The sequence below is a fragment of the Vigna unguiculata genome, chromosome 6, assembly GCF_004118075.2.
Source record: "Vigna unguiculata cultivar IT97K-499-35 chromosome 6, ASM411807v1, whole genome shotgun sequence".
NCBI classification, from domain to species: domain Eukaryota; kingdom Viridiplantae; phylum Streptophyta; class Magnoliopsida; order Fabales; family Fabaceae; genus Vigna; species Vigna unguiculata.
The window spans coordinates 31,634,002-31,853,907 of NC_040284.1; the positions used below are offsets into that span (position 1 = coordinate 31,634,002).

The 219,906-nt window shown below is 32.2% G+C and overlaps 28 protein-coding genes, 1 long non-coding RNA gene and 2 other non-coding genes across 46 annotated transcripts; 13 read left to right on the plus strand and 18 right to left on the minus strand.

Annotated features, from left to right (window-relative positions):
* The first annotated feature begins 12,720 nt into the window (after nt 1–12,720).
* Nucleotides 12,721–19,443, plus strand: LOC114187912 (probable ubiquitin-conjugating enzyme E2 24). Of its 2 annotated transcripts, none has more exons than XM_028076320.1 (10): nt 12,721–13,080; nt 13,805–14,237; nt 14,319–14,684; nt 14,829–16,276; nt 16,733–16,870; nt 17,164–17,583; nt 17,675–17,738; nt 18,109–18,248; nt 18,345–18,656; nt 18,963–19,443. In XM_028076320.1, the coding sequence occupies exons 4-10, from the start codon at nt 14,840–14,842 to the stop codon at nt 19,206–19,208; spliced, it is 2,757 nt and encodes a 918-aa protein (XP_027932121.1). In that variant the 5' UTR covers nt 12,721–13,080; nt 13,805–14,237; nt 14,319–14,684; nt 14,829–14,839; the 3' UTR covers nt 19,209–19,443. The 2 variants fall into 2 exon arrangements, with proteins under 2 accessions (XP_027932121.1, XP_027932122.1); XM_028076321.1 differs by having other exon boundaries at nt 14,362–14,684.
* A 782-nt stretch (nt 19,444–20,225) lies between these two features.
* On the plus strand, nt 20,226–23,009 carry LOC114188619. Its single transcript, XM_028077188.1, has one exon. The coding sequence runs from the start codon at nt 20,226–20,228 to the stop codon at nt 23,007–23,009; it is 2,784 nt and encodes a 927-aa protein (XP_027932989.1).
* A 1,441-nt stretch (nt 23,010–24,450) lies between these two features.
* Nucleotides 24,451–31,099, minus strand: LOC114188199 (callose synthase 11-like). Of its 2 annotated transcripts, XR_003605386.1 has the most exons (3): nt 25,553–31,099; nt 25,140–25,334; nt 24,451–24,718 (listed from the first exon to the last, which is right to left on the minus strand). XR_003605386.1 is itself a non-coding variant. In XM_028076758.1 (2 exons), exon 1 carries the CDS (start codon nt 30,871–30,873, stop codon nt 25,567–25,569), a length of 5,307 nt encoding a protein of 1,768 aa, XP_027932559.1. In that variant the 5' UTR covers nt 30,874–31,099; the 3' UTR covers nt 24,976–25,334; nt 25,553–25,566. The 2 variants fall into 2 exon arrangements, 1 of the variants encoding a protein (XP_027932559.1); XM_028076758.1 differs by lacking the exon at nt 24,451–24,718 and having other exon boundaries at nt 24,976–25,334.
* LOC114189318 lies at nt 27,851–27,929 on the minus strand. The gene has a single exon (XR_003605622.1). It is a non-coding gene; the product is annotated as a small nucleolar RNA J33 (small nucleolar RNA).
* Nucleotides 31,100–32,444: 1,345 nt separating the features above from the next.
* LOC114187431 (probable 2-carboxy-D-arabinitol-1-phosphatase) lies at nt 32,445–36,590 on the minus strand. Its single transcript, XM_028075691.1, has 7 exons — nt 36,316–36,590; nt 35,511–35,665; nt 35,142–35,261; nt 34,962–35,061; nt 34,334–34,473; nt 34,174–34,253; nt 32,445–32,962 (listed from the first exon to the last, which is right to left on the minus strand). The coding sequence occupies exons 1-7, from the start codon at nt 36,509–36,511 to the stop codon at nt 32,836–32,838; spliced, it is 918 nt and encodes a 305-aa protein (XP_027931492.1). The 5' UTR covers nt 36,512–36,590; the 3' UTR covers nt 32,445–32,835.
* A 1,142-nt stretch (nt 36,591–37,732) lies between these two features.
* On the plus strand, nt 37,733–45,243 carry LOC114187501 (DNA-directed RNA polymerase II subunit RPB2). Its single transcript, XM_028075764.1, has 25 exons — nt 37,733–38,118; nt 38,210–38,431; nt 38,542–38,832; nt 38,932–39,129; nt 39,542–39,606; nt 39,696–39,782; nt 39,862–39,982; nt 40,249–40,293; nt 40,373–40,510; nt 40,609–40,681; nt 40,894–40,970; nt 41,068–41,175; nt 41,258–41,374; nt 41,837–41,992; nt 42,074–42,178; nt 42,283–42,408; nt 42,493–42,570; nt 42,683–42,778; nt 42,863–42,978; nt 43,064–43,133; nt 43,242–43,295; nt 43,373–43,516; nt 43,720–44,019; nt 44,322–44,744; nt 44,833–45,243. The coding sequence occupies exons 1-25, from the start codon at nt 37,864–37,866 to the stop codon at nt 44,950–44,952; spliced, it is 3,585 nt and encodes a 1,194-aa protein (XP_027931565.1). The 5' UTR covers nt 37,733–37,863; the 3' UTR covers nt 44,953–45,243.
* Nucleotides 45,244–49,059: 3,816 nt separating this feature from the next.
* LOC114188981 (E3 ubiquitin-protein ligase RMA1H1-like) lies at nt 49,060–51,145 on the plus strand. 3 transcript variants are annotated; one of them, XM_028077671.1, is made up of 2 exons: nt 49,060–49,200; nt 50,175–51,145. In XM_028077671.1, exon 2 carries the CDS (start codon nt 50,227–50,229, stop codon nt 50,917–50,919), a length of 693 nt encoding a protein of 230 aa, XP_027933472.1. In that variant the 5' UTR covers nt 49,060–49,200; nt 50,175–50,226; the 3' UTR covers nt 50,920–51,145. The 3 variants fall into 3 exon arrangements, with proteins under 3 accessions (XP_027933472.1, XP_027933474.1, XP_027933473.1); XM_028077673.1 differs by lacking the exon at nt 49,060–49,200 and adding an exon at nt 49,211–49,470; XM_028077672.1 differs by lacking the exon at nt 49,060–49,200 and adding an exon at nt 49,217–49,733.
* A 5,244-nt stretch (nt 51,146–56,389) lies between these two features.
* LOC114186886 (putative tRNA (cytidine(32)/guanosine(34)-2'-O)-methyltransferase) lies at nt 56,390–62,221 on the plus strand. The gene is made up of 12 exons (XM_028074949.1): nt 56,390–56,623; nt 56,964–57,036; nt 57,111–57,204; nt 57,313–57,362; nt 57,504–57,553; nt 58,278–58,386; nt 59,278–59,338; nt 59,597–59,649; nt 60,006–60,098; nt 60,771–60,834; nt 61,493–61,600; nt 61,797–62,221. Exons 2-12 carry the CDS (start codon nt 57,010–57,012, stop codon nt 62,036–62,038), a joined length of 951 nt encoding a protein of 316 aa, XP_027930750.1. The 5' UTR covers nt 56,390–56,623; nt 56,964–57,009; the 3' UTR covers nt 62,039–62,221.
* Nucleotides 62,222–67,846: 5,625 nt separating this feature from the next.
* On the plus strand, nt 67,847–70,790 carry LOC114186809 (pentatricopeptide repeat-containing protein At4g21705, mitochondrial). Its single transcript, XM_028074836.1, has 3 exons — nt 67,847–68,183; nt 68,700–70,070; nt 70,238–70,790. The coding sequence occupies exons 1-2, from the start codon at nt 67,962–67,964 to the stop codon at nt 69,936–69,938; spliced, it is 1,461 nt and encodes a 486-aa protein (XP_027930637.1). The 5' UTR covers nt 67,847–67,961; the 3' UTR covers nt 69,939–70,070; nt 70,238–70,790.
* An 860-nt stretch (nt 70,791–71,650) lies between these two features.
* Nucleotides 71,651–73,149, minus strand: LOC114188819 (stress-related protein). Its single transcript, XM_028077464.1, has 2 exons — nt 72,866–73,149; nt 71,651–72,411 (listed from the first exon to the last, which is right to left on the minus strand). Exons 1-2 carry the CDS (start codon nt 72,893–72,895, stop codon nt 71,839–71,841), a joined length of 603 nt encoding a protein of 200 aa, XP_027933265.1. The 5' UTR covers nt 72,896–73,149; the 3' UTR covers nt 71,651–71,838.
* Nucleotides 73,150–74,713: 1,564 nt separating this feature from the next.
* LOC114188813 (putative nuclear RNA export factor SDE5) lies at nt 74,714–80,670 on the minus strand. 2 transcript variants are annotated; one of them, XR_003605460.1, is made up of 12 exons: nt 80,590–80,670; nt 80,179–80,239; nt 79,448–80,030; nt 77,999–78,024; nt 77,630–77,707; nt 77,054–77,127; nt 76,610–76,863; nt 76,071–76,153; nt 75,878–75,934; nt 75,447–75,524; nt 75,219–75,322; nt 74,714–75,113 (listed from the first exon to the last, which is right to left on the minus strand). XR_003605460.1 is itself a non-coding variant. In XM_028077457.1 (12 exons), the coding sequence occupies exons 3-12, from the start codon at nt 80,013–80,015 to the stop codon at nt 74,923–74,925; spliced, it is 1,503 nt and encodes a 500-aa protein (XP_027933258.1). In that variant the 5' UTR covers nt 80,016–80,030; nt 80,179–80,239; nt 80,590–80,670; the 3' UTR covers nt 74,714–74,922. The 2 variants fall into 2 exon arrangements, 1 of the variants encoding a protein (XP_027933258.1); XM_028077457.1 differs by having other exon boundaries at nt 75,447–75,514.
* Nucleotides 80,671–83,889: 3,219 nt separating this feature from the next.
* LOC114187882 (stem-specific protein TSJT1-like) lies at nt 83,890–86,430 on the minus strand. Its single transcript, XM_028076278.1, has 5 exons — nt 86,219–86,430; nt 85,899–86,148; nt 85,112–85,352; nt 84,878–84,998; nt 83,890–84,358 (listed from the first exon to the last, which is right to left on the minus strand). Exons 2-5 carry the CDS (start codon nt 86,096–86,098, stop codon nt 84,150–84,152), a joined length of 771 nt encoding a protein of 256 aa, XP_027932079.1. The 5' UTR covers nt 86,099–86,148; nt 86,219–86,430; the 3' UTR covers nt 83,890–84,149.
* A 557-nt stretch (nt 86,431–86,987) lies between these two features.
* On the minus strand, nt 86,988–92,450 carry LOC114187881 (allantoinase-like). Of its 2 annotated transcripts, none has more exons than XM_028076277.1 (16): nt 92,210–92,450; nt 91,855–91,948; nt 91,336–91,456; nt 90,697–90,770; nt 90,288–90,364; nt 89,953–89,989; nt 89,797–89,882; nt 89,604–89,663; nt 89,271–89,416; nt 88,979–89,105; nt 88,725–88,880; nt 88,523–88,633; nt 88,285–88,395; nt 87,841–87,939; nt 87,301–87,444; nt 86,988–87,205 (listed from the first exon to the last, which is right to left on the minus strand). In XM_028076277.1, the coding sequence occupies exons 1-15, from the start codon at nt 92,318–92,320 to the stop codon at nt 87,307–87,309; spliced, it is 1,548 nt and encodes a 515-aa protein (XP_027932078.1). In that variant the 5' UTR covers nt 92,321–92,450; the 3' UTR covers nt 86,988–87,205; nt 87,301–87,306. The 2 variants fall into 2 exon arrangements, with proteins under 2 accessions (XP_027932078.1, XP_027932077.1); XM_028076276.1 differs by having other exon boundaries at nt 86,988–87,209.
* Nucleotides 92,451–96,033: 3,583 nt separating this feature from the next.
* On the minus strand, nt 96,034–101,948 carry LOC114187964 (allantoinase-like). 3 transcript variants are annotated; one of them, XM_028076415.1, is made up of 16 exons: nt 101,682–101,948; nt 101,363–101,456; nt 100,821–100,941; nt 100,537–100,610; nt 100,127–100,203; nt 99,935–99,971; nt 99,777–99,862; nt 99,335–99,394; nt 98,952–99,097; nt 98,325–98,451; nt 98,079–98,234; nt 97,869–97,979; nt 97,016–97,126; nt 96,721–96,819; nt 96,318–96,461; nt 96,034–96,223 (listed from the first exon to the last, which is right to left on the minus strand). In XM_028076415.1, exons 1-15 carry the CDS (start codon nt 101,790–101,792, stop codon nt 96,333–96,335), a joined length of 1,539 nt encoding a protein of 512 aa, XP_027932216.1. In that variant the 5' UTR covers nt 101,793–101,948; the 3' UTR covers nt 96,034–96,223; nt 96,318–96,332. The 3 variants fall into 3 exon arrangements, with proteins under 3 accessions (XP_027932216.1, XP_027932215.1, XP_027932217.1); XM_028076414.1 differs by having other exon boundaries at nt 96,034–96,227; XM_028076416.1 differs by lacking the exons at nt 96,034–96,223; nt 96,318–96,461; nt 96,721–96,819; nt 97,016–97,126 and adding an exon at nt 97,607–97,642.
* A 2,183-nt stretch (nt 101,949–104,131) lies between these two features.
* Nucleotides 104,132–104,815, minus strand: LOC114186588 (non-specific lipid-transfer protein-like). The gene is made up of 2 exons (XM_028074540.1): nt 104,427–104,815; nt 104,132–104,303 (listed from the first exon to the last, which is right to left on the minus strand). Exons 1-2 carry the CDS (start codon nt 104,771–104,773, stop codon nt 104,294–104,296), a joined length of 357 nt encoding a protein of 118 aa, XP_027930341.1. The 5' UTR covers nt 104,774–104,815; the 3' UTR covers nt 104,132–104,293.
* A 3,148-nt stretch (nt 104,816–107,963) lies between these two features.
* LOC114188932 lies at nt 107,964–111,588 on the plus strand. The gene is made up of 5 exons (XM_028077604.1): nt 107,964–108,201; nt 108,290–108,343; nt 109,158–109,261; nt 110,658–110,696; nt 111,198–111,588. The coding sequence occupies exons 1-5, from the start codon at nt 108,126–108,128 to the stop codon at nt 111,330–111,332; spliced, it is 408 nt and encodes a 135-aa protein (XP_027933405.1). The 5' UTR covers nt 107,964–108,125; the 3' UTR covers nt 111,333–111,588.
* An 873-nt stretch (nt 111,589–112,461) lies between these two features.
* On the minus strand, nt 112,462–112,534 carry TRNAV-UAC. The gene has a single exon. It is a non-coding gene; the product is annotated as a tRNA-Val (tRNA).
* Nucleotides 112,535–113,751: 1,217 nt separating this feature from the next.
* LOC114187027 (sphingolipid delta(4)-desaturase DES1-like) lies at nt 113,752–116,082 on the minus strand. Its single transcript, XM_028075130.1, has 2 exons — nt 115,598–116,082; nt 113,752–114,869 (listed from the first exon to the last, which is right to left on the minus strand). Exons 1-2 carry the CDS (start codon nt 115,748–115,750, stop codon nt 114,051–114,053), a joined length of 972 nt encoding a protein of 323 aa, XP_027930931.1. The 5' UTR covers nt 115,751–116,082; the 3' UTR covers nt 113,752–114,050.
* A 1,201-nt stretch (nt 116,083–117,283) lies between these two features.
* On the minus strand, nt 117,284–121,687 carry LOC114188665 (E3 ubiquitin-protein ligase AIRP2-like). 2 transcript variants are annotated; one of them, XM_028077245.1, is made up of 6 exons: nt 121,418–121,638; nt 120,528–120,598; nt 120,302–120,452; nt 120,143–120,209; nt 119,814–120,048; nt 117,284–117,845 (listed from the first exon to the last, which is right to left on the minus strand). In XM_028077245.1, exons 2-6 carry the CDS (start codon nt 120,542–120,544, stop codon nt 117,635–117,637), a joined length of 681 nt encoding a protein of 226 aa, XP_027933046.1. In that variant the 5' UTR covers nt 120,545–120,598; nt 121,418–121,638; the 3' UTR covers nt 117,284–117,634. The 2 variants fall into 2 exon arrangements, with proteins under 2 accessions (XP_027933046.1, XP_027933045.1); XM_028077244.1 differs by lacking the exon at nt 120,528–120,598 and having other exon boundaries at nt 121,418–121,687.
* A 5,175-nt stretch (nt 121,688–126,862) lies between these two features.
* LOC114186689 (CBS domain-containing protein CBSX5-like) lies at nt 126,863–128,713 on the minus strand. Its single transcript, XM_028074665.1, has 2 exons — nt 128,232–128,713; nt 126,863–127,986 (listed from the first exon to the last, which is right to left on the minus strand). Exons 1-2 carry the CDS (start codon nt 128,597–128,599, stop codon nt 127,182–127,184), a joined length of 1,173 nt encoding a protein of 390 aa, XP_027930466.1. The 5' UTR covers nt 128,600–128,713; the 3' UTR covers nt 126,863–127,181.
* Nucleotides 128,714–136,619: 7,906 nt separating this feature from the next.
* On the plus strand, nt 136,620–138,978 carry LOC114187884 (acetolactate synthase 3, chloroplastic-like). The gene has a single exon (XM_028076281.1). The coding sequence runs from the start codon at nt 136,731–136,733 to the stop codon at nt 138,678–138,680; it is 1,950 nt and encodes a 649-aa protein (XP_027932082.1). The 5' UTR covers nt 136,620–136,730; the 3' UTR covers nt 138,681–138,978.
* Nucleotides 138,979–142,318: 3,340 nt separating this feature from the next.
* Nucleotides 142,319–143,744, plus strand: LOC114188115 (stem-specific protein TSJT1-like). Its single transcript, XM_028076644.1, has 3 exons — nt 142,319–142,922; nt 143,018–143,138; nt 143,217–143,744. The coding sequence occupies exons 1-3, from the start codon at nt 142,473–142,475 to the stop codon at nt 143,399–143,401; spliced, it is 756 nt and encodes a 251-aa protein (XP_027932445.1). The 5' UTR covers nt 142,319–142,472; the 3' UTR covers nt 143,402–143,744.
* A 1,267-nt stretch (nt 143,745–145,011) lies between these two features.
* LOC114188113 (mediator of RNA polymerase II transcription subunit 16-like) lies at nt 145,012–159,525 on the minus strand. Of its 5 annotated transcripts, none has more exons than XR_003605378.1 (17): nt 159,178–159,524; nt 155,541–155,609; nt 154,453–154,541; nt 154,164–154,276; nt 153,750–153,851; nt 153,178–153,268; nt 151,391–151,984; nt 150,513–151,131; nt 150,305–150,384; nt 150,048–150,130; nt 149,066–149,302; nt 148,568–148,739; nt 147,683–148,200; nt 147,349–147,525; nt 146,602–146,967; nt 145,886–146,249; nt 145,012–145,339 (listed from the first exon to the last, which is right to left on the minus strand). XR_003605378.1 is itself a non-coding variant. In XM_028076643.1 (16 exons), exons 1-16 carry the CDS (start codon nt 159,369–159,371, stop codon nt 146,133–146,135), a joined length of 3,621 nt encoding a protein of 1,206 aa, XP_027932444.1. In that variant the 5' UTR covers nt 159,372–159,525; the 3' UTR covers nt 145,723–146,132. The 5 variants fall into 5 exon arrangements, 2 of the variants coding, with proteins under 2 accessions (XP_027932444.1, XP_027932443.1); XR_003605377.1 differs by having other exon boundaries at nt 145,886–146,203; nt 159,178–159,520; XM_028076643.1 differs by lacking the exon at nt 145,012–145,339 and having other exon boundaries at nt 145,723–146,249; nt 159,178–159,525.
* Nucleotides 159,526–165,560: 6,035 nt separating this feature from the next.
* LOC114186999 (putative serine/threonine-protein kinase) lies at nt 165,561–168,849 on the plus strand. 3 transcript variants are annotated; one of them, XM_028075096.1, is made up of 7 exons: nt 165,561–165,777; nt 166,072–166,177; nt 166,369–166,481; nt 166,732–166,942; nt 167,055–167,292; nt 167,560–167,713; nt 168,278–168,849. In XM_028075096.1, exons 2-7 carry the CDS (start codon nt 166,075–166,077, stop codon nt 168,581–168,583), a joined length of 1,125 nt encoding a protein of 374 aa, XP_027930897.1. In that variant the 5' UTR covers nt 165,561–165,777; nt 166,072–166,074; the 3' UTR covers nt 168,584–168,849. The 3 variants fall into 3 exon arrangements, with proteins under 3 accessions (XP_027930897.1, XP_027930899.1, XP_027930900.1); XM_028075098.1 differs by having other exon boundaries at nt 165,577–165,777; nt 166,064–166,177; XM_028075099.1 differs by having other exon boundaries at nt 165,578–165,777; nt 166,081–166,177.
* A 648-nt stretch (nt 168,850–169,497) lies between these two features.
* Nucleotides 169,498–173,241, minus strand: LOC114187886 (clathrin light chain 1-like). Its single transcript, XM_028076284.1, has 3 exons — nt 172,762–173,241; nt 170,362–170,515; nt 169,498–170,274 (listed from the first exon to the last, which is right to left on the minus strand). Exons 1-3 carry the CDS (start codon nt 173,124–173,126, stop codon nt 169,849–169,851), a joined length of 945 nt encoding a protein of 314 aa, XP_027932085.1. The 5' UTR covers nt 173,127–173,241; the 3' UTR covers nt 169,498–169,848.
* Nucleotides 173,242–176,331: 3,090 nt separating this feature from the next.
* Nucleotides 176,332–178,495, minus strand: LOC114189025. The gene is made up of 2 exons (XR_003605545.1): nt 178,296–178,495; nt 176,332–176,528 (listed from the first exon to the last, which is right to left on the minus strand). It is a non-coding gene; the product is annotated as an uncharacterized LOC114189025 (long non-coding RNA).
* A 4,419-nt stretch (nt 178,496–182,914) lies between these two features.
* LOC114186726 (NADH dehydrogenase [ubiquinone] iron-sulfur protein 8-B, mitochondrial) lies at nt 182,915–186,545 on the minus strand. The gene is made up of 9 exons (XM_028074716.1): nt 186,460–186,545; nt 186,102–186,164; nt 185,668–185,746; nt 185,054–185,107; nt 184,866–184,957; nt 184,669–184,782; nt 183,699–183,766; nt 183,511–183,622; nt 182,915–183,334 (listed from the first exon to the last, which is right to left on the minus strand). Exons 2-9 carry the CDS (start codon nt 186,153–186,155, stop codon nt 183,239–183,241), a joined length of 669 nt encoding a protein of 222 aa, XP_027930517.1. The 5' UTR covers nt 186,156–186,164; nt 186,460–186,545; the 3' UTR covers nt 182,915–183,238.
* Nucleotides 186,546–189,779: 3,234 nt separating this feature from the next.
* Nucleotides 189,780–191,355, plus strand: LOC114189223 (lactosylceramide 4-alpha-galactosyltransferase). Its single transcript, XM_028077937.1, has one exon. The coding sequence runs from the start codon at nt 189,833–189,835 to the stop codon at nt 191,078–191,080; it is 1,248 nt and encodes a 415-aa protein (XP_027933738.1). The 5' UTR covers nt 189,780–189,832; the 3' UTR covers nt 191,081–191,355.
* A 2,725-nt stretch (nt 191,356–194,080) lies between these two features.
* On the minus strand, nt 194,081–196,933 carry LOC114188173 (probable polyol transporter 4). The gene is made up of 2 exons (XM_028076723.1): nt 196,383–196,933; nt 194,081–195,704 (listed from the first exon to the last, which is right to left on the minus strand). The coding sequence occupies exons 1-2, from the start codon at nt 196,582–196,584 to the stop codon at nt 194,341–194,343; spliced, it is 1,566 nt and encodes a 521-aa protein (XP_027932524.1). The 5' UTR covers nt 196,585–196,933; the 3' UTR covers nt 194,081–194,340.
* Nucleotides 196,934–204,890: 7,957 nt separating this feature from the next.
* On the plus strand, nt 204,891–211,607 carry LOC114188214 (splicing factor 3B subunit 2). The gene is made up of 18 exons (XM_028076776.1): nt 204,891–205,220; nt 205,805–205,924; nt 206,009–206,134; nt 206,237–206,299; nt 206,419–206,526; nt 207,035–207,112; nt 207,679–207,771; nt 207,876–207,962; nt 208,572–208,673; nt 208,761–208,880; nt 208,984–209,046; nt 209,140–209,279; nt 210,481–210,562; nt 210,646–210,704; nt 210,808–210,853; nt 210,946–211,037; nt 211,123–211,192; nt 211,277–211,607. The coding sequence occupies exons 1-18, from the start codon at nt 205,017–205,019 to the stop codon at nt 211,346–211,348; spliced, it is 1,725 nt and encodes a 574-aa protein (XP_027932577.1). The 5' UTR covers nt 204,891–205,016; the 3' UTR covers nt 211,349–211,607.
* A 4,546-nt stretch (nt 211,608–216,153) lies between these two features.
* On the plus strand, nt 216,154–218,116 carry LOC114189238 (dof zinc finger protein DOF5.8-like). The gene has a single exon (XM_028077958.1). It carries the CDS (start codon nt 216,610–216,612, stop codon nt 217,438–217,440), a length of 831 nt encoding a protein of 276 aa, XP_027933759.1. The 5' UTR covers nt 216,154–216,609; the 3' UTR covers nt 217,441–218,116.
* The last annotated feature ends 1,790 nt before the right edge of the window (nt 218,117–219,906 follow it).

A 219,906-nucleotide genomic window follows, 5' to 3' on the forward strand; every position in this document is an offset into this window, starting at 1 on the left:
AAGGATAGTAGAATTGTGTGTGATTGAGTTTAGATGATAATAAGCCACTGAGAATGATCACATATATTTATAGCAAGAGAAATCCACAAAATGTAATGCCGAAAACGAGTGGGAGAATTTCCATGTTACAAAAATGTGTTAAAACATTTCAAAAATGTTGGTTGAGCAATTATGAGATAAGATTACATAAAAGAAGGTAAATGAATTCACACAATAATACACAAGAATTTTTTTTAAATATGGAAATTATTCACATTTAAAGTATATTAAACTATTTATCTTCTTATATGTTATTTTGGAAGCATTTTATTTTAACTTAAAAAGTTAAAAAAAGAAAAAAGAAGAAACTTCTCAGATCTAATCCTTTGAGATGTTTCTTTAGTACTTAAGTCAACATCATGATTATATGATTGGTCTGATTTTTATCATCATCAATATATCACTCTTATCTTTATCATTGTTATCGTCCTCACGATCTTTATTATCATCTATTATCGTTATTGTTTTCTTCTTTATGTTTGTTTAAAAGTACATGATAGTTTGTGAATTATTTTACTCTTCATTCTTTTTAAAATGTGATAATTCTTGATACTTTCTAAACCATTTAGTTTTATCTTTTTATTTTCTTCCTCAAGGTGAATAATTTTAACATTGAGTTGTTAATTTTTTTTCTCCATATTTGTAAAACAATTCGACTCCTTTTTATGATCAATCTGTTGCTTCACAACAAGAAATTGAAGAGAACTAATTGTCACGACTCAATTTTTTATTGCTTCCATGAAGTTCTTGTATTAAAAATCATTAAAAACTTTGTTATCTTTTAATTTCTTGTTGAGTTGCTCCTATTTTATAAGGTTGCATGTGACGATATACATTAAGAGTTCATGAACTTCATATTATAATGTTGTTGAGCTCAAATATTTTAGTGTGAAATAATTTTAGTCGTCTACCTTTCTTGCAAAGGCCTACTTCTCTTTTCTTCCCCATTCGTTAGAAAACAAAATTTATCTTTCATTTGAAGGATCATCACTATGAAATGAAGCAAATAGTTTATACTTCACTTTTTTTTTCAACAAAAAGTAATGAATAGTTCTTCTCTATCATTTTTTTGTCGGGCTTGCGTTTTCTATAAATTTTATTTTGTTAAATTTTCAAATCAGTTTGCATTGTACTCTATAATTTTTTGAAGTATTTTGTTAAATTTTTATTTTTACAATTTTTATTTTATTTGACACATTAGTATTGGATCTAGGTATTGCATTTGAAAAGTTTATTACCGTGAATTCATAAAAGCTTACAAGATATTGAAAATTATATAATATAAAATAAGGTACGCTTAATTTTATTGATGGTATGTTTCTTAATGTCAGAGATCTGTAAATGAAACAAATTTATATTATATAAATTATACAAACCCTCCTCATCTTATAAATCAGTTTTTTATGATTAAATTAGGTTTAAGTCTATTTCTTAAGATGTTGAGAGAGTCATGAATTTAAATCTATATCCTAATAAGATTTTTGTTATTTTTAAGATGTTATGGTTGTTAGCATAGACTCGTGTTCTAGGTATATTTACTTGTGATTTTTATGATTAATTTTGTCTGCGTATATATAACACACCTCTTATAACATTTTATACACAATCACTTATTCATATATTTCCTTGTTATTTACAATTATATCATCCAGTATCGAATCCAATGAAATTGTGTCAAACTTTTTTTTTTCTTTGATAACAAAAAAAGAGACAAACATGAGAGATGAGTACCATATATCAAAAAGTCAAAAGATGATAAAAAAAATAAAAAAAATATCGTAATAAATTATTTTTTTATTATATTTAATTTTATGTTTTATTATTTATTAACGTTAAATATTGTATTTTATGAAAAAAGTTTAAAAAATATTTAACTTAATTTTTCTTAATTTTCAATATACTAATTTAAAAAAATACATATAATTTAATGATTTTAAAAATATATATAATTTAAAACAATTTTAAATACATATAAATTAAAAAAATAAAAAAGTTTTGGAGATCGTGACCGTCTTGTGTTCCTTATATCCTTCGCCACAGATTCCAACTGTAAAATAAGTCATATTATCTTTAATTGTAAATAAAATATGAAAAACTAAAATAATGTCAGAATTTTCTCAAACATATATGATTCAGTACATGAATTTATATTTTTGAGAAAATATAAACCACTGGCTCATGAAGATACATAAAATAGTTTGTTAAAGTTATTGGTCAACAGGTACGTCTGTTTGGTTTATTTCTAACAATGTGACAAACCACTGTGAATGGTTACAATCACAACCTCACATCTGTGTGCAGTTAGTTAGTCAATTTCAAATTGCATATTTATTTTCTGTGTACTCAATTTCTACATAAAATTCGCGCAACCACGATGAATCTTGTACTAATATGAACTATATATTTTGGTGTATGGACTTGATAATACCAATTAAATGTCACATGTAAATTCTCTTACAAACAATATCAAAACCATATTATTATTATATATATAAAAATAGGTTTAATCAATGATTTTGTACTTCTGTAGTTTGGTTCATCTTGATTTATTATTATTATTTTTCAGTTTAAAGATGTTTAATTTAGTTATTTTTGTTAAATCGATATTAATGTCGCACAACTGTGTTATTTTTGTGAAATTTTTAATATGTTTTAATTTTTTTAAATAAATTATCATGTGTCAGGTGTGTCACAAGTTAATGAATGATTTTTTAATTTTTTAAACTTTTTAATTTTTATATTTTAAAATATAAATTGTGAGGTAGTGCGATGTGTCAACGTAATAGTAGTTGATTTCAATTTAATTTCTTTATTTAATCCAAATTTTAATATGGGTTAATTTTTGACTGATCCACCTAGAATCTGTGGTGAGCCGGATTGGCTCACCAATCCATAAATAAAGGGTTACATAAGTATTTTGGCGCCTTCTCCCTGCACCTCCAAATCTTCTTCAGTACCTCCCAAATTTACCATTTTGCCCTTAATTAATTTGTAATTGTCAGTGGGTGAAAACGGGTGGAAGAGCAGTAAATTTACTGCGGCAACGTATTTTGTCCAAGTTGCACCCTCAATTACAGCTTCTTTCTCCTCTTAGTTTCTTCTCAAGTTCTTTGTGCTTTCTGAGTGTGGTCCCTTTCATTTCTCAGTGGTTCCTTCATTTTAATTCTCTTCTTAAGGTGGTCCCTAGTCCAAGGTTCGTGTTCAGTCACAATCGTCCCTTCATTCTCTCATTGTATTTTTTTTTTCTTTTTTATTTTGTGTAACGAATTTCGTGATCCGTTTCAAGAAAAAGCGAAATGGATTTCAAAATTCATTTGGTATTTTCTAATTTTTTTTTCCAAAAACGGAATTCATAATCTATTTCAAAAGTTTCCATGTTTTTTTTTTATGAAACGACTTTTAGGATCCGTTTCATACTTTTCTAAAACGGATCACGAATTCTGTTTTACAAATTTTAAACTTTGTTCCAGAAACGGAATTCGTAATCCGTTTCAGAGAAGTATGAAACGGATTCCAAAATCCGTTTCATAAATTTTCATACTTTTTTATCATTTAGTTTAATTTATTTTTATAATTACATTTATTTTTCAAAAAGTTATTTAAATTAAATTATATATATATAATTTTATTTTTAGATATATATTAAAAAATATGAAAACAATAAAATAAAACAAAATTAATAAATAATAAAAAACATTTAAAATTTAAAAAACATATACTTTAAGTAAATTAAAAATAGTTATAATACAATGAATAATTTTTTAATTTACAGTTTAAGTATTTTTTTAATTTAATTTTTTTTATAATTTTTCTTTTATATAATTAATTAAGAAATAAATTAAATACAAAAGTAAAATTTAAAATGAGTTCAACTTTAAATTAATATATATATATATATATATATATATATATATATATATATATATATATATATATATATATATATCACTCTCTTAACCATGAAGTCAAAAACTGAACAAAATAAATATTAAAACTGAAATAAAATAAAATAAAATAAAATATTAAAAAAAACAGGAAACGAATATCAAAATCCGTTTCCCAAATACATGAAACGGAACACAAAACCCGTTTCAGAATTAACAAAACTAAATTACAAAACGGATCTCAAAATCTGTTTTTGGAAGTTGTGAAACGGATTGTGTAATCCGTTTCATATAAAAAACGCAATTTTCACGAAACGGCTTTCAGAATCCATTTCATATAAAAAACGCAGTGCAATTAAATATTTTTTACTATTTTTTCTCTTTCTTCATTTAACTTTAACTGTGGACAAAATTGGAAATAAGAAAAGTTTTGGGGGGACAGGAGAAATGATTTGGGGTACAGGGAGAAGCCCCCAAGTATTTTTTTTATTATGTTGGGCTTCACATTTGGGTCGGGTTATGTTGTTTTTTTAGCCAACCCATTGATTTTTTTGTGATTTTAGTTTATTGTTGGAGTTTAACATCTTTTTGGATTGCATTTGGATTCTATTGAAGTTTATTTAGATTTTAATCGTAATTATAATTTAATTTTTTTAGATCGAAAAAGAAAAAAAATATGTTTTTTTTTTAATTAAGTGAGTCCGTGAATCAATCCGTTTAACCACCAACCTGTAATGAGTCGATCCGAATTCGAATCTTTTTGGTTCGTTTATAACTGAGTCAGATTAGATTAACTCACTAAGTAACTAACCCATGATGGATTGAACAGAACCAAACCGGATTATCCGTGCTAACATTTATGTATTAATACTAGGGTTAGAATTTAATAACACGTTTTTTATTTTTTATTTCTGAGTGTCATGTGTGTGAAATACATTAAATCACGTTCTAATCGATTTAATGTATTTAGACAAGACAAGCATGTGCTGTTGCTATTAAGTGGAGGGGTGAAAATAGAAACCGGGTGAGAGGTGTAGTTAAAAGATGTTGGGCTTAAAAATGAGTTGAAAATTCTTTTAGTTTTAAGAACAAGGAAATAAAATTGAGCTTAAAAAAACATGAGGTGCCAATAGAAGTCTTCACTAAAACATACCTATTCTCATTCTCTTTCTTTTTTCCTTCAGCTATAAATGATGGGGGATTGTTTGGAAATTTCGCATGCAAAGATTTTGGTGTAGGTTGATATGTAAGTCTTCATTAAAATTGCTATATTGTTTGAATTTTTTAGAATTTGATACGAAATTTTTACTTATAGATTATAGGATCATTTTCCCAATGAATGAGACTAGTTTTTTTTTTTTTCTTCATTCAAAGAAAAAACTGTCAACTAGATACACATAAAAAAATCAATCATTTACAGAAATTAATTTCTTATGCATACTCAGAAATCAAGAATTGTTTACAAGAAAATAAGTTAAATTATGAAACTTTGTTTGTGTATTGGTTGGTTGCTGTGAAAGGGTGAAGTTGAGAGAGAAGAATATCTGCTTTAAAAGAAGAAAATCTTCTCTAACTATATACAACGACTTTGGCATACCCAAAAGCACTTCCGCACTTCTTAATTGACTTAAATTATGATTATGATTTTCATAATAATTTCTTCTGCCCCCACTCTTCATCTTATTACCATATAATATATCAAATAAGTACCACTTTAATGCCTTAATATATTATAAATGTTCGGAGTTATCTCATTAAGCATGCCTCTCTTTACACCTCACTCATATTTTGTGAGTTTGTCTCCTACTCACACTTTCTTTTCATGTGTAATGTAATAATTTTGAGTTTGAAAATGAATTAAACAGAATTTTGTATTTCATGTGATAACTTTACTAAATCAATTTTTTAAGTAAACATGAAAAGCGAGTATCATGACCTTGTAGATTTTAGTGAATTTTTTGTTTTGATAAAAAAGGAAGAGAGTGCACGTGTAAGAAAAATGTCAAAATTAAGAAAATGAGGTAATCATAATCAGTTAAAAAATAATAAATTTAAGGAATAGATGATATTGTTTAAGATGAAAGGTAAACGAAAAACCAACCAAAAATGTATAAAATTTACTTTGCAAGTAGGATGTCAAAGCGGGCCAGGCTCGCCAGTCCGCCAAAAAAAGGGCGGGTTAGGTTGGAATTTTCAACCCGTCAACCTACTGTAACCCAGCTTGCTTAATCTGCCAGTTTAGCAAGCTAAAACGGGCCAACTCACCCTGACTCGCCAACCCATTTGTTTTTATTTTTTATTTTTTTATGTTTAAAAATAATTAAGAAATAATATTTTTTTATATTATATAAATAAATTTATACATATATAATAGATTTATAAACAAAAAGTTAATAAAATTAAAAAAATTAAAAAAAAGGTGGGCCAATCCGTCAGCTCGCAAGCCCGCCCTAAGACGGGACAAGTTACAATATCTAACCCGTTTATTAGTGGCGGATCAGCCCAACCCGACCCATTTTGACGAGCCACAGGCGGACCGGGTCAAAACAGGTTAGGCTGGCCCGTTTTGCCACCCCTATCTCCTATTTTCAAGTAATAAAAACACTCAATCCAATTATAAATGCTGTGTCTAAAATCTACAAAAATCATACGAAGATAGTTTTTGGTAGAATTATTGATGTTGAAAAGGTATTTCCTCAACCAATGGTTGTGTAAAAGTCCACGCTGTCTACTACGACCTTCTTTATGCGTTTAAGCATTACCAAGCTAGTGGTTCTATAATTCATTGGAATCATTATTTTATTAATAGTGGAGGGCCAATTCTAAACCTACGTTTCAATGTCCTTTCCTCACCCAATTGCAAGTCACACTGTGGATGCACTAACCCTAGGCTTAAGGGAAAAATATATTCACAAAACCCTTCCTCCTGAACAATGCTTTTCATTTCCCCTTCTTTAATCAGATGCAAAGCATTTCACCAAATCAAATTGCTTCAAACAACTAAATGAAAGTTTCAAAATGTTTTATGCTCTCTGACAGCTTCATCAACATGATGAAAAATGGATTCTGAGAAGGTTCAGAATCATAGTACTTTAATAGAGTGGGGGTGGGGGAATAGAATTTTGACATGTACTAGGATAATAAAATAACAAAATTTGCTTACAAGTGTATATCTTCTTTAGTGCTACCTACCTAATTAGAAATTAATAATACATACCCTTTTAGTTATGGACAATAACAGCCAAACTGGGCACTTTTGCAGCAGTAGATCTTGACAGTGTCTTTTGTTCTCAACCATTTATTTACCATGATAGATATGAAACATATTTTTGTGGGCCATGAATGACCTTTTTGGTGTTGGACAAGTTCTCAAAATCTTGCAACTATGATCCCTAATTGTGTTATTTAGCAGAATGAGCAGAAAGTTAGCATGGGAGGATGACATCAAATATTGGATTTACTTTTGACAAGCTTCATGATATTTTAAAGATAGACTTTCAACTTGGGGTGACTGGTGTTGAACAGATTGAGGATGAGCATGAAAGCATTATTTTGATGCACTTTTAAGGTGATGTTTTCCCCAAAAACATTTAAAAACTCATACGAAAAGCACTAATGTGAAAAATCCCACCAGTGATATGCAATATAGTGGTTGAATATTGGGAAGTAGCTACAATAGTTCCCTATCCACCTTCATCGGTTAACATCTCTCCATTGTCGTATGACAAAATCGCACAAACACAAGAAACAAAAACTGACACATACACACCCATTTCACAAATATTTTATCATAATTATTAATGCTGCACAGGTGGCTGAATATCGTGTTGTTAGTATGCACCACTTTGTGGAGCTTTCACCGGATTCCATATGGAATTTGGCCTCGTATTCTATAATATACTGCATGCCACCAAAAAACAATGCTGCACGAGGAGGAATAGTCTCTGAATATTCGAACATGTAGTGAAAAATCTCTATTAATAATAACCACTACCATTTGGTGTAGATTTTCCTACCCAGTTGTTTAATTTAATGCAAGGAATCCACTATGCAAACAATTTAACGTCAAAGGTAGATAAATAAATTCAGTACTGAAAACCAATTACTGTTGATCCGTACAAGCATTTGCACAAGTTGTGTATCAGAATAAAGTTGCTGTGAAACATGTTTGATGCCCCCAACAGCTTTAATAAAAGTACTACCTTGTGACAAACTAAAAGTCAGAAAGTTCTTACAGATTTTTGAAACCTCTGGAGTCTGAACCTTTGTTGACCCAAGGTGTTTCTCCTAATGAAATTCAGCCATATCAATGAAACTTGTGACATATGATTTGATTATGCAGCATTATACACATAAATTACATATCGAGTCACACCTTAGAGTGAATCATTGGATTTGATCTGAAATATTGATTGTTTTGAAGTCGAAAATTGGTCACGATTTTATTTTTAGAAATGATTCACGTTCTTTCCAAAGTAACGTGTAACTATTTGGTGTATCAGAACGAATTGTTTATCTTTAATGTGTACCTTAAATTCACATTTGGTAGATATTGAGTTGAGCATCTTATCAGGAAGTCGAAAAACATTTGCTCCAAAAGGAACTTTACTTTATGCCTCCATGCTTGGGCGTTGTCCAAGGAATTTGGAATCAGACATAGGACAGAAGCATGCAAAGGAAAAGTGGAAAAAGAAGCGCGAATCTGAAATTAGTGAAATCCACCGAAAGGATAAAAGGAAAAAAATTAGGTTAAAAATTCGACATGGTGATATGAAGTGAGGAAAATGGGAATTGATAGATAGTGGGTTTATTAGTGCGGTTAGGCCAAGTCACATTCCTTCAACACTTGTACAATTTGAGAAGGAAAATGGTTGTTGTGTTTTGGTTCAGTTCAGGCATCTATAGAACCAACTTGATTGGACACTCTATTCTAGGAAAATAAAAAGGTAAAGACACTTCTGTTTCTGCCAACATTCCCAAAGAATCGTTTTTCCTTACTCAATTTTGAAGACCCAAATATCTTTGAGTTGACCGTACAAAAGTAACATACTTTTGTGGGATATCCGAGAGAAGAAACTTGAGATAACCTTGCTTCATGGCTACAAATTAATCCTATGATTGAGTGCATCACTATAATACATAAAAACACATCAAAAGGTTACAAGTATCTCTATTTATTTTTAACTTTCTTCTCAGCACAATCATTATGTTAAATTTAAGTTCCACATAAAAATAAGAAAGTTAAAATTTTAAATTTTAAATTTTAAGTTAGAAACGGTGCTAATGCTATATATAAATTATTCTCATAATTAACCTTCATTATTTATATTTTAATCCTAAATATAATTTGTCATTATTATCACTACGTATACACATTTTTTAAATATATAAAATAAATTTATATTTATTAAAAATGAAGTGAAATGTTAAAAATAAAGTAAAATGAATAGAAAAATTAATTATTGATGAATTAAAAAAAAGAAAAAAAGAAATTTTTTTTATAGAAAATAGGTAAAAATAACCATTAATTTTAAAAAATTTAATAAATGATTATATTGTAAAAGATAAAATTGGTATTATTAAATGTGGACACAAAAGAGAGAATCTTCTTTATATATTGTTATAGATAACTGATACTTTATATAAAGATGATTTTTTTTAAAAATAAATTTTGTTCTTGAAATATTTCATTTAAACTAAGCATAAAAATAAAATTTATTGGGAGTAGATATATTGTTTCTACAAAAACCAAGTGAAAGTATCATATATTTTGTAAAGTTTCTCAATATTTTTCAAGACTAAGATCTCATTTTCAAAATAGTTATTTAGTTGAAGATGATTTTTTAAAAGTGTTATTATATAATATATAAATCATCGCTCTCAGAAAATAGCAAATATACCTAAAAGTTAAACATTTTCTTTTCTGGAATAAGTTTCAAAATTTTATTGTTCTTCAATCTATGTAAGTCTAAAACTTGATCATGATTTTAGGAGGCGCAAGTCGATTATTTTAAAATGAAATGTTTATACTTATTGGATAGAGAATATGACTCATATATTTAGTGATTCACTTATTCCTTTTTTTCTTTAATGCCAAAAGGATTTTCTTTTTTAATATTAGGTCTTAAAAAGGAATAAAACCTGCATGCTCTTTAGCATGGGATTCTAGGTTGTCGTGTCTACCGTTTGACCACTATTTTTCTTTAAATGAATCACATTCTATGATTAGATGAGTATGATTATGATATATTTGTCTAATGCATAAACTATATACTTATATTCTATTTTATCTGAGAGAGACAACGAAATTAAAATTTCTATTATGGGATCGTTTGTTTAGATTTCTTCATGTAAAATTAAAATCCTTTTTTATTTTTGAAAAAAATATAATACTTTTGAAGTCTTCAATCCGTTTATTCAAATTAAAAAAAATAGTGAAACAAAAAATATGGTATTTTAAATTTATTATTTTAATAATTTATGAAAATATGTTTTTCAAGGAAAATAATAATTATTGTAACTATTTTTTAAATAAAAATTCTTTCAGTACTAGCTTCTGTTTTCCTTAAATTAAATACCTAAAAAACGAGTTACTTTTTTTTTCACATTTTCATAATCAATTTTTAAAACCTAAATAAACGGACCTATAAAATGTTAATTATATAAATAAATACCAAAGATAGAAAATATGATAAAAAATATATAACTATTGAGCGACCCTTCCTTCCGACTAATTAATAATTATAATAAAGTGAAACATTGATAATAAAAAAGGAAAAATATGTTGTGTCCCAAAAAGGTAAAGGTTTTTTTTTTTTTTTAAATAGTTTCATATATGCTTATAGTACTGTCTATATATTTAAAATCGTATGTGCCATGTAAAAATTCTGTAATGTGAATTTCTAAATATAAGTCTTAAGTTGCGAATAAAATAAGTTTAATTACAAAAAAATCAAACTTTTATATTAATATTTATTGAAAAATTTATTTTAAAAAAATAAAAAATATGTTTACATTAAAATTTTTTACGCATCTCAATGCGAGCTAGGCTTGATGGACTGGCTCATTAAGAAAAAAGTGAATCGAGTTGTATATTTAAATCCACTAGTTCGTTGAACCTATTCTGTCTGGCCTGTCAGTCCGTCGAACCAAAAGACGAGTCAATCTGCCATAACCTGTTAAATTTAACCTTGTTTTTATACAAGACAACCCCTTACTCTTTCTCTTTCTAAATATTTTTTTTGTCAAAAATGCTAGAAAGACGAAAAAGAGGGGGAAGGTGGTAGGCTAGCCCACCAACCCACTCATTAGCAAGACAGGTCTAACTCTTTAGCCTGTCAACTCGTCAGCCTATTAGTTCACCAATTGACAGATAAAGTATGGACCAGATCAAAATAGGTTGGGTCAAAACGGACTGGACTAATCCGTTTTGACATGTCTGAGTTTTTTTTTCATTAAAAAATTTAAATTATTTCTCTTATATTTTCTATTTTTAAAATTTTTACACGGATAGTGTAAAGATAAAACAAAAGTAGACTGTTTTGATATGTTATCATTAATAATAAAAATGTAATGAAAATAAAAGTTCTATCGAGGCATGTCCAAAAATTTTTCGTATTTCGTGCATCTTAATATTTTGTTCTAATAGATTTGAAGAAGATAGAAATTAGCCGGTAAGACTTGTGTTTGTGTATGCCATGGAAATATAAACTTAACTAATAGGATTCTATTATTTTCTTTTAAAAATAAAGTATCTTTCATTATCATATTTATAATAATAATTAATATTAGTGATATAATAATAATTTTGATAAAGTCTTATATCCTTATCGGAGGTATTAATAACTATTTAAGATATATCCATGGTGATGATTAATTTTGAACTTTACAGTAAAATTAAAACTTGAATGAAAGTAAATTGATTGAAGGAAGGAAAATAATTTTCTGAAATAACTTAATTTTTTTAAAAGTCATAGTAATTTTACATTATTAATAAATTTGTATGCTTCAGAGGTATTTGATAATAAAAATTAATATCACACACATTTGCAATTTTCATAATTTTTATATTAAAGTTCATGAGTAATCATCCATTTTTTATTTTATATAATTTAAATATAAAATACATATTTTATTTTTCACTCTATTACCAAAACCGTTATGTTGTATCTCCACGAAGATTTGATTAATTCAAACCTATGATGTTATTATTTAAGAGATTTTAATTTTCTTCTAACAGTTAGTAATACAAACCAATATTTTACAGTGCTTGATCAATATAATTATATTTTCTACATTGAGTTAATTGGAGGGCAAATATGTCATTACAAGTATTCTTTTTTCCTAGAAAGCAAAGCAACCATGGTTACGGTAGTCCCTTCCCTTTTGTTCCTTCTGTCCCTTTTCGTCTTTTTCCCAATAACGGAGTCCTTTTGCTAAACTGGGAAAGGTTTTGGTACCTCTCTGTCGAAATGAAATATGCTTTAATTAAAATGTCAGATTATACCCTTTAACGTAATTTAATATTAAGAAAATATTTTTATTTACATTTCACAATTTAATATTAACTCCATTCAGTCGAATATAGACTTTTTAGAAAGATTATTGTGTTAATTTACGTTCAATTGAGTATATTTAGTTATCAAAATGTTAATATTTTATTATGGAAAGGTTTTTATTTAATTATTCCAGTAAAACATGGCAAAATGTAGCTTATTTTGTACGATAACAGTATCTATGTCTGACACTGTTTGTTCTGGTGTATTATTTTGCCATGGTTCGGTTAAATGATAAGCACTGCTATTGGTTAAAAGAAAAAGGCATCAAGTACCACCCAAATCTAAACTAGTTCCCACATCCTCTGGAACCAAAGCATTTCCCAAGAGAAAAAGCATGTGCATGTGTCCCTGAAAAATGGTTCCAAAACTTGGTGGTGGAGTGGATGATGGAGGGACTGGCCGAGGAACAAGGCCTATCTGAACATCACCCACCTTTTCAAACTCAAACCAAGATTTGGGAGTGACCCTTTTCAGCTTGCTATGTTCACGATTCTGTTTCTTCATTTTGGAGTTTAGAGGCATGGTGTTTATTGGTCTTGGATCTTCTCTATGTGTGATATCTCATAATATGGGTTCAACCTTTCTGTGTAGTGCAAATGGTATGGTACTGCTCCTTGCATCTTCAAACTCACCGTTTTTTATCTTATTACGCTTGGGTTGGATTACTTATTTATTGGGGTTAATAGATCAGGTGTTTCTCTGTCAATTTCTAAACTCATTCTAATGCTTGAACTTCGGTTTCTGATCGTGTTGGATTCGTATTGCTGTTTTTCATGTAACATGATTAAGTTAGTGAATCCTTTCATATTTTGAAGTGATGTTTTGTATCTTTTTTCCAACTAATAGAAGCAATAAAGTTGTGGTTTATCTGTTCTCCAAAAAATATCAATTGTTTTGATGAACATACCCTTTATTTATCAATTTTTCATTTCTTTGCTTGCGTGTGATAGTCACCTTACATTTGACTTTTATGTTTGATGCTGGAATAGGTTTTATGCTTACGCAGAAAAACTGACTTGCACGCACCTTATGTCTGTGAACCAATCTTCAGAAAATTATCAGTCATCATTTTTTGTAATAACTTATAGTCTTATTTAGTCAAAACACAACGATCCCTTTAGATTTCACTTCTTTCAGATGCAGTTAAGGATATTGATTCTTCAAAAGCAGTTCATTAATTTAATGTAAATCTCACATTTTTTTCTTGCCTCGTGAATTAGCATGATTTAATTCAAAATGTTGTCATCTTATTATATAGTTTTTTCCATTCTCTTTTTATATTGAAAGTGATTGGAGAAAGTACTCATTAGTCTACTTGTGCAGGTTTGAAATAAATTATCTGGCAATGTCTAGTGTCTTTCAAATCCGATGTTGTTCTTTCGGACGAGTCATCTGATAGCATCACCTTGTGGTAATCAAGTAGCAGAAAGTATGTGGTGATGCAACAAAATAAACATGTGTTGATTGATTCTTCTTTGGAAAAGCATCCTTGTTAGACCAGACCCGTTGTTTTTAGCTTCACTGTTTGGGCAAATCTCCTTTGGCAGTATAGCTTCCAAGTTCCAAACTTGACGAGGCCAATTTATTAATAATCTGGAATTTATTTATGTTTGAAGACTCAAATATATTGGGCAACTCTCCTTTGGCAAGTTACTTAATTTCCTTTGGTTGGATTCCTGGCAGTAAACTTATTTTTCACTAGGAACTCCTCACTTTCACCAGGGAAAATCTACTTTGACATCTTTTAAATATCTTGGTAAGCATCCTCCTACTACCTTGATTTTTCATCCATACAATCACAAAGAAAGATCTGATAGCGGTTGTTTCTTGATACTAGTTTTGAAAAGCCTTTTCGAAAGTTCTTTCTGTGGAAATTGCAGTTCAACTGGGCAAATCTCCTTTGGCATTTTAGAGTCTTGGATAGACTCTTGTTACCCTAACTATCAGGTAAATCTCCATTGGCATTTTGGAGTTTTTGATCGACTCCTGTTATCATATCAGGCAAATCTCCTTTGCCATCAACTTTCCGGTTTCAGTGGTGAAGAAAACATTTTAAAGAAACTGGCTTACTATCTGTGACAAACATCAGGATCAATCACACACATTTTGCATTGTACACAATTATCCTTCGAAGTCAGTATTGACAAATCTGTCGTGGATCACAATAGCCCCTGGATTTCAATGTTTCTGTTTGTTTGAGAAGGTAAGGACCCTCTTAGCTCCTTATTTATTGTAAATGTTCCTTCATAGGTTCTGGTCGATTGACCAACAATTATTTCTCTGTTGTGCTTTGAAGTTATTTTTCTGCAATTATGTTATTGATGTTACCATGCACACACAATGACAGGCATCTAGTTGATGGATGCTCACGTTACTGATTTGGAGTGGGAAACTTCCAGTGACAGCAGCAGCAGCAGTGAGGATCAAGAGGATACTGATTTTCAATATGGTGGACAAGCCCGGAGCATATTATCGAGTTTAGAGGAAAGCATCGGAAAGATTGATGACTTTCTCTCATTTGAGAGAACATTTGTCCATGGGGATGTGGTCTGTGCCTCCTCAGACCCATCCGGACAGATGGGGAGGGTCACAAGTGTTGATATGTCAGTGGACTTGGAAAGTGTTCAAGGAAAGAAATTGAAAAATGTGAACTCCAAGAAACTTATGAAGATTCGCTCCATTTCAGAAGGTGATTATGTAATTAAGGGGCCATGGATTGGTCAGGTTCAAAGGGTAGTAGACAGAGTGACTATATTGTTTGACAATGGAACTACATGTGAGGTCATTACCTTGGAAAAAGATCAGATTTTACCACTGACTCATAATCTTCTTGAAGATTCACAGTATCCGTACTATCCAGGGCTGAGAGTAAAGGTTAAGACCTCCACAGCTTCTAAACCAGCTAGATGGCTATGTGGCACCTGGAAAGGCAATCATGGTGAAGGAACTGTTTGTGCTGTGGAAGCAGGTTTGGTGTACGTTAATTGGCTTGCCTCTGTTCTCTTCGGTTCCAATTTGAATGTAAATGTTCCTCTATGCTGGCAAGATTCAAAAAACATGACCTTGTTGTCCTGTTTTTCACACACAAACTGGCAACTTGGTGATTGGTGCATGCTTCCACATGTGGACCAGAAGGAACAGATGATTCAAGATGCATCTCCATGTGATCCTCAAAACGAGCATAGTAAGGATAGAGGATGTAAGACGAGTAACATTGGGGAATTATTTATAATTGAGAAGATAAAGACAGAAGTTGATGTTATTTGGCAAAATGGTGAACATACTTTGGGATTGGATCCGCTTAACTTAATCCCAGCGAATGTCATAAACAGTCATGAATTTTGGCCCCAGCAGTTTGTGCTGGAAAAAGGTGCTTCTGATGATCCTCTCAAACCTAGCAATCAAAGATGGGGTGTTGTTCTTTCCATGGATGCAAAAGAGCATACTGTAAAGGTTCAATGGAGAACTTCTCCCACATCCGGGACTGATAATTTCACTGGAGATGCAATGATGGAAACTGTGAGTGCCTACGAACTACTCGAGCATCCAGATTATTCTTGTTGTTTTGGCGATATTGTGTTCAAGGCGGCTCAAAAACAGCTTGGTGACCAAGCTGACAAAAATAATGTGAACTCGGCGACTGATGTAATTGTAGAGGCTCCTCTGATAAACCGGGACCAAATCAGTTATCAGAATGAATCTGTAGATAGCAGTTACCTCTCCTGCATTGGCAATGTTACTGGTTTCATAGATGGTGATGTGGAGGTCAAATGGGCTACTGGTTTAACAACAAAGGTGTGACATAATTCTTCTTGTATTCAATATATTGTAGTTAACGATGATAATGAGTATGCATGGAAATGTAAAACTCTTGAGGTCAACTTTTCCCTTATCTGCATTATCTATATAAACTGTTTAATGATACTGTCCTCTCCCCCAATCATGCTTCTACATGTAAATGCTTGGGGATAAAATCTTTCTTAGCTGAAAACAGGGTTTGTTTGTGGCAGCAGTTTTGTTTTGGGTAGTTAAGGTTGATAGAGAATGACCCTTTGTGGGATACAATAGGAAATTATTTCCTTTCTGTCAAAATCTTAATGTAGAGATAATTGGTAAATAGCTGTTAGTTATGACCACTAAACTTGAACTAAATAGTAGATAGTTGATTATCCTACTTTCTGTTGTAATTATACGCTACTTGGTTACCTTCATCTAAAGGAAGTTATGACAAACTTATTTGTGCCCCAACAGGTTGCACCTTATGAAATTTTCCGAATTGATAAGCACGAAGGTTCAACTGCAACCCCTGTTCCTTATGAAGCAAATGTTGAGCCGTTCTCCCAAGAGATGATTGATCATAGAAGTCTTCAATCAGACCAGAAGGGAAAGGTGAGGGCAATAAATTCTATGTATGTCTTGTATTTATGTACATCCACATGTTTCCAATGTGTATATTCGTATAGGAATCTAATATTTATTATGAGAATTATTTCTTGGGACGTTGAAATACAAAGGTCTCATCTTGGAAATTGTAGTGAAAAGTCAGGTAGCTAGTAGCAAGAGAAAATAGAATAGAACTTTTAAACTGTTCAAAATTATGGATCTATTATTGTCATCATAAAACTGCATTTTTGAATGACAATATAGTTCTAGTCATCAGCTGAATATCATTTTGATGACAGACCTTGTTAGATTGTAATGGCGATAGAGACAATTGTGAAAAGCATCCAGGAGAGAGCAGTTCCTCATCCCTTCCTCAAGCTGCCTTTGAACTTTTCTCCAGCATTAAGGCCAGCATACTCAAAACACTTTCTGTGGCATCACTTTCTGGAAAATTCTCCCCAATCCCTAGGTTTGAAGAGGGAAATGAATCTATCTGTCTTGATAAAAAAGATTTAGACACTTGTGACCCTGACACTGAATCATATTTGGCGAGGAAGCTGCAGTCTTCTTCTGATGAAGTTGTTGGGATTCATGAGAGGAAACAATTTCCAGTTTCTTTAGACAACGAAAGTTCAGATCAGTTGAAGCAGTTTGATGTAATTGATAATTGCTCAGACCACCACTTTTTTTATGAAGGGAAAGGGTTTTCGTTATCTCAGGTTAGAAATTGACACATCGTACTAACGGTAAATTCTACTTGCATTGAAAGGATTGGGGCTAATTTATTTTCCTATGTTTGTCCTTTGTTAGGTAAAAAAGGATTGGGTGAAGAAGGTACAACAAGAATGGAGCATCCTGGAAAAAAGTCTCCCTGGTGCACACTTCATCTTATTTATTTTGAGCCATATTATTCTGTATGCTTTGCAGCATACACTGTTATCTAATGGTTAAACTCAGGCTAGAAAATTATATTTGGACTGGGATTGATAGTGCTTTTATTTTGATGTGGAAGAAAAACACCAAAGTTTTAGGAAGACCAGTACCTTTAGATTGAGTATATTCTTTAAAATGGGAATTAAATTGGTGGTTGCTATATAGATGAACAAAAAGTTGTAAGAATTCCATTTTTCATAAGCTGGAATCCGAAAATGACTAGTATTTACTTGACAAGAAATCCTTATAACTGTTAATTTTCATGACACCCTTCTGCAGAATTCACTTACAATCTTTATTTGCACAAACAGAAACTATTTATGTCCGTGTCTTTGAAGAAAGAATGGATCTCATGCGAGCAGCCATTGTGGGTGTGTCTGGGACACCTTATCATGATGGATTGTTTTTCTTTGATATACATTTCCCTTCACAGTTTCCCAGCCAACCCCCGGTAAGCTTTTTGAATGTAGTTTTGGTGTGCTTCAACATAGCATTTACATTCTTACAGAGAAAGCTTCATATTTATGACTTGTGCAATCCCATGCAGATGGTGCATTACATTTCTGGTGGACTACGATTGAATCCTAATTTGTATGAATCGGGTAAAGTCTGTTTGAGTCTCCTAAATACGTGGACCGGTACAGCTGCCGAAGTTTGGAACCCTGGAACTTCAACAATTCTTCAAGTCCTTCTTTCCCTGCAGGCCCTTGTCCTTAATGAGAAGCCTTATTTCAATGAGGCTGGATATGATGAACAAATTGGTAGAGCTGAAGGGGAGAGAAACTCAGTTAGTTACAATGAGAATGCTTTCCTTGTCACCTGCAAATCCATTTTGTATCTATTAAGAAAGCCTCCCAAGGTAACATGACTGCTTCTCTACTTTGGTTTCTCTCTGATTTATTAGACTGGACTCAGTTATCACCAATACTGTTAGAAATTTCACATCGACTAGAAATAAAGTGAGTTTCTAACATATAGATTGGTGCAAACCTCATTTACAAGTCGGTTTTGTAAAAATGAGTTAGATTTAAAGTTCACTTTTTAACATAGTCTCAGAGTTATGGTTGGATGATATAGCTGTTAAGAAAATGGTGGCATCTGAATCTTTAGAATATATAGCTATGTAGATGGAACATTGACTAACTAAAAACGACTCTTGGTGCAGCATTTTGAGGCTTTGGTGGAGGAGCACTTTAGACAACGTTCCAAACATATACTTCTGGCTTGTAAGGCATATCTTGAAGGAGCTCCTATTGGATGTGCTTTTGGTGGTGGAAATACTGAGAATGAAAACCAAAAGGGAACTTCTACTGGATTTAAGATCATGCTTGCTAAGCTTTTCCCCAAGCTTGTGGAGGCATTTTCTGACAAGGGAATTGATTGCAGCCAGTTCGCTGAGATGCAAAAGTAACTGCTCTACCTTGTGTCAAAGATATCATCTAAATCTTATGTGTGATATTAAATTGTTTTCACTTATCTGTATAATATAAAATGTATGCTTGGTAAAAACAGCAATATCCTCTTGTAAACCAGCCCCTTCCCAAAATAAAACAAGTGTGAAGATGTATTGATAATAAATACCCTGTGGGGTACGATGATGTGAAACTGTGAAATAAGAACTTCTGTGATTGGAGTAATTTTCTTGATGTGCCCTTTGGTCCATTTGATAATGATTTCTAACGTATTTTGGAGAATATGGAGTTTGGTGAAGGTATCATTGATCACTTTACTAAATTAGTTTGTGTGGCTTTCAGAGGGTTGAAAATGTTTCTTTCAAATTTACAATGAATACTTTGTTTAGACTGACACGATGATGACTAGGAAGTCAATAGCAATGCAATATACATCACCTCAATTGGATGTTGCGTATGGTATATGAAATGTTAACCTAAAATGGCTCAGTTTTAAAACCACGGTTTAGAGGATGTGATCATTTAAATCTAAAAGGGTTGGCAAATAAGTATTCATAGTTTTAACTTCGGCATATTATAATTATAATTTGTAGACAATTTATAGAATCACGTTAACTTTAGCATGTTATTACATTTTTAAAAAGTTTCGATAATTGGTCGGTTTTTTAGAAAATAGAATGAATAAATAAATAGTAGTAGTAAATAGATAATTAAGTCTAAATTTGAACCCGTGCAATTCACACGGAAACTTTTCCTAAGTATATTCTCTTACATAGAAAGAGTGTATACCATGAACAAGAGATTATTTTTGTTGAAGAAAAAAAAAATAGTTACGTACAAAAAAGGCTAACAGACGTGAAAAACAGGAACGTGGTAATCATGTATGTCCTCGTTCTGAAGTGCTCCGTTCCTTCTACTCATCCAATTCAGATTCTTTCTTTACACGTAAATCCCAATTTGAATTTCTAAAACCCTAGAATTCGAATTCTCCATCCAAATGTGACGCAGATTCAGAAATGGAAACTGTATCACTCAATCCTCTCTTCATCTTCTTTCTTTTCTTCGGCCTTTTCTATTCCTCTGTTTCTATTAATCCTTCAGATTTAGCATTCAAGTCCACCTACAGCCGTCTCTGCAGTCACCTTGTCCCTGAACCGGCGGTGCATTCGGACGCCGGAAGCGTCCCCGGCGTTGCCGACGATCTCCGGTTCCAATCCGGATATTTCTCCGGCGGCGATCGTATCTTTAACCGATCCACCGCTTCGATGCACGCGTCGTTCCGCGTGAGCTCCGTTCGCCGAAGCGGGAGCGACGGCGTTTTCGAATTGCACGGGCAAATGCTTCTCCAGCAGCGTAGAGGAGCGACGCCGGCGTCGGGAAGGATGCTCCGGCGAGTTTTTTCGTCCGGGAAAGTGACGCATTGGATGCGCGTTTCCCTGAGTGGATTTTGGTCTCAATTTTCCGGTAACCTTTGTATGTTCGGAACAGGATCTCATGCTAACCTGCGGAATGCTAATGTTGTTCTTAAGCTACGTTACCCTAGAGATTTGAGCCTTTTGAATTGTTTGATTCGTGGAACACTAGAAAGTTTTGATGACAAGAATATTTCGCAGTACTTTGAGCCTATTTCGATATTGGCTTTGTCTCAGAGTTCGAAATTCAAGTTTACAGTGGCTGGGAATGAAAGAGAGAAAGTTTGTGGAGGTGGAGGTGGATCAGATAGGGAGGGTTTGTCCCTTAGAAACCTAAACCGGGGTGCTTGCACTGCTTTTCTTGGACACACGAATAGGTTTGAATTGGAATATGGGAGTCAATGTAGTAATGTTACTTGCAATCCTGTCAGTGGTGATGGTGAAGAGCTGCCTGGTTATATGTTTTTTCACGGCACTCTTTGTGCGGAGAGGGAGAAGGTTCAGATGCTGTTGGGGTTTTCTGATTCCGGCTACCGGGATGCTATATTTCCGTTTCATCCGAATACCACTTTGGTTTCTGAGGGGAAGTGGGATGAGAAGGAGAATCAGCTATGTGCGGTTGCTTGCCGGATCTTGAACTTCACAGAATCTTGGCTTAGTCCTTATGTTGGAGATTGCAACATTAGGCTCACTTTAAGGTTTCCTGCAATTTTATCTTTGAGGAACAGAAGTACAGTTTTGGGGCAAATTTGGAGTGACAAAGCGGTTGATGAACCTGGCTACTTCAATAAAGTTGGATTTCAGGGTTTATCGAGGGTATCAAAAAACCTCCATGGTTTCCAATACAAGTATACTGAAACTGAGAAGGTGAGAAAATCTTGTGTGCAGATGATGAATGCTGGAGGGAAGGTAAATACATATCCGAGTGGATATTCATCTGATATGGCATTTAGCATGTTACTGACGAACAGCAAAGGGCAAGTGGCTCATGGTTACACATCACCACTATCTGTAAATGATCAAATTTATAATGGACAGTCGTATGGGGCTCCAATTGTGTTGACAGCTGAAAATTCAAAAGCACATGGGGTTCAATCAGAAAATTACAATAATTTGTTGAATATCAGCTATACGATGAGTTTTAAACCCCCTCCTGATTTCAAGTTTGGTGGAGGTGTCTTGTCAACCGAAGTCAAAATTGGTGCTGAAGGGATTTACAATAAGAATACTGGAGTTCTTTGTATGATAGGATGTAGGCGTTTGAGATCAACGGAAAAAGTACTGATAAAGAATGAGTCTCTGGACTGTGAAATCATGGTTAATGTTCAGTTTCCTCCTTTGAACTCAAAAGGAGGTGAAGCTCTCAAAGGAACTATAGAAAGCACACGACAAAAGTCAGAGCCTTATTATTTTGATCCACTTCAGTTATCTTCGTATTTCATTTACACAACCCAAGCAGATGCTTCCATTTGGAGAATGGATTTTGAGTTAATTATGGTGTTGATATCGGACACACTTGCTTGTGTTTGTGTAGGATTGCAACTCCTCCACGTGAAAAAACACCCAGATGTGCTTCCTTACATTTCTGTTGTGATGCTTGCTGTTATTACTCTAGGTCACCTGATTCCCCTGATATTGAATTTTGAAGCTTTATTGACGGGGAAACGTAGCGTGCAGAATACTTTTCTGGGGACTGGAGGCTGGCTTGAAGTGAATGAGGTATTTGTGAGGATAGTGACAATGGTAGCCTTTCTTCTAGAGTTGCGCCTCATACAATTGACCTGGTCCTCAAGACAGGGTGAGGGAAGCCATCGAGGTCTATGGGGTTCTGATAAAATGGTCCTTTATATGATTCTACCGTTGTACATTGGTGGTGGATTGACTGCTTGGTCGGTGCACATATGGAAGACTTCTTACCAGAAAAAATTTAAACCATTTCGGCTTTCTCGGCACAAGTTTAAGCTTCCTCGTGGGTTCGTATACCGACCTCCTTCCCTCTGGGAAGCCTTCAAATCTTACGCTGGTCTGCTCCTTGATGTTTTTCTGCTCCCACAGATTCTGTTTAACATAATTTTTAACTCAGAAGAGAAAGCTCTGGCCTCTTCCTTTTACGTTGGGACAACAATTGTTCGTACACTGCCCCATGTATATGATCTTTTTAGAGCTCACATTTCTGCATGGTACCTTGATTTGTCATACATATATGCAAACCATAGAATGGATTTTTATTCCACAGCCTGGGACATTATAATCCCTAGTGGTGCTATTTTATTTGCTCTTCTTGTATACTTCCAGCAGAAATTTGGCAGTCGGTGCATTCTTCCAAAGAGGTTCAGAGAAAGTTCTGCCTATGAGAAAGTACCTGTTATTGGCAATGAGGATTTATGAAGGCCTCATTGGTTGCGTTTTGTAAAATGATTTTTTATTTAGTTTTGGAATGCATAACTTGCAATAGAATGTATACACTTCAGGATCTAGCAGTAAAGGAGGATTTTGCTGATATCAAGAAACCGTCTGAACCTCCTTTCATAGCTGATATATATATATATCATCTTTTTGTTTTCTTTGGGAACTTTTGTTGAGACACAAACACATGTTGAACAGCTGAGGACTTGTTATCATTTTGCTTAAAGTACATAAGTTTTGGCCGAGGTTTTTTCCTCCAAACATCACATTTTATGACTAGACAAGACAAATTCCTGCATAGCCGGTGTTATTTTTCACTAAGTTATATTTTACTTTAGTTAATTTGAATTAATGCTAAAAATCTTTTTTAATTTTTTAGTCATTAACTATAGCTGCTCTTTATTCTACAAATTAAATCTACCAAGCTAAATCATCCTTCAGGTATATTATTATTTGGTTATTACTATATCTTCAGCCTTCGTTTATTGAGAAATTGGTCTACAAAATTTCCAGACTCTTCATCCTGAAAAAGTATTTTCTAAGAGTGGCAGATTTATACAGAAAAAAAAAAAGTCGAGAGAATAAATTTACGTAAAGCTGGTCGAAAATAACAAGAAAAATTGATGAATTTCTCGGGAACAGTAGTTTTGAAAAAGAATATAATTTTCATACTCTATAAAAAAAAATCAATCAATAGAAAATTTTCCTCTAACATAATTTTAAAAATAATGTATACCATTATATATATATATATATATATATATATATATATATATATATATATAAAATACAAGTAACATTCTTTAATATCATCTCTCAGTTAGACAATTTTACATTTTGATGAACAAAAAATAATTTACTTAATTATATGATCAAATAAATAATTAAGTAATTTCTCCTTATTTTAAATTAACTAAATACCACTGCATAATTCTTTTAGTACTATTTATATAATATATATATATATATATATATATATATATATATATATAATTGTACTATTTTTCTATTATTCAATTAGTTATTCATAAAAGTAATAAAATTATATATTTTTTAAGGTAATAAAAATATAAATGCACTTATGATTATCCGCTAGTTATTATAAAATTAAACAATCATATTCAGGACAGTTTATAAGTAAATAACACCATTCAAACTTAAACTATTAATATATCTAAATTAAGTTCTTTAGAAATGATTTTCCTTTTCTAATCTATTGGTAATTACGAACTATAATATGCGACATGGAATGAACTCTGTCAAAGTAAGTAGTTTTTTTTCTTAAAGGGAAAATCTGCCCGATCGCCAGAAGTAATTGAAGAAAAAGTGTAATAAGTTTTCCACTTAAGAGTCTCTCCTAGGTTATTTCCCATTTATATGGTCTAATTGTAAAATTTAAATTTAAAATCAGAACAGTGCTAGATAACTGACAATGTTAAGTCTTAAATATGGTTGATTCAGTGGCAATGTCATGTTCTGTTAGAATAGGTTGCACTACATATGAACAGGATGTACAGCAAACGATAGACAGGCATAACATCTGATAATCCTCTAATATTAAACTACAGAGACTCAACCTGTGTTGCAGCAAAATTACAAGGCAACAATCCGACCCCTTCCTTAATAGATTGTGTCATGGAGTGTCACCGAAAGAAAACTAAACCTACTTTTACGTTTTCACATAACAATACCTGAAAATAAAAACACCAATTTGAATTAGAAAGAATTAAAAAGAATTCTATGAAGTATAAATATGAGTATTAAGACTATGGTAAAAGATAGTGATACTGATATATCCAACTAAAATAATTAAGATTAACATTAATCTGTATACGTGTCTTTAGGTAATGTGAAAGGCATGTGCATATTTTGTCTAACTTTCACAAATATTTGCGGCATGCAAAAGAAAAAAAACACTTTATAGTAATTAGCAAAGAGAGAACTTGGATGACCCAAAATGAACAACTTTTGACACACTCGATACAATATTGACCTTGTTAAAACAATAAAAACGTGACTCATCAAATATTTAAAGAGTTACATGGATGCAGCTTTAAAATTGTATTGTAATTGAGTCAAGAAACAAGTGTTCTGTTTTTTATGTGTACATACACGACATTATCTGTAGGCATCCATTTGCCACTGCATACAACGAGCTTTGACTTGCCATTAGTGGTTGGTCCTCAATCTTGTGTTAGATAATGGTAAGTTATACGGGTTCACTATCAATGTTGATACTACCACCTGGGAATATACAGAAACACATCTCAGCAACTCGGCATAGTAGCCCTTTTATTTTAGGTCAACCTGCACATGCGTGGAATGCATGGGTTAACTCAATAGCAAACTGTTTCAAGCATCAATTTCCCAATCTCTCTATACATACACCAGAGTAAATTGTAGTTTACTGGGTAAAATTCAGCTTCAGTGTTACTAATTACACAGCAACTACAAACACCCTGGTTTCTTCATATTCAGTACGGACTAAAATATTATAAAGAAAAAGAACATGATGTAAAAGTTACCTCCAATCACCACCTTAAACAGACTTCTTGCCACTAACTATTCGAGATATCTGGAGACCTCTGCTGAAAGCTTCATTAAAGAGAATTCTAGTTTGCATTGATTGGAATCCAGGTAACCATGAGAATATAGCCATTGGAGCCATAACAATTATGCCAAACAACAAATCATATAGACGAGCCAAAGAAACAACAGTCTCCCACACTTTGGTTGTCTGTAGAAATGGCCTAAGCACCTGGGCTATTAAAATCATTCCCCATCCTGTTGGAACGAATGCTAACAAGCTTGATAGGAGATCAACAAATTTTAAATGAGCGAATTCCAGTAGGAGGAAAACTACAAGAACTGTGACTAGGATCACAAGAAGCTGAACTGATCGGTAATATATGTGCTCCTTTGTAGCATATTTATCCCTGGCATATGCTATGGTAATATAAATGGCAACAATCACAACCATGACTATCCAAGACAACAAGTAAACAGCTATACTAGTATTTCCACCTGCAATACCTAGCTGATAAACAATGCCATACTGAAAGAAGAAGAATCGAAGGTCTAAAATGATTTCTAACAGCTTTCCCCATATACCGGTTGTTTTTAAATGATCTTGCTCCTCGTACCACCACGTTTCCCAGCTATATTCTGCCTTTTTGAAGGGCCCACCTGGATACCATATCCAATTCATAAAATCTTCAAAGTCGTATACAGTCTTCAACCAATCAAATCCAGAGGGGTTAAAGACAAAAGGAGACATTATCCATGAGAGGACAAGAAACCAGCATGAGATTGTCATAGCTATGTACACAAAAGTATCCTTAGCCAAGGGACTATGAGCAGCATACACAATTAAAATAACCCCAAGTTCAATACCCTTCACAAAATGGCTTCGAGCATATAGTCTATAGTTCTCAGCAAAACTCTTGTGTGCCACAACAAAACCACGACCAGTGGCTCGGTACTTAGCGCCACCATGAAGTATAGTCCGACCAAAGAAATGTGTGCGAGTTCCCAAAGAGAATGTGTAAAATAGTGATGCAAGCTGCAATTGCATCGTCAAGTAGTCCCAAAGAGCTGAAAGGAAACCGTGCTCCAGAGAGTTTTCAACGATCATTGGGAGTGCAGTGAAAATACCAACCTGGATTGCAAACTGTTGATTTAGAACTGCACCAAGGGCTTCATTGTTTGTTGCATTATCCGAGGCCGCACCCTCAATTCCACTGAGAGCCATATAAAGGCGGCCCCAGAGGAAGGCATAAACCATCAGTACAATAACCATTGAGTTAAAATAAAATCCAATGGTCGTGTAGAACACTGAAAGCATGCGAAAGAAGTCTAATCTATGGCCTAGACGGTACACATCTCGGCTCAGAACCTGCTCACCGTTGCCACTAGAAATCTTAGCCTCAAACATGGATATTTGATTCAAACCAACATCTCTTCCTTTGCCTACCTGTATATATTCGTGGTGTGTAACATTGCCACCTCGCAGGGTACAATTGAAACCAGCAAAAATATCTTCACTGATATTGATCACTCTGGAGGCCTTGCTAACTCCACCACGACCCAAGAACCAGAATCTGTCAAACACATCTGGATGGCCATAGTGCATTCGTACTTTCAAAGGGTTTGCCAGAACACGCTGACCTAGTGTCACAAAGCTTGTCTCTTGAGCTGACATGAACCATGCAAGCGACGAAACTGATCCTGTGAAGACATTTTCTCGGACCCCTAAAATGGTTGGTTTGCTAACACCATAGTTCGTATTGAACTCCTCTAGCAGATTCCGCATTTTGAGAGCTTCCTCAAAATAATTGTCTTGATTCATATCAATGGTCTGAACTGCATCACCCCGTGTAAAGATTATGGCATGATTCTGATTTTCTGGTTTCCCTTCTCCAAGTTTTAAAGGACCGGGCAACCGGATCCGGTAAATCTCAACCTCCCTCTGCAACTGCTGATCATACTTCACAAGAACAGAGTAATATTCAGTTCCCTCCCTCCCTAAAGAAACCTCATCAACATAAGCCACTCTAAGGGCCTCATTATTTTGCATCAAATACAATATTTCATCAGCACGGGGATTCTTGTCTGCCTTGTGGTGCCCATACATTTGGCATGCCACCACATACGAGAATTTCATCAGTGCACTCCCATATTCATGTCCCTTGAATAACGTGGACACACTGCTATCTGCTGGCCTGAGATTTGTCCGTAAAGATGAAGGCCCATTTGCGGATAGGCCATTTAAGCTGTTGTTTTGGTTTGTTGAACTATGTGAAACAGTATGTTCTGATTCATGTCTCACGTCCATTTCAGAGGCGGAGTCAAGGAACGCCAGCATCTTCAGAGCCCGATAATAATACATCATTCCTCTAACTGTGCGAGACAAAGTTTGACCTCTATGAGATACCCAAAGGCGGAGATCCCTGGCCTTTTCTGTAGTCCAGATATCATCCTCATCTTTCAACCCTTCTCTTTGCATCCTTTCCATAAAATTTTTCCATTCATCTTCATAAATCTTTTGCAGATAAAATAAGGTAGTAATACCATCCTCATTCTCCTTTCGGAGAGACTCTTTGCTATACAAAACTTCCTCATCATAATATGGGGTCAAAACACTGAAAGCCATCATTTTCTCAACCAGCGGAGCACGGGGCATGTTCATGAACAAAGAATTGGTAAAGAAGGCAATTCGTCGTCTTGCCTCAAGATTCAATGGGACATTGTGCATAGAGTCTCTAGAAGTAAGAATTGTATCCAATCGTCTGAGCTGCTCAGAAAAGACTGCATCTCCAGCATCAGGAAAAGTTATAGCATTCTCAAAGAGCAATCCTTCATTAGTTGTTGAACTTTGTCGTGCCAAACCATCCTGACGTAGCTTTGCCTTTGGGAATTCTCGAACAAATAATTCATACAAAGCTTGCAATATATTTACAGCCTTATTCATGTCTCTATCTGGTTGTATCAAAAGGTGAACAAATTCACTCACCTTAGCATGAATCTGAGGTAGCCGAGACATCTTGAATGATTCTGTTAATTTCCCCATCTGAATGTAGTGGTCTATGACCCTGAATATATTAGTCACAATGTAATACTCTTCTTTTTTAGCTTTAAGAACCATGGGGAACAAATATTTAATGCTGTCATAAGCTTCAATAACCGCACACCTACGATACTCATTCTTGCATATTTTCAACCAAAGAGAAGAATCAGATTCATTTTCTAGCTCTTTAGCTTGACTGACAGCAAGCAGTAGCTCATTGCAAAGAAGGGAACATGGCCATCGAATAACTCTAATATTCCAGCAATTTGGCGGCAGTTTCAAGAGCTCAAGTTCTCGATAGCTGATGATATCTTCCTCCCTAAAAGTTATCATAATCTCATTCCATATTAAGGCAAATCTGGTAGCATCCACTTGGCTTGATTCAATCTTTTTGAAGGGCTGACCAAGTCCGTACCGCAGTTTCAACCTATGGATGGCTTCATAAAGCTTCTTTAACAGTGTAGCTTGTGGAGTTAGCAGTTTCTCCTCTGGCATCAAATTGAATTGCATAGCACTGGCAAAGAACTGAAATCTAAGTCTGAGTTGTGTTATATTCCGAATTTCACCCAAATGCGAGAACAGACCAATTATTGCACCATAAAAGGCAGAGAAAATCGAATACCATATTTGCAAATCCATGAAGTATACGAGCACAACTGGCAACCATAGGAAGACAACTGCTACCCTGTTGGTGTTGTTGAAAAACTCATGCCATTTATAAGGAATGTTCCTAAGATTCAAAAGAGCCTTTGTTGGAGCAACTAGAGGCTTGATCTGAACAAAATAACTGAATGAAAACTTCGAAGCTAATACTGCTACCCAGAATACAGTATACTTAACATTATCTACAAGTGATTGTCTCACACCCCGGCCCACGAAAATCCGAGAATGAAACCACCACGTCAACAAATATACTATGCTCCAGTCTGATTCCTCAATGGCGTTCCGCAACCATGGTACCACGAACAGCACCAATGCCAACAACTCGGGAATAAGAAAGAAAAGGACAACTTTAAGAAATGTAATAATCCTCTGATTGGCTGCATCAGACCAGATTGAACTCGAACCCTTCTCGATCCAAATCATTCCATAAAACACCGAAAACAAAACAGTCCACGTTATGGCAACCATGCTCTTCAGCGCCATCCTCACTCCAAGCCAAGTGGTCTCTCTAGTAACCAAGCTATACTGTGTCCCGGCATCAAGCACAGATTGAAGTAACCTCAGAGCACTCCAAGTGATAAACACAGTCAACATCTTCACCTGCACATCCCTTCTCTCCAAGGCCTGCCACGGATAAGTGGTACCCTCCCAAGAGACAATAACCGCTGCCTGAAAGAACAAAATCAGCATCACCCAAAGCCTATCAAAACTCTTGTAAACATTCCAAAACGACCTCTGCTCCACAAAACCAGTCTTGCCTACTCGCTTCTCCTTCGGAGTAGTCCCGAAGAAATTACTCTCAAAATTCAAAGGCCACCCCAGCCTCTTCAAACACCTCCTACTCCAAAAATACTCATTGATGTCATCATAATTTCTCCATGCAGAGTGCGGAGCCTTTCCATTTCTGCTACTATCAACCTCAACCTTAATAGTATTATAAATTGGCATAATTACAGACTTCAAGAACCCTAATTCACCAGAAACCGTAGGCATAAAAGGACGACCAGTATCAGGATCAATGTGTTCATCGATAACATGATTAACTTCCTTCGCCATGAAATGGTAAATATAACATATGCACTCGGGAGTGAAACGAAGGTTACCGGCCTCTCCCCAGACCAGAAGGTACAGCGCAACGTACACCAACTCGCGGCGGAGATCGGTCGGGTCGCGACGGCGCGAGAGCAGCACGTTTGACTTCAGTCCGAGGAACGAGCACCACGCGGAGTAGTTGTGTAGCAGCTTCCGCCGAAAGCGCCGCAGCACGCCGGCGTCGAGCGCGTCGGCGATCGCTGGCGGCGGCTCGAGGCGCATCTGCGAGTTCGCGAGGTGGAGAACCAGGTGCTCCCTCTGGTTTCGAGCGTTGTCTATTTGGAACCCGAACAGCAACCGGAGCCAGTCCAGAAGGTCCATCTCCGGCTCCCACCGCATGAATTGATGCTTCGGGAGGTCTCCGACGGCGCGTAGTGCCGCCGCCGCCGCGCGTACCTCTGGATATCGGAGCGATGGGTGGTCGTTCCAGAGGTCGTGTACGGGAATAATGTTGTAGACAGAGTTTAACGGCGGAAGGTTACTAGTGCCGCCGCGCCCAGCGACCGGACGCTGTCTTAAACTCATGGTGACAGAAGCGGAAATGAAAACGACGGAGTTGAGATTAAACGGTTAGTCACTTACTAAACCGTTTTCAGAGCCATTCAGTTTCTTGAGGTAATCGCGTTTTATTGCTTTGACATCCATTCGCTCTTCAATTTCTCGTGGGGTTTTGCTATGTAAACAAGTAGGTTCGTTTTCAGTTTGAGTACACTCCGAGGAGTTGGAGCGTGGAGGGGATGCAAACGTAGACGAGAAAGAACTGATACTTTTAATCTCACTGTTTCTCTTTTTGGCTCTACGCGACTTGGAGCTGCGTGTGGCGCACGCCCCAATGATAGTGCTTTTAGCGGTGGATTCAAATGTCTGACCCACAGTACTAATGTTATGCATACTATAATATGCAGTTAATTACCATGAAACGACGCGCCTGGGTCTGGTGGGTCCCACACTGCGTTCGGGTCCCTTTTTGTGATGATGAAAAGACGACGGCTGTGATGTGTCCCACGTGGATTTTGAATTTATCTGGATTCTAGTAAAACGACACGGCTCTGAGAATCTCTGCTTGCAACTTTTTTTATTGAGATGCTGGCTAAGAATGTATTACTATTTGTGTTCTGCACACTGGCACGTGCAGCACGTGGACTGATTTTAGCTCAAATGGATTGTGTTGTGTCCCTTATCTGTGAAAATGCTATTCCCACTTTCTTTCGTTTCCTTTATGTCAATCATTTATTACAACTTAGGTCTTAATCAGACTCAAAAGTAATAGAATAACATTTGCCATATTAAGAATCTTGTTTTCATTCTTATTAAGTTTTCTTCTTTTTCAGTAATTCAGGACCTACCACATCTCACATAATCTAATCATAATGCAAAAAAAGTTAAACTATGTACATCTCCCCAGCTGTTATAAGTATCTGAGTCTGAATTTGAAAAAACTTTGCATGCCATATCACACACTATTAATAAGACTTTAAAAAAAAATGCAATCGCCAATTATAAATTAGCAACTATCTTAGAAGTTACTAAACTTGTAACTATATTTACTCTTATAGAATAAATCCAAGCTCTTACGATTAGGGCATAAAAACCAAACAATGATGGTGTTCCATTCCTAGGGCCAAAGTTGCTCTTGTCTCATTCTGGTAATGCGCATAATGCAAATAAGATACTAAGAAACGTTATCTTGAGTTGGCCCACATGCTCCAATTTAAAGTTGCACACATTGAATACCGTTTGATTGAATAACAAACATTACAGCTGCGTATGCAACCATATGATGTATGTAGTCCCCCACATACACATTAATTCAATCTAAAACGGCTGTGTCTGCTCATTTTACCTTATCCGCACGCCAAAATTAATTAACATCACCACCCATGTTTATTCTTATTCCGCCACCAGATGTTATAAAAAAATAGCTTCAAATCAATTGCAGAAATTCAATCATTGCAAATATCACCCCCATCAATAAATCTTCATTATTAACCCTACTGCAACACAAACATTGCTTGCAGTTCAACATTCATTCTGATCCCCATACAAGATATCTTTATACAACCCAAAACATAAATCTTCATGCAAAATATATTATAGAGCATTAAACAGTACTCCTCGTAAAAAATGATGAGTTCCCTAGATTTGCACATCGTGACATCAGATAATATTTATTGAAAAATGAGGAGATTGAATAGACTCCATACATACAACGAAGGTTGGAAATCGCGTAATTAGTTTTCTCAAATTATACTTCAAGTTCCATTCCTATATGTCTATATATCAAAGGGAGAGAGGGCTGTGTGAAAATTCAAACCCCCTACTATAAAATCAACCTGCTTTCTGGTTGGATCCACCCACTTGCCAAAGATTCGGAATTTCAGATAATTAAAACTAAAAATTCCACATCAGATCTTCACTGTTGTTGTTCCATGGTACATTCCAGTTACCGATAAAAATGGCAAGTGTTGTTTTCGCATGTAGGTTGAACTAACCAGGATAGACATGATCACTGTACATGTGAGCTGTCATATTTAAACCCTTAAGCATAGCTTCTCCTCTGACATTGAAGTTGAAGACACATAATCCGCCATTGTTGATATCAATTGAACGAAACCTGAACATTATGAGCAATGTTAATATTTTCTAAGGTATGGTTAATATCTTTTATCGCCTATTACATTTATGATTTTCTGTTTTATGTTGCTTCTGTTTTCCTTTTTTTATGGGTTGAATATTTCTAAATTTCAATACCTCTCTTTTGTAAAGATGCAAAAAACTCTCATTCTCATACTTTCAATAAAGTATTTCTTTTCTAACTTTCTCTCAGTTGTGTTTTATCAAACACCAACAGTCATGCCCGTGAACTAAAGCAGGAAGCAATGAACCAAGACAAGAACACCTGGACAAAATGCAAATAAAGAGTAGCACACCTTAATGTGACTCAAGTTTTTGAAGGAAACTGCAATACCCCAGCATGAAAGAAGGGACACATGAGACACCAGGATAGAGCATGGAGCAATGACAAACGTTGATGACCATGGTAAAATCACACGACGAAAGCAAGACTAATAAAATGACTGGTAAGAAAGCTTGTGGTTGATGGAATGTATATGACAGGGAGATTGGAAAACTTGTCTGAAAAGAAAGTTATACAAGACTGGTATTGCCCCGGTGGAAAAATAGTGTTTGCAAAAAAAGAATGTATAATACAACTTGATGAAGGGTTTGAACCTCAAAATGTCTTATGTGTGCCAAAGTTCAAATGCAACCTGATGTATGTGTCACAGTTAACAGATGAAGCACAATGTTTGACAATGTTTACTGATAAACTGCATTTTGCACAGGTCCTCTTTTGGAGGATGATGATTAGAGTGTGTGAATGAAAATATGAGTTCTATGTATATTGTGGCCAACAACAATACCATAATAAAATTACCAATGAACTCATCAAGCCTAACGAAAGTCATCAAAACAGAAAGCTTAACTAGAAGAATAGCCGGTAAAATCAAAATCATGAGTACTTTTTTATATTTCATAATCAACCCTTGACATATCAAGCAAGCTATACATGGCTGAGAATTAATGTCAACACAGTATTGACAGTGAATAGATTTTTATATTGCCATCAAATCACTGACCATTGTTATGTATAGTAAGTTTGTTGACTTTTATAATAGTTATGTAAAAGTCATACTGAAGATTTTTTTTTATTGGTTAATAACTAGTAACAATGCATGTTAATGGAACTAAATTAGAATCAAAGTACATTTTTTACTAAATGGGTCCAAAATCAGTTTAAATATTTAATTGCATAGCCAACATTACCTCTCTGGGGTAAGGCCTAAAGCAGTGCAGATTAATGCCCTCAATATAGATTTGTGAGTCACAACCAGAAAACTTTCACCCTGAGGAATAAGATAAATATTGTACTTCACTTCCAAATCATTACTAGCCAAACTATATATCAGCTGCAAAGAAATCTTACAGGCGACAACAACATTTCCTTCCAACAATCTCTCGCAGTTATCCAGAGATCTCGTGCAGGATATCTACCATTCATGACGAAATTGGCTGGATCTTCTCTCCAAATTGTATACTCTTTGGGATATATTCGCTTAGCATCCACTGCCTCCAAATGAGGAACATACTGATTTAGTTTAATTATAAAGAATGGTGGGAAAGATACAAATAGAAACATGATGTAAAATAAAAACAATTTCAAAACTCGGTAGCATTAACTTTGACAAGTGCAAAGTTATTTTTCCTATAGAAAGAAACAAAAATTAACAGCAAATAATAATTATAGTGATCAACTGAAGCATCTCAAGTTCTAAACAGTCAACGTTGATATGAGAAATGCAATGTGAAATATAGATTTTACTCCTTTAAATTGAAATGTGTAAAATGAATAGTAAAGGTGCATCCACTTTTGATTTAAAGTGGCTTAAGTTTATGTAGGACTTCAATTTAGATCAAGGATAGATATACCAATATTTTTACTTTCTCATTGCTTTAGACATGCCAAATCCATGTCCCTATAATATATAATTAGATCCACAAAATATTAAAAGATACTTTATTAGAATTTTCAAGTTGAGCCGAGGCAGTCTCACCATTTGTCATGCCTTCAAGGTGATATAGAGGTATCTCTCGGAGAGAATCAAGATAAACCAATGGCTTTTCCCTGCCTCGCCATACAATTTCAGCAGTTTGCTACATCAAACAACCCAAACCATTTTAATAAAATGATGAGCGGTATTAGCCAGCAACATTAAAATTTTACTGGCGCCAACCTTGGCACGAGAGATTGGACTTGCAAAACACTGGTCAAAGTATATATTTTCCAAGGCTTTCTTGCACCTTTCTGCTTGCTCTTTTCCAACTTCAGTTAATACAGACAAATCTGAGCTTCCCTGAGCACATATAATCAATTTAATGACAGTGGATAGCAGATGCAATAAATGATGTTGAATGCAAACATCTAAACAACAAACAAAAACTTCAGTCCTATGAAACAAGGAGCTCTCAGCACCAGTTTAATGACCAACAAGGCATTTCAGAATGAGAACATAAAAGAGAGAATAATCACCCATGCATTTACAAACCAAGCCCACCATTCACCCAAACCTCAAAAGCAAATGAATTAAAAGTAGAATGCGAACCTGAATCCTACTTTCTGCATTCCAAGTGCTAAGACCGTGCCTTAAAAGAATCACTTTCTTTGGTGAAGAGATTAACTCATTCGTTAGTGATGTTGTTGCTTTTTCGAAATCATATGCACCACCAGTTACAGAAGAATCAATTGTCGGAAGTTTATCTGCACGAAGGCAGCAGAAAATCAACTCTAATCAAGTTGGAGTAAATGTCTAGAAAGCTTTCTGGGGATATTTTAGCCACACACTTGATATCCAAGAGAGTTATTGAAAGTTAAATCTAGAATTTTTTTTACTCTTGATACCAAGTTCCAAGGAAGGATAATTTAGAAGAAAGGTTTATTTTTTTAAATAATTAATAGATTAAATGTCATTAACTTACTTTCTTAATGAACATAAAGTTAGTTAAATATTCTAACATTTGGGTGGTAAGACTACAAACTAATAACATAATCATTCTGCACATTCCCCTCGTAATAGTTCCCCGTGCCTCTCCTTCACCCTCTTATGCCTCACACTGCTAAGATTCTCAAGATGGCATGAGCCATTGAGTTATAGGCACATCAAACCGAACTTGTAGAAATACAGAGAGAATAACTAAGCGAACGCCCCTCTTCCTCTTCCTAACCGCGTCCTATCATATAATAGAAATGTGAGAAACACCCAATTACACAAAAAGAGGCAAAACTGAACTGAACCCGTTATACATTAGCAAGTATAAAACTTGGCAAAGACCCGCCATTCTGTTTGGTGGGTTTTGATGTATTAGTACGTGGACACATTATAAGAAGTTGAAAACTCATAATTCCTTCACCTGGGGTAAGCTCTGAAGTAGTGGTAGTAGTAGCAGAAGAAGATGAAACTGAGGAGCGAATTCGGGTAAGAGGAAGAGCACGTGACGAAGTCCGAAGTTGAGGGAGAAGTGGCCGTGGACATGGGCTAAGGAAGGAAATAGAATTGGAAGGTGAGCACAAATGTGTGGTCAAGAAGATAATCCCTGAAGCGCCCATTTTCCCTTAACTGACACAACACAAAGCAGGGAACGCTATATAGTGTGAGTAGGAGTTTGAGGTTGTGGTTGTGATTTTCTTTAGTGGAGATACTATTGTAAATAAATCATGCAGTTCCACTCTATTCTCCTCCTATACTCCTTCAATTCAATGTGTTAAAGGATTCGGCTTGGTTATTGCTTAATCCACCCCCAACAATTACTAATTGTACTCCCACAGTAAGAGAAAAATATTAAACCATCTTTCATCGTCGTGACAGGAAATCTCATTTTAAAATTTCCGAAAAACTTATTTCATAAAATTTCCTAAACATAGAATTGAATTCAGCCAACCATTTTGAAAATTTAGAGGTGCATGAAGAAACTGTAGGAGTGCAGGAAGTAAAAACTAAGACTCGGCTTAAATGCACTATCTTTGGACTCAGCCCATCAATTTCCGGCCCATATGCGTTTCAGATAGAACTGTCAAAATGGATTGGAACACACGAGCCAATCCAGTTCATTACGAATTTGAGCCGGATTGAATTGAATTTTTTTTACAAATTTTAATACGCAAACAAAAGGGTAACACAAGTGTTTTTTATTAAGTTGAGCTTTACACATAAATAATTTGTATCTTTACACAAGTGTTTTTTTAATTAAATGAACCCGTGAGCCAACTCGTTTAACCCGTCAATCCGTGGTGGGTCAGGTCGGATTCAAATTTTGTTTGACTCGCTAAAAAATAGTCAGGTTGGATTGACTCACTAAATCATCAACCCGTTGTAAGTTAAGCCGGGTCAGATCGGGTTACTCGTTTTTACATCTATACTTTTAGAGACATGTCTTTTAAATATGTTAAATTTTTTTTTGTTCTGAATTCTCTTTTTTGTGTTTGATGATATAAATTTTATTTTAAAAAAAATAGGTCCACAATAATCTAATAATATGCTACATGTGCAACCAGTGTCATTCATGGGTTGGATTGAAGTGGTGTTGGACATGGTATTACTAGACTTTTACTATAATATAAAACTTATTTGAATTTATTTTTTTTAGAAGAACTGAATTTGTTTAGATAATTTTGTTATGATTTATTTGAATTACATTTTAAAATTAATTTTGTATTTGAGTACATTTTAAAAGTTATTTTTAAGTAATTTTATTTAAAAAAAAAAAAAAAATCTTTTAGCCGCTCCTCTCCCTTATATAAGACCACACCCTACCCTTTTTCTCATTTGTTCAACCCAAATCCCCTCAGCTAGGGCTTTCACTCTCCGCTTCTTTCATTCTCTTTGATTCCAACGAAAAAAACGAAACTTCAAAAGCTTAATTAAACGTTAATCTTTGGAGAGTGAGTGACAGAGAAGAAACATGGATTTGGAAGAGGAACAAGAGTACGATCAGCAAATGATGGAGGAAGACGACGACGAAGACGATATCACGCAAGAGGATGCGTGGGCTGTCATCTCCGCCTATTTCGAAGAGAAAGGCCTCGTTCGTCAGCAACTCGATTCCTTCGACGAGTTCATCCAAAACACTATGCAGGAAATCGTCGACGAATCCGCCGACATAGAAATTCGACCCGAGTCGCAGCATAATCCCGGTCACCAATCTGATTTCGCCGAGGTACCTTTAGTTCTGTTTTACCTTCCTACTGTTGTTCTCTCTTATACTCTGTACTGTTTTTAGGTTAACGAGTTGGTTGCGTTTTTCGCAGACTATTTACAGAATCAGCTTCGGCCAGATTTACTTGAGTAAGCCCATGATGACGGAGTCTGATGGAGAAACCGCTACGTTGTTTCCCAAGGCTGCTAGGTTAAGGAACCTCACCTATTCAGCTCCTTTGTATGTTGATGTCTCCAAAAGGGTCATCAAGAAGGGGCACGATGGTGAAGAAGTCACCGAGACTCAAGATTTCACTAAAGTTTTCATTGGCAAGGTGTGTCTCTTGATTGTTCTTGATAAGGCTAAGTTTAATTTTGTTATCGATTCTTAAACCCAATGACTAATTAGTGATCGCTCTTGTTTTTTTATTGCTGTTATTTGTAGGTTCCTATAATGCTTCGGTCTAGTTATTGCACGTTGTACCAGAATTCGGAGAAGGATTTGACTGAACTTGGAGAGTGTCCATATGATCAAGGCGGGTATTTCATTATTAATGGGAGTGAGAAGGTTCTGATTGCTCAGGAGAAGATGAGCACCAACCATGTCTATGTTTTCAAGAAGAGGCAGCCCAACAAGTATGCCTATGTGGCTGAAGTTAGATCAATGGCCGAGTCTCAGAACAGACCGCCCAGTACTATGTTTGTGCGCATGCTCTCTCGGACTAGTTCCAAAGGGGTAAAATGCTAATTCTGAAACGTGGCTTTCCTTGGGGCAAGTTGTTTTTCATGGTTATATGTTGCATGCAATGTCTAAGTTTATGATTTCCTCCTTCAGGGTTCTTCAGGACAATATATACGTGCCACACTTCCTTATATTCGAACTGAAATTCCCATCATTATTGTGTTTCGAGCGTTGGGGTTTGTTGCTGACAAAGATATACTTGAACATATATGCTACGATTTCTCAGATACTCAAATGATGGAGTTGCTTCGTCCTTCCCTAGAAGAAGCGTTTGTTATTCAAAATCAACAAGTAGGTTATGCTAATTTTGTATATTACATGCTTGCAGCCACCGTGATCCTGGAATTTATAATATTTTTTATGAGATTTTTACTATCTCCCAGCCCATTTCAGAGTCTGACTTGTTTACTTGCTCAGGCTCAAATTATACGGCTTTTCTTCTTTTTCACTTTTTGTCATCCAATTTGGTGGAGCCTTCTGTTTCCATATTCTACCATAAATTTCTCCCTTATATATATATATTACATTATTTTTTGTCTTACTGTACTCAATTTCATATTCTTTCATCTATTTTGCAGTAGAATGTTTATTTCTTTTTAATTTCAGATATTTCAAACTTTTGTTATTAGTGACATATGGTGTCAATCGATAAGTTTGTTAATTATACTCTATGCACTTAGATTTAACTCAATCTCAACTGCAGGTTGCACTTGACTACATTGGGAAAAGAGGTGCAACTGTTGGTGTAACCAAGGAAAAGAGAATTAAGTGAGTTGAATTAGATTTCTATAGAACATGAGGATGATCTGTGTTCAACCTTTATTGAGTTAGGGTTACACTTATATCATAATCTGCAGGTATGCTAAGGAGATCCTCCAAAAGGAGATGCTCCCTCATGTGGGTGTTGGAGAGTATTGTGAGACCAAGAAAGCATACTATTTTGGGTTAGTTTACTTTTTTTAGATCCTACGTTTTCTTGCTGATGACTTAGTAAGTAATTATTATATTATCATTGTCCCACAGTTATATCATTCACCGGCTACTTCTTTGTGCACTTGGGCGGAGGGCTGAGGATGATAGGGATCATTACGGCAACAAAAGGCTGGATCTGGCTGGCCCTCTACTTGGGGGTCTTTTTAGAATGGTTTGTATCTCTAAACATTTATATAATTGATTCTAAAGAGGCATTTGTTGCCTTGCCTTTGTAGTTGTGTGTGTTTTTTTTTTAATTACAAGTGAAAATTGGTGAAGAGATGTAAATAACTACCATAATAAACTTGTCCAAAAGATGTGTACATGGATACATATCCCCTTTATTATTAGTTTAGATTACCTAATTTAGTATGTCCTTTTACGTAGTTAGTAACTTTCTAATTAGTCAATTACAGGCTACTGTAACTTGTGATGCAGTTATTCAGAAAGCTAACGAGAGATGTCAGGGGATATGTACAGAAGGTTTGTGCCGACTTCAAGTTACATCTATTGCCGCATTCATTTTGCGTTGGCTAAATCCTTGTACCCTGTGAATGTGTAGTGTGTTGATAATGGGAAAGATGTTAATCTACAATTTGCTATCAAAGCAAAAACCATCACAAGTGGACTTAAATACTCACTAGCTACTGGTAATTGGGGACAAGCAAATGCGGCAGGGACCAGAGCGGGAGTTTCACAGGTATGAATATAAATTATTGTATTATGATTGAAGTAAAAACTTTTTGCTATATCTTCCATAGAAGAAATGTGGCAGATCATTTTGATATTGTGCTTCAGGTGCTGAATCGTTTAACTTTTGCGTCAACTTTATCTCACTTGCGAAGACTAAATTCCCCAATAGGACGTGAAGGTAAAATTCCATGGCTATTCAAGCATTATCCATTCTTCAATCTTACCCTACCCACTTGTACATTGCTTGCATAAGTTAATATCTTTAAGGCAATATGGTGATGTATTCTCAGTTATTTATTTATATTCACTCAGGTTATGCAATGTTGCAATATTGTTTATTTGTCTAAGTTGTAATTTTTAACGTTTTCTTCCTTCCCCATTTTATTCCAGGGAAGTTAGCTAAACCAAGACAGCTGCATAATTCTCAATGGGGAATGATGTGTCCAGCAGAAACACCTGAAGGACAAGTGTGTATTTTGCTTTCCAAGCACTCTGCTATTAGTACTTGTTGTTAAGAACTCGTCTTTCTCTATGGTACTTATGAGTGTGATTGGGCTTATATAGGCTTGTGGACTTGTGAAGAATCTGGCATTGATGGTCTACATAACAGTTGGTTCAGCAGCATATCCTATTCTGGAGTTTTTGGAAGAATGGGGCACTGAGAATTTTGAGGTTAATGACTTTCCTCTTAAGTTATCTTGTTTCCCTATATGATATCCATCTTTAAGTTTGTGTTCATTTTCTTTCCACATAGGAAATTTCTCCTGCTGTGATTCCCCAAGCTACTAAGATTTTTGTAAATGGTTGCTGGATGGGTATCCATCGTGACCCTGATATGTTGGTGAGAACTTTGAGGAAGTTGAGACGTCGGGTAACTATCATTTTGCTTTTTGATTTTGTTTGAGAACCAATTCTTTTTATTGTTTGAATGAATCTGTCAGTAAATGGCAAATGGTAGATATCTCTCATATAGGGATGAATCACTTGACAGATGAGATAAATGATGATGGTTGTTGATATGAAAATCCAGAAGCATTATTTTCCATTTTACTATAATTGAGGCACTGCAATTTATTACTAACAACACCAGATCTGGCTGCTTGTTATGAAATCCCACACATGTTTAAGGTTATTCATATTATTTGATTTTGGAGACCATAGGATGGGTCAATTTTCAAATATATGCTTTCTTGATAACCTCATTATAGAGCCATCTTAATAGTCATTGTTTATTATCTTTTGGGATTTGATTGGTTCAAGTTGGTTAGATGTTGTAATGTTGTTTTGATTATGGTGCAGTTTCAATGCCTGATGGGCTCTTCATGTGATGCAGGTTGATGTTAATACTGAAGTTGGGGTTGTCAGAGATATTCGTCTTAAAGAATTGCGAATATATACTGATTATGGTCGCTGCAGTCGTCCTTTATTCATTGTGGATAAGCAAAGGCTTCTCATAAAGAAGAGGGATATTCATGCTTTACAACAGAGGGTGAGCCAGTAGTAACTATAGTTTCTCTTAGGAGCTGGTATTCTTTAAGTAATTGCTTAATTTGCTCTTCAATTGGTTCAGGAATCCCCTGAAGATGGTGGATGGCATGACCTAGTGTCCAAGGGCTTTATAGAATATATTGACACAGAAGAAGAAGAGACTACAATGATTTCCATGACAATTAATGTTAGTACTATAATTCTTGTTTTGAAAAGTATACCCTTTATATACCTTAATGAAAATAAAAGGTTATAAAGCAACGGAAATTGATTCTTGAATAAATGTTACAGGATCTTGTTCAAGCTAGGCTCAACCCAGAAGAGGCATATTCTGATACATACACTCATTGTGAAATCCACCCATCTCTGATTTTGGGTGTGTGTGCCTCTATCATACCATTTCCCGATCACAATCAGGTAAATATGGTGGTCTTGCTTTTTTGTACTCATTCTGATTAATAGACCCTATTCATCTCACTTACCTTTGGTTGGTGTAATCAGTCCCCACGTAATACTTATCAGTCTGCAATGGGAAAACAAGCAATGGGGATATATGTTACCAACTACCAGTTTCGAATGGTACTTCTGTTATTAATGTTTGCTTTTTTGTTATTAAAGTGTGCTTGCTTTTCTGTTTGTGTATTTGTCTTGACACTGGATTTGACTTTATGGTTTTTTCTCCATTATGTAGGATACCTTGGCCTATGTTTTATATTATCCACAAAAGCCACTGGTCACTACAAGAGCGATGGAACATCTTCATTTCCGCCAACTCCCTGCTGGAATTGTAAATTCTTGCTTCTTTATTTATATCTTCTATCATTTTGTGGATAATTAAAACATTCTAACATATTTATCCCTTGTGTATTAGAATGCCATTGTGGCAATTTCCTGTTATTCTGGTTACAATCAAGAAGATTCTGTCATCATGAACCAATCATCAATAGACCGTGGATTCTTTCGATCTCTTTTTTTCCGATCATATAGGTATGTTTGCTGCCCATAATTTAGACATTTTTTCCATTTATGTGTTTCTGGTTTTTATGATACGCTGCATTCCTCACTTTTATAGAGATGAAGAGAAGAAGATGGGAACCCTAGTCAAAGAAGACTTTGGCCGACCAGATAGAACTAGCACCATGGTTAGAAATTTTGCTTTGGTGGAGAATGATTCCTTCTCGTTTTGCAGTTTTTATTTGACAAAAAATATTGGTTGTTTTTGTGGTTTCTTACCAAGTTTCATTTCGCAGGGCATGAGACATGGTTCTTATGATAAGCTGGATGATGATGGTCTTGCACCACCAGTAAGCATATCTAAGTTTATGCTTTGTTGCCTGTCCCCAAGATATTGAACAAGAACTAATTTATTGTTACGAAACAGGGCACACGAGTATCTGGTGAGGATGTTATTATTGGAAAAACCACCCCAATATCTCAGGAAGAGGCACAGGGGCAGGCTTTACGTTACACGAGGCGTGATCACAGCATAAGCTTACGTCACAGTGAAACTGGAATGGTTGATCAAGTATGTTTATCGTATCCATATAATTTAGTGTGCTACATGTTGAGTTGTGTGAATGCTTATCGATTGGAGGTTTTAAATTTTAATTACTGAAAAATAAGGAGTTGTTATGCCAAAATCCGGAGATTTGAGCATTTTTTTTTATTGGTGGATTTTTGTTTTCTTTTCTTTCATTGGTGGATGATAATATTTTTCCTATTTTGTAGGTTCTGCTGACTACAAATGCTGATGGATTGAGATTTGTGAAAGTAAGAGTGAGATCTGTTCGCATACCACAGATTGGTGACAAATTCAGTAGTAGACATGGTCAGAAGGGGACAGTTGGTATGACTTATACACAAGAGGACATGCCCTGGACTGTGGAAGGCATCACCCCTGATATTATTGTCAATCCACATGCTATTCCATCCCGAATGACAATTGGTCAGCTTATTGAGTGTATCATGGGTAAGGTGGCCGCTCACATGGGAAAGGAAGGAGATGCAACTCCTTTTACAGATGTTACTGTAAGTAGCATTCTTCCATCCAATTTTCTCTCGTCTAATAATTAATACTTGCTAGAAATTGGAAGTGCTCTCATAAGTAAGCTCCTTCCAGTTGCTCCTATCTGATCTTGTAACCGATCCATTACACTATAATAACTATGACTGTGTTTTTTATTTGTGGTATGTATTGTGAGTAAGCTGTCATACATGAAGAGCATTCTGCTCAGAATCAAGCAATTTGTCATTCACTATTTAACTATGTACTAAATGTGATTGATATATATTGTCTATGTTTAAATTTGATCTTTACTACTGTAACTCAGGTGGACAATATCAGCAAAGCTCTGCACAAATGTGGGTACCAAATGCGTGGTTTTGAGACTATGTACAATGGTCATACAGGGAGACGTCTGAGTGCAATGATTTTCCTTGGTCCTACATATTACCAAAGACTGAAGCATATGGTTGATGACAAGATCCATTCTCGTGGACGTGGTCCTGTGCAGATCCTCACAAGGCAACCTGCTGAGGGACGCTCACGCGATGGAGGTCTCCGATTTGGAGAGATGGAACGAGACTGCATGATTGCTCATGGAGCTGCTCATTTCCTAAAGGAGAGATTGTTTGATCAAAGTGATGCATACAGGGTCCATGTGTGTGAGCGCTGTGGGTTGATAGCCATTGCAAATCTCAAGAAGAATTCTTTCGAGTGCAGGGGGTGCAAGAACAAAACGGACATTGTTCAGGTGAATGATCATTATCTTATCTGTTACTACAGTCAAAGTCCAAGGTTTTCCTTGTGCTGAATTCTTTGCCTTTCTATTGTTCATACAGGTTTACATCCCTTACGCATGTAAGTTGCTTTTCCAAGAGTTAATGGCCATGGCCATAGCGCCAAGAATGCTTACGAAGGAGATCAAATCTACAAAAGACCAAAAGAAGAAAGGAGCCTGATTAACATGTTTAGCATGAGCCACTACTATTATATCCTCACTTGAACATCTCTAGAATATGGAACACGTTCATGATTTCTGAATATACCAATTTTATTTTATTCCATTTTCCAAATCTGAAATTAGAGAGATCTTTCAATGTTGGATTCTTCAATTTATTGATTAGTGTGTTTTTTATTTACCATTTTTGCTTTATATAAAGCTCAATTCTTGTACCATTTTGACCAACATCGTTTAGATACATAAGTTACGTTTTGTGTCAAATTATTTGTTATTTTATTTTCTGTTAAAAGTCAAGTATCAGTTGCTTATGAGCTCACATGAGTTTTCAATGTACCAATACTTTCATTGCAAGTTAGGGTTTTATAACGATATTTGTTCTATAAAAAGATCATTTGAGTTCTTTTAAATCTTAAATTCAGTCATTCTAAAAGTAATAAACAAACATTTCTAATGCATATTTCTATGGGTACCTTTATATCTGCTGGTTAATTCTCTCGGTACTAGTTCATGTCTATCAACTCATAGACTTGTCCGCCATATATAAACAATTTTATTTTTTCTTAAATATTCAAATTTCTGATGAAATTTAAGCAGATCATGGTATTTTTTTATGCGACCATGGGCATGGTTTGCAAACATGTTTCTGGTGCTGCTGTTCCTTACCATGATGGGTTTCTCTTGATTTTTCCACATTGGTAAGTGGTGCAAGTAAAGAACACATTTTTATCATGGCTTCCAAACTTTTGTTGAAACTTTTAAGATAAAAATAAGTTTTTTAATCTTTATTGGGGATAAGATCACTTCACTTTATTCCGTGAAATCACACATCGGAATCATTTTCATATCTTTATTGATCTGCCTTTCTTTTCATGCTAAACAGATACGTTAGATCACATTATTTTATTTTGTTTTGTTGGCAGGTTCAAACTCCTTAAATTAATTTATTACTTGAACCATATCTTAATAATTTACCTACTCAATATTTAACTTAATTACTCTTTAAAAATTTAAATCATGCATAATTTAAAAAATAAAATTGAGACTTTCAGATCTTAGGTTGAATAACTCTTTACATTCCTTCTCCATCTCTCATTAAGCCCTAAATAAAAAATCCTATTAATTTATAGGTTAAAATACTCCGTAGTGTGTCACGTGTCAATCTAATATGGTGACGTGTCAAATTAATGTATGAATCTCAATTTGGTTCTCATTTGTTAAATTGATTTAATTTAAGTCCCAATTTTTTTAAAAAAATTTCAATTTTAGGCACTCTAAATTTAGATCAAATTTTACTTTTATATAATGTTATGATTATTTTTATTAAAATTGATATTTTTATTAAATATTTTAATAATATTAATTATATTTAATATTAAAATTTTAAATATATTTATTTTAATTTTTTATAAAATTATTTTAAAATTTTACATTTGAATTTATAAAATTGTTATTTTAAAGCCAACTCTAAAATATTGTTGATATTAAATATTATACAAATATTTCGAATATAAATTTATTAATCTATATATTTATAATTTTAAAATAAAATTTAAATAAAGTTTAATGTAAAATATAAATTTAAATAAATTAAATGTTGTTAAAAATATGTAATAGAAATATCACTTGTAATAAAAGTATCATCATTACATTTATAAAAAAATTAAATTTGTTCTAAATTTGGAGCACATGAAATTAAAATTATTTTTAAAAAAATTGAGACTGAAATCAAATCAAATTAACAAATATGAGGACCAAATTGAGATTCATATAATAATTTGACACGTGTCACCATATTAGATTGACACGTGACACACTACAAACTTGACATGTGGCATAATTTTTTTAAAAAAAAATTAAAATAAAATTTTTTTAAAAAAAATTCAAAAAATTCAAAAAATTCAAAAAAATGAGATGCTGACACGTGGCACCTACTTAACGATGTTAGTTCTCTATTAACGGAAATGACCTAATTGATACTAATTTACAAAAATGAGGACCTAATTGAGACTAATAAAAATACGATGACCAAATTGAGATTTTGCTACAAAAATGAAGACCAACGGAGTATTTTAACCTAATTTATAACATAACATTCTATATTCTCACTGTAAACATTCTTTTGATTTATTAATCATGGGAAGTTTGCCTAGAAAAAAAAAAGGGCAAAGTTGGCACTTAATTCGAACTAAATTCAGATAAACAAAAATTTAATTTAGCATACTTAAAAAATTAAATCAAAAGTACCTTTTAACGAAAATAATCCAAAATTAAAGTTTATTTTGTTAAAACTAACTAGAGAAATTTCTATGAGAAACTTGAAAAGGGTAGGGTTTCGTCTAAATTATTTAAATTTTCTGTTCTTTAAAGAAAAAAAAAATGGATAAAATGGAACATTAAAAATAAATTTTATAAAAACAGTTTTCAAAATATAAAACTTTAAAAAAAAATTAAGTTCATTTTAAGACTTATTTATTGTTCTTCTTTCTCCTTTATTTCAAACGTTATGATACTAAACATTTTATAAACTTAAACTATATAAATCCAATACTTTTAATGTTAAAAGCAAAGCTTCTATTTTTGAACTTTAACATTAATATCCTTGCTAAAGTCTAAAAAATTAAACCTTCATGTTTGGGATGTTCCACTAAGCCAATGGACAATCACTTGAATTGGTGGATTGTAATTGAAGACATAATCATGTAACTTTAATATCTTTATTTGCGTGACCAACTTTTTATTCATATTGTCGTGTGAATATAGTCATAAAAAGTTCATATAATTAACTTTAAATTAATGTTTGTTCTTGAAATTATTCTAATGCAGTTACAGTGATGCCTATGCAGGGCAAGTAATAAGTTATGATTTATTATCTTCTATAATAAGATAAAAAAAGTTATCAGATAAAGTATAGGATAAGAATGTCACTAGTTAATAGCAATGCTTAAAGTGTCTAGCACAAAAATACAAAACAACTTCGAATTTTGATAAGGTGTTAGTAGAGATGTGAATTAAGTGGATAGGATACTCCTAGTAGCTCTCCCGTATCTTATTTGTTGGATAAATATTCGTCTTGTATCCGTATTTATATTGGTTGGGTATCTGTTATGTAGGTACATGCATAATTTTTTAATATCTATAGATATACACGGGTACCCGTAGATATTTACAAAAAAAAATAAAATTTAACAACATATTTTAATCTTAAATTCAAATAAAATACAATTCATAACATTCATAAATTTTAGATAAAGTTCAAATAACTTATGTAAATAATGTTGAATGACAATTTACAAAGAAATGAAATTTGTTAAAACTAATTGATAAAAAATAACACATTTAAAGTTAATATGTTAATATTTTAATCATGATTTTTTATGTTTTAAAGTCTATAATATTCGTACCCATTCTGTTAATATACAAATATTAAAAATACATGTACTCATTATCTGTGAGTATTTATTTACATTATTTATTTTTTACCCATTGTAAGTTTTATCCGTAGATACCTGCATATATGAATTTTCTTTAATGTTACGCATTTTAAGTTAATTATTGAGTGTTTAAAACCAGGTATATTCAATTTCATGGTAATTGTAATAATTACTTTATTTAAATGTTAACGCATATGTGTATTTTCACTTGAAATTATTATGTAATAATAATAATAATAATAATAATAATAATAATAATAATAATAATAATAATAATAATATACTGTCTCTTTAGAGTAGATGTGGTGCACCCTTATTTTTTATAGTATTTCCTTATCATAACTATTTTTCTAAAATAATTTACAATTATTATTTTAATTATCTAATAAATTAAATATATGTTTATATATTTATAGTCTATTTTATTCCTATAATTACCACCTTCAATATTATTTTTCTTTACAATCTTTTTTCCAGTATTTAAATCATTCATATTCCTAGTTACATACCATATCAATGTCAATGGACGATTAATTATTTATTATTCAACTTTCATAGTCAATTTTTTGTTTTATTTTAAAAGAATTATAAAGACACCGAGTTTTTTTTTTTTGTAGTTATAATACTAAAGATAATAAAAGAAGCTTCCCACTAGAATAGTTTTTGAAGAAAAATATCTCAAGTTTTTGACTTTTTGATCGAAGAAAAGCATATACATATAGTACTTCTTCCAAACCGGCGTACGCACTTACACGCGGTCTACATCTCCATCCAAACGTCCCACACAACCAAAGCTGCTTTCTTTGAACTTCTGGGTATGTACTTTCCTCTTTCTTTTTCTCTTTGCTCTTTGGGTTTGTAAAATACATGTTCTTTCTTTGCCATCACCATTCACTTCTTGTGTTTGTGCTTTGAAATTTCTTCCTTTTCAATTAATGGGGTTCTGTGGATGTTCTCCTTTCATATAACTTGTACTGGGTAGATCTTGTGCTTTTACTGACTTTTGAGCATTAATCTTAAAGTCAATCATTGTTGAGATTCTTTGACTTGATGAAATGTCTCAAATATTTTTCCAGTGATACAAGGTGTGCCAATTTTTCCTTTTCCCCCTCTTCAAGCCCTTTTGCTTATCATTATTAGCATCACTGTTAGAAAATATGCAGAAAAACATGTTGGGGCTTCCTCTTTCTGGGTTATGGACATCCCGCCGCACTTGGCCTGAATATTTAGTGAATCCTTGTTTCTAGTGTAGATATTAAGATTGAACCAGGATTCGCATCTTCATATGATGCAATTTAGCCTCTGGATTTTCACTGCGTCTGCATACCTTGATTGATTTCCAAACAGGGTAATTTTTCTTGCACCTTTGTGGGTTTGGTGATTTTGTCTCATAGCTTGTATTCCTATGTGCATAATTTTTTACCTTTGAGCTTTGGGCATCTTTGTTTACACTTTTGGTAAAAGGAAAAGTGGTATATTTGTCTGATTGCAGAATGATGCATTTGAGTTGGTTGATTTGTTGCTTTTGAATTTTTATGTTTTAGTTATTAGTTATTAACTCAATCAATCTGATCACCCCTCCTTGCTTGAGTGAGTGGATTTCCTAGTTACCAATAGTCACCTTCAACTGCATTTATCTCATAAATTGCTGTTCCAATGCTCTATTGACATTTTCTTTGCTGCACATCAACTTGGTTTCACTTTTCTGTCCCACTGTTAGTTTCAATTCCCCACTTTTTGGGTGTTTTTTGTTGGTTTGTATTAAGCTGTTTCTTCTTGGTGTTTCCAGGGCTAAAGAAGCTCTACTGACCAAACTTGTGTGAAGAAGTTCCTTAATTTTCATGGCACTTCACGAATACATTGCCGGGGATTTGAAAAGCATCGAAGATGCTGTGACCGAGACAGAAAACTGCAATGGTTGTTTTGACTGTAACATCTGCTTAGACTTTGCACATGAACCAGTGGTGACCCTGTGTGGCCACCTCTACTGCTGGCCGTGTATCTACAAGTGGCTTCTCGTCCAACATGATTCTCTTACAACCGCTGAGCGGCCTCAGTGCCCCGTTTGCAAGGCTGTTATATCCAATAGCACAATGGTTCCACTCTATGGGCGTGGCAATGCCACAGCCGAAGAGAAAACATCATGTGATGTTTTGATACCTCCAAGACCACCTGCTTCATGTGCTCAAGTTCTTGTGGCAGCACCATCTGGAAGGGGTCAGCGTCTTCCATATCGTAATCCTTACCAGGGTCACTATTTCAGCTCTCGTTCATACCAACAAGAGGACGCCACTTCTCAAACGCTCAATCTTGGATCGCACCACCACCACCCTGTGACTGGTATGTTTGGGGAGATGGTTTATTCCAGAGTGTTTGGCAACCCAGAAAACTTGTATGCATACCCCAATTCTTATCAGCTCATGGGAAGTTCTACTCCTAGATTGAGAAGGCAAGAGATGCAGGCACACAAATCTTTGAACAGAATCTCTATTTTTCTCTTTTGCTGCTTCCTTATCTGTCTTCTTGTCTTCTAAGTCAGTTCCCTCTATATATCTACTCTATACGTTGTAAAATGCAAGTTTCAAAAACTTGCTATATTCATTGAGTGAATTATCACAGGCTAAAGTGCTTGAGTTTATATTGCACAAAACTCTGCACCTGAACCTCTCTTATACCATCATTTTTTCAAACATATTGCAGTAATATCTATCATCTTTCGTTACTAGACTCAACTTAATGAAGTTACCCTTTTGATCTGTCGGCAAGTACCACCAAATTCTCTGCATATTTTCTGCAAGTTTGTGACAATGATTTATTATTCCTTCGTTCTTATAAGCCTCACAACAAATATACATCCATTGCATTGTATGCTCCCACTTTTGCTTTCGCTGTTTTTTTCACGGTAGCATTGTATGACAACACTGTGACAGTTGTATCAGTGTCATTGTCATGTCATAAATAATTTAAGTAAATCATTTAAGTACTAAATTGAAAAAGTGTATTCAAAGAAAATAATTTGGGTTTCAACTAATATAGTTTGAGCTATAACATAGGAGTCTATCGGGCAAGTATTTTTTTTAACTTTCACAACTTTTTAAAAGGTATTATTTTTGCTTTTGATCTATTTGAAATATAAAAGAAGTATTTTATTGTTTTGACGTAAACTTTAATTTATCATTCAAATGAAGTACTTTAATTTTGAAAAGCAAATAGAACGTTTCTCGTTTTTTATCATCATTTTTCTTCGATGTTTCTATGTTATTTAGACAATAACATGAATTAATAATAATAGAAAGAAAAAGAATCCGCAGCGGAGAGTACCTAATAAATATTCTGTGTATGCCGAACTATCCGAACTATAACATGTAAGACAAACTATGATTCAATGAATTTACATAAGACCACGTATTAATTCTTATTTAAAAATACAGCGAATAATAAAGAAAGAAAGAAAAATCCTTGTTCTTGTCTAGACAAATTCTTGTTCCTATAATACTCATTAAAATTAAAGGAAAAAAAAAAAGATATGAGAAAATTAACATGACGTGTTACTTTCCCTAACGACAAGAGAACTCAAAATAGAATTGTATTGAACTCTCCCAATAACACTCGATAAAATTAAAAAATAGAAAAAAAGGGAATGGATAAGATAAGGAAAACTCGAAAGAGAATATGATCTGAAATCCCATGTGACGTGGACCCAAAAGTTATATTAGAGACAAATACAATCGAATGTCGGTTTGGAAGAATAGTGAACAGTTTCTACCTGTTTTTGAAGAGGAGTAACGAATAAGAGAAGAAAGAAAAATAAATAACTAATGTAGTAAAAAGAAGAAAATGAATATATAAAAAGTATGGCAAAAGTGTGGTGTGTTGTGTTGTTGGTTAATTTTGAGAAATCGACATGAAAATAATAATGTCTTTTTCAAGAGCAGAGCAGCGTAGTGGCTTTCTCTTTCATAGTATACTTGCCAACTACTCTAAAGGCGACATGGAGGAGGGTGGAAGCAAAACGATAAGGATGATAATGAAAAATAAGGATGTTTTGTTTTTGTTGGAGAAATAGAATGAAGAATGAAATAAAATAAGGTATATGAAAGAGATGATTGTTTATGAAAAATGTTAGAAGAGGAAATAAAAATAGTATTTAGTGGAACATAAAATACTTTTCGCACCATCCTTATCCATATGGTGCGAAATGTATATACGTATGCAAAGCCAATCTTATCCTGAAACACAGAAAAAAGTATTTCAAACCAAGATAGTAAGGGACACCAAGTTTAATGATGTAGGCGCCACCGTCCTGTCTGCTACCTATGTACAAAATATCCTATGATATCTTTCGTTTGTTAAAAAAAAGGGAAAAAATCGTAACTTTATCCATAACTTATTTTAATTAATTATATATATATATTTCAAGTTTATTTAGATAATACTTAGAGTTAATCACTTTTTAATATTATCTATTTTAGAGTTCGAACTTTGTAATGATGTTGTCTAAATAAAATATTTAAATAAATTAGAGAATAGAAAAATATATTTAAATTATTATTATTAATATATATATATATATATATATATATATGAATAAAAGTAGAGTTAATAATTATATAAGATAATGATATTTTAATTTAATATTTTAATTATTTTTAGATCATTATATCACACTATAAAAAATTAAAATAATTAATGGGTCAAAATAAATATACGTGTTCGTTTACTTCGACTCCGTACTGTGATGTTGCACGCAATGTTGAAACGCGCAATTGTGTATTATTGCTCTTGGTGAAATGTCACTGTGCAGAGCGTTAACATCAGAACGTGAATTGAAACGTTTATTAAAATTAGAAATAAATTGCTATTCAAATGGAAAACGTCAATGTTAAGTTGAATTTCATTCTAAATTTGAATTCAGTTTTAAAACTGAATTTGAATGGAAAGCATCAATGTCAAGTTGAATGCAGTTGTCAAGTTGAATGCAGTTTTAAGACTGAATTTAATGTTGTATCACAATGTATTACATTATTTTAATTAGATATTGATTTATTTTATATTTCTAATGTTGTAATTATTAAATAATAAATATATTAAAGTGAATAGAGTTATTTTAAAATATTTAATTTTTTTTTTTTTACTTTAGTAAAGATACTATGATCTTTTAATAAATTAAAAAATTGTCATCTTTCCTTCTTTCGTAAGAGGAAGTTTCAACATTTACTAAGATAAAAACCAACATGTTTGCTCTTTATATATTTATTTTTCTCATAAAAAAAAAAAGAATTTTCTATATACGATCAAGCAAGTTATTAAAGAAGGTAACGAAAGAGAAAATATCAATTACTATTAAAAATATATCGTACAATGGAGATAAGTTCTTGAAAGCTTCTAACTCTAGACAATAAACTAAATATATTAAAAAATTTCCTAAATATTTTTCTTTTAGGAATGTTTTAAATGAAAGTTTACTTCTCATTTATCAATGTTTATCTAGTATATATATTACAATTCCAGTTCAGACAAAAACAAAAATAGTAAAATTACATTAAAAAATGGAGACATTTGTTTTAACTTAAGACAATACTACTTTGATTTATTGTTTTATTAAGGACTTTTATTACATTAAAAAATGGAGACATTTGTTTTAACTTAAGACAATACTACTTTGATTTATTGTTTTATTAAGGACTTTTATTTCACACATTCATCCTCAAGTTCAAATTTCTATGACAAAGACATAATATAGAAATAAAGAGTTCACACAAAAATGAAAGTACATTTGAATCCATTTTAAAATAGATGAATATGTATATAAATCTATCGTGATGATAATTAATGGTTGGTTTTAAACATTGTACTGTGGTCATAGAAGATAAAATAAAGATTTTGGATAAGAATCTAAAACTAAAAAGGCTAAAATATCTTTTTTGTCCCAATTTTCGTCAAGTTTTTTCAAATAAGTCATAGTTTTGGTTTTGTGTTCAAATAGGTCTCACTTTTCGTCAATTTTGCTCAATTGAGTCCTTTTTTGCTAACACCGTTTAAATCATTAACGGTCATGAACAGTGACTGCCACGTGTCACTTCGTGGTTTTTTTGAATTTTTTGAATTTTTTGAATTTTTTTTTTAATTTTAAATTTTTAAAAAATTTTAAATTTTTTTTTAAAATATACACGTGTCAACCCAGGAGTGTGACAGGCGTCACTTCGTGGTTTTTTTGAATTTTTTTTAAATTTTTTTTAAATTTTTTAATTTTTTTTTAAATGTCCACGTGTCAACTGAGTAGCGTGTTACATGTCAAAGTCAATGTTTTAAATTCAATTTGTCCCTATGTTTGTTATTTTTGTTCAATTAGGTCCAAATTTTTGTTAACATTAATCAATTTGGTCCCTCTCCAAATTAAAACCAAATTTAATTTTTATATTAAAATTCATATTTTTTATTAAATATTTTTATATGATATCTTAAAATTCACATCATTATAACTTTAATATAAAAATTAAATTTGGTCACTTCGATAGGGACCAAATTGGTTAATTTTAACAAAAATTGGAACCTAATTGAACAAAAATAACAAATATAGAGACCAAATTGAATTTAAAACATTGACTTTGACACGTAGCACGCTACTGGGTTGACACGTGGACATTTTTAAAAATATAAAAAAAAATCAAAAAGAAATAAAAAAAATCACGAAATGACACATGGCACACTCCTGGATTGACACGTGTACATTTAAAAAAAAATAAAAATAAAAAAAATAAAAAATAAAAAAAAATTCAAAAAAACCACGAAGTAACACGTGGCAGTCACCGTTCATGGCCGTTGATGATTTAAACGGTGTTAGGAAAAAATGACTCAATTGAACAAAATTGACGAAAATTGAGACCTATTTGAATACAAAACCAAAATTAGGACTTATTTGAAAAAACTTGACGAAAATTGGGACAAAAAAGATATTTTAACCAACTAAAAATAAGGATAATTTAAACTTTATTATATGTCTTGAAATATTAAAATCGAAAATTGAGTGTTCAAAATTAATTATCGTGACAGTAATAGTTGTAAATAAAGAGATGAAATATAGACAGGATTTTTTATTTTTTATTTTAAGAAATAGGAGACACGTCGTCCTTTTTCCCAAAGGAAACATATATTTTAAATTAAGCATATATAGGAAATTTTTTTTTCTGAAAAAGTATATATTTTAATATTCAAGAGAAGTTATTTCGTATAATTTGACAGCAAAATATTGATAAAAAGTAATAATCTCTAATCACAGAATATCATTCATACGTAAATATTGACCTCTGCTCTTCATATCTTCTTGATGGCTCATATTTCGAAATAAAGTAAACTGATTTTTTCAGTTTCTTTATAAAATATAAGATTTATTATATGATTTATTGTTAAAAATATTTACTTAATATATTTTATATTTAAATTAATTTTAAAAAATATTTCTGTTTTTAAAAATAATTTTCAATTTTATAAATTAATTATTATTTTAAAATTAAGAAATATTATATATTTTATAGTCTGTTACATTTTGTTATATATATAATATAAATAAAATAAAATAATAAATTTTTCATATAATATATCTATTTTATTTATCATATATCTTATAGTTTCATAATTCTTACAAATTTTTAACATTTATAATATTTAATACTATAATTACATATTTTATATTTTAATTATATAATTTTTAAAATTTTATAAGTTTCGACTAAGTTTCTATCAAACTCTTATAATCAAAATGAAAAACTTAAATAGTAATTATTCCGGTACGCAGAAGTTATATAGCTGTATTTTCCGCATAAAAAAATTGTTTAATTACCTATTTCATTAAATGAAAAATATTTTTCATTTATTAGAGAATAAAATTCTTTAATTAGAAGATGAAAAAAAAAAAATTAGACAAGTGTTATTGCAGGGTGTTTTTTAGGTGTAACAGCCCAATGTTTTTTCACATTTTCACACACATATTTTTTCTTTTATTATTTGAACCCCTCTATTTACTCTCCATACAATAAACACTACACCTCGGTACTCCCGGTCCATTCACAAAGCACAGGGGAAGCAGATTCATTACCTCCATTTTCCAAGCTTCCTTTACCGCGCTCACACTACCACACAGCCCTTTCCACTGCAACCAACGCGTTTCTTCCACTCACCATTTTTCTCTCCAAGAGCACAAGCACATTATCGCATACGTTGGATTGTTCAAGTTAAAAGGTGCATGGTTTTCTTTTCAATATTAGGATTGTAAAATTCTGGGGCTTGGTAGAGTTTTGTAAAATTCTGAGTCCATGTAAGTTGTAATTTTCTGGGAATTAAAATTTAGAGGCTTTTAAGCTACGTAATGTAAATGCGAAAGGAGGATTTTCTGTATGTGCACCAGGTGTTTGATGAAATGGCTAAAAGGATGGAAATATACTTATTTTATTCTTTATAAATATGTTTTTACTTCAGGTGCATTGTTCTAATTTGTTTTGACAATTGTTGGTGTCAGTAAACTTCTTGTATTAATTTCAGGTGCATTGTTCTAATTTGTTTTGGCAATTGTTGGTGTCAGGGACTTGTTTTGCGTAATTTGAGGCAGGGCAAGTGAACGATAGAAAATGGGGAGAGCTTCAAGGGATAAGAGGGTGTGTGTTTGATTTTTATCCTACAGAGTGTTCTTTTTTAGGGTGCATTCATGCTTAGCTAAATTGGTTTTCAGGATATCTATTATCGGAAAGCAAAAGAGGAAGGTTGGCGTGCTCGAAGTGCCTTTAAACTCCTTCAGATAGATGAGGAATTCAACATTTTTGAAGGTGGGGTGTCTGTCTTTCTCCACAAAAGCCTATATTTGACCTTTTGGGTTTGTGGAATATTTTTTCCGCTGAGACACTGTTTCGAGATTAATTTTTTATTTTCTGCAGGAGTGAAGCGTGTTGTAGATTTATGTGCTGCCCCGGGTAGCTGGAGTCAGGTACTTGTGATGAAATTGTAATTGCCATGTCATACAAACTCTTAACAAACAAGCATGTATTCACAGGGGGAAAGCAGTCTAGTTCATGCATTCGCATGTCTTTTTTTATAGCCATCACAATACTTAAGTTCTTATATGCAGGTTTTGAGTCGTAAATTGTATCTCCCAGCCAAGCTTGCGCCTGATTCAAAGTAAGTTGGCTTTCTTTGAAAATTCTACAGTGTTTGCTCTCACATAACATATATCAGGGCAGTAGCTTTTCTTCATTGTTTCTCACCTGCAGATTCATGCCAAGACTTGGAATTGAAATTAAGCTCTATCAAACTCAATGTTTACATTTTTGTTAGTCATTACGTACAACTGATAACTGTATTTTTATTGTTATTATAAAATAAGACTTTCATCGAGACAAAGGAAAGAAATTAGTAAATCATCTGTTCTTGCATTGTTTTAATTCTATTTCTTTATGAACTCATATTTTGACATTTTTGGTGAATATAGTGTGCACCCCTTGGTTTTCTTATCATATATTTTTGGAAGCTTAAATTGTTTTAGTTGATGTAAAGAAGCTAAAGCTGTGGTAACAATGTATGCTACAGTTTGGGGCACTTGGTTGGAGTATAACTCATCTTCTATGTAGCTTTTATTGGATCAAATGCTGACATGGGATAAATTAGGCATTTGGCTTCTTGATGGTTTAAACCTTTGGATTTTCAAGGGACTTACAGACATGCTGATGGATTGAGTAGCTCTCCTTCAGTGATTTCTTCTTTTTTCTTCTCTATCCTCCAAACTCAATTCTTCTGTGCTTAAATAAATTATTTCTTTTACAGAAGAGTGTCTCCTATTTAATCACTTATATTATGGCTCTGTCTCTATCAACATCATCAATTTCTTGTTGCATCATGTATGCAGGGGTGAAAATCTTCCTCTTATTGTTGCTATTGATTTGCAACCAATGGCTCCAATTGAAGGTGTCATTCAGGTGCAGGGTGATATAACTAATGCTCGAACAGCTGAAGTGGTAAATATAGCAGTATTACCATAATTTTTTCATGGATAATTTTATAATATTTTGGATACATGTTGAGTAAGCTACATATCTTGGCTGAGATAGAAAATATACCTGTCTCTTTCAGTTTATTGCCTCCTCAAATTTCATCGAGACATTTCATAGTTTCCTTTTAAATATTTTACGTAAATGAAACATATGTATTACGAGTTCCATTTGTTATATTTGTTTCTCCATCATTTGAATTACAACTATATATGTTGTTTTCTGTTAAAGGAACACCAGTCCAAACCATAAACCAGAATCATACAATGAGAAAAGCAAGGAAATGGAAGAGAAGAAAAGAAAAGCACTACATTTTTTGTTTAAAGTGCTTAACCACGCTATAAATCATATTTTCCACTCGTGTAAAATAACAGCTAGACATTATTGTTGTCTGTAAAGCCTATGTATCCATTGTCATTGCTTGGGCATATATTTCCCTAAAATCAGAATAAACCCAATATACTCAATAAAACATTATCAACAGAAATAAGAAAACATACTACATTACCAACAAAAATAACATTTGCTTTCTTTTTATTCTTTTAGCTAGTTACATTGTGGTCTGCATATGTTGCATGTTTTAGAGAGAATGGTAGGAGTGCATAGTGGATATTAAGGAGATTTAGTTTCCAGCTTTACAAAATCAACTTAGTTTGTATGTATGGATTCAAAATGCACAAGTATGTCTCATGATGCTCATAACAAATCGTTTCTGCTGGAGTCTACAATTTGTTGAAACTTGAAAGAATTATAAAGAACTGGTTCATTGGAGGCTATTTTTTTCCCATCAATTAAATTACTTGAATGACCACTGGAATTAAGTTTGTGAGCCCCTCTTCCTTCTCTTGATTTATTCAGGTCATTAGACATTTCGATGGCTGCAAGGCTGACCTGGTTGTGTGTGATGGTGCTCCTGATGGTAAAAAAAATGCTCAATTTAACTGATTAATTTCTTCCTACACAATATTTATGTTTGAAGTAGTGCGATTTGACATGAGAACTAATTTTATGAAATGCTACATACAGTGTTACATTTTTGTTTTTAGCCTCAATCGAGGACCCAACCAAACCAGCATTGTTTTGTCTCTCGTTTGTTATTCTATGTCAATTGTAATACATGCGTACAAAATCTCTTAATTTATTTGTAGTTTAAGAAATCAAGCTTTGGCTTTTGCAGTTACTGGGCTTCATGACATGGATGAGTTCGTACAGTCCCAACTCATACTTGCAGTAAGTATTTAATCTTTGTCCCCTTCTAATTGTTTGCGCCTTTTATTGTTTTTCCATCTGGATAGTACATGTTCACATTATCTCTACTGCAAACTGGCGATGAGAAAATAAATTTGAAGGATATATAAAATCAGTGATTACTCCATCTATTTCTTTTTGCCCTGTTGTGAAACAAGGATTAATTGATTCTTGATATCTATTTTCAGTCCATCTACTCTCATGTCTAGTAAGCAACATACACAGGATATGATCTATATTAAATTGTATAATCCTTGATTCGCAAAGAGTTGCATGGTTTTATTTGCCTCTCTTATTAGGTTTTTGTTACAGATTGATGCTTATTGGTATCCTTGCAGGGGTTGACAATTGTTACTCATGTACTTAAGGAAGGAGGAAAGTTTATTGCAAAGATATTTAGAGGAAAGGACACGAGCCTTCTGTATTGTCAGGTATTTGAAGTTTCACCGTATCATGAGATTTTAGAAATTGAAGACTTGTGTGCTTGTGCATAGTTGACATTACTGCAAGTATGTTTTACGTTCATGTGTTGCAGTCATCCAACTTTCAGTTAGCTTTTGGCAACTATAGAGAAGTGATATGATTAAAGAATGAATGGGGGTTGCAAACCTTTGAAAGCAATATAAGTAATTCAAATAGCACATATTTCTGACTTTGGCAGTTAGATCACATCATATAATATGTATTCTTTTGTGTGAGAAGGAATAACAATTCTTTTCGAAGAGTTACACCAAAATTCTACAAAATGATTGTACTTTAAAAGAAAAGAAACACCATTAAGTTACTTCCCTGATAAACAAAATAATTGCATTTACATAAGATAAATTTTGTGAACCGATTCTACCACGGAGTATGCCTTTTGTCTGGCTGGAATTTGATCCTACTCATTACCCAATCTAAAATTTTAGTTGAGTTATGAAATTGTTTCACAGTTCCACTTTCTGCCAAATATTCATAACGAAATAATTGGAAAGTCGCAAAGTTTTATCATTGTCTCTCAAAATTACCTGGTCTTGTTTTGTTACATAGTTCTTCTGAATTTTATTTTTCTATAACCCTAGAATCATCATAACAACCTGTGTCGTCTCGTCTCTGCTTTGCAGCTAAAGTTATTCTTTCCTGTAGTGACATTTGCAAAACCAAAAAGCAGCCGCAATTCAAGCATTGGTAAGGATTTTTAGTTTCTCAATGCTTGTTACTTTTTGGTATGCATACTTTTTCCCCTCTTTATAGCTTCTTTTTTATTATGAGAATTACCGTGTTTAGGAATTTGCAGTCATGACATTACAAAGGAATTGACAGTCGTCACATTAATTAGATTTAACAGAAGCTTTTCTATCTTGTAACAAATGTCTATGAAGTTATGAACTTCGAAATACTACTTGTTTAATATAGCTGTTGCCTCTTTCGGATTTAACTTCAAAAATACTACTTGTTTAATTTAGCTGTAACACCTTGCAGTTGCAAGTGTCTAAGCTAGTTTTTATCACACTAGCATTGACAAAGGTATGGTTAAAAATGTTTGGAAGTGGGTAATTCTATTTGTAGGGAGTAGTCCAAGTGAGAGTCAAAGTTCCACATTGGATAGAAAAGACAAAGTTAAACACTATATAAGAATAAAGACCCATAACACCATTGTCTTTTGAGGTTAAAGTGGTGTCAAAGGTCTTATATGTGTAAGACTCATGTCATATAACCTTATGGAACCACAATCTCTTGATGATTATAATCATAACCCATATATAACTAAAACATATGAAAGAATATATAACTCAACATTATTTGACTAGTATTTGAGCTAACTCTAGGTTTTTCACTCTCTCAGAGGCATTTGCAGTCTGTGAAAACTATTCTCCTCCTGAAGGATTCAATCCAAAAGATCTGCATCGTCTTCTTGAGAAGGTTGGAAGTCCCTCGGGGGTAGATGATACAGGTACATGTTCGTCCTTATAGTAAATCTTGTATGTAATTATAGATTATAAAATTCAGCCTCATAAAGTCAATCCTGAATACTCTATAATAAAATAATAATGACTCTAAGAAATATCTTTTGTTGTTTTCATTTTATCACCAGGAGACTTATTTTTCATGGCTTTGGTCTCGAGTAACTAATGCATGTGGTTTTTCAGATTGTTGTAGTGGATGGTTGGAAGGCCCTAATAAGGTGTATATCCCATTTCTAGCTTGTGGTGACCTCAGTGGGTATGATTCTGATCGTTCATATCCACTACCTAAAGTTGATGGGGGGACATATCAGAGCTTGGATCCTGTACAACCCCCAATTGCTCCACCTTACAAGAGAGCTCTGGAGCTAAAAAAGGCCTCCAATCAAGGAGTTCGAGATCCTGAAAACCTCTCATTGGATTCTTGATCGTGCTATACACTGTTTATTCATAATGTCATTTGGAACTGTGTTTTTCGATTCTAAATTATTAACGTACGTGTGAACTTTAACACTTTCTTTTCTCTTGTACATCATTGCATGCCTGACTAGTCTCTTGTTGTAACAATTTTTGAAACGAATACAGATTATTCTAAAGTAATCATCTAAACATGTAAACTGTTCACTGGCTGATGTTGACCATGTTGTTACTTTAAATCAGCAAGTTTCAACAAAAAACAAGGCAACGAGACAAGATAAACAAGATGTCGGTAGCAAGCACTTGTTTGGTCAATTCTTTTGTGATCTTTTCCAAAGGGGATTGCACATCGCACTTGACCCTGCTAGTGCAGGGGAGTAATCGAACTTTGCGTGCTCGTGGTGTACTCATTACATTTTTAATCTATCCAATGGCTGATATTAAATGTTGCCGCTACTCGTCATTTGTAAACTGTTGATCTAAGCTCATTTTCATGCTTAAGAACAATGATTAGCATGACTTGCAATGAATAGAATGTGGATGGATTCCTTGGACAGTGTGGGGTGATTTTGTAGTGCTCTGGTCAAAGCATTGTTGAAAGTTGATAGATTGGGATATTCACAGATTTTTTCAGCGTATGGTTACAATTGCTTTCCTTTCCAAGTGTGTTATACAACAGAAGCCTAGAAAGTGGAAGAAGCTCCGGTCTTTGGGATGTGGGGTCTGGCGTAATTAATTAATAAAGTGTTATTTATACAAAATTTCTCATGCAAATAAGAGAGGGGTGCAAGATAAGATAATGCCATAAAGTAAGTATATCTCCAAAATAATTATTGATATGATTATTTCAATTAAATACAAAACGTCTATTAAATACATGGAAAGATAAACGTTTCGGCAGATGTATTAAAAATATTTTATTATCGATAATTTTAAGTTTAACTTTAACAGTTAGTTGTGTCAGGAAAAACTTTAACAGTCAATTTAAGTCGGTCTTTAAGTCGTCTTTTTTTCTTTACTGGGTCCTTTTTCTATTTCCATCAAAACCATCCTTTTATTAGATATTGAAAAACACAATGCAAAAAATTGAATGATGCATAAATCAAATTTGAATGTTCGGAGCAAGACCAAGTTAAAATCGAGAAGCTTGTTCAATTTTGGGAACAACCAATAATTTATTTGAGTATGGACAAAAAAGAACTGACCGCTGCCATATTCAGATTCGGTTAAACCATGTTGGGAATGAACTATTCTGAGAGAGGGAAATATCCAATATCATGGTTAAGAAAAGGTTTTCATTATAATGGTCAAGAAATAAATGAAAACTGAACAACACGTTAATGTATTCCAGTGAACAGAAAAGACTTCTACAGTCTGCAATTCAAACTTTGATTTGAACCGATGTTTTATTCAAATGTCTTCACTCAAACTCCGCTGCTAAAGAGACAACAAAAGGATTGACCTCTAATTTTGAACAAATGAACATGACACGTGAAATCAAGAAAGCATATCCTTTTTAATATACATACATGATACATCTCTTGCATGCAGCAACCTCGAGAAGACTTTCCAAACCGTGATTTGCATGGAGAGACTCAACTTGGTCTCTCCCTAGACGAGGAAGAATGTAAAAACTCAATGCAATCTTCTACAGCCTTAGCACGATATGATGAGTCGTTAGGGTCGGATAGTGAACGTGACCTTACCAAAGTGGATGAAGAAACCTTTCTGGAGGATCTCCTTCTCATAGAAACAACTCTAATGGAATTTGCTACCTTTTCTCCAAGCCGTAGTAGAAATCTCACTGGTGACAGTAAAGGGTCTTTGGACATCCTTGAGAAACTCCAACTTCCAATGACCCTCTTCCTGTTTCCTAATACGCTATGTTTGAGAAACATGGTTGGTTTCTCATTGACATCAGGACTGAAGCTTACCCTCTTACTTTTTCTCAACATTTTTGATGAACAATACGAGACTTCCAATTGCAGAAAAAGCCAATATTTCAATTTTTTGTTGTCAGGCAGAGAGGAGAGGCAAAGAACAAGTAGCTGCTAGAGGAGACAGTTGGAAAGGTTGGCAAAGGAGTATATATAGACAAATTATTTTAAGGAAACATGGTAGCTAGAGAAATAGAAAGAGGGCGAAGTAATTAGTAAGGTTGAAGTTAAATCCTTAAGAAGGTGAATATGTTTGAAGAAGTTTTAAAGGCATATATACGTGCATGAGACGAGCACACATGGGCATGTTCTGTGTGTGAGGTCTACCATTACGAAGCAAAGGTGAGGCAAAGTCTGAAGTGTGAACAGCAGCAATATTGGGATGGAATTGGGCAGAGAAAAGGGAGTTTGGTCAAAAGACAAAGTGGTGGAGCCATGGAGACTGAAGAAGGAGACAGGAATGAAAATGTTAAGGTTAATGTAAAGAGGTAGCAAAGAGAGAGAAAGAGTTGGGAGATGATGGATACTCTTCTAATCAGCATTGCTTTTGAGCTGTGTTGCAGGACCTACACCTGCTTTTTGCTCCCTCTTTGTCTTCGGTTATGTTTCTAAAATCTGAAATTTAGATACCACAGCCCCCATATGTTGTGCAATGGGAGAAAGAGAGAGAAGCAGGGAGTTTTCATGTGGGGTTTGCGTGAACATTGGGGAATTGCTTCATCTTCTTTTTCTTCTTCCTTTTTCTGTTTATCAGGAAATTCCTAGAGAGAAAAATGTTACTCCATTATGGCCTCACTGCACTTTTATTTCCTAGGTCATAACTCTCACTTTATGACTTTGTTGGATGCATTCATTCTGTCAGCGATCAATTTTTGCCTCTACAGTCCTCAAAATTTTTAAAACAATCAACAAACTAGAAACTCCGAGGAATTATTATTATAAATTTAACTGCAAGAGATTATTTGTAAGGACAACTAGGAGATCACATGTCTGAACTACACATATGTTTTGAACTTTTAGAACATTTTTTATTTCATGTTTTGTTCATTTGCAATTACAGAGATGCAGTGCCCTCAATAATTTTGTATTTTCCTTGCTGGTTTGCTGTATCGTACAAATCCCAAGAAGGCTTCTATTTTTTTTTGACAAAGATCCGTGTAAGCCATCACTGAGTGTCATTATTCGTCATGACATTGATAGGTATGGTTACTGATAATTCTCATTTCTTTCTTAATATATAGCATTCTTTTATTTCTGTATACAGTGAAGCAGATTACTACTGTGTGGCCATTGGTGCCCAGTTTTCAAATGTCATTTATTTCTGACATTATTAATCCTCATCAAAAAGCTTGCTCCAGAGGTTTGTAATTGTCCTTGCTCTAGAGTTTACGGCAAAACCGACAGAAATAAATTAGTATTCATTGGCAGATTATTGAATTCAACATCCTTTTACTGCTAAATAACTCAGCCAGATTTTCTTCAACATACAACAGCTAGGTCTGCTTCATAGGTATTGTAAGGTTTGTGTATTTTAATGTTGTGATGCAAACAGTATTAGTTTTTTAACCTCTTGAGACATAATCTCTACATGTTTAATTTTTTCACATGAAACAAATATTGAAATGCCATTGTTTGATAATAAATCAATAACATTCACACATATTTCAACCATTTGGGTGAGTGAGTATCAGTAAGTTGTTGATTCGAGTGGTGTGAAGCTTGATTTTTTAAAACCAAATTTCAAATTTTAAGCTTCACAAATGAAAGAAACATAATTGGGAGAACGAGAGACTCTAAATTAATTATTGACAGACATAAGCAATGAAAACTCTGCACTGACAACAACAACCAAAACCTCAAGGTTACTTACTGATACAAGTGAAATTTGTGCAGAACACTAAATGACCTTGAAATTTAAGTGAATATAGTACTTGATAAAACCAAATATGGATGGCTAGCTTAATGTGTTTCATGATTTTATAAAATATTGTGTTTTATGTTTAAATTTAGCATTGGATGTGTTGGAATGGTGATTGATTTGGCTGATATTGAAGGTTAACATAAAGAGGTATTCCATGGATACTGTTCTAATCAGCGTTGCTTTTGAGGTGGTAGTGCAGGGCCTACACATACACAAATGTCTGTTCTGAAATCTGAAATTATATTCAATGTTCCTGTTTGTTGTGTGATGAGAGAAAGTGGGGACTTCAAAATTAAGGAATGTGTTTGAATATGGATTTGGCGTAAAATGGAAGGCATTGGTTCATCTTTTTTCTGTAACTTTTCTACCCTATTTGGTATGCTACAAGATCTTAGAAAGAGGAAAAAATGTGGCTCCATTATGATCTTCTGGAATACGGGTTCATTCTATTTGAGCTTCATGTGGAGTTGTCATACAAAAAAGGAATGAAGGGAAAATTTTGTATTTTACTATTATAAATTCATCAGTATCAAGAGATTATGTTTGTCTTAGAAGATAATTCAGTTTCTAATTCTGCAAATATGTTATTATTGTTTATGTTTTCTTTGCCCTCTAACAGCTACCTTTTATAATTGTTGTTTTATAATAATTTACATGCAGCTATATACATATACAAAAAAGTAGTTGATAAAGGATAATTAAGGTCTTACCTGAAAAAGGTACTTTCCAAAAGCTAATTTTGAAAAAGTGGGTGGTATAAAATATTTCAAACAAATTTTTGTAATACTCATTGACAAATAATTCATGTTATAAGTTCTTATTTTTGTTCTTTTCTCCTAGGTATTTAGGGTTATACATAGCATACTCTTTTTTTTTTTTTTCTTTCTTCTTTCTCAGGTGTTTTTCTATGCATTTTTAAATTTGAGAATGATACAATCAAACACTGCTAACTTTGAATTTTAACTAAAGTTATCCACCATGATCATAATGTCTGTGTAGTTTATCAGATAATATTTTTAAAGTCCTTAGATTAGCAACAATTATAACTTTAGTCTTTAAAAATATGAACTTTAAGTTTTAAAATAGAAACCCTTGTGGGCACAAGAAATAATTATTCGAATGCCACTTCCATGCATGTAGGCCATGAATTTCATCAATCCATACCGTGCAAAAATATTTGATTACTCATAAATCTATCTTAGAACTAGAAAAGAGACATGAAACGGAAAAAGAAAAAAAAAGAAACACAAATATAATCATAAAACTATTTGATAAGAAGAAGAAAATATTAATGAGATTTAATACAAAAGAAAATTACACCTTCAACCATGATGCTACATCCACATAAGAAATCAAAGGGAGAGCTAAGTGCAAAATTACTTGCGTTAATGACTTTTGATTTTGACAATAATAAAATTTATGTTTTTACATGTTATGGAAAATCTGACATATCTTATAAAAAGGATTAATGAAAAATAATGAATAGTTTAAATATGAATTATTTCTTTCTTTACCTCATCCATGTCATTTTATATTAAATTAACTTTAAATATAAATTTTTGTTTGAGTTACTTTATTCAAAATTTATGAATGAGTTTTCTTTTTGAAAATGTTAATCTAAAATTAAAATTTTACATTTTAATCTTTATATATTGTTTGGCTCTGGAAAAATAAATAAAAAAGACTAAAATAAAAGAAATTGAAAAAGGATAAATAAACGAGAAATGAAATAAACTGTTTAATTGATTGATAATATATGATTTACGAAAATAAAATCTGTAATAATATTAATAAGTGTTTTTCGGAAAGATAATTTTGAAATTGGTCTAAGTGTTTCGGAAAGAATCCGGAAATTCACATACTTAATGGGTGAGGAAGACATTTATTGGGGGTGCAGAAGAAACTTCTGTTAAAGATGGTTGGCCCAAGGTAGAAGCCCATTAATAAACCTTGGGTCCTTGGCCTTCGTCTGCGGCAGAGGCGATCGCTGTGTTTGTGTCGTTTCCATTGATTCACCGTCGTTACAGTGGACAGAAGAGAAAGAAAGAAATAAACCCTAGAGAAGGCATTGAAGAGATGATTCTTCGCAGAATCGCAGCCGCGAGCAGGTCATACTACACTAGCAGGACGAATAAACCGAGCCTGTACTCGAAAATCAGTCCCCTCGGAAATCCCAACACCAGTGTGGTTCCGGTGCTCGACGATTGGGTGTACAAGGGGAACAAGGTCCGAGTCGCAGAACTTCAACGCATCATTCGTGACCTTCGCAAACGCAGTAGGTTCTCCCAAGCTCTCCAGGTTTGTTTTAATTTCATTCATGCTTCTCTTAAAGTACACGAACTAAGATTAGATTGAAAAATCTCATCATCAGGATAATTGTGCTCTTGAATATGTTGTCTAATTTCAAAATTGTGAAGAAAATTTCCATAAACAAAATACTTGTCAATTTAATCATTAGTCTCCTAAACACATATTCTCAATTTCGTTATTATGCGTAAATGTCTATTAAATTACTTTCTATTAGTACAACGTTTACCGGTTAAATCACTGCTATCGTATGTTGATTGCTAACCACATTGCACATTTTAATTTTATTGGGTGCTACACTTACGGACCGAACATACATGTATGGGAGAAGTTGTCATGTATGTGGACCAAATTAAAAATATGCAACTCGTGTAGGAAAGTTGTTAAAGTGTGGTTTGCAAATTGCAGAGTTTGGTTCGCTTTTATTTATTGTGAATGTACTGTGATTGGGAAAGGCTGGTTGTTTTTTCACCTTAAGTTAATTATGTTGTTAATGACTGGCTGCAGGTATCTGAGTGGATGTACATGAATGGTGCGTGCATATTCTCTCCAACGGAACATGCGGTGCATTTGGATTTGATTGGCAATGTTCAAGGATTCTCTGCTGCAGAAAGCTATTTTGATGCCTTGAGGGATATAGACAAAACCCATCAGACCTACGGTGCTCTCTTGAATTGCTACGCTCGCCAGCGTGAAATTGACAAGGCCCTCTCTCATTTTCAGAAAATGAAGGAGTTGGGGTTTGCTTCGTCTCCTCTAACTTACAATGTCATTATGTGTATGTATGCAAAGATTGGACAGCATGAGAAGGTTCCTGATGTTCTAAGTGAGATGAAAAAGAACCAAGTCATGCCTGACAACTTCAGCTACAGGATCAGTATAAATTCTTATGGTGTGAGGTCTGATTTTGGTGGAGTGGAAAGAGTGTTGAAAGAGATGGAGACTCAACCACACATTGTGATGGACTGGAACACTTACTCTATCGTGGCCAATTTTTATATAAAAGCTGCGTTTAGACGTGAGGCAGTTTCTGCCCTAAAGAAATCTGAGGAGAGGCTAGGTAACAAAGATGGCGAGGGTTACAATCATCTTATCTCTATGTATGCTCGACTTGAACTCAAGAATGAGGTTATGAGAATATGGGATCTGGAGAAAAGTGCTTGCAAGAGGTGCATAAACAGAGATTTCACAACCATGTTAGAATCTCTGGTAAAGCTTGGGGAGCTTGATGAAGCTGAGAAAATACTTACGGAATGGGAATCCTCCGGCAATTGTTATGATTTTGGAATCCCTAGTATTGTAATCATTGGGTATGCACAAAAAGGTTTGCATGAGAAAGCCGAGGCCATCCTCCTAGAGTTACAAAATAAGGAAAAGTTCACAAGCCCAAACTGTTGGTCGATGGTGGCAGGTGGATATCTTCATAAAGGTGACACGGAGAAGGCATTGAGATGTTTTAAAACTGCCCTCTCTATGTACGTGGAAAATAAAGGATGGAAGCCGAATGCAAAGGTGGTTGCAGAATTGTTGCGTTGGATTGCTGATAACGGCAGTATTGAAGATGCAGAAGATTTCATCAGATTGTTAAGAGAGGCCGTCCCAGTGAATAGACAAGTATATCATACCCTAATCAAGACTTATGTGCGAGATGGTAAAGAAGTGGATGAGCTTCTGGACAACATGGAGAAAGACGGCATCGTTGAAAACGAAGAAACTAAGAAAATAATTAACATCAGGAGTGCATGAATTTTGAAACTTAGTTATTCATTTCTTCTGCAGTTCAATCTTCATGGTTGGTTTATTCTGGGATCATTTTACTAGGATTGAGTCAAGGATCGATTGATTTATTCTTGGAGTTCAACCAAGTCCTTGAGAGTGGTAAACTCTTTCACCTTAGTTCCCCCATTTAACTAAACTACAAAATAGTTCTTGAATGTGTGAATATTATTTCAATTAGACATTTCATTAGGTGATTTCTAAACTTAACGGCTGCGCACACGAGGTATTATCGAACATGGTATTGACTTGACCAGTTTTGATGACAGATGGATAGTATCTAAAGCGATGCGGTTAGGGGCGAAATTGAAGTGTAAAACATTGATCGAAAGGTCTCATTTTTCCACCTTTTCTGTATGGTCATCCAAGTCTTCAAGATTCTCAGTCTTTAGGTGTGTCCCCAAAACGAAAATCTGCGCGTGCATTGAGAAGTTGAAAAATTTTTTTTAGTAGTGAGGAGGATAATGGTTCTTCACGAGATTTCAAAGAAGCTCATGGAAATACGAGGTGGAGTCAAATGCTTGCAGGTTCACTTAAACAAGTAGGAGTTGCACTCCCAGTAGGGTGCTGTAAAAACTGCGGGACATGCCAATTGCGAAATCAATGTTACTTTCAAATCTTTGTCTGTTCTTTACGACATAATTTAAAAAGTTTGTTTATTTATTTATTTATTATTTAAACGTTCTCTTTAAAATCGAATAATTTACAAAGTAAATTATTTGGTTTGAGGAATGGTTTTATTTTTTTAATAATTAATTAGTCAAGATAGAGTTGAGTTTGTTGTCCTCATTGAATGTATCTGTTAAATGAGTTACGTCTTCATTTTGGATTTAGCGCAACTATCCAACCATAATGTTTGACTTACAACTATGTCATTGACTTACAACTATGTCAGTATAATGCTTGGATTGACTTCTATGCATTATTTGATGTTTCACAACATGACGTTGCAGACGAGATATTTTTTGGCCATATATGTACGTGCATTCCTTGTTCTGTAATAGATTGGATTCATGTTACTAAAGGCTTTGAGTAGATATTTGAAGAATGTAACGTTAATAATGGGGATATAAATTAAATTTATTGTTGCAAAGGATTTTCATTCACTGGTAGTGAATGTGTTTTATGCTTAGTTGTGACTAGCTTTGGAGAGTTTTAAAAAAATTGAATTGCTTCTGCAAGTATTTGTTTAAGAATAAAAAAATATTTTATCCAAATCTGTAATTAAGTTCAAAAAAAAATTGTGAATTGTTTGAAGTTCTTTAAAGTGTTTTCAATGAAGTAAAATTAAATCTAAATTATTTAGTCATTACAAATCTACTCATTTAAGTTATTTTAACCAGATCAGAACAGAACAAAAATGCAAAAGAGGTGCACGACCATACCACTTGTACAATGGTTTAATATGTCTTGGAAATAGTGTGACAGTTCAAAATTCTGGAGTGGGATACGTGCAGACTCTGCAGACCTTTACCATATGGAGTGGGATACGTGCCACACACGTTGATTACTCTTTCTTTTGTTGTTTACATACATTACAAGATTCTCAAATTTGATTTTTTTTTTTCATTTTATAAACTCTTATTTTATATTTATAATAGAGTTGTCCATTCTCAAATTTTTCATCACCAAATTAAAAGAACTCGAGTCTTGAATCTGTATAAACATGTTCAGACCAAACAAAAATGGAAATGCACCTTTGAGAATAAAACTGTCACGATTATTCTACATCACCTTATTATTTAAAAAACATAGCAGATCATTCACATTATCCAATAATATCCAACAGACATACTAACAAGAGCAACAACTATGTAAAAAAACGAAAAAAATTCGGAAAAAAGAAAAACAACAACAAAACAAAGCGAGATTAATTTCCACTGAAGACTTTGGCGATCTTTTCGGTGGGCACCAAAGGAAGATAAGCAGAAACCCTATAACCTTTCTCAGCAGAGGAAACAATAACCTCGTTGTACTTCTCCGTGCAGTAAGCAGCCTTAGGCAACACGGCGTTGGCCACCTGAGGGAAGATCGGAAGCTGGTTAAGTTTCCGCCACGCGGACACGGCGCACTGCTCCGCCGTGGGCTCGTACTTGGAATAAACGGTCTTGGCAAAGGTGGAGACACCGTCGCGGCGGACATCGGAGACGACGGAACGGGCCTGTGAGGAGACCTTCTTTACGTTGGAGGGAACGTGGCGGTCCAACTCGCCGACCTTGCGATCGGCGTATTTGAGGAGCTCGCCTGGGACAAGGTGGAACCTGTCGTACACCGGAGCCACCACGGTCTTAACGGCCTCCTCCACGGTGTTAACGCCGGGCTTCAGAGGGCCGGCGCGTTCCTTGGCGTATGAGTAGAGGATGGCGCAACGCATGAGAGCCTGAAGAGTTGCGAATTGCACGAATTCAAGGTACTTGAGTTCTTGCTCTTCTTTTATCTCATTCTGCAAGATTCAATCAAAATCAAAACCCTAAATAAACCACATGGAACATGGAATCCTCTCATTTAAATTTCATCAAATTCAAACCCTATACAAACAAAATTTAAAATAATACTCTCGTCCTAAAACTTCAATCAAGTTAAACTATAGATAAACTATGCATGGAAAATAGAATACTCTGTCGTTCTTAAAATTCAATCGAGTCCAAACCCTAAACAAAATAAACACCACACACTACGAATATAGTTCTCTCATAAAATTCAAACAGTAAATAAACAATCCATGGAAAATGAAATCATCTCGTTCAGGAAATTCAATCAAAATTCAAACCCTGAATAATCAACAGATGTAAAGTAGAATAATATGATCCCTGATGTTCAATGGAATTGAAAGCATTAGATCAGTCACACAGGGAAAATAGAACAAAAATAAGGATGAAAAGATGGACGGAACATACCATTTGTTGGGGTTGGGGTTCGGCAGCCATGATGAAAATCTAGAAGATTCTTTTGGGGGTTTTGGTTTTGGTTTTGGTGAATATTGGGAAGGAAATAGGGAAGTTATGAATTTATAGAAGACAAAAGGACGGTGTGTGGGAATGGACACGAATTTAGGTTCAGAAAGCGAGACAAAACGCGTTGCTTCTTAACTGCGCTGAATAAAATCTTGGATTTTCTGTCACTGCTTCCTTACCGTTTAAGTTTCAAAACAGAATCTAGAATATTTCTTTCAACTACAATAGACGTTAACAAAAAAAATAAATAAATCACAATACATATGTGTTTTTTTAAGGGCATAAAGACCAAGATTCCACCAAAAATTCTAACCCGCTTAAGTTAAGCCCATTTGTACAACCTAAAGCCCGTATAAAATGAAGTTACCAAATACATGATAATATTATATTTATTTAACTCGATGAATTTTATCATCGAAATTAGAAGTGATAATATTTTAAAGGAAACCTAATCGTCATAATATATCTAACATCATTTTTAAAAAGTTATACCTAAAGTCATTTTTATATATTTTTTTAAGTGGTTCTGATTATATTTTTTATACTTCTTTCGGCACAATTTCTAAATCGACACATTATATTACTCAAACTATGTCAATATTTCTTGAATATAGCCTATAGGTAGTGGTTTTTGAATTCTATAAAATAATAAAATCTTGATTATGAAGATGATTATGATCAGAAAGATCAATTAGATTTTCTAATAAAAATAATTATAAAGAATTGATAAATATTTCGTAACATAGAGCATCATTAACATGATACCACATACCGATGGCTACCTTCTCCTATTTACTATATTCATTAGAGAGTTCAGACAATTGAAAATTTTCAATTATTATAAGTTTTGATAAATTTTTACATTACATTTTTTAAATTTTGGAATAATTATGGTTTATATACTTTAATGATACTAACACTCTTATAATTTCCAACTCAAATTAAATATTAATTTTCCTGATACATTCTTATTCGTTTGTCAATAAATTTTTAGATAAAAATAATTTAATAATTTATAACAAAAAGGTTAACTATAGTTTCAATTGGTTAATTGTTGCAGGAATATTAATTATTTGATGGAGACAGACAGATCAAGTCACAATGATGTTTGAAGTCTTATATTTCTTAGTAGAAAGTTGTATCTACAACAATTGTTATTAATAGCTAAAGGTTGTGTCTGATCCTTAAGAAAATCAATTTGTCGGGAAGATTCTTGCATGATAAATCATTTATCTCTTATACAACCAAATCGAGTGCTATATTGAGATTAAATGTTGTAAATTAAATAGAAGAAATTGATGAAATAGGAGAACTTGGAAACAAATAGGATTGCTTACTATTGGTCATCTTTTCGGCTTTTGTTAAAAATTTGATCGACAATTTTACTTCAAATTTTCTGGTCTTCAAAACTCAAGAATATGAAAATGATAACGGAAACTAAGAGATGATTATATTAAGAGATTTTCATTAAAAGTACTTTATCTAAGAATTTATTTGACACACTGTGAACTGATTTCTTTTTGGCAATTGTTAACAAGTTGGTGATCACCAATTTTCTACTGGTCCCAAAATTATTTTCAATTACCAACGTAAAATGATTATACAACCACTGAATTATAAATTTTTATAGAAAGCATAAGATATATTGTGGAGAAACATTGTTTTAATATAAACAATAAATAAATTATTATAAAATATATTATTAAATTTGTTAACTTATTATATTTATAAATCATTTCAATACGACACATTTCAATGCTTTATTAAAAAAATATTAGAAGTGAATATTTATTTTAAGATTAGAATATATGTGATTTTCATATATCAAAAAGGGAATAAAATATGGAGGTACCACGGAATCTTACTACTGTCATGTAGTGCAAACAATGTTACAAAAATCTGATGAAAACTATGGCAACACACCTCCACAAAAGACGACCCTAATGCCAAGTTTCATCACCAATGAATTAACTGCACACTGTAGCGAGTCACAAGTGATCCTATGTTTTTACAAAACTCAAACTCTTACGCTCTATGTTAGCCAACCGGATCAGTATTGTTTCAGTAGTGTCTCCTTCCACCCATGGTATAGATTCCTGCTCTAATAGTTTTAATACCCGTAGTCTTCTGCGAGACCCTTTAGGGTTATCTTTATCATTTGCATCAACCATAACCTTGAGGTACTCGAATGCTGATGTAAATAAGGAAAAATATTGAAATTACCATAGAGAAAAGGAAGCAAAATTTAAAAGGATCCATAAATTATACTCATCAGCAGTACGGTGTCGTAGCTTACATGGAATGCCAGAAAAGGAAGAAAGGTGACACTTCAGTAGTCTTACAGCCTCATTTGAACCATGGTCACGTAAGTCAAGCACCATTTCTTCTGCTTCATTATTGCTGCCAACAAATATAAAATAAATATTGTACTACTACATAACATACAGATTTTCAATACTGACTACCTTAACGAAGTATTAAAAAGGAACGAAACAATGAAAATTTAAGAGCAGAGGAGATTAACTTGGTTTCAAGAATGATTTTGTTAGATTCTTCATCAGCTTCGTGAGCCTTGCTCAGAAAAAACTGCCCCTGCCATCACCTAGCATGCATCAATGAATGACCAAATTTTGGAGAAACTAGGATAATAACTTATAACTGGTTTCCATTATTTTAGACAAATAAGACAGTTGGAAGCACGATATTTAAACATAAACAAAATATAGTAGCTTTTCTCATTTAAAAGATGTAGTTCTGAAATAATGCCAACTAATCACACAAGCTCTAATAAAGAGAGCCCCCTTTATTATCAGTGTTAGTTTTAAAAAAAAACAGCTGAATGCAAGACGCAGCACTACATGTAAATGAAACGATTATCTAGAAATCATCAAAGAACTCTACATATGTCCTTATGTAGCAACTTATTGCTGGGCACAACTCTATCAAAAACCTTACCTGTTCTAACAATTTTTCTGCTTTGATTTGATCCCCTTTTGCAAATGCATCAACTGCCTGATGTAACAAATGACCCATCAGTCTTTTACAGTGTCCATCACCAAAACCCCGCACCAGGTTAATCTACCAAGTAACTATCTAACCGAATCATAAAATGTGGAATAATATAACCCAAACAGAAAATGCAACATACTGCTTTATAATATTCATTCATTGCCACCCGGTATTCCTTCACAGCTCTGCGCACATTCTTGTATTCTTCCTCGTCCTCTGGATCTGTCATATACACAGCATTCAAACTTCATATAAAGTAGAACAAAGCTTCAAAACAAGATAAAATATAATATATATATATATATATATATATATATGTATATATATATTATTTAACAAGAAATAAGAAACAAATAGTCAACAGATTTTGATTCTAGGATTGATTCACCAATTCTTCCAACATTCGAATACTTGGCCCAACGGCAAGAGAAGCATATGAATAAACTAATTGCAAGGCAATAATCCCCTGGCTTAGAAATCACGCGCAAGTTATAGCAACAACATCATAAATACATTTTCTGAAAATGAAAAATATCTTTACTCTTGTACAGGATTTATCTTGTGATAAATAAAATATAGACACAAATCTGCTTTTACAAAAGTCATGTAGCTAAATAAGAGAACTTATAACAAAAACAACAAAATAGGAATCCATTTTTCCAGAATAACATGAAGTACCGTCTATGTTTCCTGGTCGTGGGAAGACCATGTCAATGTTGAGTTCTTCCGGGAAGTCTTTGGGAGGTTCAAAAACCACACGCCCGAATAGTGATTTCATATTCAAATCCTTCACAATTCTTTTAGGAGCCTTCTCTACTTCAGAATGCCCTTGATAATTGAACAAAGAAGACAACACTTCTTTCTGAAGGTCATGTTTTTGTTTTTGTTGTTGATGTAATTCTGTTCCTTTAATTGAACCTATGCTCTTACCACTGCATCCCAAAGAAAATAGAAATTAAGACCCAAAATATCACGAAAGTGATTTCATTATGCTGTTAGAGCATGACTTAAATTGAAACAAAAGATGAAGTAGAACTCCCTTATCTAGTGATTTTTAAAGGCAAATAAGTTAATGAAAAGTAGTAGATATTAACAGACAAAAAAAGAAAAAAAAAAAGATACCCTCTGGGATAATTTAAATCCTGAGACTTTCTTTCAGAAGAAGGCACTTCAGATTTTGGTTTCATATCTGTGAACTGTAAAAGTGCAGTTAGCTTCAATAGCAATCTAAGAATCATATGCCCATCAAAATTTTAATGTATACATCAAGATAGAACAGAAGGGGAAAGTCAAAAGTAAAGAGAATTGTCAAGTGCAAGAATGAAACAACCTAAAATAGAGACAGCCAACACACAGTGAAAAGAATTGTCAGAAAAAAAATGAGCACAAATCTTTTTTTTTTCCTTTTACAAAACATTCTACACTCTTTTCATACGAATTTTGGTTACAGAAACAATTCATGTAAAACTACAGACATTATTCAACAGTAAGGCTGGCAGGTGGAAAACAACTTTCACAACAGAATGTAACCCTCTCCTTTCCCCTAAAATCTGTCCTGATGTTTAATCCAAAATCTTGAGCCCATTGCAAAGTAATTTCAAAACTTAAAATTACAAATGACAATATCTACAATCAAACATAATGAAAATAATACGTAATCCAGACACATAAATGAATAATCTTGGCGTGTATACTTACTCCACCAGCTGAATCATCAATAACAGCATTCCTTTTGCCCGAAGCCGTATTCGATTGATCTAGTAGCTTCACCAAGCTCTGGATGATTGCAATAAATATTTATTAGGCATAGGTAACAAGTGATGCAAGAAAACACAAGATTTGGGTAGTCTGAACAGAAAAATCATGATTATTAATAATCCCCGTTTTACTTAACTTTTCAAACCAGAAAAAAGTGAATGATATCCTTGCCAAGTTTACACTGTTTGAACGCTAGATGAGATTATGGATGGAAAAAGAAAACGTAGATTCTGATATAAACCCCAAAAAAGTGGGGAAAACAAAGTAAAGAAATATTAATAATGGCAGCATAAGAAGATTTTTAGGTACCTTCTGAATATCGTATCCGCAAGTATCTGCATATTTGCAAGCAATAAAATCAGTCAGCTTTTAATACAAACTAACGAAACAATGGTAACTACAATGTAGTTCAGCCCATGTTTTGCTTGACTTGGTCATAAAATTAATAATTTAAATCAGGTATACACATCAGTAGCCGGTACTCCGTAGATTGAAGCATTTAGTAAAAATATTTAAGTCGATATGCTTGATAACTAATGGTAATAATTGATAAAAACAAACTAGCACCAGATTTATTTACATAAGAACATAAGCACCCAAGATAGAAATTTGAGCATTAAATTGTTAAGCCAAGTCCAGGTAGAAAGCATCAAAACCTTGCATCAGATCAACCTACACTCTATTTTATTTTCTAAGCATGCCACATAGTCAATACTGGACAACATTAAACTATTAAAACAAGATGCATATGTAAGCTCATAATAATCATGTTCAAATAACTACATAATAATATAATGAAGAGAAATTATAGCAGCACAGTTCACTACCAGAGAATTTATTAGAAATCACAAATATTGGTAGACTCCACTTCTCATATGCTGACTGTCCTGGTTTTTTAGTTTTTTACAAAATTTCAATCAATTATGGTGTGTTGCTAGCACACGTATGTAAAAAAATGTGCAATTAAAATAACTTTTGTCTTTCAAAGCAAGTACATCAGTTGGGTAATATATGAGGAAATTTTCTGAGAAAAGGTTAGCTAACCATTATAAAAATTTAAACAAAAAAAATAAATTATTTATCAGTACAAAAACACGACAATGATTCAAACCAACATTTTAAATCGTGTGCTCTAAATACCACCATCATTGTGCCATAGCGACCATAGGCTGCTTTAGGGGAAGGGATAGCAGCACTGTGCTGATTCCAAAAACCCGTCTGAATATAGAGGTTAGGACATTTTGGAATTGCAATTACCAAATATGAAATCTACAGCTTTAACAGGAAACTTGGATTTAAAAGGTGACTAATGATTTCTGTCAAGGTAAATTATAATTGACATTTGTTGATACTTGTGTGTGTGTTTTGCTTATGCTAGCCATGACGTTTTATTGTTAATTATGAATCTCATAGAATCTGTGTAATTTTATTTCAACATATTTTGAGAAATAATGTGTATATCGAATACGTTATTAAGCTGCTACAAGTCACTATCTGGGATTTAGTACAGAGATTCAAACAAATATGCTATGGGACAATGGATAAGTTGAGTAAAAGGGTGGTTAAGAAGGAGTAAAATTTTGAGTTTTCTACAATGAGACGAGATGATCAGTAGCGCAGAAGACAGAAAATGCCATAGAAATTTCAGAAAAACGGAGGTTGTAAATACAAAATGCATTAAGGAGATCTCATAGGATAGGAGAAAAAACAGGCTTCAATTTCCTTTCAAAACAGCAAAAATATGCCAAGATTTCATACCAAGAACTTGCCGTATCATATTTCTGTCGAGCTGAAAGCCATCTCCAAGCATTTTAAATAAGAAATCTTCCATGTCCTGGTGAAGCTGATCATGCTTCGAACTCGAAACATCTGGCTTATTTTTTTCACGCCAGATTCCGGTCATTGGCAGCGACTTTGCATCCAACTTAGTTGGTTTCGTCGTCTGAGAAGGCCCATTTGCTGATGGAGCAGGTCTAACATAATTCTTGCCAATAATGCTTGCAACAGTACCAGCCGAAACTGGACGAACTTTGGGCCTTGAAGTTTTCCTTTCTTGGAATGAATTCTCAAGGGAATACCCATCTGATGATTCAGAAGACCCTTCAGTCCTGACATCTGCATTGGATGAATCAAGGGTTGAAGACGATCCTGAGGAGCTTCCCTGCATTTCAAACAAAATTTCCCCAGCCAAGTCAGCATTCCGGCTCGCCTTGCAATACGCAGAAGCTATCTCTTCAAGAGAAAACACAGAGCCAAATGCATCAAGCAAGCACTTCAATGCTTTCTCTTCATCACACTTAACAATATTCTGCCCCGAGACTTCCATCCCAACACAATAAACCTGTCAAAGAAAATCAAAGAAGTGCAATAAACATAAATTTGATCAATTATTTCAAAATTGAATGCAACAGGGGAATCGAATAAATGATCACCCATTCACATCCCTATATAAGCACAAAATCAAAAATTGTTTGGTAGAGAGGATGAACCTGCGTATAGATAGCACTGAGAAAAAAATGAAAGCTGTGTCCGTAAATGAAGAAACAAGAACTGTAAAGAAGAAAAAAATGTTAAAAGATGCTTTGCTTTGCAATGAGGAATAGGTGTCTGGAGCACTCAAACCAGTAAAGAAGAACTCTTTGATTTCTTCTTGGCAAATAAAAATGGTTTCACAATCACAATTATGGGAGTCATATATACATTTATCCATTCATCGAAAGATTTGTAAAATAAGAAAAACAAAAATTAGAAATGAAAATAGATAAGATATGAGGGAAAAGAGAAAAACGAAGTTGGTATGAGGTTTTGTCATGTAAATTGTGAGAATTTAGTAAAGACGAATCAAAGAGTGAGTGAGAATTGAAAAATCTCAAAACGAGACGAAACGACAGAAGGCAAACCTGGAGCCGTATTGGGCGGGATGTGAGAGAAGAGAGAAAAATAAGTGAATTTAAGAGAACCCCAACACTTTCCAATGTCTACTTCAGTATTTATAATAATACTCTTGCGTGATAATTTAAAAATAAACTATGCATGTATATTAACTTAACTTTATTAAATAAAAAGTAAATTAAATTAAATTTATCTATTGAGTCTATTTCAAAATTTATTTTATATTTCTCATTTATGTAACTTTGTCATTTGACATTTCTTATACATTACACAATTTTTTCTTCATTGCAGAACATGTATATCTATGAGAATTATGATTAACTCTTGCGTGATAATTTAAAAATATTAACATTATCTGCATTTAAAAAATATTTTTGCTTGAACTACTAATATCTTAAATCTACAAAACCACTAGATGCTGCGTTTTTATTTTTTAAAAGTTATTTCTTAAACTTGTCACGACTATCCTAAATTTCTATTTATATAAATTAAATAAATATGTAATCTTAATTTAATTACTTACACCTAATTTTTTCATAAAAAAATAAAATACTATACATAAAAATGAATAAAAAAATATAAGTTTATATATATATATATATGGTTCCAATTAATCATCCATATTATCTATTTAGAACATATTTATTCGATCGGTATTGGAGAATTGATTTCGACCGAACGAATTCTTCAAAATAAAAATTAATTGTTTCTTCTTTAACGTGAATTTTTTATTTTTTAATTAATTTTAAATATTGATTTTACGTTAGAAAATCAATTATAATCGATCGATCCAAAACCAAATATACACTTACTTCAATAATCTAACGAGATATCCATATATATTTTTAGTTTGTCCTGATCGGTATAAATATTACAGAAAAAAATATTGTTCACATTTATTATATAGACATACATTATTCACATTTAATATATAGACATACATGCATTATCATTTTTGTTAAAATACTTTTTAAATTGTTTCCATTATATGCTCCTAATACTCAAAATGAACTACAAAACAATTGTTTTTTAGAATATTGAAAACTTCTATGACAAGTTTGATGTAAGAACTAACTACTTCCTTAAGAAGTTTTTCGGAGAAAGTGATGTTGACGCAACATATCCTGATTTCAATAATATAATATATATTACAATCAAGTTTATCATTACTTTTAGCTCATGATTATTTTTAAAGAATTGTAGTAAACATAAAAGTAATTACTTTTTAAGTTAATTTGTTCTTTAATGGAAGACTTTAAAATAGGTAATTAAGTGATAAAAAAAAAATAACAATAATTTTAGAAGACCCTCTGTTCTCAATCCTACTGTTTATATTTTATGTACATCATTTATTTGTACTTTGAATGTTTAACACTTATCCATTGTGTTAATTCTAAAGAAGTTTCAGACAACAATTTTTATATTTATCAAACAAATGCATTATCAGACAAGTTTATCTAATCATACAATATTTTCGTTTGTTTAAATCGAAAGTGTCATGTAATGATAGTTAGAATATGTCTAATGCATAATATAATACATGATCTAAAACTTTGTCCCATGACAATGAATGTGGTAAATCTTTTTATATTGTATTTTTACCATTAAGTAAATTTTCATAAAATGTTGGGATCTTAGATAACAATTTTCATAAATATACTCTAAATAATAAAGTCAAAATGTTCGACAATTATTATATCTTAACCAAACATATATTGTAATATAACCATTAAAATTTCAAACTTAATCTACTTTTATTCATGGTGATTTATTGTGTATGCGGATGGAAGAGAAAATCTCTTTTTCGAAATATATCTATTTTAAATATTAATATTATTATTTTACCTAAAAATAAATATAAAAATGTGTTTTTACTTCTATCATTAAATTCATATAAAAATATCTTATATTATATAAATAAAGTCTAAAGAATGAAAAAACAAATCAAGTAATTTAAATATTATAACTAAATAAAATGAAAATAATAATAAAAATAAAGAAATAATCATTAACTAATTATATATATATATATATATATATATATATTAAAAAAGAATATTATGTAAGTTTCTAAGAGATAAGAAGAAATAATAAAGAAAATAGGAAAGAAATAAAATGAAGAAGAGATGAGATTTATCTTTTCATTAGATAAAAGTCATAATGACTTGGCCAAATTAATGAGTTATATAAACCCCTAAATTGGAAGAAATGGTGAGAGAAAGAATTTAGGACAAATGATGGAAAAAAAAAGATAAACTTTTTAAAGTTGCTCCAACCAAAAGTTAAAGGGAAAATTAGGTTAAGTTTTTTTTTAATATTAATCTTAATAAATTTATTTATATTTTATAAGTTTTTATTTATTTTAAATTACATATTATTTTATGTACTTTTATTTAATTTATTTTTAATTATTATCTCTTTGTTTACAATTATTATATTTATTTTATATCAAGTTAATCTTATTTAATTAGTTAATTTTTTATTAACCTTCGACACCACTTTATATTTATTTTCAGTTATATACTAATTCTATTTATTTATTTAAATTAAATTATCTTCAGGTATGTATTAGTCTTATATATTTATGTAGTCCCATATATATTTTTTTAATTAAAATAATAATTTTATCATTTTATTTTTTAAATAACTTATTTAATTACAGGTGTAATAAATAAATAATATATTAGCACAAATTCTTTGTCAATACACAAAGAAACATCTCAAACATATACGTTTGTCATTTTGGTCACACAAGTACCGTGACAGCAATTTCTCTGTTACCCATAATCTTGAACTTCATACCCCTCCAACTCTGCAATTCACTTCAACCCTTTAGTATTTAAACACTTGGCACTCACAAGCATGAAGGCACCTAAAAATGGCCATATCAATATTCACAAAATATTTGGCATTTTTGTTTTTTCTAAGTATGGCATTTTCCTCCGAGGCCAGAGGGTTCCCTCCACCTTCAGATACAAACCCCGGTGGTGCAGGTATGCATGGACGTGGGAGAAAGGGTCCTCTACTTTGTAAACCTCTCTATTGTCACACCCCAACTGGATTCTGTGGTGTAACACTCATCAAATTTCAACCTCAACCTTGTAGCCACGGATACCAAAACAAAAACTAACTAGTGTGTGCTGTTGACATGATTGTCGGAACATGTTAATGTTCTCTGCATAATAGTCAAATAAAGTTTATGCTGTACAAGTTGCAACCTTAATCGTATGCAATAACAATAATATGTGTTTCCAAGTTTCTTGGTAAATAGTTTCATTGTCAGATTTATGGAAAGATAAAGAAGCGACTGAATTAAAGAAACGGGTATTGCTTATAAAGTTACAGAAAAACTGAAGATTCTTTTTTAACATAGAAGCAACACACTTTAGCTAGGAACTACGGTAGAAGATTTTGCTGTGTCTGCACTGCAAATCTTATTACTTGAGGATGAAATGGCTAATGCTCTTTTCCCCTTCATTAGATATGGATACAAAAACAGAACTTCTTAGTTATTGTTATACCAAGTTTGAATTAGATTATACTTTTTTTTAGTAGAGTGATCAGATTATTATTCTCCCTTGACTTCAGCAGCTGCAGCAGCATCGGCCCAGTTAGCTGCACTTCCGGTGCGAGGAATGCTGGGAATCTTTGTGTACAAATCCACCTGAAAATATACGCTCAAGATATTTCCGCTGTCATCTTCATGCACTACACCTCGAACTTTGTGCCGTGGATGATCAAAGTTTGTCAAGCCACTTCCGTTGATGAAAATGCACCCTGCATTTAAATTCAACAAGTAAATGAAAATCACAATGCAATCTGTGTTTACTTGGGAGCAACAATGATGTTGGAAAGAGCAATTCTTTAAGGTTTCAGCTTTGGTGTTGAGTGTGTACTCTATCAGAGTCCGAATAAAGAAAAAAAAGATATCCAATTCATACTAATTCTGAATGCCAGTTAACCTTATTTAGTTTTCTTAATCACATCTAAGAAAAGAACTTCATTCCCAGATAAACTCCCCTTCATGCTAATTGATGAAAGAGTTTGATTATGTGAAATTAGTTTCAAATGAGAATAATACTGTCTCAATTTGAAAGAAAAGTTACTGATATAGGAGGAGTATTTTAGAGATTGTTTCATTAAATTGGTTAAAACTACTAGTTAATATCTATTATATCTGAGCTTAGATTTGTTTATACTTGAGTCTCCAAAGAGTGCATTTTTTGTTTATCTGAATTGAGAAAGTAGAAAGCTGAGAGCATTTAGAGAATGGAAACTTAGAAAAGCTAAACTAACCGGGAGGAAAATTTCCACAAGCTTGTCCACATCCCTCTTTGATGATTGTAGGGTCATCGGAACAGATTAAGGATCCATCTCTTGCCATTCCCCATTGAAATTCTACACTTCCATCACGATCCTAAGATGCAACAACCATGTCAAAAACAACACTAGCAAACTATCCATGTAGAAGAGGCTTAACTTCCTGGACATTGTAGAGTAAGAAGAAGACCATTTGTGATGAGACCTCACCCTGGCTATAAAAAGAGTAAAAGTCCTGGCATCAAAGATGATGAATGCAAATTTTCCGTCAAGATGTCTAACAACTTGGTCAGGAGGGTAAGGAGCTCGATCTCTCAGGACCTTATATGCTTCAATCACAATCATGGCTTCTGTTGCTTGTCTTGGAAGTCCATAATGATGCCTAAGATCAGCAATGTTTTCTAGAGCTCCCACAAAAATGCAGAAGATATCATCCAAAACAACAATAGACCTGATTCATTTACAACAACTACAAATTAGTGTGTTTGGTTGAATATTTATAAAATTGGTTTTGGTTAAGATTAATTTTAAAGTGATTCGTAGACAGAATAAAACTTGTATCCTATGCATATACTACTTAAACCCAAAGTTACTTTAACTCAGTTGATTTTGGACTAGAACCAATTCTTCAAAGTGAGACTGAAATCACTAACCTGAACCCAACACATAGTTAACCTACTAAACAAGGAGAAGTAGTTGCAAGGAGATGGTTTTCAATGGATTAGAACAAAACTTGACATACAATAGAATCCCAATTCAAAGGGCAGAAAAAAAATTTAAAATTTGAAGTCATGTAGATGCTTCACTGAAGTAAACATAGTATCTAAGTTTTAATTGAATACCACTCACGGTGAGAATTCAAAGCTAAGAACAACTTCAAACTTATAGTACTATCAGATACATCTTTCTTACCGAAAGCCATTTCTTGGCCTGTGCATGCATGTGCTTCAGAAATGAAAATAGATAAACAAATGAAATAAACTTTATATCTCTATACCTGGGGTGTTTTGGACTTTCGTCTTCATGGGACAGAGCCATGAAATTCCCGTGTGGAAGGTTGTAAACTGCAGACTCCGGCCACACAGATCGAAAACTCTCAACAATTTCTTGTGGGGTCTTTGAATTGTTGAACCCCATTGCCGGGAGCCTCAGTTCTTCCGGTGGTTTTCCAATGGCTTTTGCAAACGCCGCCAACATTTTTTTTCAGTTAGTTCAGTGATTCTTCAGCTTGTGGTCTCCTCTGGAAGCTGGTTTTATAGGACTCAGGTTCAACTATTTTGTGATGGAATGAAACCAATAAAAAATTCACAAACTTACAAACAGTGGCATTGGAGATCATGCATGTGGCAACCTCACAGGATGGTGTCGGATTCCTCGGTGATACGTGTAATGCTAGTAACCAACATAAAAGTTACATGCAGAGGTGGTACCAAAGGTCGTTGCTCTGTCTTTTTTTTGCAGTCTTTGTGAAAGGAATATTACCAGTTATTACTGTCCGAACAAATAGCTATTTTATTTGTACTACTAAATGTTTACAATTATATAGATGTCAGATATACTTTCTCTCCAATAATAACTAGAAATCTCTATTGTGCTTATCCGTGAGCATGTTCTGTTCCAATTACACGTATCCATAGGCCTCTTTGGACTGTTCCAAAATCAATATTATTGTGACTGATATGTACCACACCAATCCAGCCATGCTTATCCATTAGCAACTTTATGACTATTTAGAAAAGAATGTTTACGTGACTCAAGGAGTTTTCTAGGTGTTTCTTCTCCCTGTCAATTTAGTTGTATCACATGATAAGATGTTGAGTGAAATAGATTAGGGACAGATAAAATAAAACTGTAGAAGATAGACTTTGATAGGTTTTGAAAGCAGTCAAATTCACTAAAATCTATGCATTGGATAAACTTGATTTGGCACCATTGACAGTTCTTCAAGGTTCTGACAATTCACCATACTATAAAAACAAAATTCAATTCCCGAAGCATCAGGAAACTACCACTAATAAATCAAGGTGTTTATCTAAACATGTTTGTATGTTTCTTGCTCATGTTGGCTTCATAATCCAACCCAAAATGATATGTGAAGACAGAAACATTTTATTATTTTTGAAATTATAGTCTACATATAAATTCAAGTACTACATTAATGTCATTGTCCAAACATCCAAACTGCAATAATACATGGTATATATGCTAGGTAAACGAGAAAGAGAATGCTGGGTAAATGGTCAATGCCATCAGCTACTTCCATCTCTTATTTAGGCCCCAAAGAAACTAGTATCTGAAAGAAACCTTCCTACAACACGAATAAGGATCATAATAAGCATCAGGAACTCTGAGAGAATTAAATGAAATTGAGATGGGTTTGGAAAAGTTATGGGGATCACCAATGTTTAAGTAATTCGTTTAGCTAGAATAGGAACACCACAGGCTGCAGGAGCATGCTTTCCTTTCTTAAAGACAAGGTTTCCTCTCACAAAAGTCTCCAAAACTTTTCCGGATAACCTTCTTCCCATATAAGCAGAGAGGCTCTAAATACCAAAAAGATCATTGTTTTACACATGGGATTCAGAAAAACAGCCAAAATATTAGCATTTATTGATAAAATCGGCAAAACTATATCTTCATATGAAGGAGTGAATTTTTTCTGTAAAGGGTTTCTCCCAAGAGAAAAGTAATTAAAAGCACAAAAAAAAGTAATACACTCTGCAGTTAGAGGAACTTTCTTTTTCCTTTACTGAAGTAGTGGGTGGGAGAAACAATTTGGTTCCTCTAGCCTCTACTTTTCCCAAATGAAATTTGTCAAACAAGAAAAATTTAGCAAGAAGCTTCCACATAACAGTTTGAAGTTTGAATTATAATTAAGAACAAAGAAAGTCATGAACAGAGTGAGTTTAATAATAAGATAAAGAAAAATCAAGACGTACAGGATGTTTAAGGAAAACAGGATAATGTTCATTCAGCTCAAACTCCACCTCTGGTTTCCAAACAACAATATCAGCATCGTTTCCGACAGCAATTGACCCCTAAAACATAAATGAGAATTTAGTCAGATTTAAAAAAAAAAAAAATCACAACATATACGTTGATTTCACAATCTCACAAGTAAATTTTTAAGTGGCTTTTCAAAAAGAAAATTACACAACCAAATGATAATATTCTAGTAACACATCAAACAAAAACCTCTTAGGTTGCTATCTTAGGTAGAAACAAACAGCTCCTTTGTTGGCTGGTCCAGACCAAACTCTTATTTCTTCTATTTATGTTTCAGTTACTTGGTTCAAAAGAATATTGTCCGAAGTGATGAAAAAATTAGATTGCAATAGTATATTGAAAGTGAGAGGCAAAGAAGGAAAGTAGAATTATGTGACCTTTGATTCTATCCCTGCAAATGTTGCAGGTTTCTTGCTCCACAGTAACGACAAGTGTTCCAGGGTTAGTCCATGTTTCTTCCCATAAGACCACGTCACTGGAAGTTCGAACTACAAGTCTCCCAATTGAACCTCAGTTAGTCTTTAGACCAATTATAGCATTCAAAATTGCAATGAAAGTCTGAAGCATGGAAACTAGCAATGAAAGTCTAAATTCACTGCAAGGTAATTCACTAACCTGCAAAGATGATATGCCCCCCCAAGCCTTCAAGAAGTCACCTTCCTCAAGAAGCTTGAGTTGAGGCACGGTTGGTGAATGATCAGAACTTAATAGGTCAATGTGTCCCTCCTGAAATGAAGAATAAAACAAGTAAATAACTGATAAGATCATAAATGATTAAAGTATGATAATGCTTTGTGTTTGAGGAGAGGAAGTGTACCAATACAGCCTTCCATAATTTTTCTCTGTTGTATGCATCACGAATGGGAGGGGAACACTTAAAACGAGTATCTCCATTTGGTATCTCTTCAGACGAGAAAGCTAAGTAATGGGGACAAGTCTCAACACTTATGCTGTCACCGCGAATTTTTGCTTCCTGTGCTACATAAATGCATAAATCACCTCTCATACCAATTCGCAACTTCAATATGTAATCTTAACCATTACCAAGACTCCATTGCTAACACACAATACCTTAATCAGATCCAAGGAAGCACTTGAATCAGACAAGTGAGCAATATGAACATGTGCTCCTTCTAAAGGACCACCAGCTCTGGTGTCTTTCGTAGCACTGACAAGTTCTTTAATAGCTGCTTCCTCCCTGGAAAAGTAAAGAAGACACTTCATAATTCTTTATTCAAATTTCAAGAGCGTTATATCAATCAAGAAGGAACAAGCATAACATAACAAATAAGTTATCTGGAATAAATTTATGGTTTAGTGGCCATTTAGTTTAATCAGAAAATGAAGTCTTAAAACATCTTACCATGAAGGTGGTCTAGAGTGGAGATAGGTCAAATAAGTACGGGGACCACCTTTATCATTAAGATCCGAATGTTTTGTAGAATGTTGTTGAATCTCAGAGTGCACATATAAAGGCCTCTTATACTTTGCCAGAACAGACAATCCCTCCTGAAAAGTACGTTCTAAAATAGTTGAGTGAAAAGTAATGCGAGCAATAACACTATTTCAAGCAAAGCAACAATCCCTTGCCATGCTAATATGAAAGAGGAACTAGGTGTGCAAATATAAAAAATTGTAATGAACTAATTAAAACAAATTTCTAGCTATAACTTTATATAGTTTATAAGTAATGTACCTTAATATGGTGAATAGTAGTCATAGGAAAGTCACTAATTCCTGAAGGACACATAAAAGACTATAAACAGAAAAGGGAAAAAAGAGTCAGATCAAAAGTTAATAAATATTGTCATGCAGATATATGATGGTTTCGAATCATGAAGACCTCTAAGCAACTTTGCATAGTAATGCACAAGCTTTGAAATGATTACCTTCAAACCTAGAACACCGGCACTTAAGAGACCTTCAAGAATACTTGTGTTAAGTGCATTTTCAGGGATTAGGCCACCCCAAAATCCTGTATAACATTAGAAGAAAATCTCAGAAACTCAATAATTGTATGCTATGACAGAGTTTGCTGGTCATACCAACATCAACATAGATTCTGTTCTCTGCAGCTTCAAGCTGGAAACAGGTGGAAACTTAGGTTAGTAGAAGAAACAATTATTTTATTCAACAGTTATCTATAAGTAACCAACCAAATTAAACACCTCCATAAACAGTTATGCATACGGGATCAATATTTAATTGTCTTGAAAATTTTAAATGATATATATCAGTTGAACTCCTTCTTCTATCACTTCGAATGAAAAAATTCAGTGTAAGAGGATGGATATTGTTTTTTAGTTATTTACTTACTGTATACATAAACTTATTACTTCTATCAAAATTTAAATGCACATACAGGATCAATCACTGATACCTTAAGTTTCAGTGTTTCCTTAGACACAGTTGTTGGGTGATTGTTTAGAGGCATGTCAACCACTGTGGTTACACCACCTGTTGAAAGTTGAAACAGTGTTGGAACAGATCTATGTAATGTACATGAACCAGACTGAATAAGTTATGCATATCAACAACAGATGACATAAACAGGACAACTATCATTAGGAAGAGATTGAAAGATTCTTGAAGTTATCCACCAAGTAACATCAGGTGAGGACTGATAAGTCATAACAATTGTTGTTTTCTTTGTTCCAAGATTGGAATCTATATTCACTTTAGAAGCATAGGAGAAAATATTAGGATTTCCCCTGAAGTCCTGTCAATTTCTTAGGAATACTACTCATAAAGTAAATTTGTAGATCAATAGAGGAATAGCATCTGCATACCAGCAGCAGCAGCTCTTGTACCAGTATCAAATCCTTCCCATGCAGTTCTTCCTGGTTCATCAAGATGTACATGTCTGCCAAAGCATGTGATATAAATAATTGGAGTGAGTACAACAGACAGAAATCATGTCCAAGATAAAAAAATAAACATATGGAGTTCAACCGATTATGAAGATATTGATAATCAAATCTTCTAGGCTAGAATTTTTACTCATGATATACTTTGTTTTTACTCAATGAAGAAAAGGATCACTTTTAATATTCCATGTTACAATAAGTAAGGACAGATATATGGAGCAAACAATGCTGATTTGTCATGTGAAAGCCTAGTCTTCAAATCTCTCTAACTTGGATTTTTCTTGGTTTCCCACTCTTCCTTTACCTATAATTTTTAGGCTATCTTCTGCTGGTTTAAAACTCTTTACCACTGCTTCTATTGGTCTTCTCCTCACATGATCAAACCATCTTAGGCACAATTTACTATATTTTCTTCATCATGTCACATTCGTTCTTTCTCTATTTATAGATTCTTGCATTACTGAAATTATTATTGCACTGTTTTAAAATTGATGTATGTGGAAAGTGCATCTAAAGAACTGCAGCAGATATAAACAACAAGAAGATATTTTCACATCTTACACATCAATCAAGCCAGGCATGACAACAGCATCTCCATAATCAATTACTTCTTCATGCTTAGAGTTCCCCTGCTTACCATATCCCTCAGTGACAGATATTATTTTCCCTTCTTTTATCTCCACTGTTAATGGCTCATAAATAAAAGAATCAATCAACACATGTAAATAGTGACAGCCTGGTGAAAGATTTACATGTAAAATTCAAATCTGACACCAAATATGATCCTCAGTTCACTATTAATGAATTGATGCTAGTGCCACTCAAGTGAGTCCTAATTCCTAAGATCTTCACCTGAACTCAAGTGTATCCTTTTTATTCGCTATCTACCCTTTATTTTAGCATGATCTTTATAGAATGGAAATATTTATGTTGGACTTTTCCCACAACCTCGCTTTTTCTTTTATTTTACCAGACGTATCTTCCATCAGAAGCAATCATGAACCTTGCTTTACAACCTCATGGGATAAAATGTAAAGAATGAGATAAAAATACAATGATCAAGGATTGAAAAAGGAAAACCTGAACCAGAAATGATCCCTTGTGGGGTCACAATGCGTTTGCTGGTTATCCAGAAATGTCGATGGTGAAGAAGGCTGCACTTATTCTGTGTCAACTGTGGCACAAAAAGTCAACTATTCAAACCTCTTCACATGACATTTCTCAGACCATAGCAGTTGATTATATCATAACAAAGTTCCAAACTAGTAATAGTAGTAACTATAGTGGCAAAAAACGAGAAAGTAACGTCTTTTGCACAAGTTTTAAGCCAAATTTGAGCTGCTAAAATTTCAAACTGATTCTAAACATTTGCTGGTTATGCAGACATGAATCAAGAAGCATGTGAAAGAATGAAAGTGAATAGATTAGATGAAACCTTTCCGAGAGGATGTAACTGTGCCATGTAAGAATCGTGCAAGTAAAAAAATACTAGGAAGGAAATGAGGAATGTTAGCAAAGGCAAAACTCTCCACAGAAACTGCTCCATTTCTCACCGATTCACCATTGTCATTGTGCTCTCTCTCTTTTATAGTTTCATTATGGTACAGTTATTGCAGCACACAGAAAATAGTACAGATGTCACCACCCTCAGACAAGACCCGTGTCTTACAAATGTTGAAGTGTCGATGCCACAAATTTCACACTTAAATTCCATTCTAATATTAACTCATTAGTTTCTATTGCATTCTTCTAACTTTTAGAGCTATACACTTTTTTAGTTCAATTAATTTTTAGTAATCTTAATTTATAACTCATTAGTTTCTTTAGATTAATTCATCCTATGATTATCTTTCAATATATATATATATATAGTTGATGGGATTTTTCATAGGGTTGTTAGGCAGATATTATTATATATGAGACGAGTCTTATCCTCATATAAGGCATCGGTTCTTTGATAGATTTATATTTTTTATCTGAGGAGTATATTAAGGAGAGATTATACTTGTTTTTTATATGGTTAATACTTTAAACGTGTAACTTACATGTTACTTAACTTTAGAAAACCTTTTTAATTTTTTTTGTTGAAACACATAACGATAAAAACAGTCTTGTTTAACTGATATTAAGTAGGTCTAAAATAAATTAATGAAAAATATATAACACTATTTAAGAAATTCGTTTAATGTTTACTGTGGAAGAAAAAAAATAAAATATTTTAAGTTTGAAATGAAACATATCATTCACTAAAAATCATTTAAGCTACTCATTAAGAAACTATGTACTGTGATGTTCTAGCAGAACATTAATATGTTTTTAATATTTTTTATATCTTCAATTTTATTTTTTAAAGTAAGGCTTCTAAAATCAAATTCATGTTAAATAAAACTAAAATTGTTTCGAGATTAATTTATTATTTTTAATTTAATTCAGTTTAATAATTTAACAATTGAAATTTAAACAAAAAACCTAAATTGATTTAATATTTAAAATTTTTTAAAAATATATGAATAAAAATTAATTAATTTGATAAATGAAAAACTAAAATTAGAAGAATCATTTTTAATTGTAATTAAAAGAAATGTTTTTTAATTGGATCAAGAGTGTGACTACCACAGAGCCATCAAGCCAGCCTGACGCTCCTTTCCTCTTCTCTGATCCAATTCCAAGCCTCTGTTTGTTTACATATTTTAAAACATAATTTAAATTATTAGATGATAAACTTTATCATGTTATTTATATTTCATGTTATTACCAATACGATGCAATTTAAAATTATGTATATACAAAAATAATTATTAGAAAACTCTTGCAAACTCATGTAAAAGTTAGAAGAAAGATTAGTTTATGTTCCTTTTGAATTCAAATTTAAAACCAGTATTAAAACTAATTACAAATTAAAATCTTCGGAAGTCTCACATCAATCAGAAATAAGACAATTTCATAATATATAAATGAGTTAGAAATCTATTTTACAAGTCGATTTTGTAAGATTGAGTTAGGTTTAAAAGTTCACTCCTAACATAATATCAGAACCATCATTTAAAAAAGTCTATCCTAACGAAATTTCTTAAACATTCTGTTCTACCCGTTATCGGACCAATAACGAATCATGCTATCAGACTAATAATGGACCACTCATTAATTAAAATCTCATTCAATCCATGCAATGAATTGAAACTACTTTCGAGATTTATACATTTTATTTCTTATATAATGTTTAAATTTTTTATTTTAATCTAATATAAGACTTGAACTTGAATTTAAAATAATAATAATAATTACATGAAGTAAACCAATGTTGTAAATTTGATTTTTTTTTACGTCAAATGTATAATGAATTTAATTTAAAGTTGATCATATTGATTGAACTCCGAAGAGAAAAAATGGTTGGTGAATATGGAAGAGAAAATAGACTTGTATTCCATTCCTGATCAGTGAATTCCACGTTGTGGAATGTCAGCAACAGTAGGATATGTTGGAGGTTCATCTTCACATACAAACTGCTCGTAATAACACCGTTCCAAAAAGTTAAAGAAAAAGGATGAATTATTCAATTTTTTACTATTATTTTCACAGTATAAGATTGAGTTTTTCTAGTTTTGATAATTTTTTAGGAGAATTATTGATCTTTAACTTTTGGAGATGCCCTTGGGAACCAATTAGTGGCAAGTGTTTTTCTTTGTGTATAGCATGCTTCAATTTAATACCAACATAACAACTTGATGAGTCAATCCTCTTCTGTGTCTTGCTTTAATGCTATGTCGAGAGTTACTTCACACATTATTTGATGTAAGATGGTGCACTTTTTTGTCTTTTCTTCGATCTTCTCCATAATTGCATAAATAATTGTATAATCCAATAATACTTTTTCTATGTTATTATGTAAGCGAGTTTCAAATATTTTTTAACAAATTATATTAATAAAATATCTTGGAATAATTGGTTACCAAAATAATAATTTATTTTCAAACCAATGGTAAATAATAACTTTCAACTCAAAAGACTCTCACATTCTAACATCTAACTCATCATTGTTAAAAACCAATCTCATTTTCCAAAGTTAGAATGATTCTTTGTCTTTGTCATGAAAAATCTTGATATATAATGGTATTGGATTTTTATTTTATAATTCGGAAACAAATTATGATCGGATAGATTACGATCTTTGCGTGTCTTATTTTACTTCTAATTAAAATATAAAATCCAAAAGTTGTTCACTTGGTCATTATTACTATGGTGTTTAAAAGCTATATTATTTGATGATGTTAAACTCTTTTACCAATTACACTCTACACTCTAAATATTATAATTAGAAAGATGAGAATGGACTGTGATGTTTGAGAAAGTGCTTGCAATTTTGTTTCCCAGTCTCTCTTCTTTCCTAAAGCATTTCTAATAAAAGTATTGTAAAACATAAAAGTATTAAACAATTTACACTAAAATTTTGTTAATTTAAACTTGATTACGACATATTTTTACCCTTAAAGATGAATTGTTCAGAATTTTTTTCAAATTGAATATATCTTGCATTAGGAAATTATTATTTACCATTGTGAGAAAACTCTATTTCATGTGTCAAAACACAAGGCATATTTTCACACTTCCTGTCTAAATAACATTGCTCAGTCTCTCTACATATAGATAGTCTGATGTTTAGTATCTTTGTTCTACTCCTGTAGCCTAATTTTTTTTTCTCTTCCATGAACTAAAAGAAGAAGAATCTTCTTTCAAGATTAGAAATGCACGACGGTTTCGGTTTGTTCTATTCTCTACTTCTTTTCTTGCAATTTGATAAAGATTATGCTAAAACAATGCTTGATAATTAGGAAACTGTTGACCGATGAAAATAACATATCTTGAAAAGTTTTACGTCGTTTAAAACAATCAAGGGCAGATGAAAATAACATATCTTGAAAAGTTTTATGTCGTTTAGAACAATCAAGGGATGAATATTAGTGACTATATAATAGGCTCTAAATCCATGATACTCCTCGTCCCGAGTCAAAGACACTTTAAACTTTTATTTGACTCTTATTATTTCTTATACTCTTATAATAAGAGCGTTGTGATGATTGAATTAAATTATTACTTTAGAAAGTGTTAGATGTACTCGAAATTAAAGGACATGAGAGAATTATCTACGTGTTTCTTTGTATTTATTTTATTTCTGATTCCTTGGATTTTTTTCCCAACAGAAACATGCATATTTTTTCATGTTTTTTCATGAGATGATATATGCAGAGAGGAACTCAAGAATGTGCAAAGTTGTAATCTACATTATAGAAAAGTAGAATATTATTTCATTATCCAAAACATCCAAACGGATATAATACATGCAAACGCACTATTCTATGAGAAGGAAAATGCTTGCTCAACAATGGCCGATGCCAGCAGCTACTTCCATCTCTTATTTATGGCCCCACTGAAACTTGCATCTGAAAGGTACCTGTCTACAACATGAACAAGGATCATGATAAGCATAAACAACTCTCAGAGAACCAAATGAAACTGAGATGGGTTTGAAAAGCTATGGTGATCACCAATATTTAACTGATTCATGTGGCTAGAATTTGAACACCACAGGCTGCAGGAGCATGCTTCCCATCCTTAAACACAAGATTTCCTCTCACATAAGTGTCCAGAACTTTTCCTGATAACCTACTTCCCATGTAAGCAGAGAGTTCCTGAATACCAAACAATCATTGCTTCACATATGGGATTTCACAAAAACAGCCAAACATATTTTCTTCACAACATGAAAAAGCATGCAACACTAAACAGATTGTTTATGCAACACAGAAAAGTCTTATTTTTCGTTTTGTTAATGGTTTCTTCTAAAAGAAAAGGAATCAGCAAAATAAATAGATAAATGATATGATCTAGGGTGAGAAAGTCATAGACAAAATGAGTTTGATAACAGGGTAAAGAAAAATTAAAACATACGTAATGTTTAATGAAAACAGGATAATTGTCATCCAGGTCGAACTCCTCCTCTGGTTGCCAAACTACAATATCTGCATGGTTTCCAACTGCAATAGTCCCCTAAAGAAAAAATGGAAATTTAGTCAGATTTCAACAGACATTATTTTGTAAGAAGCATATACGTTGACTTGAAAATTGCACAAGCAAATGTTCAAGTGTCCAAAAAAAATCACGTAACCAAATCATAGAGAATGACGAGAATAAAGCTGTAATTATTAGATATACTATACTAAGTCAGAGGCAATGAAGAAAACACCTTTGATTCTATCCCCGCAAGTGCTGCAGGTCTCTTGCTCCACAATAACGACAACTGTTCTATAGTTAGTCCATATTTCTTCCCGTAAGACCACGTCACCGGAAGATTAAACTACAATTCTCCCAATAGAACACCAATTAGTCTTTAGTCCAATTACAGCATCCACAAAATATACAAACTGAAAGTCTGAAATAAGGAAACTAGCATGCTTTATTTTCACCCACAAGTCATATACAATTTCCTTTGAAAAGCCACAGTTTTGGGGTGCTTTTAGGTAAACGAATTAAGCTCTTCTTCAATATATTCTTGTCACATTAAGGGGTACTTTAAATATGCTAAAGGAAGTAAAAACAAAGTTCAGGCTAGAATAATCATAGACCAAGAAAAGAAAGATTAAGAGGTGATAGAGCCCGAGGATTTATATACCAAAGTTCCATATCAGGAAATAGTTGTCAAGAAAGGTGAGTAAGGATGGAAACTCTTACACCCTATCAATATTTTAGCTGTTCCGTTTCATTATAAACCTATTGAGCTCTTACTACAGACTGCGCTGTGATAATGATGGCCATTTGTTAGGGCACATGCATAGGTCTGGTCCTTGGAAAATCACTCATCCCTGCCTTCCCACTAAAACACAGAATTATGTCATTATATTATTGAAAATACTCATTCATATTATTAAATTGTTTAATAAGTAGATAAGAACCAACCTCAAGCATGAAAGCAAGATTCAATCTAATACTTGATTAAGCATTCATTCAAAGATCAACTTGTAGATTGATAATTGATTTCAAATAGGTTTATATTGTAGTATTGCAGTATGAAAAATGGTCTAACAAGAAAAATCACGAACCTGCAAAGATGATATGCCCCCCCAAGCCTTCAAGAAGTCACCCTCCTCAAGAAGCTTGAGTTCAGGCACGGTTGGTGAATGATCAGTTGTTAACAGGTCAATGTGTCCCTCCTGAAATGAAGAGTAAATCAAATAAACAAACAAAAAAACGATGAGATCATAAATGATTAAAGTAACACAATACAAGGTATTTGTGGAGAGGAAGCATACCAATACAGCCTCCCATAATTTGTCTTTGTTTTGTGCATCACGAATGGGTGGGGAACACTTATAACGAGTATCCCCATTTGGTATCTCTTCAGAGGTGAAAGCAAGGTAATGAGGACAAGTCTCAACGCTTATGCTATCACCTCGACTTTTTGCTTCCTGTACAGTATAAATGTATAACATTAGCAATCCAGTGAATTGGTATATTCCACATTTAATTTTAACCAGGCAACTCAATGATCACAGTACCTTAATCAGATCTAAGGAAGCACTTGAATCAGACAAGTGGACAATGTGGATATGTGCTCCTTCTAAAGGACCACCAATTCCAGTGTCCTTCGAAACACCTACAAGTTGTCTAATGGCTGCCTCCTCCCTGGAAAAGTAAAAAAGAGTTTTAATAATTTTTTTCTGAAAACTCAATTAAAGATGAATGATATTGTGCTCATCCAAGATTCTAAATGCATTGCATCACGCAAAAGCACAGCGAATGGATTTCATATTGCTAGCTTCTCTAAAACTATTCAGAAAAACATCTTGAGATATGTAATTTACAATTCTCAAGAGCAAGGACACTTTCATCTCCTCAACACCCTCAATCACAGCTTTTACCCTCATTGTTGCCCAGATTTCTACGCTATTTGGGGCTCGACACCTTGGCCTCTCACACAAAGAGCTCAATACCAACTCAAGCCAAAGTCTTCAACGAGATAATTCAGCTATGAAAACTTAGGATAAACTTAAGCAGTAGTATGACCAATTTCAGGATTTGACATGACAGAACGAACAAGCAAGAGGAATCATTTATCCAAAATAATTTTATGTCTTAATTTAATGTTTATTTATTCAGAAAACAAAAACCTTACAATGTCTTACCATGAAGGTGGTCTGGTGTTGAGATAGGTCAAATAATCATGTGGATCACGGTTATCATCATGCACCAAATCATTGCCATAATCTTGTTGAAGCTCAGAATGCACAACTATAGGTCTTTTATATTTTGCCAACACAGACAATCCCGCCTGACAAACATTTTCTAAACAACTTAGCAATAGCTACTACTTAGTGTAAAACATTACCCTATCAGATCTTTCAAGAGTGAAAAACAGTAATGCCTTGAGATCACAGTATATCAAGAAAAGCCACAATCCCTTGCCGTGTTAATATGAAAGCAGAAGTGAGTGGGTATGCAAAGAAATATAAAGAATTTCATTGAACTGATTAAAAAAAATCCCAGCTATAACTTCACATCAATGTACCTTGATATGGTCAATAGTTGTCATAGGAAAGTCATCAATTCCTGAAGGACACATAAAAGACTGCAAACAGAAAAGGGAGAAAAAAAAGTAAGTCATAGTCGGACCAAAAAGACAACAGATGTCTGATAGCTTGCACAGTTGAGAGAGGACTCATATTATCACACATGTTCAATAAATCATGTTTAATTCCAAGATAATGGGATGATACATAAACAAAGAAATTCAGGAATCCCCAGCAAGATATAGTGCCACACCACTTCAAAGATAAATACTAACCAGAGCCAGAGACCAAAAATGTCCAAAATTCATACATTCTCGGCTATAGAGTACCAAATTAATGCCAGGTGAAGTATTTATGTAATAATTGACTTCTTCAAAAATGTCCAATCATAAAGTTGAACCGGTGAATATGCCTCCTTGACACAAGTTTTCAAATGTTTACCTTCACACCGAGAACACCAGCACTCAAGAGATCGTCAAGAATAGTTAGATTAAGGGCATTTTCAGGGACTAGGCCTCCCCAAAATCCTGTATAAGATTACAAAAAAAGTCTCAGTGACTCAACTAGTTATATGCTAAGGCAGAATTTATTGGTCATACCAACATCAACATAGATTTTATCCTCTGCAGCGTCAAGCTGGAAGCAAGAGGAAACGTATGTCAGAACATTAATTACATGGAAAACTTTAAATGATGCATGTCAGAAGGAACTCCATCTATCTCTTTAAAATGAAAAAATTCATCATAACATGGATATTACTTAAACTCACACACAGGATCGATCACTGATACCTTAAGTTTCAGCGTCTCCTTAGACACGGTTGTAGGGTAATTGTTTAGAGGCATGTCAACCACTGTGGTTACTCCACCTGTTGAAAGAGTGTTGGAACAGATCCATTTAATATGTGTATATAAACCAAACTAAATAAGTTATGAATATCAATAACATTTGAAATAGACAGTATAACAATCATTAGGAAGACAGTGAAAAATGATACAAGTTATCCACTGTGTAACATCTGACGAGGGCTGATAACTTTATACAAGTTAGTGTTTTCTTTGTTCTAGGATTGAAATCTAGATGCACTAAAGAAGCATCGGAAAAAGTTATCAAGATTTCCCCTGAAATATCCAATCAAGTTCCAAAGTACACTACTAATGAAGAAAATATGTATATCAATAGAGGAAAAACATCTGCATACCAGCAGCAGCAGCTCTGGTACCGGTATCAAATCCTTCCCACTCAGTTCTTCCCGGTTCATCAAGATGTACGTGCCTGGCAAAGTAAGTAACTCAGATAATCATGTTTAAACATACAATGAATCAGCTGGAGTTGATAATCAACTCTTCTAGTCTATTCCTACTGTAGTAAATTCTTGCATGCCCAAACCTATTATTATTAAACTATTCAACACTGATGTATATAGAAAACGCATCAAACAACATTGTCAAAATAAACAATAAGAAGATGAATTTCAAATCTTACACATCAATCAGGCCAGGCATAACAACAGCATCTCCATAATCTATTATTTCTTCTTGCTTGGACTGCCCCTGATTCCCATATCCCTCAACCACAGATACTATTCTCCCTTCATTTATCTCCACTGTCAAGGTTCCACAAATAAAATCAGTTAACACGTGTACATAATCATAGGTAAGTTTTACATGTACAATTGAAACAACAAATGGTCAAGAGAAAAAACAGTCATCAGTTCACTGTTAACGATTTGATGCCACGGCCAGTCAGGTGAGATCCTAATTTTTAAAACCCTCGCCTCAATACATCCTTTTTTTCTTCATCCTTCATTTTAATATTATAAAGAGAACGGAACCATTTTATTGGATATGTTCTACAATCCCACTTTCTTTGTTATTTCCAATACACACAGAGAAAACCCTGCACTAAACACAGTCATACACAAAATCCCACAACCCTACTCAACACAAAACACTTTACAACCTCAGACAACGAAATGAAAAGAGTAAAAACAAAAATATAATAATCAAGGGTTAAAGAAGTAAAACCTGAACCAGAAATGATCCCCTGTGGAGTCACGATGCGTTTGCTGGATATCCAGAAGTGGTGATGGGGAAGAAGGCTGCATTTACTCCGTGGCAACTGTTGCACAAAAAGTCAACAACATTTAACCCTCACGTCCTCTTCAATTCTTAGACCAGGACAGTTAAGATTGTGATAACAAAAGTTCCGAACCAATCACAGTGACCACAAAGTCGCAGAAAACGAGAAAGTCTTGTGACAACTTTGAAGTCAAAGTTGTACTAAAAGGTTTTTGCCGGTTATAAAGCCATAATCGTGAATGAAAAAGCATGAGAAAGAACCAACCTTTATGAGAGGATATAACTGCGCCGTGTGTGAATTCTGGAAGTAGAAGAATAAGAAAAAGGAAACAAGGATTGTTAGCAAAGGCAACACCCTCCACACCAACTGATCCATTTCACACTCTCACTGTTATTGTGCTCTCTCTTCTTTGATACTTTGATTGTTATATAACAATGGAATGTGTGGTTATTACAGCAGATAGATGTTCCAGAAAGTACATGATTTTAACTTTCAAGGTATGTATCATATCATATCAACTTCAAATTTCTTAATTAGCTTCTGTAGGATTACCCAAGATAAACCAATAATTTAATAACAAATAATAAGTTTTATTAATCTGATTATTCAAAATCACGTGTATGATTAATTTAATTTAGTTATGTAAATTTATGCGATTGGTCCAAGCCAAAGAACAAGACAGAAAATTGTGAAGAATAACAAAATAGAAAATAAAAAACGTACAATCAATCCCTTTGCAAAATTCGAACTAGTAATGAATAAGTGGATGGATTCCACGTTCACCATTGTCAGCAACAGTACGACGTCGTGCACGTGGACCACCTCTGCGCTTGTTGTTTCTCTTTATTTTCTTATCCGATGATGCTACCATCACATGTAATGTAACAGTATTTCAAAAATGTTATGGAAAATGTTATTTAAATATTCATGAATAAGAATCTTATTAAAAATTTGAGATTAATAACGATGTTGAATCGATTTAACAGAATCAGCTAATCAGAGAATTATTAATATTCAAAAAATCGGTTTACATTATCTGGAGTAATTTTAGTTAAGATTTATAATAAAAACATTTCTTAATCACTATCTTGGTTGGATTAGCACTATCTTTTTTTTTTTTTACGTAAAATTGAATTTTCGAATTCAATTATTCAGAGGTGCCGTTTCAAGAGATTCAATGATTGAATGTGGCAGAAGTCACCGAATGAACAACCGTTAATTAATATTGTATGGAACAAAGCATTAACGAGGGAATAATATCTTTTTAATAAATGTCTATATAATTATTTCTCTTACACTTAATAATATTGATATAAATTAAATTAATCTTAATTAACTAACAAATATGTTTAATACAAAAAATTTCTTTATCAAATTTTTTTTTTAAAATTAAATATTTGAGCATGCGAATATATCATGAAAAGTTAAATAGAAAATTATTATCTAATCAACTTTTTTATCTAGAATGTTAGTATTTAAACATTACATTAATCATTTGACAAGTCCAATTTTTTTTTATGAAACTACAACGGAAAATAAAATATTTTGTAACTATTTTTGTGTACTTACATTAACTTTGGTTATGGATCAAAGGCATAATGACTTGTGAACTGATTTTTTCTGTTTATACAACTCCTATTGTTGGGTTTAATGTACGTCCAGCTGGAAATCATAGATGATAGAACACTATGGCTGTTTTTTCTTTTATTAACTTTTGGTATAAAGTAATTGTATAAAAAAATATTATGAATGCTGGAAATTCGTAAGGTTTACAAAGATATAAAAATAATATTATGATAAACATACAAAATATAATGTAAGAAGAAACTTATTATTATATATATATATATATATATATATATATATGGTTTTTATTTTCCAATAAAACAATCATCTCTCAGCATCATTCGGTTGTGGAACTTGATTTTTATGTTTGATGTTTTCGTGAATACTGATCTTTTATAAAATATAGAATTGATCACACGACAATTAATAATATTTATTTAATATATTTTTCATTTAATTTTTTTATAAAATATTTATACATTTTTAAATATTTTTAATTTAAAAAATTAAATATTATTTTTAAATTATGAAATTAAGATTAATATATTGTAAATATTTTATATTTTATATTATATTAATTTTCTATATATGTAATACGAGAATTTATCGTTCACACAAGTGGATTTAGATAGAATGGATTTAGAGGGATATATATATATATATATATATATATATATATATTTATCTATTGTATGAGTAATCTAAATAGTTAATTTAAAATAAAAAGAAATTAAAATTAAATTATTATACTTATTCGCTAATTTATTGCTTCTTATATACATTAATCAGATTTTGAAACACTGATAATTTGTAAACTAGAGACAAACGCAGGCTTAGTTTTCAAATTCAAATACTCATCGATGACAACATTCAAAACCATTGTCTTTTCTCATTGTTTAGTAATAATTGTGAATTTAATGCTCTTAAATGTATCTCATTAATATGCTTTATTACATAAAAGATATCTAAAAACTGTCTAAAGCATAGGCAATCGAGTGTTGCAAACTTTACTAAAATATTACTTTAATTCCTTAAAGAGTTCTTCCGGATACCAGTTAGCAAAATCCCATATTTTATAATATAAAACATATTAAGAAAAAAAAATGAATAAGAATTTAAAAAAGTTATTTAAGATGTCTAATGGAACGACAAACATGACTTAATATTAAAGTTTTATAACATCATAGATAATTTCTTTTTCCCTAACCCAGTACTGATAAAAGTTCTTAGAGTAAATATCAACAAAAGCTTCTGTTCCTATTACAAAATCATATAAATATTTATATATCCAGAATGCAGATCTTGAAGGATCAAGCAACCCTGCATGAAAAAAGATACGAAATTTAAGAATTAGAAAAACATGAAACAAAAGTCTTACCTAAGACATACGAATCACAATTAGAAAAAAACATAAAACATGAAAACAGATGATAGAAGACTTACGAATCACAGTCGACGAATGGATCAATGGGAAACGAAAAGCGAGTCTTACATAATTGAGAAAGTTTTGCGGCGCTGTCATGCTTGATGCCTGCTTGAAATGCAGCATTCTTGAGACAAGAACATATGGATCTACGAAGTTCAACTGTTGTTGTCTCTTTGAATATTACTGCTATGCTTGTACAACAATTAAGTGATGGTGTTGTTGGACCCAAACCCAGCAAGAATGGCTCACATGGCAACAAAAGAGTTATGGCCTCGATACATGTTATGTCATTCGCATGCACTTCACTTCCCACAAACATCATGCTTATTAGCAACACAAAACCTATCAATGTTTTCTTCTCCATCTTACAAACAATCTTTAACAGACAACCACACTGGACATCTTAATTTATATTCCTTCTCTCTTCTCCATTCTAATGACATCTTATTTATTATTAGGATTTAACGTTTTAAAAAAAAATACTTTATTTATTTATTTTAGTAAATGTGTTATTAAGTTGTATGTAAATGTAACTGTAACGTAAATGGTGATACAGTTGGAATCTATGCTATAAATGTCATTCTAGATGAAAAGTATATATTTAAAAAAAAAAAATACATAGAGGTTGGTTAAAATTTATTGTTTTCTTTATATGAAACGAAATAAGTTATATTGATTTTAGCTACACTCCAACGAGAAAAAAAGGTTTTAAATATTTTTGGCTTAATGTTGCTTTTATAACCTATTGGTAAATGGCACGTTAGAGAAGTAGGAACTATGGAGAGTGCCATTGTTGTATATATGATTTATTTATATTAAAGTGAATGTGGTGCATAAGAAAAATTTGTCATCGATCAATATTTCAATAACTATACAATGAAAATTAAGTAATTAGACTTAATTGCAAAATTATAATTTGTTGTTATCCGAAAATTTAATATATATTGATTCCAAAATTAAAAAATAAATCATGAATATAATTTTTTTAACCCAATTACATAAAAATTGTTTAATGTGTCAATTGCATTTCATACAAATATTTAAGTTGTTTATAATATTTAACACGTTTTTGCTTTAATATCATATGAAAAATACATCAAAAAAATTTAATGTAATTAGATTAAAAATACTATATTTATTTATTTTCAAAAATTTAGGAAAAAGAATATTTAACTCTTAAATATATTATTTTGATTTTAGTGATCGATCAGGATAAACGTTTTCAATATTATTATTAAAAACAAAGTAATATATATATATATATATATATATATATATACTGTTTACATTTATGTATAAAAAATAATTATAATAAATTATTTCCAAAACAAAACTAAAATCATAAATTTACTCTGATTTCTAGCAAATTTTGGATTCTTTATTAAATTTTATTGTACTGTTTCTCTAATGTGTCTCCATAATACACACTGATTATCACTAATTTTGACGTTTTAAAATATATTAAAAAAATATTTAAAAATCAAACATAGTGTATTTTTAGTACTCAGTAGAAGATAATACAAGAAAAAAATCAGTAAAGAATCTGGACTCGATAACTATAGAGTAATACCTTGACTGAATATTTAAGTTATAACGTACTATTGGAAACACACACGTGTCCATTTTTTCTTATTTTAAGTATAAATTTATTAAATTATAATTGTTTTTTAATAAATTAATTATAAAAATTAAAAATATTTTATTATTAAATATTCTCCTATTATAAATAATCATTTAAATTTATAATTTGTAATTATTACAAAGATGACATGATAAAATAATATTTTTAATTTATAAAATAATTAAATTTATGTCAACAATCATTTAAAGAGTAAAAATAAAGTGTAATTATTTTAGTTTAAGTAACGTATACTTAAACGGTAAAATTGGAAAAAAAATTATATACACGAAAAAAATAATCTTTTTTCATATATAAGTATAAGTTATAACATTAAATACGAATACTTTTTATATCTTTATTATAAATATTTTTTATTTATTTTGTAGTAATTTTTTAATTAAAATGGTTAAATTTTAAAAAATATCGAATATCGTGGTTAAATTTTTAAGAAAATATAATAATAAAATTGATAAAATAATTAATTTAACTTAAAAAACTATTTAAAAAGTAAAATTAAAAAATAAATATAAACACATAAAATAATGATTTATATATAGATATAAACAAAAATGTATTGCTTCCTTAATATTATTCCTAACCATATCATCTTACAAAATCTCATTTCAATCACTCAACTCTGATTGAAAGGATCTAATTGAAGCACTTTCTTAAAAGTTCGGATGCAATTGACATTTTTTTTAAATCAGATACCTAATTGACACTCTAGTCCCAAACTAATACTATACGAGTAATTATACCTAACAAATATAATCAATCTATAAAATGCAACATAAAAACACTAAAATATATCAATTAATACAATTTTATGTGAAAAAAAATAACTAACATATGTATTGAAACAGGTCTATAAAATACATCTCAAATAAATATATATATATATATATATATATATATATATATTGTAACTCTATAATCAAGTATAAATTATATTAAAACTGATATAACTAATAAATTGATTAATTGAACCAGATCTCACTTATTACGCGTTGTTAGTTACATTAAATTTTATTTTACATTCAAAATAATTAGTATGAATATTTTTATGTGATTTAACTCAAATTTAAATTTAAATTATATTTTTCACATTTTTTACCATTTGAGTTAGAATTTTTTAAATCAAAAATTGGATTTTCTGTTATAACTTCAACCTAGATTAATGGAAACTAGTTTTAAAATATATTAATTTTTTAAATATCAATACAATAAATTTTTAATAATCCGTTGGAAATAGTACCAAAATATCCGGTAGAAAATCAAAATTCTTGAAACAAGGTAAAGAAATCAAACATCATTATAACTAACAGTGGTTGACAAATAAAATTTTAATGTATTTAGATTAGAAAAGTTATATAAATATGTACATGTACTTATTTTTATAATTTAAAACAAATTTAAATTTAATGTCAAAATTTTTAAATTAATAACATATTTAATAGTTGAGAAGTGAAGAAGTTATACATGAGAAAAATAAATATATATAGAAAGTAAACATAAAATAATTCGATACCTATATCTAAATTTATGAAATATTTAAAATTTAACTAAGTCTTGATTTAATTATTATATCATTATATTAAGGTTTTCTTTTATCAGCATCCTTGTAAAGTTACTTTTAGTTTTAAAAAAATTATAAAGTTAATGTGTCTAAATAAGATTATATATCAATTCTTTTGTTTTATTTATTATAATTTTGCATTTGTTTTATATATACTACTATACTCAATATTATATAAAAGTTATATAATTCCTTATTATTCATTAAAAGTAGAATTTTATTAAACAGTTTTAATCCCAATTAATTAATTTAGTTCAGTCTTACAATTTTATGATTTTTTTTATAAGTGAATATATATATATATATATATATATATATTTATTTTTATTATTATTTTTATCTTGTACATGATTCAAATCAAACATGAATTTGAAGAAAAAAATCATTCACACAGGGAGGAACTTCAATTTTTTTTGCCTTGATTCTCGATATTTAGATTGAGTTGTTGTACTAATAAAGTTTGATCTGTCTCAAGTTGTTGGTTTGGGAAGAGAACTGAAGAGAAGAGGAAGAAAGATAATGCTGCCGCAACAGTGGGTATCTCCGTGCGGAAATAAATGCACCAACAAATACTCTGCACTCACCCAAATTCCATGTATTCTCCATTCCCACATCTCAATTTCTTTTATTAATTCTTATTCACTTACATTGGCTAAACCATTGTTTCTGTTGTGTCATTGTAGGGCGAGTTTTCTGCAAGAAGGGGTGCGGTTCAGAGGGAGAGACATGGGAGGAATGTGAGATCATTTTCATGTCTTATTACTATCATTATTATTTTTCCTTCAAAAATTGTTATTGTTTCTTTAAAATCTAGGTTATTGTTCTGCATGTTGCATTTCTGCATCAATGCTAGCATAATAGTTAGTATACAATTGGGTCCCTGAAAATGGCGTGACCACTTGTATTGCTTTCTTTCGATCTTAAAAGTGCACTTCTGTACCAACTTGTCAACCTGTATATAATTTCATCCCTCAGAGTGCAATCTTTCAGGGTTTCAGGGGACCGAGCAACAAAAGTTTACTTTTTAGGGGAACACATAGTAGAATAGCTCTCCAAAACAATGGAAGATTTGTTTTACTTTAACAACTTTTGATGGGTGTAATAATTGCTCGAGCAAAAGACTATACGTGGCAAATTTCAGGTTTTGAAGATTCATTATCTTTATCTGTAAAGTCGCTCGGTTCATATCAATCTTCTCCTTGTTCTGGTGAGAAGGAAGGATATGATTATTAGTGTATTTGTTTATAAGTTTATCTAAACGGAGGCTGAAGTTTACCCTTAAAAACCAAAATCTTGCTTCTATGTTAAGCCTCTTGAGATGTGTGACCCACGCTTGAGTCCATTCCAACTTCGTATCCCATCCCCATATCTGTTCCATCTTTCTGTATCTATAAACATGTGCCTCCGTGCATTACAAATTCATGCAGAAACAGAAGCCAAGTCTTCATTAACTGACTATGCACTAAACCTTGTTATGAGGGCTGAAATGATGACTGTAGAAGTAGCTCTAGCAAGTTCTGATGTGTGAATGATATATTATTGGTTAACCAGGTTTGGAATATTGCAATCTAATGTGTTACAAGGATCCTGTACTAAAGGACCAACAGTGGAGTGCTTATATTGATCGTTCCCCTGGTGCTGCTAGTTATTCAGCGGTATTTTCTTTTATCCTATCCCATGCTTCTTTTACATTTTTATTTCCCATGTTGCCATTTTAGTATTTAGCATCTTGCAATGTAGTTCATTTCTGTTTTAGTTCATCCTAACAAAACTCTCTTTTGATGGTTTCTCTTCTCACAAACTCATATGATTTTATTGGTAAATTTCAGTTTAACCCCTTAGAAAATTTTCTAAATCAAAATGTGTATCAACTTTAAAATTCGGTAATTTATATCTATCAAGTTTCAAATGCATGCATTACAATTTACAATACCTTGATTAGGATCTCCTTCCCCCAAATTGCATGGAACTCGCTAAAATCTAAGACTTTGGGAGGTTTGGCTTCACAAACATAGTGGTAGGAGAGGCTGACAGTTATGTGTAAACCGTAGGCAAAAGAGTGATCCAATACTCCATCAATTGTAGTTGTATTTAGTGGAACAGAAACCAAAGTATGCTAGAAATTGCAAATAGCTCTTCATTTTGAGTGACTTGTCTCAAGTTCTAATTCACTAAATTTCGTTTGAATTCATACTATTCAACTTGAGCCCTATGAATGGAGTGTTTTCTTTTTCTCCTTTGGTCTTACCAGATCCTTGTGACTTGTTGCTAATATAAATCCCTGAGTGCAAATGATAAACATAAATAGCATTCTATGAAGTCTTTTACCAATGCTACACTTTTTGTTTCATTCTATATTTTTTTGGATTAAATCTATATCTGATTTTAATTTAAAGTTTCAGCTTCGGGTTTCATAGGAGCTACACAATTATGTTACTTTCATTTTGGTCTGCGCTTACCAAATATTGAGCTACAACTGATTCTACTGCTTGATTTGTTTTGCTTTAAATGTGGTTAATTAACTAGTTGTTTAGCCAGTCCAGATATAGTCAAATTGGCATTAAGTTAGACAGTTGTAGTTTGAGTGATCTTTTTCATCTTTGAAAGCTAGACTGATTTGGGAGGCCAACATTTTTCGTAAAATTCTGTGTAGTCTGTGCATTATTTGTCCACATCTCCTCACCCGTCACAGAAAACTCAGTACCCTTGATTCTTTCTGTGCATGTTCCCGTATATATAAATGATATCTCTCTGGCAAGTACGAACATCAAACTTAAGTAGACATTTTAAGTGTTGTGGCATTACCAAGTCAATTGAGATTTATTTTAAAAATGCATATTTTACTTTGTTCTTGCATATTTCATCATTCAAAATTCTATTATAGGAATGCTGGATTGTGGGATTCACATCATTTGAGGAAAGTCAAAACTTAGTTAATGAATATGCCCAATTGCTGTCGCTTGCAACACCCTCATAGCTCCTTATGGGTTAAGATTAGTTATTGAATAGTTTTGATTACGAATTAATTATGGTTAATCCCTTCTGATACAGGAATGTTTCCATGCTTGTGTATCTGGTTGCGGTTACAAGGTCAGTTTGATTTCAAGAACCTAATTTTTTATCATATTGTTGTGTATCCCCTTCAATGTATCCATATATTTTCCTTCATGCCTTCAAGCAGTCTTTTCACGTATTAAGTATTACTGGAAGATGGTCAATATAATATAGATAATCATTTTTTGAAGGTAAAATTAGTATAGGTTCTTGAAGTATTTGTAGTTTTTTAAACAAGCTTATATGTTTCAAAAGTGTGTAATTAGATTTTTGAACTTTTAAATTATATTTTTTACTGGGTCCTTGACCATACTGTGGTTAAGATTCTATTGAGTACATGTAACCTAATATAATAGGACAATGATATTATGTTCCCAACTTTTTGACTCACATTCTTTATTTCCTGACGTAGCTTAGTGTAGATCATTCTTTAATGTACCACTAAAGAATAAGAGTAAAAAAAAATAGAAGTTAAAGTATAATTTTTCAATATAATATAATGTACTAACCCAACTCTGTATTTGTTGCATTATGCAGTTTGACGTGAAAAAAGAGAAAGTTGATGAAGTAACTCCTAACAGGCGTCCAAAGCCTGCCCCAGTTGAGAAGCCAAGGCCACAACCCCAAGAACCAAGTGACCTGTCTGAGGACGTGCTTAGTACTTCTGCATAGTGAAAACTGACGAACAACCTTAGACTTACAAAACAGACAGAAAAGATGATAACCATTCTTTTACATGCTACATTTTGGTAGGAATTTGCGTTCATCCATTGTATCGCTATGATTTTAAGGGATAGTGTGACTGTCAAATGCCTTTTTTTTAATTGAGATCTCAGAAACTTCATGTCATCCTAAAAGAGGGGAGATATGAAAATTTTGGTAGTTGGATAATCATATTTTTTCAAATAAGATTAGTCATTATTATAAATTTCGACATTTATGCTATGCTAAAGAATTGATAAATTAAAAGAATACAAAGTATTGGGGAATCACAGAAAATCAATGACAAAAAACATAACATTGGCAAGCTATACCTATAATGAAAAAAATATATATAAATAAATATGTGAAGGTAAAACATCAAATCTTCCAAATTGTTCTTTATGAATAAGTTAAATTGGTTACTTCAGCACAATGATTTTGTTACGAAAACATGAAAAATTTTGAATTTATAAAAAATATAAATATGTAAACACCGATATCATCTCTTTTAAGACACTAAAAAATTTGATTCAAAAAAATCATAATAGCTATTCAACTAAGGTTTTTGAAAACTCTCTTTCCAAATATGTTATTCTTTATCAATAATTTGTTAAAAAAATTTGTATGATAACTTGAAAACTTACAAATATCATGAACTAATTTTTTTTTACCAATGTAAAAATTGGAAGAATTTTCTAATCAACATTACTAAAATAAAAGCTTGTCAAAAACCTCAACGATCAATATTATAAAAACAATCTTAATTGATGTCAACATAAATAATTGTGATTAACATCAACTAAAAATAATCTCATTTGATGTTGTTAGAGAAATTCTTTTACAAATATCGAAATATCGATTGAAAAAATTTGAATAAAGTTTGACTGAAAAATAATATCAATCAATATCAACTAATAAAATTAAAATTTAGAAAGTTTCAATTTCCTTATTCAAATACAAAATTAGACTTTATCAAAACCATCTAAAATGTAGCTTTGAAATTATGAAAAACAATACCAAAACAAGTAAAAACTCACGAGATAGATTATATTTTGGCAAAAAAAATTTTCTCTAAATGTAATCCAACCAAATTATAAAATGTTGCTGCCCAGGATCGAACTGGGGACCTTTAGTGTGTAAGACTAACGTGATGACCACTACACCACAGCAACTGATACACCTTTCAAGCCACAGCAACCAATATATTATTAAGCCAAACTTTTTGAAATTTATGTAAAAAAAAAAAATATAATAATAATAAATAATTTATTGCTACCCAGAATCGAACAAGAAATTTCAAAGTGTATAAAACTAACGTGATAATCACTACACCGCAGTAACCAACCTGTTATGAAATTAAACTATCTACTAATGATCTGACTAAGTTTAACCTTTTCAAAACAGATACATTTATGTAGTTTATCTATTACATTATTTTGGAGGCTAAAGATTATTGAACACTAAAAAAGGTCTTCTGTTGTGTTTCGGGAAAAGTAATGATGTTCAATCATTTAAATTAATTTCGTCAATCAGAATGAAATCCCAGTAACTAAACTCTTTTTAAAACACTTTATTAGTATAAATTTGTTTAAGTTTATTAGTTTAACACTCCCAACTGATTCAATCTTCAAGAGGTAGACATAAATTGTTCTAAAATCTTAATCCTTATTCAATCTAAATCTTAATAAATTATATTTACATTAAAATCCGAATAAATTTAATTAGATGAAATTGGTTTGATTTTTTAATTTATTTTAGTTTAATTTGTATTATTAAATCTATTAATTTATTTCGAATAAAATTGGCATTTAAATATTGGAGCTATTGATTATGATAAATTCAAATTAAGTTTTTTAAATTAATTAAGTTTTTTATTATTAAAAAATCAAGATAATTTTTATGATTAAATTGTTAATCTTAAAATATAAGGTAATCATATTCTTGTATTACTTTTGTTCTCATTGCTTGATTATTTATGCTTCTAACTTTTTTCTCGTTTTTTTGTGCCCGTGTATTTTGAATATAATTAATTTATTATTAATAATTTATGTGATGAACAAAACTCATTTTTAATATAATGATTAATCATATTGTAGTTGAACGTATTGGTCAAAATTAAGGATGCTCCCATCCAACCCAACCCAACAACACTTTAATTGTACTTAAAAAAGATACCTTAACAAATGAAATTTACTTAAAAATAAAAATAGAAAACTATCCAATTAACAGGATTGGATTCCCAACAATACAAATTTAGATATGTTGAAACAGAATGAGAGTAAGTCGGATTAGTATAATTATAAAATAGTTTTGAATATTTGGATTTGTGTATTCTCCAAATGGTTTATTACTGAGTTCTACAACCCAAAGAAACCTCAGGTCACTAATCTGATAGGGAACAACATCACTTATAAAATTGCTACAAGGTTGTCATAACGTGACTAGTTCAAAGGCATTGCATGTGTGTGTGTGTAGGAGTGAGAGAGAGAGAGGGAGAAGAGATGTGTGCATAAGAATTGAAGGAGGAAATCCCAAAACAATGTTTTGCACAATTGTCGGCTAATGAACAAATGACTTGCTATTTGGGTCAAAAACTACATTAGATTCTTCTTGTTGTGTTGCACAGAAAATTGTCAAAAGTTGAGACATCACAAAAGAGTGAGGAGTGGATGAATGATGCATGTTCATCTATTCAGCTTTACTGGACTTTCTCTTCATTCTGCTGAAAGGTCCAATTGTTCGATCCATGATGTACATGTAAATCACCTGGCTCCAAGATCTGTAGCATGATAAGCTATCATAAAACTCTGGAGCAATCTCCTTCACCAGATGAAGCTTGTTTCCAGGAATTCTTGGGAAATCATGGTGTTCATTGTGGTAACCCACATGCCAGGTGAGGTAATTCAGAGGTCCATAGTAAGAATATGTTTCCTGATCAGGATTGAACACATAATGCTCTGAAATGAAGTGACCAGCCATTGGATGCATCCCACCACCAAGAAATGTAGAAAGAATCAAATAAGCAAGCGATTTCCAGCCAAAAAAGTAAACCATTGAGATATCAAGTCCAATCTGAATAGAGAAGTTCACGAATTCCCAACAGCCAGGAGGCTTTGGCTTAAGAAAGAGAGGTCTAAGTGCATAAAAGAATAGCTGTAAAAACACCCAAATGGTTTTTGCAACAACATTTTTCACAAGATGAACTTCAGTGAGACTAGGGATATCCATGTCAACGCCATCTACACCTTGGAATCGGTGGTGCTCCAAGTGATACTTCTGGAAAGTAACAGACATGGGCACACCTATTGGGAGGTTCGCAAAAATCCCTAACCAACGGTTCAGGGATGGAGTTGAGAAGGCCAGGTTGTGACTCAGCTCATGGATAGCCAAAAACAGATTGTGGTTCATAAATGACCCAAAAAAGTATGCTACTAAACATATCTTCAGCCACCCAGCATCTTTTAGCAAAATACCTGTAGCAAGCTGAAGCAAAACAACTCCACTAATCTGCAACACCACAAGTTTCAAACATTATATACACACCGTATGAGGTTGGTAAAAACTTATCCACCCACCTAAAACACATTTCAAATCCATATCCCAATCTAATAGCATGCCCACATATTTAAGAAATACCACTTAACAATAGAATGATACAGTACACAACCACTTCTTGTAATAATTTGTCAATGCATTAACAGTTAACGAAGTTACATTGCAATCAAATCAAAAGTTGTCGTACGTGATAAGTGTGTAGAATTTTACATTGACGGTATTCAAAATCACACCTACCAATATTTCAGATTAGTAGACAATATAAATTTGAACAGCACAGATATCAAATTCACCTTTTTTTTTTTGAAAACATGAATGAATTGTGCAAACTCAAAAGATCCGAGTCTCATATACATATATCTACCACATCAATGTAGGATTATCTCCAGCAGAGGCTCAATCTCAGATACACACAATGTGAAACCAATCGAAATAAGTTAGGAATCCCCCAGCCACACAGGCAATGCCAAGAGACAAAAAGATAGGAAAAACATTAAATTGGGAAAAATGAAAGAAAATAGATAAGAAGAAAGCAAACAACAGATAATGCGATCATTGAATAATAAGAATGACGAGAACCCAAAAGCCAAAAACAGATACAACAACAGCATTGAAGAAATGGGAAGGAACCCAGAAAAGAAAAGAGCGAGATTTGAATGAAAAACGGTAAAAGGGGAAACCTTAAAGAAAGCGCAGTGGTCGGGGCCAAAGAGTTGCTTGATTTGAGGGTATTTGGAGAGGATCTGACGACGTCGTGAGGCATGGGGTTCGTCGGTGTAGGACCAGAAGAAGCCCCCGGCTACGACACCTTCTTGATCATCTCCTTTACCCATTTTTTTTCACCCTCTTTCTCTCTCTCTGATATCTCTCTTTCTCTCTGACTGTAGATGGAGGAACAATGCATATATTTATACGAGGAATGGGAAGGAAACTGGAGAATGGCTAAGAATAGAGGGAACAGACATAACCATTTGTTTTCCCCGACACTACAGGCTGGAAAATTAGAGGACTGCGCCGGATTGGATGTAATGTAACGAAATAAACAAAACTATTTTTGTAATTAACCTTTTCTAAATCTCGTGGGTTGTTATTCCTCAGTGTTCTTCACCCCCTCTCTTATCACGTGCTTTTCCACCACCATATCAAATTTCAAAATTCATGACGCATATATAACTCAAAATACCTTACCCTTCTTCAACGGCTACAACACAACTATCATGGATATCAATACTCATCAGTTTAATAAATCTTAATTATTAATAATTTAATAATATATTAAATAATAAATCTTAATTATTAATAATAATAAATCTAGTATCTTTCGTAAACGAGACACTCATAAAGTTTTTATTTTAATAATATATTAAATAAATTAAATTATTAATAGTTAGCGTACACACAAACACTATTATGTCTATATATACATATTTTTAAAATATGAATCATAGTATCTTTGTAACTGATAATAGTATAATGTTATTAAGTTAATATATAAAATAAATTTATATTTATTAAAAATGAAGTGAAATGTTAAAAATAAAGTGAAATAAATAGAATAATTAATTGATGATGAATAAAAAGAAAAAAATAAACAGTTTTATAAAAAATAGGTAAAAATAATTATTAATTTTTAAAAAATTAATAAATAATTATATTGTAAAGAGTAAAATTGGTATTGTAAAATGTGAATAAAAAATTCTTTATATATTTTTATAGATATACGAATTAAAATAGAGAAACATGAAAAAATATAAAAGTTAAGAATTGGGATGCTCAAAGTAAAAATGAAATAAAATAATTTCTTTGTGCTTATTTGATCGGATCAAAGCTAAAATCAAAAGAACAAGACAATATATGAAAGTGATCATTTTACTCTCCACTGTATGATTATTCTTGCTAATTTTCATTGGTTTGGAAGCATCTAATGTGTTACTTTCCTTCAGTTAACGAATATGCTTTAGAATATTTCGCCTTCTTAACATTCTTAATATGTACAATAACTTATCCAAAATGAGTGGTTTTACATCCAGAAGTTGTGGTTCCAGTTTGCTTCAATAACAACCGAACACTTGTCCAACAGATGCACAATATTTTTAACTTTTAGTTACAATACCAAATAAACAACTTGCTGCGGGGCAGCTGTTATGAATCAGAACAGCAGTTGGGTTGAAATTTCTTGGAAATTTCTTGCGTTTGAACACACTCTTTTTTAACAAACTCTTTATTATCTATTAGCTTAAATTTTATGAAAATTACAAAACATTTTGTGGATCTGACATGGCTTTCACTCATGAATTTATAGTTTCTAACAAAATGCAATTAATGGTTGAATGAATGCATTAAAGGATGTGTTGGTACACTTCTAGTGAAGAGAATTGAAACACATTATAGATACTCATTTTGCTCCATTCAAAGCTACATAGGCATTTTAGGTGGGATCCATGAAAAATGTACTCTTCTGAGACACAGAATATGGAAACAGACCTCTTCTGAACAAGCAATTCAATCTGTACAGGATATACAAAGACAAATGAGCAACATACTCACCTTCACTTCACCACCAACCCACAGTAAACTCAGGGTTGGAAACTTTTTCGCAAAGACGTGGGAAGCAACACTGCGACTCTATAAACTAAATTTACCGAATGACATTCGGAGTTTATGTTACTAAATTGAAAGGAACTGCCCCTCCAACACCAGACTGTGAGTAAAATCACTCATCTTAGATGAGAGTCATAAGTGTCAAAAAGAGAGTCTGGAATGATCAAAGGCAACTTATCTATGTACATGAAAAGCCTTCTCAGATTCTCTCTTGTCACTGTTGCCATGTCTACAACATCCCTACCATCAGTGAACACCCAGAGATCGCCTGAGTTTACTCTCTTCAGACTGTCGCGGCAAAAGGGGCATGACTGTGATCTTGTTCTCCTGCAAAACATTGCAAATTACAATGATGTAATTTGGAACTGAACAACCGAACACTCAAGCAAAGCACGCACTGGCAGGTACAATGATGTAAAATAAAATTTCATGTAGTTAGACATGGGGCAGGAGAACAAGTATGGAGATTTGGTTAGAGAATTAATGAGAGAAAGTCATGTCACACCATAAAAATTGAAAGAGGCTTGGAAGAACCATACATGATCTAAACATTGCAAGCAGTTTCAGTGCATTGTTACATTGAAGTTGTTTTTTATGTTCTTTGAAAGAATAATTGATATTGAATTGCTTAGCCTATGTAGCCAGTTAACGGCAGAATGGCAGATCAAACTATCACTTTAGACCTTCTTATAATTATTCAATCTAACCGCCAAGGGGCAATAGTTGGCTTCACAGTCCATCCATACAGTGCAGTTCTCATGCAATTCAATTTAATTAAACCATTAAAATCCCAATTAAAGCGATAACCAATAAATAAACTTCAAGGCCAATGCTTGTGCTTGACTAGATCACAGAATCCATAGTGTTTAGCTTATCCAATATTATTTTGTGCCTAATCACAGAAGTAATAATTAAATTATAAATTGTTTGTTTCTACTCTCTCCAACCAAGATCTCTAATGAATTTAATCAGTTTGGATATCCTGTAATAGTTCCACATGAAACTAGCAATGCAATTTTCCTTTTTCTATCATGCAATATCATAATAATACAGTATAAAAAGCTATTTCATTTCTCCAAGTTAAGAGTTTTTATATTGGGGGCTAGGAGAGAGGGATGGGAGAGTTAATTATTTAGACAGGTACAATAGTAGTTAATTAGTTAGTTAAAGTGGGTCAGTAAGACAAGCAAATAAACGGGTGTGTAGAAGAGAACTAAGTTGTGAAAGGAGAAGTCCTTGGAGAAGGAGAACCCTTTCTCCCATTTTCAGTTCAATTTCATTAAACCAATAAAACCGGTCTTCGGGTTTGCAAAACTTGATGCTTGCTTCTTTCTTGCACCGAAAACTTTTAGGTTGACAAGTACTTTGAGGGCTACATACAAGTTTACTATATTAGTATTAATATCAGTCAGTTATGAATACGATACAAATACATCACTTCTGAAATTTCAATACATCATAAACTAAGAATCTGGCAATATAGAATATAACCAGCTTTCACAGCTACATATTATTGAAATAACAGCTGCAATCAACTTCTCTTTGATTCATTCCCATGTTTTCTACTTTTTAATTGAATACTTATATTAAGAGCAATAACAGAATAATGAGAATTGAAAACCCATACCTATATACAGACACACACAAATGCATATAGTGCCTGTTATGGCATCACATCTGCAGAGACTGAATTCAAAAACCAGGTCACTTGTGGTGAGACTAATTCTAGATATTTATTGTGTATCCAGAAGTAGGGATAATAAAAGAGAGGCTAGAAATTTATTGTAAAAACAGTAGCTTTGCTCAGTAGACAATGAGAATATTGCAATCTTTTTGTATTCTGTGTATTTTTATCATTACAACAAAATGGGGGAGCCTAATGAGATGAAAACCTCAAGTAAGGTGCGGGCAGAGGTTCTTTGAACCGAATGACAACCATTACAGATGTCAGCGCAATATGAAGGAAATTATGTCGAAGCTCTGTTATTCTATTACACTACTTGTATAGGCTGCCATGGCAGAAACCATCTTACTTAACATCGTCAAACAATTAAGGTCAAAGCAAACTGTGCAAATCCAAAATCTACAAAAAGACCAAGCAGGTTCAACAAATTACAGTTTACAGAAGTGTCACTTTATGCAATACAGTTCTAATTAGTATCCATGAAACTAAAAGAACCGAACAAAAAGCTTCCATAAAACATTTTCCCAGAGAAGTAGAAGAAAAACCTCACAATTTTATACTTCTTAACATGAACAATTCATGACTATAAACAAGGAAATGTGAGAAAGTACCATTCGTGGTAACATTTCAGGCACATGACATGGTTGCAGTCGGGTAACACAATCTTACTGTTCATCTCCATGCATATTCCACATTCTTCTTCCCTTTCAATGTCTATATCCGAAGGCTGTCTGTGCTCCTCTTCGTCTCTTTTCCGATACCTCTCCAAGCATACAGCCTTCTGTTTTTTATCCTCTGTATCAGTTACACCTTTTTGGAGTTGCAACAATGAGGGATATATGACCGCTGATCAATGCAGAAATTCAGTACATCAGCAATTCATATAGACTAAAATGCAAATGAACTTGCTAGTTATTACATAGAAAAAGTGTAAATATACCATAGAATTCTCTAATACTTGCTTTCCTTTCATGGGTAGACATGGTAGTTGTCCCATCTACATAAACCTGAAATGAGAGGAAAATTTGTCAGTTGTCACCTTGACCAAATTTCTCAGTTTAATATGAACATCCAAAACCCAAAACACCTTAGACCATACCTTGTATATTAGGATTCTTAACAATCCTAGGGCCCCTGCAAGATTGCAATCTGTCCATTGTACCAAAAAGAGAAATAGGTGTGCTGCCATACTGTATGACATTCTCATCTGAAGGCATGCACCGTCATATTCCCTTGGAAAATCTGATGCGCTGCACACCCAATTGCATATAAAGTCATAAATATAAGCAAGAAGAATGTCTAGCGACACGGAAAAAAAATGCAACCTTCCATTGGACACCATTCAGAACTCAAGTATGTTTTCTGTAGCCTCTCTAGACAAGTTTCTCTAAAGGCTCTTCATAAACACAAAAAACTTCAAAATACTGAATCAAAAAAGAAAAAGAAACACACACAAGCAACTAGGCAGCATGGCACTGTCGCTGAAAAAGATATGCATTGCATATCAGATGTCAGGAACTATTTGATAGTCAACCAAATGACTCAAGAGACCATCCAACCCCTGCCAAAGGGTCAAAATGCCACACATGACAGGAGAAAACTACTGTCACTATAGACACAAACAAGACAAATAAATGAAACTATGAAAGCAATAACAATTCTCTCCTCGTAACCACACAAATCCAGCATAACAAAAGCCCAAATTGTCAAAGTTTTGGACACAACATACAGGACGAAACAGTAAAATACAGTCATTTACAAAATTAAAAACCAGAAGTTGGTCGTAAATATAATATGTCACTAACAAGCGAGCAAAACATGAGGTGGAAGCCAAATGAAGAACACCACCAAAGGTTTCTCTGTTTGTTAGGTCCGGGTTCCTGAAGAACTAAATTTTCCACAAGTGGAGATAACGGAAATTGAAAATTACTTGAACGATGTATTTGCAGCAAAATTAAACGCGCCATATTTGTATCAAGGAAAATTGACGGTTGACTGAGAAGGAAGGCAAAAATCAGAGGCTAAACCCCAGAGAATCATTCCCTAGACCAGAATAAACTTCACTCGTGATCATGATCCAATTATGAAAAAAAAAACACTATTTTTCAGAAAAGATAAATGCAAACTTGATCCCAATAACGTATTTTTCTCAAAGGGGTGCGAAAAATTTAAATGAAAGAATGGATGAAAGAAAGAAAAAAAGAGAGAAACTGACAGGGTATTGGCATGGTGAATATCAGCTTCAAGCAGTTTCAAAGAGTCCTTGAAAGACCTTCCCATGGAAGCTATGTACATAACTCTCTCTCACACACACGCACACTCTCCCAATTCCAAACAAGATTCTAAACCCAACTCCTAAACTAAAACCCACTACAAATTTTCATGCTTTCTCTCTCTCAACTCCACTATAGCCACGTTCACAGTGTAACACACACTCTTCTTCAAAGCCATCACCAAAAGCTTTCGGTAGGACACGTGGCACAACTACCTCAAATATTATTCTTAGTTGCCTATTATTATGGTTAATTTATTATTAAATAATTACTAATTAAATAATTCTTATCCACTTTACCTTATTTGTTGGCTTTGATAGCTTTCCCTCTACGCACCAGTGATGGCTACGCGTCCCGTCTCTTCCTCTTTCCCCCATTTATACCTGTTATTTACATTTTTGCCACCACAATCTTTTTCTTTCCCATTTTTATTTTTTTCTTCTCTTTTCATGTTAATAATTTGTGTTATTTTATAGCACATTAAGTTAAAAATTAAAAGGAGAAAATAAGAGTTTAATAATACTTCTCAACTTTCTTGAGGGCATTTTTGTAAGTCTGTCTGTTTGAAAAGGTCGTAAGTGGCGTCTGTCTTTAATTATCATTTATCTGCTTGTTTTCATTTTGTAGGATTGGAAGAATCCATTTGTTCCTTCTTCTTTTTCTATGTTCTTTTTTTTTCTGATTTGTAAATACTTTTTAAATAGTTTATGAATTTTTATAAATAATTTTTTAAAGGTTACTTTTATGTTACCAGTATATATATATATATATATATATATATATATATATATATATATATATATATATATATTACTTCTACAACTTCTAATTAATAATATTTTTTTATCGCCGTTCAACCCATTGATTATTACATCACAAGCCTTTCTCTTTTTTATTTTTATCTCTCGTTATTAAAAAATAATAAATTGCATTAATTCATTTATTGTATATAAATAATTTATTGTGTATTTAATAATTTTGACTAATTTCCTATAGTACCATGTGAAATATGCTGTAAGTAATGTTTAGCGAGTATTTTTAAGCTATAATATTATGATTAATTAGCCGGATACGATAGTTAATTAACTACATGTTAAACAAAGAATATACAGTAGCAAATATTTTTAAGGTGCGGTTCACCGTAGGATTATTACTGTAAACTGTAAACCGTTGGATATATTATTGATAAAATGAGTGGTCGATATCAATTGCTTGATATTGCTTGAACCCTAAGTTGATACTTTTAATGATGATCAACCTATTTATCAAATTCTTGTAAATCCAAATATATTTGGTATTTAAAAATGTTTATATGTGATTCTTTTTTATGATAAGACCATGCTATTTTATATATGGTAGTCATTTTGTGATTCCTCTTCTTCAGAAAGAGGACACAAATATAATTAATTGTCAATAATTAATACATAATATAACTACAAACTTTATTAGCTACTTATATCCATTTATTGACTATCACGTGCTAGTTAACGATGAAAGGGCCCAAAATTTGTATCCATCAATGCATGTCTCTCATAGATTACTTTTGGAGAAATGAGATATTTTATTTTAAATATTTGTCTATCTTGAAAATTTTGAAAAATACAAGTAAGAAATATTATTTAAATTAACTTTTTTAAATAAATTTGACCCAATTTAAATTAATCATAAATAAGTTTATTTATATAAATCAAGTATTTTAATTTTACTATATATTACTTTTTCAGCGAGTAATTAAGATTCATGATATAAAAATTCTAAAATTCTTCCATTTCTTAATTAGTTGCAGTTACAGATCTTAAGTTAACAGTTAAAATTATAAACAAGAAAATTACCAGTTTAAAATATCATGATATTTTTTACTAAAAAATCCACACAGCCAAGTTTCCATTTCTCGGATTTGTATTTTTAGGGCAATTTTTTTTTTTAAAAAAAACATCTATAGAACTCTTGTATCAATAATTAAAAAAAAAATGTTTTGATGGAAAAAAAATTATAGAAATATAGGAAAAAAATGGAATTATTTGTATTGAAGAAAGTGAAAAATAAAGAGAAAATGAAAAGAAAATTCGTGAAAGTTTGATTAATATAATAGTTTTTAAAAACAATTACGGAATGGCATATGTATAAAATGAATAAATTATATTTTATTACTGTGAATTAATTTTAATTAATCATTAAAGTACAATTTTATCATTAATATTAATAATGTTATTTGTTTACCTTTAGTACTCAAAATCTGAAACAAAATAAAAGAGAGAATAGGAAATTAAAACATCCTGCACAAATATTAAATAACATGTAAATGCTTCAATATAGGTTTGAGAGTAACTTTTTTAATATGGGGTGAGGCAAAAGGGTAGTTAACCATGAAAAGGTACCCATATTAATTAAGAAATTATTATAATTTATGAGTGCACAGCATTGAGTAGAAAAAATCCATTAATTTCATTTAATCATTCATTTTATTTACTTTTTACTTTCTATAATGAGAAACATATACAAATTGATTACTGAACTAAATTATTTATGTATTAAATATGAAAGACTGAATTTGGGGAAAAAAATAAAAAGACGAATTGTAGATAATAATTAAAGAAATCAAGAGAAAAAGAACATTTAAGATGAAAACCATTATGAAAGAGATATATTTTTCAAAGTTATGATTAGAAGCACATAATATCTAAGAGTGTGATTGTGTTGATTGAGATGGAGTGTTTTTGAAGGTTCACATCTTATTAAATAATTTGAATCATAGACTATAGGATTAGAATGCAATCAAATCCACCTTTTTCGTGCTAAAAGTAAATTTTTAGGAATCTCATCAATCCACACCATGCTACAAAGACTAGCTCCATTCAATTCAAAAATAGTTGGGTGGGATGAGAGAAGAAAAAAGTATGAAAATAGCTAAGGGAAGAAGTGAAACTTCATCACCAATGTTAGTCACTTTCGATATGGGTAGACAACAAAAACCACCTTTTGGTTTTTTTAAGTTTTTGTGAATTTTAGAATTAGTCTGTTTTTGAAATTTTATATCAATTTAATTCTTTATTTTTAGAAATGCGTTAATTTAATCATTCTCATCAAATTTTGTTAAGTTTATTTGACATTTTAAACACATTTTTATGATAATATTTAAGTTAACATTGAAGCTAAAATGTGTCAAACGGTGTAAACAATTCAAATACTATTATGAAATGCGTTTGAAACGTCAGATAAACTTACAAGAATTCGGTTAAAATGACTACATTAACGCATTTTTAAATATAAATGACTAAATATGTCAAAAGTTTTGAAGATGAACTAATTCTAAATTTCACTCAAACCTGAGGAAAAAAAACACATTTAACCTTTTATTTTTTGAACCTGCTCTTTATATTCATTTTGGTATTTTGATATTAATATTGTATTGAGAACATTGAGATTGAAAAATAGCAATCTCCTATGTTGATCTTGTTATTGCTGGTGATGTGTACTTGAGTTGAGCTCATGGATTTGCTACTATTTGTTCGTTATCTTATCAGATTACATAAGTAAGAGAAGCCCAGCTCACTGTTTTGTTTATGAGGCCCATTAATTGACTTAACTTTTGTAATTCGAATTTGGGTCTGCAATTGCCATATTGGAGTTTTGGCAGATGTTTCCTGCATCCTCATTTTTTTCCCTGCACCCCCTATAAGCTTGGTGAGAAGACATTTTTGCCCTAACTGAGAAAATAAACAAAAAATCTACTTGCACTACGTTTTTAGTTTTAGAATCACTAAAACTATAGCCCCACACTTTTTCTTTTATGTGAAAAAAAAAAATAGTTGATAATTACACATTTTCTTTCTATGCGGATATTTTTCTTATTGGATTTTATCCTCTCCACAGCCAAGTCTTATTGAAATAACAAGATTTCCACTAGGTGGCATTGAAAATGACAAAGCATTTTTCTGAAATAACAAGTTTGAAAAAAATAAATTATTGGAATAATTGTGGATCATAAACTGTCTCTTTCTGTGAAATTTGTCCCTGCGACCTAAAGATGTGTTCAATTCAATGCCCTTGTCCAAACATACAGCACAAAAATCTATCACGTCACTGTTTTGTTCATGAAATTAAACTATTCAAATATTGAGTAGTGTATAGTTTTTTCATATTTTTGTGGTAACAAATCTAAGTCAGAAAAATCCATTCTACTTTTATGAAACAAAAATATACAATAATGCAGCTTTTTTAAAGGGTACCTTTCTTCCTCAGCTTTTCCTCTATTCTTTCAATTCCACATTTTAAAGGGACTTGTATCATCTACAACGTGCCTTTTCCTGATTCAAACATCAATCAATTTTATTATTTTAAAAAATTAAGATCTGACCAAAATATAATTAAAAATAATTATAATATAATCATGCAATAAACAAAAAATTAAATGAACTTAATTATTTTTAATTGGAATAAAGTTACATACCCTTACTTACTTAAATCTAAGAATGACATCATGGCCAACACTTGTTCATTCACATTTGGCACAACCAGCTTAGCATATATTTATTTTACGAATAACATTTCTATCTTTTAATTTTGCTTAGATGAGCTATGCATATACGTTTAAACACTATAAAATTGTATACTAAAATTGTTTAAGCCAACAATTTACTTAATTTTATAAATTTTGTAATTGATTTAGTACTGTGAATATTAATTTTGTAATATAATTTGTTACTATTACAATGCTGTGTAGAAAAATATAGATGAGAAATAAAAGATAAGTTTAAAATTTTACAATATTATTTGTTGTTATTATTATTGATTGGTAGATATTTTCTATTATATTATTTTTATTTAAAAAAATGATAATACTTTCATATTATTTTTAAAAAATTAGTCACTAATAAATTAATAATATTTTATTATTGAATATCTATATTTTTATCTCTAAAATTAATCATTAATAAGAATTTATTCTGATAACCCGTCCTCCGAATCCATCCATAGTCATATATATATATATATATATATATATATATATATATATATATATATATATATATATATATATATATATGTTTCCATCTGAATTTTTTTTTAAATAATTTATTTCAAGATTTTCATGTTTAGATTTAAGGATTTATCTGAATTTAAGATTGTTTTTTAGTAAGTTTTCGTTGTAAAACCCACTCCAACTAAGGCAGTACTAACTTCTTGTTGTCATAATAAGCATTATAGTATCAGTAATAGTCATTCATATATTATCATAACAAAACTAAAATAGTACAGAGAAATTAAATTTAGTATTTTTTAAAAACCTGAAATGAAAATCAATTCGTATATATCTAGGAATTTTCATAATTAAAAAAAAAAATCCATTTCAATAATTTAAAAACAAAAGTAAAAAGAGAGAGAAGTAGGTAATCAATGGCAAAATTGATTGAGATGTAATTAGTTAATAATTTATACAAATAGCATTCTCCCCCTCTCTCTCACGATAGATTAAATCTGGGATCTCTCTCTATTTTCTCCCTTTCTCCCTCTCATAGCTATATAAATTGTTGTACAAATATTATACAAGTAACATCTCTCTTGTGTTAATCTGTCTCTGGATAAACACAGATCCCTGCTACCTACTTTATGTTTCATTCTTGCTTTATATTTATAACAACAAATTAGCTGAAGTAATATAGCAGTGATTATTTGCATCATCATCATCTATAAATGTAGTAACTGTTAGCACATGGATTTAAGGTGCTCTCTGAAAACCTTCAACATTGCTTGGAAAGTAACAATGCCCGTCAAGGTTCCATCTTCTTCCACAACCCACACGTAACTCACACGATGAGCCAGAGCCTGAATCATCACCGCTACCAGAGAGCTCCACCGGTAGCACACCATCGCCTCAGACCTTCTCCCCACCCTCCCAGAGTACCCTCCAACCTTCCAATTCTTCCCGGAGCAAGAATCTTCGTCGGAGGAACAACTAGAAGAAAAAGAAGACCACGAACAAAGACCCGTTTCGTCAAGGAGCAGCTCCGAGAGGTTCCTCTCCTCCACCCTCTCCTTCACCAACTGCACCAAGTCCTCCGGCGGGCCGCCGCAGTCGATGTAGGAAGTGAAGTCGCCGGCGGAGAGCGTTGCGATGGCGGGCACGACGGCCTCGTCGCAGGAGTTGAGCACAAACGGCGAGATTTCGCCGACGAATTTGCCGTTGGGGTCGACAATGGCGACGGAGTTTTGGTATATGAGGGACAGGGACAAGAGGTCCAAAACAGAGGATGCAGGGTCGTCGTAGCACACTGCAAAGAGGTTTTGCGTGTCGATGACGCCTAAGGTGTTGATGGGTTTGGCCGGCGTTGGGGAAAACACACCGATTGCGTTGAGGAGGTATCGGAAGATGTCCTCTTGGGTGAGCCAACAGTAGGTTTTTTTGTCGTCGTGGCGCAAGATGTTGGAGTCGAAACCTTCGAACTGGTTCTGTATTGGTATGACCAGGTTATGGACCCCTTCGTGCATAACATCTATAGCCTCCGCCAAACTGCAAACAGACCAAACACATCACACATTATAGTGTTGTAGGGGACATGTGTCATCCGAAACGTGGAATGAAAAGTGAAAGATGAAAAGGGGAAATGACGTTAATTAATTAAATGGTAGTACTGAAGATAAGAAGAAAATTGTGGATGGTTAGGTTTCGTTGAATTATGACAGGTCAAGAAAAGTAAAAGTCGAAGAAGTAAACATAAAGGCGTTGGAGGAGAAGGAAAGAGAGAGGAAGCATACCTGGCAGTGGGTGGGAGGTGGCGGACGAGGAGAGGGGAGGTTTGGTGGAGGAGGGCGGAGATGGGGGAATGGAGGGCGGCGGAAGGGGCGGAGAGGTTTTTGGGTTTGGAGAGGAAGCAGATGATGTCGACCATGCAAAGCTTACCGATGCAGGTGCAGTTGGTGCATTTGGAAATGGTGGTTTGGTTCTGTTGTTGTGGTTTCCGAATGAAGGAGTGGTGGCAGTTCCAGACGGAAACGTAGGTGTCGTCGATCCTTTTGAGGGCGGCGAGGGCGTCGGCTACGGTGTCTTCGACGGAGAGGGACCTGAGCGGCGGTTTCCCAAGACAGAGCTCGGATAACTCATGCCTCGACAATCTATCTGCCATACACAATTAACTCAGCCGAGGAAGAGAAAGGGAAAGAGAGAGAGAGGGGGAGAAACTCTCAAGATTCAGAATTTGAGAGAGAGACTTGGTTTCGTCTTCTGGCCCAGAACCAGGGGAGACTCTCATATTTATAGGGAGATTGTTACCGGAATAGCCGGTAGCGCATGCATCTAAACTGCGTCTATGTAGGGTTGGAGGTGTGGCCACTAGAACGCCATTATTTTGACCTCCACCAATTCTAATGTCACATGAACCATTTATATTTATATATTTTTTTCTTAATTTTCCTTTAAGTCACATGTAAATGGATTTTCAAAATTAAAAAGAAAAAGAGTGAAAAAATCGTGTGATGGAATACAGAAGAAAGAAGATAAAATTCAATCTAAATACTTCTACGAAAAGTATTAAGAAATATGCGGAAATCATGTTGCTATTGTAAGATTAAATCATATAAAAATTTGTCCAGAAACATTTTTGCTTAATGTAAAAATATAAATTGTAATTGGTAGAGGAAAGTAGTATATTTTCGATCTTAAAATGAAACGAAAATATGAATACTTAATTATAAAATAATATTTTAACTATTAAATTTTTTGACAACTTTTTTTTATAATATAAAATATCATCTTTTAAGTAGTTTTTTAATATTAAAAATAAGAAAAAAAAATCATCATTTTTCTAGTTAATTAGGAAGAGAATGACGGAACGAAGTGCGTCGTTTTTTGTCATTGCCCTCACTTTCTGGTTTTGACGTCGCTTGTTACAACTGCCACCACCCTCCTATTTATCTCCATTATTTTTTCTTTATGATTTTAGGTTTCTATAAGTCTATTATTATTATTATTATTATTAATACTAATAAACTCCATGCATGGCGTGTCGGTATGCATCAACACGTCAGATCTTTGACTTCAATTTTTAAAAAAATATACCGAAAAATTCTTTTCAATATTTTCTCCTCCAACATTTCTACAAGTATTTCGTGTAACTGTTCTCATAATTTTTTTTTAGCTTGAAGATAGATTTATTTTTTTATTTTCTGTAAAACATTTTGTGGATAATATTTTTAAAATAAGTTGAGGGCAAAATTTATAACAATAAAATATAAGCTAAAAAAATCATTTTTATTAAATAAATTAGAGCAGTCATCTTAAATGATAGTATTTGTTTTGATAGAAAATTATAGTATTTTTCTATAACCGTTATTGAATGAGAATTTTAATTCCATGACAACCCTTTAATTTTTTTTTCTTCGACAAGATTTTTTTTTATTTCTAAATTTATTTTTAATAATTTCAAAATAAGTTATCAATATTTAAAGACAATCTTATATTATTATAGTATAAATTATGCATTACGAATGCAAAATATAATTTTATTTTAATAAAAATATTTATTATAAATTTTGATTATACTAAAATTGTGTATCTAAAATTAATTTTAGTTATATAAAATAAATAATTATCTCTCATAGTAAAATTTGCTAGATCGATCCTTTATTATTTGATCAGAAGTATATAACTCATGAGGACTAAATTATAAGTTTAATGGAGTAATCTTCAGCATTATATAATTAATGCCACCCATAAGGGCTAACACAACAATAAAATTAAAACTACATCTGAAAAGCTACAGATTGATTAATAATGGTGCTCTGAAGGTCCTTAGATGTAAATCGCCATCCTATAGAAGTTAACGACTTTTGAAGGAAACCTATGTCAAAAGTTTTACGAAGACAACATCTAAAACTATTCTGAAAAAAAGGAGTTGTTTGAAAAGTGTGATTTCCTTTAGTAAGTTAAAAAAACTTATTAAAACTAAGCGAGAACACAACAAAGGATCACTTTGTATAAACCACACAATGTAAATTTAACCAATGGTAAAAGTTATTAAAAATTAACGTTTCTCCAAATAGTAAGACGTATATGATTGGTTTTCTTAGGAAGATGTTCATGTTCCTTTAATGGTTAAGTGGGTCTTGAAGTTATATGTTAAACCATGAAACTTAAGAAATAAAAATATCTATTATTTAGGATGGTTTGGTTGGTCTGTGTGTGGCTATGATAATTTTGGAGATTGACGAGGAAAGTGACTTCACGTGTTCTTACAGAGGGCACACAATTTGGGACCAGGGAATCTTGACAACATGACTTCGGACAAACAATTTATTTAGTATTTGTATGGCTCCGCTATGCCCGTGTCTCCTTTTCCTGCCCATTCATTCTCCTATTATTTATCGGCACCACGCGGATTCAGAGTTTCAATCCTAAAAATTCCAAACTGCAGGGAAAAGATAAACTTAAAAGCTTAAATACCTTTTTCGTTTCATTTTTATGATATTTGTTGTAGATGATTTTTATTTTGTTATAATGTTTAAAATGATTTTCATTTTTATCTAATGTTTAAAATAGTCTTTATTTTCGCAATTCATGTTTTATTTTGTTTTTTTCTATGATACTGTTTAAATCAGTAACGGAGTATTTTACATGTGACATTATTTGTATTATGTGTATTATGTTGCATTAGAGTGTGTTAGATATACTGTACAGGTGATCCGTTACTGATTTAAACGGTACCACAGAAAATGACCAAATAAAATATGAATTGCGGAAATGAGGACCATTTTAAACATTCCCTTAAAATGAATATCATTTTAAACATTCTGTCAAAATGAGGACCATTCTTAAACATCCACAACAAACACTACGAAAATGAGGACGAAAAAAGTATTTAATCCTAATCTTAATATCTTCTTTACCATTCTTAACTTGAAAATTTTCAAACCTGGACCGTTTGGGATGGTCCAATATCAGCTTCTGGACTATGATATTGGTCAATTCTGATATAGTTCGAGAGAGATTAGGGGATGTATCTTATAATCAATTTTAATGAAGTTTCTTGATCACCACTTCAAAAAATTGTATTCATAAATAATCAATTTTAATGAAGTTTCTTAATGCTGATACCATAATATAATTGACGCGTTCATATTATTATATAAAAACATGTTGAGATGTATTATAGTGCATAACAGGTTATTTATTTTTATTCTTTAAGATATCATGTATTGATATTTTCTATATATTATTTTAATTCTTTGAAAAAATCAATTCAATGATTAATGTTTTTCAATAAATATTAAAGTGTAGGATCATTATGGAAATTAACGAAAATTACTCAATATCTAAAAAATGAGAACTACCATAAATATTATATATTCAAAAATATTAAATATTACTTAATTACATACTAAAAGATTTTGAATCTTACATAGCATGAAGTGATTACCAAAAGGTTGTGGAAAGTTTTAAAATGAGATTTTAAGAATAAAGATCTTGTCATCTTCACAAACAAAACCAAAGAAAAAATTGTCATATTAAATCAATCTTTCGGTAGAATTTTCAGCTTTAAAATACATTTAAAATGTATTTGATAGTTAACCACAAAAAGTTTAATTAACATAAATAAAATTATTTCATTTGATTCAAAATGCTAGATTAAAAAATATTAATTTGGTATGTACAGTTAGATTTACGTTTACTTATATTTTTGTAAATAACTTTAAATCTATTTGAATCTTTCAAACTGATTTATCTCTATTTAATGTGAGATTTTTAACATTATGTCAAGTTGAGTTAAATCAAACATATTTAAAATAAGTTTAGTCAAACTAACATCATGACGAGATAAGTCTAATTTCATGTTAGATAGTACATGGATCCATTAACACGGTCCAATAAGGCTTAGTGAGTGCTTAATCGTAAAGATATTCCCAAGATATTCCGGTGAAACTTGATATTCTTGTATTAATATAAATAGGTTTGTTGGCACACTACTATTATTAGGGTTATATATGTTTTTGGTTTTTTAGTAAAAATTGATTAGTCCAAATTAAAAATCTTGAACCAATTTAGTCCCTTAATTCTGTAAATGCGTTAATTTAGTCATTCAAACCAAATTTTATTAAGTTTATTTGACGTTTCAAACACATTTTATTATAATATTTTATTTTGTTTACATGGTTTAACACATATCCGCTTCAATGTTAGTTGAGAAACGCGTTTGAAACGACACATAAACTTAAAAAAAATGGTTTAAATGACTAAATCCACACATTTCTAAAGATAATGGACTAAATTGGTTCAAGGTTTATAAGAGGGACTAATTCCAATTTTTTCTACAAGGACCAAAAACATATTTAACCCTTATTATTATTAATTAATTAAGGTAATACACATATAATATTTTCACAGGATTACACATTATCATATACTCATTTTCTCATAAAAAATCCTAACTATTTTATTGACTTGAACATCTTTTGTAAGTAGATCTTTTCCTGTGTTCCAACCATCCATAATATTTTATCAAGATCTATCAAAGTCATCAATATCTTGTCATTTCTGTCAAAATTTGTCTCAATTTTTGGTTAGAACAATTAGGATCCAAGCGAAGAAAGACTCAATCAAATTGAAACTTAGTCATATATAATTAGACTGGTTTGTGATAGAGAAAATGATAATGACTGACATTAGACATAATCCAAATTGAGATGCATTATTATATACTTTAATATTTGATATTTAGTTTCTTCAATTAAACAAAAGTTAGAATTATTATTCTTACTTTAATCCAAAAATCCAAATTAAATGATTAAGTTTAATCACGTTAGGTCAAGTACAGTGGAATCAAAATTTGTTAAACTATACTTGTTCAAGTTCAATCAAAATCAATTTAATTGAAATCAAAAGTTTAATTTAATTCTAAAATATTAGCATACTAAATTTAATATAATTTAAATCATACTGAAAATAATTAATTTTTATTTTATTTGATTAAAATAGATCTAAATTTTGTATTCAAATATTAAAAAAAAGTCTACGTTATGATAAGATTTGAAATGACATTTTGTGTTATAGCCACATCTTTTGGTTGTATCTATAAATGGACATGACATCACAACTTTATAAAATTAATTTGAACCATTTTTTAAAATTTATATGACTAAAACAAGATTTTTTAATATTTTTTAAAGATAAGCGACCAAAAGAAACATAAAAAAAAAATAGTTAAAGAACCAGAAAATATAATTTAACATATTATGTAATTGTAATTTTAAGTTTTAATTATTTCTATTTGTGAATTTTTTAACTATATGATCTTTGTACAAGGATAACATGCTTTATTAAAGTTTAACTAGGCTGATTTCCTTACGGAATTAAAGAAAATAAGGGTTTCACATGTATTAATATTTTCTGTATATTATTTTAATTCTTTGAAAAAATCAATTCTATGATTAATGTTTTTCAATAAATATTAAAGTGTAGGATCATTATGGAAATTAACGAAAATTACTCAATATCTAAAAAATGAGAACTACCATAAATATTATATATTCAAAAATATTAAATATTACTTAATTACATACTAAAAGATTTTGAATCTTACATAGCATGAAGTGATTACCAAAAGGTTGTGGAAAGTTTTAAAATGAGATTTTAAGAATAAAGATGTTCTTGCCATCTTCACAAACAAAACCAAAGAAAAAATTGTCGTATTAAATCAATCTTTCGTTAGAATTTTCAGCTTTAAAATACATTTAAAATGCATTTGATAGTTAACCACAAAAAGTTTAATTAACAGAAATAAAATTATTTCATTTGATTCAAAATGCTAAATTAAAAAATATTAATTTGGTATTACAGTTTGATTTACGTCTACTTATATTTTTGTAAATAACTTTAAATTTATTTGAATCTTTCAAACTGTTTTATCTCTATTTAATGTGAGATTTTTAACACTATGTCAAGTTGAGTTGAATCAGACATATTTAAAATAAGTTTAGTCAAACTAACATCATGACGAGATAAGTCTAATTTCATGTTAGATAGTACATGGATCCATTAACACGGTCCAATAAAGTTTAGTGAGTGCTTAATCGTAAAGATATTCCCAAGATATTCCGGTGAAACTTGATATTCTTGTATTAATATAAATAGGTTTGTTGGCACACTACTATTATTAGGGTTATATATGTTTTTGGTTTTTAGTAAAAATTGAAATTAGTCCCTATTAAAGATCTTGAACCAATTTAGTCCCTCAATTCTGTAAATGTGTTAATTTAGTCATTATAACCAAATTTTATTAAGTTTATTTGACGTTTCAAACACATTTTATTATAATATTTTATTTTGTTTACATGGTTTGACACATATTCGCTTCAATGTTAGTTGAGAAACGCGTTTGAAACGATAAACTTAAAAAAAATTGGTTTAAAGGACTAAATCCACAAATTTAAATTGGTTCAAGATTTATAAGAGGGACTAATTTCAATTTTTTTTACAAGGACCAAAAATATATTTAACCCTTATTATTATTATTATTAATAATTAAGGTAATACATTATTTTACCTGTTTTGCTTAACATCACATTACCTATTTTATCAAAAGACCTCATAAATACATATAATATTTTCACAGGATTACACATTATCATATACTCATTTTCTCATAAAAAATCCTAACTATTTTACTGACTTCAACATCTTTTGTAAGTAGATATTTTCCTGTGTTCCAACCATCCATAATATTTTACCAAGATCTATCAAAGTCATCAATATCTTGCCATTTCTGTCAAAATTTGTCTCAATTTTTGGTGAGAACAAATAGGATCCAAGCCAAGAAAGACTCAATCAAATTGAAACTTAGTCATATATAATTAGACTGACTTGATAGAGAAAATAATAATGACTGACATTAGACATAACCCAAATTAAGATGCATCATTATATACTTTAATATTTGATATTTAGTTTCTTCAATTAAACCAAAGTTAGTATTACTATTCTTACTTTAATCCAAAAATCCAAATTAAATGATTAAGTTTAATCACGTTAGGTTAAGTACAGTGGAATCAAAATTTGTTAAACTATACTTGTTTAAGTTCAATCAAAATCAATTTAATTGAAATCAAAAGTTTAATTTAATTCTAAAATATTAGCATACTAAATTTATTATAATTTAAATCATACTGAAAATAATTAATTTTTATTTTATTTGATTAAAATAGATCTAAATTTTGTATTCAAATATTAAAAAAAAGTTCACGTTATGATAAGATTTGAAATGACATTTTGTGATATAGCCACATCTTTTGGTTGTATCTATAAATGGACATGACATCACAACTTTATAAAATTAATTTGAACCATTTTTTAAAATTTATATGACTAAAACAATATTTTTTAATATTTTTTAAAGATAAGCGACCAAAAGAAACATAAAAAAAAAGTTAAAGAACCAGAAAATATAATTTAACATATTATGTAATTGTAATTTTAAGTTTTAATTATTTCTATTTGTTAATTTTTTAACTATATGATCTTTGTACAAGGATAACATGCTTTATTAAAGTTTAACTAGGCTGATTTCCGTACAGAATTAAAGAAAATAAGGGTTTCACAACACAAGAAACAATAAAATAATAAATTAAACATATAAAAAAAAAACACGATAGATTATCATTCACTGAACATTTTAGTTTTAATAAAATAAATTTATCTAATGTTCTAATTTAGTGTATGTAGCTGTATATACTGTGAACAGTTAGACAAGTTTCTCTATAAATATTTATAGAAAAAAAAAACTCGTTGACACACAAAAATTAGTTTTGAATGCGAGAGAATTGTGCCAAATAAGTAAAGTTTTTGTAAGGATTATTTATATTATAATATTTTTTTTTATAAAATCTGTTTCTTATTAGCATTGATAAATTAATTATTTCAATTCTTACACGTAAAATTTAAATTTTTAAAAAAATAAACACTTATTCTCTGAAAAGTATTCATATATATATATATATTTTGAATTTACACTATGTAAATTACTATTTTGTCAAAAAAAAATCAGTGTTTAAAAGAATATATATATTTAATTTCACGAATCTTCTAGTACAATAAACTAAATTAAGATAATGGTTGAAGACCACAAACACAGTATAAGTGTGATTGAAACTCGGACAATAAACAATTATTGTGTGGTATCCTACTACTCATAGATTCAGTCTCTTCCTTACATTAGGGTCTGCGGATTTTTGTTTGGTAAACCTTTTTTTCTTTTTCTTAATCGGAAAATGGAGGCTGCCACTGCTCCAAATCCCGCCTTCACCGCCTTCCCTTCATCACAAACCCCAAAACCCTTTCTCCGTTTCGCTCTCCCATTTTCTCCACTCCCAAACGCCCCCTTACACTCCCAACGTCGTTCTCTCAAACTCTCCCGCGCTATCTCCGATGCCGCCGCCGCCGCCAAATCCACCGCCGCCGAACCCTTCGCATCGCGCTTCGGCCTCGAGGAGCCCCGCAAGGGCGCCGACATCCTCGTGGAGGCGCTTGAGCGCCAGGGCGTCAAGGATGTTTTCGCGTACCCGGGTGGAGCGTCGATGGAGATCCACCAGGCGCTCACGCGTTCCGCCACCATCCGCAACGTGCTCCCGCGCCACGAGCAGGGCGGTGTGTTCGCCGCTGAGGGCTACGCGCGATCCTCCGGCCTCCCCGGCGTCTGCATCGCTACCTCCGGTCCCGGCGCCACCAACCTCGTGAGCGGCCTGGCCGACGCCCTCCTCGATAGCGTACCCCTCGTTGCCATTACCGGTCAGGTCCCCCGCCGCATGATTGGCACCGACGCCTTCCAAGAAACCCCCATCGTTGAGGTAACACGTTCCATCACAAAGCATAACTACCTCGTTCTCGATGTTGATGACATTCCTAGAATCGTCAACGAAGCGTTTTTCTTGGCCACCTCTGGAAGACCTGGCCCTGTGTTGATTGATATACCTAAAGATATTCAGCAACAGCTTGCCATTCCTAATTGGGATCAACCGATTAGGTTAACTGGTTACATGTCTAGGTTGCCTAAATCTCCCAACGAGAAGCATTTGGAGCTTATTGTGAGATTGCTTTTTGAAGCTAAGAAACCGGTTTTGTATGTAGGTGGTGGTTGTTTGAACTCTAGTGAGGAATTGAGGCGTTTTGTTCAGCTCACTGGTGTTCCTGTTGCTAGTACTTTGATGGGCCTTGGTGCTTATCCCATTGCTGATGAAAACTCTCTTCAGATGCTTGGGATGCATGGGACTGTTTATGCTAACTATGCTGTGGATAGGTGTGATCTTTTGCTTGCCTTTGGGGTTAGGTTTGATGACCGTGTCACTGGGAAGCTTGAGGCTTTTGCGAGCCGGGCTAAGATTGTCCACATTGACATTGATTCGGCTGAGATTGGGAAGAACAAGCAGCCTCATGTGTCGGTTTGTGCGGATTTGAAGTTGGCGTTGAAGGGGATTAATCATGTGTTGGAGAGCAGAGGGGCTGGGGGGAAGCTTGATTTTAGAGGTTGGAGAGAAGAGCTGAATGAGCAGAAGCGGAAGTTTCCTTTGAGCTACAAGACTTTTGAGGAAGAAATTTCTCCTCAGTATGCTATACAGGTGCTTGATGAATTGACTAACGGAGAGGCTATTGTGAGTACTGGAGTTGGGCAGCACCAAATGTGGGCTGCTCAGTTTTACAAGTACAAGAGGCCTAGGCAGTGGTTAACATCTGGTGGTCTTGGTGCCATGGGGTTTGGATTGCCGGCTGCCATGGGTGCTGCGGTGGCTAACCCGGGCGCTACTGTGGTTGACATTGATGGTGATGGGAGTTTTATCATGAATGTTCAGGAGTTGGCCACTATCAAAGTGGAGAAGCTCCCAGTTAAGATATTGTTGTTGAATAATCAGCACTTGGGTATGGTTGTTCAGTGGGAGGATCGGTTCTACAAGTCTAACAGAGCTCACACATATCTGGGAGACCCCTCTAATGACAAGGACATATTTCCAAATTTCTTGAAGTTTGCGGATGCTTGTGGGATACCATCAGCTCGTGTGGCCAAGAAGGAAGACCTTAGAGCGGCAATTCAGAAAATGTTGGACACCCCTGGTCCCTATCTTCTTGATGTCATTGTGCCCCATCAAGAGCATGTCTTACCCATGATTCCTAGCAATGGAACCTTCCAGGACGTGATAACTGAGGGTGATGGCAGGACAAGTTACTGATTTCGTAAGCAAATTTAGCTTCATGGTGGTTTTGTAAAATTATAGTAATCTGTTAGCTTTTGAAGTTTGTTGTTCATGCTGGGCAACTAAGATAGGCTGCTTGTTTTTCCGTACAAGGTTCCTTCCTTTTACTAAATATATTTGTCTCCCACTGATAATCAGTGCTAGCAGTATTCTTTTTTGTCAATCATATCTACCTTCAGTTAGTTGGTTGATTGTCACTGAAACTGTATTGAAAAATACCATTCATGGTTGCTTATTGAGGAAATTACTAGAAATCAATCAATATTTAGAAGCAGATTTCTTCGTACCAATGCAGAACTGAATTCTGAATATGCATAGTTTTTTTTTTTTTTAATTTTAAATTACCTGAATTATCAATTATGAGATCTAACACTATATAGAGACAAGAAAGTGAGAATATAGGGAGGGAAAGGAGCCAATCGATCGGTTCTTTCATCGTTTGACATGACTTGTAAAGTGGAGGAAGGAAAAAGAGTAGTATCAAAAGCCAATGTTCCAAGATTTGAATGGAAATGTACCTCTAGTTTAGAAAAGTTAAAATAAATAATTAGAATGAAACTTTTTTCACTTTAGAATGCAATAACTCAAACATCATAGTATACTATGATTTGATATATCTAAGCTTTGTCATGGAAGAATTGAATCAACTATTGTTCTTGAGAATTACACTTTAATATAGTACTAATTTTCATGTAATAATCACTCATGTTTAGATACACACGTCTTCTTTGAATTAGGCTCAAATAATATTGTCTTTTTTCCGATTAAGTTGAGTCACCTATTATTTTCCAAATTCGTCTTTTGTCTTTATAGTTTGTCAAGTTATCATATGAATGTCTTGGATATCTTGCTCATGTAATTTTTTAACCAAAACATGGAGTTCATTTTTAAGAGTTTCTAACTTGGTCTAATGTTATTTTTGGATTAGCTCAATGGTGGTTTCCTTATTATTGTTAAAGTTGTTTTACTCAAATGTTATATTTTTCTCATGTGTTTCTCATTTTTCTTTTATAGATCTTTTATTTGATTATTACTCTTTTCGCTTTTAAGGTTGTTAGCAGTTAAGGATTTATCCATGGTTATGTTTGACAAATTAGAAGTTTTATGAAATTTGTACTTCAATATCTTTTATTGTTTAATATAAAAATAAATTTTTATTTTTAAAACTCAAGATCTTATTTAACATTCATGATATAACTAAATGAATATATTTTATAAACTTCAAATCTTAAATATGACTTGAAGGATAAAAATGCCTTTGTATGGTCAATGAATTGTATCTTTAACTTAATCGTGATCCATCAACATTTTAAATTTTAGTAAATTTTCAACATAAAAAGTATACAAATTGTTATTATTATTTTGATTTACTATTATCAGTTGATCGTGATGTATCGACATTTTAAATTTTAATAATTTTTTAACATAAAAAAATATGCAAAATGTTATTTTACTTTGGTTTATTATTATCACGAATAAATCATATATTTTACAGAAAAATAAAATAAAATATTAATAAATCATATATTTTACAGAAAAATAAAATAAAATATTAATAGTTTGATATACTAATAATAATAGTTTATAAACCTTTAATTTTGAGAAGAAATTATCAAAAAACTAAGCCAGTTGCTTTAATTTTACTATGTAAAATTAAAAATTGAAATTTGATAAAATCATACTAATCTTTAAAATTTAATATTTTGTTAAATATTATTTTCCAAACTAGTATAAAGTGTTAGAATTTAAAACAAGATACTAGTTTTTTTAACCAATTTAAATACAAATAAAAGTAATGTTGAGAAACATGTATTTAAATTTATATTAGGAAAGATAAAGTAATAAATATTATTTTAACAAAAAAATTAAATATGTTTTTAGTCTCTCAAGTTTCAATGAATTTTGAAATTAGTTATTTTTCGAAATTTTATACCAATTTAGTCTTTATTCTTTATATTTAAACAAAAACCTATCAAACGGTGTAATCAATTTAAATATTATTATAAAATATGTTTAAAATATCAAATAAACTTAACAAAATTTGATAAGAATAACTAAATTTATATTTAATTCTAATAAAAATAATGAATTATTAAATATTATTTATTAAGTAAGTAAAGAAATAAATGAATATGTGAACTACAAGAGCTGACGTGGAAACTGCTGAGTCAGATCATTGTCATATCATAGGATTTGGTGAAGCAACGAGGATAACACTTTTGTTTTTGTTTCCTCTTTTGTTCCAATTTGATTTCCAAAACCACTGCCACGTCATGCACACCGGATTCTCGCCAACCAACAAATTTGTTTGTTCTCATTTGGGAAATATTGTGTTTCAGTCAAATCCACTTTACAGTTAGGATTACTCGTTATTCCTTTTCTAAATATTACTTTTCGATAAAAGCTTATTCACTTTTATATATCAAGATAGTATTCTTAATTGTTCTGTAAAGAGAAAAATTAGTCATAACTATAATGAAACTGTAATAATACTTAAATATATATTAAAATAAAAACGAAAGAAAGAAATATAAGAGATAATTTATTTAAAATTATAAAAAGTATTATATATAATTATGTAAAAATTAAAAAATTTATTATATAAGTATGATGAGATTTTAACTTATTTTATTTCTAAATTTTGTTGTGTGAAATCATTTTTAATATCTTTACACAACTTTTTGTCTAAAACCAACACTAAACCCTATATTTTAAATCCTAAACTTATAAATTCATAAAAAATATGTTTCTAAGATAAAAATGTTATTATAATTTTATGATCGAGATTTATATTTAAAATTTAAATCTTAAATTTGGTATCATACCAACATGTATTAATGGAAGATGTTATGAAACTCGTTTTAAACATATAAACACCACTTACCTTACCTTCGCATGTCCTCAAAGTCCTCAAATGTCTTACAAATATTTTATTGAAATAACATAAATATTATGATTTTTAAGGAAAACCTTCAACATCGTTAAAATAAAATAAAGAATTTAAAATGAGAAGAGTATATGAAAAGAAAAAATTGAAGGAAATAATGTGGGCCACATCGGTGCATCCATAGTCTCATTATAATTAATAGGTTTAATTAGTTTGATAATACTCACTTTAGTTGAAATGTGTCATTTTGGTATCCAATTTTAAAGATATGTGGATCGAATCCCAACTTTTAGAAAAATATCTCAATCATATCCCTTCCGGACAAAAATTATTAAAACTATTAACTTAATTTATAACTTTTACTACTAAATTTTAATATATATATTAATACTTAATTTTATCACTCATTCTAAATAAAATATCCATACCGATCAATGATATTAATAATTTTTTTGTTAAAAAAAATCTAATTAAAACGTCTTTTCAAAAATTACAACTCAAAGTTTAAAAAACCAGTAACTACTGATTAAACCTATTTAATATAAGTTTCTGTTTACTCTCTGCCACTAAATACTTTAAATCACTTTTATGACACTTTGATATTATTATATTCTGCACGTTACCTTTTCCCCCCCTTTGTTGTTCGGATAGGATTGCCACGTTCGTATGACACACCCTTCCTCTCTCTCTCTCTTCCTATATATCAAACCATCTTCCACTCTTTCTTCCACATCTCATTCTTCATCTCATTCTATCACCCATTCCGTTCGTACCTTTTTCTCCATTCTCCGCACTTTCCTTTATATAATTGTCATTTCTTCAGGAAAAGAAACAAAGAGTTGTGTCATTGGAAGTTAATTCACAGCGAGAGAGAGATAAAAATGTTGGGAATTTTCAAGGAGAAGTTGTTTAATGCACCCAAGGAGCTGAAGAGTCCAGCTTCTTTGAGTTCATGCACCGAGCCTAAGCCAAGCAATGAAATCGTGAATGATTTCATGTCCTCCAATTCCTCCAATGCTTTCTCGATGTGCTTCGGAAATGATGCATTGCTAGCCTATTCCCCTTCAAAAAACCCCTCCACTCATCAAAGGTTGTTCAGTGGTTTGGATGACATATACTGCGTTTTCATGGGTGGCTTGCACAACCTTAGTAGGATGAACAAGCAGTATGGGCTATCAAAGGGAACAAACGAGGCCATGTTTATCACCGAAGCATATCGAACTCTTCGAGACAGGGGTCCATACCCTGCCGATCAAGTTCTCATTCAACTCGAAGGCAGTTTTGGATTCGTGATCTATGACAACAAACATGGAACTGTTTTTGTTGCATCTGTAAGTCTCTTTCCTTAATCTCTTCATACTGGAACATGTAATGTATGATTTCAGAACAATGTATAGTTACCCACATCTTGTATGTGTTTGATCAGGGTTCCGATGGCCAGATCGGGCTCTACTGGGGTGTTGCAGCCGATGGTTCGGTAGTGATTTCTGAAAATCTGGACCTTATAAAAGCAAGTTGTGCTAAATCATTCGCACCATTTCCAACTGGTATGTAAATGTGATTGCTCTTAATCTGGTTTTGTAATTTAGCATTTGGAAAAGGCGTGACTTTGGTTGGAATTGCAGGGTGTATGTTTCACAGTGAACATGGTCTGATGAACTTTGAACATCCAACGAGGAAGATGAAAGCAATGCCCATAATTGATAGCGAGGGGGTTATGTGTGGAGCAAACTTCAATGTTGACTCTCAATCAAAGATCCAAATGATGCCGCGTGTTGGAAGTGAAGCTAACTGGGCTGCTTGGAACTAACAAACCAGGCTGCAATGTTGAACATGACTATGGTATGAGATTTTAGTTTTTCGGTTTGAATTAGGCGTGTATTTGCTTTCGTTGTTAATGTTTCTTCACAAAATGAAGTGGAGCTTTAGAAACATAGTTTCTGTATAGGTGTAATATTTGCTCCCATGAATGTTCACATTCTGATTATGTTGTCCGTCAACGTAAACTGCGGCAAATAGATTATGAACTATAATACTTTGCTGAATATTTTGCATACAAATAGCACATAAATGTGTGTAAAGAAATTTCCGCTGGTTGCTTTTGTTCGACTTGGAAACGAGTGGTATAAAACACAGAAAACGTCTGGTTTTAATGTTTTATCTGTCTTTCAACACAAACACGAACTACAAGTACCATATGATACGGCTGTGGTGAAAAGATATAGATGTGTGGTGAAATTCTGATATATATTTTTGCTATTCATCGGCATCGTGGGATTTGATGGAATATGTTTTCTTTTAACAGTCATACATAAGAATACAGATTACAAAAAGCACCAGCTTCATCAAATTCTTTCAACGTTTCGTTTGTTCCTTAGTAATAGAAGTGATATGATTCCAAGAAGGCAGGCTAAAAATCTAATCCATTCACATGTATATGTTGCCCACACTCATTTTTTTGGGTGACACAAAGGGACAAAGAACGAAAGAAACAAAACTAGAATCATCTACAAAAGGAAATACATGTTACATCATATAGAAAGAAATCTGTATAAAATATTGTTCTGACATTGACAACTTGATATGCTGATGTCCTTCGATTTTGAGAGGATAATCTGAAGTAATATAGTAGCTTCACCATTCATTTTGCAGGTTGGACTGAGTAAGTATATTAAGTTGAGTATTGTTTTATGGGTCTAATTAGAATTGGGTTGAATATGCTTATTATAAGTTTCATACTTGATGAAGCCGGGCACATTTAAAATAACAAAACTATTAAATGTTTAACAATTTTACCATATTTTTTTAATTTTCACCATATAAATATTATTTTATAAGCATTGTAAGTAAATATTTCTTCCTCCATCCTATTAACTATATATGCTACTTTAATTCATTTTTCCAAAGTTGAACAAATTATGCAAGCATCGAAAGATAATTTAAGGCTCAATAGTGTAATCGTTTGGATAAATTGTGACCAAAGTAATGAAATTAAATTTATATTTTTAATATTATAGAATATTTTGAATAACAAGTTAAAATGAGATAAAAATTAATAGTAATTAGAAAATAATATGTATTTGTGGGAAATCTTTAAGAGTATACCTTCATCTTAAAAATGTTTCGGATTAAATAAAAAGGATAGAAAATATAGCAGTTCAGACCAATTTTTGAACAGCTTTTATCTCTATCAATTCTCACATATTCTAACATGTTCCTTTTTCTCCAAGTTAACAGATCAATTGTTAGACCGGTTCCAGATCAAAGTATCGATTTGGTCCAAATTTTAATACATATGTAATACAAGCGTGTCTCATACCAATTACAAAAGTCAACATACTCGTTCTGCTTTTGAAAGTTAATTTGTAACATATATAGGGTGGATACCATTATCAACTAAGACAGCGAATGACCCAAATATAAACCATGAAACAGTACATAAAATTTATCTATTACTGCAATAAATGTGACGTTGCCCCCACCCGCCCAAATTAAATAAATTATTTTATCAATTTACATATATAGTTGATTATTTAATTACATATGTTGTTTTTGTTAAAAGAAATGGATAAAATATTGTATAGTACCCACTCCACTTACCACCTTCTGCTCCTCTTATGCACGTATAAATACGAGTAGTCAATAATACTGATGTGGAAAGTCATGCAGAGGTTTCTCTGGGATTAGTCAGGGACATTACTAATTACTTGTCCACCATCACCGATCTCTTATCTGAAAAGACTAGCATCTGCATGCATGAAATTTATTCCTCAGGGTTACGAGAGAGACACATTCTGCATTGTCAGCTGAATAATTTAAAATAACAGAATATTTATGCATGTTTGATAAAAGTTTTTTGGAGAAATATTTTTAAAAACTCACTCAAGAAGCTATCTAGAATAATTCAATGACCTGGAAAAAAGTTAAATCCAAACATGGACGAAAGGAAAACGAGTACAGTGAAAGGAAAAAAAAAATTATGACCAGATGACCATCCAATTGACCGTAATGGGTAAATGGAAAAGTAATATGCATTGATGATATCACTATATGTCGGGCACGACATATGCACTCAACTCAATTTTAAGAGTTAATCCTGAAACATGTATCTCTGGAGGGAGCAACAGCAACTACAAGCATTACGAGGATAAACCTAATTTTGAAGGTGTAAAAAATCACATGACCATAATTCCAAAACACATTGAGGTCTAGGTGAATTACTTGATAATTCTTGAAACTTTACAAAGTGATTAGTAGAATATTTACCCGAATCCAAGTTTGTTCGGTTACCTACCTGCAATGATAATAAAATGATAAAGAACCTGTCAGGTAATCTACACGTCTCCTCTCCTGTACAATTCCTTCCAGTGTTTCATCTACCTTCAGTTTCTGCGGTTAGCAACAAATACAAGCAATTCTTCCCTGACCTAGAGAAACTCACGTAACAATTTTGTCTTGAAACCAGCTATACAACACGAACCCATGTTCCACCACACATTGGACAGCCATGAGCCCAGCGGCTGATCCACCAAATATCCTTCTCATTTTGACCAGGAAGATTGGTGGAGGTTGGTGAGGCAAAAGCACAAGTCTGCCGCAGACATCTTATACACTGTACCAAACAGAAGTAAAAAAGAGATGAGAAAATTAAATAGTACCTGCATGCAAGCGGATAATGAAATTAGTCCGGCGATCAGCAAGATGAATAAAGTGTATTTTACTAATTTATATGCAGCATTGAAAGAATGGCTTTGTCTGCAAATTTGGTCAATGTTATCCAAATAACAAATCTGAGACCTCCAAAATTTTCAATCACTCGACATTTACATGATTGACAATTAGCAATTTGTCTTACATACATCAAGAGAAAACCGGGCATTGACATCATTAAAGATTAAAAAGGAAAACTCTTGAACTGTACTCAATACGAGCATTTAATGGTTTATAAAACTTTATGTGCACACATGGACAGAAAACAATACAATGCCCAACGAAAGTTTGCTTTCATACCTTATACCAGATTCCTTCAAGGCCAGTTTTCCACAATGCAGTAACAACATCTCTTCGAGATCCCATTATACCCAGGTATGCTCCCAGGCCAACGGAAGTGTTCAACCCAAAAGCTGCATCTCGTTCAGACATCCTGCGTTTCCTTGACAATAAGCCATTGCCTCCATCGTAGACATCACAAGTTTCCAATGAGCTGAAATCAAGATTAACAAGTTTTGGTGCTTCATTTGTAGAATCCAAATCATCTGAATCAGACCAAGGTCCACCGAACATATTCCGCCTATGCCACTCTTCGGCTGGAGGATGGAGTTCTAGCTCACGTAGTAGAAGACCGGCAGCATCAGCACCTCTAGGACGGGGCATGTTCTGCAAAGCCGCATTTTCTTTAGTTTTGAAGGTAGGTGGGTGCCATTCACAGAAAAGGCAGTCATTTAATCCAAGGAAAGAAACTCATTTTAAGGCATCCAAAAAGAACAAAAATATGTATTTTATCAAAAGCACATCATTTAATCAGTAGATTCTCCTACGTATTTTCACAGCGTGCTCCATCACGAAATCATAAACAATATCTTCTATAAAAGGCATCGTTACTAAAGAAAACCAACAGTTCTACTTCACTAATGTCTATCACTATTACATCACTATTAAATGGCATCATGAACTTATGGTAATAATATATCATCTTCTTGAAATACTAATTATAAATCCCAAAAGTACTGACTTTGAAATGGGAAAATAGAAAGTAACCTGCATATGGGGGCCAAGGGATGCTTCCACAACCTCGGGCAGTACAGTGTAGTTTCCATCAATATAATGCAGACGAACCTGAATGTTATTACTCCCCACTTGAGAAACTGGCAGTGGGTGTTGCAAGCCAGTGGTTCGGCGACAGAGATCCATAAGTACTAGAAAAAGAACCTTGACCTGAATTACCAGTGTAGTAAGACCATAAGTTTAATGAATAGTTAGTCTCCGTAAGTTCAATAGAGAATTATGATGACTTTTGAAACGCATTTATCTCAGATTCAGTCATAAATCACTGAAATAAGAGTTTTCAGACATCACAAAGGCAAAGTTATACCTCTTCAAATGTATATCCTTGGCCAGCATTTCCAGTACCAATTCTTGAACGCCCTGGAGATGGTTCTTCACCTCCTTTTGGTGCAGTCACAAGCTGATTAACTCGACCAGCCTGACCATCATCTGGCCTAACCAACGTTGATCCTGGTTTTACAGGTTCCTCCACCTTTGCAGGAGCAGAACCATTGGGTTGAGGCTTTTGTGTATTTGTGTCAGTAGTTCTCTGTACACCCCCCACATATCGGGATAGTTGTGTCCGTCGGAAGAAAAAACAGAAGAGCAACAGTTGGCATAATCTATGGAGGAAATGACAGTCCCCAATGAGTCGAACTGCAGGTGTTCCTGGAAAAGTTCCTGTATTAATGCTAATGGGCATAAAGGAAGACGGACCACTAATAGGGGGATTAGGAGCTGGGTTGGATACTCCTTCAGTTGTGCTACTAATCTTGGCAATGGCCCCTTGTACCCAAGCTTGCATCTGTGTGCTTCCACTAGAACTGGTTGTCCCATTTTGACCCCCTGGACATCGATGCTTTTGCTTTAGTTCGTACTTAATATTGAAATGTAGTTTAGAGGAGAATGGTTTTCTTATTCATTGATTTAGAGAGAAAATCAAAGCTCAATCAGATTTAATTTTATTCTATTCAACCTTCTAGAAAACTATTAAAATCTGAAAGGAAAAAAATGTAACTATCAACGTGTAATATAAAGAATAAAGGTAATGATGATTAAGACAAATAAAGGTATTCAAGGAAGGGCAACTGAGTTTTTGTGACAACAAAAAACAAAGAGCACCAAATCTATGCTTCAGTATTAGATCCAGAAAGACAAGACCTTAGAAATGGTCTATCAAAATGAATACAATTTCATATCATTGCACACTTACCCTGACTTGTTGCAGGAGTTGCAGAACTTTGAGTAGGACTAGCGACCACATTTCTGTTGTTTCCAGTCCCTGCAGTCACAGCATGGCTTGCTAATGTACGACAGAAACTAGCATAACGCCGCAACCGTGTGATAAAGTGTGAAGCTAGATCAAGAACTGAATCAACATAAGCCTGCGTAATATAGAAACAATCATGAGATGTATATGCAATGTTAAGCAAATTAAAGAAATGACAGCCAATGGAAAAAAGAGATAGAAACAAAGGGTTTAATAATATTACATATTCGATAGGTTGGTAGGAACAGTTAATTACATGAAAAAATTTCAGTTCTTTTACACAAGTGAAGATAAATAAAATGCATGATAAGTCCTAAAAAAACAGAGTATGCGGACTGAATCATGCAGCAGTTAATCATTGCTACACTAGAAAGTTGAGACTTGATTTTCTCATTAAACAAAATATGAAGAACATGATTTACAACAGTTAACCAAACAAACCTGAACACATGGAACTAGTGCAGGTTCAACGGCCACTGCTTCAGGGTCAATGCTCGATAATGTCTCACTTGATAGTTGCCATGGATCGGGCACTAAAGCTGAAGGATTTATCAAAGCAGACTCAATTCCCTTCCCAAGCATATCCAATAACAACCTAGCTTGCATATCCAGAACCATTGCCCTGACCTCTTGAGCATTTGCCCCTTCAAGCAGCCTACACTTTATTCTGTCTAGACTCTGCAATAACAGAAATCCACATTATTTTTAGCCCAAAAGTAGCAACACTTCCATTTCCACATGCCAAACACTACAAAAACGGGAGAAACTTTAGATTAAATTACGATAACACCTGTCCCATCTGAAAGACACAGAACAGGGATAGAGAAAGTTTACTCTAAGTGGATCTCAGAAGGAACTCAAACTTTTTAAAATCAAATTCAGACTACACTGGCATAAATTGAAGCAATCCAGTGGCTAAAAGTAATTAAAAAGGAACAATTTTAGATCTTTAACAACCCCCAGGGGAGAGAGATCTGTGCTAGTTGGAAACACAGTAAAACAAGGATGGTAAACCAATCTGGATGACTGTATCTCATCAGGTGAAAATGAACCTCACGTTGCGTTAGCAGAAAATCCCATAAGGAAGCCAATCTTTAAAGTATTATAAAGTAAAAATAGCCTCAAATGAACTGTGTTATGAACAATACAACATAATTAACAACTTTATTATCCACAAGCTATTCAATTAGAACAAATAATGTAAATTGCGCCTATGTCTTGTGCGATAGGGATAAACTTGCTACTAACAAGTATCTACTGGAAGGTCCTTTATCCAGGTAATATTATATCCCTAAAACACTATGGAATAACAGAAAAATAATAACAACCTAGAAATAACAATGAAGAAGATTTCCATCCCCAAAATAAATAAACCAATGAAGATAACTATGGAAATTAATGGTGATAGTCCACAGAAATATACAGGACAATACTGTTGTCTATGCTGAGCAGAAGGAAGAGAATGGAAATCTGCATCCAAGACTGCGATAACACTGTTAAGTGAAACTGAAACAGAAACATAAAACACACAGAAACCCATTAGTATAGAGTATCAATGGCACATTGTGAAGATGCTTCATAATAGACTGCTAATATGAAAAAAAGCAAATTGTGTTATTCCTTCTCTCTAACTTTCCTGCCACTAGCTTCAACAAGACTAAATAATTTGCACCTCCTTACCAATACCATCCTCAGCAGCACTCTGTGTACAGCCCACAGCATCCCACCAATCAACTCCAACCAAAAGGCTCCACCAAAACCTGCTTTTCCCAACAGATTTCAGTTAGCAACAAAATAAACCATTGAAAAGGGATATAAATCACAACCTCCACCATGTTTATGTAAAAATTGAGAAAGCCTTATACTTAGAAGGGCTTTAAGAAATCACCTTTCAGCAATTGCACGCTCCCAGTATGACGAGTTGGTCTTTACTTGACCAGTTGGAATAGCAGGAGGGAGAACCCGGATTATTTTCAAAATCGTCTGATCCTTGCTTGTGTCATGCCAAACAGAAGCAGAACAACAGCTTGTTGAAGAAAAAGCAGGAGCTGCAATTGCAGATCCGACACCGATCTGATAGTTGTCTATAGGAGTAAAATTTGGACCAGAAAAGATGTGGACTCCACCCCGAAGAAAAGCAATGCCAATTTCACCACCGTGAGCAGAGTATACAATTCGTGCAAGTGTCCTAACATCACTTGGAAGATCAAAAGGATCGAAATAGACTCTTTTTGATTTATCAAAACCAAACTCTGCTACCTTTTGTACATCTGTGTTCATTCCACCCGCAGAAGCTTGATGATTCTTGAAATCATTTGTCGGTGGAATGCTCAGGTCCACTTTGGTCTGCCAAACAGTTTGCATAGGAGGCTGTCCACCCATACTGGAAGTAGGATTCCCAAATATAGGGTGGAGTACAACATGCTGTAAAGATGATTCCCAGCGTTGCACTCTCCACCCTGTGATTGATGGACCTTCATCTGGATCATAAGGGGACATGTACTGTCCTACAAATGTAAAATAAATTACACACTGATAAATAAAAGATCAATTTCCAAGTTCAATGGTCAATGCACAAGAAACTATGGCATAAATTATGCCAAATGAAAAATCACATGTAGCATTGTCACAAACACTAGAGATGTAAAGATAGATAAAATATACGGGTCTTTCCAGTATTTTACTTTAGGGTGCGAAAGCTGATGGTATTTCATAGCGCATAACAAATATGAAGTGCGAAAAAAAGATCAAGAATCAGTTCCATACCCTCAGCTATCACAACAGCTATCACAGAACCACCACAAGTTGGATCAAAGGCTACCGCTGTTACACCAGAGCCCCATGTAGTAGTTGCTGCAGATTGAGCTGCAGCTTCAGGACTCACATATGCCGAAAAATTTGAAACTGGTGAACAGTGAAGTGGTATAGAACCACAAAGGTTTTGGTTTGGCTGGCTTTTCCCTTGTTTTTCTTCAGATAATAGATAATCTTGCCAGCTAAATAAATATGCCGCTAAAGGTGCAAAACCAATCCAATTGGGCGAGCTAATTGGAGGTGGGACACCGTTACTGGTACTTGTTTTTGGAATTACTTGGAAACCATTACCAGGCCCAGGCATAACCTCCCAAACAACAATGGTGGATGGATTAACAATTGGCACACCTGCCACATGCATGGCACCACTCTCTGTAATGATAGCATCACCAGCCATAATGCCACTGGGGCCACAACCCAATGGTCCTTTACTAGTGCAAAACCATTTGGGTGGTGTTGCATTCGAAGGAGGCCACTGGGACCAATGAAGTTGAACAGTGCCTGATGAGAACACAGAACATACACAAAGAAAATTGGGCCATCTAGCTGAAAAGACAACTCCATGTGTCAGACAGAATAGAATACAGTAATTTTAATATACATATTGCACTATAATAGAAAAAAAAAATTATGTAAAATCAATTATTAAAAAGCTGATGAAATAAGCAATCAAATAAAGAGAGAATAAACAGTTCTAATTTCAGGTATTTCCATGGTTGTCATCATTACCACTGCCAACACACAAATTATGTTGGTGTAATTGTGTTAGTATAACACTAACATGCACAGATACAGGACATGGTACACATCACATATGGACTCCTGTTATTACAAATATCATCATGACATGGTATCTAAAACAGCAGAGTTCTTTTGAGGAATGGGGGCTTCATAAGCATCATCCAGTTACTATTATATACATATTGCACTATAATTAGAAAAAACAAATGAACATGTAAAATAAATTATTAAAAAACTAAAAGAAGAAACCAAATAAAGAGAGAATACAGAGTTCTAATTTCAGGCATTGCCATGTCTGTCACTATTACCATTGTCAACATACAAATTAGATTGATATAATTGTGTTAGTGTAAGACTAACATGCACAGATACAGGACATTATACATGCATGGACTCAAATCTGGCCAGTGTCTCCCTGTTATTACAAATGTCAACATGACATGGTGTCTGTGTGTAGTTCTCTTGAGGAATCTGAGCTTGAAAAGCATCATCCAGTCACTAAGATGATTGAGTATTATAACTAAAAGAGAGACTCAATCACTAGTGGAATGACATGATGTATAGTACTTCACTTCAAATCACTTGTCTTTATGAAGATACTTCATATTGACTAAATCAGAAGCACAAAACAGAACATTGTTACAACCAATGTGCAGTGGAAATTAATTAGAAGAGAAATTGATAGGCCTGTGACCTCCAGTGAAATAGAATCATTCGCTATGATCAACTAAGTGACAGAGTATCCATATGACACTCAATCCTAATACCGACACACAACACACAAGTCCCCCCTCTTCCGCAAGAAAAGTATCTTACTAAATTGCATCTTAGCTTGTGCCTTTCCAGATACTTCATTGAAAAAGAACAAAAGAATAAACAAATATTACAACAATTGACACAAAACAATGCCAACTGTGGCATTTCTTTTTATATCTTACAGCGAAGAATTTTACTGGAAAAACGAAACAATCATAATAGCAAATTCAAATAAAACTGACCTGACGTTTGACATTGTTGTGAAAGAAACTTTTCTTCAAATGTTGACCTTGAATTGGCTGGAGCACTTTGTTTTGATGAAAACCACCTATACTGATTTTTTAAAACAAACAATTAATTTGGATTAAAAAGAAACAGAGTTACTGGATTAAAGGATGTGAGTGCACGAAAGCATGACACAGTATAAGTTGTAACTCAGAAAATGCAATGACATTGTGATTAAAGGAGAATTATGATTTTTCGCTAACCTTAGAAAACCCTTCTTCTGTACATATTTTGGTAACTATTAAAAGCTCCTCCTTATTGTGGGATTTTTTAGGGAAAAAATGAATTACTCATTTAGCTTAAAAATTGTCTCTCAAAACTAAGTTTTCTCTCTAGAAAAAAAATCACCTTCTCTGCAATTTTTTTTAGAGACAAATGTTAAAAAATAGAGTATGTTTTCAAAGGGATTTTTAGAGAGGATTGTTTAAGGGCAAAATTGGACAAACAAAATTATAATAACAAACAATTCCTAAAAAAATGATGTGCTAAAATTTTAAACATCACACGGAAGAGATATTATGTGGCATACCAGGGACACCCCCGAGAGCCACTTTGTAACAACTGCAATGTCTTGTCGCCACTCATGCTCTCGCAGCCAGCAGCTAGTATCAAGTACATGATTAGCTGGCCCCTGAATGGACATGAAATCAATAACAGATAAATAAGAAAAGCAATATGAATAGCGGAGAAGTCAGATATGGTTAAAGTTGGGACAAAAGATCAATCCACAGGGTATAGTATAAAGCCATACCTCCCATTCTCTGATCTAGAAAAACCATCTCAATTATACACAAAGCCATAGAGTTTCAGACAAGTTTTAGTAACATGTTTTCTTTATAGACAAACAGCAATGTTCATATATAAATTTATGCAACATTAAAATCTATGGCAGAGCACTTGCAATTATACTGCACCACTATGATATGCAATAACTCTCACTTACTTGAGACGGTTGAGTCCAAATAGTTACCCTCCCATGGAAATTTGCTATCAATAATGCACGAGGACAACAGGTGGGGGACCATTCAATGAACTGGACAGAATCACGAGGAGAATCTGTGAAGGCATACAGTTCAACTGATCAAATTTTGAAACTTATGATACAAACACACTCATACACATATAGTAAACCAACTCAGTTCAGGAACAAAAAGCCATAAAATCAAACAACACAAATAGAACAGTAAACTGTAACATCCATGAATCTATAAGGTGGATTAACATTAAAATACCTGCAATGACATTGAATACTGCACATTCAGTCGGCCTCTCTGGGATCACAATGTGTATAGGAATCCAAAATGGTGGATTTCCAGTTGAGCTTTGGAGAAAAGAAACACTCATAACCATTACATAATTGCCAGCAAAAGCAAACATACGAGGGTGCTAACAAGCCAAACTAACAACTGAATACTAATAAATGTGCAGTATTAGACATAATGTGACTGTTTAGGTATTTAAATTTAATATTTGAACAAATATTAGAAGCATAATAATTAAAAGATATAAACATTAGAAATCATTATGCAAAGCTTATTTAGTATGTGAATAAGTTTATTTGCCAAGAGAACTATCCATTCAAATTTGTTTGTGGGTCTTCTTAACAAATGAATGTGTATAGAATGCACATATTATACATGCTGATATTTATCAAAAGGTATGGTTGCAGCCGTTCTCTTAACACATTTTTTGCCAAGAGCACACTATCCATTCATATTTGCTTGTGAGTCTGCTTGACAAATGAATGTGTATAAAATGCACATAATATATATGCTGATATTAATCAGAAGTTCTGGTTGCGGCGGTTCTCTTAACACTTTTTTTGCCAAGAGCACTATCCATTCAAATTTGCTTGTGGGTCTGCTTAACAAATGAATGTGTATAAAATGCACATAATATATATACTGATATTAATAAGAAGTTCTTGTTGCAGCCGTTATCTTAACACTTTTTTTTATGAACCCTCTAAATGTAAGACAAAACTTAAAGTTGATTGACAAAGTCATTGCCAATAAATGAGTAAAGTAGGCAAGAGCAAGAAAAATATTATGTAAATCCATCAAAAACATAAGTTCTAAGAGTAAGGCACAGGTAAATATACAAAAAAAAAAATATAGTCAATAATATCTTTTCCTAGTGCTTCTTCCGGCCCATGTACAACAGTAGAATAAAAGCAATGGTGGAAGGTTGAATTTAAAAACATTAATCAAATTGTCTTGAATTTATCTGTAAATTCTAAAATGCAAAGGATCCAAAATGATTATTCAGCACATAATCAAAGATTTTCAGCCTGGAAATATGATCAATGGATAAAACAAACCTTGGAATTCTTGCACATGTTTCTGAAGCACAAGCTATAGCATTCAGTTTTCCACACCAGGAAACAGCACTACAAAGAAAATCAAGAAGTTCTTTTAAAAAGGGACAGCAGTAGAATTAAAATAGCACAAGCCAAAGCAATAGCCAAACAAATTCACTTTATTAAAATGCTCAGAAAATCAAATACATAATCTCAATTTTATTACAACAGATTCACAAGCTACTGACCATGAAAAGTCAGGCCCGTATTAACTTAGAAATTGTTGTGACTTGTGAGGTGATCAGCGCATACCCAGTCATAAGAATTATTACTGAGCACCGGTGAACCAGCATCCCCCATTATGAGGGAAGTTGGCCATCTACATATTTTCTAGTTCCCAAAGATGCTCATATAATTATTTTAAGTGAGATGAAGATTTTCAAGCTTATATTGATATGGAGATAAATGAAACAGTTTAATTCTATTTCAGACAATAAAAAAATATTAAAATAAAACTCCGACAGAAAATGATAGCAAAAGCATAAGCATGGACTGATGCAGTGCCCTCTTGTACTACTATTGAAATGAAAACATTGTGGGTACCAAAGACAAGATGTTTACTATGTTGATTTCCAAGCAACATAGAAAGGTTATGACTTGACTGATAGTACAATCTCCATAAATATCTTCCTATGATAATTTGGAGCAATCAAACGAATATGCAAGAATAATATTTCTTTAAAACATTCTAGCCCAAGATAAAAACTGAAATTTTCTCGATCCACATTATCAAGAAAAGCTATACTTTGAATTTTATATTGTTTCGCAATTATCTGGCCCAGACATTAAAATTATGATTTCCTTGAAAGGAAAATAATTAACTGAGCCAGTATTATCCAAATAAGTATCACAGACTAGAAAGGTATCCATGAGATGAACAAAATTCAAAAGACATAAAAGGACATTTTCACTACAGTGGTCAAACGAAATGGGAATCCTTTAGACATATTTATAATCCTTTCAGACTTACATGATTCTGTTTGCCTGCCATCCTATTATAAAAATACAGTATTTTGAACTTCTAACACTCATGGTATGCATTGTTATATATCCTATACCGTCAAGATGTGGATGAGCTTCTACAGTCGCCTAAGCCTTTGTACCTAAATTGACTCAAGGCTCGAAGGTTGTCTACCGTCATTTTAGGAATGCTCATATACCGAGTTGTGAGATTTAGGGATCATCTTGGACATTATCCAATCACAATGAAGTAATTGAGAATGAAACAATTTGGATAAAGTTAGACAAGGCCAACTTTATGGTAACAAAGAAGTGTAGAACATATTCCATATCATCTCGAAAGTGTTGAGTTCCCTATAATACTGTAGGTGTTAAAAAGACAAGTCTGTTGTTAATCAAAACCAAAAATTTATGGATAAAAATGGATCAAGTCAAAATTTTCAGTACTTCTTACCTTAACAGAATTAGTTGTCGTAATCTACATCTAATTTTGCTATGAATAGGAGAACGGTCCAAAACCAAAGATACTTGAACTCTCTGACTTCAGTCATCCTAACTTTGAGCCAAAACAAATCCTATTCACAGTTTTACTATTTCTAATAGGGAGGCCTCCTTCTTGAAAAACCTATTTGGTAGTCAACAAAATTTTCTGGTCAAATCCTCTGATTGGTGACCACACATCAATGTGTGTATACCACTTTAAATGAGTTCTGCTGTGCCTGTCTAAGGTTGGTTTAACAATAATGGGTACATATTTCTAGACTATTGTGTGTCAATTTGAAGTTTCATATGATACTTATCCATGGATTCAGCAAGAACAACGAAGAAAGAACTTTGGGGCTGTTTGTCTTTTATATTGTTTTCTGGTGTATTTGGTTGTGATGAAATGTAACTATTTGTGGAGCTTTATAGTAGTAAATGGTCTTAGACATTCTTTTCGGCAAATATCTTTCCCTGACAAGCAGAGATAGGAGCACTATTATGTATTAGTGCTTCCTGTTTACACTTAATAAATTATCTTATTTCAGCAACCAGATAACATATATAAATAAGTGAACTTTGACGTTTCCAAAGCTTATAGTCAAGGAAAGCCCCCAAGCACCACTTGAATACAGTTTTGGAAAGAAGGAAACATTATGAAATATACCAGAACAATAACAAATTAGAACTTTAATTTGAATCAAGAACAATTTCACTGACTAATGAAACTCACTAATTAACTTTCTTCTCTCCTATACTATTAGAGCACCAGTGGTATACTCTCATTGTCATTCTACTCTTCACCAGCTGCTTCTTTACTATTAAGTAGCTTGCCAACCACAACGAAATTTAATTCTGGTTCCTATCCTCTCAAAATACCATATGTTCTAGCCCCATACAAGAATCTAGTCATGACTAGACGAATTGGTCCATCCCACTGTCCGTACACAACTATTGTACAGCTGGGGCACACGAATCTCTGGCATAAATATCCCTTGATACTGGATACCTTGAGGTAGGATCTGGTATCCAAATGCCGTACAGATTATCTACATGGCATAAATCAGAAAACAGAGTAGTCAAATCTCCTACTCTTAGCCGGTTTTAGAATTTGGACTTACGGTTTAAGTCAACCCCACAATTACTATATTATACAAAGGGGACCCTCCATTATCAATTACACACTAGGTTTCAAAATGTAATAACAATCATGATTCTAGTTCCATTGCATCATTGTCATCATGTATATCGTAGAAAATGTAGACAAATGAGGTTGATGCAGTCACAATACCCCAAAAAAAACCCTGATTCTGCATCCACGAATGAGGTTACTAACAGTTTTTTAAAGACCTTGGCTGCGCATAGTTCACCCCCAATACTTTACATCTTATCGTGCCTTGACAGACATGGCCGCACAAATACCTTCGCTGGTAGATCACCCCTCTGCTCCATCATCATCATCAGGGTACACCAGGTGTCATCTCAAACACCATTTAAGATTTTTAAGCAGCACATCATCAATTCCTTTGACAGCACTGCACTAGTTTTCTTGATATTCTCCCCACATATAAACACCAAATCCAGAACTTTTCAACAGAAAAATACTAAATATTATGAAACTCATTCAACGGAAACTCCAGATCAACTGGTTGACATGACTTCAATCAAACATTTATTTTTCTCAATTCTTCAGGCTATTATGTTTCCAATTAGACGCAGACACTTTTTTTCTTCATCGTAATTGTTTTCCAAATTATACAGGGCAATATTTTCTCCTTCCGTTTCCCTTTCATTTAAACAACACTAAGCAACTATTTAATAAACACGAAAGCATGCCCCCCGAGAATCCTAAAATCAATGAAAGAATCAAGTTCAAGCGATAAGTATTTCCGTTGGCAACATCCTCACACTATCCTCTTCAGTTTAATCTAGCTCCCACTTCCTTTAGTCAACAAATCCAATTCTTCAAGCCAACACATGTACTAAATCAGACGAACTTTAAAACACAGCAAAATCTTACTCCTATAGGTACGGTTAAAGACTAACGCTAGCTATATCCGATGCAGAGAAAGAGTTTGCTAATTACTATTCAAACCCAACACCGACAGTAAAATTCAATCCATGAAACGAATCTCGAAGCACTGCAGTGCAGAGATACCTGAAATTGCGACAAATTTCAGGCACACTCATTTTGTAGAGCAAATTAGACTTCGGTTGGCGGAGCCTAATGCAGAAGACAGTAGCAGGGACGACCGATTCCTGCTCCATTGATTCCTCTTCTTCGCAACTCACTGCTTCATTCGTCTTCGCGGAACCCTCCTCTGGCTCCTTAGTAGCAGCAATTTGATTCATAACCGAAAAGAAAAGGCTCTGATATATATATGTATATAATATTTATGCAGGAACGAAGAGAAAAAGAGGCGCAAGTGACCGAAAGTCGCAGTTGATGGCGACGGATGAAGAGAAAGAAAAGACGTGATTATGAGTGGGGTTACTGTGCATTTACATTTGAGAAGTGATAGCACTCTTGCACACTGTTTTTGTGTATTCTGTGTGCTCCTTCAATTTTATTTGAAATCATAAAATTAGAATCACATTATGTACCATAATAAAAAAAATTCACAAGTTCTAACAAGAAAGTTGTTAAAAAGCTTAACCGTGTATAAATTAATTTTAACTTTAAGTAACAAATTTGGTTGTTATGAAGAAGATCATAGATGGCGTGGTGTTAGTGAAAGAAGAAGTTGAAGTTGGTGGTTGGATTCAGTGCGTTTTATTTTTGGGGATTTGGTTTGCATTATTGGTTTGAGACGAAGAAAGTAAAAAGGTTTTTGCATGTGTGGCACTTATTTATTGCAACCAAAAGAGGGCACAGGAGTCGTCGGCAGAGGCATGTGTCTGCTTCTTTTCTCTCTATCACCCAAAATATCGTCTTCATGCAAAATCACATAAATAAATTTAATCCATTTCATGCCAGTGAAAAATTGGTTAATAATATATTATTTAAATTTATTAATTTCACAGAAATTATTTGTGTTATTAAATATTCATTTGAAAAACGTAAAATACTGGGTGAATATTGTTGGGTAGATGTTATGTCAAAGTAATCGGCCCCCAAGGCCAAGTGTAGAATAAGACGCATCATTATTAAAAAATACGTTGTGTAAGACCCTTGTTTGGTCAACCCATTCAACCTTTTCCCATTTCAATGCTTTGATGTATATGCATAACTGTATAATGTTCATACTTAATGTTTCATCAATGATATATATATATATATATATATATATATATTTAATAGTTTTATATTATTTCGATCTAAGATAATTTAATTATAAGCAGAAAATCGCAATAAAATTTTAAACTTTAAAGCATACATTATATTTACTTGATTTATATGACTGACTGAAATGGAAAATTACCTTGTACTTCGATTGCAAGTTTATATAGATACAATTTAAGAAATTAATCTTTTAAAGGTATATTAAAATACGTCTTGAAAGATCGAGGAAAAATATAAAAAAAATTATTTAAAGTGTATTTTATCTCGACTCTTAAGGTTAAATATGTTTTTTTTCTCTTAACTTTTATTGAATTTTGGAATTAGTCCATTTCGAAACTTTGGATCAATTTAGTCTTTTTCCTTTCGAAATACTGTTATGAAACGCACTTGAAATGTCAAATAAACTTAACTAAATTTGATTAAAATGATTAAATCTACGTATTTCGAGAAATGAAGGATTAAATTAGTCTAAAAATTTGAAATGGACTAATTCCAAAATTCACTAAAAATTAAGGAAGTAAAAACATATTTAACTCTAAATAATATATTAGGTGTACTAGAACAAACAAAACTACGATGAAATTTGAATTTTATAACCAACAATACTTATTAATAATAATTTATCTTGATAATATTATTTCAACTATTTTATATTACAACAACACATAATGATAATATTCTAACAAAATCAAGATACATCCTAATTTCAAAGAACCTCTTGACCAAACACTAAAAAAATATGAATTCATGGAACGAATAATTGAGTAATGCAAAAAGGATCTGATACTAATATCCTTGAAAGAATAAGAAGGAATGGAGCTCCTTGATTATGAAATATGGTGGCACCCCAAAGGATGCTATAAGTATTATAACTCTAGGTGTCTATTTTAAATTAATTTTATTGAATACTTTTACCAATAATGCATATGCCTAAGTAAATGTGATGTAACGATGTAACATTTTTTTTCTCGTCTCAGCATTTTAACAAATCAACTCTAATGATGAAGAGTATACAATCCCAAAAATTATGGAAAAAAAAAAGCTTAAACTATTTCAATGAAAATAAATAAGAAAAAATATTAAGACCGAAAACAAAATTAAACTAACTATTTTTGAATAATAAGGTGTTGTAGTCTCAAATAAAACTCTATTTTCTCATTATTATTTTTTTTATTTTTTTTTTTGAAGTTGAAGAGATTAATTTTGAATGGAACGTCATTTTCCCCGTCATTCCACGGTTTCAAACATGAAGGCATATTTTAAAATAAAAGACGTGTTGTTTAGCTAACTCTTCCTATTCTTTGACAAAAGAAAAAAAAGTGTGTTGACTGAGAGCATGTTATTTTCATTAGTCAAAGATATGAGTTAATTAGACTATAATGGAAAATTTTACGTTGTTATATATGTTGTTATTTTATAGGTGCACAAAATGGTTGAAATTTGAATGAAAATGATTGTTGTAGTGGTAATGCAAGATTATAGTAATTATGTAGCCGCCACAAGTCATGACTAAGCAATCCATGGTTTTTTTCAAGTTCCAATCTAATCATTTACATTATTTATTTGTTTTTTAACCAATACCAAAGAACATGAGAAATCAAACAAATTAGATTAGTTGAATTAATTTGGTTTACTTTGTATACAAGTTTTTAAATTGAATCATCACAACAAAAAGTAAATTATTTGCAGTTAATCATTTTTAGTTGAATATAGACTGTTCTTTTAATACTTTCTTCACAAAAAGTAAATTATATGCAGTTAAAACTCTGTTACATCTTTTGCACCTTCTTCCATTACAATTTTCCTCACCACTTTGTTTCTCTCCACATTTCAGATTCTGCGTGCAACGATGAAGACAACAAAGCCCACAAGCCTAATAAGGTATGGGTCTTGCTAATCAGTGTCCTAAGGGTACCAATTAAGGATAATTAATATATATTGGATTCTACAAAAATACATAAATAAGTGTAATATTAAATAAAATCTGATCTAATAACCATTAATACAACTTTATTTTCTTTAAAAGATAAAAATACTCATAAATATTGTACATGTGTATTTAATATTTTATTTAATGTTCACAAATAAATTTTAAAAACTAATTAAATAATAAAATAACTATATTTTAATGTTGTTAAAATTTAAATTAACAAAAAAATAGTGTTAAACATCTAAAACTTAAAAAAAAACATAAGAAAGTATAAATTAACAGAAAAATCAACAAAAAAAATACTGTTAAACATCTAAAAATTGTTACAAAAAAAGAATAATTAAAGTGTCAATTAAAGACATAATTGATTTTTTTCTTTTTAGTAAAGACCTTAAAAATTCCAAAAACTTGTCCTGTAATAGTAAGTTATTGTCTACACATTTAAAAGGGTATTTTTGTCTTTATAAAATTTATTATGTGCATTTATACTATTTTAATTACTGTATTTAATTATTTCAGCTTTCAATATAAAAATGATGATATAAAAGCACATTTATTATTCCTTAACCAGTGCCTTAAGGGCACTAGTTAGCATTCTCCATAAGGTAGGGTATTGCCCTCTCCCAAACCTTTTGTATTTTATAACATTTTTAACCACCCTTCTACATTCCGGAAATAAAAAGAAATTTTGGGAAAATAAATTATGAAGTGCATGAATAAACACACCAACTTTCAATAATAGAATCTCAAAGTATAATTTTTTCTAGACATACCCTTTACTATTTCCACAAGAAACACTCGTAAGTTTGTTATTTACTTTGTCTTCAATATCCCAATATAAGTATTTGGAAAACTCAAGTTAAATATGTGTATAAAATAGTAATAAATACTATAATGAATATGTAATAATTATATCGTGAACAGTAGTCTCATAAGTTTTTACTAAGGGTGACAAAAGAGCCCGTCGTCAAAAAACGGGTTGGGTCGGGCGAACCCGTGAAACAGAAACGGATCAATAATCACAATCTGTCCCGTATAGGACTGGCTAACGGATCGGGCCGGGCTGACCCGTCTAGTTTTTTTTTAATTTTTTTAATTAGTTTCCAAATTTTTTAATTTGTTTTATTTTTTAAATTTGTTTATATATACATATAAATTATTATTAAAGTCATATTTAATCAAATAAAATATTATTTTAACTTTTAATTATTAGTTAATATTTTTAATTAGATAAGTTAAAATCATTATTAAATTTACATATTAAATTATTCAATTATAACTAATAATTCAAACTTAATTTGTAAGTGTTAGTGATTTAAATTACAATACTATTATATATTTATACATTTAAAATATATAATATAAAAAATAATATTTTTAATTATTTTTATTTTATTTTATTTTTTTAAAACGGGTCAACGGGTCAGAACAAACTGATCCGTACTTTGGCCCGTCAAGTTGACGAGCTGGGCGGGATGGGCCAAAACGGGCTGACGAGTTGAAATCTTCAACCCAGCCCATTCCTTTTAGCACGGGCTGACGGGCTGGCCCGTTGGACCCAACCCGTTTTGCCACCCCTAGTTTTTACCTGGTTGATTTTAGTTACTTAGATAATTACTTTTCTTTAGCTATTTAGAATTTTGCTAATTTATTTTATGTCATAATCCTCCTGTTAGTCGTGTTAACCTTTATCTGGACCTTCAATTAGGGTTGTGATGTGTATTATTGTTGTGATTGATATGTCTCTGCCAACATAACTTCATCTTGGGTTGTTGAGTTGTTATGGTCGAGATGTGTGTATCGTCATGGTGTTATCCTAAGTTGATGAGATCGTCTAAGTCATACATGACACATCAACTCCCATACTCAATATGTTTCGAATATGAAAGTCTAATTTTGTAAGAAAAAAAAATGTATTCTTTAATTATCTTAACCCTTATAAGTATAGTTGTCCCCTAATCTCTATAAGAACAATGACAAAGAGACTTGATTGACATGTGTCAGAGAGGTTTGTTACTTGAGAAGGGCAACAATCTAAGTGAGAGTCGGGTGCTCTTCAAGCTTTATATGTCACAAAATTTTGAAGTTAAAACCTTCTCTCTAAATTTTTTTAGATGATTATAGTAATTGGTTTGATGACCTAATTAGTTAGTTATCCTTAATAAACCAAATTAGATTATACATCGCTCCATTCTTGTCTTTATTTAAAAACTTTAAAACGAGTTTTTTACATATATCAATAAAATAAAATAAAGAATATCCACATTATATAATTAAGATTTAATTAAGTTTTCAAGTTTTCATAAATTTAAATATTTTTAATTAAGTTTTTATTAATTTTGTCTTTTATAAAACATTTAAAATTGTATATTTTTCAATTAAGTTATTATTATTTAATTTACTGTTGAAGTAATATTTGTTATAGTGCTAGACCAACTTGTTTGTATGGATAAAAAAATGTGAGTCTTATTAGTTAATATAAAATAATATTATGGTTAATGGAAAATGATGTTTTACAAACATTTATATATTTTTTAATACAAAATGACAAATCAATATAATAATTATATTATTTTGACAAAAAATAAAATAGTAGAAACTTAATAAAAAAACTTATTACTAATTTAATTTATAAAATAACATTTTTTCCACAAAATAAGAGTATGGCATTGACCCGAGAAAGGTGGAGATTTAACTAAAATTGGTAAAGTCAGTTTCTACTACAGTGTGACCAAGTGGGAACCGGCGCAGGCATATGTGACTGTTTATAATTTCATTCAATTTTTGTGATTAATTTATAGAAAAAATATTATGTACATTTGCATGTTATTTGTAGATTAATCAAATTAGGATATTTTTAATCATTTAAAATATGTATAATATATGGCTGTTAAAATGAACTATTTGTTCTAGAGTTAAGATATTCACACAAACAAATCACTTGTATATTTTGAAAGAACACTTCTATTGTTAAAAAAATATGGCAAAAGTTACTTATATAAATAATATTATTTATAAGAAAAATAACAGTTTTCATTAAGTAAAACATGTCGTTTTAAATTACTCTCCTAAACCAGAACATGTTTGATCAAATAAACCAGAACCAGTTGAGGTAAATAGATCCCATTGAAGGGAAACACATTTCAAGAACATATTTATTATACACCAAACATCTTTGAACAAAATAATATGAATGAGAAAAAATTGTACGAAGAGTGAAGCAACAGATATGAATGAGAAAAAGATAAGGTGAAAGGTGGGCGTTGAAAATGGTGTGGAGAATTTGCGACAGAAAAATTTTCCATTTAAATATTCACTGGCCGGCTGGCGGCTGTATTCCACATTTCCTTGCTTTCAGATTTCAATAGTGTGAACAATAATAAACTCTATTTTCACATTCCATCACATTTCAGCTTTTGTTTCTCATTGTTCATTCAACTTTAAGCCGTAGTTAGTACTACAACACCTCTCTTTCTACCTCAGTTTTCGAATCAACCCATATACACTTCTGTTTCTACCTCAATTTTCAAATCAACCCATATAAGGTGCCCATTTCTCAATCTCAAGAATAACACTCTTTAGAGAATAAAATAAAATGAAAATACTGTTTTACTTTGTTTCTGAATTTGCTTTTGTTAAAAGTTCAAATCTTTTTAAAAAAGGTTTCTGGGTTTTGTTCTTCAGTTTCGTGTTTGATTCTGAGTTGGAGAGACGGTGCATGGCGTTTTTTTTTTTTTTTTTTGTATATATTAAAATTTAAAGAGAAGGTCTAATTTTTAATTGGGTGGCCGTGCCTGCAAATATCTCTGTCTCTTAATAATGTTATGTTAGAATGTTAGATTATGCAGATTGCAGAGTATACGAGGATCATTATGACTTGTGGCTGCTTTGGAGCCAAATCTACTAAGAAAAGACGTTCTTCTAACGTTGCTGGCGAAATTGATGGTGAGGATTTCATGGTTTGATATTTTCATATTTTAACAATGTTTTTGGCAATTTCATTATCATTTTTGTGTGCTAAATATTGTAAATAATTTCGTTTTAATGGTTCTGTGGTCAACTGTTATTAACTGGCAATATGTTCATCTATAGAATTCCTTTCTTACCATATTCATATGTATTCTTTTGTTGTGCAGGTTACCCCCTTGATAATGTTAAGCAATTTTCAGACACAGAACTGAGATTGGCAACTGATAATTACCACTCAAACAATAAGATAGGACGAGGAGGTTTTGGAACAGTTTACCTGGTATTTGTTCTTATGCTTGCATGAAATCAATATGAATGTTACCCACTTAAGTTCTTCATTATGGGACCAACCATAATACATTGTTTTTGGGTTATTAAGAATATCATCACACATACACTCCTTTTTCCTCTTCTTTCAGCATTAGGCCTCTTGAGGAATGACCAAACATGTATACATAGGGCATTTTATCATTCTAGGTTTTTGTTGATGTTAAGCATTCTAAAAACCCATCATGTGACAATTTTTCTAGGGAACCTTAAGAGATGGAAGACGTGTAGCAGTGAAGACTCTCTCATTTTGGTCAAAGCAGGGAGTTCGTGAATTTTTGACTGAAATAAAAACTTTGTCAAATGTTAAACATCCAAATCTTGTTGAATTGATTGGATTCTGCATCCAAGGACCTAGTCGTACATTAGTCTACGAGTATGTGGAAAATGGGAGCCTTAACAGTGCACTACTTGGTAAATATATCAAATGCTTGCAGTAAATTATGAAGTCACAAAGTAACACCAGATACAGATAAGAGAATGAAATGTGCATGTAACCTTTATTTCCTTTTTCCTTCCTTTGTAGGAACAAGGAATGAAAACATTAAACTAGACTGGAGAAAAAGATCTGCTATCTGTGTAGGTACTGCTAAGGGTCTTGCTTTTCTTCACGAAGAACTTTCACCACCAATTGTGCACAGAGACATCAAAGCTAGTAATGTACTACTTGACAAAAATTTCAATCCCAAAATAGGTGATTTTGGGTTGGCTAAATTATTCCCAGATGGTATCACTCACGTTAGCACAAGAATTGCTGGAACAACGTATGTAAAGAGTTTTTAGAATACATAGTTCAGGCAATTCCAATGTTAAGAATTTTTACACTGTCATTTGCTCACAAATTGACCTATATGTTAAGTTTATGTCATTTTGCTTGTGTCATTCTGTCTGTTACCCAAATACTTATCTCTACATTGTTATTGGATTAAACATACTTCAATTTTTGCATTTCATGAATTGGTCAATTTATGCTTGAACTATTGATTATGATCTCATTGATACGATACCTGCTTTGGTTTATATTTATGCAGTGGTTACTTAGCACCAGAATATGCAATAGGTGGCCAGTTAACCAAGAAGGCTGATATATACAGTTTTGGGGTTCTTATACTTGAAATAGTTAGTGGCAGAAGCAGTGCCAGGAGGACAAACGGAGAAGGATCACCCAGATTCCTCTTGGAATGGGTACATAAGTCTGTGTTTTATGAGTTATTTTACAACATTATATATTTCATGTTCAATAGACATCAGGTTAATAATATTTAGCCTATGAAGTCCTGTCATATCCTTGTTTATTCATTATCTCTCCACTACCTTGTCCCATGTAACCTAATACATTGTGTGTTCCTAAAAATGGGTCATCTTTGGTTTTAGTTCTTTAAAATCATGAGTTTACATCCATTATACTTTTGCAACTTCTACTAGGGTTATATTTTGTTAAGGACTAAAGTTTGGATATTTAAGAGAATTAGGAACAAAAACATTTAATTTTAAAAGTTCTGAGACTAAAAAATCAAAGACGACTCGGTTTATTAGGGATTAAAAACATTGGGATTCCAATTTACAAAAAATGAAATCTAGAGTTGAAACAGTGAAACAGAATGATAAAGAAGAAAAGTTGATTTTAGAAGATGATGAATAATATCTTGAATTTATTTGTATTTGACTTTGATGGTATTTATTTTTGCTTATGCTATTGATATTGTGCAAGTTTGGAGTGTAGATGGTGATAGTTATTTGGTGTAACAGGCCTGGCAACTTTATGAGGAGGGGAGATTGTTGGAATTTGTAGATCCAGAAATGGAAGAGTTTCCTGAGGAAGAGGTACTGAGATACATGAAGGTAGCACTTTTCTGCACCCAGTCAGCAGCAGGTAGAAGACCATTGATGATCCAAGTTGTTAATATGCTATCCAAGGCAATCCAACTCAATGAGAAAGAACTTACAGCACCAGGATTATTCACAGATGAAAGAGACTCTTCTAGTAGGAACTCACAACCTGTCCCTTTTATTACCTCTACACATGGTGCTATTACTCAGGTCACCCCACGGTGATGTGCGTTGCAGAGTTGTAAATGTAGTAAAAGAAAGTACTAGTTTTTGTTTTCTAAATATTGTTTGATTGTCTTACGTTATTTTTTTACAATATAGGTATCAAAAAATATAACATGGCATGAAAGCAATTTCGTGCTACTGCATGTCGAAACCTGTAGAGTATGTCTGCTTATCTTGCATTACTTTTATTGATTAAGTGTTCATGTGATTACTCCTATTAAGGGCTTTCTATTTCTTCCTTGGTAATAAATTCAACCGTACCAAGACAGTGACTTCGAGTTCTTACGTGAAAAAGATAATGTAATAATATGCAATTTGACTTAAATAAATGGTAGATTGATTTTCACTTTTCAATTTATGAATATTCTTTCATTTTCATAAGTCAAATCCTAAAACTTTTGCTAGCAGGAAGTCGAGCAACTGGACAAAGTTTAAAACCTGAAGCATTTTCCTTGTATAAAATATATGAAGTTGAGTTTATACCAATTTACTGACACATGATAACAATTTACATCATTTCACCAAGTGATATAATATCCGAATTCTAAACACGTCACTAAATTATTTATGGTGAGAGGTAAAATACTCACCAATCTTCACCCATCTTGTCAATAGATTTACTTAATCAAATAAGAATAATTATATTCTAAATCTTCATTAATATAATTTAATTTTTATCTAAACTTTTTATTTTTAGTCTTCAACTCTTAACCTTTTAAATAATTCCAACAACTACAGATACGGTATATCAAACCATAGAATATCTTTAATGATTTTAATATAACATGTGCAACATGTATTAGTATTATTACATATCTTGAATAAATATGAAATAAATCATTTTCAAAAAATTTAAAATTTCTAAAGACCAAAATCAGCCATTTCTAAAGCATTTCTAAAGCAAAAACCAAATCTAATAAAGACTAATAAAATTTTATTTTACAGCAGAGATAAGAAAAGTAGGATGAAGTACATACATATTATCAACGGAAACTTTAAACACCGGAAAAGAGTCTGTTTGACACCACCAGCCAGCAATCCCAACAGATACTTTCTGTCTAAAAGGATGTATTAACCCATGATCATTGAATCTCCACGTCATAATTGTCAATGGATTTAATTCATACAAAACCTTAAAGTTGGTAATAAAATGTAACCAATAAGCATTAGAAACTAATAACAGGGCAAAAAGATTCATTAAAGACAGCAGGTGGAGAAAGAGATGGCAGAGGATTGAAGGGGAACTGAGGTATGATAAGAAAAAATCATGCAGCAGCCTGCTCCTCAGTGACAGGAGCTTCTTTCTGGGGTTCGTCAGCAGCGCCATTAGAGGCGGCATCCTTTGGTTGTGAAGCAGTTGCACCTTCTGCTGCAGATCCAGTTGCTTTTGATGCTTTCTCTTTTCCATCCTTACCGTCTTTAGCATCTTTAGCAGGAGCAGGTGGCGGAGGAATCATGTGAGGTGGTGGTGTATGCTTCAGCTTTAACAGTATTTGCCGCAACCTAGACAGATCCGTGGGTTTGCCGGGCTTTGGGCCTTGAACGACTGTAATTGATGGCTTCTTGTCCTGATCCTTTTTGCCTCTTTTCTTTTCAATGTTGGGAACTTCACGAGGAATGAGCTCTGCAATTGCTTTCCAATAAGCTTTGTCTGCCTCCTTGTGAAACTTCTCTTGATTAGCCAAGAATAACTGCTCCACAGAAAAATGCCATTCTCTATTAGAACAGTAAAAGATACATCTGGCGCAAGATGATGTCCTAATGCAAGTAAAACTTACCTTCTCCCTCTCTCTATTTTGAACCTTGCTAGACTCAACATTAACCTTCCTCTTCTCATAAAAAGCAACCTTGTACTCCTCAGCTTCTTCAATAATCTTCAACCTCATTTCTTTTTCTCTTTTCTCCTTCTCTTCTAGCAGAATGGCATTTTGACTGCACAAGGAAAGCCAAAGGCATTCGTTTTTTATGACAACTGAGTTCAGCAAACTTACAAAAGATGTTAAATTTCATTGGCATATATCAGAGATCGAGAAAACGATGTTCTATCATCAGGTTCAGAACTATTTTGCCCCCAATAACTACATAAAGTGGAGATTTAGATTAATCACAATAACTTTTTTGTGGTTAAAATTATTTAATGGCATTAAATTTATTAATGTGACATTAACATATCACCGTAAACATTTATTGCAAACGGTACCTGCCATTGGATATCTAAAATATAATAAACTTCATCGATCGGAAAAAAACATGTTGCCTGTTTAAGTCGTGCACCGTACAATTAACATAAGGATTAGAATCCTAATTTCAGAATTACTATTTGACCAGAATAATCAGGTAAACAAGAAAAAACAATGATAATTTGCATTTTCTTTTCAAGCCAGATCAATTGCTCTGTGTGTGATAAATCAAATATTAGAAGATCTCCATTCCCATATCAATGGCATGTGCGTTGGTAGTAAAATTGGAGAGCAATATTAGGATAAGAGCCACGTAGACATTAATTTCAGATACCAAGGTGCAGAAGCCAATTCTAATAAAAAGGCTATACTATAGCAAGATAGCGGGATGGCTGCCATTTTGAATATTACTAATTGTTATTACAAACTAGATACTTTTGCTACACACTAATATTCAAAAGCAAACAAAAAAATTAAAGAAATTCATGATAAATAGTAAGACAGTTTATGCACACAATCACCATCGGTATAGGAGCTAATAACAAGAATAAAGTAAACAAAAAATATGTAATAGAAAAATAACAAATTGAATAAAAACTAGCAGAAAGTGAAGTTGAAATGAAGAAATATATTGGAACACAAATAAAAGTCTGGCGTGAAGTAACACAGATCAAAAAAGGGTAAACTTTTTATAGAAAGGTCAAGGAAGAAGGTTTCAAATCCTGTTATGCATTTGAAGTTGTGTACGGGGTAAACAATGGGTTTTTGGACTCCCTAAATCATGGTACTGCCACCATAACACAAAAAACTGCTACTTTGACAACTATTACAGCCACAATGGTCGCTATTGAAAACTGGTTCGCTGGAATCTAGTACTCCACTATAGCACACCATTGACTACTATGAGAGCTACCATCATATCAGAGAAGAGAACAATGAAAAACCATATAAATCAAATCAAAGAGGGAAAATTCAGTTGTCTGTTCAAAGAATGCGGAACACACAGGTTAGTCAGGGTAAACAAAAATGTTTCAAGGGTATGAAGATATGATAGTAGCATCAGTTAACATACATTTACATGAGTTAAATTCCTTTTCAGATTTTATACACATGATAAATCAAGCTTATTTGCATAACCAGATAGCTAAATATCAATTACTTCCTCAAGCACATGGGAAGAAAAGAAAAGGAGATAAAAAAAATCAGCGACCTCGGTATACTAGGATACTGAATTAAACTGTATAAATATAAAGTATAACTTCTTTAGCACACTCGCAAAAAATCAAGATCAAGATTTATCATCGTTTAAGTTCAGTGTAAGTTGCTTGCCTGCTCTAAGCTCAACGGTCAACAAGGGTCAACTTTAGCATATGATCAATTGATCGTCTGACTCCCAAGGAAAAGGAATCAAAGAATGGTTATTTTCCAGCCAACATCTAGTAAAATTAAGTAATCACATAGACAAAACCCTAAAAACCATCAAATCACAGGGACAGAAATCAATCCGAACCGCACCATTAAAATTTTTCATACAGCGCAATTTACTCTAAAAGTACCTCATCTCACAATAATTATAGACTATAGAAATCCAACATCCATGAGTGAAAACTCAATCACCCACCCCTTCACTCATTATTCTCCAAACTTTCTCCATCCAAACATAGACTTACAATTGATGGATATAAATCAATTCCACCAGACTCCCTAGCATACAAAAATCGATACCCTAAATCTCGGCGAAATAATCACATATCTTACAACAGCTCAAGTAACTGCTTGAAGTAAAATCGTATCAACCTAAGTTCACCAATTCGCTTTCTACAAGAAAGATCAACCTCGCCCACTCCCGATTCCCAGTCCTGATTACTTACTAGCAACCACGAGACTCTTAGCGAGAAAAGCTCTGGATTAAAGGAAAAGCATCGCAGATCTAAACATATTCAAGTGAGATCCAACAAATTCACGAAACAGAAGAGGAAGTTGCAAACAACCACTCACCGGCGCCACTCGCGAAGAGCGTAGCCTTCCTCCGGCTCCATCTCGGTCGGCGGAGGAAGCACTGGACCGTCCGAAACGAAAACGCCGTCACCATCACCGTAGCCGTTTCCGTTTTCGTTTCCGTTCTCTACAGAAGCGGATTCGAAGGGAGACTGAGAGTAAGCGGGAGTCGGATCAGTAAAGCCGTAGATCTCCGGCGAAGCGGTGGCGGAGTGATCGACGGCGACGTCACCATCGGCGGAAAAACCACCGGTGAAGGAGGAGTAGCCGCCGTAGCCGGAGAAGTTGTCCTCGTCGTCGTCGTGTTGATGAGTAGAAGAAGAGTTGACGTTCAAGTCGTCGGTGAAGGCATCGAAGGAAGACATGTCTGCGACTGCGAATTTCTCTCTCTAAAAATGGTTTCTCTCTCTTCTGTTAAACGCAAATGATGGGAACACTGTTGCTTTGCTTTGACGGAGGTTCAACACTGCCTCTAAACTCTTCCACTTTTTAAATACTTAACGGTGAATAATAATACAAAACAAAATGTGAAAATTCATATTCAATCTATATATAAAAAAAAATACTATGAAAGAAATATATCTATAATAATATATAAATAGAATTTTCTTTTTTTTAGCACATTTTAAAATACTAATTTTATTCTTTAAAATATAAGGGTTAAATATATTTTTAGTCTCTTAACTTATAGTAAATTTTAGAATTAGTCTATTTCAAAACTTTAAATCAATTTAGTCCTTCATTTGTTTGAAATATGTGGATTTAGTCATTTTAATCAAATTTTGTTAAGTTTATTTAACATTTCAAACATGTTTCATAATAGTATTTTACTTAACATTAAAGCAAAAATGTGTCAAACAATATAAACAATTCAAATACAATCCTGAATAATGCTTGAAATGTTAAATAAATTTGACAAAATTTAGTTAAAATGACTAAATCCACGTATTTCGAAAGATGAATAACTAAATTGGTTCAAAGTTTCAAAATGGACTAATTCCAAAATTCACTCAAAGTTAAGGGACCAAAAACATATTTAACCAAAAATATAATTATTTATTAAATTTTGAATGTTACTTTTACAAATTTTTTTATAAAATCATCTATCTTTGCTCTTCTATTTTTCTTTATTTATCAACAGTTATTTTGTAATTTTTTTAATGATATATTTCACTTTATTTTTAATAAATATAATTTTATTTATATATTAACTTAATAGCATTACATTATCATTACCTATTAATATAATATCACGTATATTTCAAAAATGCGTACATACAAGCGTGACAGCACATAAAACAAAAATTTTAAAATGTAAGCATGGTAAACTTTTAACAACACCAAAAGTTGTTGCAACTCCTCTTTTAAGTTGAACATCCTCCAAGTTTCTCTTTATAGTGTAACGAAAAGTTACTCCGAACAATGCACAACTAATGAAGTTGATTGTCAAAGGGAGAAGCAGCTGAGTTGTGTCAGTGACTTGAGTGAAACATATGGGGAGTATGTTTTTGTTTGAAGCTTAACTTTTGGGTGTAACATTTTTACGCACATTACAAAAACGATTATCGTTTTGCTCTATATTAATTAATTTTGAAAGTGTAAATTTTTTCCTTAAATTTCCTCTTCCATTTTTTGCAAGTGTTTTAAAATTTAGCAAAACTAAAGAGTATTTCAAATCAGTTCCGTTCAATTCGGTTCAGTTCGGTTCGGTTAGGTTTAATTCAATTTGGTTCAATTTGGTTCGGTCCGGTTCAGTTCAATATGGTTAGTTTGGTTCAGTTTGGTTCGGTTCAATTTGATTCAGTTCACTCCAGTTCAGTTTGGTCTGATTAGGTTCAGTGTTGTTCGGTTCAATTTGGTTTGGTCCAGTTCGATTTAGTTCAGTTCGATTCGGTTCGTTTTAGTTCAGTTCAATAAAGAAAATATAATGAATTGTTAAAACATTTGTTAAATGTAAAATTAGAAAAATAAAATATGTACATAAGAGAAGTTTTTAAAACAACTGTTGGAAGACAAAAAAAGTTTTTAGGCTAACGGTTAAAAGTAAATTTTTTATACAATAATTAGTTTTTAAAATAATAATTAAGGGTAAAATTGAAATAACGAAATATGGACACAAAAGAGGGTATTCTCGTTATATATTGTTATAGATTAAAAAAATTAGTCTAACTAAACTTAATTATGATTATCTCTATTATATTAAAGTAACAAAAAAAATTAAACTATTTATAATAAAAAATAAATATTAAAGTAAAAAAAAAAATCATTGTCTTATAATATATTTTTTTAAATATTTAGGTTTTTACCCATTTCGGTACTCTATGTTCTCCACTTTGACAAAATAGTTATTTTCGTGAAAGGTGAATACAAACATTTTTAAGCTTTCTCTTTTGAATGTTGTTTTTATTGAAAGTATACAGTTTGTTTATGTTATTATTTATACACTTACTGTATTTAATTTGGGAAAAATTATTATGTTTCAATTGTTTAAGAAGGAGCTCACGATTGTGGTGTTGGTGCTAAAAAAGCTTTTGGATGTGACATTTTTTACGCACATTACAAAGCGACTCTTCTTTTGCTCTATATTAATTAATTACGAAAGTGTAAAATTTTTCCTTACATTTTGTACTCTTTTTTTCAAGGTGTTTTAAAATTCAGCAAAAGTAAAGAGTATTTAAGTTCAATTCAGTTCAGTTTAATTCGGTTCGGTTAGTTTCAGTTCAGTTCGGTTCAATTCGATTTGATTCGATTCAGTCCGGTTCGGTTCAGTTCATTATGGTTCGGTTTGGTCCAGTGCGGTTCGGTTCGGTTCAATGAGGTTAGGTTCGGTTCAGTGCGGTTAGATTCGGTTCAGTGCGGTTCGGTTCGGTTCGGTTCGGTCTGGTCCGATTCAATTCGGTTCGGTTCGGTCTGGTTCGATTCGATTCACTGCGGTTCTATTTGGTTCGGTCTGGTCCAGTTCGGTTCAATTCATTTCTATTTGGTTCAGCTCGGCTCGATTCAATGCGGTTCGGTTTAGTTTAGTGCAGTTCGGCTCGATTCAGTGCGGTTCGGTTCAATACGGTCTGGTTCGGTTCGGTTCAGTTTGGTTCGATTTTGTGTGGTTCAATCCGGTTCGATTCAGTTTAATTTGATTCGGTTCGGTTCTATTCAGTTCAACAAGAAATATATAATGAATTATTAAAATGATTGTTAAATGAAAAGTTAGACAAAAGAGGTTTTTAGGCTAACGGTTAAAAGTAAATTATTTATAAAATAATTAGTTTTTAAAATAATAATTAAGGGTAAAATTGGAATAACGAAATATGGACACAAAATAGGGTATCCTCTTTATATATTGTTATAGATGAAAAAAATTAGTCTAACTAAACTCAATTATGATTATCTATATTCTATTAAAGTAACAAAAAAAAAACTAAACTATTTATAATAAAAATTAAATATTATAGTAAAAAAATTATTATTTTTTCATCGTCTTATAATATATTTTTTAAAATATTTAGGCTTTTATTGTAACATACCTCCAGGAATATTACTAAGTAAAATAATAATAAAAGGAAAACATACTCATATTCATTAAACATAATTTCCCAAAAAGGTAGGAAGTTTAAAACTTCAGTTATATCTTGCATCACACATGATTTAAAATTTATCACAAACCACTCATAGTTTTAAAACATAATAAAAACATTTAACATAATTCTTCTTGAACATCCCATAGACCCCTCTCCGTGCCTATGCAGCTCCTGGCTCACCTGCATCAGTATCTGCTCCCGGATAAAAATTTATCCGATCATCGCCACACACACAAACAGATAGGGTGAGCTATGCATATAAAATGAATAAATATGAGAAACCCATACCCCAAAAGAATTTCATAATTATTTATATTTAAACCTTTCAATTCCCTCTCACTCAAGATCCATTATGAGTGACATGCACATGCTCTTGGTCTCGGGATTTCTTGTGCTCCCACGAACCTCCCCGCTCGTGGTCAAACCTACGAACCTAACTCGTTCGTAGTCCTACCCTACGGACCTCCCCGTCCGTAGTCAAACCATCCGAACCTCACCCGCTCGGACCATGACACGCATGCAATCACCATACTATGGACCTCCCCGCCCATAGCAGCACCAGGACTAACTTGTCCAATATCCCATCATGCGGTCCCAACTCATCACGTACCTCCCCGCTCGTGACCTCATCCGAACACATCCCGGACCCACTAAGAACTTAGTCCTTAAAGCTCAAAGGTTAGCACGACAACCTGCCGCAGCAGAAAATAAAACACCGACACTGCCTAGGCAATTGTCAAGTGGAACAACATCACTGACCGCCTGGCGCCATACTCAGCGCTGCCAGGCGCCAGGTTACAGGTACCAAATCAGAAACAACCTCACTTCGCCTGGCGGTAACAAACAACCCGTCAGGCGTCACACATCCACACAACAATACAAGCATCGAATCTCGCCTGGCGAGACCAACCACTAAGGCCAGGCGCTGGCCTAAGGAAGTCCAGAATTTAGAATACTCATTTACAAAACAATGTCAACGTTACTAACCGACACCTATTACAGTTTTATCTATAATTTTTTTTTTTACAGATGTCTAATTGAGGTGATTCCTTTTTGGTTAGAAACTAGACTTCCATATCTTTAATTTGATTACTAAACCACTATTTTTAGTGGTCTAGGCTATTGGCAATTTAAAAACGAAAATCAGGGATCCTCCAGCGTTTTTCCAGCTTTCCTGTCCCGACGTCTGCTCACTGTTTCGATCGTTACGTTTTCCATAGACATCCAATTTGAATCTCCACCGTTCAAACTGAAGAAAAACATGTTGTGAAACATCTTACAAAATTTCACCCAAATCGGACGGTTAACGAAGCGGTAAATGCAGTTTTACGAAAACTGCGCAGACCAGAAAAATCGGTGGCGCCTGGCGGCATGAAACTACCGCCGGGCGGTTCCTGTTCCAAAAAAAGTACGAAAAATAGCGTTTTTCGTGAATCAAACACCATGTCACACTGGTATGACGCCTGGCGGCCAAATGGGTGCCGCCAGGCGGTTCCTGCACTTGCAAACCTTACCCCCTTCACAACAACTCTAATTTATAGTGAAATTCCCCAATTTCTTTAGTCAAGTATTCAATTAAAAGTTAATGATCCCTTTCCTTCATTTAGAATCCAATCAAAACACTCAAAACACCAAAACCGAACCAAAATTGGTCCGCGTCGCCTGGCGAGTGTTCATCACCGCCAGGCAGTTCAAGCAAAAACCCAGAATCTGGGTTGGTAGTCACGCGTCGCCTGGCGGCACAACGCTCACCGCCAGGCGGTTCCTCTCTGGAACCCAAGAAACAAGTAAAAATTGGATGAGTCGCCTGGCGGCAGTTCATCTTCCGCCAGGCGGTTTCTGGAAAATTCCAGAAACACGAATTATACACAGCAGGGCATTGTACATGCATCAATTTAATCATACAGATCGTGAAATTAAACAGTACGCAATTAGAGGTACAATTCCAGCTCCCCTAACCTGGATCTAAGCTTCCAAGGAGTTCCTTCAATGGTGGTCTCCTTTCTTCTTCTTCTCCACACCTTTCCTCCAAAATTTTCAAATCTTACTCTCTTCCACACTTTTCTGCCCTCCATTTTTCAGGCTTCCCCTCCCATTTTTATGCAGTTTTTCGTCCAACTGCAATGGGGGCTCATCAATGCCACCCCCTTCTATGCCTAGGTTCTGAAAAAAGAAAAAAATAATAAAAAAAATGTGCAAGTTGAACTTCTCTGGCCAGGTTCGAAGCCAGGACTATGAGTTTCCCCTATCACGCTCCAACCACTTAGCCAGTCCACTTTTATTGCTAAAAATGCGTATACAATAAAATATAAATTATACTTCTGTTTTCTCTTACTTAAAAGAAAACATTAAAACTCACACAATTTACATACATACGACTTGAACCCAAGTCCTCACACACAACCCCAAAGTACTCTCACCACTTGAGCTAGTACTTTGCTACGTCATGTTAGTCCAATTAACGCTATTTATTTCTTCCCAGATATAAATTAAATATTCATTCCTTATTTGAATTTTTTCTCGGGTCTTACATTTATCCATTTCGGAACTTTATGTTATCCACTTTGACAAAATAGTTATTTCCGTGAAAGGTGAATACAAACATTTTTAAGCTTTCTCATTTGAATGTTATTTTTATTGAAAGTATACAATTTGTTTATGTTAATGTTTATACACTTGCTATATTTAATTTGGGGAAAATCATTATGTTTCAATTGTTTAAGAGGGACCTCACCATTGTGGTGTTGGTGCTAAAAAAGCTTTTGGATGTGACATTTTTTATCCACATTACAAAGCGACTCTCCTTTTGCCATATATTAATTAATTATGAAAGTGTAAAATTTTTTCTTACATTTTCTCCTATTTTTCTTGAAGGTGTTTTAAAATTCAGCAAGTGTAAAAAGTATCTATCTTCAATTCAATTCGGTTCAGTTCGGTTCGGTTAGTTTCAGTTCGGTTCAATTCGATTTGATTCGGCTCGGTTTGATTTGGTCCAGTTCATTGCGGTTCAGTTCGGTTAAGTGCGATTCGGTTCGGTTCAGTTCGGTTCGGTTCAATTTAGTGCAGTTTGGTTTGGTTCGGTTCAGTGCGGTTTGGTTCGGTCCGGACTGGTTTGGTTCGTTTCAGTTCGATTCGACTTGGTTCAGTGCGGTTCGATTTGGTTTAGTTCGATTTAGTTTGGTTCGGTTCGATGTGGTTCGGTTCGGTCTGGTTCGGTTTAGTTCAATTTGATTTGATTCGGTTCAATTCAGTTCAACAAAGAATATATAATGAATTTTTAAAATAGTTGTTAAATGTAAAATTATAAAAATAAAATATGTACATAAGAGAAGTTTTTAAAACAATTGTTAAAGACAAAAAAGAGTTTTAGGCTAACGGTTAAAGGTAAACTATTTATAAAATAATTAGTGTTTACAATAATATTTAAGGGTAAAATTGAAATATCAAAATATTGACACAAAATAGGGTATCTCTTTATATATATATATATATATATATATATATATATATATATATATATATATATATATATATATAGATTTATAGATTTATAGATGAAAAAAATTAATCTAGCTACACTTAATTACGATTATCTGTATTATATTAAAGTAAAAAAACTAAATTATTTATAATAAAAATTAAATATTAAAGTAAAAAAAAAATTAAACAATATTTTTTATCGTTTATTTTTAAATAATTGAACTTCTATTGGTTAACTGCTCACTAATTGAATTATGTATTTTATTTTCTCATTTTTTCTTCAATGACCTCTTATCTAAAACATCGCGCACACTTTATTCTTTAATTTAATCACCACCATTAAGATAATGATCGTGAGCTTCTCATCGTTGTCACTACTATATAAATTATAAGGTCATGCCGCCTTGATCTCGTCATCTCACCTTACCACATTTATTGCAATTTTAACACCTCACACCTCACCCAACTGATATTTGTTTTTTTGAACTTTAAACCTAACTAACATTGTATCTTTCTCTTATATGTTTTTTGCATTTTTCTCATTTTTTTATACTTCTTGCTTCACTACTCCCATTTCACCTTTTTTTTCATCGTCTTATAATATTTTTTTAAAATATTTAGGTTTTTACCAATTTCGGAACTTTATGTTCTCTACTTTGACAAAATAGTTATTTGTGTGAAATGTGAATACAAACCAATTTAAGATTGTCCTTTGATTTTTTTTATTTGTTTAAAGTATATAGTTTGTTTATGTTATTGTTTATACACTTGCTATATTTAATTTGAGGAAAAACATTATGTTTCAATTGTTTAAGAGGGACCTCACGATTGTGGTGTTGGTGTCGAAGAAACTGTTGGGTGTGACATTTTTTACGCATATTACAAAAGTGACTTTCCTTTTGCTCTATATTAATTAATTATGTAAGTGTAAAATTTTTCCTTAAGTTTCTTCCTCCTTTTTTGAAGGTGTTTTAAAATTCAGCAAAACTAAAGAGTATTTCAGTTCAGTTTTGTATATTTCAGTTCAGTTTTGTATAATTCGGTTCAATTTCGTTCTTTTCATAATTGATACAGTATTTTTACATAACAAAAAATAGTATAGCATTTCACGTTAAAACAAAAATTCAATGATTATAATGTGAATCTATACTCTATGGTTATCAACTTAAACGAAAGCAAGAAAATTGAACATAATTTAATAAATTTAATAAATCAGAGAATAAATGGAACATGATAAAAAAAGGTTAAATTGAACAAATTAGAAAAAAAATAGTATTTAAATCAATATCCTGTTTATTAAAAAAGTATACACTCAATCAATTAAAATCAATAGCTTATTACGGCAATTATTACAAAATACGATAGTTTCAATTTTGTTATTAGAGATATGTATATAATAATAGTCCATGAGAGTTTGTGCGTAATCTTGATAATTATGAAAAACTATTTCTTAACAACTTCATTTTGTAATTTGATTGTATCTTAACATGTTGGTTTTAAATAATTTTATTGTATCTTAATATATTTTTTAAAATAATAAAATATCTTGAGAAGTTTTTTTTTTTTTGTCCTGCTACATATTTTTATCATCCCACAAGACGACAGCAATAAGTAGCTCAACATTTGCACAATACTTCTGATGTCTGTTGGATAAAAGCAATTTCATTTGAATGAATGATTCATCAGAAGAACAATAAGTTTTGAAATAGAAAATAAATATTGATATGGACAGGGCTGCAAAAATCATTTTTTATCTGGACAGTATTAATTATGCAAATAAATGTGTTACTACTAGGATAAGAAACTTATTATCGAAAATTTATTTTTGTGATTGAGACATTTTATTTATTTATTATTTGATATTAACTAAACTTCTTCGATATATTTTAATTATAACGGTTAGTAATGTAGATTTTTTTAACAGTTTTTCTCTACAATCTTTTTCTAATTTTATGAATTTCATTTTAATTATGTTACTTATACTTTAATACTTTTACCATAAAAAGATATTTCCAATGGTTAATAATAACAGTAATTATTGTCATTGTTATTTTATCCGATATTGTTTTAGGAGTTTTGCATAATGTAAGAAATGTACGCTTGCCATAGAAAACTTCTGTGCTTGTTCTTTTAAATTTTACATAGAATCTTTAGTGAAGTTATTTTAGAAGATTGAAGTAGTAGTTGGTAAAGTGTGATGATAGACAAATACCCATTTTGTAGTCAACATTTATCCAGCATTAATGATATAGTATTTTTATTTTAAAATATAAAATAATTCGAAAAGAATCAACTATAGAATTAAAAATATTTATTTATTAGGTGTTTAATATGTAGAAAAATAAAAAAGGTAAAAGTTTTCGTTGATAAAATGATTACATAAAGAACAAGAAATGATGATGGACAGGTGTTTAATATGGTGTATCGAGCAGGATCTCCTTGAGAAATTCACCATTGACTAAGATGGGAAAAGGACAAAACAATGATTCAGACAAATATGGGTGATGATGAGCTTCGTATCAATTCCAACTCACCATTTACAACCACAATTCAATAGATATATACCCTCATAAACTTTGTGAAGACCAAAATGTAATAAGATTAGGAGAAATAATATATATTAATAATAAGGTGACAGTGGTTTATTCATAATCGAAGGTGTAAAAAGACCTGGGCTTGTTATAGTAAGTATGTAATTTATTTTGGTATTGCACAACAAATTCGTGTCACTAGTATGTAATAAAAATTATGTAAATAGAAAAGAAATTTGAGCTAAAATAATTAAAAAATAGCTTTGAAAAGTGTCAATATAACTCTTGCTTATTTTTTCCTATTCTCAATAGTTTGTACAGAGACTACCAAAAATATTTTATTTTCTATTTTCTGTACAAATTAAAAAACATATTAAAAATAAGATTATATTTTTGTAATTAAAAATAAAAATAAAACCAGGATATAAAAAGCACGCATTTCCGAAGAAACAAGACACCCCCCGCCCCCTGGCAACTAAAATACATTTCCATTCTGTAAATACTTAACAGAAAATGAACAATGTCGAGAAAAGAAAATCAAATAATAAAGCAGGGGCAAAAGCTAAATTGATCCCACCTGTGTTAAAATTCCTTACAAAAAGTAATTTTACTGTTTCACAAGAATTCATACAACCTCATGAAAAAAAAATGTTACATCTTCAAAGGATCAATTACGCATACAAGTTTCTAATTTGTTGAATGGTTCAATTATTTCCATATTTGTTCAAGATTTCAATAACATCGACAATATTGTATATTTAACAGCAATGCAAAAACGTTGACAAAAAACTGACGTAACAAACGTGAATGCATACAGTTCTTTAAAACATTCAGTGGTCATTTTATTCATCATTGCCCAATTAGACGGAGGCAATGATCACATGGTAAAATTCAGCGGTAAAGGCTTTCAGATCTCAGGTTCTCCGCAATTTCAGTCTCCCATCGATCACCGTTTTCAAGCAGCTTCTCTTTGTCATATAAAAGCTCCTAGAACAGGTAAACACGAATAGAAGTAAACAAATATGCGAGTACACAACTACCGACATATACTAATAAACAGTAGTTAAACATATAATTAATAATCAAGAACAGTAGAGACAATTGTTAGCAAGAAACAACAGAAAGTATTTACATAATTCAACATAAAAGAAATAAAGATGAACCTCATGAGTTTCTGTAGCAAATTCAAAGTTTGGCCCTTCAACAATGGCATCAACAGGGCATGCCTCTTGACAAAATCCACAATAGATGCACTTGGTCATGTCAATATCATACCTGAAAGATTTACAGATAAGAGAGCAAGAAGGGAGTGGACGAAGAGAAGAGGGGGCAGATAAGGCCGGTAATTTACCGCGTTGTCCTGCGGCTGCCATCTTCTCGCTCCTCAGCCTCAATTGTGATTGCTTGTGCAGGGCATATCTAATAAAAAAATATGATTAAGAAAAAACAATAGCATACAGCTGCTCAGTCTACGGACAGAAAGGAGAGAAATGGGGAAAGTATCAAAATGGAGAAAGAATACCTAGAAAAGAGATATTAGGAGAATGCAAATATGTAATGGATTGATCATTCGTTGTATTTATTAACTAGGTTATTCATGTATAGATTATAGCTCATGTGTTAGGGGTTAGCTGGTCCCTTGTAGTCCTTTCTAGCACAATCTGGATTTCACAATTTAGAGACTGCCGCAAGGTTTGAGCTCAAAACCTATGGTGTGAACTGCTATCCAGACATTCTCCCTAACCCCCTATATATACTAATGTCCTTTTACTCCTATCCTCTAGTAGCTTAATTTGTTTATACTCCGTAGAGGGATAATGCTGCAGTAGTACTACTGTCTCAGTCAAAAAGAAAATAATTTAGAGCAAATAAAACTGCTATTATTGATGCATAGGAAAATATACCCATTACAGCCTCCTCCAAGGATGAGAGGGATTTGACTTTTACAGCTATGTTAGGGACAGCTTGATTAGATAGATTTTTATCCCTTAGTAATTGCAATTCGCAAGCATACTTTCCTAAGCCCGATTCACCAAAATGACAAGGCACAAATTCATAAACCTACCAATGGTCTAAGCCTTACTATTTGTGGAGTGTTTTTTCAAATACAAAAAACAGCTGCACATTTTTTCTACATTAACCAATATAGAAACAACACTTGGTAACATACACACATAACAGGAGTATACAAATAGTCTTCAAAATTGCAAGATTTTATGGAAGAAGCAGGAAAATGTTGTCCTGAGGTTATATGCCATTTGGTGTATGCATGCTCTCAAGGATCATAATCGAACCAAAATTATAAATAATCACAGCCTTACAGCTTCACAAAGTTTGCAAGCAATACAACGTTCCTCCCCTGTTGGATATCTTCGGAGAGCATGTTCACCACGAAAACGAGGGCTCAAAGGTCCTTTCTCAAATGGATAATTGATCTGCATTAAAGATGTCGGGCATTCAGCATTTAATTAGAAGATGCAACACAATTGGATGGCAAACAGTTTCAGAAGACACTTACTGTAACTTTTGTTTCAAAGAAGTATTTCAGAGTTAGCATTAGACCTCGAACCATTTCAGTGAGAAAAAGAGTGTTGATGCTTCGTTCAAAAACTATCATCCAGAACACCAGCAATGAATCAGTTACATTATGGAGAAAGTCAAAATGAACAAAAATCAAGATGAAAACAGAGGATTCTAAATAAATACCAGAACTCCAATCCTTTGAAATTTCCTTTGCAAGTTGCTCCCTTTGTTCATCCTCTGCAGTTTGTGCATCACAGAATTATGATATATAGAACGAAGGCATGAATACATAACACATGCAAGTGAAAAGACAATGGATATCCAAGAGATATCTCAATTGACAGACAAATGGTCATGCTAGTGAAGGTATTTGCAAATTGCAAAGTTAAAGAATGCCGTGTTTGTTCACTACACACAATTCTGAAAAGTCATTCCTTTGACCGACGTAATTATCTGCCTTCTTAGGAGGGCGATGGGATGTTAAAGAGAGGGAACTAGGTAAAAACTCACATGATAAGTATCATCTGAGGATAGGGCAGTGGAGTGCATTGTAGTGTTTCAAGGAATACATAATTAAATATATTGTTTATTTCTACGTGTGACCAAGTACACTATCCCCTTTCAAGAAGTCCATTTATTGAAACTGGATCATGATTTTTATGTAATATAAGACAATTCGATGCAGGAAACAATCAAAATTCATATTCAGCCAATCATCAACATTTTTGCTTTCTAATTCTAACTATTCTGTAACAGCAGGAAATATGCCCACGATAATGTTAAGAGAAATAACAGACCTAGTTTGGTAGAGTAGGAGTGTGCACTTAATCGAAGCCCATAGGATTGGGAGCTGTGCAGCCCTTGACCGCTTACAGCCTAAACAAGCAGAACAAGAAGGGATAGTATTAAGTACTAACCAAAACATTTGGCATCCTACAATTAAAATGATTCATATCTAATTAACAGCAACCTCTTATATATTATCCGGTAAATTGTAATTTAATAGTAACAGTGCATCATATAGCCAGATAGGAATCAGAATAACAACAAAAAGAAGAAAAAAATTAATCCATTTAACAGCTCGAAGGAAGTGATGGAAGAATTACAAGGTATTCAGATAAAATTTAGCTTCTCAACTGAATCAACATCTGATCAAGTGGTTTTTTCTCGTTCTTTCTTTCATTTCCACAAATAAATAAGAATCAAAAACGTATTAATGTATTAATGTTACCAATTGGCGGGCACGAAGAGCAAGGAGTGATTTCCGAGCTAAAATCGCAGCCATTCCCTAAACCTAGAAATGAAAAGTTAAAGAATCAAATGCAGTATGGTATTGATTTCAAATTTAATAATAAAGTTCGAGCGAAACAATTATTTACAAGGATTCAATGGTGTAACCAGGAACCGAAAAAGTGGGAAGAGAATATTGAATCAAAAGGGGTAAAGAAGTGGTGGTAGAACAAAACACAAATTAATATTGAGAAATAGCGCAAAAATTGAAGCAATAAAAGAAAACGAGAAATTGTATGGGTTCCGCATTCAACATTGATGGTTGTAAGAAAGGAAAAAGAAGCGCAAGAGAAAAATACCTGATGCAATGCAAGGTTGATCTCAGAACAAATGACTGAGGAGAAGCATACAAAGAGGAACGGGGATGCAATTGGAAATATTTTTGTGTTGAGATTCGCACTACATAACGGGCCAACAAGAAATGCCCGGCCCAACAAAACCCGGCCCAACCCGTTTATTGTCATGGGTATTTCATTGTGATTTCTTTCATTAATTCTTCAGAGGTTAACTTCTTGTAATTTATTTTTTTCGTCAAATGATTAGTATATTTTGTCTCCAAATAGCATTTTTTTAGTGTACACTAATATATATAACATCAATAAAAATACATATTTTTATTTTAAAATATGAAATAATAAAAATATTATATTTTTTATTAAGTGTTAGAAAGGTGTAGAAAGATAAAAAGAATGATAGATTTATTATTTTCTTATAATATAAGCGCTTGCGCTTATGAACGTAACGTAAGTAATATGTACACATAAGAATTATACGTAAACACTAGGATGGCAATTTTATCTCGTATTCATCCCGAGGTATCAGTATTTGTGCCGGTACCTATTTTTTAACATTTTCATATTAATTAATTATTTTCTATATAAAAATAAATATTATTAAATATTTAATATTAAAATGATAAATTTTATAAAAATAAAAATGATATTTTCAAAATAATGGAGGTTAAAAATAATGAGATTTCATTATTTTAATATTAAAAATTTGTAGTATAAATAGTTTTATTATAAAAAAATTTGATTATGTTAAAATAGATAAACTCTTTATAAATCACATTTTCAAAGTTCTGATTGAATATATAAAATCGTAAGAGTAAGAGTGATCATTTCGTCAAACTTTTCAATTTGAACCTACCAGTCTCTTTAATTGTATAAGTTATTATTTACTTATTTTCTTACGAGATTTCTATTTCACCAAATCTTCAACCAATATTTCATCTTTTAAACTTCGAGATATATTAATGGTGATAAACAAAATCTATAACAATATCATTAATTTATTATATCATAATATATAAAATATCTTTATACAATAATGATAAGATTACACGTATAAAAATGGGTTAAAAAATAAAAAATAATTATAAGAAAAAACATCAAATAAAAACAAATAACACGTAAAAACAAACTTAATTAATAATTTATTCTCCATGCCAATACTTCACTTTGGTTCCACATTATTTGTTTCTTACTCAGTTAAATCCCAATGAATAAATATTTGCATCCAAGGTAATTCAACACACTGACAAGTCCATCTAAAAACCCTACTTAAATTCATTTTTTTTAACACAAAACAGTAGATTTTTACTCACAATATTAATAGAACGAACACTCTGATGGATCCTTTGAAGACTACATGAAACGAAAAATGGTATAAGCTATACCAAATATGTGCATACTCATCGATGAGCATTTAACTTAACCTAATAATGTGCATCCTATTATCCATCACAAATATGCAAACATAAAAGACATGACTATAGGCTTTTATAACTTCACCCCTCCAATTTCTTTTTGCACTACCTTCTAATACGAACATTAGTTTAACTTGATCTTTGTTCAACCACAACATATTACTTAACAAAAACTTTATAATTATTTGGTATAAGAATATTCTATAAATAAATTCAGATACTGTATTTCCAACGAGTTCGAAATATAATCACCGTTTCAAATTGATATGTTACATTATAAATCTAAACTTTAAAATTGTAACATTAAATTATATTTATTTCATCGATGCTTTAAGATTACATTAGTCACTGAAAATGTCTATTTGAATATACTTATTGCATCGAAAATTGTAGCTGACATTTAAACTTTTGGATATGTAATGTATGCACACACAAAAAAAACGAAAATTAATTATGTTTGCATCTGCAGAAGAAAAAAAAAAGAAAAAGAAGAAAGCTGCAAGCAACAACGTAAATGAGAGGACTGAATAATTTGTATCCTCGCTCTATACGGAGAAAATATGAATGGAGAGGCGAAAGGATTTGGAAAACTTTTCTTTTTAAATTTAATAACTATTTTGAAAAAATTACCTAAATACAATAAAATTTTAGAGATTATTCATTTTATATTTACTTTCTACTTTACTTTTTCTCTAATAATAATATAAATATATTTATATATTCATAATGTATAAAATATTAATATTTATAACTATGTAAAGAAATTCCCTTTTTCTTATCCATCATTATTTATTCATAATTTATCTTTTATCTATGATGATTATATATATGTATAGAAAATTTCTTCTTTTATATTTATAATTTATTATTTATGATATAATTATTTATTTACCTTTTAAAGACTATCAAATATTTTTATATTTTTTCTATAAAATTATTCTAACTGACGTTAATTATTAAGAAATGGGGAAACGAAAGGAATTTGAAAACTTTTTTCTAAATTTCAACAACAATTTAAAAATAACTACCTAAAATACAATAAAACTATAGAAATTATCCATTTTATACTTAATTTATACTTTTACCTTTTTTTAATAATAAAATAAATATATTTATTTATTCATATCTATAACTAATTATTTATTTTTTTATTTATCCTTTATAATATAATTATTTATTTATATTATACATATTTACAAATATATTTATATTTTTTATAATTTATTCTATTTTTATTTATTTATTAATATTTATTTATTTATTTTACTTTATTTTTAATAAATAAAAATTTATTTTGTATATTAACGTTATCACCTACATTTATATATATATATATTAAAAAATAATTACACATGTATCATGATAAGTGTGTTTACTAATATTAATAATAATGATTTTTATTATAAAATAATCTGATTATTTTATAATTTTATCTATTAAATTAATTATTTTATTATTTTCAAATTCATCTTTTAATCTAAACTAATTAAATATCGATAACAATTAATTAAATATCAGTAATATATATTAAATAACTATAATCAATAAATATTTATTTAAATATCTATTTTCATAGATTTCAAATTAACAAAAACATAATATGTGTACGTATCTTTTAATTTTCATAAAAATTTGAATTCAAATTAAAAAAATAAATATATTTTTAATTTTTAAAATAATTATTAAATATGAAATAAAAAAATAAAAAAATTATTAAAAAATAAAAAATGTACTATTATTATTTATTAAATATCTTACTAATCATGAATATATTTTAAATTATATATTTAATAAAAATATTAAATTTTAAAGCAAACCGTGCGTCAGTACACGTATCAGACCACAAAAAAGCAGTTTTGTTCCACTTACTCTGCCATTTTCAATGCAATGCAAAATGTTCTCTGACTTTCTCTCTTTCCTTGAGAAACATCCTTAAACATTTTGAACCTCTCCTTGCTTCTTCAATGTTTCACCCAATGGAGCAAAGCGCCAAACTCTCCCTGTTCCCCTTTCTTCACCTCAAAAGATCCATGCTTTCTCTACTCCTCTCCCTACCCACTTCATTCTTCGTCTTCCTCCTTCTCCTCCTCCTCTCCTACAACGCTTACACCGTCTTCTCTCTCCATCTCCCCAACTCTTCTTCTCTTCGCTCTCCTCCACCAAAGCCCCTCAATCTCTCTTCTTCCGCCCATTCACCTCTCTTCAAGAACCCCCATTTGCCTCTTCTTCCAAACTCTACTCAAAGCCTTTCCCTTTCCATTCAAAGGGCCAAAAGAGTGAAGAAGCACAAGCGTGGCCTTAGAAGTGTGCGCTCAGAACCACCTCGCTCCCCCGTTTCACCTTTTCACTCTAGACTCAGAACATTCTTCAACACTTCTTGCCAGATGAGGTTCTTCATGACTTGGATTTCTCCCTTGAAAACCTTTGGTGAGAGGGAGTTGGTCTCCGTAGAGAGCTTGTTTAAGTCTCACCCTGAAGCTTGTGTGGTCATAGTGTCAAAGTCCCTTGATTCTTGCACTGGAACTCGAATTCTGAAACCGTTTGTGAGTAATGGCTTCAGGGTCATCGCCATTGCTCCAGATTTTGGCTACATATTCAAAAACACACATGCTGAATTATGGTTTAACCGTTTGAAGGAAGGGTACGTGAATCCTGGTGAGGTCTCTTTGGGACAAAACCTCTCCAATTTGCTTAGACTTGCTCTGTTGTACAAGTTCGGAGGCACTTACATCGACTTGGATGTCATAGTCTTGAAGAGTTTCTCCAAGCTGAGAAACACCGTCGGGGCACAGACCTTCGATGTGAGAACCGGCAAGTGGAGCCGCTTGAACAATGCAGTGTTGATATTTGACAAGAAGCACCCTTTGCTTTTGAAGTTCATCGAGGAGTTTGCACTCACCTTTGATGGGAACAACTGGGGGCATAATGGTCCTTACCTGATCTCAAGGGTAGTGTCCAGGGTGAATGGGACACCGGGTTTCAATTTCACTGTGCTCCCTCCTTCTGCGTTTTATCCTGTGGATTGGAGAGGAATTAGAGGTTTGTTTGGAGACGGGATTCGTTCCAAATGGTGGGTCAATAAAATGAAGCAAATTCGCAAAGAAAGCTTTGCATTGCACCTGTGGAACAGGCATAGTAGGACACTAAAAGTAGTAAAGGGAAGCATTTTGGATAGTATCATTTCTAGTTGTTGCATCTTCTGCAACACTTAGCTTTGAAGCTTGTAGGTTTTAATTTTGTTAGTTAAAGATTGTAATTAGTGAATTAGAATGATAGGATTTAAGCTAAAGAAGTTATTATAAGCAATGTCTGTGTTGCAAGTGGCTACGGGACCACTTGTGTCTCTACTATATAAAAACAAAAAAGAATGTATTTGATGGCTAAATTGAAAGACTATAATAGACTACAAGGGGTTTGGAATTTGGACTTTGTATGATCCTTTTTGTTGTATTTGTTTGAAAGATCAGAGAGGAATATGATGCGAAACTTTTCTGACATGTTCCTTCCGAAACACCGAATGGTGAAGAGTGTGGCGTGTTTTCCTGTGGTTTGGGATTTCAGTTGACAAGTGAAAAGTAGAAGTTGGTTGATATTCAAGGAATTTGTGTTGTTTAAGACAATTAAATTCTGAAAGTGATTTCTCATCTTCCAATCTTAATAGGCACCTACTTTTCTTTCCATGTAATACTGAACTTCTGCCCCAACTTAAAAAGTTTGAGAATTAGTTTAAATAAAATTAAATAACAAATTAATATTATGAAATTATTTTAAGTTGATATGTATGACATGCATAATAAAAAAAAGGAAAAAAAAATACAAGGTACAATAAAAAAGTGATCAAACATACAGACAAAATGATAATTATGTAGGACGTAAGCTAACTTTTTACTTAAATTCTTAAATTCGCTGAGTTTATACAAACACGTGGGAAATGAAGTACAGATTTTTTTTCTGATTTTTTTTTAATATATTTTAAAACGTTAAAATTAATAGTAATTGATTTATTATGGAGATAATAGAAAAATAATAGAACAAAATCCTGTATAGAATCAAATTCCCGGAACAATGAAACCAGATAGTAATGTTGAGATGAAAGCTGAAACCGTAGTTTTAAGAATTATAATGCACAAACAATGAAACCAGATATGGAGGCTGTTTTAAGATACTAATCATACAACTTTGGTCTAATTTCTAAATTTTGAGTTTAGGTATGTTAATGGTAAGAGACAAGAAGTGTGTTTTTCAAGTATAGTACAGGTGATTCACCTACTCTCGGGTGTCAAAGATTCAATTTAACCACTGTTAGTTTAAACACATGCTTCTTGCCTGTCACGTATTCAGGGCTTGGAAACTAAGTTGACAAATTTTTATAATAGTATTAATAATCAGTTTCCACTCCAAAAAAAATGTATACCAGAGAATCATATAAAAAATGTGAAGATAAATTCCACATAATAAACGCCTTCATGATCGAATCATTGTTATAAATAGCCTTGATGACTGTACTATATAAATGGAAATAGGATCAACCAGATTTATCTGATTTTAAGTAGCAGTGATATTGTTCAATGTGGATATTTTTTTTCTTAATTGTTCATAATCCAGATAATCTTCTTACGTAAAACCCATAAATGCGTCGTGGCTATGAAGAAAAACATTTTAGATTTTTTGTTAGGTTTTTTGTGTTATTCTTTTATTATATTTTTATAATAAATTAATTATCATTAATTTTGACGTTTTAAAATATATTAAAAAGATATTTAAAATATAATATAATGTATTTTTAATGCTAAAAAAACAAACACCAGTAAAATTCTGGACTCGAAGAAAAAGAGGTTGTTGCTTTGTCTTTATATTGATATTTTGAAACTCAACACTGTTTGATTTGGTGTCCTCCTCTCATAATCCTTCCCTCATTTAGACATATATTTTTATGGGATCATTTATTTGAACTTTAAGTACAACCGATCATAATCGAGAAATATTTATTTTGTAGCAGAGAAAGTATAAATTTTAAATTAAAATAATTTAAAATAAGTAATTTTATGGTAGATGTAATATTATATTGAATACAAAATATTATCAACAAAATATTTTTTGAAAAATAAAATAAATGTAAGATATATTATTAAAGTAACAATATCTATATTTTAACTCAATCTCGTCTTAAAAAGGTACGAATAGAACCCATGCCAAGTCTTATTTTGTTATATACTTTTTGGTACAAACTATATAGTAATATAAATAAACTAATTACCATACCAGTAATTGAAATTATACGTATAAATTATTTATTTTTTCATTTAAAAAACTCTCATAAAGTTTTTACTCTTGAAAACTCATTTACTTCCAAACCTAAATATTAATGGAGAATGAGGCGGAAAAAAAAATACGAAGTAAATCAATTTTTGTATAAAAAAAAAGTGAAAAAAAACCGAAGATTTCAAAATGTCAAGACTAAGAAGGATCACAATTACATACTCAAGACAAATCTGAAATTTTAATCTAATAATCTAATTTCATTTATGTAATTAATATGTATTATCTATTAATATAATTTCTAACGGTTTTTTTTATGTATTTATTTCATTTGTTGTTTGTGTATATTGCACATCTTTATGTATACCTTAGACATAAATAACCTTATTCAATTAAATGACAATTTTTGTATAAAGTGAATTATTTAATAATTTTATGCCTAAATCATTATTGAACCGAGTTTACTAACATGAAAAATTACTATCAGTGCCTTGTCATGTTGATAAGCGAATTAGGTTCTGTTTAAGGGTTTATGAACAATGAGAGAGTTTAAATTCTTCACTTATTTATTAAATTGAGCAACACTCACGTTATACACAAGCAAAGAGAGACAGAGCGAGAAAAAATAAATAAAACAATGGACCCGTGAATTTAAAGAGATAAATATTAAATAAAATGATGTATCAACACGTGACTTAACAAAATGGTGGCTGAATCTTCTTTATAAAGTATAGAACATTCATAAGTTTAGTATGACAGAAGAGTGAGTTCCTGGTTAGTTAACTCAGCAGAAGAAATCAAGGTGAATAAATTCCGTATCAAATTTTAGTTGTCTGTTTTTTTGAACTAATTAACTTTTCTTTTTGGTAAATAAGTAAATTTGCTTCCTCCTTCAATTTTTTTTTCATTTAAATATTTGAAAGCATAGATGAATTTGAGATATGAAATAATAGTGACATTTTAAAAGCTATAAATGGCATTAAATAAATGGAAATGGAATGGGGGAAGGGTTGTAAATATAGACACATAATCCACGTGATGCGAAAGGGACAACACATTTTCCATTATGGCCACATGAAACAACGTATGAACTCATTTAACAGAGTGTAAAAAATAATCTAATACATATTATAAACATTAAGATATACTAAAGCTTGTATACTATGTTTGCACTATCTGGGAATTTAGTTTAAGGTTTTGGTGTGACTCCAACTCATGATTTCTGCACCAGACGCTCTACATCTCCCATTTCCACCTCACTTTCTTGCAAATCATCTGCATCATTAAACAGTAATTCGATTTCCTCCAATGTCTTTCCTCTTGTCTCTGGAACACAATAATGAACAAAGGCAACGGCACAACACGAAATAACGCCAAAAACAAAGAATGTTCCTGCTACTGTGATTTTGCGAGACACTGAGAGGAAGGACATGGAGATTGCACCACTGCTGACCCTACTCCCCACTGCTCCAAGAGCTGATGCTTGAGCTCTGAGCCTCAAAGGAAATATCTCACTTGACAAGACCCAGCATATGGGGCCAAGTCCTACTGAGAATGAAGCCACATTTCCACAAACTGCAAGAATTGCTAACGCAATCCCAATTTTCGCATGACTCAGAAAAGCCAGAGACAAACTCAGGCTAAACAAACTCACTGTCATCCCAATTGTGCTGGCGTAAAGCAAAGGCTTTCTCCCCAATTTGTCTATAAGAAATATGGCTATCAAGATGAACAGAGTTTTGGTGAATCCAACAGCAACTGTTGCAGCAAGAAGCTCAGAGTTGCCAGTGATCCCGGCGTTCTTGAAAATTGTGGGGCTATAATACACAGTTGTGTCTATGCCTGTTATCTGCTGGAAACACTGAATTCCACACCCAGTTATAAGCATTCTTCTAACAGGAGGAGTAGGGCACAATATTTCTTTCCACACGGCTTTTGATTCGTACTTCTCAGCATTAACCGACCCAGCAGCTACCAGAATTTCTTGCAACTTTTCTTCAGCCTCCTTCTCACTCTCAGTTATCTTGACCAACACCACTCTAGCTTCTTCAACCCTATTCTGCACCACTAGCCATCTAGGGGATTCAGGTATCACAAACAGTGCAAGAGCAATAACAAGCGATGGGAGAAGTCCAACGCCAAGCATTACCCTCCAATTTATGTGTGCTGGAAGCCTGGAAAATGCATAGTTTGATATATAGCCAAGAAGGATTCCAAAATTTATAAATATCTCAGGAAAAGAGGTGAGTGATCCCCTAGCAATGGCAGGAGAAATTTCAGCAATATAGACAGGTGCAATCATGACACCAAAACCTATACCCACCCCAGCCATGAGTCTTCCTATCATCAGTACTTTGAAGGACGGGGCAAGAGCCATAACAGCTCCACCTGTTTGGAAGATCACGGCTGCCAAACCAATTGTCCATTTTCGGCCAATGGCATCAGATGTTTTTCCACCTGCTAAACTACCCAACAATGATATTATGCTCAAAATCCCAACAAGCACTTCTTGCTGAACATCAGATATCTTCAGATCCTCCTGAATGAATATAATTGCTCCACTCATAACACCCACATCTGAAAAATGAGAAACAAAGACAATCAACTGTGGTCTTAGTTTTGGTTCCTGATAATAGTATAAATAAAATCGTTTATTCATACAGTCAATATTATCAAATAAATCAATACACAAAATCGTTGCAAACAAGGCACAAACCAATGGATTCTCTTCTAATAGTTAGACTAGAATGTAAGTTTTCTGCGTTCAATTGTTAGTGATTGTCTGACTGTAAAATTGCCCATCATATTCGAGCACACATATATCTGCTATGTGATAGTGTAAGACTAATCCATCTAGTCATACACACACATATATATTACTTTAGAAGTGGGAATCATCATCACCTATTCAATATTCAAATGCTTTTCCTGAACAGCGTTCTTCCGAGGCCAATCTCAATTCTTGAATAATGAGCGGCAATGGAAAAAGTTTCCACCCAAAAATACAAAACCGTTGTTGTAAATTACACAAACAGCCCTGGATTTTACATTCATCGCTGCGATGGAGTTACCTTATCGAAGTCCTAAAAACAGGTATAAAGTCCCACAAAAGACGACACCAAATCAAATCATTTTTCGTTTTTAGAATTTTTTTAATTGACACGTATGGGGGAATTTATCGGGCATAAATAAAAATAAAATAACGGAATCGAATTATTAGACATGAAAGGAAGATAAATAATTAGAATTACCTACCATAGCCAAGAAGCACGGAATTCAGAGAGGCAAAAACGGCACATGCAAAGACATATTTATGGGCCTCGTGCTTCTTGTTTTGCAGAACTTCATCGTCCTCAACTGGATCAGAGGCCATCTTGGTGTATTTTGTTTTGGTCCCCAACGGAATTTCAGATACCCCATCTCCGTTTCCGTTTTCTTGGACCCCAGCTAACCCCATTATACTCGTTCTCTCTCGCCCCCAACCCTTGAATATTCAGTAACAACAACAATAACAATAATAAAAGATAATATACATTTGATTTAGAGCCAATCACCGGTCCTTTTCCTGTAACGTCAATGGGCTATGTTGAGCTCTCGGATCTGAAATGCGTAAAGCGATTGAATGGAGAAGAAGAATTGAAGAAGAGAAACAAGCACCCCATTGGAAAAATGAGTTTTCTTTGAATTGTGGCCAAAGCGTGTGCAAAGAATTACCACATTGTCGTGTGGAGGGTCAGTGGGGTCAACTCACTGGACTCTACCTTTCTTTCGTTTCAATGAAACGTATTTTGACGGAAAGAAAAAAAAGGAAACATGTCTAAGGTTCTGTCCCGCTGTTCCTGCTTTTCTCATGATATCGCCTCTCAAATTGAGACACGTCGTCACCCCATGTTGAATTCCGATTTGGACCTTGTATTTCTGAGCTGTGTTAAGAAGCTTCCACCGTCGGCGAGGGTATTTCCGGAAAGACAAAGTTGTTTAGTAAACCATTTTATCCCATTTTTCGTGGATAAATCAATCAAAATGTGTGCAACTTGGGATTTTTTAACCGTGGAAAATGTATGGGATTTCTTTTAGAAGTAAAATATAATTATTATTGGTGAAAAATAGTGTGTATTTCATATAACAATAACAATATCAAGAGTAAGAAAAACAAGGAAGAATAAACAATAAAAATAAAAAATAATAACAATAATAAAAATAACACTGAGAACATTAAGAACAACAAAAATATTAAGAATAGCAAGAAAAAAATGTAATAAATAATAAAATATTAAATATTGTATTTAATAGTGTGAATTATTATGAAACAAAAGTAAAAGTTATTTGTGATAGCTTGCTAAGATTGGGATGTATAACCAAATTTGAGTTATATAATAAAATCATCATATACTCATAAATAATTTAGGCTTAAATACCTTTGGTCCTCATTTTCGTAGTGTTTGTTGCGGATGGTCCTCATTTTGACAGAATGTTTAAAATGGTCCTCATTTTCGTAATTCGTGTTTTATTTGGTCCTTTCCTGTAACGCTAATACAAATCGTCACCTGTACAATGTTCCGTTAATGATTTAAACGACGTTACGGAAAATGACCAAATAAATCACGAATTACGAAAATGAGGACCATTTTAAACATTCGGTACAAATGAGAACAATTTTAAACATTCTGTCAAAATGAAGAACATCCGCAACAAATACTATGAAAATGAGGACAAAAAAATATTTAAGCCAATAATTTAATATTAAATATTTTAAATAAGAACATATTTTTTATAATTTTAAACATACATAACGACATTCGAGAATATTTGAACATTTAATTTCATTAAAAAAATGATGTAATTTACCTTGAGTCAAACAAGTTCTTATTTGGATTGATGTATGTTAAGATATTTAGTATTCGATATTATCAGCAATAAATTTCAGAAAACATAGTTGTTTTGTCTAATAACTTCATACTCAAACAAATGACAAAATATCCAATCTCCAAGATTACAGTAAGTATGTTGATAAAAGCTCTATCTAATCCTACACTTGATATTGATTTTTATTTTAAGTAAGAAATATCGCGATAGATGACAAGAAAAAAATCCTTTCAACTCTATTAATAACTCTATTAATGTTACATCTAATCAACTAAGGTCAGTCATTTATAGAAGTCAATTGTTCAATGTTTCGTGTCTCCTTGCTCCAATAATAAGGTTCTTATTCATCTCCATCACACTCGAATGTTAAGATTTTTTGTTCCTCTCAACCAAGAAATAACAATTAAAGATGTTCCGATGATAAAGTTAGTTCAAATTTGATTGCACAGGTAATACATGTTATAATAAATTTGTAATGAACTAGTTGATTTGATTTATAATTATAGTTTTTCTAATGAGTTTTTGTTTAAAATCAGTTCAATTACGGTCCAAACCTGCCTAAATCATACTAGTACCATGTGTTTGTGTTAAGTGACTCTTATATTTATTAATCTTGTTGAAATTTTTGTGGTTCAACTTCACTTATGATACCTGACCACACCCATTTGACACAATGACGTAAGAATTTCAGCTAAAATTGTTATTATAAAAGTCATAGATCGATTGGTCGATCAACGTTGTCGCATAAATGTTGAACTTGTCGATTCATATTGTACATCAACAAATAAAAAAAATCATTTAATACATATATATATATATATATATATAATACCATATATGATTAAGAAAATTAACGTAATTTCACATTAATTTTAACACAAATTGTTGTAAAATGTTGGGAAGATCTCAAAGAAAAATAGATCATCAAGCACAGAAGCAAAACCCATACTAAACCTTTCCTTTTGTCTTAGGTAGTTTCTCTGCACAGACTTGCATAGGATAAACTAGTTGTTCTTTTCTTCTTGTTTAGAGATGACAAATAAACCCGTGCCCGTGGGTATCACCTGAACCCGTCCCCGTTTTGACGGGGAATCCCCGCTTTGACTGGGTATGGGTATGGGTATGGGTAATACCCGAAATTTTCAACTGGGGATGGGGATGGGGATGGGGATATATATATACCCGCCCAAATACCCGTCCCCGCTTAAATTACTAAACTATTTATAATTTATTAAATAATCTAAAAAATATATATAAATAAATAATATATTTACACATAAAATATAATATAATATAATATAATATAATATAATATAGTATATATACATATAAATAAAATATACTTTTATATATATATATATATATATATATTTACACATATAATATAATATAATATAATATAATATAATATAATATAATATAATATACATATAATATACATATAATATATATACATAATAATATAATATAATATATATAATATATAAGTATAAAACAAATTAATCATTTAACTAGTGAGATCTTTTATAAACAAATTTATAACATTACAAATTTATAAAAATTTAAAAGAAATATATATATATATATATATATATATATATATATAAAAGCATAAAATATCTACGCAGATACATATAATATATATACATAATAATATAATATATATTATTATATTTATATTATTATATAATATAATATAATATAATATATACTTAAAATAAATATATATCTATAAATATATATATATATATATATATATATATATATATATAAAAACATAAGATATCCACACATATAATATATATACATAGTAATAATAATATAATATATAATATAATATAATATATATAAATAATTATATATATATATATATATATATATATATAAACATAAGATATCCACACATATAATATATATATACATAGTAATATAATATATAATATAATATAATATAATATATATATATATATATATATATATATATATAACATATTTCTCATTCTCTTTGTTTTTTGTTATACACTTTGTTTACTCTCTCAATTGTCTGGTTTGTTTTTCAAGATTTAATTTTGAAGGTAATTTTTCTTCTTCTTATTACATAATTTTTACTCTCTGTACATGGTTATGTTCAAATAGGTGTTCCTCAATTTCATTCTATGAAATAATTTTTAGGTTACACATTTGATTATCTTTATTTATTTATTTATTTTCATGAAAATGTTTGACTCTTATTTTGTAGCTCTTCTTTTTGTTACTTTGGTTATACACTTTTTTACTCTCTTTTAATTGTTTGGCTTGTTCTTTAAGGTTTAAGCAGATCTTCAAGGTACTTTTCCTTTTATCATAATCTTAATTATACATTTTTTTTTTCGTTATGTTATGTTCAAATGGATATTCTCAAATTTGGGTCACACATTTAATTATCTTTACTCCTTTATGATAATTTTATTTATTATTTATTTTTTGTTTCATGATAATGTTTAATTCTCAATTTTAAGTGCTTAATTGCATAAATCCTTAATTTAATTCAAGATCAAAAGATGAAGAATCTATGTTTAAATTTGAATTATTATTAATTTAATTTTGTTATTTGTGCTATTTCGTTTAAGTGGTATAATATAAATTTTTAATAGTATAAAAAATATTTGAAATATTTTTAAACTTGATTATTGGTTTTCCTTTTATATTTTGTTAAAAAAGAAATTAACCTTTTTACTTTGTTTGATTTCTTTTTGTTACGTATGTTAGTTTCTAGAGAAAATGAGCATAGGAGATCAAGATTTGCAGGTACCAAGTCCACCACAGTGTTCACAACAACCAACTCCCTTTCAAAGTTTCAATAATAACAGTCAATCTCCATTGAATCCATCTACGCAAACACCTTCAGAAGTTCATGATGAAATACATTCAACAACACAAGTAGAGCCTGAGAAAGGGAAATTGAAAAGTGTTGTGTGGGAACACTTTGAAAAGATAAAAGTTGATGGAAAATACAAAGCTAAATGTAACTATTGCAAGAAACTGCTTGGTGGAGAAACAAAGAATGGAACAAAGCACTTGCACCATCATACAAACATATGTATTCAAAAGAAGGCTTTAGCAAAAGGAAAAGGGAGACAAAAAACACTTTTTTCTAAGATTTCAAGTGGCAAAAAGGAATTGGCTTGTGGAGCTTATAATGAAGAAAATGCCAAGAGGGAACTTGCAACAATGATTATATTGCATGAATATTCATTGTCAATAGTGGACCATATTGGTTTTATTAGATTCGTGACAACAATTCAACCATTATTTCAACTTCCTTCACGAAATACGATAAAGAAAGAGATACTCGGCATCTATGAACATGAAAAACAAGTTGTTATGAAGTTGATAGATACAAATAAAGGAAGAATAGCAATTACATCGGATATGTGGACTGCAAGCAATCAAAAGAAAGGGTATATGTCTATCACAGCTCACTATATTGATGACAATTGTACATTGCAAAATATAATTTTGAGGTACACCTTTTTTAATTTATAAATTTTCCAGTAATTTTTTTTATGCACCTCTAGAAAGATTATATGTCTTACAAAATATTGCTTAATTTATAGGTTCATTTATGTTCCCGCACCTCACACAGCTGATCGACTTTGCAATGTATTAGTTGATTGTTTGTTCGATTGGAATATTGATACAAAATTGTCTACTATCACTTTAGACAACTGCAGCACAAATGATAGCATGATTGAAAAAATTAAGGATAAGTTGAAGTTGGACACACTCATTAAGAAAGGGTCTTTGCTTCATATGCGTTGTTCAGCACATATCCTTAATTTGATTGTGAAAGAAGGGTTAGCCGTCCTAAAAGAAGGGGTGGAAAAAATTCGAGAAAGTGTAGCATATTGGACAGCAACTCCTAAAAGAATGGAAAAATTTGAGGAAACAGCTAGACAATTGCGAATTTCTTTCACTAAAAAGTTAAGTTTGGATTGCCCAACTAGATGGAATTCTACTTACAAGATGCTTGATATTGCCATATGTTATAAGGATGTGTTTTTTAGGTTAAAGCAACGTGAAGCTCAATACACTTCTTTGCCAACTGATATGCAGTGGGAATTTGCAAAGGATGTTTGTCGAAGGCTAAAATTATTTAATGACATCACAGAAATCATTTATGGCTCCAAATACCCAACTGCCAACATCTTTTTCCCAAAGATTTGTGAGATCAAGATTGCAATAAATGATTGGGTTAAATCTCCTGAGATAACCATTCAAAATATGGCAATACAAATGTTAAAGAAATTTGAAAGTTACTGGAGTGTTATTCATGATATATTGGCAATTGCTTCAGTTTTAGATCCAAGGTACAAGATGGACATGTTAGAATATTATTTTTATAAATTGTATGGTAATGATTTTGATCTGAAACTTAGTAGGATTCGTCAAATGTGCTATGATTTGGTTTTGGAATATCAATCAAAAAAGAATGAAACTTCTTCTTATAGAGCTACATCATTGGAGTTGGGAAAGGATGTTGATAATGATGCGAATGAATTTTTAGAGTTTATGGCAAAAAAGAAAAAATCTAGAACTACAGTTATGAAAACAGAGTTGGATTATTACTTAGAAGAAGATAATTTGCCGGTTACACAAGAATTTGATATCCTATCATGGTGGAAAACAAATGGGTTAAAGTTTCCAACCCTTCAAGCAATTGCAAGGGATGTTTTAGCTATTCCAATAACAACTGTAGCTTCTGAATCTGCTTTTAGTACTAGTGGTCAGATATTAACTTCTCACCGTAGTCGACTTCATCATATTACTATAGAGGCTTTGATGTGTACAAGAAGTTGGATATGGAACTCAAACCATCTAGGTAAGTTACTCAAATTTATTAATATTTTTTGTTAGTATTTTTTGTGAATTCTCATCTAATATTCTACATTTGGTGTTTGTAGGTGTTAAAAAATTAAAAGGAAAAGATGTTCTCATGAGTGAAAATGAATCTGATGAAGAAGGTACATTATATTCTAGTAATTAAAATTTTCAATTTCAATTATTATATCATATCTAATTTTTCATTTTTTTTCTATGTGTAGGTGGATCGAATGCAAATGAAACCACTGATCATTTGTAAAATTAATAAATATTTTGGTTATTATAAAATTTTAGTAATGTGTAATTTTTTAGCTTTTATATAATTATTTGAATTTTATTTAGTTGTTATTTGATACTTTAATTTGAGATTTATACTATTATAATATTTTTCTTAATATTTGACATCATGAAAATCAAAAAGAGTATGTTATTTTAATATTGAATATTTTGATAGTATCATGATTCCGTTGGTGTGATTTTTAAATTTTTTTTATAAAAAATATTTAATTGATATATGGAACAATAAAAAAATGGGTATGGGTATGGGTATAAGAAAATACCCGTTACCCGGTGGGGATGGGGATGGGTCAAAAGTTGTATACCCGTTGGGTTTGGGGATGGGGATGAGGATGAATTTTTATTATGGGGATGGGGATGAGATCATGATACCCGTACCCGCCCCGCCCCGTTGCCATCCCTATTCTTGTTCATTCTCTCTCTGATGACTTCTCATCAAAGACACTCACAACTTCTTTCTTCCTATCTCACTCTATCTCTCTCTCATCTCATGACAGAAAACTTGACGGAAGTATTGCATATTTAAATTACATAATGGGTCGGGAGCTCCTAAAAAAATATATTCTTTTACTTTTCTTAATTAAACCAATTAATCAGTGACCCACCTATTAAATAAAAAACAAAATAAAAATCACAGTTTAATGTTATATTATCATCATATCACAATTTAATTTCACCTCTATCACAATTTACAACCCTTCTTGATAGATAACTTTGTTTTAATGTCTTTTAAAATTTTCACACACCCTCCATTTGATTTCAACTCCCTAACTCCTGCTTCAATATTTAAATGAGTATCGATTTTCTGGATTGATGTGTAGGCCACAAATATTCAAACAATTTTGAACAATTTTTTTTTTTCTGAATAAACTTTTAACTTTGTACCGTTAAAACTATAAAAGAGACATTTAAAAAAACAATCACAAGTTTTATAAGCGATTCCAGTTTAACGTGACATACCTTTTTAAGAGATTTAAAAATATATAAATTTTAAGAGATGCATCGAATTAACATTTTAAGAGAGTTTTTGTATGGAAAAAAATATGATGTTATCCCATTAAACATGGTATTTAGTCAACAAGATGATAATTTCCATCAGAAAAAAAATGTAGGGATATTAAATTTATATTTTAAATGACTGATGATAATTAGGATGTGATAATAAGGTGTAAGTAAGTACTTATAAAATATCACTCAAGTCTAAGTACAAAATTTACATACACATTACCGTAAAATCTGTCACAGGGTTCATTGTATTCTCTTAATGACCTGTTATACGAATAAAAATTGTAGGTCTTTAACTTTCAAAAACTTCGAAGATACAACTCTTTATATTAGTCATATACTTTTAAATTAAACTTAAAAAGTCACAATAAATATAAAAATAACATAAAAAGACATTATAAGTCATTCAATTCAAAGTACCCTTTTTATAGTGAGTTACAAGTTCAAAACTTTTCATCAAATTTATATATATACCCAAGCTTATATAATGAAAAAGATATTTGCAAACATGAAAAAAACTTATATTATATAATCTGAAATATATTGTCTCAACTCAAGAAAGACTTCGAGGTCAATAGGAAAGAGGAAGCATAAAAGGGAGTGCATGAAGTGAAAACATTTAATGGGTTATATTTCTCTCCATTTTTCACTTTGCCAGCCCAATGTTAAAGCTCAAAAGGCCCAAGTATCTCACCCCGTTGCACGTGCCCAGGTTCAAGACTGTTTGGGTGCCAAGTTATTATTAATCCATTTTCCGCTCCATTTTCGTGTCTCTCACATTTCTTCTCTCCGATTCATTGTTATCCCTGCCACTGAACTCGTTAATCGACTTTTTCGATTTCGCAAAACCCTTCAACGATGGCCGCGGAAACTATTCCCTACCAGAACGGCGGCGTCGTTGCCAACTCCAACGACTCCAACTCCACGACCAAAAAATCGCGGGAGAGCGAGCGCCGTCGCCGTCGTCGGAAGCAGAAGAAGAACAACAAAGCATCTGAGGCGTTGAGGCCTAACTCTGCCGAAGACAGCGACGATGCGAAAGAAAACACTGATTCAAATCAGGTACTCATCCATAACTTCTGTTATTTTGACACTTTCTCAGGCTTTGGGGCGTTGTTTATTTTTCTATTCCTTCGGAGGTTCGTAATCGACAGTGCCTTTATCGCCGGAAAGGATAGATAGATTCTGACTGTTTATATATGCGTTTTGTTGAAACAATATTGCAGCGAAATTAGGGTTTCCGTATTTGAACCTGGCTTATGAGAGCTTTTAGTGTAGTGATAAAATATTTAGGGCTTTCTCAGGTGAAAGGGTATTGGAGAGAAAAGATAGTAAAATGATCTGTGTATTTGGACAAGACATTGCTCATGTTCATGGAATGGGGATTAATTCACTTGCTAAACATTGCGCTAATTATTGTTCTGTTGCAAGTTTACTATGTCTTGACTGAAGTTCTTAAACTGGAATAATTACTGTAGCTACTGGATTCTTTCAATCTTTAGTGTTTTCGAAGGCATTTTGGTGATTACATTGTGTCTCGTAGCAGATTACTGTTCCTCTTATTATATATTAAAGTTTCCCTGATGACATTTAAAATACACAGTCGCAAGTGCGCATATTATGCCGTTATTTTTCTTCATTTGCAGGTTGTTGAACAAGTTGAAATTGAGTACGTACCAGAGAAGGCTGAGTTAGTTGAAGGCATGGATGAAGAGTTTAGAAAAATCTTTGAGAAATTTAGTTTCGCTGATGTTACTGCTTTGGAGGTAATCCTTATGTCTCAATTGTCTTCTTCTCATTATATCTTCTCTGTATATTGTTTGACCGGAGGTTTATTTTTATACAACTAGGAAGCTGATAAGAAGGATGGTTCGGAAGAAAATGCCGCTACTAATAAGAAGGCTGATTCTGATTCTGAAGAAGAAGAAAACGATAATGAGCAAAAAGATAAAGGCATCTCTAACAAGAAGAAAAAGGTGTAGCAATTTGTGTCATGTTATTTTTTTTTGTTTATTCAATTTTTACTATTTTATTCCTTTCGATAAATATCCTTAAATAAGTTTCGTTTCTTTGTTCAGCTTCAACGAAGGATGAAAATTGCTGAACTAAAACAAATTTGCTCAAGGCCAGATGTTGTAGAGGTAGGGTTGTTCTGTGTAGCTTGTTAAGATTTAAGTTGTTCAGCATTCCCTTCCCAGTTCCCACTTAGTTTGGTCTCATGGTCACTATTCTAAAGTTATGTAATTGTTCCACTTTTAAGGTGTGGGATGCTACTGCATCGGACCCAAAGTTGCTGGTGTTCTTGAAGTCTTATAGGAACACTGTACCTGTACCCAGACATTGGTGTCAGAAGAGAAAATTTTTACAGGTTAATCTGCATTCTAAATTTATAAATAAATTTAAGATGGAATGCAAGCATGTCTGATAATTGTAGCCTGCATGAGGGATGCAGTGATAGGGTGCAGAAGATAACGTCGATAAGGTTTCTCTTATCTGTATGTATGTGGTGCTTGCAGGGGAGCTGCTGTGGCAATCACCAATCCTGGACTTGTAGGTGTTTGGCAATGGGCAACCTTGAGTCATTTCTCTTTTATTTTCTTTATTAGATTAAATGGGAATATGTGGCTTCTATTATGCTGCATACCGGGGATCTACAATCATGACATCTTTGCATAATGTAAATGGGCATTTATTTGTGATAAATATGCTAATAGTTCTGCTTTGAATTTTCAGATACCTTTCCATTGGGCTTAATGCTTGGGCTGAATTCCTCTTACTTCAATTTTTATTACTGATATAACTTAGCCAACTACATAGTGTATGTCCGCATGAGGTACTTATATCTCATCGAAAGTTTTTCTTTTTGGTTTTGTCAGGGTAAACGAGGTATAGAGAAACCACCGTTTCAGCTTCCCGATTTCATAGCTGCCACTGGAATTGAGAAAATTAGACAGGTAATACAATCTTTTGCACGTGTTTTTCAAGAAATCACGTGTTCACAAGCTATTACTTATTTTTGGAGTGACCCACAAAATAAGTAAAACATTATTTGTGATTGAGTTACAAATTTTACAGGCTATTTGCGACCTTGAAACTACATTTTTCTGTAGTATCATAGGCTATTACTTTTTTTATTTCTGATGTTAAAGTACAAACTTCCAATTTGGGGAAGAAGCTCTTTTCTATTTTAGAATTTTGTTGTTTATATTTGATGGATTGATGGGTATTGGTTTTTATTAGAAGCTTGCATCCCTTCAAAGTATGGGTGTTTTTTTTTCGTAAAATCAATGCATTGTTAACGCATTGTAGTATTGATCGATAATATTAGGGATCTTGATGGGATAGCCATGTGAGAGTGACTTGCGCTACTTTTCATATCCTTTGTTTAATTTTCTGTTCCCAGCAACGTAACATATTTATATTGAAAATTTCTCTTTGATATTTATATGTGCCTTTTAATTAATTTACCTAACTCCTTGCCGCAGTTGGTTTTTTAAGTGTCATGTGTTGTCTCATGCAGGCTTATATTGAGAAAGAGGATAGTAAGAAGCTGAAACAAAAGCAAAGGGAGCGCATGCAACCAAAAATGGGGAAAATGGATATAGATTATCAGGTTTCATTTGTGTTTTGCACCATTTGCATTGCTTATTTGGTTGTTTGTTTAACCAAGTGCCAGAAGTATTTGCATTCGTTCTAATAGTTTTTATTGATTACTAGGTTCTTCATGACGCATTCTTTAAATACCAAACAAAGCCTAAACTGACATCTCTCGGAGACCTTTATCATGAAGGAAAAGAATTTGAGGTATTGCCCACTCTACAGTAGCATAGGAAAATTTGAACTCTTATCAACTTCTGTTTTTTGTTGAGCTTATTTTTCTGTTACAACATTTTCTGTTTAAATTTTTCTGTATTAACTTTTTTTGTTTAAATTTTTCTGTATTAACTTTTTTTGTTTAGACTCGGAATAGTGTTATAAATTTTTTTTTGTTATTTTAGTTGGTAGGGAGTCTTTATTTTTGAGCAGTAGGTAGCCATGAATTGATTGAGTTTGTCTGGAATGTGTTTACTTTATGATAGGAATTTCCATGTACTATCTCCACTCTTGGATAAAATGGAAATTTTATGAATAATGGAAATTAAATGAAGTTATTTCATTTGCATTAGTGATTGCTACGATGTTATGGTTTTTTGGGTTTGGATTTGAATTTCTTTAAGCATTCATTTTGAAGTTCACGTCTAAGAGTTTGAATTTCTTTGTTTGTCCTTTTAATAGAAGCGTTCATTGATTTGTTTTAGTGTCAATGTTCCTGGCATCCTGAGCAGTGTTAATTTGATTTTTATATTTTATTTAAGCATGTCTTCTGACTGAAATGGCTCTTATTTTTATACGATGTCATTGGTTGGTGCACAGGTGAAGTTGAGGGAAATGAAACCTGGCATGTTATCTCATGAATTGAAAGAAGCTCTTGGTATGCCTGAGGGCGCCCCTCCTCCTTGGCTTATAAATATGCAGGTAATAATATTACATGTTTTCTGACTTCTGGTGCAATTTTCATATTATTCTGTTCCAGGACATTTGACCACAGATATGTTTTTTTAGAGATATGGGCCTCCACCATCATACCCTCATTTGAAGATTCCTGGACTGAATGCTCCTATTCCCCCTGGAGCTAGCTTTGGTTATCATCCTGGTGGATGGGGCAAGCCTCCTGTTGATGAAGTATATAACTCTTTACATATCCACTGGTGGATGGGACTGATTTTTCTTTTTTTTTTTTCAGATCTTTATCTCACTGACCTGTTTACTTGTCTTCATGTGACAGTATGGACGTCCACTGTATGGAGATGTTTTTGGTGTTCAACAGCAAGAACTACCTAACTATGAGGTTTGGTTTAATGCCAGAGTTAAATTGCCTTAAAGCTGATGGAATTCTTCCTTGTTTCTGTCCATTTTGATATTGAGTGTTTTCACTATGCAGGAAGAGCCAGTTGATAAGACCAAACATTGGGGAGACTTGGAGGAGGAAGAGGAAGAAGAGGAGGAGGAGGAGGAAGAAGAAGAAGAAATGGAGGAGGAGGAACTTGAAGATGGTATTCAGTCAGTTGATAGTTTGTCAAGGTATTGTTATTTTACCATTCTATTTTCTTATTTATATGCTAGTGGAAAGACATGCGCTATGCTCATGTGTGTCCACTTTTTTCTTATTATAACAAAAAGGTTTTCAGGATAATAATTATTGAAATAAAAATATTTTTAAACTATACAATTATTTTTAATTATTTAAATAGAAGATATTATTAAATTATTAAATATTTTTTCAAAAGATAATTATAAAAATAAATATTTTTTTATAATTTTATTATAGGTAATTCATTTACTGTGTGGATGTTTTTTTTTTTTATTATGAGTAGTTATTTAAAGGGTGAAATTGGAAAAAATTGTGTACATCGAAAACGAAGAATCTCCTTTGTTAATGGTATTATATTATAATGGTAGCATGGGCGTTTTGGACTGCCTGACCTGTAATTAGCATTTTTTTTGGTGATCTTCATTGCCATTCTTGATAAATAACTAGTGAACATTATTTAAAATTTGTGGCTATGATTAGATGTCTTTGGATTAGCTAATTTTGTCAACTAAAACATGTCATGAAATCTTATGAAGAGAATAAATTTTGCCCCAAATATTTAATCACAATCAAACATGTACTAGCATCCAACGATGGTTAAGAGATTATATAATGGGTTCCTAGAATTTATAAACATTTACGAAAAGAAAAGGAAAGAAGAATCAAATGATTGTCGTTGCCATTCTTGATAAATAACTACTGAAAATTATTTGCAAATGATGTGGCTATGATTAGATGTCTTTGGATTAGATAATTTTGTCAACTAAAACATTTCATGAAATCTTATGAAGAGAATAAATTTTGTCCCAAAGATTTAATCACAATCAAACATGCACTAGCATCTAACGATGGTTAAGAGTTTATGTAATGGGTTCCTAGAATTTATAAAACATTTAGGAAAAGAAAAGGAAACAAGAATCAAATGGTGGTCAAGAATTTGTAAAGTGGCTTTGTAGAGTTTCATTTGAACATTTAACATTTCTGCTTTCTAATTGTAATTCTCTACAATTAATGATCGTTGATATTAAATAAGTATATGGAACATTTACCACTCATAATGAACATTTTGGGTTTACGTGTGTGGATTGATTTGAGAAGAGTTTTTTTTTTTTTTTCTTTTGTGGTGGTTGATGATGTACTGTTCCTTTCATCTCATCTCTTGATTCTTTTCCTTTGCATTTTTCACCTCAGCACTCCCACGGGAGTGGAAACACCTGATGTTATTGACCTCCGGAAGCAACAGAGGAAGGAGCCTGAGAGGCCTCTTTATCAAGTGAGTATATTTTATTGCTGTTTTTCATCAGCCTTAACTTCTGGTTTGACTTGTTTTGTATCGTTCTGTTGTTTTCTATGTAGGTACTTGAAGAGAAGGAAGAAAAAATTGCTCCTGGAACTTTGCTTGGAACCACACACACGTATGCAATACTTGCACCTACCTTTTATTATTTGAATATCATAATTTTTTCCCTCCATGGTTGTTTTTTTGTTGAGTTGCCACGTTTTTTCTCTACTCTGCAGTTATGTTGTTGGTACAGGCGCACAAGACAAGTCAGGTGCTAAAAGGGTAAGGATTTTTTATGTGATTGGTTGTTTATGATGGTTCGTTTTGTTTTCAAGGGTAGCATGTTTCATGCGTTCTGGTTATGGCACTTTCAGGTTGATTTGCTTAGAGGTCAGAAATCAGATAAAGTGGATGTCACTTTACAGCCTGAAGAGTTGGAAGCAATGGAAAATGTTTTGCCTGCGAAGTATGGATTTTATCTTTTCTAATTTTTTAGAGCTGGTTAGTTGGGTCAGATTTGAGGCAGTGATTCTTACATCTACTGGATACAGGTACGAAGAAGCAAGGGAAGAGGAGAAGTTACGTAGTCAGCGTGAAGATTTCAGTGACATGGTTGCAGAGGTGTGTTACATTTTCACCCTTCAATTCGTGTACTAGATTTTATACTTTGCCTGTGTGACTTATAGCTAAAGTTGTCTGGTGCAGAACGAAAAGAAGAGAAAGAGAAAGATGCAAGAAAAGGAGGGCAAATCAAAGAAGAAGGACTTTAAGTTTTAGGGTGCGCCTTGTTTGTTTCTTTTGCTGGAAAATGGGGCTGTGCTACCCTTTTCTACTGGGGCAGTTCTCACTTTCCATGAGCTGAGAATATGTTGTTAGCAGCGGTTTAACGCGACTGTATTATTATTGTCTGGGAGTAAAATGTTAGTGTTTTGGATGGGAGGAATATATATGTACGAATATATAATAGAATCAAGACTCGGTAGTCAAGCTTTAATTGAAAAGTCAATACCATGAATCCCTCGAAGGCTTTACAATACACGTCAAGTGTTATTATTTAGTATTCTGATCGCGCTACCTTTCACACATAATGTTGATGTTTGTTGGTACAATCAGCGACCAACACATTTTAATAGATTTTCGTTGCCGTCAACGTTTTATTTCTCTTTACCACTATTGAAGTAATGTTTATGGCAATGATTTCTTTTTGCGCGGTGGATTTGCGATTGAGAACACTTATTGTCCACCCTTGAATGTTCTATGCAACCTCAAAGTTAGGTTGAAGGAAATTACACTTTTATAACATTAGGACAAGGCAATTAATTGATTAGGATATAACTTTTTAAGTGGAAATACTACAGAACTTATAGTTTAGGAAGGATGTCTTGTAACATGATGAATAGTTGAAATTCAACTTTATCTGAATGGATGGTTCTCCACATATTGTTCAAAAGACTTGTAAGGAAAAACTGGATAGTTATTAAGAAATATTAATAAAAGTGATAATTATAAAAATAATAACATTGAAATTTATAAATATTTAAAATAATAATAATAATAATAGAATGTTAATAATATCGAAATCATGAAAAAGATTATAAAATTAAAAATAATAGTAATGAATAATTATAAAATAATCATGATTTTATTAAAAATAACTATAATAAAAATAAATTTATAAAATAATAATAATAGAATTATTATTTAATCAAATCATTTATAAATTTGCATAATTTGTTTTTCTTTTCTTTTAACTTTTCTGAGTCTTTCAGTTTTTTTTTAAATCATAATTTCAAACTCTACATCATATAAAAATATATTTTTATCTTTTCGTTTTGTTTCTATAAATTTTGTTTAATTTGTTGGATATTTTTTTAATTGACTGATCGTATGAATATGAATAATATTTATTTTTTTAATTTGGATAGAAGATAATTATGTGTATGTATATATTTACTTTGTTTTCATACCTATATCAATACTCATTTGATGTTCACGTTTTAAATTACTAAAACAAGGTAAGATTCAACTTTTATTTGGTATTTAGTTTTGTAAATTATTTCTAGCTTTTATTTGGTATTTAGTTTTGCAAATTATTTTCAAAATATGATCACTTTTATTCTTTCATATACTTATTTGATTTTTATTTTATTGTTATTTGACGCTCTTATTTAATATTTAGTATTAAAAAAATGTATAATTTTATATTGAATATTTATTAATATTATTTTTCTTTTACTATAATTTATATTTTTGTAAATTTTTTCATTGACATTTGAAAAAATAAATAAAAGATAGATAAAATCATGTACTCTTATCTAATAAAAATTGTCATGAAAGATAAAAATATTATACCCATATAATAGAATATAAAGATGAAAATAATGATGCAATAAGAGATAGAGATATTATGAAGAATTAAATCCCCACCCATCCACCAATTGTCATCCATTTTGTTGAAGAGCATTTTTTTCCACTAATCTTAGTCCAATCAGTGTTAACCCAAAATTTAATTGAATCAATTTATTTTTTTATAAAACATAAAATAAAACAGAAATTCAAAGCATAGTGGAGTGGCCTAATTTTCAAACTTGTATAGTTTATTTTGGTTCTTGCAGGTACAAAGATACTTTATTTGATTCAAACATATTTTGAAATGGCATCGGTAGTGTCACTTTCAGAGTTTGCAAGTACCGTCTCTTTCATCAATCACACGACAATGAGTATGTCACTTTCGTGTTCTAATTAAAACCTCAAGAAAAATCCTATATGTTTGTCTGCATACCACACAGGATAATACTTTCTCAACATTCCACTTTTTCTACAAACATTTATCACTTTCTTTTTCTTATATATTTTATAAATAAAAAACAAACATCTTTATGACTTTCACAATAGCAAAATTTTAGATGAAATTTTATGTTTTTGTTTATAATTTATGTCTTAGAACATGTATTTTCTCCGGCTGTTTTTTTTTTAAAACTATATTCTTTATTCAATAAAATATTTATAACTTTTTTACTCCTTTCATTTATTTATCACATTAAAGTAAATAAAATGTAAAAATAAGATGAAGGGTAAATATGTAGATAATTACATAAAGAGTATTTAATTTAGTTATGAATTTTAATAATAACAGTTACAAATAAATAAAGAAAATGAATACCAGTTATTTTCTATATTATATTATCAATACAGGTGAAAATAATTATCTATTGAAAGACTTTAATCATTTAAATAAAATCCTAATATCTTGAAAAATATTTTTTTATAAACTTATAATATGTCTTCCCTTCTAATTAAAGTCAAATGCATTTTTATGATTTAAATTTTTGTATATTTTAAATAATCACAATAAAAATAAATGAACTTAATTTGACCCAGCACTTCCACAAATAATAGAAGAATGTACAGTGAAGGAAAAATGTGAAATTGAGTCTCTTAGGGGATAAGATATAGACAGAGGATAGTGGCAGTAGATGTTCTTGAAAGCATCAATGGCCCAAATGTTTTAATCAAGTGGCCCATCTGCCCGGTGATTGAGCGACACGTGTCCTTCATAAGATAATCGATGCCATTTAAATATCCAGCAATTGATTCCACCCATTACCAAACTATAAAACTCACGTGCTTGTTGGCTCCACCTGTTACCTCCAAATCAATTCATACTTAAATCATAAGGACTTATGCTCTTCTAAATTTCAGCTTAATGGTTACATAAATAAATTATATTAGGTTGAGAGTTTATAAAAATATTGATTTTTTTCCTCATCTTATTTACTTGTATCAACTATAATACTATTTTCTATTGTCTGTAAAACTTTATATTTCTCAATTATAAATACAAGTAATAAGAAAATCAAAACATTCGGAAAAAATTAAATGAGAAAAATTTAATTAAAAAATATATAAAATTTAAATATTCAATAGAAATAAAATTCAATAAAAGCTAATTAAAAATATTCAAATTTAGTAAAAACTAAAAATTAAGTTATAATTTTGTACATAAAATAATCTTATTAATACATTTACATACACTAATTTTAACTTTAATAGAATTTTTTTTAAAAACTGTTTTCACCTCTTGGGTTTCTTTCTTCAAGAAGTACAAAATTGACTCTATTGGGAGTTAAGTGACTGCAATTGAAGTTAGACTTAATTGGGTGATTCTTTTTTTTTTTTTTTGTCCGACAAACATTCTTTGTTTTGTCATGTAGCACTTCATGCACATACTCTTTACCTAACCAACCCACCATTATTGATTTCCTTCAATTAGTAATCTTTGATTCAAATATTAATCACAAGCTCAAATTAGTAAAAAATAATATTAGTGTACTTCATTCTTATGGATTCCTTAAGACACTAGTTTATTACAAAACCCACTCTTTTTTAAATTGCAAATGCATTTATTTGTAATATCTTGGTTCTCCTACTCTGTGGCTTAATTATACAAGTGCATGTGGCTTTTAGTTTCTTATTCCCATCTACTACATGAAATTAATTAATGATAATAATAATAATAATAATAATAATAACTAATCTTGTGACAGTCATCACCTGTAAATTATTATTGTGAGTGTATTTCATTCATGCGTGAAATATATTATTCCACCCATTCAACGTAACTTTCTTTGATTGGTGATCTCAAAATACAAAACTGGAAAATTACTTGCAAAATGATGAAAATAACATGTGCAAAGTACTATTCTCAATTAGTTTATTCAACAATTCATATAAATTCTATCTGCTCTGAGGAGATTTTGGAAGAAAAGGTTATGTTATGTATGTATCAGGGCAAACAAGGAAAAAGCACAACCATGTTTTTTATCCAGAATTTTTCTTAGATTTTTTTTTTCTTCATTGTGATAATCACGTAAGTTGGCTTGAACTTCACATTATTGAGGCTGTGTGAGACACTTGTGTTATTCTTTGCTCTCAAGTGTCGGCTGGTATGAGTCCATTGTACATGAATTCGTGTCAAGACATTCACATCCGACACTTTCCACAAGTCATTTTAAAACTCTCTAATTATTCAACTCTTTTTACCCTATTTCACCACAGATATCAGAACACACTGTTAATCTGTAACGCTGATGACAAACACCAGAGTGAAAAGAAGATTAAGCATAATAGGAAATGCAAAAAAATGGATAGGGCAAAGACATGAGAGGAACACGTGCATGTAACATATAGATACACCCAACTCACAACATGTAATCACATGACATAGGTCCGTAGAACAGCACCACAAAAAACCATGTGTTGCCAACTGTTTTTAACCTTCCTAAGAATCTTAGGCCCCACTGTTATACCTCACTTGCCTTTCCTCTAATGTCAATCACTTAAGAGAAACACACCGTAGTGTACTTCCCTTCTTTTTTGCCAACTTTGTGTTTGTATTGGTGGCAAACTTTGCTACTTAAATTATTTATTATACCACACCATCATGCACATCTACGTTCCTTTTACACCCAAAACACAAACCACTATCAATGGCCTATAACCCTCCACGTGCCACCCACCCACCTTCACCTTAGGGGTTAAGCATCTCCTCATTCTCCTTTTATAATACTTGCATATGGACACAACCAAAATTCACCTTCTTACTATACTCTGCATAGGTTTTATCAGGTTTCGTTTTCCTCCATTACTACCACACACCACTTCAAGTCATTTTTTTCTGGTCTTCTTCCTATTATTATTCATCCTTTACAGATAGATAAGATCATAAATAGCTACCAGACATAGACAGATTAGAGAAAGACATGCTCACTTCTCCTCACCTTCCTACGCCTTTCCTTCTATCAAACCTCTCCCACTCACCAATTTCCTTACACCTTCACACCCTTTCGGCTATAACCACCATTCTCATCCCCTTCTTATCCTTCACTTTCATCTCTCTTTTCCCATCTCGATCAAAGGGATCAAATTCCCCAAATCGCCACCTTTTTCTCATCTAGTTGCACACAACAATAACACTACTTTTTTTTTGTTTTGTTTTGTTCTGGTTAATAGTGCTTTCTGGGGGGTGAGTTTAAGATATGGGGTTGAGTTCTAAGCAGGTTTCTAATAGAGGGCTTGATTGGGACCAGACTTTGTTGCAGGCTCAAAACTTGGAGCTCCCAAAGCCTACTCCTATGAGGAAACAACAGCAACAAACTCAGCCATCAGAGCCTTTGAAGTGTCCGAGATGTGACTCCATTAACACCAAATTCTGTTACTACAACAACTACAACAAGTCTCAACCCCGCCATTTCTGCAGAGCCTGCAAGAGGCACTGGACTAAAGGTGGAACTCTGCGCAACGTTCCTGTTGGCGGTGGTAGAAAGAATAAGCGAGCCAAGAAATCAACCACCACCACCACCACCACCTCAAATGGCAGCATGGATGGTGAGTTGAGAACCCGCGTCACAGTTCCTCCTCTTGCAGTGGATGATCACAAACCCACACCTTCCTCTCTCTACCAATCTCTGTGCCTGCCGCAACAGAATCCGACGAGTACCAAAGTTTCAGAAGGCAAAGACTTTGGTATTGGCAATGGAATCTTTCTGAGTTCAACTGTGCCTTTTCCTCAAAACCAAAGCCTTCTCTTCCCTTTCACAACCTCGAACTCCTTTGACACATGTGCAGTGTCCAACTCTTTGCAATCCTCCGGTGTGTATAACTACGGTGAAGAGTTTAAAATACTGGAGGAGCCAACCGTGAACAGTACAATGGCCTGCACCAGTGGTGGAACCAGGACACAACCATGGGAGATCGCAGGAACAAGTTCCGGTTTGGAAATGTCAAACTATTGGAGTTGGGAGGACATCGATTCGTTGGTCTCAACTGATCCCAATAATCCTTGGGATGATTCCGACATCAAACCCTGACAAGAGAAAGTATAAAAAAAGAAATAGTAACCCATGTTCATAGATTAGTTATCTATGGTGTTTGCGTTTCATACGGAGTAGAAAGTGTTCATGTTTTCATATATGAATCATAATATCCACTTGTCTTTCTGCTCTTATGAGTCTTATAAGGAGAAGTTTTGGAGCTGTCTTATTTTAGTTTCAGCTTCGGATTCAAGCAAGGATGTCCAATTAACTGTAACCAAATGAGTTTGTCTGTTCATCTCTCTTATCATTTCCTGTAATAAAATGTTACACTAATGTGTGCAAGTAGCTTAACACTATTCACAAGTACAGAAAATTTTGTATTTTTTTTTAATGGTTTGTGAGTTCTTTGTAATGGGGTCTGCTCCAGCACACTGAACTGACAGAATGTGATGGAAGATTCTTGCGGATATGTAAAAATGTGCATGTGTTGGAATGATATAAGATGGATTTGATTGGCGAAGATTCATGAGCACCACTTGTTGAGAATCATTGTTTGGTCCTGGGCCATAAGGAATTCTGGTTGCAGAGTTGTTTATTGATATTATCATATTCTATTACTGTTGTATACCTCAAGGATGTTTATCTGTGGCCTTATACTTCACATGCTCTTCTCATATTTGTTTCTGTTTAATATAACAGTGTATGGCTTCTTGGCCCACTGCATTTTCAAGGTTTTTTTTTGCTTGTCGTTTCTTCTATGATTGCACCGTCACGGATCAATGGTAGAATCCTTTAATATATGACATTTTGCAGAGAAAATATATCCTTATGGTTTTTGAAATGCAGTTATGAAATTCAGATCATGTATAATTATATGTAGTGTCAATAAATCATGTGTAAATCAGTATTAGAAAATGTTGATGGCATTACAAGGGATGAATCAGAGGGTGGGATTTTGTTTCTGAATCTCTGGATCTATGCATTGTCCTATTTATTTGTACTACGACATTCCATAAATCTTTATCAACTTTTTTCCAGAACTGTATCACTGTTGCATTATACTGCAAGTACCCTTCTCCTACCCAAATCTGTGCAACAATGTTATACAATAAGAAAGTGATAAGCTCGAAAGTATACATATTCAAAGTGAATTATTCACACAAATAGAACATTTCTTTCCTTTTCTTTCTCCAATGATACAATGGAAGTTTTATTTACGATAATAGGACATTTTTACCTGTATTAGTTCATAATTTAGTTTTTCAATAATCGAATTTTTGACATGTTTTAGTGTACATGATAAAAATAAGTCAAAAGTGCTAATCCAAGAACATGTTTAAAATTCAGTTATCTAAAAATCAAATTTTGAATTAACACAATGCGTTATTTCAGAAAAAAAATAAATAAAATGTGCTATTTGTATGAAAAATTCTCTGAAAGTAGAGAACACAACCGTTCAAGATAGGATATGGAATGAAGTTATCTTCCAATGCCAATGCAACACAACCGTTTTTTTTTTTTTTTTTTTTTTTTATATAAGTGTAGGCTTTAAAGTAAATTGTTCCTATATCTCTCGTTTTCAAAAGAATATTAATTAGTTTTCAAATTTATATCTGACTTCTTCACTAATTTCGAATTAATTTACACATTTTTCATGAAAATAAAAGTGGTAAACAATAAATTGACGTTAATGTGAAGTAAAAATAAAAAGATATTTACTATTGAATGAATTAGGAATGAGCATGCAAATTTGTCTAGTTTTGACTTACCAAAAATAAGTTGGGTGGTTGATATGCATAAATCTGTGGATCGCTTTTTGTGATTCATCCTGCATAATTTCAGCCTTATCCATGGACAAGATTTGAAAAGAAAAAAAAAAAAACTTCATCAATAATATTGAGAACTTTTTCATGTTTTCCGTCAAGAAACAATGAAGTTGAAAGAGTTGGATTTGAAACAAGGCCGGGAGATTATAAGTTTAACTCCTTCGTTAACAGAAATTAACGATTAACATCGATAAAAAAAAGAATATTTTTTTTTAGACAAAATGATATTACACAATTTAAAAAATTAAATATTAAGGATTTTTCATTTATGTTAAGTAAATAAGAAAACAGTAAAAAAATATTAAAGTAGAAAGAAAAGTAAAGTCTAAATAAATATGTAAGCAAATAGCATTCATAATTGTTAATGCAATCAATATTCATTAATTAGTAAAAGCATGTAACAATATGATATTAATGAAACAGCCCATGGAAATATTAAATCCTGTTTAACTCAAATAATTATAAATAATAATAATAAATAATTAAAGGAAAAAACTTCTTATGGGATGAGTCGATGGATTGAAATGTCTAATCAATTTGGACGAATCAAATGATCAGCTTCTTTTATCACATCTATTCTTGGTTTGACATGAAAGTCTTATAAGACACTTTAAAAAACAAGTAGTCCAATAGTTGAAATAGATTAAAGAGAAAAATTATCTTTTTAAAAAATTTATTTTGATAAATTTGACAA

Bases quoted from the DNA above. Each gene is read 5' to 3' on its own strand.
- LOC114187912 (XM_028076320.1), top strand. From the start codon at position 14,840: ATGGATGCTCACGTTACTGATTTGGAGTGGGAAACTTCCAGTGACAGC. The intron at 16,277-16,732 runs GTGTGACATAAT...GTGCCCCAACAG, and splicing joins CTACTGGTTTAACAACAAAG to GTTGCACCTTATGAAATTTT. The intron at 17,584-17,674 runs GTTAGAAATTGA...GTCCTTTGTTAG, and splicing joins AAGGGTTTTCGTTATCTCAG to GTAAAAAAGGATTGGGTGAA.
- LOC114188619 (XM_028077188.1), top strand. From the start codon at position 20,226: ATGGAAACTGTATCACTCAATCCTCTCTTCATCTTCTTTCTTTTCTTC.
- LOC114188199 (XM_028076758.1), bottom strand. From the start codon at position 30,873: ATGAGTTTAAGACAGCGTCCGGTCGCTGGGCGCGGCGGCACTAGTAAC.
- LOC114187431 (XM_028075691.1), bottom strand. From the start codon at position 36,511: ATGGGCGCTTCAGGGATTATCTTCTTGACCACACATTTGTGCTCACCT. The intron at 35,666-36,315 runs GTGAAGGAATTA...GCCTTCGTGCAG, and splicing joins TACTTCAGAGCTTACCCCAG to ATAAACTTCCGACAATTGAT. The intron at 34,474-34,961 runs GTGAGACTGCCT...ATTTGGAGGCAG, and splicing joins CCTTGAAGGCATGACAAATG to TGGATGCTAAGCGAATATAT.
- LOC114187501 (XM_028075764.1), top strand. From the start codon at position 37,864: ATGGATTTGGAAGAGGAACAAGAGTACGATCAGCAAATGATGGAGGAA. The intron at 38,119-38,209 runs GTACCTTTAGTT...CGTTTTTCGCAG, and splicing joins ACCAATCTGATTTCGCCGAG to ACTATTTACAGAATCAGCTT. The intron at 38,432-38,541 runs GTGTGTCTCTTG...TGTTATTTGTAG, and splicing joins CTAAAGTTTTCATTGGCAAG to GTTCCTATAATGCTTCGGTC.
- LOC114188981 (XM_028077671.1), top strand. From the start codon at position 50,227: ATGGCACTTCACGAATACATTGCCGGGGATTTGAAAAGCATCGAAGAT.
- LOC114186886 (XM_028074949.1), top strand. From the start codon at position 57,010: ATGGGGAGAGCTTCAAGGGATAAGAGG. The intron at 57,205-57,312 runs GTGGGGTGTCTG...TATTTTCTGCAG, and splicing joins GGAATTCAACATTTTTGAAG to GAGTGAAGCGTGTTGTAGAT. The intron at 60,835-61,492 runs GTAAGGATTTTT...TCACTCTCTCAG, and splicing joins CAGCCGCAATTCAAGCATTG to AGGCATTTGCAGTCTGTGAA.
- LOC114186809 (XM_028074836.1), top strand. From the start codon at position 67,962: ATGATTCTTCGCAGAATCGCAGCCGCGAGCAGGTCATACTACACTAGC. The intron at 68,184-68,699 runs GTTTGTTTTAAT...GACTGGCTGCAG, and splicing joins GGTTCTCCCAAGCTCTCCAG to GTATCTGAGTGGATGTACAT.
- LOC114188819 (XM_028077464.1), bottom strand. From the start codon at position 72,895: ATGGCTGCCGAACCCCAACCCCAACAAATG. The intron at 72,412-72,865 runs GTATGTTCCGTC...TGAATCTTGCAG, and splicing joins AACCCCAACCCCAACAAATG to AATGAGATAAAAGAAGAGCA.
- LOC114188813 (XM_028077457.1), bottom strand. From the start codon at position 80,015: ATGGAAGTCTCGGGGCAGAATATTGTTAAGTGTGATGAAGAGAAAGCA. The intron at 76,864-77,053 runs GTATCTTTTTTT...TTTGGGATGCAG, and splicing joins GATTTAAATTATCCCAGAGG to TGGTAAGAGCATAGGTTCAA. The intron at 75,323-75,446 runs GTTAATCTCCTC...ATTTGTTGGCAG, and splicing joins AAAATCATTCTTGAAACCAA to CAATAATGAAGCAGAAGAAA.
- LOC114187882 (XM_028076278.1), bottom strand. From the start codon at position 86,098: ATGTTGGCGGCGTTTGCAAAAGCCATTGGAAAACCACCGGAAGAACTG. The intron at 85,353-85,898 runs GTATAGAGATAT...TAAATGAATCAG, and splicing joins GAAAGTCCAAAACACCCCAG to GTCTATTGTTGTTTTGGATG. The intron at 84,359-84,877 runs GTTAGTTTAGCT...ATTTAAATGCAG, and splicing joins TTGTGGAAATTTTCCTCCCG to GGTGCATTTTCATCAACGGA.
- LOC114187881 (XM_028076277.1), bottom strand. From the start codon at position 92,320: ATGGAGCAGTTTCTGTGGAGAGTTTTGCCTTTGCTAACATTCCTCATT. The intron at 90,365-90,696 runs GTATGCAGATGC...AACTTTCAACAG, and splicing joins TACAAGAGCTGCTGCTGCTG to GTGGTGTAACCACAGTGGTT. The intron at 88,881-88,978 runs GTATTGTGTGTT...TATGTAGCACAG, and splicing joins CTTCCTTGGATCTGATTAAG to GAAGCAAAAATTCGCGGTGA.
- LOC114187964 (XM_028076415.1), bottom strand. From the start codon at position 101,792: ATGGATCAGTTGGTGTGGAGGGTGTTGCCTTTGCTAACAATCCTTGTT. The intron at 101,457-101,681 runs GTTGGTTCTTTC...TTTGTGCAACAG, and splicing joins AGTTATATCCTCTCATAAAG to TTGCCACGGAGTAAATGCAG. The intron at 98,452-98,951 runs GTAAGACATTGT...TTACTTTTCCAG, and splicing joins AACACCAGACCACCTTCATG to GGAGGAGGCAGCCATTAGAC.
- LOC114186588 (XM_028074540.1), bottom strand. From the start codon at position 104,773: ATGGAGAAGAAAACATTGATAGGTTTTGTGTTGCTAATAAGCATGATG.
- LOC114188932 (XM_028077604.1), top strand. From the start codon at position 108,126: ATGCTGCCGCAACAGTGGGTATCTCCGTGCGGAAATAAATGCACCAAC. The intron at 109,262-110,657 runs GTATTTTCTTTT...CTTCTGATACAG, and splicing joins GTGCTGCTAGTTATTCAGCG to GAATGTTTCCATGCTTGTGT. The intron at 110,697-111,197 runs GTCAGTTTGATT...TGCATTATGCAG, and splicing joins TATCTGGTTGCGGTTACAAG to TTTGACGTGAAAAAAGAGAA.
- LOC114187027 (XM_028075130.1), bottom strand. From the start codon at position 115,750: ATGGGTAAAGGAGATGATCAAGAAGGTGTCGTAGCCGGGGGCTTCTTC. The intron at 114,870-115,597 runs GTTTCCCCTTTT...GTGGTGTTGCAG, and splicing joins ACCACTGCGCTTTCTTTAAG to ATTAGTGGAGTTGTTTTGCT.
- LOC114188665 (XM_028077244.1), bottom strand. From the start codon at position 121,497: ATGTACATAGCTTCCATGGGAAGGTCTTTCAAGGACTCTTTGAAACTG. The intron at 120,210-120,301 runs GTATGGTCTAAG...CTCTCATTTCAG, and splicing joins TAAGAATCCTAATATACAAG to GTTTATGTAGATGGGACAAC. The intron at 117,846-119,813 runs GTACTTTCTCAC...AATGTTTTGCAG, and splicing joins CTGAAATGTTACCACGAATG to GAGAACAAGATCACAGTCAT.
- LOC114186689 (XM_028074665.1), bottom strand. From the start codon at position 128,599: ATGGCAGATAGATTGTCGAGGCATGAGTTATCCGAGCTCTGTCTTGGG. The intron at 127,987-128,231 runs GTATGCTTCCTC...GTCTGTTTGCAG, and splicing joins CACCTCCCACCCACTGCCAG to TTTGGCGGAGGCTATAGATG.
- LOC114187884 (XM_028076281.1), top strand. From the start codon at position 136,731: ATGGAGGCTGCCACTGCTCCAAATCCCGCCTTCACCGCCTTCCCTTCA.
- LOC114188115 (XM_028076644.1), top strand. From the start codon at position 142,473: ATGTTGGGAATTTTCAAGGAGAAGTTGTTTAATGCACCCAAGGAGCTG. The intron at 142,923-143,017 runs GTAAGTCTCTTT...GTGTTTGATCAG, and splicing joins GAACTGTTTTTGTTGCATCT to GGTTCCGATGGCCAGATCGG. The intron at 143,139-143,216 runs GTATGTAAATGT...TTGGAATTGCAG, and splicing joins ATTCGCACCATTTCCAACTG to GGTGTATGTTTCACAGTGAA.
- LOC114188113 (XM_028076642.1), bottom strand. From the start codon at position 159,371: ATGAATCAAATTGCTGCTACTAAGGAGCCAGAGGAGGGTTCCGCGAAG. The intron at 155,610-159,177 runs GTATCTCTGCAC...TTTTCTTTGTAG, and splicing joins GAAATTTGTCGCAATTTCAG to TGCTGTTTCCTGGTGTGGAA. The intron at 150,385-150,512 runs GTGATTTCTTAA...TGGGAAAAGCAG, and splicing joins GAGCGTGCAATTGCTGAAAG to GTTTTGGTGGAGCCTTTTGG.
- LOC114186999 (XM_028075096.1), top strand. From the start codon at position 166,075: ATGCAGATTGCAGAGTATACGAGGATCATTATGACTTGTGGCTGCTTT. The intron at 166,943-167,054 runs GTAAATATATCA...CTTCCTTTGTAG, and splicing joins CCTTAACAGTGCACTACTTG to GAACAAGGAATGAAAACATT. The intron at 167,714-168,277 runs GTACATAAGTCT...TTGGTGTAACAG, and splicing joins CCAGATTCCTCTTGGAATGG to GCCTGGCAACTTTATGAGGA.
- LOC114187886 (XM_028076284.1), bottom strand. From the start codon at position 173,126: ATGTCTTCCTTCGATGCCTTCACCGACGACTTGAACGTCAACTCTTCT. The intron at 170,516-172,761 runs GTGAGTGGTTGT...TTCCTTGTGCAG, and splicing joins GCTCTTCGCGAGTGGCGCCG to TCAAAATGCCATTCTGCTAG. The intron at 170,275-170,361 runs GTAAGTTTTACT...TCTGTGGAGCAG, and splicing joins AAAATAGAGAGAGGGAGAAG to TTATTCTTGGCTAATCAAGA.
- LOC114186726 (XM_028074716.1), bottom strand. From the start codon at position 186,155: ATGGCTGCGATTTTAGCTCGGAAATCACTCCTTGCTCTTCGTGCCCGC. The intron at 184,958-185,053 runs GTATTTATTTAG...TCTGGATGATAG, and splicing joins TTCAAAGGATTGGAGTTCTG to TTTTTGAACGAAGCATCAAC. The intron at 183,623-183,698 runs GTAAATTACCGG...TAAATCTTTCAG, and splicing joins GGCAGCCGCAGGACAACGCG to GTATGATATTGACATGACCA.
- LOC114189223 (XM_028077937.1), top strand. From the start codon at position 189,833: ATGTTTCACCCAATGGAGCAAAGCGCCAAACTCTCCCTGTTCCCCTTT.
- LOC114188173 (XM_028076723.1), bottom strand. From the start codon at position 196,584: ATGGGGTTAGCTGGGGTCCAAGAAAACGGAAACGGAGATGGGGTATCT. The intron at 195,705-196,382 runs GTAGGTAATTCT...CTCATTTTTCAG, and splicing joins TTCCGTGCTTCTTGGCTATG to ATGTGGGTGTTATGAGTGGA.
- LOC114188214 (XM_028076776.1), top strand. From the start codon at position 205,017: ATGGCCGCGGAAACTATTCCCTACCAGAACGGCGGCGTCGTTGCCAAC. The intron at 208,674-208,760 runs GTAATAATATTA...ATGTTTTTTTAG, and splicing joins CTTGGCTTATAAATATGCAG to AGATATGGGCCTCCACCATC. The intron at 210,854-210,945 runs GTAAGGATTTTT...TGGCACTTTCAG, and splicing joins ACAAGTCAGGTGCTAAAAGG to GTTGATTTGCTTAGAGGTCA.
- LOC114189238 (XM_028077958.1), top strand. From the start codon at position 216,610: ATGGGGTTGAGTTCTAAGCAGGTTTCTAATAGAGGGCTTGATTGGGAC.